At 44.1% G+C, this 245,136-nt stretch overlaps 5 protein-coding genes across 8 annotated transcripts; 1 reads left to right on the forward strand and 4 right to left on the reverse strand.

Annotated features, from left to right (window-relative positions):
- Positions 1 to 8,546: 8,546 nt before the first annotated feature.
- On the reverse strand, positions 8,547 to 40,644 carry zgc:100829 (uncharacterized protein LOC445149 homolog). 3 transcript variants are annotated; one of them, XM_056284617.1, is made up of 8 exons: positions 40,235 to 40,644; positions 38,834 to 39,475; positions 34,013 to 34,160; positions 27,546 to 27,663; positions 26,472 to 26,510; positions 26,325 to 26,366; positions 24,563 to 24,854; positions 8,547 to 9,883 (listed from the first exon to the last, which is right to left on the reverse strand). In XM_056284617.1, exons 2-8 carry the CDS (start codon positions 39,021 to 39,023, stop codon positions 9,660 to 9,662), a joined length of 1,053 nt encoding a protein of 350 aa, XP_056140592.1. In that variant the 5' UTR covers positions 39,024 to 39,475; positions 40,235 to 40,644; the 3' UTR covers positions 8,547 to 9,659. The 3 variants fall into 3 exon arrangements, with proteins under 3 accessions (XP_056140592.1, XP_056140593.1, XP_056140594.1); XM_056284618.1 differs by lacking the exon at positions 40,235 to 40,644 and adding an exon at positions 39,843 to 40,220; XM_056284619.1 differs by lacking the exon at positions 40,235 to 40,644 and adding an exon at positions 39,611 to 39,809.
- Positions 40,645 to 45,424: 4,780 nt separating this feature from the next.
- puraa (purine-rich element binding protein Aa) lies at positions 45,425 to 53,978 on the reverse strand. 2 transcript variants are annotated; one of them, XR_008810599.1, is made up of 3 exons: positions 53,723 to 53,978; positions 46,290 to 49,615; positions 45,425 to 46,012 (listed from the first exon to the last, which is right to left on the reverse strand). XR_008810599.1 is itself a non-coding variant. In XM_056284748.1 (2 exons), exon 2 carries the CDS (start codon positions 49,489 to 49,491, stop codon positions 48,634 to 48,636), a length of 858 nt encoding a protein of 285 aa, XP_056140723.1. In that variant the 5' UTR covers positions 49,492 to 49,615; positions 53,723 to 53,978; the 3' UTR covers positions 45,425 to 48,633. The 2 variants fall into 2 exon arrangements, 1 of the variants encoding a protein (XP_056140723.1); XM_056284748.1 differs by having other exon boundaries at positions 45,425 to 49,615.
- A 2,761-nt stretch (positions 53,979 to 56,739) lies between these two features.
- LOC130116832 (pro-neuregulin-2, membrane-bound isoform-like) lies at positions 56,740 to 152,733 on the forward strand. The gene is made up of 12 exons (XM_056284898.1): positions 56,740 to 57,148; positions 61,142 to 61,144; positions 99,074 to 99,236; positions 99,984 to 100,102; positions 132,340 to 132,460; positions 136,770 to 136,828; positions 142,611 to 142,634; positions 144,735 to 144,837; positions 145,634 to 145,757; positions 146,007 to 146,134; positions 146,480 to 146,701; positions 152,082 to 152,733. The coding sequence occupies exons 1-12, from the start codon at positions 56,740 to 56,742 to the stop codon at positions 152,731 to 152,733; spliced, it is 2,127 nt and encodes a 708-aa protein (XP_056140873.1).
- A 12,556-nt stretch (positions 152,734 to 165,289) lies between these two features.
- Positions 165,290 to 170,656, reverse strand: slc22a6l (solute carrier family 22 member 6, like). Its single transcript, XM_056285207.1, has 10 exons — positions 170,252 to 170,656; positions 169,972 to 170,075; positions 169,512 to 169,666; positions 168,525 to 168,693; positions 168,197 to 168,320; positions 167,959 to 168,074; positions 167,599 to 167,813; positions 167,212 to 167,320; positions 165,639 to 165,842; positions 165,290 to 165,377 (listed from the first exon to the last, which is right to left on the reverse strand). Exons 1-10 carry the CDS (start codon positions 170,654 to 170,656, stop codon positions 165,290 to 165,292), a joined length of 1,689 nt encoding a protein of 562 aa, XP_056141182.1.
- Positions 170,657 to 178,004: 7,348 nt separating this feature from the next.
- pygma (phosphorylase, glycogen, muscle A) lies at positions 178,005 to 194,748 on the reverse strand. The gene is made up of 20 exons (XM_056284185.1): positions 194,396 to 194,748; positions 192,197 to 192,298; positions 191,516 to 191,594; positions 191,271 to 191,374; positions 190,883 to 191,014; positions 190,585 to 190,696; positions 190,407 to 190,489; positions 188,455 to 188,598; positions 188,111 to 188,203; positions 187,696 to 187,842; positions 186,285 to 186,448; positions 185,941 to 186,055; positions 185,198 to 185,299; positions 184,437 to 184,584; positions 184,046 to 184,104; positions 183,300 to 183,441; positions 182,734 to 182,941; positions 179,147 to 179,281; positions 178,759 to 178,825; positions 178,005 to 178,549 (listed from the first exon to the last, which is right to left on the reverse strand). The coding sequence occupies exons 1-20, from the start codon at positions 194,636 to 194,638 to the stop codon at positions 178,400 to 178,402; spliced, it is 2,529 nt and encodes an 842-aa protein (XP_056140160.1). The 5' UTR covers positions 194,639 to 194,748; the 3' UTR covers positions 178,005 to 178,399.
- Positions 194,749 to 245,136: the final 50,388 nt, after the last annotated feature.

The raw sequence follows: 245,136 nt of genomic DNA on the forward strand, positions 1-245,136 counted from the left end.
ATGCTATATTGGATGTCATGCTGGTTCACGTATCTGACACAGACAGAAAGCTGCTCCCGCCCTCAAACATCTTTCATTTCATCTGCCAACACAGCGAAACACTGTGCGGAGTTTACTTTCTGCACCAGTTTGTTTGTTATCACATCTCCAATTATGCTGATTATTTCATTTTGTACATCAGGACTGCAGTAGCTAGCGTTTGCTGCACATTTACTCAAGTGTTGTAACAGTACTGTGTCGCCAGATGTAGCCCTAAACCTGAGTAAAGCCCTGAAATTTCCGTCATTGTGAGTTGGCTCATTCAATGTCACTGGTCCTGAATCAATATCACCTCTCAGGGCGAGTTCTAGGCAACCGCAAAAAATCAACGTTGCAAATGTGGAGTTAGAAAACAACGACACAGGAGACGTGAGTAGACGTAGTCGAGGTAGTTTACTAGCTCCAACTTTGCATGTCATACGTTCGACAACGACACTGAACTGTGTACCGGAAGCGGAAGTGCATTATCTGACCCCTCGCCTCTTCCCTTTAAGGTACACTGTCCTCTTAGGTGAATGTCTCTAGTTATATAGATGTGGGTCACCACACAGGCCCCCCCAGAATTCACCTACACAAAACAATGCAAAACAGCAAAAGCGCAAGTCATGAACATAAAAATAGACTCTACAACAGAACAGTCAATGACATAGTGCAAAGTCACGGGGAAAACAAGTGACGAGTCGGAGGGCGGACCCTGCGGCCATAACGGCTGCGCTTCACAGGAGGGGAAACAGATGGGGCCGAAACCCGGGCCATAGGCGGGGCCGAAGCAGGAACAGAGGCAGGTGCCGGGGCCGACCTAGGAGGGCGTCCCCGCCGCGGGGGTAGGGCCAATTGCATTGGCTCCCCAATGTCCAAGTGAGCGGGCTTGAGACAGTCTATAGCGACCCGCTCCGGCCTGCCCCCCATGTCCACCACAAAGTTCTTATCCCCCGCCTCCAGGACGCGGAAGGGCCCGTCGTATGGGGGCTGCAGCGGGGACCGATGGCTGTCGTGCCTAATGAAGACGTACCTCGCCGATGGCAGATCCTTGGGGACGTAGGACCGGGGGAGGCAGTGTTGAGACATCGGAACGGGAGCGAAGGCACCGGCAGCGCTCCGGGACGCACTGAGGTGAGAGGCGGCCGACCAGGGAGCCGTAGCATCCGGAAGAAACTCCCCCGGAACTCGCAGGGGCTGGCCATACACCAGCTCAGCGGAGGAGGTCTGGAGGTCTTCCTTCGGGGCCGAACGCAGGCCGAGCATGACCCATGGGAGCCGGTCCACCCAGTCGCAGCCAGTGAGGCTTGCCCGCAGAGCGGCTTTCATGTCCCGATGGAACCGCTCACAAAGTCCATTGCTCTGCGGGTTGTACGCCATAGTGCGGTGGATCTTCATCCCCAGGTGCTCAGCGACCGCCGTCCAGAGCTCCGAGGTAAACTGGGAGCCCCGGTCGCTCGTGATGTCACCCGGTGTGCCGAAACGGGCCACCCAGCAGGCGATGAACGCCCGCGCTACCTCTGCTGCCGTCGTGGAGAACAAGGGAATAGCCTCTGGCCACCTGGTGGCCCTGTCCACAATAGTGAGGAGGAACGTATAACCACGGGAGGGGGGCAGGGGACCCACCAGGTCAACATTGACGTGGTCAAACCGCCTCTCTGGAACCACAAACGGCGCCAAAGGGGCCTTGGTATGGCGGTGCACCTTGGCGCGTTGGCACGCCACACACGAGCCGGCCCAGGCTCTAACATCCTTATGGAGCCCAGGCCAAACAAACTTGACGCTCACCAGCTTGGTCGAGGCCTTCACTCCCGGGTGGGAAAGGCCGTGGACGGTGTCGAAAACTCGGCGCCGCCAGGAAGTAGGCACCAGGGGGCGCGGTTGACCGGTGGAGATGTCACAGAGGAGGATGGTGTTGGCAGCGTCGAACGTCACGTCCTCCAGCCGTAGCGCCGTAGGGGTCGACCGGTAGTCTTGAACGGCCGCGTCCTTGGCTTGGTCCGCTGCCATAGCGGCGTAGTCGAGTCCCAAGTGAACGGCGTTAACAACCGCCCGTGAAAGGCAGTCGGCGACGAAGTTATCCTTGACCGACACGTGTTGTATGTCCGTGGTAAACTCGGAAACCGCCGCGAGATGGCGCTGCTGACGCCCAGACCACGGTTCTGAGGTTTTGGCCATACAGAACGTCAGCGGTTTGTGGTCCACGAAAGCGGTGAACTGTCGGCCCTCCAATAGGAACCTAAAGTGTCTGGTTGCGAGGAAGAGACCCAGTAGTTCCCTATCAAAGGTGCTATATTTGCGCTCGCTCTCACGGAGTTGTTTACTGAAGAACGCCAACGGCTGCCAGCCCCCCCCCCCACCCACTGCTCACACACGGCCCCCACGGCGTAGTCGGAGGCATCCGTTGTAAGGGCTATGGGGGCGGCAGGCGACGGGTGAGCTAGCAGCGCAGCGTTGGCCAGCGCGGTATTGGCGGCCACAAAAGCCTCGTCCATCCCCGAAGACCAGTCCAGCTCGTCCTTAGACTTCTTACCCCGCAGGGCCTCATACAGGGGACGCATGATGTGGGCGGCACGGGACAGGAAACGGTTATAAAAGTTCACCATGCCCAGGAATTCCTGCAGCGACTGTACAGTGCGGGGGCGGGGGAACATGGTGACAGCCTCAACCCTGGCAGGGAGGGGAACGGCCCCCTGTGGAGTGATGTGGTGCCCGAGGAAGGTGGACGACTCCCCGAACTGACACTTAGCTGGGTTGATGATGAGGCCGTGTTCGCTGAGCCTGTCAAACAGCTGTCTGAGGTGCGTCATGTGTTCCTCCGCCGACGCGCTGGCCACGAGGATGTCGTCTAAGTACACAAACAAAAATGGCATGTCGCGGAGCACAGAATCCATAAGGCGCTGAAACGTCTGCGCCGCCCCTTTAAGGCCGAAAGGCATACGTAAAAACTCAAAGAGCCCAAAGGGTGTGATGACAGCCGTTTTTGGGACATCCAGTGGGTGGACCGGCACTTGGTGATACCCCCGCACTAAGTCGATTTTGGAATAGATGGCAGCGCCCGCCAGGTGGGTAGAGAAATCTTGTATGTGTGGTATGGGGTACCGGTCGGGGGTCGTGGCATTGTTTAGGCGACGGTAGTCCCCGCACGGGCGCCAACCCCCGTTGGCCCTAGTAACCATGTGAAGAGGGGAAGCCCACGGGCTGTCAGAACGGCGGACAATGCCGAGGCGCTCCATAGTCGAAAACTCCTCCCTGGCTATTGCGAGCTTGGCCGAGTCGAGGCGTCGGGCCCGGGCGTAAACTGGGGGGCCCACTGTGGTGATATGATGTTCCACGCCGTGCTTGGCCACCGCCGAGGAGAAGGTGGGTGTGGTGAGCTCGGGGAAATTGGCGAGCAGGCGTTGGTATGGATCCCCGGTGGAGAGTGTGTTAGCGAGGCACAGCGCTCCAGCCCCCCCAAGCGTGCAGGGGTATGACGCAAAAGAGACGGCATCAATCGCGACAGTTTTTAACATCCACCAGCAGGTTGAAAGCACAGAGGAAATCCGCACCTAGGAGCGGGGTGGATACAGCAGCCATCACAAAGTCCCAGCTGAAACGTCGGCCGCCAAAACACACGTCCACATGTCTGATACCGTACGTCCGAATGGACGTGCCGTTGGCGGCGTCCATCTGGGGGCCGTGACTGTCGGTCATCGTGTCCACAGCTTGTGCTGGTAGTATGCTGCGTTGAGCGCCAGAGTCAACCAGCAGCCGCCGGCCCGACAAGGAGTCTCTGATGAACAACAGCTTGCAGTCACGGCCGGCGCCCATAGCCGTTAACGAGCGCCGGCCTTGGCGTTTCCCTGAACCCGGTAACTGCAGGGTTTGCGACACCGTTTTGCTTTTGCCCCAAACCTGGCATGGTAATAACAGAGCCCGTCGTCAGGTTGGCGGCGGGCTGTCACCGCAGCCGCGGTGTCCATATAGTCGTACACAGGTGGTGGTGGGGCGGTCTGGTGGGGTAGCAGGGCATGCACAAACTGTTGCCGGTTGGCCAGGAAAACCCTGTCTGCTTCAGCAGCCAGAGAACGGTAGTCCTTGGAGGCGGCGAGAGGAGAACTGGCCAGTGCTGTGCGTACAGGTGCGGGGAGCTGCCTCAGAAAAATGTGTGTGAAAAGAAAGGCCGGATCAGCCGATCCCAGCACAGACAGCATTTTTTCCATTAACTCAGACGGTTTGCCGTCGCCGAGGCCATTCGGGGACAGTAAACGGTCTGCCTTCTCCAGCTCCGACAGTTCAAATAGTTTCAGGAGGAATGTCTTTATAGTATCGTACTTGCCAGCAGCTGGCGGAGCTTCCAGCAGTGTCATTGCTCGCGCCGTTGTCGATGCGTCTAACGCCGCCACTACGTGGAAGTACTGCGTTGCATCCTGCGTTATCCCTCTCAGCTGGAACTGGGCTTCCACATGTTGAAACCACGGCCGTGGATTATGCTGCCAAAAGTCGGGTAGCTTCACAGTAGCGGTGTAAATGCTAGCGTTAGCAATAGCCATGTTGTTAGCACCGGCGTCGTCGTTGTCAGACATACTCGTATTAGTAGTTCGATCACGTCGGGGTCACCAGTGTGGAGTTAGAAAACAACGAGACAGGAGACGTGAAAGTAGACGTAGTCGAGGTAGTTTACTAGCTCCAACTTTGCATGTCATACGTTCGACAACGACACTGAACTGTGTACCGGAAGCGGAAGTGCATTATCTGACCCCTCGCCTCTTCCCTTAAAGGTACACTGTCCTCTTAGGTGAATGTCTCTAGTTATATAGACGTGGGTCACCACACAATGATGCTTTTGAGTTTTTCTCTGTTTTCTTGGACTCGCTTTTTTCTCTCAGAATCTAGCCTCAGTGAAATTGCATCCATTTTATTGTTGAGAACCATTTGGAAATTGTCCGCTTTCAAACTTGCATCCTTGTGATATGCCTTTTGTGCATGGTCTTTGAACGTCTCTAAAGCATGTTTCCAGTCTGAGAAGTGGACATTAATTAGCTTGCCAGCTTTTCTGTGCCCTCCCTTGCCCACATGCTCGACTGCAAACGCAACACAGTGCTTACAAAAAAAACCGTCGGACCTTGTGGAGTATACTAGCCAGCTAAACTGGTCAATCCAATGACGTTGGAAAGGTAGTTTACCTCCTAGTTTTGTAGGGAATGTTTGTCCGATATTGGCCGTCCAGTCCAGTGAGTATATTTCTCTTCTCTGTTCGTCTGATATTTTCCCACCAATATAATCCACAAAGTCGTGTGAAAATGTTTCCGAGGTAGAGGACGGCGGGTCTGCTAACTCTGGCTCCGTTTCCGAGGAGGAGGGCAGTGGGTCTGCTAACACTTGCTCTGGAAAGTCGGTAACGTTAGTGACCAGATCATCTGGAATGTTCTTGTTTTTTCTTTTTTGAGTCGGGACACGTTGAGACAAAAAAATCACTGATTTTACGAATATTAACTTTACTGCTCTTGCCTGATTTACAGGTAGCTTTCGGCGGCTCCACTGCTTTTGAAAAGCAAACTATAGATCGACCATTTAGCTAGCATAACCAGAGGCAGGTTGCTTAGCTGACTCGTCAGACCCCTGAGCCAATCAAAAGCCTGTGATTTTATTTGTTTTACGAAACAGACCAATAAGATACATCATGTTTGGAAACAAATTAACTGACAGGTTTAACGCCTGTCAGTCACGATAGATGCAGTGTATGAGTAGGCTAGAGGGGCGGTGACAAATAATCAAAACGATAACTAAATAATTATTGGTGCCATTTCAGCCGGGCCGTGGGGTTTCGGGGGGGGGGGGTCAGACACGAAAACCACCTACCTGGCTACGTGCCTGCCCTGGTTAGGAGGCCATTGCATCCCCCCTCCCACACACACACACACACACACACACACACACACACACACACACACACACACACACACACACACACATTCATACCTAGGGGCCACTTAGCATGGTCAATTTACCTGACTTACATGTCTTTGGACTGTGGGAGGAAACCCACGCAGACACGGGGAGAACATGCAAACTCCACACAGGAAGGACATGGGACGGCCTGGGGTTCGAACCCAGGACTTTCCCGCTGTGAGGCAACAGCGCTAACCACTGCGCCACCGTGCCGCCAGCAGTGTGTTTAGTGAAAGATTCCTAACATGCAGTAAGTTTCCAAACTGGCGGCTTGGTCGCGAGCGTACCAGACAATGTCAGACACCTGGTAATTACGTTAGTGTGAGCAAGGGTTGACATTTGAATTTGAAATTTGTTTCCCCCAACCGGGGTGGATGAAAGACGAGGACAGGACACGCCCCCCCCGTATCAAATACTCTCAAGGCGTTTCAAAGGAAGGTGTGAATCCCCCACAGCTGCCCCAGTGGAGCTGCTCCCTGACCAACTGTCAAAGTGATCTCAGGTCAGTTGTGTAAGTTTTTTTTGGAGTTGTGCTGTTGTATCGCCCCTGTACGGGGACACCCATCTCCCTCTGTCGCCCTGTACGGGGACACCCATCCCCCTCTATCGCCCCGTACGGGGACACCCATCCCCCTCTATCGCCCCGTACGGGGACACCCATCCCCCTCTATCGCCCTGTACGGGGACACCCATCCCCCTCTATCGCCCCGTACGGGGACACCCATCCCCCTCTATCGCCCCGTACGGGGACACCCATCCACCTCGTCCTGTGTGCTGAGCTGCACGAAGGGAAATCCTCGTGCATGTCTTGTCCCATGGTGAATAAAGGTGATACTGACTCGGATCTAGTCCATAACTAAACTAAAACATGCAAAAGGCATAGGTTTAGGAAAACTGTGCAGTCCACAAACATCCACCTTTTTATATTTATTTGAGAAAAAAGTAGAGAAATAGTACCATGAGAGAAAACTCCTGCAGGGGTTGAACGTCAGTTGGGGGCATAAATGTGGTTCTTGCAATGGCAGGCTTAGTATCTACTCAGCTATTCCCGAGCATAGCATAACAATATTTAGCAATACCACCTGGACCATACTGGAAACTACTGGGGTCTCGGTAGTATACCTCAGCATGTGTGCGTATGTGTTTGTTTGTCTTACGGTTGCAGGTGGCAACTGGTACAGTGACTCCTACTTTCAGCGTGATGGTGAAGGGGGGGGGGGGAGATCCCGATGAAACACAGCAGACATACCAGCCTCCTCAGAGATGACTCGCCTGTTGACTGCTGCAACCGTGTCTCAGTAAACGCACACCTACAAACACACACACAGCCCCCTGTAGAAAATAACTGCTGTACTCCACTACACTCTATTGTGTACCACATTTGTAGTGCAGTAAAACAGAACACCCCCCCCCGCTTCTCCTGTACCCTGGTTAAGAGTCCTCTTACCAAATATCCAGCTGTAGAAGTTGTCTCTGAACGACGAATCATCCCAAAAATACTATTTGGTGCTCATGCTTGTGTCTGCTGGGCAGGGTGAAGGAGGAAGTACCATGCTGACGTCATTTATCACCTGAGAATTGTGAAATTCTCGTAAAAGCAACTTGGGTGAATGGTGGAAAACTTCATTTATTTACCTCCGCGTGCTGCCTTTTAGCAACTGTCTCTCTCTCTCTCTTCACAGCTTAGCCGGCTGCCTCGCGCACGCTGCATGCTGTATTAACCATCATATTGTCGACAATGCTAGCAATGCAAAGTTTAAAATGCATTTGCAAGCATGCTGGGTGCTTTCAGTCAAACAAACAAGAGAGATGTCTTAGCATGAAACAGCTAGCTAGTCTCGGTTCTAGCATCATGGCTAAAGGATCGACTATATTCTTGGTAATCAGCATTTCATATCCAGTTGCGGGTGCAGGATTTGGGGGAGTAATAATAGTTGTGCAGTTGTTTAAGGGAGGGTTTGATGTTGTACCACAAGGTCATAGTCTCTTAAAACTTTTTCTATTTTTCTCTTTTTGTTTGTTGAATTTCTCTTCGTTTGTGTTCTTTTAATGTTGCCTGTCGAGTGAAATATTTTGTGACCTTCATGTTTTAAAAGCGGTTGGCACGGTGGCGCAGTGGTTAGCGCGGTCGCCTCACAGCAAGAAGGTCCTGGGTTCGAACCCCGGGGTTGTCCAACCTTAGGGGTCGTCCTCTGTGTGGAGTTTGCATGTTCTCCCCGTGTCTGCGTGGGTTTCCTCCCATAGTCCAAAGACATGTAGGTCAGGTGAATTGGTTGTACTAAATTGTCCCTAGGTGTGAATGTGTCGGCCCTGTGATGGACTGGCGGCCTATCCAGGGTGTCTCCCCGCCTGTTGCCCAATGACTGCTGGGGTAGGCTCCAGCATCCCCGTGACCCCAATTGGGAAAGGCCGCTTGGACAATGGATAGATATTTTAAAAGGGCAACATATAGATGAAGATATACTTAACCCAGTCTTTTTGAGGTGAACAGAGTAGAGAGGCATTCACAAACTCACAAGAAAAAAAATAACACCAAGTGTTAAGCTTTTACAGTCTCCCCTTAGAATAAAGACCGCTACTTGAACGAGAGGGGTTAAATGGTTTTATTTTCTTTGTTTGCACCACACAAGCCGGACATCATAGACAGCACAGACACCTCTCAATATTCACACGTGAGCATCTTAGTAGTGTTGAATATCCCTTTACAAAAACATCATACAAAAAAATAACCAAAAACAAAAAAAACAACCCAAATGCGATCGGCCATATCGGACCGGTACGGTTTTGAGTAGAACTGGAGAACAATAATGAGAGCAACACAGAGCCGAGCGTGGTTATTTTGGCACTAGCTGTCTGACCCGACATGGTTTGATCCACCGGGAGAGACAGATGAGCGGTTTGGCACCGTTGTGGTCCACAACAGGTCGCGCTGAGGCTTTGGCCAGGTGGCAGAGGAAAACATACATTGCGCTGTGACAGGTAAACAAGTGTGCGCTGCAGCGGCACGGTCCCCCCCCCCCGCACTGCTCACTTCCTCCTGTTGTGTCGGTCCAGGCCCATTCGACTGTCCACCATAGAAATGAGTGAGTAGTGTTCGACCCAAGATCCCCCAAAAGAAGTATCGAATCATGCTCGTGTCAGGGAACGCCATAATGCCTCTCGTGAACGATCAGAATAGCAGAACAGGAAGGCAAACGGTTATTAAGTGTAACGGGCTCTGGGAACCGCTTTGCCAGGACTCCGAAAAACATGGCACATTAAAACGGAGCCGTATTCATCCATGTGTTGTGCAAAGCCTGGAAAGCCTCAACAGCAGGGGAGTAAGCAGTATGATAGACACACATTCCCTGGTAAATACACACAAAAAAAGAAAGAAGAAGGGTTATATTAATAGAAAAAGAATCCATTACAACTGCTTGGTTTGGAGTTTCTTCCCACGGAGCGCGTGCAGTCCTGCAAGTGTACAAAGGGAAAAGGAGGAAACCAAAACATTCAAGCACAAAATATATTTTCATTGTTTTTCTTTGGAAATGAAGGTGATGGTCTGCATCATCGACCAAAATTGAGAAATACCCATCCACCCTGTTCACATTGCCAGTCGGCTAAAGCCCCACGCTGTGGGGGGGGGGGTCCTAACGGTGTCCAGTGCAGCTTTTATCAAGGCATGGAGAGTCGGACAGGTGGTTCCGTTTAGTACTGGATCTGGATTACCTAAGCGGGTGTGAGGACACAAGACGCAAGTGGCTAGGTTTGCTGGGAAGAGGAGGCTTGTTGCCACGGGAGGGAGTCTGTGTGGGGGCAGTAGAGCTCTCAACACTGAAGGTTTTCATGAGCTGAGCCACCCGGCCCCGCCCTGCGCACGCCGCCGCGCTCTCCCCGGATCTGGTCTCCTCAGGCGTGGCCCTCTGACAGGCTTCCGCCGCACGGTTATCTGCACAAAGGAAGCGAAGGAGAGGCTGCAGTTGGTGCCAGGTCAAAGAGCTTTACAAGATGACAGTTGCTACAGCAGCAGGCAGGTGACAGACCACATGCCAGAGTGAATCCGGTTCTGATAAATAAACGGCCGCTGTTGCTGTGGAAAAGCGTACTTGGGAGGCCCCAGCCTTCAAATATGTACACTGGGCCGCCTCTTCTCACCAAATTCTGTGCTCGTCCCTTTCTTTTTCACTAATTTTCAACCTAGCCCCCCCCCCACACCCCCACCACACACACCGCTTTCTCCTTCCCTCTTTCCCACTCTGGCTACAGCAGAACAGAGGTCATCCTCGGTGGAAGTGTAGCGGAGACGCAGCTGGGTGCAGTTGGCGTGAGTGTGTGGGTCGGTGTGCATGTGTGTGTGTGTGTTAGTGGGGGGGGGGCTTCGCCCACCGAGGCGCTGTGTTTGGAAGAGGGTGTAATTGAGGGAACAGGAGTAACGGGGGAGGGAGAGAGAGGAGGGGGCAGGGGCGGCGGTGGGGTGGGGGTGGGGGCAGCAGCAGAGGGACAGCAACGGAGAGCAGACAGACGCTGCTCAGACACCAGAAGGCTTGAGGAGCCACATATTTTTAGCGTCATCCCCGGGGGACAGACAGAGATATGTGAGAGCGCTTGTGCATGCACAAATGCGTGCGCACACACACACACACACACACACACACACACACACACACACACACACACACACACACACACACACACACACACTCGCACTGTGGTCCAGCACACCGACTCAGTCACGCATGCAGCCGCCGTCTCTGACTAACACCGTAACACTGTACGCACTCACACGCCGAGGTAGGGTGCAGCCAGAACCACACAGGGCTCTGCCGGGTCCAGGAAACCGTTAGAACCATACAGGGTTCTCCTGGGTCCAGGAAACCGTTAGAACCATACAGGGTTCTCCTGGGTCCAGGAAACCGTTAGAACCATACAGGGTTCTCCTGGGTCCAGGAAACCGTTAGAACCACACAGGGCTCTGCCGGGTCCAGGAAACCGTTAGAACCATACAGGGTTCTCCCGGGTCCAGGAAACCGTTAGAACCATACAGGGTTCTCCCGGGTCCAGGAAACCGTTAGAACCATACAAGGTTCTCCTGGGTCCAGGAAACCGTTAGAACCATACAAGGTTCTCCCGGGTCCAGGAAACCTTCAGAGCTCTCAACGTCCCCAAGGCACAAAAGACGGAGGCCTAAAGCAGCCTTGAAGATTTTCTTATTGTTTATTGTTGTTTATGCGCCTCTTTGTTGTTTTGGGTTTTTTTGCACTGCCTTCGCTCACTTGCCCCTCTCCCCGCGGCTCCCAACACCTCCCTCCGCCTTCCTCTTCATCTTCCCTCTTCCCCTCTCTCGCCCTGCCTTCCTCTGCCCCCTGACCCGCAGTTCCTGTGTTAATGTCCTCTTGCAGCGCTGCGTGGGTTTGCCTCTGATTGTCTCGTTGTGTTGTGCGGTCACCACGGAAACCTTGGATAGGCTCCAGCAATTGAGGCGGACACACATGCAAGCACGCACCGGAGACACACACACACACACACACACACACACACACACACACACACACACACACACAAATGCACACTAACACGGCCTTACAGGCGCGCACACACACACACACGCGCACACACATGGTCGGAGAGTTTTGTGAGCTCAGAGCCTTGGTGCTGGTCTGAGTGGAATGCTTAATACCCAGCTAGAGCCGGAGAAACAGGGAGGGAGGCGAACGGAGGCGAGGACAGAGAAGGGAGCACTGCTTCTAGTGTACAAGAGCGTGACACCATTGCAGAAGGGACTCAGGCTAGGAGACCACAACACCAAAATGATGTTTATTCCAAATTAGAGAGAGAGAGAGAAAAAAAACATTGGCCCAAGTGAAAACTTGCACAGAGTCTCACAGGTGAGCTCCGCGTCGACCCGAGCTGGCGTGGCGGGTCAGGATGTAGTATACCTACAGCATGTAGTATACCTACAACATGTAGTATACCTACAGCATGTAGTATACCTACAGCATGTAGTATACCTACAACATGTAGTATACCTACAGCATGTAGTATACCTACAACATGTTGTATACCTACAACATGTTGTATACCTACAGCATGTAGTATACCTACAACATGTAGTATACCTACAGCATGTAGTATACCTACAACATGTTGTATACCTACAGCATGTAGTATACCTACAGCATGTAGTATACCTACAACATGTAGTATACCTACAACATGTAGTATACCTACAACATGTTGTATACCTACAGCATGTAGTATACCCACGCACCATCCTCCCTGAATAACAACTGGAGGGGTCGGGGGTCGTACTTGCTACTCGGTCGGCACAAACATCTCGGGGGGGGGGCGGGGGAAATGTCGTCGAGAGTTAGACGGGCCTACGCTTATCGAGCTGAACACGTAAATCTGCATTTAAACCACTTGCGGGGAGGGTCTGCGGCCTCACCGGGGGGCTTCAGACATCGCTCCTCTCGCCTCGGCCCCGCTCGTAAATGTACAAGGAGGACAAAGAGATGGAGGCGGGGCATGATGTCACTGACCAGGCTAGTGCTGAAAATTAAATACCAATCTATCTCTTTAAAGACCTCCTCTCTCTTTTTTCCGGCGGGGGGGTAGGGGGAGGAGGTGGTGGGAGGAGGAGGAGGAGGAGGTGTGTGTGTGTGTGTGTGTGTGAGGGGCTTGGGGGGGGGCAGAAGTGGGGCAGAGGGCAGAATTCCGGAGCAGCGTGTCTGCGCGCTGAAGGACAGGGAGGAGGGGAAGGAGAGGATGAGGAGAGGAGGAAAGGTGGCGGCGGTGGGGGTTACGCGGGGGGCTGGGGCCCCTGTCACTTATCAGCTCTGGCCGAGCGTCGCCCAGGGCCAGAGTCGGGAAACGGCGCTGGAATGTGTGTCCTTCCCTCTGAAGGTGAAGGGAGGAAAAGAAAGCCGAGGGAAAGAGACAGTTTTATGCTCACCGACACGCACGCACACCCACACAGACACAGACACACACAGACACACACACACACACACACACAGCCAGCTGGTGGAGACAAATATATTTTCATGGCCACACACACACACACACACACACACACACACACACACACGCACACACTCGGCCCAACCGACTGCCTCCTCCACGCATACACATGCATGCTAACCCTGTGTTGTGTATGTGTTTAACTGTAGCATGCCGTGTTGACGGGTAATGATGTAAAGACACACTAACACATATTTCAGTGTCACCGCGGCCGAGCTGCAGGTCCTCTCACGTGTTCCCTCTCTGCAGCATTCGCAATTATGTCACTCGCTTCTGCCTTTACACCGATACGTCACACAGCGATCAGACCTTGTGACGTCATGCAGCTGAACGAGCCCCAGTGCTGCTTTACAGCCGCTGTTTACACCCGCCACTAACATGTGTCTTGGCTGATCGGACCACAAGTGGACGGCTCTAAGTACAGGTGTGACTGCACCCAATGTGCCCTCAGTGTATCTTGACAGCCCGATCGCTCAGACCGCATTCGGAGGTGGCCTAGGACGCATTTGTCCACATCGCATTTGAAGCGTTAACGCACGTGTGTCCCAGGCTGTATTAATGGACCGCCTAGTCAGCTGACGTCTGCCTACGCAGAGGACGTCAGTTGACTAGATGGTTACCAACCCCTCCTCTGGGTCTAGTTTAGTTTCTTTTTTTGACCCCTGTTTCTCCCCAGTTGTACCCGTCCAATTACCCCACTATTCTAAGCCGTCCCGGTCGCTGCTCCACCCCCTCTGTCGATCCGAGGAAGGATTCAGACTACCACATGCTTCCTCCGATACATGTGGCGTCGCCAGCCGCTTCTTTTCACCTGACAGTGAGGGGTTTCACCAGGGGGACGTCGCGCGTTGGAGGATCACGCTATTCCCCTCAGTTCCCCCTCCCCCCTGAACAGGCACTCCGACCAACCAGAGGAGGCGCTAGTGCAGCGACCAGGACACATATCCACATCCGGCTTCCCACCCGCAGACACGGCCAACTGTGTCTGTAGGGACGCCCGACCAAGCCGGAGGTAACATGGGGATTCGAACTGGCGATCCCCGTGTTGGTAGGCAACGGAATAGACCGCTACGCTACCCGGACGCCCTCCCTAGTTTAATTTTCTTTTAACCTCGTCTGTAATTTCCGACACTCATCGGACCCACAACTGTGGAAGAGCCCCCGCCCGCTTGCACATTCAAGTTCAACTTCAGGTTCAAGTTAATTTATCCACTGCAGCGCAGAGCCCGAACCTCTCAAACCCACTGGAATAGTGATTAAATAATCTGAGCCCGAACCGACGTGATCGGGTCAAGCCTGACAGGTTTCGGGTTGAGAATTACAAAACACTAGTGCTCAGACATTTACATTTTCCCCACATGACGAGTTTGAAGACTGAGTTTCAACTTTTGCTGTTTATTTGGGGCACAAAATGAGCGAAGGCAAACAATCGGAGCCTGACGCTCCTAATTCACGCAGTTAACTTTCCTCAGCAGATTATTCGTCTCTACCTGGCGCGGTGTGCATTTGCTGGGTTTCCATGCCATTGTCATAATGTGAAACTATTTACCCACAATAGACAATAATTTATTAAATGCAATCAGGTCAGGTGTCTGAAGGTTTTCAGACAGATCTACATCATCATCATCATCATCAGGTTTATTTATGGTTTCTTTACACAGCACTCTTTAAAAACCTGTTGTCCTTCACAACAAAGTGGAATGGAAATAAGAGAAGAATAAAAAAAGTTAAATGCCTGTTGCTTCGACTCCCCTCTCCTCACATTTCTCTACTATGTGTTTATTTACTTGTTTATTTAAGCGATTGTGACACATGCCACTGGGAGGGTTCGAGATGAAGGCAGACACAGTTGTAGGCAATTAACACAGGCTTTATTTAATAATGCCTTTCGTTCACTTGCACAGGCCGGCGCACTGCTCTCCTGTGAGCCACGCCCCCCCCCCCCCCCCGGTTGCAGCCGAGGCTAAACCATGCCCCCTACCACAGTGATGTACACGTTTATTTGCACAACGGGTGGGAAAGTGAGATCTGATCACAAGTGGTCACTGGAGATGCATGCTAATGCCGGGTGTGAACTGACATACTTACATCTGTCCACTTGGGATCAGATCATCCAAGACGCATGTTAATGTCAGGTATAAACAGCCTCATGGACGTCCTCACTGTGGATAAGACAACCTTCTCCTCACACAAAACTCGGCTCTCAAGTTATAAAGAGCTCACCTCTTTCTTCATTCACTCAAAGGACATTTGCAGAAACTTTCGTTTCTGAGGACAATAAAAACTACATAAAAATACATGGGAGGTATTGAATGATATTATTAAAAATAAAAAGGGGAAAACTGGATACCCAAATTACTTCCTAATCAAAAATAATAAAACTATCAACTATATGGCCCATATGGCCTAATGAATTCAATGATTCTTTTGTTGGTGTTGGTCCTGGTTTGGCTGGGGATATTGCAAGCACTGGCAGTAGAAATTATGTGGCAAGTAAAGATGTACAAGTATAAGAATCTTTGTTTTTAAAGGGAACAGATGAAAAAGAAATTATTAACATTGTCAAAAGATTTAAGAGTAAGAAATCAACCGACTGCAATGGTATTGAAATGTCGCTAGTTAAAGATATTATTGAGTGTGTGGTGAAACCTCTTACGTATATATACAATCAACCTCTGAAAACTGGTGTTTTTCCATGTAAAATGAAAACGGCTAAAGTCATACCCATGTACAAGGCTGGAGATAGACACGTACTCTCAAATTACAGACCTGTTTCTTTGCTTTCACAATTCTCTAAAATACTGGAAAAAATATTCTATTCAAGGTTGGATGACCATCACAAAATTTACTGTGTGAACAACAATATGGGTTTAATAGGACTACATCGCTTGCACTAATTGATTTTGTGGAAGAGATAATATGCTGTAGGAGTATTCTTAGTTCTAAAAAGAAAAAGCATTTGATACAGTTGACCACAACTTATTATTAATAAAACTACAAAAATATGGAATCAGAGGAGTAGCTCTTTCTTGGCTATCCAGTTACCTAAATAATAGGTACCAATATGTGCAAATTAATAATTTTAAATCACAATTAATGAAGGTTAAGTGTGGGGTTCCTCAAGGTTCAGTATTGGGGCCACTGTTGTTTATTTTGTACATTAATAATATATATGAGGTTTCCAAAATGCTAAAAATAATTTTATTTGCAAATGTAACAAACTTACTTTGCAGTGGGGACAACTTGGAACAACTTTTGGGTACAGTGGGAAATGAATTGAAGAAACTAAAGAGTTGGTTTGATTCAAATAAACTAACACTGAATGTAAGCAAAACAAAATTTCTAATATTTGGGAATCGGTCAACAAACTCAAACAAGAAGCCCATGATAAATGATGTAGAAATCGAAAGTGTTAGAAATCAAATTTCTTGGAGTAATAATAGACAATAAATTATGGTGGACACCACATATAAAGTATATTAAAGCAAAAATATCAAAGTCAATTGCAATATTATATAAAGTCAAAGATCTACATCAACAGCACTATCTATACCCCTTGTACTATTCCTTCCTACTTCCATACAACACATACAAAACAAACACAGATCCAATCTTCATCTTTCAAAAAAGAGCCATGAGAATTGTAAACAAAACCACTTACAGAGCCTACAAACGCACTCTTCATTAAACTGAAAGCACTAAAATTTAAGGATTTGGTTGACTTCAAACTAGTTCAAATCATGTACAGAGTAAAAAAACAGCAGTTACCAAACAGTGTCCAAAAGTTGTTCCAAAGGAGGGAAAGTAAACATCTCAGGAGAATATGTATATTCAAAAAACAATTAGTGAGGACAAATGCAAAACTTCCTTGTGTAACTGTTAAAGGAGTGGATCTATGGAACTGTAGAAAAGAAATGAAGATGTATAAATCATTAAGTACGTTTAAGCAATTCTTTAAAACTAACATACTGAACAGATATAGGATGGCTGAACAAAGAGGTGGAGTTGAATAACATGACATGATACATGATGTGTAAGGTTCCTTGTTTGACTTCTGCTGTTTGTTTATTTTTGATCTCTATGCATTGGTCTTTCTTTTCTTTTTTTCCCACTTTTGTTTTGTTTTGGTTTGATTTGATTGATAATGTATAAAAAAGGGGTAGGACCCGAAAAGTTCTTTACTTCACCCTACGCCCTTTTCGAACACGGACTAGTTGTTACTTGTGTTGTCACAGAGAGTTTGCAAAATATGTTCACTGTTATTTCCATTTGTTTTTATATTCCTGCCTGTACATTTTATTTTGTTATTTTAACAAGTTAGAAATAAAATCAACCAATCAGCAAAACCCTTGATCCAGACTTCTTCCCTGTGCAGTCACACTGAGGCAGCATCCTAACAACACACCGCATACTTATAAGAGACCGATTTCGAGGGAGAGTTGCCATTTCTTTCTTCTGGAACCAACAACTGTAATGCTTTCTAACCCTCTAACTGTCCCAACTTCACACTTAAAGACGTGAATTAAACACATTATCCCAGCTGTTGTCTTTCTTAATGGCTTAGTCGTAAACGTACGGGTTAATCATAAAGCTCCAACTTACAGGGCATTCAGGGGTCCTGCACCTCCATAAATCACCGATTTAGCTTTTAACTACCCACTGTTAGTGGATTCATACTCTTGGTTCACGGAATGCAGGTTTTCTTGTCATTCCCTTGCATTTAAGAGATCTCAGCTAGGGGGGGGGGTCTTCTCCGATCAGGTCGTCTCCTTTTAGAAGAGTACGCAGTCAGACATTGTGATAGATACTCATCATTGATGTCTAGACTAAAAGAAAAAAAAGCCAATTTAATCCAGTACTGTTTACAGTCATTCCTCTCTTTGCATGTTATTTACTGAGTCTCCTGCAGACACCCCTGGCGTTTCCTGGTGATTTTACGTTCAATCAAAAATGTCTACGTGAGTGCACATGGGTCAAACATACATGCACTCTCACACATTTGTTTCTTCAACTATTTTGTGTATATTTCGGTTTTTTGTTTTGTGCAAAGTGCTTGTGCAAAGTGCTTCATTTTTTATATAAAAGCGCTGCACAATACTTTATTCACTTTAACTGACTTGACTGACTAATGGTCCTGCTCATGGAGAGCAAAGTGCACATGTGTCTGCATATTAACATATTATATGCTGGTCAAACAGGTTGAAAGGAGCTACCCTCTAAGATCAAACCAGGAAAAAAAAGAAAGAAAAATAACTCTAAAATACAATGGGTGTGTTACTTTGACTAATAATTAGGCAGTTTATTCAATACCTGTGAACATGTGTGCACAATATGTGTGTCCCAAATCTAACACCAGACAACCAGCACTCTAAATCTGTTATCAAGACACCAAATCTAGCACCGCTTTGCTGAAAATGAATGAATTATAGCATTTCATGTAGTCATAGAATAATTTATCTGATCTGTCACAACAAGTTTCTTTTGCTCACTGCAACTCAGCATCCGTAAAAGGTTGCAGACACCCCTATATGTAGCTTTTAAAGAGGTTTGTCCGTATTCACGTCTACACTGATGTGTCTGAGTCAGCTGTCGCAACAGAAATTCCGTTTTAAATTCGATGTTTCTATTCGATCGTCTTTAACAGGTATCGAAATGTGCAGAACACACTTGCACACACCTTCAGAGCTCTGTCTGGCAGTGTGTGTGTGTCTGTGTGTGTGTCTGTGTGTGTGTGTGTGTGTGTGTGTGATCTCAGCAGGAGCATCCAGCAAGTGCCTCTGCACAGTTGTGCAAAGGAAACAATATTCTCCCACACGGCACGTCAGGTTGGGAACGGGGCTTTTGCATTCGGTCCAGAAATCTCCTCGCATACGAATCTCTCCTCAGGTACCCATGCAGTGGGTTTTAAACTTCTAACTGTGCCCAAGCCACCTTTTCCAAAAAAAAAAAAATCAATGTACTAAGAAAATGAGAGAAAAACTGTACTGTAAAATATAAGATCCCCCCCCCCCCCCCCAGTTTGCTTCCAGTCATCCAAACCCATCTGAATATGGTGAAAGTGAGATGTTGCTATCCTACAACATCTAAATGACTCGGTTAAAAAAAAAAAAGTGTTTTCGGTAGGACCACTTTAAAATAAGACTACCTTTATAAATGGTTTATAATTAGGTTATTATTATTGAGGTAGTTAATACTTTATAAATCGTTAATAAACAATTCTAAACAAGTTATAACAGTTTTCATACGTAATGCAGGCTCACTATTTGGCAAGATCAAGTTAACTGCTGCACTTTTTATCGATTTTATTAAATCTCAGATCATGCTAGGTGCAAGCTAAGTAACCAACGAGAGCTGAGGCTTAACAGTACATATAAATGTGGGCTCACTATTTGGCAAGCAACAGGTCACTGTTGCCCTTTTTATCTAATGTGTTGTAACAGCTTATTAATGATTTATAAATTGTTCACAACCTAATTAATAAGCTAATTACAAACCCTTTATGAGGCTGGTCTTATTGTAAAGATGGACTGTCTTTTCTAAGTGGCTGCTAAATGAGAAAATTTGACTTCAGGCATCATCCGTGCAATATGTGTGCAAGATATCTATTTTTGTTGGGCTTTTAACCGTATCCTCATCAACACAAACATTTTCCACTTCCTTGTAGGGTCAGCATTTTTCCAGCAGAGGGACCTTGTGGGAATGGCTGCTTTTTTTCTGTTTTGTTTTTTCATCTGACAAGGGGGCTTTACTTACACTAGCATTATACTTCCACTGGAGGGTGCTAATTCCCCTTTACAATATCCGTCTTCCTGCATAACTGGGTCAGTGTACAGTATGGAGTCTCTTGCAGCTTATGAAAATGGCCACAGTGCTTATTTCATTCATGGCATCTTGGGAGGCACCGGATCACGGCCGGTTAAAAACAAAGTGGGTTAGTCAGAGTAACATGAGGTCCGGTGACAGCTCTGCTTGTTTCAAGGTCAAGCCTCAAACACCCTGTGAGGAGCCTAAAATGAAATCTGCCATTTCCAAGGCAAATACCTTTATATTAGCCATAATGAGAAAACAAAATGTGGGCAATGAAGGTGCAAAGACAAAAACACACACACATAAAAAAAGAAGAAAAATTGCATGGCTTGGGATCTAAAAGGTTTCGGAAAACCAAGAAAAGAGTGGAAGTAGATAAACATTTGGAATAAATCATATTGTTTGCGTAGATTTTAAAAATGACCTAACGTTTTAAAACATGACATAAATCCTTTCACTGGTGTCAGAAATAAACTAGCTTGTTGCTGCAGAAAAGGGGACACCTCTGCAGCTTTCTTGTGGTCTCTCTATACGATATGACTTGAAACCTCTTGCCTTAACACCATGGTCTCTGAACCACAGACAATTAAACTGTAAAGCCTCTTATTCCTGGTACAATTTACCAGCTTTTGTAGCTACTAGTTTCCCTTTATGCCTATTAACATGACATTATTTTTTCAAAAGCCACAGTAGGTTGTGTTAGAGCCAACACATGCAACAACATCACCCGAGGCCAGTAAATATATATGCAACTGCACGGTTTTAGTTAGGAAAGACTGTGTATTGCCGCTGGTGTGTGGTTTTTTTTTCTTCCACTTAGCCTTGGCCTTCCTCGTGTATCTATGAATATTGCAAATGTTGTATTGAGAACTATATGAACCAGGTGCCTGGTCTTGGGTCTAGGACATGTCTAAACTGAGTATTGGCTTTTTTGTTTAATCTAAATCTGATGATGTCAACACATAGGGTGAATACAGGAAGGTATGGCTTTCCTAGATTTGATGGTTCGAATTAAATCAACAGCATGATAATAATAGTAATAATTAAAAAAAGCCCCGCCTGCTGCCCAATGACTGCTGGGATAGGCTCCAGCATCCTGCGACCCCGGTTGGGATAAGCGGCTTGGATAATGGAAGGATGGATGGATGATAATAAGGTGGGGTCAATTTCAAATGAGACTATTTTCCCCCCTCCCTCATAGTACTAACACACAAAGTATTACCAAACGCTTTTGACTTCCCTCTCTAGATATTCCCGTTGGCATTTACATCAAATCTATGATAAATCTGAAATGTCCCTTCTCAAGGACCGGCGCCTACCACATGTCAAACTCAGTCACTCAGGGTTCGACTTGAGCCGGGTCCCTACGCGGTCTGAATGACGCCATCTGTTTTACAACCGCTGACATTTCCTGCTACAGAGAGCCCGAGTCACCGATTTAAAATGTCTTATAATTTTTGTCACTGCGTTAGCATGTACGAGTGAGTGCGCTAGGGACAACAGAGAGACTCGCAGAGCAGGTGTGTGGCGCCAGCGTGGGACTATGACACCATCCCCATCGCATAGGCTTCTTTTTTTTTTTTCCCCTCCAGGCTGGGCCTCTTTTTAGTTTGCCACTCCATAAAGATTCCAGTAGGCTGAGACACTATTTGGCAAACGCACTAAGCTTGGGGAAAATACGCCCGTCTCTCCCTCGCCACAGCACTGAGAAACCTCCACTGTGAACTTTGTTCACATCGGGTCTGCTTAACTCCTCTCAGCCATTACTGCAGCCCAAGAATGAGCACGACAACAGTGCTGTCCGTTTGGTTCAGGCTGGGGCAGAGGTGGTGATCATTCGGGACACCTGTAATATTGTGGTCGCGAATCCAACTCTTGTTCTCATTGTACGATTAGGAGTAAATGGAAGTCGGTGAAATTGGGCGGTATCACTGGGTCCGGTCTCTCTTTGTTCACTCTGGGAGGATCTAGTCAAAGCAAATACGGGTAAACGGACTGCATTTATACAGCGCTTTTCTAGTCTACTGACGACTCAAAGCACTTTACAATGTATGCCTCACATTCACACACACACACACACACACACACACACGCACACACGCACACACGCACACCCACATTCATACACCGATGGTGGAGGCTGCCATACAAGGCGCAAACCTGCTCATCGGGGGCAGTTAAGGGTTCAGTGTCTTGCTCAAGGACACTTTGACGCGCTCTGTGGAGGAGCCGGGGATCGAACCAGCGACCTTCCGATCACTAGACGACCCGCTCTACCTCCTGAGCCATGCCGCCCTGGATGCGCTTGTCTCTTTCGATTTGCAGGCCACACAAAAAATATATCTGGATTTGAGACATGCTAAGCAGATCTCATGTACCTAAAATACAGGTTTAGGTCACGTTCACATGTAACAGGTTTCAAACAGTCCAGACCAGGGGCACCCCGGTGGCTCACCTGGTACAGCACGTATCACATAAGGCTGAGTCCTTACCGCAGCAGCCGGGGTTCGAATCCAGCTCATGCCCTTTGCTGCATGTCATCCCCTCTCTCTCCCCTGCCCTTCCTGTCTCTCTCAACTATCACTAAACAATAAAGGTGGAAAATGCTAAAAAAAAGTCCGGACCAGAGTTCACTCTGTATTGGTCCGGTTCCTTTCACAATGCCCAGTAATAAGCACGCCTTTTGGTTTGATATTGCAGGTGGGACTCTAGGTGCTAAGCCTTAGCCGAAAAATGTATGTGGGGATTTTTTTTAAAATAACACCGAAGTAATAATTTATTATGTCTTGGTTTTCTTTTTTGAAAAACATAACGGGTAAACTAAACTGGCGTGATTACATTTTTTTAAATTCTTTTTTGGATTCCCCCCCCCCCCTTTTCCACCCCAATTGCACCTGTCCAATTACCCCCATCTTCCAAGCCGTCCCGGTCACTGCTCCACCCCCTCTACCGATCCGGGGGGGGGGGGGGGCTGCAGACTACCACATGCTCCCTCACATACATGTGAAGTCACCAGCTGCTTCTTTTCACCTGACAGTGAGGAGTTTCCCCAGGGGGCTGTAGCGTGTGGGAGGATCACACTATTCCCCCCAGTTCCCCCTCCCCTCTGAACAGGTGCCTGGACTGACCAGAGGAGGCGCTAGTGCAGCGACCAGGATACATACCCACATCCGGCTTCCTACCCGCAGACATGGCCAATTGTGTCTGTAGGGACGCCCGACCAAGCCGGAGGTAACATGGGGATTCGAACCGCCGATCCCCATGTTGGTAGGTAACAGAATAGAATGCTATGCTACTCAGATGTTCCCTGGTGTGATTTGTTAATGTTATCTTACTTTGGTTATTTCATGTGTGTAACGTAAACAAAGTTTATATTATACACAGTCCATGTCCTAACCCTAAAAACTATGATATTCTGCACCCAGTCCGTACACTCCTCCGTACCTCCGTAGCAAGTTTACCGAGCTAAGAATAACTAAAACATCACACCACGCAGCCACAAGACACAGCACATGACATCACTTCCTTTTTTCTTTTTTTTTTTTGATTCAGACTCTGTTGAAATTGCTTTCACACCAGAAATAATTTGCACCTCGGTCCATTTGGAAGTGGACTGAGACATTTTGGAGTCACTTATTATGCACCAGAGTTCATTATGACATGGTCACACCTGTCAAAATGGTCCCAACATAACAAAGTCTGCACCAAATGATGTAGGTGTGAAAGCCTCCTTACTCCATCACCTGCCGAGCACCCTCTATTTTCTGAGAGATAGGAAATACGAGGATGAGGACTTTTAAAATCGAGCTGAAATTAAAATGCCTCTTTAACCCTTTTATATCACAGCCCCAGTCATACTATACACCCATTTAACAATACACGCAAAAAAAATCCAAAAAAAAAATCCATTTCTTTGTATTTTTATAGCAAAATCAAATGATGTTTTCTTCCTGTAAAACAAAATATGACACATGCTTATGTAGGGTTGAACCAACCAACTTCAACCAATAATATCATGACATCCACCCATCAATCAATCTCCAACTTTTAGTGGCACAGAGCTAAGATTCATCAGTTAGCTAGCTAGCAACACCCCCACTTTTCAACATTCAAATCAAATTCCTCCCAACGTCATGCTTGTTTATCCTATTTCACTCAGAAATACGTCATGATACGAAAATCAGATACTCTCGAAATGCTTCCGCTTTATTATTGTTATTATTGTTCATAGCTTAAGACTAACCTCAAAACTATAAAAATGGATTCTGTGAAACTGAGCTGAGCGCAATACCGCAATACTAAGCTGTGATGATTTTAATATCCTTACGTTGCATTTACCTTGAACTGCAACACTGACGCAAAATGAACAGATGCTGTGACAACGTTTGATCAAATGATTTCTACATCTCTGAATGTCTGAATTTGAATTGTTTGAATCTTTATGCAGCGAAGTATGCAGAAGTTTTAAGCTTATGTAACACACGGGGCTTTAAATAGGTGCACTTTTTTGTACCTTTTCTTTGGATTACTGCAGTTTTCACATTTTACTGTAGATAAGAGTGGATGAAGTCTTAAAAAAATCACAACAATGGATTGTAATACATATAATATTGCTATATTTGGAACATCGTAATGTGCATCATATCAAATTGGGAGGTGTCTGCCGATTCCCAGCCCTACAAGGCATTGCAAAATTTATGACGAGGGTTAACACATATTTTCTGTTTTTATTATTATTTTTTTTTGCATTGGCTTTTGAACCAACATTCACCCTAAAACCACTGATACTCTGGTTGCTTACCTTTACCACTGTGTGATTCCTGTGAGAGGGGCCTCTGGGGCTCTTGTTGATGGAAACTGGCTTTGGTGGATGATGTCGGTTCAGGGTCTATTTTGTCAGTGCTGCTGCAAATAGGTATGACAGCGGCCAGCCTCAGATTTGCAGGGCCGGGTCTCGTGTTTGCCGAACCGAGCCCCACATTTGCAGAAGCTGATCTCACGGTGATGGGGCTTGCTCTCGTGTGAGGTCTGTAGCAGATGGAGGGCTGAGCAGCTGAAATGTCCTCAGCAGCACTGCTTGACTTCAACTCTTGCTGCAGAGAGATGCATAACAAAAGCAGACAGAACAAGCCAATTGGTCTCAATAACCAGTTCAGATACAATTGACTCATTGGATTAATGATTTATCACAACATAGTCTCCAAGTGACTCCACTCTGTCGGGATTAAACAAAACGAACTGTGGCTGGTGCTTAAGAGTTTAAGGGTGTCTGGAGGGGTATTTATGAGGGGACGTGAGCATCAATCTGTCTCAGTAATCTTCCTTTCTAATCCTATGCCTTCCTAATCAGTCTTTCCCTCCATTTCACTCTCACTCTGCCTCTCCTCTTTTCCCTCTGCTCCCTTTTCTCAAATCAACTCAAGACACCCTGCAGACTCAGTGGCAACAGATGCAGCCACATCTGCAGCACAGAATCAGACCCTTGCTATTTCAGTAAACAAAGATTTTGTTCTTAGAGACAACACATTCGGCAAAATTATCAGTCTTAGAAAGGGAGGCTTATGTAGGTTGAAATTCACGACTCTCAGACTGGCTAAATGTCATGATGTTTGTTTTCACGTGGGCATGGGTTTGCCAGAGACATGTAGGGGCCTGTGAATGGAAGAGTCTGGCAGAGAAATGAGGAGTGAGAGGCCTGTTTTCCTTCTGAGAGAACAGAGAGCTCACACACCCAAACCTCCGGAGACAATCCCACAATCCCATCCATCTGTGACTGACGCATTCACCATCGCTGGCGTTTGAATTCCCTGATCAAGTTCATCAACCATCTGTTCTTGGGCCGTCCAGAAATCCTGCCTAGCCTCAGTGATTTAGCTGTTTTCACTGTGCATGTCACCTACACACACACACACACGATGGGGGAGGGGGAGAGAGAGCGAGAATATGGGGGAGCTACATTTTTGCACTTGGAAAGCTCAAAAAACTTGCAGTGAGTTGAGCACACAACCCTCCGCTCTATATAAACTAAGACAGGACTGATGTTAGAACCAGTGGGAGGATACTTCAGTTCAGCTGTTCCCTAGAGAGAGCTACGAGGGGTTAGGCAGCCCAGCCGAACAGGAACATTGAGTCAGAATGCTGTGAGAAAGGGGGTCTGGAGAGACGCATGAGAGTGAGGGGACAGCTGGCCAAACCGCAATTTCCTGTCACTGCAATTGGGTGGGGCTACTCTGGAAGATGTACCGAAAGCTGCCTTTTAAAGAGCCGAGGGTGGGTTGGTTTACGAGGGTTTGAAACGCCGCTGGGATATTCAAGGAGGATTTCAGATGTCCTAAACAGATCCAAACAAGACACCGAGTGCTGCCACCCTTTAAGCATCTCAAGACAAATTTTAATATGTCGTTCAGTTTCAAACAACACAAAATATCGAGTCACATCAGATGTCAAAATTTCTGAATGTATGTTGGGAGCAGTAAGTTGTCCACGGAGCATTAATGGTGCATGTAGAAATTAAAAGGAGATATGCACATAAATGGTCTGCAGTGCACTTAGCTAATATATACCTTTTCCACTGCTGGTGGTGATGAGTGCTCACTCACTGACACCTGTGGGTTTAGCAAAGACATTGCAGAAGAATTAGAGAGCAGCGTAACCCAAAGCTGCAGAGCTCACACAACAAATGCAGCAGTTAGTCAGTTACTCAGACTCACCTGTAGAGGGGGTGAAGGACTCACTTCATCCGAGGTTCCCTGTCGGGGGGGGGGGGGGGGGAGACAATGCCATGTTAGATGATTCTTTAGGCTTCCATCAACGACACATCGTCTCATAAGTTTCTAATTGCCAAAATCAGTAATTGCTAAAAAATCTCATGGGTCCATGCCTGGTCTTGATATGTTATTTGAACGTTTGTTAAGTGTTTTATCAAGGGCTGTACCCTATAAATAAACGAAAAATAAAAATAAAAACTGAAATATCATGGTCTCTCTAATTTGTATGATGTTCATATTCACATTTGTAGATACATTTGTGAACAACATACAAATAAGATACAATAAAAAACACACACACATCTATATATATATATATATATATATCTCAACTAAATGAACAGCATAGCATATTGCTTGAAAAAGGAGAGTCCATGTTGTCAGGCCGGATGACGCCGTCCAACCTCGCTCACTTTGGACTCATTCTTAGTGTGTGCAAGGTTACCATGACAACACAGCAACTCTCTTTTAGGTTTCTGTGATAAAGGAGGCATCCTCATGGCCAGTCTCTTACAAACACAAACGCGCACACGCACACACACACACAATAGCACCTATGTGGTGATAATGCACATATTAAATACTTAAAAGACTAAATGAACCCTCAGCCATTTTAGTGAGTTTGCTGACATCTACAGGTTAAAAACCATCTAAAGATTAAAAACATGCCATACTGGACTTAGTAGTCTGTGACGTTAGCATAGCAGTATAAACACAGCGGAAGATAATAACATTTGATCCATTTGACTTAAGTGTACCAGCACACCTATTAGCATTGACAGACAGACAGAGCCAGTACAAAAAATTGTCAATAGTATTGTCAACGCTGGTTCTTTGGCACACCTACAGACCTATTAATATTCTTATTATCTGCAGCTTTGTTTATCCTGATATGCTAACATCACAGAGTGCCAGGACCAGCCTGGCATTTTTTTTAACCTTTAGATGACCTTTATCCTGTAGATACCAGCAAACCCACTGGCCTGCAGTATTTAATACAAAATATATCCCACATACCTTTAAATTAAATGGTTTTCCAGGTTGTGTTTTAGGTGGGAAGTTCTCCCTCCCCGTCCTTGGAGGTTCTGTGGCTGTTTTGTGTACCAAATTGTTCTTTAAGATAGTCTTCTGATGGCTGGAAAACATTACAACTTTATGATTATTCGATCTTAAGACTCTTTCTTTTTTTTTGTTTATTTTGTATGGCACACAATTTCCCTTACATTAACACATACTAGCAAAAAGTAAACCTATTTTTGAACCTATTTTCTTCCATTAATTCATATATGTAACAAAAGACAGTCATAGCTGAGCATGATACACTCACTGGCCACTTTATTAGGTGCACCTTGCTAGTACCGGGTTGGACCCCCTTTTGCCGTCAGAACTGCCTTAATCCTTCGTGGCATAGATTCAACAAGGTACTGGAAACATTCTTCAGAGAGTTTGGTCCATATTGACATGATAGCATCACGCAGTTGCTGCAGATTTGTCGGCTGCACATCCATGATGCGAATCTCCCGGTCCACCACATCCCAAAGGTGCTCTATTGGATTGAGATCTGGTGACTGTGGAGGCCATTTGAGTACAGTGAACTCATTGTCATGTTAAAGAAACCAGTCTGAGAGGATTCGAGCTTTATGACATGGCGCGTTATCCTGCTGGAAGTAGCCATCAGAAGATGGGAACACTGTGGTCATAAAGGGATGGACATGGTCAGCAACAATACTCAGGTAGGCTGTGGCGTTGACACAATGCTCAAGTGGTACTAAGGGGCCCAAAGTGTGCCAAGAAAATATCCCCCACACCATTACACCACCACCAGCAGCCTGAACCGTTGATGCAAGGCAGGATGGATCCATGCTTTCATGTTGTTGACGCCAAATTCTGACCCTACCATCCGAATGTCGCAGCAGAAATCGAGACTCATCAGACCAGGCAACGTTTTTCCAATCTTCTATTGTCCAATTTTGGTGAGCCTGTGCGAATTGTAGCCTCAGTTTCCTGTTCTTAGCTGACAGGAGTGGCACCCGGTGTGGTCTTCTGCTGCTGTAGCCCATCTGCCTCAAGGTTCGACGTGTTGTGCGTTCAGAGATGCTCTTCTGCATACCTCGGTTGTAATGAGTGGTTATTTGAGTTACTGTTGCCTTTCTATCAGCTCGAACCAGTCTGGCCATTCTCCTCTGACCTCTGGCATCAACAAGGCATTTTCGCCCACAGAACTGCCACTCACTGGATATTTTCTCTTTTTCGGACCATTCTCTGTAAACCCTAGAGATGGTTGTGCGTGAAAATCCCAGTAGATCAGCAGTTTCTGAAATACACAGACCAGCCCGTCTGGTACCAACAACCATGCCACGTTCAAAGTCACTTAAATCACCTTTCTTCCCCATTCTGATGCTCGGTTTGAACTTCAGCAGATCGTCTTGACCATGTCTACATGCCTAAATGCATTGAGTTGCTGCCATGTGATTGGCTGATTAGAAATTTGCGTTAACGAGCAGTTGGACAGGTGTGCCTAATAAAGTGGCCGGTGAGTGTGTATCCGGTATATCTAATCATTCTGAACCTGTATTATTTTCTCAACCAAATACCTTAAAAAATATAAACAACTTGGTCATGTATAAAGCTCAAACATTTAGTATGGATTATGCTCTACAAAGTGGCAACAGAAAATACATTTTATGCAATAACAATCAAGGTTAGTATGGAAATGCAATCCCCATTTTCAGTGTGATAACTGTGAACAAAATGTCATTAGGCACCATTAGGAGAGGGCTAAAATTTGTTAATAAGTCTGTAATCACATATTAGCTATTGAATGAATGATAACAATGAAATTTAGGGTGTTTTAGAGGATAACCTCATGATGACTAACAGTGCTATTACTTTCATAGATTTTCTGTTAGTTGTCAGGTAAGGAAATCTGTAGCGACCCTAGATGATTACTGTATAAGGACAAATTGTATGTGTAATCAGGATTCAGAGCCGGGGCCGTCTGGGGCTCAGCTCCACCACATAGCATCTCAAATGTCATCAGGCGGAACTGAGCACCAGAAGAAAAAAAAACAAAAAAAACAAACTTCTTCCATCAACAACTACATTTTCCATACATTTTTTCACCGCCTTTATAAAAGAATATTTAAATTACATATTGGCCATTCAAATAAATAACGATTCATGTTTATCGAGTGGGATAATCACTGACGGCTCTCTGTCACCTGCGTGTGTGTAACACGCGACACCGTGCTGCGTTATTGCACATGCACGTGACACCGAGCTGTCAGACAGTAGTGAGTAGTGAGTAAACCACGCGGTTCCGTCTGATATTCCCACTCAACAATGTCTCCTCTATCAACATTGATTTTTTTTTCGCAAACTGTCGTGAAATTAATTGACTACAACCCCGTGACCATGGTCATTCATTATTATTTCATTTTAAATCAAGGCAAATCATCACATCCTCAGACAGCCAAGTAACTTATTTTAGCTAGCTAGGTATGGCAGTAATCAGTAGCCAGGGCCATTTTGCTAGGCTTAACTTTTTGACTGTAAATTGATATGAACTAGAGCCGGCCCAAGCCAACATGGTGCTCTAGGCAAGATTGTCTGTGGCGCCCCCTTGTGATCAGAAATTCACCACTATTAATTTCCTTTGTCAGAGACTAGAAGAAAAAAAAAGGGAAAAACTTTATTAGTTGTGCTTCTTCCTAATGTCAAAACCATTTTCTTGTTATTCAACCTTTATCCAATCAATAAAACTTAAAATACAAAAATGCAATACAAAAAAGCTATATAAATAACCGCAGAAATATTGTACATCATTTAGAAAAAAAACAAAAAGCTTTAAAAGCACCAATTTTAAATGAACAAGAAATAAGGTTTAAAAACAAAAGAAGCCTTTCAGTATAATCTGTTGTGTGAACAGAATGTGCAATCAGTAAATAAATGACACTCGGAAAAATAAATCTAAAACACAATAACATAAAGGTAAATGAAATAGCTGTGATCAGCCAAAACTTGAAAACCAATGACAGGTAAGTGAATAACATTGATTATCTCATTACAATGGCACCTGTCAAGGGGTGGGATATATTAGGCAGCAAGTGAACAGTCAGTTCTTGAAGTTGATGTGTTGGAAGCAGGAAAAATGGGCAAGCATAAGGATCTGAGCGACTTTGACAAGGGCCACATTGTGATGGCTAGACGACTGGGTCAGATTATCTCCAAAACAGCAGGTCTTGTGGGTTGTTCCTGGTATGCAGTGGTCAGTTCCTACTAAAAGTGGTCCAAGGAAGGACAACTGCTGAACTGGCGACAGGTTCATGAGCGCCCAAGGCTCATTGATGTGCATGGGGAGCGAAGGCTAGCCCGTCTGATCCGATCCCACAGAATAGCTACTGTAGCTCAAATTGTTGAAAAAGGTAATACTGGCTATGATAGACAGGTGTCAGAACACATTGCATTGCAGCTTGCTGTGTATGGGACTGTGTAGTCACAGACCAGTCAGAGTGGCCATGATGACCCCTGTCCACCGCTGAAAGTTCCTACAATGGGCATGTGAGCATCAGGACTGGACCATGGTGCAATGAAAGAAGATGGCCTGGTCTGATAAATCCCATTTTCTTTTACATCATGTGGACAGCAGGGTGTGTGTGCATCATTTACCTGGGGAAGTGATGGCACCAGGATGCACTATTGGAAGAAGACAAGCCGGTGGAGGCAGTGTGATACACTAGACAATGGTCTGCGGGGAAACCTTGGGTCCTGGCATTCATGTGGATGTTACTTTGACACATACCTACCTAAACATTGTTGCAGACCAAGTACAACCCTTCATGGCAACGGCATTCTCTGATGGCAGCGGCCTCAGCAGGATAATGCGCTTTGCAAGGTGATGCCTCCATGGAGCACATCCCACAGATGTTCGATTGGATTGAGATCTGGGAAATTTGGAGGCCAAGGCAACACCTTAAACTTTGTCATGTTCCCCAAACCACTCCTGAAAATGTTTTGCAGTGTGGCTGGGTACATTATTCTGCTGCAAGAGGCCACTGCCATCAGGGAATACCGGTGCCATGAAGGGGTGTACCTGGTCTACAACAATTTTTAGGTAGGTGATAAGTGTCAAAGTAACATCCACATGAATGCCAGGACCCAAGGTTTCCCAGCAGAACATTGCCCAGAACAGTGTTTCCCAACCCAGTCCTCAAGGACCCCCTATCCTGCAGATTTTCATTGTAACCCTGCTTGTACTTACTCAACCTGCTTGTACTTACTCAACCAATCATGTCATTGCACTTAAGTATGCAAGGTGCAAAATCTGACATAATTCATTGCTGATTGGTTGAATAACTACAAACAGGTACCTATTCAGGGTTGCAAAGAAAATCTGCAGGATAGGGGGTCCTTGAGGACTGGGTTGGGGAAACACTGGCCCAGAGCATCACACTCCCTGCACTGGTTTGCCTTCTTCCCATAGTGCATCCTGGTACCATCTCTTCCCCAGGTAAGCGATACACACGCTCCTGGCAGTCCACATGATGTAAAAGAAAAAGTAATTCATCAGACCAGACCACCTTCTTCCATTGCTCCATGGTCCAGTGCTGATGCTCACGTGTCCATTGTAGGTGCTTTCGGTTGTGGGCAGGCGTCCTCATGGGCACTGACCATTTTGCGGCTACGCAGCCCCACACATATCAAGCTGTGATGTACGGTGTGTTCTGACACCTGTCTATCATAGCCAGCATTAACTTTTTGAGCAATTTGAGCTACAGTAGCTCTTCTGTGGGATCGGTCCAGATGGGCGAGACTTTGCTCCCCATGCGCATCAATAAACCTTGGGTGGCTATGACCTGTTGCCAGTTCACTGGTTGTCCTCCCTTGGACCATTTTACCGATATAATCAATGTAATTCACTTACCTGTCAATATATAAATAGGCTATTTTATTGATAAAGCTTTTGAGCTCAGTAATAGCTCATTCACGATGTTTCATGATGAAACAATGACCCACTAATGACGAACTACTCATCTTAATTTCATAAGTCAAAAATGTTATAACAATAACAAAAATGCTCATGATGACAAATAGGCAATTCTTTTATTTTTAGTTTGCTTCTTTTCTTGTTCTTTTCTTTTTCTAAAATGAGCTTTTGATGTGACTACTTCATAACACAATAAATGTTCAGCTGCAATTTGTCCTGTTTTCCTGTGGTCTGTTTTTCAATTACTTGTCATCCCTCACTAAGTTTCACTCAGCAGCTGGCAGGCCCCAAAACTTATTCCCACATAACTTATAATGTCCTACCAATGATGCGTCACACTATCTTTGTACAAATCTAGCAGTTTGCCGCTGGACTGCTCAACTTGGGTACCAATGTGTACACTTGGTTGATTTTGATTGTGTTCAACTGACAAGCACATAAAGCCTCCTTTATGTCCTTTCCCCACCTCCCAATTGAGAAGGTCCTGGGCAAGGACTGTAAGAACAGAGGAGGTTGGAGCAAGCCATAAGCTACTCCTCCAGGTTATGGGATCTTATTAGAAAGAAAGAAAGAAAAGTATTTTACAGCCACCTGTAGCTAGAGGGAGCTCTATCTGTCGGTCTGTCAGACACCATCAACTACCACTGAGTACATGGGTACACAAAACAGACCGGAAATGGGCAACATTGCTGAGGAAAAAAGGCCTATTTAGACACGATGACTCATACTTTCAATCAGTCCACTATATCACTCTCCTATTCATTGTGTCCTGAAGAAACCTCGTACTTGAAACTTGATATTTGCAAGTGTGGGTGAGTTTAAACTTTGCAAATGGGGATGCAAAGACTTTGGGTGAGGGAGTGAATGAGGAAATGGTGTCACTATTATTTATGAAAAAAATAACAAGGTCCCTCAAAAAATGAAATGCATACAAATCAAATGTACCAATAAGAGGTGTCAAGAGTCTCACACAACTGTGCATACCAAATGAGACAAGGTAATAACCAACACAACCAATCACCAGCGCATTCACATAACAATCAATAGCAACTGTTCCTGCAACCTGTTACTTTGCGAGCAACAGCCCCACGTCACACTATAGCACACAAAATGATAGATAGACATCCCCACCACAACTGGCAGTGCACCCTCTTAAAAATCCCCAGCATTTGAGAGCCTAGCTCACTTTAGGTGTCACAACATACTGTAGCAATGTCAAAGCTAAGATAGAATAGCAATCTCCACATCAACTGATGTACATGTAATATCTATATCTGCAGTCTATATCTGTAATCCGTCCTTTATGTCTATAATGAATGTCGATAGTCAGTAGGGCTTACAAACTGATAAATTAGACAGACAGACACAGACAGATGGACTGATAGATGGATTGATCTTAGTTCTTTTGAACTATTATACTTTTTTTGTGTCTCACGTTACATTTTGTTCACAGCCTTTGTAAAGGGTCACCACTGATTAGAGTAAGAAGATGTCATACCATGCACTGTTGTGAAGACTCGGCCCCTTCTTTTCTCCAAACCCCGAGCAGATGATTTTGGAGGTCTTCAGCTCATCCACCTCTCCAATCACAATGACGGCCACATCGCCATCCCGGCCGAGCAGCCAGCTCACCTTCTTGCTGTTGGCTGTAGGGAGCACAGAGACACGGTATATGTTAACGTCGGTATAGTTTTCACTGTCCTAAATCTATAAGTTTTAGAAATGTTTTCTTTTCTTTTTTTTTGGGAATGGTACAAAGGTCATTTAATATAAGCCAACTTGTAACCAATTCAAGGAAAGACAGCGAAACCAAATAAAATTGACTTTTTATAGGGAAGATGTGGGGGGCACCTGGGTAGTGTAGTGGTCTATTCCATTGCCTACAAACACGGGGCTCGCTGGTTCGAATCCCCGTGTTACCTCCGGCTTGGTCGGGCGTCCCTACAGACACAATTGGCCGTGTCTGTGGGTGGGAAGCCGGATGTGGGTATGTGTCCTGGTCGCTGCACTAGCGCCTCCTCTGGTCGGTCGGGGCGCCTGTTCAGGGGGGAGAGGGAACCGGGGGGGAAATAGCGTGATCCTCCCATGCTCTACGTCCCCCTGGTGAAACTCCTCACTGTCAGGTGAAAAGAAGCGGCTGGCGACTCCACATGTATCGGAGGAGGCATGTGGTAGTCTGCAGCTCTCCCCGGATCGGCAGAGGGGTTGGAGCAGCGACCAGGACGGCTCGGATGAGTGGGGGTAATTGGCCAAGTACAATTGGGGAGGAAAAGGGGGGGGGGTTAAAATCCCACAAAAAAAGGGGGGGATGTAAAAAAAAAGCAAAAAAAATTCTCAAGTGTGGTAGAGCAACAACACTATTTCAAAGCCTTAATTTCTGACAGTATAACACCAGTTAACGTGTATTTCATTATCCATTTTCATGCGATACTGTGGGACATTGGAAAGCAAAAGTGTGGGAACAACTGAATGTTTTGCTTTCATTTGTTAGCATTTTAAAGTGGAGTCGTAACATCTGTCTTCAAACTGTAAACTGACTGTTGAAATGCAGTACAACCCTTCCTTCATGTTCAGTCAATTTTATCAGTAGCCAAATGTCTCTCAGCTGTATTCAAATCTTACGCACATTGCTTCCTCTCCATTCATGGATATTTTGAGACCGCATGCTATATAATCTGTGAAACATTACTTAAAGATGTCAGGTGACGAACTGCTTTGTTTTCGACGTTCGAACCCTGACTGACTTCAGTTCTGGCTGCTGTGAATAACGCTGTCAAGTTGTCGACAGACTCTTTGATAAGCTGAAACGGCTGTGCCGGTTTACAGGCAGAGGCAGCAGATGGCGGGGCCCGAGCAACATGTGAGAAACACTGGTGTGAGAGACAGGACCCTTGTACGGATGATAAATCAGCGCTAACAGGTGAAAGAAAACCCTCTCCTTCGACCGCTCCCCGCCCCTCCCGAAACACCCCTCACACAAACACAGTTTCTTGACATTTAAACTGTAGGTGAGAACGTAAACACCGCACTTCATACACATACACATAAACCTGCTAATGCAGGCTGGGAAGATGAGGGCTTGCCAGGGTGCAGACAAGAGGGACATATTGTTATAGTAAACAGGTTTCGCCAGCCTGCCTTGCACAAAGCATTCCAGAGGGGATAGCATGATGACTGCGAGCTCAGACTAGTAAAAACATACTTTGGAAAACAGGCAACCTACGCAAACTGATACCTTCCACCGTGACACCACAGAGGGTGCAGGTGGAAACTAAAAAAACTCAGCAGGGAATTTAACACATTTAAAATAATTTGTAAAAGCTGTCATCAGGGATCACCTTAACTCTTGTGTTTTCTGTTTATTTCCATCATAGAATGAGGAGCGCAGAGCAAACAGCAGTAATGTGGTGTACCATAGTTTACAGTGTAGGGTTAAAACATGTTTTCATAGCCAAAGAGGTTACTCGCCTGTGTCCAAAAAGTATGTCAGAGTTACGTATCCTGATTTGGTCATGGTGTCATGAGACACACCTAGCTTTCCACTGCGTTTTTTAGTGATGCGTTGATCGGCTCAAACTTTTTCGGCCATGCAATTTTACCCGTGGCACACGCAGACGAAAAATATCTTGTTGGTTAAGTTCGAGGAGGCTGCAGAGGCAGGTCAGACACAAAGAAAAACATGTCGTTTTAGACTATCGGTATAAATAAATCTGCACTTAATATCCCTAACCTAAGTTACCTAATTTGTTTTCATTGGGATAATTATCCTTAAGTCTGCCCTAGCAGCCTATGCATGCAATGCATGCCCGCCGAGACAAAAATAAATGAATAGATACATAAATAAATAAATTCAAAGCATTTTAAAAAAAAGCAGGTTTGAAATAGTGGGTTTTGGGTCCAAATGGGCATGTCAGGAACACACACACACACACACACACACACGTAAATACAGTCATTCATCCGTGTGTTGTGGTGGTATACAGCCAACTGAATTCAACTAAAGCACATGAGTTTACCACGAAAAGAGGTCTCATGATCACAAATGGCTTAAGGCTGCAAGTGTCGGACGGAAATCAGAAATCAGATTTAATTTAACTCATGTCCAAACCCTTGAACGCGGCATGACAAAACATTCAGCAGCGGGGTTTTTTTATTTGTAAATGATGAATATTGTTTTTTTTTTATAATACTCTTGTTGTCTCAGGAAGTGTGAGTGGGTGGCCGAGCCCTATTTAAGAATAATCAGTCATGAGCCGTCCTCTGAGTGACATGAACAAACATCGGCTTGCAGGGTTTCGTATTTTGATGATCTGATCTGATTGGCTGTATGTAAATGAGTGCGTCTGACGACATCACGAGAGAAGCTGAACTAGGGAGGAGCTCTAATAAAAAGAGAAAAATGGAAAAAAAATTAGAAAATTAATTCTACCCTCCCCCCAATTGAAAGAGCCAGTATAAAATGTGCAATGATTAAAGTAATAAGCAATGTTAGAAACTGCTGGTTTTTTAATTTCGGTCCAGCTGTTGGTAACAGCAGCGTATAGAAACATAGATGTGTGTCTGCGTAGAAACAGGTTAGACAGAGGGTTCACACACAAGGCACGCAATTCAATCAAACTCTCTTTGTTTCTCGAACACACTACGTATCCTGCATGCTTCCTGTTTTGCACCCAGTTAATTGTTTGAAGGAATGAGGCTAAAGTCACTTCCTATCTAATGCTGAAACACTAGACTTGTAACTATCCACCGTTTCCTCTGCCTCGGGACGGGTGTTGAGAACCGTGGCCATGTGGCCGAGGCCTGCCTTCTCTATCCGACAGTGTGAGTCAGTGTTTCAGGCGACCGATGACTTGTCGAGACAGCTGCTTTGCTTATTAGGAGATAAAGACAGCACTGTTCTCTGGCAAACATGACAGTTAATAGTGCTTTGTTGCTAGTGAAGAAAAGACTTCTACCGGATCGAGTGACTACACCAAGGAGAATTAATGTGCCGACGCCATGTGCTTTTAATCACTTTTATGTTGTTATGAAGGCTGGCTTTCTCCAACCGCAGTGCCCTTCCACACCTCTGGGTGACGCTCTGTAGTTTGCCACATCATCTGAGATTCTTTCTATAGCGAGTAAAACTCAATCCAGTTGTTATCCAAAGTTATTATGTTACAGATTTCTGATCAAGGGACGGGCCCTAACCCTAACCCAGCAAAGAAAGAAATGCAGACAGACGAGACTCTCCAGGACGCGTCAAACCAGTTCCAGGCTGGAGCCATGTTCTGTAATGTCTAGGTATGTTTACTGTTTGACTCAAATATAGATCCCTCAATTCATCCCTGACCCACTTTTGTCCTTGAAACCCACCCCTATTTTCATCTCCTGCAGGATCTGTATTTTACTTTAAACACACATTCCCGGTGTGTTGTTGTACATCTGACCTAGTGTCTCTTTTTCTTTAAGGTTAAAGGTTGTAGTTGTTAGATCACACACTCACACATACCTGAAATTAACTACTGTCAGTGTTGTAAATGAGATGCTGCTGTATAATACATGATGTAGCACCTGTTGTTAAAGCACCTAGAATAATATCGACCAGGTAAATAACATATGCTACCCTCATATCTCGTTGTCCATGCATTTTGAAACGACACCCGTTTCATGTTTTACATGCAGCTTGTTTTCATTTGACATTTGTCTTGACAGTAATGTCAAGAACATTACGATCACCTAGTTAGTTGTGATTAGCTGGAATTTGATAAATGGGGTCAGCTTGTGGTGTTAAGACCTAGCTCGTTTCCACAAACTGGTACCCACATGTACTCCATCATACTGGTGTGTGCTAAAGTCTCCTCTCTAAATTAATGGACACAGTAATCAAACACCACGCTCATGTTTCAGGGAACCCCCGCTGCCGAGTTGATCACATAAAACACCACCACCTAGTTTGCAGACTCTCATTTCAGCGCGGCCATGCCAGGAAACAACTGTTGAGGTGACAGGAAACACAGGCCGCAGCGGCCACAAGATGCTTACCAAGAAAGCATCGCAGCTCGGCTTCCGTCAGTCAGTGTTGTCGCTCTTTTCTTACTATTCCACAACAAATTATGCAAACGTCTTCACAAAATGGACCCAGAACAAATTCCAATCAAGACAGCAGATGGACAACTTGTTTCTGTCCGAGAGATGCTTTAGATCAAACGAATGTTACAGACTTCACAAACTGGGTCGCAGCTTAATTGGCCCACACGCATTAAGGAGAACCGAACCAGTTTTGTGTGTGTGTGGGGGGGGACGTTAGTCCATGTGGTGAACGAGTTGAGATAGTTACCTGTCTTTGGCTTTGTTCTCACGGTGGCCTCCGCACTTCCACCCTCCCTCTCCAATTTCTCCTCCCGCTCTTTCCAACGGCGCACCTGCTCCTGGCGCATTTTCAGGAACAGGGTCTTCTTCTGGTCCTCATTGAGCGCGTTCAGCACATCGGGATCGATGTACATGTCTTTTAGAATCTGCTGCAGCATGTCGGGTGACTGGCCGGTGGGCTAACTAGGAACCAGCTGGCTAAAGCGACGGGGGGGAGGCAGGGCAGTCCTTTAGGCCAACAGCTTCTCGAGGTGGACAGTTGCTTTATCGTTCAACCGTCATCAGAGGAAGACAATCACAGCTTCTCTATCCATAAACCAACCCCAGAAACACATACCTACGCGTTCTTCCTTCTGAACCAAAGCACACATTCCTATTTTGTATACACACACACTCACATACATACATACAACATACAGAATCACACACACTCACACGCAAGCACACACACACGCACACACATGCTTACACACACATACTCACATATACGCACACTCAGACTCACACACACACAGAATCCTGTTTCCTGTATGTGTGTTTTCCCAGCACTCCTTCCTCCCTCCTTAGGACGTCAGTTTCCTTTGAGTTTGGAGGCCATCACCGGAACGATCTACAAAAAAAACAAAAAACCAAAACAAAACGTAAAAACCAAAATTCTGAAGCTGACAGACTCCAAGCATTTCACGTCCCTCTCTCAAAGTTGTATTTTACTCCGTGCTTTTTCCCCGACCCACCATCCCCTTACATGGAGAGACTTCCTTTTCCAGTAATTCCTTAAAAGAACATGCAAGTTATCTCTTTCCTCTCTTCACGAATACGGAAGAGCGTCCAATCCCTCTCTCTAAACTGTCAAGAGACTGTGGCTCGGAATGGGAGGAGATTCCTAAGGAATGGGACTGTTTCTGGGATCAGCGGCCCTCCTCCCTCCCCAGCACACATCCCTCTCCAGCCCCCATTGCTTTTCCCCAAATTCCCACCAGATACAAGCTCCGGCTTGGCGTTGTCATTCGCTGGCTGTAACCAATAAACACAGTCCGGACAGCACGAGACCGTTCGCTCCTCCATCAGGGGTACTTAGATGGACTCCTCCAATCACAGCGGCTAGACTAACAATGGCTACCACGAAAAAAAGAAAGAGAGAGAGAGAAAAAAACAACAACAGCGCTTGGAGGGAAAGCAAGGTTGTCTGGTTCTGCGAGCTATCACACCGGTGGACTACAGACTGGTCTGTTTTGAATGCATTTTAGCGCAACGCTGAAAGAAAAGAAGGAAACGGCACACACGAAAAAAAAGAAGTTAAAGTGCGCGGCACGGAACAAGAGGAACGTGCGAGAGAAGGGTAGAATTGATCAAAGTAGGAAGTACTCACGGGGGGGATGTAGACAGCGGTTCCACGGCGGAGTATGCTAACTAAGCTGGAGCGTGCTGGTGGTTCCTCCTCGTCTTTGTGTGTGTGAGAGTGACTGAGTTGATGACATCACAGCATTCCATAAACTCTCTCTCGCGCTCTCTCTCTCGCTCTCTCTCTCTCTGAATGAAGAACGCGACATTTTAAATTGTTGCAGAGGAAGAGAAGAAGAAAAACCAGGAAACTGAACGCAGGCACGAAGGAAGTTACAGAAGAATATCATGATGGAGAGAGGGAGATGGGGGGGAAAAGAAAGGGAGAGAAAGAAGGGAGAGATTCTCTTGGCTACCGATTGTAAACCTACATCAACCTTCCGTATCGACACTCCCCTTCCGAGTCGAAGTCCAACCCAATCAACGTAAATTTTCCACCATAATTGATAGGCTAATTAGACAAATAAATCAAGCCATCTATGATTCGGTCATTCTAGGGTTGCTTTTTTCTTACCTAAACATGTCCCATTATGCATAATTCAAAATTGGATCCGAATGTAAAGTGGCAATGTGACCATTATGTCTGAAATCTTAGAGATTTGAGTCACTGATTGTTTTGTTGTTGAGTTGTGGATAGGTGCATTGTCTGATAGTGTACATTCAATAATACACTGCATATAGATTGTTTGGGTAACGATTTACATTAGCTACATTACACGACACATCCGTAACACAGCCACAGACTGCAGATTATGTAGATATGCCATAACTGTTCTGGTATGAGTCTTATTAAAGGTTTTATCTATATGTTGTGATTCCACCTCGCAGGCTGATCATTTTTGTGTTAGGCCTACCGACTGATCCCTTGGCCCCCACTGATGTCTTCCGTTGCTGTATGCTGGATGATTATACCATACCACATCTGCAGGGCTGAATACTCGTCAAGATGAGGAGTAGGCCTAGCACAAGAATGATCAGCCTGCGAGGTGGAATCACAACATATGAATAAAACCTCTCGATAATTCTACCACAGTAAAGGCAAAATCACATTTCCACGTGTATGTATAGACTGTAAGGTTTCTGTTGCAAAGTGAGTTTCAATACATAAAAAAGGGTTTATCTTAAATCCCTAAAGTCGCTTTTGAATTGGCCGGTGACATTTGAAAGTCAGTGCTTACATAGCATCTCTGTTGTGTTCATGCTAACTCGTTATGCTGTAAATCAGCTAGCGCCTTGCCTCAAAATTGTTGGTGAACACCACCATCTAGTGGCCAAAATCTCAATTGCCCATTTGTCTGTTCATAATTGCATTGTACCAACTTGGACAACATGTTTTAGGGGAATTTAGTTAAAATACAATAAAGGCAATAGTGCCACCCAGATGTAGATGCCATCTGCACACTCAAAGATATTCATGCACACAAAAAAAACACATATTGACGCCTTCTAACCTCTCACAAGTAAAATGAAGCGTGCGTAGCAACAAAATAATCTTGATTAAAAACTACATTTGAGAAGTCAAGGTGTGATGGGACACAGAAGACGAACCTGTGCAGGCTCTGGACCACATCTTGTCTCTAATCAGAATCGGGTTTTTCATTAGTGATGGTGTGTAATCCTATACTGTTTGTGCTCAAAAGGACAGCCAGGTTGAAACAGCAATTAAACACAAGTCTTTTCCAAAAGAGATCCGAGGAAAACGTTTCAGCCATGAACATGGTAGCTTAAAACGAAAACAAAAACACTACCATAGCTGAAAACGAAACCAGCGAAATACACCTTTACCTTTCCTATTCTCTTGAGCTAATGACTTTAACATAACCTCATCCATCACCTATACCAATTTTATCCAATTCTGGGCTGATGCCTCCTGCTATCCCAGCAGGCATCGGGCGGAAAACAGGGCCCAGTGACACCCCATTCACACCTGTGTGCAATTCAGAGACTCCGATTCACTTAACATGCATGTCTTGCATGTTTTTGGACTGTGGAAGGAAACAGGAGTAGCTGGAGAAACCCTATACAAACACCAGGAGAGCGTCCAAACGCCACACAGATGTGTTGGAATCAAACCACCTTGCTGTGAGGCACCAGCACTACGCCACCATGCTGCACCCTCAGCACAAATCAGATGGTTTGATTATAGAAACAAAACTGTTCCTTTTTATAAAATTGAGTCGTTATTGTCAGTTTTCATCAATAACGTTCCAGCTATTTCGGCTGTTGCAATGATTACAGCTGCCTAGAATGGCAAACCACTTTGATGCAGTTTGCAGTAGGTACAACATCTATTTTTAAGCAGTAAAACATGATGTTGTACCAAGATGGTGCGTTGTCTCGGTGACAGCCTTACTTCCACTCAACTCAAAACGGTGGCAGCAGCAGTGTCAATCTAAAGGTGTTCTTTAAGATTAAGTGCGAGATATCAGCATCTGAGCTGCATCCCATCCCATTTCTTCTTCCCTTTTTTTTACTTTTTTTTTTCTAACAGCGGCCTAGTGGCAGAAAAGGGTTTAAGTCTCGTTTTGGCCAATATCAACTAGATTCAAGTCCTGTGTTGCCAAACATTCACCCTGCTGAAATGTCCGTAAGTCCATGAATCCATGCCAGCTTCAGGGACGCTGTTCTGTGGCTGACCCCACGGCTCTGACCTCCCTTCAGAAAAGCAAGTAAAAAGTGATTCTCTGCAGGGTTCAGTAAAGCATCACTCTAAATGAGATGTTTGTTGACAATTTACTGATATACCTTAGCCCTTAAGAGCTTTCAGGATGGAGGAAGTCTTTAAACCGGTTGAAACAACCTCTCTGCAAATGCACCACACTTTTAGAAGTAGAACCGGTAGGCTGCTGCCTTTGCAGCAAAATATTATTAGGGATTTGAGAAAAACAAATTACATCCTCTTGACAACCGAAACATCTTCTGTGGGTTCACCGCCACCAAATCTTCAGCAGATGTCAAAATAAGGTCACTTGAGTTGCCTAGGTACCCCGATCAGCCAAAACATTAAAACCATTGACAGGTAAGTGAATAACATTGATTATCTTGTTACAGTGGTACCTGTCAAGAGGTGGGATATATCAGTCAGTTCTTGAAGTTGATGTGTTGGAAGCAGGAAAAATGGGCAAGCATAATGATCCGAGTGACTTTGACAAGAGCCACATTGTGATGGCTAGACAACTGGGTCAGAGCATCTCCAAAACAGCAGGTCTTGTGGGGTGTTCCCAGCATGCAGTGGTCAGTACCTACCCAAAGTGGTCCAAGGAAGGACACCCAAGGCTCGCTGATGTGCGTGGGGAGCGAAGGCTAGCCTATCTGGTCCGATCCCACAGAAGAGCTACTGTAGCTCAAACTGCTGAAAAGGTTAATGCTGGCTATGATAGACAGGTGTCAGAACACACAGTGCATCACAGCTTGCTGTGTATGGGGCTGTGTAGCTGCAGACTGGTGAGAGTGTCCATGAGGCCCCCTGTCCACCACCAAAACCACCTACAATGGGCACGTGAGTATCAGCACCGGACCATGGAGCAGTGGAAGAAGGTGACCTGGTCTGATGAATCATTTTTTTTTTGACATGTGGCCCACCAGGTGAGTGTGCATAGTTTACCTGGAGAAGTGATGGCACCATGATGCACTATGGGAAGAGGGCAAGCCGGTGGAGGCAGTGTGATGCTCTGGATGATGCTCTGCTGGGAAACCTTGGGTCCTGGCATTCATGTGGAAGTTACTTTGGCATGTACCCCCTACCTAAACATCATTGCAGACCAGGTGCACCCCTTCATGGCAACAGTATTCCCTGATGGCAGTGGCCTCTTTCAGCAGGATAATGTACCCTGCCACACTGCACACATTGTTCAGGAATGGTTTGAGGAACATGACAAAGAGTTCAAGGTGCTGCATTGGCCTTCAAATTCCCCAGATCTCAATCCGATCAAGCATCTGTAGGATGTGCTGGAAAAACAAGTCAGATCCATGGAGGCCCCACCTCACAACTTACAGGACTTAAAGGATCCGCTGCTAACGTCTTGGTGCCAGATACCAGAGAACACCTTCAGAGGTCTTGTGGAGTCCATGCCTCGATGGGTCAGAGCTGTTTTGGTGGCACGAGGGGGACCTACACAATATTAGGCAGGTGGTTTTAATGTTTTGGCTGATTAGTGTACATGAACTGAGGAAAAAAAAATATTCGGTGACCTACATTCATTTGCATGCCATCTTCTCTGCTGTTAAGAGCAATAGCAGAGACGGTGAATCTACCAGTGGATTCAGGAATTTACTCCATTTTGGACAGCACCCTGCCTGAGGGGGGAAACAATAAGCTGCAACAACTAATTTGTCCCTTAGCATTGCATGTAAGAATACAAACCTCTCTTTTTTGTTTTTGCTTGGCTGGTTATTTTCCTATTCCCCTTCGACTCCGTAGAGTACTCGGGACAAGGCATCGTACGCCTTACGGCAATCCAGGCCTGTTTTTTGATGTTAAGTCTGGATCTGGATGGCCTTAAAGAGTAGAACACACAATGAGCCCTCAGGAAAAATCCATTTGTTTGTGAATACCCCTCTCCTCCTCTTTATCTGAATCTGCAGAAGAGCGTTTCACAGCGAGGCCCTTTCACTTTAGAGGACAATTCACTTACTCACAATGGGTTCATGGACCTAGACGCGTGTGTTGTCGCGTCTTGACGAACAAGCTCCCAAAATCTCAGTTCTGTTCTGTCAAATAACCCAATATTGCAAAACGCCAAAGCACAAAGCTCACACAAGACACACAAATTTCAAATGAATGCGGTTGGATTTGATTTTGAGAAGTCATTGTGAACAGAGGACCAAACAACGCCATGTTTTCACAGCCTGGTTTCACATGTGAGTTTAAATACACATCGTCGCTACATTAAGTAGAAATCTCCACACACACAAAAAAAAAGCGGAGCATCATCAGCTTTGGTCGATGAAGGCCGCATTCGGAAGGCTGTGAAAATTAAGCGTAATCACATGTACGGATTTGGGTCAGAAAGCGTTGTGATATTCTCTCATTCGCTGCAAAACGTTTACCCTCGAAACAAAAAAAATCAAAATGGGCATTGCCGCAAGTTATCACGCAAGAGTCTTCTTCACCTCTAACAAGACTCTTCATCCGGAATTGGCAACAGATTAGAAAGACAACAGCTTGTAAAAGAAGGAGAAAAAAAGAAAGAAAGGAGACCACATGAAAAACACGGTTTAAAGGTCAATTTCTCCCCAGATATGGGTGAATTAAATTTATTTTTAAAAGTTTTAAAATGTACATAAATTATATTTGATGCATCATAACCAAATGAGTAAATCAAATATCCTCTTTTGGAAAAGGAGGCAACATAAGACAGAATAATGACATTCTTTGTTGAGATCATTTGAACAAGTATTGGTCAGGCGTTTCATTAGCCTGGGAAAGCAAAGTGCTACACACAACAACCATTGAAGACAGTTCACCATACACCTTCATGAGCATTGGACCAAAGCACTGTTTCTTAGATTAAAGCAAAAACGGAGATTTCACTGTATGCTTCGGGGAAAACATTTTGTTTTTTTCTCTCTCTCTTCTTTTCACCAAAACGCAAGTACTGGTTCTCAGTCTGCTTTCAAAAAGCCATGAATGGTGTTTCTTCATTTCCTGGAGGCGTAATACTGGCTAGCATCGTGCGACTGCTCGGTTTCAAGTTAGAATACTTAAGTGAACTGCTGTGCCCGTTAGGCTGCCAAAACCTGGGTTTACCTACGCTTCTGTTCCTCCCAGGTGGAGCTTTTGAGTGCAAATGAAGGCATACAACTCCTTAAAAGAGAAATAAACATGGAATTCAGCCACATGCTTTCAAATAATAATCATATATTTAATCGATATACATATACTGCCACCATTGGCACATACGATATTGCACACAGTGATGAAATGTTGCACAGAAAAAAAATAAGATATATTTTTTGTGGGCAAAAACATTCCAAAATTACAAATAATGTGGAATAACGCTGAAAAGGTAAAGGAAAAAAAAAAAAGAAAAAAAAGAAGAGAAAAGACATGCTTGCTACTCCCCATTAATTGAGCGACTTACAAGGTACACGTTACTGCCCAAGCCATAGAACTAGCATTTTGAAGGGGCTCCAACAAGTTTTCCCATCGGTTCAACCCACACCGTTGTTTCCAATCAGCCCCTGTCCTCCTTGCAAATGCACTTGGCTTGTGAAGAGCCGACTCCTCTGCATCATCTTGCATCTAGGTGACCACCCCCTTCCATGTTTACATGTAGGCCGATACCTGGATGGCTTGGGAGATGGGGATGGCAATGAGGTTAAGGAAAGAAGGAAGGTAGCAGAAAAAAAACTAAATATCTGCTCCTATTTTTTCTAGAGTTCATAATGAACCTTTTTAGCACCACGAGTTGTGCGCTAGCACACTAGGGGGCTGAGACAAATGAAAATTTTGTTTTTGTTTTTTTACAAAAGCAATAACAACAAGAACCCAAACTGCGATCCAAAGCACCAGGCCAGCGTGTAAGCATGCGGAGTGTGTAAGGCACCAGGTTGTTTGTATGCTGAAGAGGACGCTCCCAATCAGGTGTCATTTAAACTATACCAGAGGCTCCAAAAATAGGTGGTCAAGGACAGTCTAGTCTGCTGGTTTCCAGTCAATCTAAACATGGGAGCAATCATTTAATTGAATGCTGAGGTAAATCTGACATTATCTGATTGTTGCCAGTTTTTCTCTAGCTAGCTGGCAGAGTTTATAAAACTGCTTTTACACATCTATGAGATGCGACTGAACTGGGTTGGAACCAGTTTTCTTCCATGTAGCAGCCCATATATCGACAATTGGACCAGAAGGGATTCTCATCATCCGAGGCTGACATTTGGACTTACAGGTCTAAGGTAGGGCTACATATTGGGAGAGTATGAGTCCAAAATCACCCCACAAAACCTCACCCCTTCATTACGTTTTCCTCACTGGGATGGCCTCTTTTTTCACTAAACCAGAGTTTTATCAACTAGGGAAGTAAACCCAGGTCTCCTATTGGCAGGCTTTAACCCTGTGTATTGACCAATGCTCTGTGGCCGTCCTCAGCGTGATGGTGATATTATGATTATGGGTCTCAGGCAAGGTCACTATTTGTACAATCATGCTTTCAAACCGCTTCCATCACAGCTACACTATGCCTTCAGATGGAAATCACTAGGTACTCAAAGGTGAGCTCAGTGGAATATAGGCAGATACAAACTGTCATGGAAGGATCCTTGAGCCAATATTTTGGGAGACCAACACCAATCTAGCTTTGTGCAGGTAAACATGCAGCAATAGCACCCATTGGCACCATTTGGACTTTTATAACCTCCACAAAAACGTAAGTTTTCTCTTCCAAAAGTTGTAACCAATAATGCTATGCTTAGTCCTATTGGGATTTTCAGATCAGTACACCAATCAACAAAGGAAATGTTGGATATTCATCTTAAGTGCTCCATGTCACAAATACATATTTTAGGCCATTTGCTACATGTTGCCACTGCACTTCCTCTATTGAATACATGTTAAGTACCTTTAAAACAAACACATTTCATAACAACGAGACACAAGGGTATTCTATAATATATCCACCTGCATGGCAACAATTTCATTTGAAACAAAAGTTACACTATTAATATTTCTTTGAATGCCTCTGGCAAATGTCATCACATCAAGATCCATTGACCAGTTCAATATATTTGATTTTTATGCGATGCATATTGCACGACAGATAGAGCACTTATTTCATTTCATGAAAATGCCTATATGTTCCTTTTTATACTGCATGACATCTAAACCAGTTTCCAAATCAGGCCTAGCCCTCATATGATTTATGTGTAAACACATGTCTACTCACAGGTAAAGGTAAATAGGATGGCAAGTACACTGTGAGAACGTTTTACAAAGTTTTTTTCAATTTTGGTTTAAAAATTAAAATATCTGATTTGTGCTGAAGTCATTAGCTCACATGAAAAGGACTTTTTTTTCTCTCTCTCCTCTCAGAACGCCGCAATAAATCCATTTGAACATTGCAAACACTTTTTTTTTATAATAGCTTTGACTTGTACAAAAGTTCTGTTAATAAGGGAAATAAACACTCAGTTCAATGTCGTTTGTTGTCAAGTAGGAAACAATGTTCAAATATAATGTTATTACTTTGTTTAGCAGCCTGTTACTGTATTAATGGTGGATAAGTGGGGTAACATCCAGCGATGGGTGACAACATGTCAAAACTGTCAAGTTTGTGGAGGTTTCTTTATACTGTGGGTGATGCTCCCTTGGAGTTAAACCATTACAGTTAAATCTTTAATTTTCTTTCTTTCTTTATACAGTAGAGTTTTAATTATATTCTCTTTTGTTATTTTGATTACTTTTGCATGTTTTTTTTTACGCTCAATATATCAATCCTCGTCCCCTTCGTCTGCCTGCATCTCCTCTTGCTGCTGCAGCTCGCATGCTCTCTTCTCTCGCTGTTTCTCCTGGATCTTCTTCATCTCCTCGGCGTATTTACAGAAAGTATTCCCAAATTTGGACCACACTTTGTAGGGCACCGTGATCGAGTTGCGGTACGTCGGCTTCACCTCGCTTACCCTCATGAACACTCCGTACTTATTGGATCCGACGTCGAAGAAAAAGCGCTTGTTGTCTACAGTCAAGGATGAGCCCTCGGGCAACTCCGCAGGTTCGTCCTCTACGCCGTAATCGTCAATAAGTTTGGCCAAAGCGTCGCGAAACTCAATAAGTCCCTGGGCCGGCAAAGCGATCGTCTGGCCTTGTGTGGATCCCAAACCGGGCCCCCGGTTAACGGTCTGTCGGATCCTCAGAAACCGTCCCCTCTGGTTCTCTTTCAGATCCATGTAGTATTTCCGATTTTCCCTGACCAAGAACTCGCTTTTCAGCGCCCGCCGGGGCTCGTCTTGAACCAGGTCGGGGTTGCTCGGCCCTAACTGGGCATAATGTTCGATGAAGTCCCCCAAGTAGTCGCGGAACTCGACCGCCACCGACATGGAGAGAGTGAGGCGGCTCTTGTTTCCCCCGGCCCCGACTTCTGCTATCTTCAAGAAGCGGCCTTTTGCATTTTGCTTAACGTCCAAGTAGAACCGTTTGTTCTGTATGTCAACCCGCTTCGACGCCAGCTCTTGTGTCTCATGCTGGAGCCCGGAAGCCGAGCCCGCCCCTCCTGTCGCTAGGTGCATGGAGCCGATGCCTGGGCCCGTCGCTGCTCCTCCCTGCTCACTACCACTGTCTCTGTCCGCCATGATGCAGCCTGCCTTCTCCCTCCGTCTGCTACTGCTGCAACCCACGCCGCAGATCTCGCGAGATCTGAGTGGATAACGTTGCAGACTCCCTTCTCCGGCGGTGACAAGCAGCCGAGCGACTGGTCTTGGAAAACAGACACGTCGCATTACATTAGTCCTTAATTGCAATTGCCAACACTCATTTTAATTATCAACACGTAGTCTCTGCAGCCACACCAAATGATGCAATCGGTATCTTAATTCAAAACGCACCTTTTAAAAAGGTCTCGGAGCACCGTTGCAGGGCCAAAACTCAACGTGGACGAAACATTTGCAAAAGTGCAAAGACAGACTACCGACTAGGCATATTAGTCCAATGAAATGTTAATTTCACAGTCTTTCCACTGAAAACAACGCCGCATTGTTAAGGTAGACCGGTCCAGCTATGTAAAACTAACCACAGCCTTATGCAGCTCGGAAAACGGAACTTTCACTAAAGGCTTATTGGTCTAATCATTTCATTTAAATAGTAACAATGCTATATGTCACACCTCAGCTAAAATGTCCACTTTTACCTATTTATTTATTTATTTATGTTGCCAGCGAGGCCTCAAGGGCCTGCTATGAAGGAACAGACTATTAGCCAATACTTCTTTAACTGAATGGGTTAATAACCGTGTCCAACTAAGACTTCTCTACCAGCAATAGCCGACGGTAAAACAGTTGGCTCAATGAAGAGTTGGTGTTAGATATAGACCCAGTCGACCACCATACTTCATTTTCCCGCTATGATTCTGCGCGACTCTACAGTGGTTAGACGTTTACTCGGATGTAAGCAAACAACACAACATCGACGTCTTAATGACTGAAATTAAATCGTTGTAGCAGATCATTATAGCAGCAATCGTTCCCAAAAATGAAGAGCCCTATATTACATATGTGCGATATCTATCGACATTAAGCGGCGCATTTCGGTCATACTTTGGCAAATATAATTACTGCCCCCCATTACTTTGCTTGGGTTAGCTTTAAATTGCAGGAAAAATGTTCCTCTTCGTATCCTGTTCTTGTCAACGAGATCCAAATATCCAAAGGAATTGAATCAAGTGCAACTGGACTTGGTTAATATATAACCAAGTCCAGTTGCACTTGATTCAATTCCTTTGGATAACTATGACCTGGATGAATGAGAACATTCACAGACGAGATCCAAATAATTTCGAAATTATTTGGATATTATAATTATTCCCCTTTCTTTCTCGTCGGTAAATGCTATAAGTTATCTGGCTCAAAAAGTTATTAAACTGCAGTATTCCTTGGATTAACACACATTGCCACAAGACAATAACGTGCGCCTCTATAATTTCTATATTCTTTAGTAAATTTGTCTTCAGCTGCCTTACTAAGCAACGGGTGGGCGCAATTAAGTAGCCTGCATGTCCTTCCGACGTGTGAATAAGCCTGTACATATTCTGGGGAGGCTAATTTGTGAACACTTAGAAAAGACAACAAAATCGTGTGTCTGTCTGGCTTACGTTCTTCTCACGTGTGTTAAAATAAGCCCCTGTATTTATTCATACTTTTATTCAACTTAAAAGAAGAAAATAATGCAACCCACTTTCAAATATTGCATTATTTTAAACGTCTTCAGTAGTTTAAATATTGAAAAAAAAACTTTGCATGGGTGAATATATTCAAAATATCTAGACACAGAAATTCATTATCATTTATATATGTAGACAACTTACCACGTTGTTCCAGGATATAGCCTAGTCCCACTGTATGGTACTGTACCATAGTCAAGTCTGTTGTTAGCGGGGATCCGTTCTTCCTGTTTGTTTTTGTTGGGTTTTTTTTTTGTTGGTCTGTTTGTTTGTTTTTTTGGTCGGTTATAGATGATGAATATTTGCTCTTAACCAATAGACCAGCAGTTAGATTTACGTGTCAAGAGGCTAATCTGAAGTATGACCGCAATGTTGACGAAGGCTGGACTCTGAAGAAGAAAAAAATATTAAGAAAAAGAGCTAAGCCTTCTTTAAATTATAAATGCACTCGAATGTGTTGCCTATGAATGTTCGATAAGTAATGGGCCGTCTAATTCATAACAGGAGGCCCGACTTTAAGACCCCTCCCTCGCGCTGTTAAAGGTCAGAGTTTACAGGTCCGTCCTGCGACAAGAGGCTGTCTACAGCAACGCCGGAGAAGAGCTGCAGCGTTGTAGAAACACGTTATTTGTACCGCCTCCGTAGAGCTCTCGGTTGAGCCGTTTCACGACAAACCAAAAAAAGAAACATAAAAAGGGCCTCTGTGGTAACTTAACATGTTTTCGAAGTTGGATCTGATAAGGTTTCTCTCTCGCTCTCTTTCTCCATAAATACTAAACCTAAACCCTTCTGTCGTGCATCGCATAGCCCCGCCTGTACTTAAATTCACTGGCCCAAAAGGAGCAGATATGGCCCCATGTTCACCTTATTGGATACAAAGCATAAAACGTTTAAGTAAAAAAAATGCAATTGAATTATTTATTGCAATCAGATAGCCAAAGACCATGATGACATTGAGTTTTATACGCTTATTATCAATGATAGTGAATATTATCACAGCATTTCCATAACACGTCCACGCTTTATCTGGGCCTACTTGTTATAGGCCAATACGACCAGGGAAAAAAATAAATAAAGAAATAAAATAAAGAAATAATAAAATTCGAATCCGGGCTTTGACGCAAAACAATTTATTGATTTTTTTTATCATTATAAACAATTAGAATGTTCATAATTACCATCATAATATGTTAAACACGCCAGTGAGAGTTTTCGTTGACTGTACTGTGAAATCCAGTGACTTGTCACTGGGCAAAATAACTTTTTGACCTGGAGCACCGTCTTTTATTTGCACAAGTCAAGAAAAATTAGAGATATTCCACTTTTATACCAGGCTGGCGTCCTATACAGCCTCACGTTGTGTGGACAGGCCTATAAGAGATCTACTGGCAGGGGCAGGGGCAGGGGGGGTTAGGGCTACGTCTTTTTACTGGGTCTCTCGCTTCCTCCCGCTCTCTTTCGACACTTGACAAATTGCTTGCAGTTTTTGTTTGTTCTTTTTTTTTGTTTTTAAAAAATCTGAACCAATATATTTGCTATAATCACAATCCAGCCTGTGTCCTGCGTTGATCCGGCCTCCCCGTCATTTAGTCCTACAATAAAGTGGTCCGCCACCGAATGTCATATGAAATCCCCCCATTAAGATGGCTATGTCTGCTACAGACCGTGGGAAAATCGTATTCTATAGTTCACTTACCCACACCGCCAGCTTCCGTTAGCCGGGACGGCACATCGGACTCTTCCTCGACGCCTGGCTGTTGCGCTGTGAGGCTTCCTATTATATTTCCCCCTCATCTGCGTTACCATGTCCACCCTATGTCCATGATACCATATGGGCTATAAGGTTTGTGTGTGTGTGTGTGTGAGTTGTTGTTGTTGGTTTTTATCGTTTTAGGATGCGTTATTGATTCTTGCAGGATGTTCGCGACACGTCTGTCACATGCAATGGGGTTGTTTCAGCAGATTAATGAAGAAAAAAAATCATAGGCGAAGGATGTTTTTCCACAAAGTCTTCTTTGCTCTTGGTTTTCCATTTCCTTCAGCTGCCCTGAGGCTAATTTAGTCTTCTCAGATTTATCCAAATTTCTTGTCGAACATTACGCCCGGATCACTTTAAAAAAAATTTTTTAAACTTAATTCCTGTTGCATATAGATATATATGCTACGTGTATGTGTGGTGTAATTGTTTAAGTATTCTGATTAATCACATATTATGAGTAGGTCTTGTATATATATTTAACAGTCGTCATTATAGGGCTCGTTTCTAAAGCTCGGGTCGGTGGATCAAATCATCCTCGTCCTTGACAGCTCGTGTGAGGGTATAAGTCGCCCACCGTGTCATGGCAAGTTACCGAAGGCTGCGGGGCCTTATCACGAACCGAAGTTTCGCTCCGCATCCCGGTACCGGAATGCTGGGGTATACCTGTCTCCGCGGGGCTCGGTTTCGACTCAAATCGGATGCGTTAATGCGGCTCTGGAAGATGTTTGGGATCAGATCACTCCGATTAATAAGACAAAAAAAACAACAACACGTTCGTCTGCACACTGGAATACTTTGCAAGGCAGTTAAAACGGTAAACTCAAGAAAGACGCGGAAATAAGAAATCGTCGTCCCTTTTTAACGTGAGCAAAAATGAGTAGTGCCTTACCCTGCTTGGTCTGCAGGAAGACCGCCTGTTTTTTTTTCTTTTTAATTTTTTTTTTTTTAGCTTTCGATGTCGCCTCGTAGAAGACAAGACTGCAGAGAAGGCAGCTGCGGATGTGTCTGCGGGCCCGCGGTCAACACCACGCCGTGCTGCTGCTGCTGCTGCTGCTGCCGCTGCTGCTGCCGCCGCCGCCGCCGCCGCCGCTGCTGCTGCCTGCCGCCTGCCGCCTTTCACAAGATGGAACGGAACGGAACAGCTAGTCGTGGCATGGAGACACTCACACGCACAAGTTCAGCGCCGCACGTTTTTACCTCTGATGTCAACACGCACCGCCCGAGTTGCGCGCAAGTGCGCCCCGCACTGTTACTTATTGGGAATTGCAGTTTCACCTACAGGCTTTGTTAGCAAAGGGCAACGTTTTTTTTTGTCAACTCGGATGGGCAGCGGTGACTAAAAGACGTCGTCTCAGGGTTGCTAGGACCAAAACCTGTTTGCCAGGATTTCTGAGCAACACCATGGGGTGTTTACCAACTCTATTGCCCCCCCCCCAAAAACGCCTTAACTTCCTAGAGAGAGAGAGGGGGGGGGGTGTTGCAGTACAATCAAGCTGTAGATGTGTTTACATTCAAACTGGCCAACACGCTGTCTTGATGCATGCCCAATAATCCAGGTAAGAAAATCAAAGAAGATTGAATCAGCTCATCTGGATACAATAGTGAATACTATTGGCCATTGAAACTCTACTTAATGGTCACACCCATATTTGCATATGAGACTGATAGCTGGTTGGGTCGTTGTGCCACTGTATTGTTTATAAGGGTAGAGATAGTACCTGCAGTCAGTTTAGGCTGAAGAGGTCATTTAGATGAGTGATGAAACGTGTCTGTCAATAAACGCTGTACCCAGATGAACTGATTTGACCTTCTCTGATGGCCGACACGTTGATTGTATTTAAACACACGTTGATTGATTTAACTCGAGTAGGCCGGACTTGTTGGCCACTGGGCCGGGCCACATTGTTGTCAGGTTTGTCTGAAGCGAGAGGGCAGGCCTTCTTTTGCTGCCCAGGTTCCCCCGTTCAGTTATCAACGCGTGCCCGCATAGGTCCGATCTGCTTTATTTAACGTGTGCAATTTCAGCACCACGGAGAGCAAAGTGTGAAGCTGATACTTCATGGTTAAAATTGCCGGTTTACTGGCAGCTGACGACACTGCTGGGATGAAAGCATCTTTCATTGCCGCCTTGAAAATGTAAAAAAGAAAAAAAAACAATGACCAGTTTCGTTACCATTAATTCACCATGTAGGTATATTTAGAGCACAATTTGAATCACGAGTGTGAATCAAAAGTCTGATCCAAGACCTGTCGATGTGGTCGGGGACCTGCTTTGCAACAAGATGCCTGCAAAACGCACTTTGGTCAGCAGGTGTCGCCCTTTGCAAATGCTTCCTCAGCCACACCGGCCTGCGTCCGCATTCTATTTTGGCAATTAAGCTGACCAAACCGTTGCCTTTAAAAATCGAAACTTGAAATGTTCAGTCTGCCGGAGACAATTTAAACGTATGATCTTCCTAGACAGTGTCTATAACTTGCAATGGAGGGCTCCAACTGGTGCGGCGACGTTCAGAAGTAAGATGAGCAAAATGCAGAGAAACGCACAGTCAAAAAAGGTTAACAAGCTGACACGATGCTCCCCCCCTCTCTCTCCCTCCCCCCCCTCTCTCTCTATCCCCCTCTCTCTCTCTCGCTCGCCCAAGTGCAGCTGTTGTAGCTGTATGGATTTGATGCGGCGCCTCAACATCAGTTTTTTTTCTCTCCCTCAGGCAAAGCGGTGAGTGTGACCTGAATGCAGGGCATAACTTAACAGAATGAGACGCCAAACTCATCCGGAATAGTCCGCCGAAGAGTCCGGCGCCGCGCGCGAGACGCCTTCGCAGCGTTACCCATCGCAGCCGTATGATTTCCCGCAGGCCTGCTTTTATTTATCTCTCTTATTTTTTGGGGGCTGCCGGAGTGCCTCGGCTTATCATGTGAAATGCGATTTTTGAGGAGGGATTAGTCATGGGCCTCGTCTGTTTCGTTTGGACGTGAGACCCCCGTTGACAGACACCATGGAGTGATGTCCACAGACTGGGTTCGGGTGTAAAAGAAAAAAAGAAAAGGGAGACCGACCGTCGGGTCAGTCGGCGCATCTTGCATCTCGTTGCTCCGGTGCTGCGTTTTATGACGGAGCCCCCCGGCAAACGGCGTATTTTCTCTCCGTCTGTGGCAAGTAGGGGGGTGGTGGTGGTGGTTGGGGGGGGGAGGAGGAGGGAGGAGAGGGGGAGGGGGAGGCGGAGAGAGAGAGAGAGCCGCGGTGGAAGGCGGCGTATTAACGTTACCCGCCGAACAGAACATTTTTTATTATTATTTATTTATTTATTTATTATAATTTTTTTTTTTACATTTTTCGGAATGAAACGTAGCGCGTGTGTTTTGCGACCGGACTACCAAACTTATGGTTCACTGCAGCATTTCGCGTCTGTTCTGTGCTGCGGATGATACGGGGAGAGCATCACTGACGGCTGAGCGGCGCCCAGCCACCACCGCAGTTTCGGGGGCAGAAAATAGAGCGGCGTCGTCTTGCAGTCGGGCTGCTATGGCAGCGTAGGGGCATCTTCTTCTGGACGGAGAGGGGGGGGGGGAGAGAATCCGCGTATTCCTGGCTCGTCTGTGAGATGCCTCGCTGGCAGGACATGCACTGACTGGGTCCGGAGAGCCGGCGTGTAAGCAGGCGCGGCTCCGCGTTGTCGAGCGGCCGTGTTCCAACAATTGCAAAAAAAATCATTCGACCCCCCCAAAAAACAGAAAAAGAGCAGCGGATCCCGATGGCATGGACACTTATGCAAGGTCCGCCGCGCTGCCGTGCCACTGGAGCCTATTTGCCGTTTCTTCCTTCGACCCAGCTCCGTCGCCTTCGCCCCGCAACCGAGAGAGCCCTGCCGCAACGCGACCAGCGACCACCGAGCCAAAGCAGGCGGCATGAGGCTTGATTCAGTGCATTTATCCATGCTGGTCATCGGGGTCTCCTTCGCCTGCTACTCCCCGAGTTTGAATTCCCTGCAGGACCAGGCTCACAAGTCCGCCGTGGTGATCGAGGGCAAGGTGCAGTCTGCGCCTGCGAACGTCTCCGCGGAGCCGTACCGTGTGAATGTCAAAGTGCTGGACGTGTGGCCGCTCAACAGCGGGGGTCTGGAGCGCGAGCAGCTCGTCACCGTGGGAGAGTTCGGATCGGAGGCTCCGTGCACCAAAGTGAAAAAGAACCACAGATACATTTTTTTCATGGACCCGACCGACGAGCCCTTGGTTTTCAAGGCGTCGTTCGCGCCCCTGGATACGAGCGGAAAGACTCTCAAAAAGGATGTTGGGAAGATCTTGTGTGAGGACTGCGGTAAGTTCATTCTTTGTGGATTACCGGTCGAAGTCGAACCCGGAAGAATGAAATGGCCCTACTGTCCGCGGCTCCGGGCTGCGGGCGTCGGGATGTGTGGGGGCACTCTGGGGGATTGTAATTGTAATGGTCTCAGCATGTTTTTGGAGTCGGTAAGGTAGCAGATGGGTGCCTAAGGGGCGTCTATGCAGCAATATTCGACAACTCTCGCAGGCTTCCATTGCCCACAAGATCAATCAAACGCTCTCTCTCTCTCTCTCTCTCTCTCTCTCTCTCTCTCTCTCTCTCTCTCTCTCTCTCTCTCTCTCTCTCTCTCTCTCTCTCTCTCTCTCTCTCTCTCTCTCTCTCTCTCTCTCTCTCTTCTCTCTCTCTCTCTCTCTCTCTCTCTCTCCCTCTCTCTCTCTCTCTCTCTCAGCCACGCACTGGACTGCAACAGACATGCGCCCTGCACTGTTGCTTGTGAGGAATTGCAGTTTGACTGTATCCTGTGGCGAACCATTTGCATGCTCCAGTCTAAACGTCGCATCCAGGCAGGACATTAGCCGTGTGTGAATGTCTTTTAAGTTTCGTACGTAGCTGCTAGGCGTCTGCCCGCTGAACTAGTACCGAGCGCCGCCCGGGATCCATTTCAGCACCAGGGACAGCGGCATGTACCGTGCGAGTCACGTGTCTGGCTACGCTGCTTGACGCAGGCCTATCGGCTGGTTATGCGATGAGGCTCACGCACCGTTTTCATGTTTTCATTTCCTTCGCTCAGGCATAGTCTCTCTCTCTCTCTCTCTCTCTCTCTCTCTCTCTCTCTCTCTCTCTCTCTCTCTCTCTCTCTCTCTCTCTCTCTCTCTCTCTCTCTCTCTCTCTCTCTCTCTCTCTTTTGAAGTCCAGTTCTGTTATGCCCCCGAATGGGCAGGAGGTTGAGAGTCTATGCTGTGGTTTTGATCCGAAAATCGGACTCGTTATGCCTCATGCATAGGTAGGTCGTCGACTTTTGCATCTTTTGCAAAAGTTTTTGAGAAATGGGGGGACGCGTATGGCGTTTGGAGCAATGCTAGCAACTATTTAAAACTTCCACGTCTCCAATAGGAAGAAAAAACCCTGTAGTGCAAAGTGACTATTAATGCACATTGGTCAGCAGATGTCGCCCTTAGGGAGTGTTTCACCATCACAGCCTACACGTTTTAAATGTTTTAACATAATCAGTGCTGTTGGTGATAGTGCTGCATATTATCTGTGTCGTTTCAGTAGCCCATCAAACCCCCCCACCTCCCCAACGCACGCACACACACACACACACACACACACACACACACACACACACACACACACACACACACACACACACACACACACACACATGCACACATGCTCATGCATGCTATTATGTAGTTTTATTTTTCAAAAAGAGATTTCTAATGCATTAGAAAAGGGTCCATTGAACAGCCTTAGATCACGTACTTGTGGAAGTTTTGGCACTGCTGCTAAAGTCTGGGATTTTGTTGGAAGAGGCTGTGGGCCTCTGGTGCATGGATAAATAGAAACACTTGCCTCAAAGTTGTTTATTGGCGGCTTGTGTGTTTGCTCCATTAACTAAAATGTTTGACATGCTTTGCACAGGGCTTGAAATAAGCAGTACATGGTACCACAAAGCTTTCCCAACCTTGCAGTAAAACCCCTGTGTATTTATTAGGCCATTAGTGAGGAGAAACAACTCGTGATCTTTTATGGCCCTTGAAATACTAAATTATAGTTGCACCTTAACACTATGTCTTTTTACCTGCAGTTGAAAACAATGGGAGAAGGGGGATGGGGGGGGCTGCTTGCCTTCTCCTGCTAGTCCTCTCATATGAGAGCACATTTAATTCATAAAAGAAAAGCCATGTCTATATATAGGAACTTCTATAAATACATTCGGCGGAGGAAGTGCTGTGGCCTATAACCCAACGTCTGTGCCCTAAGTGCTGCCTTAAATCCTCTTACCACATCATGTACTTAGAGATGCAAACGTCCCCCTCCCCCTTCTGCACTTGGCCAAGCTCATCTAATGTCCCTATCAACCAAATGGATGAGGGAAGACAGCAGCCCTTCATTTTTTCCGCCAGGATACGCTGAGCTCGTGAATGAGTCTATATAACTGGCCTGGTTGTATCATCAGGCTACCTAAGAAGGAACTGCCACACCCGGCTTTCAGACCTGTGTGGACCACCTTCATTTGGTTCATAGATAGGGACTGTCTGATTGCAGACACTGGGTCGCATGAGTCCCACACATCCTGCATCTTAACCTGGATTTGCACCCCTGTCTTGCAGCGGTAGATAAACTCACCTGGATGCAGCTCATGGATGATGGGGCAGGAACACTATGAAGACCATGCAGCCATTACTCCCAGGTTCCAAGAGTTAACTGAAATACCACCCATAGCCTCAGCAAGTGCCTCATCATCCAGGTTTCTTACTCTACCCCCCCCCCCCGCCCCAGGACCCTGCCCGTTAGCAGCTCTGACACCCTTCCAAAGATAAGAAAGGAAAATAAAAATAATGAGGACGAAAGCAATCATTGAGCCCTTATGATACTGGCATATCAGCCACCATTTATCTCTCTTTCCTACCTGATAGCAGTGTTTAAAGCAGTTCATATCACGTCCCATTTGAACACTTACTGTCCTTTCCCTTTGGTTGATGTGCAGTTGTATAAGCCACATTATTTTGCATAGAGTCTGATCCATTCCTGCATTAGCCTGAACCATTTCAAGCATGACCCGTCCATAAGTGGCATCTGCAGCATGAAGTCCAAGTTTAGCTTCTGCAAGTTCTCCCTGTGATGCTAACATCACTTCCTCAACAGCAAGCAGGAACGTGATGCATAAAGCCATACTCCCATCATACAGTAGCAAGTTGGATCATTCATCTGCTGACCATTTTACATAAAGGAAGTAAACTGTTTTTTTTCTCTCACTATATATATTTTCATTTCATCCAAGGATGCCAAAGCTGTCTCCCTGTACTTGTGTCACGTGACGTTTGACTCATAGTCACCTCTTTTCATTAAGACGGCAGCAACCTGAATGGACATGCAGCAGTTTCATCCCTTGGCTCATCCCGCTGTAAAACGTCCACTTTTTGCACTGTCTGTCCAAGCTTTTGAGCAGATGTCAATGTTTTGAGACCTTACATGGTGGGATGGCTGTGAAAGAGGCTGTGATGTCAAAACAGGAGGCCACCATCTTCACACACCATTTGGTCCAATTGTCACAACAAATATCTCATTAAATGAATCGCCCTCCCTTGAGAAGGAGAACAATTAATACAGAGCTCCAGATTTTGGCCTTCCAGTGCTTTTTCTTTTTTTATTTTAAGACTTTCCAACAATGGGCGCAGCTAGCCTCGATTATTTCGCATCTCTTTCCCCGTCGGCCACTTTTGCTGCATGAAGATCAGACTGACAAATGAGCCGATGTTTCTCACAGGTTTTTTGGACCTCATTTCTACCTTCAGGATAGCTCCGAAACTCATCGATAGCATGCTCTACGTTGTGACTTTATTGTTTTGGTGTGAATTCAGGAGCGAGATGTGAGAAAGGATGCCAGCTGCAGCTACTACCTACATAATAGCTGGCACGCTCTTATTTGAACTGACAGGACGGCCGATGAGAGAACAGCACAGCATTATATATTTTTTTTGATTTTTTTAATTTCAAGTGTGTCACTCCTGCCTTTTAGCTCTTATTATTTGGCACAGGAATAGTGGTTTTGTCCCATATGGCTCAGCCTAGATCAAAAGTCTGAGCAATGAAAGTAATGTGGTGCACCCCCCCCCCCCATTTCCACACACCCCATGGAGGAGACCTAGATATTAGCATTGTGTATCTGCGCAGGTGGGTGGAAGTGTTGCATCTGCAAAGACGGCGACAACCGGTGCAAGGCCAACATGCGGAGGGGTCAGCTGAGCATATCACTACGTAGCATTTCATTTTTCTGTCATCGGGGGGTTCCGCTGAAAGCAGGTCACAGCTGCTGCATTGAGGTGGTAGACAGACAAAAGTTTGCCCAAGGCTATCTGTCAATGAGCAGAATGGGTTCATTGAAACAGCCGTGTAGCACATGAATAACAGCTATTCACCGATGGGAGTGTGTCCATGGGAAATACACATACATCTACACATATAAGCTATCTCCCCAGTAGCACACCTCACGGGCAACCCGCTAACATACAGCATAATGAACCGATATTGGATATTAGCTTTCGCTCATGCCTTCAAATATTGCTCTGCAAAGGGCTGTGCACGAAGGCTGCTGTGCCAATTCTGCTGTGTCACCCGTGGACACATCGTGTGAACCAAGCATACTAGCAGCATGGTATTCCTGAGATTTGAATTGTACGTGAACATTTTTAAAGGGGGTGAAATTAAAAGGGAAGGATTCAGTGTTTTCGTATTCAATAAATGCCCTGCGAATCTTATCAAAATTCAATTAGAGTGATAGGAATGATGGTGAAACAGTTGGTGACGCCAACTTACCAGGAAATGAGCTCCGCAGACAGTAAAGTCACCCTGATGAATCAAAACTGGGGGAGAGTGCACAGCATGAAAAGAATTGTGAATAAATTGAAAACCGGTTTTACATCCTCTCTCCGTCACATCTGGCCTCGGAGATACGTCTAACCCAGATTTTAGATGATAAGCAAAAAAAGCAGATGGTGATATGTCGGTGCCATCGGAGAGACTGGTCATATATTGAGATCAGTTTATGTATCATTGACTTTGCAGTGTCTATTGAAATGTCAAGGCTTTAGTGTCTGGAGTTTCTGATGAAGACTTTTCCAGCAGGAACATGGTGGTTTTGACATTACTGTAGGATTGTCAGATACCTTCACGTGGTTTTATGGTGCCCAGTAGGCTCTGTAATGGACTTGGCCGAAGATGCAGGCTATGCTGCGAAAGCGACGAACTGGGAACATTTCAGGAATGGATTTATATTGATCGAGGTCATATACTTGTGGAGATTGTTTTGCATGTTCTCTGGTAAATTTATGTATACACAGTACCCTATCAAATTACTCTGCTGTCCAGGATCTGACAGGATTGCTTGGTGTACGATGTGAGGCCAAAAGGGTAGGGCCATTTTCCATAATTGCCCCCTCATTTTCCTGTCCAATCATGCACTTTCATACAATCACTCCCCCATTTTCTGAAGACTTGGAATTATAAAGGCTATTATTGTGATAGATGGAGGACAGCATCCTAAGTCTCCACTCCGCCATGTGATAAAAGCCATCTTTAAACAGTCTCAGACCCAATGTTGATATTTGAGGTGATAATTTCAGGTTTTAGTCAGTACCTGTTCAGCATGCATAGCTTTTGCTCAAAATGTATTGCCGTGTATGGTGTGGAAGTTGGCTGTGTGGGCTTGGGCTTCTCCCTTGCAGTCATTACGATATGAGAGCAATTTCGTTTAATTTCAGAAGTTCTTTACGTTCCTCTACTGTAACCCTGTATGTGTAGAAGAAGAAAGATAGCACTTGCAAATGTGCGATATATACGTCTAAGTATTGCAAGAACAAAACAGCTTAACAGGTGCATTTCTCAGAGTGGTTTTGTGCTTGGCATGGCCACGTCTTTGCTTCTTCTGCAGTAATATGTGTTTGCTGAGGTCTCTGAGGACACACTGATTTGAGGGTGATGAATTGAAGTTAAATTTAGGTCCAATCCGCTGTCCACAACTACTGTATGATTGTTCTGTTTTGATATCCAAAATTTTCTGACCTTAAATTTCTGCGCTAAAATGAATAATAACGGTTTAAGTTTGATATGATGTGTGCTGAGAGGTAGGGCAATAGGACCATTGACTAAACTCGCCTATCGCTAATTCTACCCCATTGCAGAGGATTCATAATTTTGGGACTAAACAAAATATGTTTTTGTGCTCTCCCCAGTGATTACGCAATCCCCAAAGCTCCACCGCCAGCCACCATCAGTAACCCACAGCTTTGCATCCTTGTCTCTCCATGCTGGCTCCAGAGTCAAGGCCCTCTCAAGATGTCTCCCCCACTGATAGAAATGTCTTAATAGTTCAACTTTTGCTTTTTGTTGGGTTATAACCAAGTCTGGCTTTGCAGTGGATACAAATAACACTTTTTTTTTACTAGCAAGAAAAATATGGTCAGGCTTCCCTCAATGCAACACACTGGGTTTGCAGAGAGCTGAGGGAAATCATAGTTTAAGCCTTTAATTACAACACTAAAAAGAAGGTTGTACCCGCTTCCGAATATATTTGATCACTGATGACGCAAACAATGTCCCGGAAAGAGGAAAAGAAAAATCAAACCCAAGTTTCATACCGCTGACATACCGCTCTAAGTCTGCTTTAACTTTTAGCTCGGTGAAGCTAAAGTGCAACCACTTCAGCTCTGTGCCAGTGGTTCATCTGCTTCGCTGTGAGCGATGCTTTCAGCAATCTCATTTGTCTGGAAAACACACCCTTTGAGTTCACACACACCAAAGCAATGCTTTTTGTGATTATACATTTTTTTTATTTTGTGCTGTTGTACAGAATTATGTCTTGGCTCATAGAGATTAACAGGGTCACCGAAGGTTAGAATGGATTAAGATTATCTAGAAAAGCCTCTGCAATGCCATGTGATTGAGGGCTTGTAATTTAACTCAAATTATTCCAAAACAGTGCATAACTCTTTGGGTATCTGTTAATAGATAGTTGTTCTGTGAGGTATTTATTTATTTATTTTTTAACAGGAGAAGGAGATTGGGAAAAGGACTTCCTCAAACGAGGCAGCACTACTATGTGGACAACGGGTTATATTCACATTTTAATGAGAGAGTGAACGCCTGTTGAGGAATTGGGGTTGATTGGTCGGGTGGCTGCTATGTGGATTTAGGCCAGACGACACGACCTCAACAGTGAAAATCTTTTTGCCAGAATCATGCCAGCTCTCTCCGGTCTTGGTTGCGATCAGACCTCTCTCTGCATTTACACATTTTTAAATGAGGCTACACCTATTTCCCATGCATCCAACTGTAAGAAACTTGTAAAACAGGTCTCTATTTTCTTTCCATGACTAGAGAAATACAGTGTCAATTACTGCTACCTCTTTTGTCCTTGGCTGTGAAAAATGTAGCTGTAGCAGAAGCTTTGGTCAAAGCCACCAGTCATTAACCAGTCACATAAAGAAAGAAATACACATTATTTGTCATTGTAGGCAAGCATACAATGAAATGTTCCTTATCCGATGAGAGGGTCTAAGGGCTGGATGTTGTGTTGCTGTTAAGCCCACTGAGACAAATTTGTAATTTGTGATATTGGGCTATACAATTAAAATTGAATTGAATTGAAATACATCCTTTGCATTTAACCCATCCTATTGTATAGGAGCAGTTGGCAGCTGCAGCACCCGGGGACCAACACCAGTTCTTCTTTCCGTTGCCTTGCTCAGGGGCACAGACAGGAGTATTAACCCTAACATGCATGTCTTTTTGATGGTGGGAGGAAACCAGAGCACCCAGAGGAAACCTACGCAGACATGGGGAGAACATGCAAACTCCTCACAGAAAGGACCTGGGACGGCCTGGGGTTCGAACCCGGGACCTTCTTGCTCTAGCTCTAGCTTGCTCTAGCTCAGTGCTAACCACTGGGCCACGTGCTAAAACTACCATTGCTCTATGTGCCAGCTATCACTCTTGACCACTGGGCGGCATGGTGGCCCAGTGGTTAGCGCTGTTGCTTCACAGCAAGAAGGTCCTGGGTTCGAACCCTGATGTTGTCCAACCTCGGGGGTCATTCCAGGTCATCGCTGTGTCTGCATGCATTTTCTCTGGGGGCTGCGGTTTCTCCCACTATCAAAAAGACATGCATGTCAGGGCTAATACTCCTGTCTGTGCCCCTGACCAAGGAAACTGGAGTTGGTCCCCGGGTGCTGCACGCCGGCTGCCCGCTGCTCCTCGCCACACAGCTGGGATGGGTTAAATGCAGAGTGTAATTTCCCCACAAGGATGAATAAAGAATATCAAAATCAAAAATGAAAAAAGACTATTGGTGCAACAGATAACAAGAAGCTATCTTAACTCAGCAGTTGGACATTTAGCAATTGAGTTGGTAGCTGTGGAGATGCTGGGTTAGTTCTCCACCCGCCCATCAGTAACATGGAGGTGAGTGTAAACATCAGTGGCGTACATTGCATACTCCTCTGGTTTAAACAGCATTTTCAGCAGTTCAGAAACTACATTGTACTTAGCGTCTAAGGTTAATTGAATGGCTGGACCTTCTGGTTTGACGTTTCTGTTGACTTGTCCAGTAGCATGGAGATTTGCTTTTGAGAGAGCATAGCGATATAGTGGGGAAGGGGGGGGGTGTTATGTTATTTTCAGGTTAAGAACATATGTTCACAATAACAGTTTTATTGATGTGGTGATGGTTTATGCATTGGGATCTATCCGGTTATGTGCTATTTCCTGGGAAACCATGAGCCGTAAATCAGTGGTTTCATTGTTGTCATATTGAGGACACGCACTTGTGTACTGACAGGAAAATTATTTAACTCGAGTCCAAGTCTGGAAAATAGAAGTCATGGCGGAAAAGCCTTACTTCTCAGAACAGCCACTCCCCTCAGGAGCGCGGCCCACCTGTACCTGCGCCTCAGTTGAAATTATGACTCATGACTTTGACTGCGTCTTCCTATCCCACTGAAGAATGTCACCACCACCACAATGAGGCAGTATACGATCAGGATCGGGATGGAGGAGAAACAGCAAGGAGCCGATCGGGATGAGGCCATCTGGAATGTCAGAGCAGTTGTTGTACTCTTTGCCCTGGAGGCGGGAGCTATGTAAATACGCCTCATAGTCACCGCACAGGCCAGGAGATACACACACACACACACACACACACACACACACACACACACACACACACACACACACACACACACACACACACACACACACACACACACCACTGCTCGAGTCCATCTGCTCAAGTCATCACCATTTTGGTGGTGGTTTGTCAGTTCAAACAAGAAAGCCAACTTTTCTTGTGTTTGACGTAAGCTATTTATCAATCATGCCGGTTGGCTGAAAAACATATTTGGGATATTTTGGCTGAATTGACTGCGATGATTTTCCTCTGGGAAAAGTGGGAATCATGTACAGTAGCCTATATCAGGTTAAAAAGATGGCCGGTTTATACATGAGGCTGCTGTGCAGCGTAGACGCAAGACAAATATACATGTCCTGCACGTCTGGACAATCTGAAAACACACCGCGTTAGCAGCTTTACACCTAACAGGCACTGATTAAGATCTATTGTATTGCAAACCTGCAGACATAAATGATCAGTTCTTCTTACTTGGAAACTAGTTCCCAGTAAGGCAAAAAGCCATTGTTATAAACTCACTGGAAAACCAGTAGAAACACAGAACCGGTGCTGAGCTGACCAGTTAGCTAAAACCAAATAAGGCCTTGACGTCATGGTGGGCATTTATTAACAGGGCACAGATGTTTTGTGCAGCTCTTTGGGACTGGTATCCTACATCTGCGGCAAGGCAGGTGAGGTTTACCCGGCCTTTGTTTGTTTTTTGTTTTGTTTTTTTTTGGGAGGGGTGTATTTTTCCCCCCATTTTTTCTCCCCAGTTGCACTTGAACAATTACCCCACTCTTCCGAGACGTCCCGGTTGCTGCTCCACCCCCTCTGCCGATCCGGGGAGGGCTGCACATGTGGAGTCGCCAGCCGCATCTTTTCTCCTGACAGTGAGGAGTTTCACCAGACAGAAGTAGTGTGTGGGAGGATCACGCCATTCCCCCGAGTTCCCCCCCCCGAACCAGAGGAGGCGCTAGTGCAGAGGCCGGGACACATACTGACATGCGGCTTCCCTTCCGCAGACTTGGCCAATTGTGTCAGTAGGGACGCCCGACAGAGCCAGAGGTAACACGGGGATTCGAACCGGCGAGCCCCATGTTGGTAGGCAACGGAATAGACCGCTACTTTACCCGGACGCCCTGCCCGGCCTTTTTAATCATTCACCCATGTATTTCTATCTTAGGCTGCAGTGTCTTCCTTCAAAATCTCCAGTCACTGCGTTATCTAATCAAATATTTAGATATATATATTTCTCAGCACAGCATGAGAGGCCTTGGAGAATATCAATTCTTAAAAGCCACAAATAATGTTAGCTTTGGCGCTAAATTTTCCCCCTATGTGCCCTAAACATGTGCGCACACATCTCCACACTCAAAATATCACAATTTGGAATAAATTCATTCAAATATAAACAGAAAGCAAAAAAAAGAAAGAAAAAAAGAAGAAGGTGTTTTAGTCAGGATGTGTAATATTTCAGTCTTTAACAAGTAGAGATTCTGCACAGTCCTTTGCAAGCTTCTGGCAAAGATATAGTTGTTTCTGAATTTAAAGGGAAGACCATGAGAATAGACTTGAGAGTATTTCTCAGGTTCATAGCTGACGTTCAATTTCTTTTATAGCAGTAGTAATAATTCATACCCAATAAGCAGGAGGAAGGATTGATAGAAAATCATTTACTCGAGTGGTTTATGTGATTTAATAGTGTTTAGGTGAGAGTTTCTCCCCCATCGCTGGCTGACCAGGCTTTCACCTCATGATGGCCTTTACACAATCAACACAATAGTGCAGTATGGGAAGAAAGACTGCTTACATGTTATCATATAAATAGTCAGAGTCAGTGGCCCATCTCATTCCCAACATCATCAGCTAATGAATAAACAAATAGAAATGTACTTGACTTCTGGAATATAATGCCCCCCACCCCAAGTTGTATTTAGCCAATTACCCTATTTTCCGAGCCATCCCGGTTGCTGCTTCACCTCCTCTGCCGATCCGGGGAGGGCTGCAGACGACAACATGCCTCCTCCGATACATGTGGAGTCGCCAGCCACTTCTTTTCACCTGACAGTAAGGAGTTTCACCAGGGGGGCGATCACGCTATTCCCCCTAGTTCCCTTTCCCCCTGAACAGAGGAGGCGCTAGTGCAGCAACCAAGACACATACCCACATCCGGCTTTTTGTGTCTCTAGGGATGCCTGACCAAGCTGGAGGTAACACAGGGATTCGAACCAGCGATCCCCATGTTGGTAGGCAACGGAATAGGCCGCCATACCACCCGGACGCCCTTGGAATATATATTTTTTTAAATTTTGAAATACTGATTAAAGACAACAAACTCACATTTTAATACGCTTGTAATACATTTGCTCTGCACAACTGGCCATCAAGAGTGCAAATCTCGAGGGGAAATTTGGTTTTGGTATTTTGTCCCTGTGGCCGCCACCTTGTTTCAAGAGTTTTCAAGTGGCATCAACATGTGCCATTGTGTATTATTATGTTTTATCTAATCCATGACTGTAGCAGTCTGCTTTGACAGGCTCCAGCTCTCCGTGCCCCTGAATTGGATTAAGCGGGTAAAGATAATGGATGAATGGGTGGATGGATGGATGGATGGATGGTTGGCTGGGTGGATAATTGTAGCATGATGCCTCCTGTTGAAAGATACTTCCCTAGCAAGTAGAACTGGATGGCAAAAAAAAAAACAAAAAAACACGGGAATTGCTCAACAGAGGTTTTACGACATTCCAAAACATGCAGAACAACAAAGCTTTGCAGAAAGCATCGCACATCTAACCATTGAATGAAACGTTCCACCCATCTATCCCAAACGTTGCCTGAGGAACTACTGAATAGAGCCATGATGGGAAATGTTGGCTTAAACTTGACAAAATGTCAGCTTCTTTCTCTCGGATGACGTTATATCATCCAGTGTTGATGGCTGTGCCACTTTTCAAGGGCTTGTTTCTATCTCAACCGATCACGCAACCAGATCATTATTTACAGGGGGGGGGGGTTCCACTTGGTATTGTATACAGTAGACCTACTGACCTTCCCAAACACACACACATTAGAGACATCAATCTCGCTGAAATAAAAGGGTTTCACTAAATACTGTGTAGAAATAGGACGCCACAACATTGTGATTCACGTAAATGTTATTAACCAGTGTGGAATAATAGCAACGTGTTTTAACTAGAAGCTAGCAAGGCAAACACTCACCCGGGTGGTGGGTGTGATTTACGGAGAAAAACGCCGCTGCTGTTTGAACCAACAGTTTAAAGGTCACAAGTAGTGCCGGGCCAGTATTCAGTGGCGCCCCCAGAAATTTTTCATCGGGGTGGCCAAATGGGGCCACTGAAAATCTTGGGGTGGCACACCAAAACCAAAAGCCATGACTGAATTTGGGGAATTCTATGCTGCTGTTGTAGTATACTGTATAGCCTAGTTGAAAACTGTCAATATGAGAGTTAAGAAAAATATACATTATTAATTTAAATGAACAGTACCTAATATAAAATATCAGATAGAAGCATATTATGCATAATCAGAAGCATATTCTGCATATGCGACTCGTGGCTGGGGGGGCCAGCGGGGGGGGGCAGGGATAGTATCAGGGTGGCCGTGGCCACCCCTGGCCACCCCTTGGGGCGCCACTGCCAGTATTGTGTACTCCGTTTTACATGTTATCCAGAATCGCGTGTGCTGGAAAGCGTTCGCATGTTATTGGAGATCGGAACAAATCTGGTGACTTGGAGAAAACAATTTACTCCGTCGTTTCCAGCGCTGAAGGCGTCCATCAACTATTCATCGGTGGCCCGGAGTGCCTCCTCGTTGCAGCGGCGGCGGCCGCCTCACCGAGGTGCCGGGCGGGCGGGTAGACAGGAAGCAGCGCGGTGTTGCCAGACAGTGGGGGGAAATGACCTTTCACTGCAGACTCGTTCCCTCTCATTACATTAACACAGCGTCCCGCGGATTCCTCCGCACCAAGCAACAACCACGTCTTCTCAAGTGGATTTAAGGGCTAGATTTGAGCATATGATATATTAGCGCAACCGTTTCTCGGTATTTCTTAGGTGAAAGCGTGCTGTGTGCAGAGTGACTCTGCTGTGAGCCGGCCAGTGGATAAGCATCGGCTTCTTAAGATTTAATCAAGAATGCAGACGGTTTAAGTGAGTTATCTCCCCGCTCTATGTCCATGCATGGTTGTGCAGGGGTGGGTTTGTGCTTGGGGTAGTTGTATCCTTGCAACGTGTGCTCAGTGGCGCCCCCAGAAATTTTTCATCGGGGTGGCCAAATGGGGCCACTGAAAATCTTGGGGTGGCACCAAAAGCCATGACTGAATTTGGGGAACTCTATGATGCTGTTGTAGTACACTGTATAGCCTAGTGGAAAACTGTCAATATGAGAGTTAAGAAAAATATACATTATTGATTTAAATGAACAGCACCTAATGTAAGATATCAGATAGAAGCATATTATACATATCAGAAGCATATTCTGCATATGCGACTCGTGGCTGGGGGGGGGGCAGCGGGGGGGCAGGGATAGTATCAGGGTGGCCGTGGCCACCCCTTGGGGGCGCCACTGCGTGTGCTCATTATAGCTCCATATGCCGGCAAGCATATCCATGTTTCTGCGCACAAATCGTAGGGCGCCCGGGCTTCAGCAGCTCGTTTTCAGTTGTACAGTAATTCAAGCATGGGTTTCGACCGTGTACGTATGAGGGGAAATCACAGAGAAATGAGTGTTTGGCCCAAGGCGTGTAGCAAAACCGCGAGCAACAGATGTCCAGAGAAAGCAGACAGTGTCCATGACAGGAACTTGACTCAAACAAAACGACGGGGGAACAAAAGGACCATGGGAAGGGCAACTGTGTTTGTGTGCAGCCTGGCGAAGTGTTGAAAAGAGGGGCTGCCGGCACTCCTGCTGGGCGCCTCCCGGTGTGTTTAAGGGACGTGTCCGGCCATGTTCGCCCCACACACACAGTGCATATCCTGAGAGAAGGTTTGTTTCCTCAGGTATGTTGTAGGTGTGGATTGATGTGTGTCTTAACACGAAAAGACTTTAAACAGAATGGAATGACTTGTCAGAGGCTGAGAGTGGACCAATAGCAAGTCGGCGAAGGGGGTCTTATACGCGGAGACAGAAGATTTGTCTCGGTGGAGGCAGAGAAAATATGCATTCATCCACGAGCGAAGCGTTGCTTCGTCCCGGGGTCTATGACGGAGTGCGAGCCATCTTGGCTGCAGCGAGAGAGGAAGTGCCGAGAGAGCGTGGCGTTACTAGCTCGGAAACAAATAACTCACCCACCGACATCCAGTGTGAGCATTTCTAGATGTTCGGATGCTCCTCAGTTCACCATCGCCTTCGAGATAAAGTAACGTCCCTAGACACCCATTACCAAACTGTCTCCCTCTATCTCGCCGTCTCTTTCCTTAACCTGTGATGTCATCAAGTCGCACATTTCCCCAGATACATTCAGCAAGGTGGTGGAAGCGGCTGTGAGGGCACCCGGTGGGGGTTTTCATCCATAGCCAGTCTTACATGTAGTATATGGCGATCTCTTGCCTAGGGAGTACGGCAAACGCACCGCCGGAGGGGTATTCCTTCATTAACCGCACACTTATCTGACCAATAACTGATTCAGCAGTGACGATGAAAGGTAAAAGATGTGTGTGTGTGTGTGTGTGTGTGTGTGTGTGTGTGTGTGTGTGTGTGTGTGTGTGTGTTTTGGAGGTACGCGGTTCGCTCTATCCGTTTTACCCTTGCTTTCTTCTGTCCGTTCCACCCGCGCTCGTGCTTATTATTGTGTTGCTCTAATCTGGAGGGGACAGGACTGGGTGCAGAAGTGTATTTATCTTCCTGCACAAATAGGCCCTCTTTCCGTCTGGTCCCTGCTCGGCTTGTTGTTGAAAGATAGTGAGCAGAGTAGAGCAAGCCACAGTGTGTGTCTTTGTCTCCGTGTGTCTGTCTGTCTGTGTGTGTATGATGTATGTGTAGGCGTGTGTATGTGTGCGTGTGCGCTTGTTCGGCTTACTGAGATGTGTCCCAGCTGGCCCGCAGACCAGCACGCTAGCCATCACCTAGCTATGGCAAATGCAGACAAAAGAGGAATATATCTGCCCTGTGATATCGATACCCCTTAACTCCAGGGGGGGTGTTTCACCCTAAATGAGAGACCAGCATTCCTCACCAAGGTCTGCCGTTCTTGTAAAAAGCCAGTTAGATCAGTGTTACAGAAAGTCCCCATAGCCTGAGCCCTGTAGTCTGGTTTCCGCTTTCTCTTGATTGCATCTGTTGGGATGTGTGCTTTTGTAACTCAGTGTCTAGGCATGTTTCTTTTCATTCCCTTGTTGTCTTCGTGACATTAAGCTAGCAAGCAGGCAGTTATCATACCGCAAATGGCCACGAGCCAGGAAAGCACTGTAAGCAAGCCAGCTCTCCAAAAAGAAGAGAAACTGCACCATAAACAAAAGTACCGAGGATGGCCACCCACTTCTGTTGCCCTTTCCCCAGCGTTGTTAACCCCCTTACCCGCTTTTTGGGGGCAACGTTGTAAAATCAGATATTTTGACCACTAGCTCAACGTATTGATTCTTTATTGTCCCACTTGAGGACATTCGCCGCCACTGCCTGGGCATCGTGTTGTATTGTATATTGTACGTCACATGTCCGCCGTTGTATTGCATGCCGTGTTGTATTTATTGTGTATTCTCTTTATAGTTGTTGTACTGTACTGAGCTGCACGGAGAGCACCGAGTAAGATTCCTGGTGCATGTAATGGACCTCGGTGAATAAAGGTGATTCTGATGCTGAAGCTCACCACATCAGAAAACAGGTTCACCTTCATACATACATACATACACCTTCATACATACATACACACATACATACATACATACACCTTCATACATACATACACACATACACACACACACACATACATACATACATACATGCATACATACAGTTAGACACGGTTACACAGGTGCAAGTACATACTACATATTTTCTGAAATTGAGCCTTAGTGCTGTATTAGTGCAACACAACTTTGGGCAATGACAGCTACTTTCCTCAAACAGTTTGCCTTTAGGATAGAAGGCCTATGGTATAGTTTTTCCATTAATTATAGTTCCTCCAACCGGTGGTGGTGGTGGTGGTGGGGGGGGGGGGTATGGCTGTACAGAGCTATCACATTTAAGTGGCTCTATGTTGCTTCTTAGTAATGGCCTTGTCAGTGTCTGGTTTGCTCGACGGTGGATTTAGCTGTTGTAAGAGAGCTGGGGGAGAGTGTTGTGTGCCTGTGTTTGTCTTCTTGTTGTTGTGAGATGGCCCCAACCACAGTCCTGGCATCCCGTCAGCCTTCTCTGGCCTGCCAAAGCACAATGCAAGCAACAGGAGACTCACACACACGCACACACACTTGCCCACGAATCACGTTTGCTCAATTTGAGAATGCCTCGAGCTGAACCTGTGTGTCGGGAGCACGCTCAAAAACACACACACGCACACGCACATGCGCAGTAAGCTGTTTTCCCTTAAAAAGCTCGGTATTGGATGGAAAACACCAAACCGATAGGCCCGGCCGTTGATAACGCCGAGCTAAACCCTAGAAGGCAAACGCCTAAATGCAAATGATTTGTCCGGGGAAGCTGTGAGAGACTCCTCGCAGCTTCCCCGGTGTGACATGTCTGTGCTGCTCTCAGAGCACATTCTGAAGATAAAGGACAAGCACAGAGCGAGTGAGGAATTTGATTTGATGTCAAGAATGCTAAGCAGAGAGCGGACGTGTGTATGTTTTTGAAGGGGGGGTGGGAGAGTCGGTTGCTGATAAGCGCTAAAGCTTCCCATGTTTCCCCAACTTGGCGCTTCATGTAACATGTGCTTTACTACTGTTGACCGGGGAGAGCCAATATCTGGGGGATTTCAGCATGAAAGCTGGGGTTTCTCTGAGCACCGTACGAACCATTCAGGACCAGGACCAGGATCAGGACCAGGACCAGGACCAGGACCAGGACCAGGACCAGGACCAGGACCAGCCTCGCGCAGGGGCCAAAACCTGGTATCAGCTTTTGAGGAGACAACTACATGACGTTTTCCCAAGCGCAATTCCCGAGGGGGGACACCACAAGTAGTGCTGTAAACCAGGGGCGAATATTGGGGGGGGGTGGACACGACCCCCCCCCCGGAATTTCCGCCTATGGCCTTGTGCACAGCAAGACTCTCAGATCCAGTTCAAAATGCGCATCCACCGCGTTTCGGCGCGTGGCGACGATACAAATGTTAGCAAACTTTTTTTTTAGTTCTCAACGTTTTTATGCCAGCTCTTAAACTCTCATTTTGGCGTCGTTTCCTCAGACGTTGTCCAAAGGAGTTGAATCAACTGCAACTGGACTGAGACGTTGTATTAAAACATCAGCCAGTCAGTTGTAGAATAAATAAAAAAATAAAATAAAATAAAATAAGCTTTGCTGTTGGAATAAAGCACAATGAATCAACTGTCATGCAATGGTGCATGACAGTTTTTTTGGGGGGGATTTCCCCCCCCTTTTCTCCCCAATTGTACTTGGCCAATTACCCCACTCTTCCGAGCCGTCCCGGTCGCTGCTCCACCCCCTCTGCCGATCCGAGGAGGGCTGCAGACTACCACGTGCCTCCTCCGAATCACGTGGAGTCACCAGCCGCTTCTTTTCCCCTGACAGTGAGGAGTTTCACCAGGGGGACATAGCGCGTGGGAGGATCACGCTATCCCCCCCCCCCTCGAACAGGCGCCCCGACCAACCAGAGGAGGCGCTAGTGCAGCGACCAGGACACATACATACGCATACCAATTGTGTCTGTAGGGACGTCCGACCAAGCCGGAGGTAACACGGGGATACGAACCGGCGATCCTCGTGTCGGTAGGCAACAGGAATAGACCAGCACGCCACCCGGATGCCCCCTGTTTCTGTACTCTTATGCATTTTTCAAGCGTTTCGAAGCGATGAGGTGTACTGCTGTATCGGTCCGTAGTGGGTGTCTTCTATTTAGAAAATGGGTCACAGCGGGTATGGCGGTGACCGCGAGTGACGGCTCTGCTCGCACTTACGCACGGACGCACCTGCGTGTTTGCGTGCGTACGTGTATGCGTCTGTCCGTGTGTGTGGGGGTTATGTTTGTGTTTGTGTAAGAGAGTGTATACTTTGTCGGTTGAGGACACTTAGCCTGAGTATGTGTTACCTCATTCTGGTAAGTGCACACATGTGTTTGTGTGAAGACCTGGTTCTCATGTGGGTGTGTGTTTGATAAACTGTGAGAGCACGTGGGAGGGTGTTTGTCTATTCATCTGCGCGAGAGCAGAGGAGAACGAGCCGAGTGTGGAGGTGGGCTCGAGCTCCTTCCAGCCTCTATCTTCAAGTCAATCTGCTCGCGAGTCACACGGCCCTCTTTATCTCGCCCGTGGACGAGAGGGGGAGAGAGAGAGAGAGACAAGCGGAGGGACAGACAGGGAGACAAGGTCTCGCAGAAAAATAAAGACTCCTTTTTTAATAGAAGAAGAGGAGGAGAGATAGAGAGAAAGACCCTATAGAACAGACCGTTTTGCCGGGATGACCAGAGTCAGTCGCCGTGTCCGTACTTCGTCAGAAAGAAGGCTGTCTGTGTTGCGGCAGTGCCACGTTATTGTCAGGATGTGCTGTGTAATACCGCATCCAGGAGTACAGAAACCGACTTGACCGTGTATTTCAATTACCGACGTTATGAATATTATAAAAATTCATGTTCGACACATTCGTTTGTCTAGAAAATGATCTTGACATATGAGTTAAATGTAGTATGACTTAGCACACACGTGCATATATGTGGGAACATAAGTGCTCTCTCTTTTTCTCTCACTCACTCACTCACTCACTCACTCACTCACTCACTCACTCACTCACTCACTCACTCACTCACACGCACGCATGCGAGCGCGCGCACACACACACACACACACACACACACACACACACACACACACACACACACACACACACACACACACACACTATCATCACTGCTGTCACTACCTATATTGGAAGGAACATATTTTCATTCACGAAAGAGAATAGAAAAGACTGTCATAACCAGGCCAAAGGGTGTGTCTTTCTGCAGTGAGCCCCAAAAAAACCCCTCAGACCTAAATTTAACATTTCTTGAGATATGAATGTCTGACTGTCATCCAGAGTGCCATCCTGAAATGGGAATATGTGTGTGTGTGTGTGTGTGTGTGTGTGTGTGTGTGTGTTAGGCTGCTATAGAGGTGGCCTGTTATTGCAGTATCACGCCCCATTGGCTGTTGTGTTGCTAGGCCCATCTCTTGCTCTCTCTCAGCCTCAGTCACTCCCTGTCACAAGATGAGTCAGCATGGCCATAAGCGAGAAAGATGTTGCGACGTCTCAATCCACCATTAGATCAACCAATTAGAAGACAAATCAGTCGGTTTTCCTGTAGTCTGGAGCTGCTTTCAGGACCGCGAGGGGGACCAGCTGTATGGTCGTCTCATATAGGACGGAGAGTGAGAGACGTACTACGTATAGTGGAGCTAGTGAACCGAGCCAGCTGAGGAGCTAAGGAGCTAAAATCTCCTTTTCTCAGCGGCCTTGAGAGCGGAGCATGCTCAGTGCTGCTGTTTGTCGTCTCCCTTTGCTGAGATGCTGCTGCTGCTGCAGTGCTTCCCAGTAGGCTTGGCACAGGCTTACTCATGGACATCTCTCCTACCAAGTGATACAGCGGCCGGACTGCAGCTGCACCACCGATACTCTTCTGTCTTTCTCTTTTTCCTTCTTTCTCCATTTCTCTCTTGTTCCCTCACATACCTCCACGCCGCCGCTTCAGTTTTTTTTTTTTTTAAATTCCTACCCGTCTTCTCTCTCGCAGTTGCTTTCTCCTCCCGGGAGACTTGTTCTCCCCCTGTGTTTCTTACACATTATCTCATACTCCTGCACTTTTCCTTCCTTCATCTTCATCCTCTGTTGTCTCCATCTCACTTTCGCTCATCCTCACTCCGCCCTTTTACATCTCTCTCGCAGACTCACTCTCGTTGCTACCCTTAAGACTGGGGTTTCCATGGTGACAGCGATGTGCTGCGGAAACGTCAAGGAGCTGCATCCACCCAGAATCACTTCCTTGTTAAACACTTAAATTCTCTCCCCTCTTTCTCTCTCTCTCTCTGTGCCTCTCTCTCTTTCTGCCTTTCTCTCTCTTCCCCTCTCTCAGTTTTATTTATTAGTGGCCCCCTCTCAATACTTAATAGCCACGTTTCATTTGAATTCACTCATCCGATTGTCACAGGGCAAATGAGCGGATCAATTTGATTCGCCGTCTCTTCGCGTTACCCTGACCTCAGCTGTTGCTGAGCAGCGTTATTAGGAAACACTTGGATGCGAAATCTCCGTTGACCTTGGCAATGATGACCTTGAAAAAAATAGCCCTCTCCTCGGGCGGCCAGATGTGACTGACAACGATATGTGTTAAGTCTTGCCCTTAGGGGGGCTGTGCCAATCAGCACTCCGACGGGAGTCTTCCATGTCTCATCAGATTCCTCTCACCTCTCCTCTGTCATTCACGCAGACACAGAGACTAGTACAGGCACGCACGCACACACACACACACACACACACACACACACACACACACACACACACACACACACACACACACACACACACACTAGAAAATCGGTCAAAGAGGCATGGACAAAGACTAAGACATTGCCGAATTACAGTCATAATCGCACAGCAATGTGGACATTGTGGTAGCTTGCTGGCCGCGGCCTGAAGCTACCCTTTGTGCTGTTCCATCCAGGCAGCAGCCCACAGTGGCTGGTCAGCCGAGGGAGCAGATGCCTTGCTAAAAGGTGAATACTCAGCAGGTGGGGCTGTTTTCTGTCATCTGATAAAGAGGACATTATTTTCACCTCTAAATCCCTTTTTCACACTTTTCACCCTTCCGTCCTCCCTTTTCCTCCCTTCTGTCTTCTCCTCCGTTTCAGGCCTTCCACCCCCCACCCCCACCCCCCCCGTCTCTCTCGCTCCTGTTTCTCTTTCGGGTTTGTCCCGTCTCTCTTTCTCTCTCTCGTCTCTGTCTTTCTCCACGACCTCTCTTGCTTCACCGCTCAGAGTCAAGACAACAGACATATATTTAAAAGCAGGCACTACCCTCCCCCCACCCCCGCCCCCCACCATCCCCCACCCACATGCACTTTGCTGGCTACAAAAGACAACATATCCAAACAACGCAACCTAATGGCTGTTTAAAGCCATTATGTCGGAAAAGATAAACTCCGGCGCTTGTGAAAGGCTGGTGTAGCTGCCGAGTGGTGTCCGTGTGACGATGTGCAGGTACACGGTTGTGAATATAGGGAGCTGCCCAGCTCCATCATCCAGGAGAGCCATCTGCCCTGGTCTGGGAGCAGCTCTAGCAGGGAATGTGGGATTAGGAGGCAGGCAGAGATGGGGCCTGTGAGGCATTTATGAGCTGAACATACAAAGGAGCCATGTCAGGACTTTTTAAGGGCTGGCCCCATATTTTTTTTTTATATTTATCTTAATGTCATTCTTCTCCTACACTGACCTATCTCAGCCCCCTCCACCGTCCAGGCCCAGATCCGAGGACCGGCCATGGCTGTTGATACACAGCAGATGCCTCCGGGAAAGACCCGAAGAGAAGGATTCCGGCGCACATTACACATGTTTCTATCTCTAGTTCTCTCTCTCTAGTTCTCCCTCTCTAGTTCTCTCTCTCTAGTTCTCTCTCTCTAGTTCTCCCTCTCTAGTTCTCTCTCTCTAGTTCTCTCTCTCTAGTTCTCTCTCTCTAGTTCTCTGTCTCCAGTTCTCTCTCTCTAGTTCTCTATCTCTAGTTCTCTCTCTCTAGTTCTCTATCTCTAGTTCTCTCTCTCTAGTTCTCTGTCTCCAGTTCTCTCTCTCTAGTTCTCTCTCTCTAGTTCTCTCTCTCTCTAGTTCTCTATCTCTAGTTCTCTGTCTCTAGTTCTCTCTCTCTAGTTCTCTTTCTCTAGTTCTCTCTCTCTAGTGCTCTCTCTCTAGTTCTCTATCTCCAGTTCTCTATCTCCAGTTCTCTCTCTCTAGTTCTCTATCTCTAGTTCTCTCTCTCTAGTTCTCTCTCTCTAGTTCTCTCTCTAGTTCTCTTTCTCTCTAGTTCTCTGTCTCCAGTTCTCTCTCTCTAGTTCTCTCTCTCTGGTTCTCTGTCTCCAGTTCTCTCGCTCTAGTTCTCTATCTCTAGTTCTCTCTCTCTAGTTCTGTCTCTAGTTCTCTCTCTCTCTAGTTCTCTTTCTCTAGTTCTCTCTAGTGCTCTATCTCCAGTTCTCTATCTCCAGTTCTCTCTCTCTAGTTCTCTATCTCCAGTTCTCTCTCTCTAGTTCTCTGTCTCTAGTTCTCTGTCTCTAGTTCTCTCTCTCTCTAGTTCTCTCTCTCTAGTTCTCTATCTCTAGTTCTCTCTTTCTAGTTCTCTCTCTCTAGTTCTCTATATCGAGTTCTCTCTCTCTAGTTCTCTCTCTCTAGTTCTCTCTCTCTAGTTCTCTCTCTATAGTTCTCTGTCTTTAGTTTTCCCTCTCTAGTTCTCTGTCTCCGCTATTCCGATGCCCTAACCAAGCAGTGACGGTGGTTAAACCAAGACCCCTGTTGCTGGGACTTTACATGCCATAAAATGACACGGTTTCTCTACTACACGTGCATACATCTTTTAGTAGTCAGCCTTTTTTTTCTTCTGGATTCCCCCTCCCCCCTTTTTTTCTCCTCCCCAATTTTTAGTTGTACCCATCCAATTATCCCACTCTTCCGAGCTGTCCCAGTGGCTGCTCCACCCCCTCTGCCGATCAGGGGAGGGCTGCAGACTACCACATGCCTCCTCCCATACATGTGGAGTCGCCAGCCACTTTTTTTTTCACCTGACAGTGAGGAGTTTCGCCAGGGGGCGTAGCGCGTGGGAGGATCATGCTATTCCCCCCAGCCCCCCCCCCGAACAGGCGCCCCGACAGACTAGAGGAGGCGCTAGCGCAGCGACCAGAATAACATACCCACGCCCGGCTTCCCACCCGCAGACACGGCCAATTGTATCTGCAGGGACGCCCAACCAAGCCGGAGGTAACACGGGGTTTCGAACTGGCGATCCGCGTGTTGGTAGGTAACGGAATAGACCCCTACTAGACTCATAGTCAGTCTCTAAACGCGATTAGATTGGTAGGCGGGGAGCTCCGATTGTCTGGTATCGCGAGACTAGACCGCTACGCTTCCCGGACGCCCCTAGTGGTCAGTCTTATGCTACGTTCAGACCAAAGGCGGCGAGAGTTCGCGCCGCTTTGTTCGCCCGTGTTTGGCCGCCAGGTCCGCCAGGTGTGTTCGAAAAGAACGCGAATTCGCTGTGTTGACGTCACAACAAGCAGTCTAGTTACACCAACGCTGCTAGCAAGTTTGCTAGACCGCACACAACAAATACCACACACGAGCAGTTTGTGTTTCCTTGTGATCATCATGGATGAGCGACAGAGATCAGTTGCGGTGGCTCTGCTTTATATCAACTTGCGCCGCCGAAACCGGCGTCAGCGTTCTGTTTGGGTTCATAGCATAAACCGGAGACGTGCCCAGCTTGGCGAATTTCACCGGCTCGTTCAGGAGTTGCGTTTGGACGGCGTTCGAAAAGAATTCTGGGTAGGGGGCGTGTCTTCTTTCCCAACATGAAGGCGGGTTCTAACCCTACTTGAAGGTGATTGGCTATCGCCTGGCGAAATATTCGCCCGAGTTGGACATTTTTGAACTCCCGCGAAGGCGCGTTCGTCGCTCAATTCGCCCAATTCGCGCCGCCCGTAATTTCGCCGCGAATTATTCCGCCCATTCGCCTCCTCCCATTGACTTTGCATGCATTCGCGCCGCCCAAAAAAATCGCGCCGCCTCTGGTCTGAACGTAGCATTAGGTCTGCGTTTTGAGGTCTTGCACAAACAACATCCGGCATGCCGCGTCGGGTGAGTCAAGAGATTGGAGAGATGGTTACTTGTCACATTACACATACATACAAGTACGTACAGTGAAATGCTATTGCGTCAAACTCTCAGGCAGCGCCCAATGCAAATACAAGAAATTATATTAAAAAAAAGCTAAATTATGCTCATTCACGTGCACGGTTTCAAAAAGCCGAAAGAAACCCCGACCTGAGGCGTTTACATGCACCAGCAAGTTAACAAATTGAATATTTCAGATCTCATTTTGTGAGAACTTAAGGGATAGACAATGTCGACAACAAAATTGCCCATCACGATATGTCAATACGCAAATATCATCTCCATACAACCCCACTGTAGGCAGATAAACGACCCAACCCCCGTCCTCATCTTTTCCCGCCCACTCCGACTCTTTTTAACCTCACCCCGAAAATGAAGCTTAAATAAAGACGTTACAAACATAAATGTTTATGAAGTTGCACTAATGCTTTTTTTTACGATTGTTTTACTAATCCGCATGTAAACAGTCCCAATGACTCCCCATCTTCATGCCCACACCATCCCGAGGCGGATGTGCTCTCATTAACGCCTACACAAACACATGGAAGCGGTACACCCTTATTAGTCATGGTAAGCTGGTCTTACGTTTCACTCCGTCTTCCATCGGTGTGCATGCAGCTGAGCCCAGCAGAGGGATTGGCTGCAGGTTGGGAGTTGCAGGAAGGAAACCCACACACAGCCAGCACAGCCCATCTCTCCTTCTTTTGATTTCTACCATGACCGCTTTCCATGGAACACGGTTTGTCCCCCCCCCCCCCCCCACACACTCATTGTCATGTACTTTTTCAGTCCGGGAATTTTCCACGGCAATCCACTGTAAAATTAGCACCAAAATTTCAAGACCCAACTGTTATGAAGTTGCCGTACGGCGAAAACACTGTACCATCGAATACGGAGAGCTCACAGAGTTTCGGCGGCATCTTCCTGCCTCCCAAAAGTCTCAGTTTGGCCTGACCTCGGAAATACGTAGCTTTTGTGACATGTACGTACAGTGTGCACCCACCCACATGCACACACGCAGGTGCCAGATTGGAGAAGGACAGGCATGGGAGCAGGTCTGGTCTTGTAGAAGAGTCGAGGTGGAAGTGAGCACCGAGGGGGTGGTGGTAGTGGTGGTGGTGGTGGGGGGGCATGGGGAAGAAGGGGGCGTGAAGCTTCCTGACACACCGTGGTCCCTTCACGTCCCCGGCAATCTCCATTGACAGATTAGATCATCACAGCCGATTGCTGGGGAGCGTGAGGAGGAGAGCGAGAGAGGGGATAAGGGAGAAGGAGAAACCAGTGGTAGAAATTGGAGGAGCACCACGGCGGAGCTGATCAGCATTCAGAGCCCCGGCCTCTGTTTGGCCTCTCCAGTTTTCGTGCCTCCAGATGAGGCTTACGCTATTGAGCGGGCTGACCTGTTGAGACATGACCCCTCCGCTGCCCCCACCAATCTTCACTGCTCCCTCCTCCCAAAACAGTGTTGAGAATTCTCTGAGGGCTGGACTGAGAGAAGCCCCGGGGAGGGGGGGGGGGGCTACATATGAGTCATCCATAGGATTTTTTTTTCCAGCCCCCAGTTTCAGTCAGTCACTCAGCTGTTGTTTCTACACATTCTCCTTTGTTGTCATGAGGCAGGACGTTGAGTATCAGTCAGCATGAAATGAGCAAAACCCACTGTGACACAGCTGCCTACAAGACATCGCAACCACCGAGCCGGACTCTGTGTTACGTCAAAGGAGGGTAAACAAATTCAAGTTGTTTCCTTTACTCGGAATGTATGTTTACGTCAAGCACTGATTCACAAAGAGCCGAGGATTTGTTAATTTTGTGATCGTCCACTGTGAGTGCATTGCCACGTGAAGTGGAGTTCATGAGCTAATGTTGTCATGTTTAAAAGTGTAGAAGGCCATTGAAGGGCCCGGTGAGACACACCTGAGACTGGAGACCTGAGAGAGAGAGAGAGAGACACATGTATCTGGACATGTGTGACTCCATACTATTGTCAGAGGTGGCAACAACCAGCCCGCAGGGACCGAGAGAGAGGGAGAGAGAGAGAGACAGACAGACAGACAGACGGATGGACAGACAGGTGGGCAGACAAACAGATGGACCGACAGATAGAGAGAGAGACAGAGACACACAGACAGACGAACAGCTGGACAGACAGAGAGACACAGAGAGAGAGAGATAGACAGAGAGAGAGAGAGACAGCTAGACAGACAGACAGATAGGTGGACAGATGGACAGACAGACAGACAGACAGACAGACAGACAGACAGACAGACAGACAGACGGACAGACATACAGAGACAGACAGACAGACTGAGTGAGGAAGATATAGTAATACAGTGGCAGTAAGAAAGAGTGATGGAATGAAAGTATGAGTGAGAGAGACAGACAGACAGACAGACAGAGAGACAGAGAGATGAGAGAGACAGAGGTAGTGAGAGACAAAAACAGATAGTAACACAAGGAGAGAGCGAGAGAGATAGCGAGCGTGTGAGAGAGATAGTGATAGACAGAGTAAGTGAGATAATGATAGAATGAGAACAAGAGAGAGATAGAGAAAGAAAACTCGACATGTTAGCACTCGCCAGGTGGGGGGAGTAGTGGAGGGAGAGGTAGGAAAGGGGGACCAAGAGAGGAAGAAGTAAAAGGTGATTTTGTGTAATTTTCGAAGGGCCAATCTCTGTCAAGGACTGTGATTTGGCTTTTTTTTTTTGCCTTTTCAAAATAACGCCCTCCCGTGCCTATATTCTCAAACTCAAGCTCAGGCTCAAGCGAAATGTGAACCAGATGTGACGGTGTTTTGGGACTTCGGCGTGTTTCACCGTGGAGGACCCCCCACATCAACCTGGCAAGGGCGAGTCTCCTCATGAATTAGCTGGGTGGGGTCGCAGGAGAGGGACAAGTTAAGTGGTCTCTCTCCACTTTTGCATGGGTCATTTAAAAGGAGAAGATGCTCCAGGGCAGGGGAAACAAGGTTGTCTTCGGGCAGGGCCGGGGAGTCCATGTAGGCCAACTCCAGCTTCTTTCTTTTTCTTTTCTTTTTTTGTTGTTGTGCAGGTTCCCTGAGACATGTCTCTCTCTCTGTCAGTCCTCTACTGCGGCTGCAAGGCCTGGAAGAGCCACCACTTATCTGATAGATCCAGTAAGGGAACAGTTGACTGCCTCAAAGCAATGGGAAATGCCTTCCCCATTCCCTCCCTCCCTCTCTTTTCCCTCCCTCCCTCTTTTTTCTTTTCTCTTCCTCTCTAAGTTTCTTGCTCGGTGTCTCTCTACCTTTCTTCCCCTATTTTTCTCCCTGCCCCCCTCCTTCTCTCTCTCTCTCTCTCTCTCTCTCTCTCTCTCTCTCTCTCTCTCTCTCTCTCTCTCTCTCTCTCTCTCTCTCTCTCTCTCGCTCGCTCTCTCTCTCTCTCTCTCGCTCTCTCTCTCTCACCCTCTCTCTACCCTGCTGTGAGTAGGTGGTTCCTTGCTGTGGTTGATTGGTGTGAGTCTATATAGGAGGACAGACGCTCTAACAGACTGAGAGTCTGGTGCCCGCTTGCCACACGTTCCCAATAGGACTATCTGGGATTCTTTCTTCTCCTTTTTTTTCTCACGTGTCTTTTCTCCAGAGGATTTACACCTTCTGACAGCATGTCTGAGGGCAAGAAGAGGGAAAAGAAAGGGAAAAAGAAGGGAGGTAGAAAAGGACAAAAGGAGAAAGAAGGTGATTCCGCTACAGGTAAAAAAGATAACAAAAAGGTGGTGAAGTTTTTCTGAAGTAAGATTTTTACATGTCTGTGTGATGTGTATGTATGGTTGTGTGTGTGTGTGTGTGTGTGTGTGTGTGTGTGTGAGAGAGAGAGAGAGAGAGAGAGAGAGAGAGAGAGAGAGAGTGAGTGAGTGAGTGAGCAGAGCGGAGAAAGAGCGACTGGCTTACTCTATTGCTGAAGCGAAGTCTCCACTGTATTGCCTTGTCATGTCAAAGCTTGCCGCCAGATTGTCACATGGACATGTCTCCTAATGCAGCCAGCATGTAGCTGCACATCTGGTTTGGACGGCATATTGGAGGTGCACCGGAGTGGAATTACACGGCTTTTGCATACAAATCTAAATTGAAGCGCTGAGAGCAGAGCCCAGAACCCACAGCATCCAAATGCAGTTGTTTAAGCAGCTCTCTGGCTGTAACTTCCATCTAGAAGTTTTTCCGTTTACACTTAACGATAATGTGTTCATAATTGTCACAGCACAGCCTCTCGTGAGAGGTGTTAGAAACGTACCGCGCAATACAACACACCGTTATTAATGAGCTGTATCGAGTCAAAGCTTATGGGTGCCAGGCTGTTCTCTGGTCCCCCCTGTATCTGCTCAGAAATGTTGGGTAGCTGCTCGCCAGAGTGCCGGTGTGTTGTTTTCTTTTCAGCGGGAGCCACTTGGACATTAGTGTAGCAGAGCACTTGCCTTTCTCTCAGAGACACAAACGTAGCAATGTGCTTGCTCACTGGCGGATGCTACAAGCTGAAGCATGCCATTGTAGTTTGACCTCGGGTCATGGGGGAGCCCGATCCCTGCTTCAATGACACCCAAAGGACAAAACCAGCGCTTTCTGGATAGCGTAAATCCACTCCAGATTCAACAGAGGTCATTACGGAAGACTGTTTTGCTACAAACTTCCCCATTAATTATATGTTTGGCAGCCATTTTGTGTTGATTAATCCCTACTTTAGGCTATCATAAAAAAATCACTACATTTCATTAAGATACCAAGTGCAACTGAGCGGACTCGCTTATGTTTTGGTCAAAGGCTACACGGGGGAAATCTTCCAGAGGACAGGTATAAGACTGAGTGGAGGAGGAAAAAAAAATCAAGATTCATTAAACGTGATGGGTTTTGTGGAGCTTTGATGATTTTAAGTTGCGCCAGTTTGCTCTCATCTGGAGTCTGATTGTCAATTTGGGCATCTGTGGTCTTTTTTTCCCTCTGTATCATGGGTAAACGACGGCCTTATCCTTGTTGTAGCTTTAATGCGGTCCGCAAACATGCAAAACAAGCATTAAACACCCAGGATTGAAAAGGAAAAAGCTCCACGTGCGGCGCTGCTCCGCTCGCCACTTTGGTCCACTGCTGGCTCCATAATGGATGTTCTAACCATGTAATTTTCCAAGCGTGACATCAAATCACACTGTCTGGGACGTGGGTAATAAATCAGGCTTGAAAAAGTGATGTTTTGACAATTGCGGAGAGCTGTGACTCTGCAGAGAACAACGGATATACAGACCACACAGGTGCAACACCACTCTCAGTCCATTTGCAAGGTATAATGAAATTCAGTAATGCACAAACAAATACAGCACGGCATTAAAATGCTGACTTCTGTCGCGCTCACGTAGCCATGTGTGCCATTATTGTCGTGTTCGTCCACTCAGTATTATATGTATATATGGCCATAGATTGAGTCGGCTAGCTGTTAGGTAGGGCTCTTCAGTCATTTTGAGCAACATGCCAAACACACCCTTGCAGTTGCATAAAATGTTTTTCTTATTATTTAATCAAGTCAATGATATCCTGGGGCTCCCAGGAAGTCCATCTGAACTGTGGGCCGGGAACAGTTTTTATAGACGAAAGTAAGCCGAATCTTCACTGCTCATTCCTGATCTCGTGGGTCCAGTTGAAACAGGAGTCCTTCATCTTTTTTCCTGCTTTCGCTTGTTGTGTATTCAAGGTTACCTTCGAGGTAGTATTCAACAGTGACACACTCGCTCACGTGTTCGAGGAGCGACGTTTTACAATTCTGCAGCAGCGTTCGGTGATGCAGATCTTTCTTTCGACTCCGGCTTAAGTGTGACCATCTTGACCGTGTACTACAAGATCTGAGCTTGAACAAGCTGCAAAAGTTGCCTTGCATTAACGGCTGGGCATCTGTCCCGCTTTGCACCGATGTAGCGCCTTCTCTCTGTCATTTCATTCATCCCTCTATGACTCCATATGATCTCATTTCTCCGACAGAACATCGCAATCTCCTTTTTTTTGTTATCGCCCCGATCTTCCATGTACCAAGGATGCCCTTGTCATGACGAATACACTGGTGGACTCGAACTGTGTTTTGACATTCTTTGTGTCTTTTTGTGGCAGGGCAGACTTGAGTATGTGTGTGGGAATGCATCGTGTGTGTGTGAGTGAGTGAGTGAGTGAGTGAGTGGGTTTTTGTTGAGGCCTGCCCCGCCAACACAGATGTCACATTATTCAGCGTTTTGTATGACTTGTTATGGTAATATGTACGCATGTGTGACAAGTGAATGAATGTGTGCATATAGACGAGGGGTACATCCATCCATCCCTACACGGGTGTTATAGGGGAATGTCTGAGTTTCAGTGCATGCAAGCTAGCGTTTTTAGCTACAGCATTTTTTTGTTTGGTGATAAGACAGTGCTTGTATGCCCACCAGTGAACCTTTTCTGTGTTTTCAAGCGCCCACATACTCATGCTTTTATTTTTTATTTCCACGTTTAACCAAACCAGCAGCTTTACCCTACAGTAAAACCCTTGCAATGGCGGTGGGGTCCAGTGGATTGAGTCCGAATACTGTTATACTATATGGGCACTGCTATATAGGTATTAAGGGCAAATAGTTTCTGAAAGGTTAATTTTTGACTTTGCCTTCACATACCTTTCTTTTCTTTTTTTTTGTTGCATGATTGTCTTGTGTATTTTCACGTTAAAACTCGACACTCCTGTAAGAGTGCTGCACAACGTACATTAGATTTTTATGACAATAAATAAGCAAAATGACACAGAGAACGAGACAGTCCGTCCGTTATTGATATGATGAAACATGGGACGGTATCTGTTTTTTTTTTTTTTCAAGAAGTAGGCCTATTACATTTTTCTACACAGCTGGCTTGTCACGAGACTCTGGGCTCCCCTAAAAGAGGCTCCTCTTCTATATGACTGGCCTAGCATGAGTATGTGTAAGCCGGCGCTGACATTATCAGCCAGAAATATTTGACCATCCTCATACTGTGTGTTGCATATAATCACAGCACAACTAGTAGCATGAACAGATATTTTTCATGGAGCTCCATATGAAGAATTGACCCATCAAGGGACAGACACACTTGTTTGTGGTTCAAGTACTGCCATTATAGGTGAGCTATTGCAACTTGGCACTGTCAGCATTGACAGGCCTATTTCCCAGTTGGTCTGAATCTCAGGAGGTGACAGTGAAGCCAAAACCTTGCTTCAGCTTCTTATCCAGGTGTGCTTCCGCTCTCGCTTGTATTTTCTATTTGTTTTGGTATTGTAATTGTAATGTATTTTTGCAGAATGTAGCAGATGTTTGCAGAATTGGAGATTTTTGAAGTTCCTCTGTGCCTGTGCATATCGTGAGCACAACAGCTGGAAGTCGCCTAACTTGATGGAGATCAGTAGAATATTCTGCATTTAAAGAAAACACCAAATTGTTTATTTCTTGCCTTAACGTAATAGCCCCCCTACCCTACTCCACCCCACCCCACCCTCCCACTCACCCACCCACACACACACACCCTCCGCGGCTTACATCTGTCTCTTTAGCTTTCTAATGTGGATGTTTGCTGACAACTACAGTTTGATAAGAAAGTAATAATCCCCTTAAGCGTGCTCAGTCAAAATCTCTATCAAAGAGAGCATATACTTTTATAAGTTCAGCCCCTTGCAGCTGGAAGCGACCCATGCTGAGCTCAGGAAAGACTTCCCATGTGCTGCAGAACGTAGTATGTTTCACGTATAGCCTGCAGAACCTGTGAATCGTATCTGAACCCGTGTTGCTGGGAGTGTTTGGTAGCTAGCCGCGCCACTAGGACACACAATTAATTATTTTTGACAGGGACAAGTTGTTTCGCAATGCCACAAAGAAAAAAGAGAGGAAAAATGAAATCATTGCGTTTTCACGTCATCGTGTTTTGTGTTTCCTCCCTTGCTTGTCTTTTAATGCCTTATCTGATGCAGCGTGAGTCACTTCACATGCACGTTTTGGGTCCTCATGAAGTTTTGATCCTCGTCGTTACTTGAATGATGATTCAAGGGATCATGTAGAAACCCAACTTTGAGCTGAACCGAAACCATTCATCAATAAGATTAAAGCTGCGGGGTGACTTTTAGCGGTCTATGGTTGCTTGCCCTGTTTGCACAGAGTACTGCACAGAACCCTTCTTTTTGCAGGCTGTCGGTCCAAATTCAGCCAAGACTACCAATCGAAGACAAGTTGATTTTGCATAATAGTTGGTTGAATCTTTGAGTAATAGTTTTTTTTCACATTAGGTTTATGTGGTGCATGAAACAACATGAAGTTCATGACGCATAAATGGTTCCAGGTCGTCTTTTAAGAGGCTCGGCCCAGGACAAAATCCAGCTGCTCACACGCATTTCTGGCCTCAGATGCACATTTATTCATAAAGTTTCATAACCCTGTAATCGCTCCGGTATCTACACTCTCGCTCGAAGCGGTTTTTGGTGTCGTGAAAAGTTGAATGGACCCGGGCCTTTTTCCTTGTGTATCATCCTAATGGTGGGTGGCCATGGCAGAGAGGTGAACGTCATGGGGATCAGCATTGTTTTGGCTTCTTTTGTGCGAGATGCGTAACGCTCATGCCGTGGTAAACTGTGATTACGATGTTATGTCAACACATTTGTTATGGTTACACATCCACCTTCAAAGTCTCATGGCCCAAATTATCATTCCATAACAACAATATGCAAAACGAAAGAAAAAAAAGAAAAGAAAGGACTTTCACCCTCATCGCCATTTGCCAAATAGTGATCATTCAGTCGGTGATGAGGACGGAGGAGTCGTGGCCTATGCGTCAGCATTGATGTCTCTGATGTGTTGCTTGACACAAAGCAAACAGCCACCAATACTAATGATCCTTATTACTTATATTTAAAACTTACCAACACCTGCCATCTTAATTTCCCAGATTTCCATAAGGGCTCGTATTAAGGGAATAATAAATCCCTCTTGTTATCTTCGGTATCCAAATTATATCCAGTTGCTACTTAATTGACGCGCACAACATTGCATTGTTATTTATATTTAAGTTGCTGAAAACATCTTCGCAAGAAGGCCTGTAGTACCTGCCACAGGGTAGATTAGGTGCTGGAGGTTAGTGTTTCCAGCTGTACAAAAGAATCATTATTCCACCACTTGAAATCAGTGTTTTTATAGTAACTTAACTACTGTGGGCAATTGTGTTAGGGCAGATTCCATGACTAAAATTCTATGACAGCTGGGTACAGAGGGAAAACAAGTCCCTGTACATAGTCCATTATGTAAAGGCTACTAAGATAGACAACTGTTCAACACTTGGCAGCTTGTGAACAGAAAGAAATTTAATAGACAACAACAGTTGTTCAGCAGACAGCGCAGTCGGACTTGTAGGGATGTGCCCTCTCATTTTGTAAATTTGGACCTGTGGTTTTGAGTCACTTCCTGTGTCGGTGGGCTTGGCACCAGAACAATTTTTGGGAGGAAGAACTGGCTGAAGGGAACTGCAGTGAAGATGTTCACGCCTTAAAAGGTACAAATGTGTCCCACGTCGATACAACTGCAAGATTAACACATTTTTGGATGTTGTGCAAGAGTCCCATTGTCTTTCTTTCACTCTTACATTTTCGTACTTTTACCGGCAGTAAACCAGTTGGGAATTCTGGCTGACCCCGTGAGGGCACGATGTAGACGTGCTAGGGTCACAGAGCAACTCATAGATTATGTACGTGGAAGTGTACTGTTTTTCCTTTTGCCACAGTAATTGAAGATTTAGTACGGTGAAGCTGTAGCTCAGAAACCTCTTTGTGTTCATCCTTAAAGACGAGGCAGGGAAGTGACAAGTTTTTCTTAGATAGAAATCTTGCTAATCATGTTTTACTTAGAGTAAGGGAACTTGTAAAAAAAGAAAAAAGAAAAAAAACCTGGTAGAAAAGTTGCTCGCTGTGCAAAAACAGCCAAAAACTGCATGAACTTGGACCGAAAAGACAAAATTATTTAATCGTCCTTTGTTAAATTTCCTGGTTTTGTCGAGAAATAAACTATGGAAAATGTTGAAAGGTAGTCAAGACTGATTTGTCATCAAGTTGCGCCCGAGTGAGCGAGATGCAGATGACACTGGAGCCCTAGCATCTTGCGTGTTGTGTATATTTCTCAAGATGTGCCGAAATACTTTGTGAGAGGAATGCAAAGATCTTTTTAAAAGCCACTTTGGGGTTTTGCGTCAGACGGCTGCTGAAATGATAAGTTTAGAAACAATCCACTTATTGTCGAGCACATTTTGTTTGACGTACAGTGGACCACCATTGATACAGGAATGCGGTAGGCAGATGTCAAAGGCTGATAGCTGGAAGTCCTTCGAGCCCGGCGAAAGAGACGAGGCGCTGCGGTGGTTCCTTGAATTCTTTATCTTTTGCAGCCTACAGGTGCTGCATTACATTACATCGAGGAGGTTGCTGTTCAGGAGGTCCACTCTTGCAGCCAAGGGCCCACGTCTCTGGTTGTCTCACCTCGCGGTGCATCTTTTTAACCATGCTCTCTGATATGGCGTTACATGGATGTCATTTTGAAATGCTTTTGACTGTGCAAGAAAATTGCAAAGGTGCACCTCAAACACTCCTGTTCCAGTCTCTTTGAGCTGAAACAACTGTTTTGTCAACAATGCAAGCGGTGTGATGATAGCGGAACTGCTATCTCGGTTGTCTGGACCGTCTTTTAGGGCTGAATATTCCAACTGTGGTACAAGGCATGGCTTCTTGATATGTAGAAAAGACGTCCATTCTCAGATTTGGATTTTATAGACTGTCTGCAGCTGCCTCCCCATTTCACAAAGAGGGCATCAAGCTGTTCTTAGAGTAAGCTGTTCAAAGGCTTTTGTCTTTGTGACCTCGTACTTTCTCCAGCTGGCTCAGTAGGAACGACACGTCTATCTAAGGATAACTCACACTTTCTTTCAATGTATGACTTAACAGTATTGATATACTGTGTATACTGCGGTGTCCATACTGTGTTGTGGGTGTGTACATGTGCCGCTCTGTCAGACGGGTATTTATCGTGACTATTTGGTGGTCGGATTTGTATTTCTATGTTAATTTTTGAAACATAGAAGTGTCTGAAGGTCTTTTTTTGTTTTGTTTTGTTTTATTTGCTTTTGCACAATAAGATGGCTGCATACTTGAATCATCGGCTTAGTCAGAATACACCCAACCTCCTGGTTAGTATTTTTTTTTCATCTGTAGCGTGCTTAGTTGCACAAAAGCCTTCTTAAATAATAATCAGTTCAGTGTATGAATACATTCAGAAACACCTATTATATCAGTAGTTAAATGTCTTGAGCACAAAAAATTATGATTGAATGCATCAGAGGTAGTTCTGACAAGTCTGGTCCTAGTCTGGCTACCATGCAGGTTGTTATGTTATGTGCCATCAATGTGCTAGCACACTTTAATTGTACAGAAGGGATCTTAGACAGGACGAACCAGTTATTTTATATCACAAATATAATCCTACACCCGAAAAGGTGAGGTTGGTAGTGTGAGTTGCGCTTGCATACTACTGGGATATGCATGTAAACTGCAGTACTCTCAATTTCCCTTTAAAAAGTTAGCAGTGAGCAAGTGGTGGAAGGTCTCTTAACTTTAACAGATGCTTTCTTCAAGTCTTTTTCCATGCTCTCGTCATTTTTTTTTTTTTAATGGTTTGATGTGAGGTTTTTGCATGCCAAAGCCAAGGTGACATCTGTGTGAATGAATATTGTACAGTACGGACGTCCAAGCAGAGCTTAAATAGCAAATCAGTGAAATAAATGTCGATGTAATCACATTTTCTGCTTGTATTCAAGTTTTGTCGGTCTTGTTTCTTCGTCTGATCAGGTCTTTTTCTATGTTAGAGGGACTTCATTCTTTGTTTAACACAGCTGCAGTTAGTTATTTTCTGCTTGCTAATAAGCCAATTTTGGGGTAGTTTTTTTTTTTTGGCTACATATTGAACCCTTCATTTAAATTCATCTTTAGTGCATAAGTGGCCAACATTGATGAAACATACATCTTTTGAAATTCACAAGGGGGGGAAAAATATATTCTCCATTAAAACATATGTGTTTAAGTTAGCAAGAGTTCTTTGGCTTTAAAACCGTGTTGCGCACCTGTTTCAGTGGATCAGGAGTGCAAAGGCGGAGATGGCAAATCCGTGTCCAGAAAGTCTTAACCGTGCATTTGATCCACCCATGCACAAAAGCAGCTGATTTCATGAACTACTTTCCCCTACCTGACTGAAGGGTGGTGTTGACGGGAATCAACTGGTGTAGTACACGGCTGGAGCAAATACACGGTTAGGGTTTTTTTTTACTTTCTGGACATGGATTTGCCACCTCTGGGCAAAGGGAGTGCTTGTTTGAGTCATCTGTCAAAGGAAGACCTGTATCTAGGTGAAGTACTTGTCAGTTTACTTTATGGTCTACCTACAACCCCCCCACCCCCCACCCACCCCATTCGCTTGTGTGTCTGTGGCTTTCCTCGGGCAATGCACGCGTTGCCAGGGTGAACTCAGCACAGATGAGAATATATAGATAAATCATGCACAATAATTCATACCATGTGTTCTTGTTAACACTTCTCTAACATTCTTTGTCTTATAAGATAATCATAATGGCTGAACCGGACCGTTCTCTAACATGGCACGGGAATATCGATTCCTTATGTCGGCTGTCGTTACATGCACATGCGATACCATTTTGATTTGTAAGAAGAAACACGAGAAACAGGATAGAACGGCAGTGTTTGATAAACAGATTGAAGACATGTGTTCGTGGCTTGTGTTTCAGCTGAGAATGGTAACTTACAGGAGGTCTGACATTTGTAATTTTAGCTCGGGATAATGAACCCCCCCCCGCCCGCCCATATAACTATGTCTCAGCTAATTCAGTATTGCTTAAGTACCTGGAAGCTGATAAAATGGTTTGGCAGTATGTATGTGTGTACTAGGCACAGCACTTTAAAAAGGTGATGTGCAATGAATGCTACGTAGAGTACGCATGCACAGAAAAATGTTGTCCAAAATGCACAACATTCATTTTTGTACAGGCGAACGTGGCTCGCAGGTTTTATGCCGTTTTATTAGCTGGTTTACACTAAGCCCTTCATGCTCAGCTGTTTGCCTATACGATGGGAAAATCAGCGGGATGAGTATACATCCTTTCGATATCTAATTTGTCTTTACCATGCATATCTCTTGGCAAAGGTGCAGACTTGAATCATGTGATTTCAGATTTGACAAAACTGATTAAGACTTGCAGCCCAGCTCTGACTTTACAGCACCAACGATTCATGAATTCACTTGGGCTTGAGCCCTCTGACTTGAAAGTGCTCATACCTTCTCCAAGCCCAAAGGTAAAATGCTTTTAGATCTTGTGCAGCCAATCAGCTCTTAATTTCCATAATTAATTATCCACTTTCACTCCGTCCTTAACAAAACAAATTTTTAAAGCATTCGTGATTTGCATAGATTTAGTATATCAACTATTACTCTGTTGTTAAAATGTTAAATTGGCATTAAATTATTTTTTTTTGGAGGGGGGGATTTCCCCCTCCTTTTTCTCCCTAATTGTATCCGGCCAATTACCCTACTCTTCTAAGCTGTCCCAGTTGCTGCTCCACCGCCTCTACTGATCCAGGGAGGGCTGCAGACTACCACATGCCTCCTCCGATACATGTGGAGTCGCCAGCTGCTTCTTTTCACCTGACAGTGAGGAGTTTCACCAGGGGGACGTAGCACATAGGAGGATTACGCTATTCCCCCAGTTCCCTCTCCTCCCTGAACAGGCGTCCCGACCAACCAGAGGAGGCGCTCGTGCAGCGACCAGGACACATACCCACATCCGGCTTCCCACTCGCAGACAGAGCCAAATTGTGTCTGTAGGGACGCCCGACCAAGCCGGAGGTAACATGGGGATTCAAGCCGGCGATCCCTGTGTTGGTAGGCAACGAAATAGACCACTACGCTACCCAGATGCCCAAATTGGCATCAAATTTGATGCAAAGAGCACAATGTCTTGTTAAGAATTTGAAACTCAAAAGTTTAGGACTTTGGACTTGCTTCTTCTGACTTGGGACTTCAGTACCAAGACTTGAGACTTGAGACTTGGAAAACAGTGACTTGGTCCCACCTCTGTCTCTCAGTGTCCATGTTATATTGAATGAGATTAGATTCATCAGTTGCAGCAGGAATAAAAGGTATCACATTTTGAATATTGTCCCCGCTCCTGGCCTCTGATTAGTCTGTGCCACAAATGAGCAGAGTTGGCATTCGTAATTCCTGTAATGTGTGCTCACTCTATATGATGCTATGACTCCCACCAAATCAAAGTTGCTCCTTGTTACAAACCACATTTCCCATGTAGAGCAATAAAATCTCAAAATTTCAATGATTGACTCCAGAGTGACTGTGGCATAAAGGTCCATTCTGAGGATGAGCACATATCTGTAGGGCTCATCTGCCCCCCTCCATTATTTCTATGGCTCTAGCTCACTATCGGAGAAGCATTATGTGTCTAACCAGCTCAGATGTAATTTTATTCGAGGCACAACGGCAGCAAAAGTGCTTTCTGAACTAAAATTAGACGGTCCCCCGTTGATCCATGCTGTATGTGAGCTATTCTGATTTGACGTTCCACTACCTTTGATTTAACAGACATCAGCGTGGCAATACAACGTGTAAGTCAGAAAGACAGTTCAGATCTACCGAGGCCATCAAACATTTTCTTGACATGTTGTTTCCTTGTACAATCACTTCTCCCTCCCGTATTAGCGGTGGGGAACTGTGTCAGCATTTTAAAACTGAACTTCATTGGCACTCCTTGAATCGGGCAAACTCAAGACTACTTGGAATTAAGAAGGAAACTAACAGAGTCGAGCAGCTTGGAAAACAGGACAAAAACTAAATGAGGGCAACCATCACAGTTCACTGCTGTTAGTGATTAGTCTGACATCACTGTACAAACACTGTAAAAATAACACTAAAATCACACACTTGATAACGATGTTAGAGGTTATCTGACAGGCGCCATCCCCCACAGCCAGAGCTATCATGGATTCCACTGTATGAGGCATTTTCGACTTTGGTCCGAGGGCCAAAAGTGCTTCCTAGCGCAGGTGCCATGTAGCGGGGACAAATAGACAGAACGCATGCTAATATGCAAGGTAGCACATCCGGTTTGGTTTGCTGTTCGGCTATTCAAACTGAGACTTGAGTTGTTGAACATCTCCGAGACCTGTTGCTCGAAGTGAGGGATGTGACCTCCAGATCATCTCAGAGGTATCGGTGCCAGATCAGACTGGGGGTGGGGGGGGTGGGGGTTGGCGGAGAGGAGACTCCATGTCAAGGTGGTGAGGAAACACTGTCAAAGGCATGGAGCGGCGCAAGGCCGTGCACTCACGGGGGGTACTTGGCTCCGGGGTAGACCAGGCCATCTGCTTTTTATCCACATTTACCAGGCTTTAACAGCTTAAAAAGACATCTGCTCTCTGTATGTAAATAATTCTGTTAAATGCAGAGCTGAGTTGGAATCAGAGAAATAAAAAAAATAAAAAACAGCACCAGAGATCTCGACAGAATTAACAGGGAATGGCTCTCACATGACATTCGGTTGTATTTCAAACTACCCTAAGTATGATTTCCCCCTTAATCTAGCCTACAATCCTCATATAGACGTGGTGGGTGCATGAAGTTCTCATCCATCCATTTCTCATTAGGTATGTTGCTGTCCCTCGTATTCAGTTTAAAGTACAATATTTATTCTAGATCGTAAAATAGCTTGAGTCCCTTCCACCCCTTATAAACATTCAGGCTCAAACAAACCCCCCTTGAGCGACAGGTGCATATTGCCAAACATGCCTGAGGAGCAGCCCGTCTTAGCATGGATAAGTAGCCCGGCTATGGGGATGGCTGACTAATAGGGTCGCCACAGCATACACAGATGCAAATGGACTGTAGGTAGACAAACACAATGTCGGTGTTTACTCAACTGCAGGTCGTTATGCTCTGTGTATTGCTTATGTCAGTTGTCCACTTTACACATAGAAGCTTGCTGTTTGCTGTGTGTACCTCCGTCAGTTGAAAGAGAGGGAGCGCATTAGTAATTGTATGATGCATGCTGCCGTCTATTAGAGGTTAAAGCACACAACATCTGGTTGCGTAGCTATCGGCGGGGACTAGGAAACATCCTTCAAGCTTGTCATATGTGTATTGACATGCTGCGAGCCAACGAGGTAGCCTCAGCTGCAAACCTCCTCTCTGCTCTGCCCCCCTTTGCTTTCCTTATATTCAGCACAGGTTTCGGGCGTAAGATTGTACTATATGAGCAATGGAAGCGACTGTTATTTACAGCAGCATCGGCTTCTCTTTCAGTGTTCCCACTGTATCATGTCACGTGGAAATAACACAGTTGTCCTCTCGGTGAATGTGTATTCGGTGGCTGGAAGGAGGAGATGGGTGCAGTCCTGGGGGTGATGGGTGGAGATAGGCTCTGTTTGTTGTGATTCAGATTCCTTATTCACCTCCGTGCCTGCAGGGGGACGACAGTCTTACAAAGTGTACTTTTAATCTTCGCATGACGCTAAAACATTTCACAACAGCAGAGTGGGTTGGTTTCTGATGAGAAGTGGTTACTGCCTCCGAAGTTAACTTGGTGCAAGAGACGGAGACAACAGGCATGAAGACACAAGTCACAGCTGTGGGCTTCATTTGAAAGTGCTCCTGATGAAACATGGTCGAGGCAGTGCTCAGCGTTTCTATCGCAGGTCCAAAGACTAACTGTCGCGACTGTCGTTTGCTATTGTTTAGTGCTGTTCTGAAATGAAATACATGCAAATACAAGCATGTTTTTTTTCTCTATACTGCCTCTACCAGGTCAAGGAACTAGGCCAACCTCTCAAAAAGGAGGACAACTTGGGGATAATTTTGGTGCACCTTCATTTCAACGCGTTTAATTGAAGTGGCTACCTGCGTAATCCTCATTTTGCCAGCGGCTAAAATAATGAGCTGGTGTATCTGTAAGGCCATCTAGCCCCCCTCCCCCTTTTTTATTTTTACATGTTTAACACAAAAGACAAGCAATGTCGTTATTGTGAGAGGAGCCTTTGCAGTTTATTTGAAGAAAAATAAAAGTTTATTTGAAAAATGGATGTGTGTGTCAGAGGGAGACGGAGGGGAGAGCGGGGGTGGTTTGGGGGGTCATTTTGGCCTGTCTCTCATTGACCCCTGTTCACCTCTCCTCTCTTGCCCTGCCCCGGAGGAGTCTTCTGCTAAACGTGTGGAACCAGTTTACTTACTCTCAGCCAGCCCGCCAAGGCTCTTTTTTCCCACCCCGCATCCAAAACATAGCACAAACAAATACTTTTTTCTCATTTAAGTGGAGTTTCGAGTCATTTGCGCCAAAGACGCGAGCGAGTTTTTGGAAACGGGTTACTATGGCAGTCATCTCACGAAGCCGTTTTTTTCTTTTTCTTTTGGATATTTATATTGTTTCCCGTCCAATTACCCCACTCTTCCGAGCCAGCGACCAGGACACATACCCACATCAGGCTTCCCACCCACCCGACCAAGCTGGAGGTAACACGGGGATTCGAACCGGCGATCCCTGTGTTGGTAGGCAACGGAATAGACCGCTACACTACCCGGACGCCTTCGAAGCCGTTTTTGAATGTAGATTTGCCTGGTGGATTTTTAGGAATTGCAGCTTTTGTTTTCTAGAGGCAACAACGACACTGTGTGTGTGTGTGTGGGGGGGTGCTGTTTATTAGGCTGAGGTGGAGCTGATCATGCCTCAGGTGACCCCCGTCAGGGCACATGAGAGAGTTGCTAGTTCGGTCCGTAGAGGCGCAGTTTGGCAGTATGGCTCACTGTAGTGTCTGTCGTGTTCAATCTCACTCTGTCTCCCGGTTCCACAAACACATCTACGGTATAGAAATCACAGCAAACAACTTTACACACAATGTCAGTGGTAAATGGTAACATCAATGTTTTCTTCTCTCTCTCTCTCTTTCTAACAGCTGCTCCAAAGCTGAAACCGATGAAGAATCCATTAATGGTGGACGAGGGGAGCAGGCTCACAGTTAAATGTGAGGCCACGGGGAACCCTGTTCCGACCTACAGATGGTTCAAAGATGGCAGCGAGCTCAAGAAAAGCAAAAAGATCAAAATAAAGAGCGGCCAGTGAGTACAAGGCACCTGGAAACACAGCAGACCCATGTCATCCGTGTGACCGCCGGTTATAACAAGTAGCCCTTCATAAGATGGGGGTTTGACCCACGCTAACGTTGTGTCCAGATGAACCGATTCAACTTTCTGTGATTTCCTCACCCGGATCACTGAGCATGCATAAGGACAGGTTGACCCTTGGTTTTAAACATACCAATTTAGAGATTAACTGATCTCTTGGTTTTATGGATGTTTTGCACAGTCTTAAGTCTTACCATTATTTTCACTTGGAGTCAATGTATTTGTTTGTTTATTCACCAGTCAACCAATAAATTTGTTGATAAACGAGTCTAATAGAGGAAAATACTAGACATAGATTTCATGGTAGCCTAAAGGAACCCATAGCCTCTCTGTGCATTTAGTCAACAGTTTAGTGATAAATTCTTCAACTGGTGGCGGTATACTGACAGGAACTATGAAGCTGCAAGGCTTGGTCACACGGTCACATTTTAAGTCATCATTCATCTTCAAAATTGCCACAGAATACCAAACTTTGCATCCCACTTAAAACTGGGGACTGTGACTTGCTGGCGCCTTCTCTGTCCCCATGGTTCCCCTGGTTGTGTTTCCATGCTGTTTCCTCCGTTCCCCGATTCCCCTGACTCAGTTTCGTGTGTGTGTGTGTGTGTGTGTGTGTGTGTGTGTGTGTGTGTGTGTGTGTGTGTGTGCGTGTGCGTGTGTGTGTTGTGTCGTGTTCCACAGGAGAAACTCCAGAGTCCAGATCAGCAGAGCAAAACTGGAGGACTCTGGGAATTACACATGTGTGGTGGAGAACCTGCTGGGGAAGAACAACGCCACTGGCTCTGTTTATGTCCAAAGCAGTGAGTATTGAGTCCAAGTCTAAGTGCCACTATATTTACTGGCATTATTAATGTTTTGGCTGTTCTCCAAAGGAAATACAAAGGAACATTACAAAAAGGCAGGCAACTGTTGCAATATGCTTTAACAGCAGCTGTCCGCATATTTGGGTTTGCTCATTTATCAGTGGAACAGTAGACCGAGGTCTTTCTCACAGTTTGAGCTGAGTTCTGTTTGTTGGCAGAGAGTGAAATCGCACAAAATTAGACATGCACATTCTCATTGACCTGCAAGTGCACACGGTACCAGAAGTAGCATGCAGACTAAGGGCCCTATTTTTGTGAATCAAAGGGCGCAGCTCAAAGAGCAGTCAACTTCATAGTGTGTGCAGTGCACGACAGGGCGCGGTGAGCGCACTGTTATTATTTTTGTGGCGGAAGTGCGCGCCATATCTGCAGCACATTTGGGAATGGGGAGGAATATGCCATCAGTGGGTGTGACAGGGGCTGGTGTGGAATGAACCAGTCAAATATTGTTGTGCAGCACGCATCCCCTTTAAAAGGAATGCGTGCTGCACTAGCGCGATCTGACAGTTTGGTGATGGAAGCAAGAGAGCGCGGTACGAAGCTTTCCACACCCAGAAAAGGTTCCCCCAGAGAGAAAACTGATGGCATTTTGCAAGAAGTGCAGAGTCGCCTGGAAAATCAGAACCAGATTTTATTTAGATAGGTGTGTGTCTTCCTCAAACTCGGGTCCTCTATCAAAGGCCTGGGAGTTTGAGGGTATTGTGCAGTAGCTTAGCTGTTCCTAGGACTGCACTGTTCTGGACAGAGACCTCAGATGTTCTTCCTGGAATCTGATGGAGCCATTCTCCCAGTTTTTTTGTTTTTTTGGGGGGGGGGGTCACAGCCCCTAGTGCTCCTATTACCACTGGGACTACTGTGGATTTAACCTTCTACATGCGATCTAGTTCTTCCCTCAGCCCTTGGTATTTCTCTAGCTTCTCATGCTCTTTCTTCCTGATGTTGTCATCACCCGGGATTGCTACACCAATCACTACTGCTGTCTTCTGTTCCTTGACGACCACCACAATGCCAAGCAGGTGCTGGCTAACCAACCAGACAGTCTAGAACTTGAAGTCCCACAGGATCTCAGCTATGCCATTCTTAACCACCTTTGGCGGTGTCTCAAATTTGGACTTGGGGACCTCCAGTCTGTACTACAGATATTCATGCCTTATAGTGTATCGATATTCATACACTGTTCATTAAGCCTTTCAGGAAGTGGAAACCTATGCCTATATGGAAATACATAGGTATATTTGGGTGCACCTCCATCAACTAAAGTGATGTAAATGGCAGAAAAATCAACTGCGCCTTGCATCATGTGCCAAGCACTGTTGAGGCGGCAGATGGGGTAAATTGTGGTCATTCTTGACATCAGAATTGCCGCAGGATTGACAATAATGCACCTCCTACCGTGCCTCTCCTCCCACTTCAGCGCACAGCAAACTAGCAGGCCAGCGACTAAGCAACGGGCAGAGAGAATGTGTAGAGAGAAAGTGAATGCACCTCAGGAAAAGACCACCTCGTCGGCGTAAATCCACAAAAGCCTGTACAAAAATAGGGCCCTTAAACATATCGCAAAGCAGAGAGAAATTTGTCAAACATGTCTGAATCTGGATAATGTTGTTGAAATTAAACAAAGGGGGGCTGTGTGTGTGTGTGTGTGTGTGTGCGCGCGCGTGCGTGCATGTGCTTTGATGAAAGAGTGTGTTAGATGGAAGAATTTGGATAACAGCTGCTTCTGAGTTTGTGGGGTGGTGAGTCTGTATATTTGCAGCGCGGGTCATGGGTTTGCGAAGGCGCTGGGTAATTTGTTGTCTCAGCGGAGTAAGCCAGCATGAAAACTGGGAGGACCTCAGAGAACAAGTTAAATTCATGCAAATCTGCTCGCACCCCTTCTAAAGGAAGGGCTTGATGGTGGCTGGTGTTAGGCAGTTAAAGAAATACTCAGTGGGTTCTCTTGTGAACACAATCCAGTTGAGTGCACTTGTTGAAAGTGGCCGGTGTACTGTAGATGGCTGGTAGGTATGCCGCTGAGCAGAACCTCTGATGCTGAGGAAGTACAGCTTCCTAATGAAAGCTTCCCCCTTGTTTCCAAGGAGTTTTTCTGGCTGCTTCATTTTCCATGAATGTGAAGAATACAGCCCTTACTTCCTGGTTTATCGCTGCCTTCAGTGGGCTGCATCAAAACAGGCCACATTTCAGACGAAAATGCAAGTAGCGATGCTACATACAGCTGTTGTAGTGAATGCTACCAAACAGCATATAAAGAGAGTGATTCGCAGATTGTGCGCCAGTTACGTAGCTGGTGTGTATTTTTCCACAGCATTTCAGAGATACGCAGAAGACTGCTCTGTATCATGGCTGCTATGCTGCGTTATCACTAGAACGTATCGACATAATGTTGAAAATCATGATTGTTTCCCTATAGGCTTATTGAATTATGTCTCAAGATTGATTTTTCTCAGCAGTTAGAGGAATGAGGTGTCTATAGTTTGGGATGGTGTGTGTTTCTTTTCAATTTTAAAAAAATTTCATAGCCTCCATAATTTTTTTTAACCTAAAGCTATGTGCATGGAATGTAGTCTTTTTTCTAGTGCTGGGTGCTATTTCTTGTCAGATGTGTACTATATCTAGCTGTCTCTGCACTATGGAGAGCTGCTGTCACAGATTTTCATCAGATATAAATCAGCGTCTTCCTGCTGTTTCTTTCTTACATTAATGGAAACCAGAAATAGTATGCAGCCAGTGACAGCTCCTTGTGCCACACCACGCAAGAGTTACTCTTATTCAGACTGCACACCACAGCAGCAAATCTGTTGTTTGTGGTTTCCGATGAAATCACAAATATATAGGAGGGAACAACCCATGCAACACTCCCCCCATACATGATCAAACTTTTAAGGATGCTAGTGTAGCAGTGGGCCCAACCTAGTCAGAAAATTGTCTAAAGTCAGTGGCTACCATTGGGATGATAGAGTTGATGGAGATAAAGTCAACCAAACAGATGTGGGCATATGTGGTAGATCTGCCTGTCAGACTCCCAAGCTGTCTGGGATTAAGTGAGATGTTCTTGTACTCCCACTGGAGGGCAAATCTTTTGGCATTCTTCACAAATGAAGGAAATGATTCTTAACTGGTCTATGTGGGCTTTTTTTTTGTTGGTAGAAGTAGATAATCGCTGCCTCTTTTTATTTCCTCAAAACGTTAAACCTCTTTAAAGGGGAGTTTTAGGACATGGCATGGGGAGCTCTGATCTCGTAAGCATGTTCTCTGAGTATCCTGCAGGAGATTAGGTCTGGGCTGGGTGCCTTGCTGACCTTGACAGCCTCGCAACTTTTGTAGACGTCCCGCTGTAGGACGGAGGGTGGCTGGTGAGCGGAGGATGAAGATTGGAGCTGAGCGGTCAGTCAGCCTTTCCATGTTCACGCTCCACATACACCGATCCCTGCTTCTTTAATCTACAATTTTCATGACCACCTTGTACGCCAGTGTTCCTGTCTGAGATTTCAATTAGGCAGCCATGTTCGAGTGGTGTTCCTTTTTTAGACGAGGCAACATCACATTGTGTTTCAAAACACAAAAGTGTGTCTGTGGTTCGAATCAAGGCTGAAATAATTCCTCGACTCGCTCCAACATCTCAATTAAAAAAGAAAAGAAATCCTAAAGTAGAATTTTCCTCCACTTGTACTCTATAATATGTCTCTTTGGCCGAGCAGGTAGGAAACTTGGAAGACATCCCAGCACCAAATATCAGAAACTCCCTTACGTTTGGGGTTTCCATATAAAGATAAAAGTGAATATACAGTAGCTGTCTGCATGTACAGCAGAAGTGAAATAGTCTTTCATAGCATGCAAAGCTCTCCTTTCAATGTTCCAACACTTGAAATGGAAGCACACAAGACTTACCCAAGATGCACTGGATGCAAAGTAAGCTACATGCACTTAGCTAGCTCGCTGACTATGTAGTAAAACTACTAGAAACCACACACATAGCTGCAGGCTACATGTAGTGCTGGTTGAATATAAAATTATTGTTGCTTACTCTATTTGTTGAGCGAGCTGGCGCAACTGTCTACATGCGTACACATCAGCAGGCTCGGGGCTCAAGGTCTGTTTGCGATGTCGTCTAAAAAGCAGTCTACCCAGCTTCTTTTGACACGTCTGCTCGTTTCTCTCGGAGGATCTAGTAGCTACGTAGTTATATGCTAGTGTGTGTGATGGGTGGAGCGGAAGTGTTTAGTGGGGAAAGAAAAATGTCTGAATCACTCAGTACATCAAATAAAATGCAAATTGTTTGCGGCACGTAGAGGATTGCAATTTTCAAAATGTAATGCGGTCATTCAAAAACGTAGTCTTGGTAACTGAACATAGTGAACGCTATCGTCTTCCTCGTGTGACCTGTCCTCTCTTGCGTGTGCATAGTTTTTCCCCTGGAAGAGACTAGATTCTGTTTCTGTTTTGTCAATCCAATAGTTTATACAAGTCTACGCCTACCTAGCTTTTCTTTACTGATTACTCAATTAATCATCCAACTTATTTGCAGAAAACTTGCTTACCAAAATAATCAATAGTTTGCAGCCCAGGTTTAGATGTGCTTGCTTAATTGCCAACGAACAATGGTGCTGAGAAGATGTCATCGATTGATAAATTCCACATAATTTTGCCTTACCTTTTTATTTCCTGACACCTGGAAAACTTGAATTATATTTCTACTTTCACAATTTTCAATCTGCATGGCTTATGGTTACACTGGCTTGTGTATCCAGTATTTTTATGAAGTTGTTTTTTTAAGTGATTGTGCAATATTTAAAGGCCCAGTTGACATATATGACAGTTATCAGCAAATCACTGAATAAATATAAGCACTGAGAGATTGGCATGTTTAATGACAACTTCAGCATGTGCTTGCATTAAATCACATTTCCCTGAGCTGCTGGAAAAAGACAGGGCAACTCTGTTGGTACCACCTGGTCACTTGAGTGCTGATTGTACACCTACCTATCCATGAAGCCTGTGGACTATGATCAGGATCATACTAACTGCCAAGTACGAGAACATACAAGCAATTTGTCTTGGTATGTTGGTGCAAGAGGGAAAAATTAACAGTAAATGGTAAATATAAAAGTGAGAAAGAATGCCATAAGGTGCAATCAGCACTGAGTTGAACATGAGACTACGTGCCAGCCCCCCATGCTCGGCACTGGGGGGCCGGAGCTGTAGTTGCAAAATTTTCAATGAGAATTTGAAGTTATTTACAACTATAACTAACGTTATAACTAACGTTGCTGCACAATTGTGCCTATTTGTGCACACGTGCCGTGTGTATGTGTGCACGTGTGTATGCATGAAAAGTACTCTTCACAAGTTCCTCAGGATGTGAATGTGTGCCTGTCTGTCAGTGAAGACATTTCCTCAAATTTCTTCCCCTGCTTTCTCAAAACAATGGCATCGCTGTCTTTCCTTTCTTGTTCCCAGATGAGTGATTACTGTACAGAAATGTGTGTGTTTTGTGTGTGTGTGTGTGTGGATATGAGTTTGTTCACTTTTCAAAAGACAAGTCCCATTGTGTTAGTTACAACGACAAGCCTAATTCTGCCATGCTCCAGGGTAGAAGGCAAGACAGGGCGAAACAGGGGTGGTATGTCCATAGGCTGGGGGAGGGGCTCATTCAGACTACATCAGTAAAAAGAAATGGCAGCAAACAGTGCACGGTGTCTCATTTAGAGAACACTGCATGGGTACGGCTCCAACTACCAGATATGGGATGAGAGGTTCTGTTGGTTAATATTTGCTGTATTGTATAAAAGGACTCTCAGTATCGCTCCTTCGATCTCTTCTTGCTTGGCAGGCAGGGGTAGAAATGTTTGCAAAAAAACACAGATGTGTTTCTCCTTGTTTTACCAGAGGACACATGATTAATTTGAGCCAAGAGCTGCTTTTTCATCTTGCAGTCAAAAGAGGACTGGCTATTGTGGTGAAGGTCTGCAATGGAGCACGCTTGCCTGCTGCAGTATGTTGCCGAAGCAGTATGTAGCCGCAGTATTGTCAGAGTATGTGTGTCTTCTGGGGGGGGGGGGGGGGGGGGAGAGCGAGCGAGCGAGAGAGCGAGAGAGAGAGAGAGAGCGAGAGAGAGGGAGAGTGAGAGCGAGGGAAGGGGAGAGGGTGGGTACAAATGTAGATGGACATCAGCGAGAGAGAGAGCGAGAGAGCGAGAGAGCGAGTATGTGTATAGGGGAAAACAGAGAATTAGAGAATGCATGACAGAAAGCATATGGTGACGCAGGGAAAGATGGGGATAGAGACAGATATAGAAAGAGAGAGAGAGAGAGAGAGAGAGCACAAGAGGGAGAGGGGGAGAGGGAGAGAAGTAAGTATAAGGAGAATGGGGGGGGGTCCTACTGGGTTGCAGAGGACACTCTTGCGCTCATTTCAACAAGCAGTTTGGGCTCGCTAGCTTTGTCCACAGCGGCAACGCCGAGGTTTTTTATCATTACTGTCCTCCACGAGCAGTCAGGTGGTGGGACACCCAGTCTTTTTCTGATGGCGTTGTACTGACAGACATGTTTTTTTTTAAGGCACGCTGACATGGAAACACACACACACACACACAGACACACACACACACACACACACACAGAGAAAAGCATAGCTCCTCCGTAATAGGATAATTCTATGCGGTGCGGTCGCAGTCATCAATAATCTTGTCTCTCGTTTTTGACTCGGTGAGAGTGAGACCCGTAAAACCCTTCCCCGCTAGAGTACGGGTCATAAAAACAAATGGTAAGAAAGACAAACAGCTCCCAGGCAATGGAGCATCCCCTCTTCTCCTCGGCAGAGGTGCAGCCCAGCACATGGCTGCCTCTGACCACTGTCTGCTCTGACGAGAGGCAGGCTCTGGGACACCATCACTCAGCCCCACCACATGGCCAACACAGGCCACCACAACCTCGCTCACAGAAGCCTCTTCCTGTGCCAGCCTGTGGCCTCCTACTCTGTGTGTGTGTGTGTGTGTGTGTGTATTGGGGGTTTTAGGGGTCGGGGAGGGGTGTGGGGTGCGTGATGTGTGGGGGGGCAGTATGTGTGTGGGGATCAAAGGGCACACAGTGGGAGTAGCTTCACAACGCCCCCCCCTCGTCTTCTTCTTTTAAGACCAAATAGGCTAAATTGATTTCCCTTTTCACTTGCTTTCACTTGCGGCAGCTTTGTTGTTGTCCCCCCCCCCCCCTAGTTTCGGAACGCTATGAAGCTTACCGTTTAAGAGCCATTACCCTTTGTTCTTCCATGTACTGTCTATGAATCACCGCAGAGCAATTCGGTGAGTTTGAACGTACCCACGTTTGACATGCATTGCAGCAATTAGACAAGGAGTGCCCTTCCAACCTGACGCACAACCCTGGATGCGTGAGGAAATCGGAGTTGACGAATCATTCCTCACACCCGGAGTGCTCCCTCGATCCCGTCCAGATCTGGTCGAGTGGCAGACGGTCTCGAAGGCGAGGACTGCACCGCGAGGAGGCAAAACTCAAGTTCCTTCAGCTGATACTTCAGCGAGTATAGCTGGCCATTATTCAGACCGGCTGCCTCGTATCATAATTAGTGTAGATGGGGAAACACAACAGCCAGTATGAGAAGCACGGTGAGCAAATGCCTTTGTTTGGGAAAAAAAAAAGAAGAAAAAAACCCCAAAATAACAGCAACTGTGTGCCGGGCAAAACTTAGACTCAAAGTGAACTCATGCATTTTTAAACAGGCAGTACAGGGTGGCGCGGTGCCAGCTATGCAGTTTGCCAATAATATTGACTAGTTGGCCGTGTGTGGGGATTATACTCATGTCACTTGGTTTTATCAGTTGAAAAGAAATGCACACTGTCAGCTGATAAAGTGCCAGTTATAATTATTCAGCACAGATGGTCGGATGTTCTGCTGAGTTGAACATTTTTTCCCCCCCCTGCCTTCAGACTACTTACTTAACACTCCTTACTCCCTTCGGAGTATTGGCCCGCATTTGGGCTGTTTTGGAAATTTGGTACATAGATCAAACGGTCCGGTGCTCCAAACTCGACGTTGTAGTTTGGCTCCTGCAGGCTCCTCCTCGCATTTGCAGATCTTCCTCATCGTGTCTTTGTCCGAGAGAGTCGTCGTGCCGGCCTAAGTGCCGGGCCCGTGTGCAGAATGCGATACGCATATGAAAGAGCCTATCACTGTTTGCTGGTCTGGGATATCGTGGTTCTGTAACAAATGCTCCTGTTTCCAGGGTGCTGGTATTAATGTCTTGCCCAACCCCCAACTTTGAGCATAAGCGACCATTTGTTGTGCATTTGGTCTGACCTCCACCCTGTAATCAGTCTGGAATGGTTAGACCTGCTGGCCTTCTGCAGAACAGTGTACTACACTATTTACTATTGTTGTACAGAGGTTTTTTCTTTTTTTTCTTTTTTGAAGCCAAGTTTGATGGAGCAATGCAAGAGAAAGTTTGCTTTGCTCCATGGCTTAAGGGCTCCCATTCTTTTTCTTGCTGCTGTGTTGTGACAAGAGCTTGTGAGGCAGCCATGTGTCCACAGGCTGCAGGTCACATCCTTAGGGGGTGCTGTGCACAGCCCCACAGAGAGAGTGTGTGAGCGTCCAGGAATGTGTTGATGGAAATCACAGCTGAACATATGATTGCTCCAACCACGGCAGTCACGCTGAGGTTCACCAGCAAAATGAACACACACACACATACACACGTGCACATGCACATGCACACACGCACACATGCAAACATGCACAAATCGATGCACACAGAAATGCAGATTTCATTTCATACCAGAGTCCAATTTTCATGCAAAAAAAAAAAATCTTCACATTGTGACTAATTGATGACTCCTTCATCCCTATTTACTGCACAGTTAGACACTTGCACCCCTGTTTGCCCAAAGAGAGGCCATTGACATACTTGGGTCAGTTTATAAGATCACAAAAGTTTTCCGTTGTGCTGTTCGTCCATTTTAACCCCCGTGCCTCCCACTTTGGAGTCTCGGCGGCTGGTAACGGATCTCAAAACAGCTTGCGTCCTCTCATCCCGTAGATGCAAAACAGGGCTCAATCCTGTTGACAGGGCAGCCCGTTGCGAAAAAGCTAAATTTACTCTGATGTCTCCGCAGGCTCAAGTAGGCGATCGTAACCTTGTGACAAGGGGCAATCTCCTGCCATAAAAACCTCTTGATGCTGACCATGAACGCACCGCTGCTGGGAAGGGGTGGACTTGTGATGTTCGGATATTTCGTGACGTTTGGTGTTGCTCGGATATTATCCCGGGTTCCAGTGTGGACCATGGAAATGCTCCCTAAGCCTTTGTAGCCTGCTTAGGTATGCCAGCGTAGCCACGAATAGCCGAAAGCCCTTCCATTATTTCACACCTAAGACGAAGTGAGAAAACAACTGAAAGTTACGTGACGCTGATGTCCAACAAGACACGGTACATTGAATACACACTGATTAAGAGTAAGAGCTGAATATAACGCTTGGATGTCTTGCGTTAACCTTAGTATATAAGCGAGGGATGTACATCTAAGGACAGAGTTGACTGTCAAGATGGGTAAATTGGGAAAACCATAAAGAAACATGAAAAAATGTGTAAAAGTAGTTGAGTCCCTGTGTAAAGTTGTTGCACAGTTCGTAGTGTAACTTAAGATACAAGTGACGTAAATGAAGTTTTAGCTACAATAGGGGACTCTGAAGATGGCGTATTTCAGAGACGCACCATTTAACGTGATGGAAAGCCTACTGCAGTTACGCATTTGCATGTGCGAATCGTTCAACAAACCACCGCAAACATGTATTTGCGTTGCATCACAGCGTCGAGTTCATCCGGGACGCTGTCCAGTTAAAGCTCGTCGTTATGAAGAGGACACATATGCTTGGGTCAGAGACTGTACCGGCCTCCTAAGGAGTTGGATTTTTTTTATTATTATTATTATTGTGGCCCAAGCTAACCCATTTTCCAAGATTAATTTGAATAATGGATCCATCCCATAATTGTTGTTTGTGGTAGTAAGTAGTAGATGCATGAATTAATACTTTCTTTGACAGAAAAAAAACTGTTGGCTGGAGTATAAGAACTGCTATTGCCATGATATAATTAAATTACAACCTTATCTTAGCATTTAGGAGGAAATTAGGATTTTGGGGGGGGGGGTTTCCCCTCTTTAGAATATTTTTTTTGCTAATACAAATGCGAAAATACAAAATGCTAAAAAGCTATAAAGCATTTTTTGTTTCTAAGTTGTATAAAATTGTTGTATTGTTAAACTAGTGCATCACAGCCCTACTTGTGCATGTTTTTATAATAATAACAATAATAATAATAACAATAACAATAAAACTTATATAGTGCTTTTCTAACACTCAAAGTCGCTTTACAATAAATGGGGTGAAAGAAGACAACAGATGAACATAACACAGAAATACAGGGGTTGAGGGGAAGGGGGCGCTACGAGAGGGAGAAGCGGCAGCCACACACGACGCCAGCAGTACTCTCCCACTTAGACACACACACAAGGGCAAGAAAACCAAAACAAAAAAATATATAGACTATATTAGGATCCTTTTAAATCCCACCTTATTTTCCATTTGCAAGTCACTGTGGGTCATCATGTGGTACAGAGTTTTTAGTTGTTGAGAAAAAGGTGAAAAACAAGCTGTTATAAAGTGCCTCGAGTCACACAACATGACACGTTGACCTTTTGACTTTGAAACCATTAACCCGAGATGACTTCCAGAGTGACTTGATTATAAAGTTAAGCATTACAGCGGAGTCAAATACAAATACAGCTGTGCTGCATGAAAATACGCCTTTTCTTTTTTTCTCCTTTTACCCACTTACAGCCCCCTTCTTTTTCCCCCCCTGTTAAGGTCCCAACATGTATTCCTGCGTAAATGAAGCGGTTCTGGTATTAACTAAATAAACATCCTTCCCTCAGCTGCCTCTGTTTTTCCCCTTAACGTGGGTAGTTACAGCAAAACACAACTCATTCCCCCTAACAGAGACAAGATAAACTCCACTCGAGCGATGCCCAGAAGTCATCACAGCTGCTGCAGCTGGATGAACCTAAGGTTACCCGTGAGACCCTCAGTGGCATTGATCAGCGCGGACGAGAAACGGCGCCCGCGTCGGAGCCCAGCACACACTCGCACATGTGTCTCTATATTTATGGTCCGCTACGGCACCGCTTGTCACGGTCCTCGGACCAACCCCGCCGTACCATTAGTCATACACACTTTTTCAAAATTAGGGTCAGTTTTGGAGTCTGGACATGCTTTTACTCCGCGGTGGCTGTCCGCACCAGTCTCAGACTGTGAGTGAATTCTGTCAGCTTTTGGGTTGGGCCATCCATCCATGCATCCATTATCCAAGCCGCTTATTCCAATTGGGGTCGCGAGATGCTGGAGCCTATCCCAGCAGTCATTGGGTGGCAGGTGAGGAGACACCCTGAACAGGTCGCCAGTCCAACACAGGGCCGACACATTCACACCTTGGAACAAATTATAATTATTATTTAGGTTTTTTTTGGGGGGGGGGTTGGTCCATAAAACCTGAATTCCACTCATGGTCTTCCTATACTGGATTTTAAAAAAAATGGTCAGACAAGGCAAGGCAAGTTTATTTGTATAGCACATTTCAACGATGGGGTAAGTATGATATGGGAGATAGTCACATGACAGTGTTTATTCGCAGGCGTGGCATGTGGTTTTAGACTGTTACTGAGTGATTGCTGGATGCATGAATGTTTACCGCCTCAAGTGAACCATGATGGAGGCAATTGCTCCAAGATGCCCTCGGCGTTTTGTGATTTAAAACAGCCTCACATATACCCGTCAAAGCATGTATTAAATCACAACAAGTTGGAGTCACATTGATAAGAACTGTCCAAACTCCCCCGGTTGTGCACATTATTCAAAATGTGTAGCAATGCAAATTTGCAAAATTGTAGGAAAACGTAACAACAGTCAAAAAAAATTTTTTTTTTCCTTTCAGGATTAAAGTGTGGAAAATATGACATTAGCACCGGCTTACATGGGCTTGTGAAATGTAACATAGTTTGTGTGGTAATGATATTGGGCAATGTTTTATGTGAGCTCATAACACCTGAGTAAGTACTCTATAACTGCTCCAAGCAACATTTATGAGCACTGATTGAACTCGTATTTTTCCTTTTTCCATTTGATGTTGATACAGTGTGGTATGTCAGTTGTGACACAACAATGGGACATTGCCGTGTGTATTGAGCAATTCTCTGGCTCTGGTAGTCATACGCGAGCGTAGCAAACTAGTCTCCATAGAAAAAGACTGCTTTTGTTCTTGGTCTATGTCATCCCCTCAGAGGTTCGATTGGTTGGAATAGATAACGCATCCCAGCGCACTGATATTTTAACAACTAATAGTTTATTCGACACAGACCACGCGTATTACGAATGAATGGCCTAGCAATGTTTGAGAAGAGTCAACTGTTGAATCCTTGCCACCTTAATAGACAATATATTCACTAACATTATAGAAGGCAACACAGAGAGCGGGCTTTTGATAAATGACATCAGTGATCATCTATCAGTTTTTACTGCCTATTACTGCCATTTTAATGATGATAATAATAATAATAATACATATTATCTGTGGACGCCTTTCAGAGCACTCAAGGACACCTTACAGAACACAGTAAAAAACAAGCAGCACTGTATCAGACAGCATACGATCAAAACAAAGCGGGGTAGACAATAAAAAGTTAATACAACAGATAAGTATAAAATCATCATCAACGCAAAACTCAGTGAAGCGTGGATCAGGCTGAATATGCCAGTTTGAAAAGGTACGTTTTGAGATGAGATTTGGAGGTTGAAAGAGAGTCCGTGTTGCAAATGTTGTGTGGGAGAGAGCGAAGCATTTTAGGAAGAACAAAGTTCCCAATAACATTAGATATACAAGAGTAAGAACACAGGACTCCATGAATACCTTTAAAGATGAGTTACTAACATATAACTGGAGTATAGTATACAGAGAAAAAGACAATGTTAAAGCTTACGTTTCATTCCTAAGGAGATCATTAGCAAAGGCTGTTGAATATTTCTGGCGGGAGATTTATTGCCAGTTTACAAGTTGTACTAGTTACTTACATTGGTAGCAAATAGCTGGTTATGACCTCCCTCGGTTTGCATCCTTTCCAGTCTTATGTATATAAACAGGGCTTAAGATGATACCTTTTACACTTTCAACAAATAATGTGCATATTTTTTCACTAACACTAAAATGATGTGATGAGTCAGTTAGCTAAAACGCTGGCTCTTTGTACACTGGAAGCCGTGGTGCAAGTTGGTGTATTTGCTGCAGCGCCGCATGTCAAAGCAAGCAGCTGTGAGACTTGAAAAACGAGAGTGAAGCGAGTCGAGGTGGACAAGAGCTACGACGGTGAGCGAGACTGGGTTTTAAATTTCCCCAGTGTTAGAGACAAAACCTAACATTTTGGCACTAAGATTTACGTCGGTAATTGTCCCACCCTTGAAAGTAACATTTCGGCCCCTTCTGAGCCTCCTAAACTCAGGACTAAGGACACCTGCCTCGGTGGTCCTCACCCGGCGGCGGCCTGACCAGTGGGTGACAGTGAAAGGTCATCGGTGAGCGTTAACTCATTAGCTGAGGAGTCCCCTAGCTGCAGACTAATTAGTCAGCACCTTTGTTGAATGACAGAATATTTGAAGAGAACAAGTTATGGCCAGCTTGCGAAGTGGAAAACATGTTCATTGTGCGTCCAGGTGTGCTTGCGCTTGGCAAGTGATTATAAGCACATCCTTGCTGTGCCAACAATTGGGTAGACCCAACAACACAGGATGCAGAGGGTTTGCTTCTGTTCATTTAAACTTGCCCAAATGCCTGCTATTATTTCCCTTTTTTTTTTCCTTTTCTTCAAAATTCAATATGAAGAGATGGAGGACAGCGACCTGGGGCATTATCATGCTTTGGACGTGTCTATGGGTACCATAGGAGCATATACTTACCATTCCATTGCTATAGTACTGTGCTGAGGAGCGCAGTACTATAGTTTGCCTGCCACAGCTGTGTCTCATCCCTAGCCTCCCATTACTCCATCACACCACCTCCTTTTGTTGGTGATTTTGCAACAGTATTCATTACATCATTAAGCCTGTTGGGGTGAGCGGTGATGGTGGTGGGGGGTGGGGGTTCTTTGTTGGGTTTTGTTTCTGTATTTTGAGCAGTGAGAAGGGATTCACCGTCAGGCCTTTGGAGGATAGCAGAAAAATGCCGAATAGGCTGTAAGCTGCAGTGCTGCAGGAATCCACGTCCAATTGTGTGTGTGTGTGTGTGTGTGTGTGTGTGTGTGTGTGTGTGTGTGTGTGTGTGTGTGTGTGTGTGTCTGGGTGGGGAGTGACTGGAGAAGGTCTCACTCTGCTCAGTGATCCCTTTACAGTGAACTGGTCTGGTTGCATCGAGAGACCAGCATCATCTGTCTCACAAATCAGCAGTGCACCAATGTCCATTTTTAGGTGTACAGAGTGAGAATGGTATGTTTGTGCGCTTGCACGTGTGTGTGTGTGTGTGTGTGTGTTTGAAGGATGGAGCGCTGAGCCATTGGATACACACAGCTACAAGTAGGTTGTGTGGCCGGTCTTTCTAGGATCAGGAGAAGGGACACTTTCAAAATTGACCCCTACAGACTGGCTGCTAGGTATGAGCACGACACCCAAATATGGCGGCACAATGTCAGGGAGACCAGGGTTGGTTGGCACACAGCTATTTTCTGGTCCTTTGGCGGTCCCAGAAACAAAAATGTAACATTGAAATATTTGCTTTCTTTACCTACACTCATCTACTATGTTAAAACATCTGAAAGTCACTAACTTCTCTCGTGAGGGAAATATTTCAGTTTTATGGTATCAAAAATGAAAAAAAAAAGGTGGTCTGTGGACTAAGCGTGTTATAAAAATGTGTGATAAAGGGAGATTGGAAAGGATGGGGTGCTAAGCCATGGGATACACACAGATACAAGTAGGTTCTGTGCAGCCGGTCTTTCAAAGAACAGCAGAAACTTGCAAAAACTGACCCGTGCAGGCTGGCTGCTAGGTATGAGCGCGACACCCAAATATGGAGCCGCAATGCACGATGCCTTTTAAATCCGGCACAGGGCTGCAAAGACTGCACCTCTCAGAAATGGGGACCAGCTGTTGCCGATGAAAAAGCAAAGGAGAGATTCACGTCTCAAGAGTTTTCTTTTATACCTTTTTTTTTTCATCCAGGAAAGATTTTGCTGAGCAGCTGAGTGATCTTTAACCAGTGAAATCCCTTTAAAACTTCATGCAGTTATATTTATATCTGTCGGCCTCTTGGGTGCCTCGGTGGGGAAAACGTGCTTCAAAAACCTTGCTCAAGGGCACACAGACGGTAGTTGTTAAGGCTGAAAATTGTTATTCCCCTGTGCCCAGCTAGCTTAGGAAGTCAAACCAGTGAACACCTGAGCACAAGTCCACTTGTGTTGTGCTGTGATTGCCGCTGACTCCTTCAGAGGGGTACCTGTGTGGTTGAGAGTGAGGTCGCCATGCCATCTGAAGCCCGTTTAAAGGAATAGATGCACATTTTCTGAAGTTTTTCTCTATTTTATACTCAGTGTTCATGTAGCACTGTGCATTGCTAAGTTTCACTTTCACACTCCTCAACCCTGTTCTTCCTACTGGACACACAGCTCCAGCTTGCCACCTAGCACATCTCAATGCAATTAACGAGGAACTAATCCAAAATCCTCGTTCAGTACAACAAAAAAAAAATTTAAATAATAAAAAAAAGCACTCCACGGTTCACTCAGCGCTAACATGATGCTGTGGCAGTCCATCATCGCGAATTCAAGTAGTCATTCTGAAAATGTACAGTTGTTTTTATGGTCAGCTAGGGTGGTATCCTACCGCACTACTTCCTGCAACACTGCATGCGAGCAATTGCCTGCAGGAGCCAGTCTGACAGCCAAGCCCAGCACAGCAAAGCAAACACTATGAAGACTTTGGCAGTAATAACAACTGTAAACTTTTTTAGATGATCGTCAGATATGCTTTGATAGACTGCTGTAACATCATGTTAGCTTCGGCTGAACCCTAAAGTGGCTTTTTTTTTCTTGATACTGAATGAGGATTGTGGCTATGTCTACAATTAACTGCATTGCTAGATGGCAAGCTGAAGCTGCGTGTCTGGAGTGAAGAAAATTATGCATGACTGTGTAAATGAAACCTACCTATGTACGACTTGTGTGGTGAGCCTAAATAGGGGCAGACATAAAAAAAAAGAAAAAAGAAAAAAGAAAAACATCCAAACTATTCCTTTACGTGGAGCCCCAGATCGGAGCAGGCTCTGCTTGCTCTTCCCCACCTTTCTGCTGCTCATCCTCGCCTTTTAGTACCTCTTCCTTCATGTCACGTCGGGTCTGAGTCAGGGATGTGGCTAAACCCCAATCTCTTTCTTATATGTGGGAGGAGAAGAAGACGAACAACGGGAACCTTCAGATTCAAACCACACTAAAAAAAAAAAAAGATAGCAGCAGAACACAAAATGAGCCTTGGTAGCCATTTTTAAGTGGGTACTAGCCCTGTGTGGGATTCAGCTCCAGACAACATTATCTCCAGATGACTATATTCACTTTCTCCACCCTCTTGTGAGTGCCAGCAGCCATACCAGCGCCCCGTGCCAGTCCCGGGCGCTTCCTGAATAAGTGCACTATGTTTCTCGACAGGGCGCACGCAGCTGTTGTGCAATCACACACTGGGCTGCTCTTTGATTTCACGTTAATGCTGAGCCGATTGAGGCGGGCAAGACCAGGCATATCAGCTATGTGGTTTGAAAATGGTAACAGGAGACAAGAATATAAAAGAAGACACACTGGTTGTGGTGTTTGTGGTGGTGGTTGAAAATGGGTGGTAGGTTAATGTGCGTGGCAGGCTCCATTTTGTTCATTTCTAAACATTCCAGTTTGAATTGTTCGGCGCCTCGGGGATAATTGAGGATGATTTCAAAACCACAGTAAAAAAAAAAAGATTTTTTTTTTGGATTTTACGAGCATCCTAAATTCATAGGTTATTGTTTATGGGTTTAGGTGAAGATTTAGTTGATGGTTATGATGATGGTTCTTGTCTTGTAAGCAAAGACCAATTTTTTCGCATTTGTATATTTCCCACATTGGAATGTTTACACATTCAATATGCATGACAACATACACACACATTTCCATTGCTTAGATGTGCCTTCATGTATCGAAGGGAGTGTCTACATGTTGTGTATGTGTGTGTGTGTGTGTGTGTGTGTGTGTGTGTGTGTGTGTCGTTGTCTCCATCAACAAACCCTCATGTTTAGGTGTTCCTTCGCCTCATATTGTCCTCCTCTCCCTGCTGTTCTACCCTTTCTTCTGTTTTTGGCTGGCCCTACACATGCAGTTGAGTGGCTGAGTGAGTGATGGAGCTTCACCATTGGTCGGACGGCCGAGTTGGCGTTTCCCCATTGGCCGTCGCTCTTTCAAAATGAATCGGCGCGAAGTTTTCCATTACATCATCAGCTGTTCACAGAACCGATGTCAAAAACAACCTCTTTTTAAACATAGTCACGCAAAAACAGCTGTTTGATAAGTGTAGTCGTGGTCCAGCCATATACTAGGTTTTAACCTAATCTTGTTTTCTCTTGTGCCAGTGGTTCTCTCCCTTTGGCTGTTGATTTTGTTTTCCACTCTTCAATACTTCTCTCAAAAATGCTACAATACTCCTTTACGAAGATCACATTTGGAAAGTAAAATCTGTGTTCTCTGACCATTTTGATATATATATATATATATATATCGTATGTCCATACTTCATCATCCTCATCCTTACTGCCAATTCAGCGTGCTTTATTTACCAAACTCATCAGGCCTATTGGAACTGATGTTATACTGAAACATGAATCATTGGCACACCAGAACCACCACCTCCGATTTGTTCACCCCTCCCCCTTGCGGTGTCAATTTATCTTCCTTCAAATACAACTTGTCTTTGCATACACATGTGTTCTGGCCGACATGTCGAGCCTTACAGAATCCCACAAGGAAAAAGGATGTTACAAGAAACAGAATCCACACAAATGTAGCAAGAATGCATGCAATATATATTGACCCCTAGCAGAGAGATAAAAGATCTCGGTGCTGGCTGTAACAGGAGACATGTCAGAGACTCCTTGCCAAGAGCTGAGGAGTGAAGGGAGGGGATGAGGGGAGGGGGCGGAGGACTTTTCACTCTTGTGCATAAGACTGATTTGTGGACAAGTAAGTCTACATCCTGGAAGAGGGATCTGATGCGCTCTCTGAAGTTCCTATTTTTTTCTGTGATTTTTTTTTTCCATCGGAGTTTTTCCTCATGTGAACTGCGGGGTCTAAAGAGAGAGGGTGCCATCCATTATTTGTTTATTGTATCTACCTGCCTGACCATAAAAACCCTCTAAGACCGCAACTGTGATTTAGGGCTATACGAATAAACTTGACTTGACATTGTTGAGCTTGCACTGATGGGTAGAGGGTTCGTCACTCCCCTGTCAATTTTTTCACCGTCCTGAGGGTTTTATTTGTACTGCCATCCAAGATGTTTGAATGATGATAAATCAGATGATCTTGAGAGTGGCTTAAATGTCACATTCTTTGTTTCATTATTATGGCGCCCCCTGTTGACAAACTGGTGCCACGCTACTGTTTATAGTCACAAAAGTGAGTCGTCGGATTGAAGGCGTTTTACACTGAAAGTTGTTTGACTCATTTTGATATGTCCCGGTATCTGGCAGCCTCATGTTTTAAATATACTATATCACACATTTTGGATTTGTAGTGTTCGTGAATGCAGCCGTACCAGAGACCAGGAAGAGACCCATATTCAGATTAAGATGTAAGAAGTTCGGGGGTTAAGAAGTGAAGGGCTCTTTTCCCATCTACAGTTTAGTTCTTCACCTAAATTTGAGGTGTATTCATGTATGAATGAATACACCTCAAATTTAGATGTCTGGATAAATTCTTGATTGGATGCATGAGCAAGAAAACAGAACTGTGTCATTTTTTCTTTTGCCTTTGATTGTTTCCTGTACCCCTAAATGCAGTACTCCTAAAATTGAAGTTGTCTCACTCAAAGACGTTAACCCGAACAGGCCATACCTTACAATTCATCATTCTGTATACTGCTAACTTGACTTAAAAGTTTGAGACATGTATACATAACAAAGACCATATGGAACCGATATACCTTTTGTTGTTCTGGGTAACTACCTTGGTTTTCAGTGCGCATGATCTGTCATGTATTTGAGATGACTTCCCCTGTGAAATACGGCGTAGAAATGAAAATGATTAACCCAAGCTGTAGTAAATTATGAACATTTGTCATAAATTAGGAGTACATGTGTATAATTCTGCGCCACAGACAGGCCAATTGAAAATTCAGTGTTCGAGGTTGGGTTGTGGGGTGCAGTGCAGGGCTAGAATCCAGCATGTGCACTCTTCTGTTTGCTCCATAGGCACAGAGGTGCCTCAAGAGGAAAAAAACTGTGCAGCAGGGACCTTTCTTTTCATTTTTACGATTTTCCTAGAACCCTTTGGAGAGCGTGGAAAGACAGACATGTTTATGAAGGTTTCCAGATGGCCCCGCTTGCACCCCCAGCCTTTCCTTTCAGTTCTTGGGCCATGAAGGATTAATCAAAGTCCGTGGCAAGGCCTGATGGCTGAACACTGTGGCTCTCACTAACTCGGAGGAAATCTCTCTCTTAAACTTCCCCTCAGAGTCAGTCATGGGCTGCGGGGCTGAAGAAAGTTGAGACCCGGGGTTAAATGACAGAGCAAACTCACCTAAACCTTGCAGCGTTAATGCTGATAAACAAACACCACTTCTAATTCTGTGTGACAGAGGAGTTGATCTCCACCTTGGGTTAAAGGAACTTCACTCCGTCATCTAGCTAGAAACACAGGGGGTAAACTGGGACCAAAGCACCCCGCTCATGGTCCCTGGTGTGAGAGTGGGTGGGGGATTTGCAGCTTGGGTGGGTGTAAGACAGACGTTACCATCTGGCACAGTGCACGAACAATGCACCAGAACGACATGGTGGCAGTTGACTTATCTATACATGTTTGCACAATATCCACTATGTCTAAAGGTTTCAAATGTGGATAGATGCTATTTTGACCATTATCTTAACCATCGCTCTATGGAATATGATTGTCACTTTAATGCAATCAGGGTGGAAAATAACAGTATTTTGACATGTGTACTCTGTGATCAGGCGAAGGTTTCTCTTTTGTCTGTCTCTCCATTACTGTCATGCCTCTTGGGGCCGAATGCAGATAAAAGCATTGTGTCGGGAAGGAGGACAGCAAGCAAGAAATAGGCACAGAGACAAAGCCAAAGTACAACCTTTCAATTAAAATTACACAATATTACAAAACACTTTTTTTTTTGTCCAAATAAAGCCATCCAATGTTTTTCATTCTTCAATTATCACATCAAGTGCCAAATACAGAGTCCCTTGGTTCTCAGCAACTAAGAACTGGAGCTGGCAGCTCCTTCTACTGTTACTAGGATGCAACAATCACACAGCCTTAATAACTATCAAATCACTGGAGATATTATGTTTCATGTTTCTTACTTTTATCAAACTCCATCCCTAGGGTGGAAGGTAAAATTATTTCTAATCTGCCTGTCCCGATCCAAGCTCTGACCAGCATGGCAGAACGTCTGCCAAAATAGGTACCTTTATCGAGTACAAAGATGTGCATTTGCCCCAAATATGTCTAGCGGAGAGCATAATTATTTCTAACTCTGATCAGCCTGCTAGGAAATGTAGCTTAGATACTGTGATTATGACATAAGAGCGAACGCGCGTGAAAAATACGAAAAAAATATTTGCAACAAAATCCTGCCTGGAACACAGCACATTTATTCCCTCAGCAAGGAATGTAGATGAGGTAACCACTGTGTATACTACCGCGTCAACACGAGCATGTGAAGGATATCGAAGTATTCTACTTTCACTTTGCATGCAGTTACATGATGAAACACTCTCATACAATTAGAGATTGGTTAGGAAACCAATATATCTCATGTGCATATCTTGTGCAAGAACACAATAGTGCAAGCACTCCCACTGCCAAGACGAGTATGAGTATGCGTCTTAATTGACCGGTGGTGAAACAGTTGCATTATGTTTGTTTGAGTAGTGCAACGTGACTGTCCTCCTCTAAAGCTATTCTGTGCAGTCTGCATGAAGGTTCACATTCCAGCCAAACCGTAGCCCTGTAAAAGTACAAAAACTACATCAAGAAGAAAACAGATTGTTGATATTTATGCTGGTATGAATGATGGCATTCCTCCTCTAATGATTAACTGCTGTTTCATGTTTTATTTAAAAAAAAAGCCTCCTGAGGTTTAGAAAGTTTTCTGGTGTCATTTGACGGAGTTCTAGTATAGTAGTCCTTCTCTTTTTATGAACAGAAACTTCAAAAAATGGCCAGCCATTGATAGGGCTTAGTACAATAGTATTTTACCCCTGAATATTTTGCCATTGGAGGTATAAAAAGCATATAGTACAGTATATTAAAAAATGTGTAAAAATATGTGACAAATTTTACTTGAGTAATATAGTTCTCAAACATCTATGGTCATGACTTCAGGCCACTACATTCCATGTAAGTCTTAATAGGTTGATATTTAAGAAGTTAACCAAGCCTCATTCTGTGCCATTATCCTTTTCACCCTTCGCCTGAAAGATTGTCACAACAAATTGTATGCCAAGATGTGCCAATTTCAAGTTACCTCTATCATATAAACAACATATTTTATGTAATCAGATATCACAAGTATATCAAAGAGATAGCCACTACCCCCCTAGTATTTCAAGTGGATCATGTTAGATTGATTTAAAACCCAATGCCTTGAATCCTACCTTAAAGCCTCCTGGATACATGATACATCGAACACAGATGTTGCAAGTATAATCCAGTAAATGCTGTGTTTCGACAACAACAGAGCCACAATGGGTAATTTATTAACTATTAGTTGTGCTTGCCTTTCTTGCATAGATCTTTGAACTCAGCGTTCTTTTAAACTTTCAAATCTGCCAAGGTTTAATGCAGCAGTGATGGATCTGGGCCTTCAATACCTTCACAGAAGGCCCTACGAATCCTTAGCTGGAGAAAGAAAACTAGATTCTGTCTGGTCCAATGGTTTGGTTGCCTGTATATTGTTTACAGTTCATGTTACATGTTAGATCATTTTCTATTTCTTCGGAATATGTGTTCAGTTTGCTTTTTAGTGGTAAAGTATGGCAAAGGAAAAATGCAGCTATCAGAATATGTTCTCCACAGTCTCTGGGGAGGATATTTATAGTGGAGCTTTCCTTGTGGGCCTTTGGTGTCTCAGTAGAATACCCTGGCCATAGAACGAAAGAGAGCATAACTTTGGAATGACCATTTTGTCAATCAATCAAACTTTGATTTGCAGTCTGTGCAAGTAATTTTTTTTCCCAGACATTCCCCTGGTCCCAAGGTATTCTAGCAGTGAATGAAGCAAGGGGCAAGTTCTGTGGCCTTTATTGCACAATGCATGTGGCGCTAACTGGATGGTAACAAACAGAGGATAGCTTGATATTTTTTGCGGATTTAGCCTTTTGCAAGATGAATATTTAATGATCAAATGGCCCAACGTCTGATGCTCTACATGTGAACCAGGCCTCTTACCCAGTGTGTCGTCTTTTTTACAGCGTCATCAATGATGCATCCATTGTACTTTCAAGCCAATTTTATTTTTGCCAGAAATATTGTGAGTGGAGCTGAAGAAAGGATTTGTATTATTGTTATTATTATTATGTTTGGTTATGTGTTGTACTATGCATGGGAGGGATGAGTGAGGTGGCAGTATGGTGTTTTGGGACATGCATGGGTGTCTTTATGACTGTGAGGCTAATATTTTGAGCCTTATCATTAGTTGTGATCGCGAGTAAACATGTAGTACAGCCTGCGTAAACATTGTGCTGACTGAACCAGAGGACCTCAGAGAGAATACACAATCCCTGCTGCATAACTGGGACCTGGCCGACAGGCACCTCCCCTCACATGAATTGTGCAATAAGCGCAGATGCTATTATCAGTCAGTGGTGATTTATTTTTCTTTTCTGGAGATTTTCTTTTGCATTTTCCTTCCTTCACAATTCTTTTGCATGTCGTGTTACAGTGTGGTCTGCCTCACATTGATGGGCTCTGAAGGTACAATCTGTATCCTCTGCCCTTCCATGTCATGCTTTTTTTTTTTTACCTGAGATTGCGATACACCTTACTCACCTATTTTCTTTCATCAGGATGTATTTCAGAATGAACGAAGGCTGCTTTCCTGTTACACACCCGTTGATTAAGTCTGCCATAACTCTTCCATCAGCGTCTGAGTGGACTCTGCTTACTTGCGAGAACTATTCATTATAGAGTCAGCGTTGTGCAGCATTGTGCAAGTGTGTGCACATGACGAAGTAAAAGTCGCTCCTCAACACAGTCTTTAAATATATCAAAGCAGCACTAGAGTCTACACTGCATTACATTAACAAGCAAAAAAGAAGAAGAAGCAACTTTTAATCCTGAACCAGAAACGTACTAGAAATTATATAAAATTTTGGATTTTATTATCATGGGAGGAAAAAATTGCCAAACACTTCATAGTATATGCTGCTCAGCCTCCCTTGTCATATTACGTCTAGCCAGCTGCGACAGCATTTTTTCAAAATTATTTTGCATTCATTTTTCAAAATATGCTAGCGTCCCAGTGCTGAGGTTCATGGTTCGAACACTGATGTTGCCTCCAGCTGGTGGGGAGCCATCACAAGTAGTATGTCCTACCATTGAAATTAGTGACTCCTACAGGTGGCGGGGTGTCTCTGCAGCTGCTGGTTAAACTGGTAGAAATATAGCATGCGCCTTATTACAATTCCCCAGAGAAACCTGCAGCTGGCAGGTGAAAAGACGTGGTCAGCTGGCTCTACGTGTATCAGCGGACACGTGAAAGTCTCAACCCATATGGGTTATGCAATGATGGGACCACTGGGGAAACACAGAATTGGACATGCCAAACTGGGATGAAGAGGGAGGAAAATCTAAACAATAAAAACATTTTTCATGCTAAGAAACCCAAGATCTGGTACATTCAATACATCTACATGGAATCTTACCATGTAATTTGTCATGTCATCGGCCCATCTGAGAACCACAGCAGAGAATGTTTTGGATGGCATTCAAGTTTAGCCACTAATGTCTCCTTGTCACGTTGATAAAATATAGTTTATGGTTTCTGTTGGTTTTTGCTGTCTAATTTCCCTCTTGACTTAGGTGATAAATGGGATTGTCTGAGTAACATGTTATGACACGTTAAATTGATCTCTGCTCCTGCAGCAATTCAGTTCAAGTAGCCCAAGGGGAATTGGTACTTTTAAAATATCATTACGATATCAAGTCTCACTGGGCAATCAGATGGATATAAAGTGACACACAGTTAACTAATACAATACAATACTGTTTTCCCAGTACCACCATAATAACATATTGCAAGTATTTAATCACTTGTCACGTGTAATCACTATGTGGCAAGTTTGCTTGTAAAACTTGTCTTGATTCAATAACCTTTTTATTTTATTTTGTTTTGTTACCTAAACAATGGATATCACAAGGTTTTTGAATGTCTGGAATATTTTGCAAGGCAGCTGACTTGAAACCGCTCCATCTGTATGTGCGGCATTTCCTGAATTTTGCTCCACATATTCTATCATTGTAGCAGACATTTTATATTAGAGGACCCTATAAACCAGTCGGTTAATCTCTTTTTAGGAAATCATTACTTCCTCATGCAGACCAATGGGCAAATTTTGGCACGGATGGATAAAAGCCAATGTATTCTAGGGGCGTCCGGGTAGCACAGCGGTCTATTCCGTTGCCTACCAACATTGGGGATCGCCAGTTTGAATCCCCGTGTTACTTCCGGCTTGGTCGGGAGTTCGTCCCTACAGACAAAATTGGCCATGTCTGCGGGTGGGAACCCGGATGGGGGTATGTGTCCTGGTCACTGCAACAGCGCCTTCTCTGATTGGTCGGGGCGCCTGTTCGGGGGGGGGAATAGTGTGATCCTCCCATGTGCTATGTCCCCCTGGTGAAACTCCTCACTGACAGGTGAAAAGAAGCGGCTGGTGACGCCACATGTATTGCAAGAGGCATGTGGTAGTCTGCAGCCCTCCCCGGCTCGGCAGAGGGGGTGGAGAAGCAACCGGGATGGCTCGGAAGAGTGGGGTAATTGGCCGGATACAATTGGGGAGAAAAAGGGGGGAAAATCCAAAAAAAAGCCAATGCATTCTGTCCAAAGGCCTGCATAGGACCTTATTGACAACAAAGCCCTGTATGAGAAGGGAATAATTACAAATACTACATTTCAAAACTGAGCCGCACTAGCATGTGTAGCTTTGGCATGGCCTATTTATATTACAAGCGTTCCTGTTTTCTTGACTGATGTGGTGATAGTGAAAACAAGCAGGAGTTTTATATGAAAGCTCAAGCACCACCACACTCACCCAATTTACTCATATTAAGATGCTGGCTTTGCCAGTGTAAATCAATTTGCACCCATACAATTTTCCATCTCTCACTTATATGAATATCATAATATCCGCATGAAACAACCGAGAGGACTCATCCATGCCACCTTAATTTGCCACTGATCTGGCTTTATATAGCTAATTTGAAAATCTTGCACATTTTCAAATGCGAAACTGAACGCATACAAGTCACTGCATGCCTTTTTTTTGTGTAGTAAGGTGCATGTTGTGATTCATTTGATGATACCTTTGTGCTTTCCAGTAAAGTATAGGTAAGCCAGAGGTAAGGACACAAGACTGAGTTGTACAAAACATGGTGTGCATTTAAAGACATTCATCTCCTGCCCCATATCTAACCAATGACTTAATTAGAGGAGGTGAAAGACGAAACTGGGGGCAGGAGGAAAATAAGGTGGACAGGAGAAGGAAATTGGGTCAGCTCTTGCACCTCAGTGTCAGATGAGATATCAGTTGATGACACAACGCCAATAAATGCCCTACAAAAAAAAGGGTTTGGTCAGTACAAGGATCAAGGTTGAATTTCAAGTAAATTACAGTTTTTAGCTGTTCTTACTTGTGTTAAATATCAGTCAGGAGTTCTGTGTGGTTTTATTTTTAGTATTGATGGCCAATTCATTCACATCTAGGAAGTATACGGCATGATAGCTTAAGTTAGATCTTTAATGGACTTTGAAGAAAATGCCAAAGGTATGAAGTTTTGTTTTGTTTTGATTTTATTTCAATTGAAAGTGTGTGTCTCATCTGCATTTGTCATCAATCAAAATATGAATAACATATTCTTGGCTACAAAAGTAGACAGCATCCTTTGTTAGTCGAGGAAGATGACTTTTGGGTATTTTGCAATGCACGACTCTTACACTAGACTCATCAATGTCAATATGAGACATACTGTAATATAATCAATCATATAACCATCAGCTACACTTATCTATGTATGTGATATATCAATCAATCATTCAATCAATTTTATTTAAAGTGCAGAATCCCCATGCAGCATGGTCCCAATACACTTTAAATGAAAAAGAGTACATAGGGCAAAACATACAGCAAGCAAATAAGATAATGAAAATGAAAATAAGGGCATGCATGCGGGTGGCGTGGCGGTCTATTCCATTGCCTACCAACATGGGGATCTGTGGTTTGAATCCCCGTGTTACCTCTGGCTTGGTCAGGCGTCCCTACAGACAATTGGTCGTGTCTGCAGGTGGGAAGCTGGATGTGGGTATGTGCCCTGGTCGCTACACTAGCGCCTCCTCTGGTCTGGTCAGGGTGCCTGTTCGGGGGGGGGGGGACTGGGGAAATAGCGTGATCCTCACACATGCTATGTCCGCCTGGTGAAACTCCTCACTGTCAGGTGAAAAGAAGTGGCTGGCGACTCCACATGTATCGGAGGAGGCATGTGGTAGTCTACAGCCCTCCCTGGATCGGCAGAGGGGGTGGCACAGCGACCAGGACAGCTCGGAAGAATAGGGTAATTGGCTTGATACAATTGGGGAGAAAAGGGGGAGGGGGGAAGTAACAACATAAAACAACCACATTAAAAACATCAATGTTAAAGGGAGCTAACCAAGTTCTAGGGTAGGCTGTAATGAAGTGAATTAAGGTAGTTTTCTGTCTTGATTAGAAGATTTCAACTGATCGTGCTGCTTTAACATGTAATGGGAAGCCATTCCAGAGATATGGAGCACGGTAGGCAAATACTTGGAAGCCAAGTGATTCTTTTGTTAACTGAATGACCAGCATCGAGACAGCGCAGAGGGCGTGCCAGTGTATATGGTGTAATTAGCTCAGATAGGTAAGGTGGTGCAAGTCCATGCATGGTAGGCTAAATCTAATTATCATTTGTATTTAATTCCCAAAGCGTATTCAAATCCAGCAAAATTCTGGAAGGCAGTAAATTCTCTTAACCATAAGCCATCCTCTTCATTTCCTACTCTCACCACATCTAATGGGTGTTCAATTTCAGACCATAAAGAAATATGTGTAGCTTTTAATAAACATTTTGCATCTCCTGATTAGCCTATTTAATGTTACTTATCCAGGACACCCTCTGTCTTCTATTGATCCTGACACCCAGGTAATGCCAATGCCTCATTTTACAAAGGTGGTGGAACAACTACCTTAACAATTATAGGCCTATCTCTAAAATATCTTGCTAAGCAAAAATACAAGAATCCCTAGTAAATAATCAACTTAAATATTTTCTATCAGCGCACTCTAAGCGTGCACCAACTGGGTTTTAGAGAAAAGTACAGCACTGTTACTGCCGCCACTCTTATTTTAAATGACATTATTTTGGCTTTGGATAGAAAGAAACACCATGCAGCTTTTTATTGATCTTTCGAAGGCATTTGATACAGTTAATTTTGCATTGCTTTTAAAAAGGCTTCATAGTATTGGATATGATGAAATTGTTTATAAATGGTTTCATAATTTCCTTATGGACAGACAACAGTGTGTGGCTATTGGGAATGTTAAATCTGAGTTTGTGCATATTACAAAAGGTGTACCTCAAGGCTCAATCCTGGGACCTGTTCTGTTCACTCTGTATATGGATGATATTGTTTCTTCTGTAACTGGGTGTAATATTCATCTTCATACTGATGATACTATTTTGCACTGCAATGTCAATACTGTACATTCTGCTGTTAAATCCCTTCAGCACTGCTTTACTGATTTACAAGTTGCACCCAATAACCATAAATTAGTTCCTAATGCTGATAAAACTAAATTAATGATTTTCACCAGAGCCAAAAATAATAATTAGGATAATCCCATCAGCTCTACTAAGAATGGTACAAATATCAAAAGAGTCACAGAATACAAGTATCTTGGAATTTGATTGATGAGAAGATAACTTTTAAATATCATGACTAATCTGGTGAATAAATTAGGGAAAAAATAGGTTTATTTTATAGGAATAGAACATGTTTTCCTCTGCATTGTTGAAGGATGCTTATTGAGGCAACTTTTCTATCAGATTAGATTATGATTCTGACCTAAACCTGGACCGTCATTAAGAAAAACACACTGTGATCAAATTTTGGCAGAGTTTTGCAAAATCATCGATGGTTGATTTAGCTGTAGTTTGAAAATAAAAGAAAGCCTTATTATTGTCAATTTAAATCAGTGGTTCCCTCAGGATTTCAGATGGTTTGGCACAAAAATTTTATAAGTGTAACATGTTGCTCTCATTTCTCAGTGTTTTACCTTTGCACTTTCTGAGAACCTGTGCTGAAAAAAAGTGTGGGTGCCCTAGGGCCCTTTTTTTAGATCCACACCTCTCTTTCATTTTCCAGTAAATTATAGAATACTGCATGAATTGCGAAAGAAAAAGAAAAGTGAGAATGTGAAAGGTTGAGAAGAGGCATGTGAGGAGAAGGATACATCATCAATCATTGAACCTTTTCAGATCGAATTGTCACCAGTGGCTGACTTACAAGTTTAAGAGTTTAAGAAGTTTGGACCTGGATCATAAGATGTGTAGATCTGATGTCTTGGAAGGTTCAGAACAGAGAGATTTAATGTCAAATGGTATGAGGGACCTGTCCTTGCATGAACATAGTTAATAGAGTCACTTTCAATGAAGACGTCATCATACATTATTTTGAAATAAGGCACCGGTTTTATCAGTTGGCGATAATGTGTGAGACCATGACGGGTTAGAGATCACATGGTGAAGCTACGATCTGTACCGTCAGGATTAGCAGAGCAGAGATTATAGTGTCTTCGTTATCTTTTTCCTCTTAATTTCCTTGTTTTGGCTTTCTACTATTCATTCAAAATTGACAAAACCATAAGTGGATACACAACTTATGGTTTTGACATCTTCCTCATCTGCAGAGACAGAAGGTTCCCTCAGCCAAACACACCATAGCTTGCTAAAGAAAGCTTAGCACTAGCTATCTGGGTAGTAGGGGTGTGCAGATTTACCGTTATCTGTATCTGTACCTGTATCTGTATTCAAAGTGAAGGCCTAAACTATAAGTGTATTCTGGAAAATAGTTGTTGTCCAAATGCATGCACATATGCAGATAAACGATCAACAAAAAGCTAAAAATTTTTTTTAAAAAAAAAGACAAAAAAATTACAAAGGAAGTAAGTGGATATCCAAATAAGTATATAAATAAAAAATTGTAAAAAAAACAAAAACAAAACCTATTTCTATCAGCCCCATCCCTAAAGGGTCTGTCATCTTCACTCACTCTATTTCTAGCCCGCCCAGGGGTATCTAGATACAAATTTGACAGCTTCGCCAACTTCACTGGATTTACAATGGCTGCTGCTCGACTACATACAAAGTTTTAACTGCCGCAGAAGATGCAAAGACGACTTATAGAAAGGCAGTGAATGTGAGAGGGCTCAGCTGCTGCTGGGCTGTGGCTCTTGCTTAATCTCGGGAAGTGAAACCAAGGGGGGACGTGGGCTGTCTGGCCTTAAATTGCCTTTGATCATTATATATACGGAGAGAGCACATCAAATACAAGTAAGCACTAGCCAAAGTCTGTTGCATGTGACTGTACACTTCTACCGAACAACGTGGAGTATATTGTGTATGGTGTTTATTGTTCTGAACCCACATTTAAGGCAAATCTGAGTATCTGACCAGGGAGTGAGAAAGGTCACCCTTCAATTTGTAACCAATTACAAAGATTTGCTGTTTTGCTCTCTAAAATTTAGAGCAAGTTTCATTCTTATCATGAACGTTTAATTTGTCATCTCTGCAAAGTGTCCTTGGGTGTGAGAATGAGCCTATAAATTCATTATTATTATTATTATTATCATCATTATTATTGTTATTATTATTTGGAACATTGCAGCTTTTTAATTTAGTATCATATTTTCTACTCTTTCTGTTTGTGAAGCAAAGAAAAACATGTTTTGTAGAATCTTAACTTGGTGTTATCAGGTTAATTTGAAAGGTTAGAGAACGTATCTGTATCTTATGTGTCTAATGTAGATGTGGTATTTGCAACAAATAACTCTTGAGTCTCGCTCAGATTGTTTCCACATGCTGGTAAACTGGCACATTAAAAAAGCAAACTCTGAAACCATTATGCTGACAGGGATTGGCTCTATCAGCAACAATGGTATTTTAGGTACAAAAAAAAAAATCAACTGCTGTAACCATTTTTGCTGGATTTGTAAATAACTCTTTTTTTAAAGTTATAACCGGTCGCTATCATGATGATTGGTGTTTTAAACCCAAATATAAAACCTTTTTGGGACCGCGAAGGACAGAGTATGGTCACACAGTAGTTTTTAAAGGCATGTATCATCAGGCAATCCCAGTCTTGCATCCAATGAACCTCCAGTAAACTAGATGTGTAAGTCACTCTATTTTCAGAGATGTTGTATGCTCAGCTCGACATTTCGTGATATTTACTGGAGAAAATAGTGAGATTTGTTGTTTTACCTGCAAAATATTGTGTCTGGGGTGCTCTAAATTAATTTCTAATCCCAGGACTTCACAGACGCAAATTAGCAAGCGATGTAATTTTATGTCGGCTGTTTCTAAACTTTGCTAGGGCTGCAGGGTGCTTTTGCACGGGGTACAGGGTAGTTTTTCTTCCAGTGCGGTGGGTTTAACCGTCTTCTTCTAGTGTGAAATCTTGTCCTCATGATGGCAAAAAGCCCATAATATGTCAGAGACACGGGCACAGCGGAATCCAGTCTTGATGCAATTTCTTTTCGCAACATTTTTGCACGGTATCAATATTTGGATGTCGAACCTGACGTGTTGTAGTTGTAATAGTCTTCTAAAAGAACCACGAACTGGACACTTCTGGATTCCCACCAGCAAGCTGTCACATCCCAGTCAGGTGCTGGTAGGAATCTGAGCGCAGGTACATCATCTACAATCACGTCCCAGTATCTGACATGGGAAGTGTCCACCTCCCCCCTCTTCTCAAGTCCCGATCCTGCCACTGTGCACCTCGCTCAGCGCTCAGCCGGCTTTCCAAGTTCCCTGCTTCCCTCTGATAAGCAGACTTCATCCCGAACATATCTTTTTAGTCGGGGGGGGGGGGGAGATTAAGAGTAGATACATGACATTTTAGGCCATTCCAAGGACCTGAGTCATCGCATAAACAATTCCTACACCGCGTCAGGGAAATATTTATCTTTCCTCATAGAACTTGTTGAGATAGTGTCAACACTGCTGAGAGACACAATTAGATTTGTGGAGGGAAAACCAGGAGTACTCATGAGAATGCAAGTGTATGAAATAAGGAACGCTAAGAATAGTTACGGAGATGTGTGGGACTACCGATACTTGTAGAAAATACGGATGGAAGATGAGCGATTCCATGATGACGTGAGTGGTTATTAAACTTAACTGCTCTTTAAGTGTGCTACTTTATATTATGATGTCTTTACTTGGTCTTTATGACGTGAAGGTGGCTGCCCACAGCAAAGTTTGCAATGCCGTTAAACTGACAGCCTTAACAGTGAAAAATAAAATCTTATCCATGTGTGTGTTAAAAGTTTTTTTTTCTCTCTCTCTCTTTCTTCTATTTTTCCCCCTCAGTAACCACAACACCATCTCCAGGCTCAGGCCACGCCAGAAAATGCAACGACACAGAGAAGACCTACTGTGTGAATGGCGGTGACTGTTACTTCATTCATGGTATAAATCAGTACTCCTGCAAGTGAGTTATCTCTTTTATACTTTAATTTCTTTTTTTTTTGGGGGGGGGGGGACTTTCTGCACAGCATACAGAATATTAATACTGTTGTCTCCAGTTTGTCGTCGGCCTCTCTCACATCACCTTCAGGGATGACTCATACCATGGTGCCGATTCTTTTGAGGGGTTGAAACCGTAACTTCTGATATACCCTGCAATATCCCAATTGTGGTTACATATCCAGCTGTTTATTTTCCTGAAAGCACTGTAACATTTTCTTCTCTCTTACAGCAACAGCAGCACATTACACGAAAATGTTGCCAGCATTTCTAGCTACCCACCTGTTGTACTTGTTTTTTGTGTATTTTAGTGCTGATAATGAGAGGAGATGGTGCCGTGCTCATCCTTTTAAGTCATGTTTAGTGTACAGGAAGGCTGCACATTAAAAGCCTTTTCAAAATGTCATGAGTCACTGGTTTAGTGGAGAGCAAATATTTATGCCTGTTAGGGGCCCCCAATGAGGTAAATAGAGTGACTGCTTACATTTAGCGTCCTTAGAAAAGGAGCTTGGGACTCATATCTCCGGTGTCCTGGAAAAACCTTGCATCATAGCCTAACTAGAACAATCTCTTATTATTTTTGAAATACCTTTTTTTTGTCTTTTTTATGTTTGTTTGGCTTAAACCCAGGAAAGCAAAATATGTTACACACCAGGGAAACTAAGTCAGCGATGAGTTTTAGTTGAAGAAAAGAAATTACTGAGATCTTTGCAAGACACTTTCAACATGAATCAAACTACTAAGTACTAAAATCTAGGATCCCTGGTCAAATCACATGGCTGCATAAAAATGTGAGCTAAACAGCTCCCATATCAGAAAATCTTAATCAAGGATAATCCACGAGCCCCGATTCCAACAAATGCCTTGAATCAGGAATAGAAAGTATATTTTGTTGTAGTGCAGATCATATTTTCTTTGGACCGGACGTTATTAGGGAGTTGATTCATCCGGAGTTCATGTACTTTTCTCATTTATAACATGAGGGGCCACATGTTGGAGAATATGATTATGTGAGAAAAGTGTGTGGCTATGATAATAAGCGTGTTTATGTGAATCCATGTAGCATCATGGAGATACCACAGTGCACCATTAGCCCATAGGCTGGCCACACAGTATATAGAGCAGATGCGCTGGCTAAGCCTTGCCTATTGAAGACAATGATGAGGACATGGCTGCAACAGCCATTCCATAAGCTGTGTACAAATTGGAGGGAGCAATAACTCAATTGCTGCAGCTAATTCACTCATGGCTGGGGCATAGGTCCAGAATAGTTGGATAATGCAGTGAAGGCCTGCAGGGATATGTTGCCCCAAAGCCATTTCATTCAATATAGGCCAGGCTTCAGTGGGTATTACTCACTGGTTGAACAAGTCCTGCAGACAGCTAGCCCTATTTATATGTCCTGCTCTTCTCTCTGAAATATAAAGTTCCTTATGAATAAAGGACAAGTTAGACTACCATGACATGATTGTTGTATATTATCAACCAGTTTGGGGATGAAAAATAACACAGAAATGACTACACAGAGCCAAAGATACCAAAATTGGTAAATGAAAACAGTTTCAGAGTATTCCCCAAGGACAAACTATGTCAGCTGGCCAGGCATAGTCATAATATAGTTGGACAGTTTTTTCCTGATAATTTTTCAAGATAGTTTTTCCGTTAACCATAAAAAATGTAATTTATTGAATCTACATTCCTTTAAATATATATCTTAGAATGCTGTATTTGCTTGTATGTCATTTTAGCTGATCATAATCAGTTAAAATGACATTATTGATTGATCAAAGATTATAGGGAAGGTTTGTTGCAGTACAGATTGGACAAGATTCATCAAGTAAAGCCACCTCTGTTTACCAACGGGGGGATTCAGAACCTTTTTTTTCCTGCACTATTTTTTTCTAAAATGATATATGTTTCAGTAATAAGCATTTAGAACTGGTAAGGGTCAATGCAACAAATTTTGAGAAAATCAGTCAGTGGTCTGACCATCATTGTCACTTTTGATTGACGCATGCATGGACTTGATAAGATTGAAGAAGGTCTTGATCAGTCGTGCGTGGATATTTTTTCTAAACGGATATTTTCCCCTCCGTTTAAAAAAACGCAAAAAATGACTTCGAATGCTCAGACAATCATGCCGGGCCAGTAGGTGGCGATAAAGTCTACATCAACGATACGGGAGTTCATTTTCGCGGGTGTCTCGATGGTTGCTCTAGATTTGCAAAACTCTCGCACACTTGCACACATGCGCACTAGATTCAGCACAAGTTTAGATTTAAAAAAAAAAAAGAATCCCGCGAGAGTGCTCAACACACAAAGCAACAACGGGCACGCGCGAATTGAGGTGTGACGTCATCGTTTCCCAAAGGCTCCGTTTTGCACGTACACATGGATATACGGAAACTGGAGTTTTTAAAAATCGGCACTTTAGAAAGTGTTAAAAAAGTCTCCATTTTAGTGACCTAAAACGGCGTTTGCGTGTGGATGAGAGGCCAAAACGTAGAGGAAAATGTTCGTTTTGCAAAATATCCTTATTAGTGTGGACAAGGCATAAATCAGATCACCATGAAAATTGGGTTTCATGACCAATATTTCAATCAGCCATAACAAAGTGCAGCAGTGCCTCACCAAAAAACTTGCATATCACATAGATTACAATAGGATATCCTTTTTAAGGTTTGCTCAGTTGGCACAATGAACTCATGCACTAACTTCCCAACACCGAAGCACAGAAAGAAGGTTATTGTAAGATTTACAGCAGTTACAGTTTTCAAGGTCATATATCATGTCACCCAAGGCAATGAAATTTTTTATTTTGTTTTTTCTTCTAATATTTGGGGGGGGCGGGTGTTGTATGGAACATTTATTTTGTAATTCCGTGGAGAATTTTAACTCAAAGGTGAAATGGAGAGGCTATTTTTGTCAAAAATTGAAAGACCGATAACTCAATTCATAACAATATCATACCGCATATACCAACACCCATATTTACATTATTTGGTGACAGTATAATATATTTATTTTTCATCTTTCAGCCAGGTTGTCCTTCACCTAGTTGGTGTTATTCCCTGGTTAAACACATCACTCAGTATAAGTAATTTAACAGTAAATATTGTAAAACTCCAGGGAGACGTTGTGTACTTCTCATAAATTACAAGCGCTGACCTTTTCCAGATTGATGGTGCAGCTGTGAGTGAGAAAGGGGAATGTTGGTACCTAGAACAGACCAACCACACATTCAAAAGTGATTGTATAGAGGACAAGGCGTGAGTCGGGTGGAGAGGAGGGGGGCCAGTATTGAGACAGAGTACTAGAAAGCAGGCTTGGAGAGGGGTTGCAGCAATTTCAGTCTTATCGTAGGTGCCACCGTTGAGCAAAGATGGGCCACTCACACCCCCGAGGTGTCAGTATTAATGTATTAATTATATTTGCTTCGATTTATGTCACTGCCAAAGCTGATGATGACCTGTATGTTGCACTAAACTAATGCAATGGTCGCTGCAGTTCTTGGAAATAAACTATGTAGTTGCCTTGGTCATGTTTACCTGTCATCACCTAAACCAAGTGTAATTCCTGTGTCAGCTGTGACTGCCCGGGAATGGGACCTAAATCCAAAATATTAACAATATACATAATTTCCTGTAATTTTTTTTTTCACAACACTCCTCTGCTCCTTCCCAGATGTCCGGGTGGATACTTCGGCCCACGATGTTTACAGACCGAGCCTCTGCGGCTGTACATGCCCAATCCTTACAAAAGTATGTTCACTTGATACCAGCAGCTGAGAACAGAGAAACAGTTGTCACTGGATTACCTCTGTGGACTCCTCTGCTGCACACACCCCCCGCACCCCTCCAGTTCTCTTTCTTCTTCTGATTTTCTTTCTCCTTCTCAGGTCTACGCACGCAAAGAGCTGTACACTCTACATATTGTACACAATGGTGTCATCCATGGGATCACTCTGCTTCATCTGTCTGTAGTTGTACTGTTGTTCTAATTCTGTTTTTTCTGTGCTTCTCTCTCTCTCTCTCTCTCTCTCTCTCTCTCTCTCTCTCTCTCTCTCTCTCTCTCTCTCTCTCTCTCTCTCTCTCTCGCTCTCTCTCTCTCTCTCTCTCTCTCCCTCTCTCTGTCTCTCTCTCTTCACCCTTTTTCTGTGCATATTCTCAACTGTCATTTTCCCTTCACCCTTGCTCTTTCTGTTCTCTCTCTTTCTCACTCATCCACCACCTTCTTCCTCCCTCTCTTTTTGTGGCTTTGTTTCTTCCCATCAGGTGTCCAAATGACTTTACTGGTGATCGCTGTCAAACCTACGTTATGGCCAGTTTCTACCGTATGTCAATTTCCTCTTCTGTCACTGTTTTTAGACTGTCCTTCTGTCATGCATGCTGAATGTGGAGTGAGTACATTGATTATCTTGTTGATCCATGATAGATAACTTGTCCCTCTGTGATGAGTCAGTCACAAGGCAGCATACAACTGTAGTCATTTATACAGTAGCCTATTAACTTGCTTGGGAAGCATGCCATATTGTTTGCTTTTGAGCTCGTAGTTTTTTTGCATGTTGCACTCCTGGAATGACAATTAACTTGCTATCTAACAATGGGGAGCTGAAGTGGTTACTTTATGAAATAAAACATGCATTAGTCGAACTGCATGTAACAACACAGCCCAATCAAGTAATCCTTGTCAATATATTACCTTTTGCTAACACAATAATGATGCTTGTTAATAGTTGCACAAAAACAATCATGCACAGTGCTACAAGTTCCAATCCAAGGATAGGAAGATAAACATAATATGTTAGCCGTAAAAATATTTCACTTATTTTATGGAGCACTCCCTGGACTAATGAAAACTTTTCAGGCCATTTAGAAATGATTTGTAGTGGAATTGTCAGCTGAAACTAAAAAAAAAAGGCTTTATCTATTCATCTATGTTGTTGTCTATTTATTTATTTGTTCATGTATCAACTAGACTGGATTGCCCTACAGTATAATACCCCCGCAAGTGTTCAGTCAAGATATTCTGGTTTATCTAACGCTTGTGTTAAACCCACATAAATATTATCTGATTTGACTTAAATTTTGTAATAATTAGGGACGTTCTAGAGGTCAAGTGCAAAGGCAATTCCCTCCTTTTGCTGTTAGTACTGGTCCTTGGATCGTGAGTAGTTAAACTGAAATACACTAGCAAAATACATGGCATCAATTCATGACGTAAATACCAGCACAGCAAATGTACTGGCTTTTTCCACTGCCCCGGTAGCAGATTAGAAACCCTGCTAGACTTCCAGTAGAGGACAACCAGCCTCTGGCCGCTTGCTTGATCAGCTCATTGTTTAGCGCATACTACAATAATCTACAGATTGTGTTGGAGTTTTTGGTTTTGTTTTTAACACACATAGTAGCTACCATAAGAACCAGCAAACGTTTCCTCACGGTTAGACACTAACTCTTCTAGATGCCCTTCGCATAGTTTGTGCGCTCCACTAAAGTGCATTGTCAAACAGCTTCACTAGCCCGGGGTAAGAGATTTCAACCCCGCACCGCTCCACTTTGGCAACATCAGCACACATGTCCATCACCTGCAGAATTATACCCAGATTAGCGGACAGCTTGTGGAGAACTACGGCATGACAGATTTTGCCTTTAAGCTTTTTACTTTGCTGTACAGTGACACGGCGTGGACTGATGTTTCAGTATCGACTCTGTGTCACCACATTCATCCCCTTAAGCTTCAGAGTCGCTCATTTGCCCTCGGTAGTGATCATCTTTTGCAGTAGAAAAAAGTGGTGAATACGTTTTAACTAACCACAGTTTACACCACTGGAAAAATAAATACGATTACATGTAGCTTGGACTACGTATCATCCGATGGCCTGGGAGTTAACGTCCCCCCACCAGCTGAACCCTCGAGTCCATCCCTCTGTCTCACCCCCCAATTCATGTAGGATACCTTTTACACCATAAACTATAGCATCTGTAACTCTGACATTATTTTTATTTATCGATTTATTGTTTTGGCTTTCTCAATTTTCCATATGACTACCACACAGCTGACTATTGATTTCAGCCCCCTGCGGGGACAGGACAAAGCTCTCTTATTTCTAGGTCGGTCCATTTTCCTGACACTTTTTTTTCTTCTTTTTTTAATATACTCTTACTTATACTGGTTTTCAAATAAATCTCTTGCTTCGGACAAAAGCACGCCATGAATAAGTCGCAGATACATTCCCTGTGATTGATTGTAAACCCGGAGTCAACCTGCGCATCACTAAATCGAGTTAAACAGTATTGAAATACAGCTTTGGACCAATGGGAGCGATCTGGCTGAGAGGCTTCTCAAATTATCTGATCTGGGCTTATCCGAGGTCGGATTGATATGAAAAGATATACGTTTTGTCAGGACTCTCAAAAGCAAACCAAGTTCAATTCCAGCGGGTTCGACTGTATTCTGCCCATTTGTTAGCATCGAGTGTTAGAGAGTCCGTGTAATACATACGAGGGCATGTCTGAAGTGTTAAGTGAAAGTGAAGGTGCCCTTGGACTTGCCTGTTGCTGCCTGCCGAACCTCCCTTGAATAGCCTGCATGTTTGTCATCTGTTGGTGGAGACTACAATGTGAAAAAAAAAACAAAAAAAAAACATCTTAACAAGCAATTTCATCTCACATTAAGTCATAATGTGCTGTGCTGAAATCACTCGTTTTTTTGGCAGGGTAGACAGTTGTGTGTGGGAGCTCTTTCTCTACACCCACGACTTTTTCCAGATTCTGTTTAACCTCGGTGCAGCTGTGCGAATGTATTTCCTTTCAAGAAGACCGTTGATTTCTAGCTCTCCAGCCACATCAGCGCAGATAGGTCTTTTATTGCCCCTGTTATATGTATGGACATTCAAAAGGATCAGCTGATTTTTTTTTTTTTGTAGACCACATAGGATAGAGGAGTTGGACCCTTAAAAATCAGAGAACCATAATCCAATCAGTGATGCTTCCAGCATGGCTTCATATCTCACATACTGCACACTCCAAGAGTGGAAACTTATCTGTCGTTGCATAAAACAATCATCTTCAACCAAGCCTGTATGTGCCTGTAAAAGTTGCCACCCAGCCATTAAAGTGTTGTGGAAACGTTTCGATAAACCCTGTGATTACGTTTTATCGCGGTATAAGAGCCTCGATGTGAAATTGGCTGCAGAGCTATCCTTGAGTCATGTTTTCTTCAAGATGGCCAGTTAGGTCCCTGACAGCTACACCCTCGCTCCCAATAATATAGTGATGCCTGTACCGCGCGCAAAAAAATGAGGCGCTTCATTGTAATGTATAGGTAACTTAGTGACGATCAATTCAGTCGTTTTTATTTGTTGTCACAAACTACGGTGACCGGTACAGGCAGTCAAAAGGCCAAATTAACACAACACAAAATGTTAATTCAAATTATATTGCCAAATCATGGAACAAACGCCGCTGTCCTAACCAACAACAATAGCCGCTCAGGTAGTGCAGACAGCTGACCTTATTTCATCTTCATTTAAAGAGAAATAATGAATTGAATTTTAGTTTCTTTTGTAGATAAGGGGAGAAAGTAAAGCATATTTAAAAAGTGCATAGAACTTCAACAAAAGCAGACACACGCACACACACACACACACACACACACACACACACACACACACACACACACGTGCACGGGCATACATTGACATGCACAGAGAAAAATCTCGTCGATTCTTTTTAAAAAAATGTTTAGTCCCCACCTCCTTGAAGGGTGTCTCCCATCCCCAGGAGATGCCAAAGAGAACAGGATGGCTTTAGCTCATCGGCAATAAGGGCTTGGCTTAACATGAGCATGTTGTCATAACAACAGCTGGGATTTGCTGCAACCCAAGTAAAGCAAATGAGCTGCCAGAGATTTGGACTCAGCTGGTCGTTGCAGCCTCCCTATGGCTTCACTTTCCCATGATCTATAGAACCAAAATCCAAGTCTTCCGGTTGCGATCATGATTCTTCGGATACTGTAGAGACACATACACTATATGGACAAAAGTATTGGGACACCTGGCTATTACACCTACAAGAGCTTTTATGACATCCCATTCTAAATCCATAGGCATTGATATGGAGCTGGTCCCCCCTTTGCAGCTATAACAGCTTCCACTCTTCTGGGAAGAGTTTCCACAAGATTTTGGAGTGTGTCTGTGGGAATTTTTGCCCATTCATCCAGAAGAGCATTTGTGAGGTCAGGCATTGATGTTGGATGAGAAGACCTGGCTCGCAATCTCCGTTCTAGTTCATCCCAAAGGTGTTGGATGGGGTTGAGGTCAGCGCTCTGTGCGGGCCAGTCAAGTTCTTCCACACCAAAGTCACCCAACCATGTCTTAATGGACCTTGCTTTGTGCACTGGAGCACAGTCATGCTGGAACAGAAAAGGGCCCTCCCCAAACTGTTCCCACAAAGTTGGAAGCATAGAATTGTCCAAAATGTCTTGGTATGCTGAAGCATTAAGATTTCCCTTCACTGGAACTAAGGGGCCTAACCCAATCCCTGAAAAACAACCCCATACCATTATCCCTCCTCCACCAAACTTTACAGTTGGCACAATGCAGTCAGGCAGGTAGAGTTCTCCTGGGATCTGCCAAACCCAGACTCATCCATCAGACTGCCAGACAGAGAAGTGTGATTCGCTACTCCACAGAACACGTTTCCACTGCTCCAGAGTGCAGTGGCAGCGTGCTTTACACCACTCCATCCGACACTTGGCATTGTGCTTGGTGATATAAGGCATGCAGCTGCTCGGCCATGGAAACCCATTCCATGAAGCTCCCGGCACACCGTTTTTGTGCTGATGTTAATGCCAGAGGCAGTCTGGAACTCTGCAGTTATTGAGTCAACAGAGCGTTGGCGACTTTTACGCACTATGCGCCTCAGTACTCGTTGACCCTGCTGTGTGACCTTACATGGTCTGCCACTTCATGGCTGAGTTGCTGTTGTTCCTAAACGCTTCTGCTTTTCAATAATACCACTTACAGTTGACCGTGGAATATCTAGCAGGGAAGAAATTTCATGAACGGACTTATTGCAAAGGCGGCATGCTATGACAGTACCACGCTTGAATTCACTGAGCTCTTCAGAACGACCCATTCTTTCACAAATGTTTGTAAATGCAGACTGCATGGCTAGCTGCTTGATTTTATACACCTGTGGCAATGGGTCTGAATGAAACACCTGAATTCAGTGATTAAGAGGTGTGTCCCAATACCTTTGTCCATATAGTATGTGTGTGTGTGTGTGTGTGTGTGTGTATATATATATATATATATATATATATATATATATATATATATATATATATATATATATATATATATATATATATAGATTGATTGGTTGGCGGGGACCAATCATTTAATTTCAATTTCGAAATTGAGTTGAACTGCCTATCAAAGATGCAGAGTAGCAAGTCTCGGCAAATTTTCATCATAGCAATGCTGTGCATTTGCAAATAGCCATGCTTGCTCGGTATTCTACTATTTGGTCCGATATATATTCAAATAGCATGCAGGTACTGTAAGGCTTGTCTACAAAAATGGCAAACTGAATGAATATTATAGCTCAAGAACAGAACTATACCAGCTCTCCAGGCAAAGTGAAAATTGGACTGTGTTGAGACATACAGCAGACAGAAATATGACATGGTAGAAAAAACTATAGATACAGCAGGAGTGGTTTAAGTTTTACTTACACAAACCTATTAACCGAATGATTAATCTAAACTGACATTACATACTCTTACCCTATACTCATAGTCAGAGAAAATCTGTCAATATATGGTTGTTGAAAGTTGTAGTTGTGCATTGAGTTGTTAAATCTGGTGTTGCATGCTGTAACTGTTTTCTGCCTTCTTGTGACTGAGGGGCTTGTTGGACGTCGTCTTACTGATCAGGTCATTCTGACAATTTACTGACCCATCCTTTAAAGTGTTTGTCGTCTCAGGTGCCAAAAAAATGCCTATTTTATTCATGATATGTGTTCGACTGTATGTTGGAAGGTGTCCCTCTCTTAATCTGTTCTTTTGTTTCTCTTTTTCTTCCGACTGTCAACCCTCTGCAATGGCAGAGCATCTTGGGATTGAATTTATGGGTATGGAACAATCCATTTTGATTCTCAGTCTGAACATAGCGACTAAATAGACGGCCTGCATTTTTGACATGCTCCCATCCCCTCTGTGGTGTGGACTGTAAAACCCAACTAGTCCCTCGATTAACCAGTCAATCCATCGGTCAATCATACCGTAACTCATCAGACTGAAAACCCGTCTCAGTGCTGTCGATGTAACTGACCCCCCATTAAATATAATTAACATGGATGCCTTTACCTGCAGCTCTCATACTGCAAAAGCAGAACCATTCTTTGATTTGGTCATTTGGATTGCATTGCAAGACCCTCTCTTTTTCTTAGTAACGGAAATCTGCAATGTTACATACCATTCTCAAATTATACTCACATATTCTAGCCTATTTTTAGGAAAAGTCACACAGACAATGGCTGGATTATTGATGATTCATGAGCTGCAGGATGAGTGCTGCAAACAGGACACCTCTTATTTCTGTCTCACCCACTTCAGTATAGTTTACTTACAGTAGGTTTGATTTTTGTGTTCTTATCCCCACCCTACTTGTACCCTCTGTCAAACACTGTAACTAGCACGCTGACTGTATAACTTGAACTACTCCAGAATTACAGTTACTGAACTCCTTCTCACCCTCTTCAACTCCCAACTCTACTTTTTCTAAACATCATCAGTCCAATCTACTCAATCTTACGCCTTTTAGTGTCTAATGCTCCTTTTTGAAATGTCTGTTTTTGCTCTTTATTTATCTGTGACCTTGCCCCATCCTTCTTGCATCCTTCCATGTCTTTGCTATGGTGAACTGTAGCTTAGAACTGTGTGTGTATAAATAGATCTTTGTGTTCCTGGCTTGATTTATACTTTAAGGAGTGGATGCTGCTGTATGAGCATGCCATGCTATATTTAGAACATACGGTCAAGTTTTCTTCCTCCATTTTCCTCCTCCATTCCTTTGTTTGTCCTTGATTTGTGATACCTTTCCCAGAAAAGTGCTTTTGAATTAGATGCAGTCTCAGTTGATAAGACTGCATATTTGATGGAACCTGTATCTTGTCAAATGGTATGAGCCTATTCATATTCAGAGGAATATTTTTGTACCACAAGGCTCAAATTTACCCTCCTCTTCATCACTAACTAACATCAAATGTTGGTGAATTACTACCCAGTTTGCTGCTATAAATAAACAGGCTGTAGTGATTTATTCATGGTCTCAGGAGTTGACTGACATTGGCATACAGATGCAAGATGGCTGCTGGTAAATGAAGGAGGGAAAGAGTGAAATGCAGCCTCAGATGGTAGGAGATGTAAAAATGCAATTCATTTTTATTACATTATTTATCATGGACCACAGCTACATATTTGCTATGTCATTCTCCTTAAGAATAAAAAAAAAACATCTTCCTCAGTCTCACACAAGCACTTCTCTGGAAAAGGAAAAAAAGGCTTAAAACATCAACCAACATTTCTCCATCATCTCTTTTTTTGTCATGTTATTGTATTATATTAAACGTGTATTGTTACAAGTGTCATATTGAGTGCCCAAATTAGATCCCATAACTGTGGCTCTGGCCACGGGGATGCCAGAATAGATAAAGGCCACTGTACAGTAAATGAACAGAATGAGCCCTCTGATACATTTATAGCAGATACGGATACCAATTGAATTAGAGAATAAGATTCGAGTCAGCATATTTTGACTCTTGGGGAATTTCCATGTTCCCTATCCATGGTAGCTGCATGTATTAGATTTTGCACATATATTTTCTATTCCTGCAAAACTCAACACTTTGACATTGAATTATTCACTAGTTACAGGCTTTGACCATTTAACTACCATCTACAAATTTCACCTTGCAAGATTTATCCTCCCATACATCACCGCAGTATGCGGAGCAGGAACATCTGTTATATTTCCAATTATAAGAGATGTGACTATGACTAGACTTGTCAGGTAGGGAGGATGAAGCTTCACACCGTGGATACAGTAGGAAGAATTGTACATGCATTGTGCAAATGTGACAACTCACACCTTCAAGAGACTGATGTTTGGTTTTTTTTTCCATGTCCCCCCCCCCTTTTATTTCATGTTGGTATGGGTGTGATGTTGACAGAGGCAGAAGAGCTCTACCAGAAAAGAGTCCTGACAATCACGGGTATTTGTGTGGCTCTGTTGGTGGTGGGCATCGTGTGTGTGGTGGCCTACTGTAAAACCAAGTAAGTCATCCTGGGTTTATTTAGCATTTCATTTCAAACTCCAGGTATTAGCCGCATCATGATAATGACAATTTCAGTATTCTAGTTCATCCGATATAGTCCTTTTGTTTGTAATATACACCCCTCTTGGTTTCAAAAATTGTTGTGTCTACAGTTTTAAATCACGGTCTTTTCAAATCATTATTTTGAGGGATGTGTTTAGAGCTTATTGCAAATATTTAATGCCAAATTTCTTTTCCATTATTGTCAGTGTTCATGTACTGTATGTTTAAGTATCTGATAAAAATTGTGTTTGCGATCTATTTCCGTTGCCTACCAACATGGGGATCGCCAGTTTGAATCCCCGTGTTACAGCTGGCTTAGTCAGGCGTCCCTACAGACACCATTGGCCGTGTCTGCGAGTGGGAAGCCAGATGTGGATGTGTCCTGGTCACTGCACTAGCGCCTCCTCTGGTCGGTCGGGGCACCTGTTCGGGGGGAGGGGGAACTGGGGGGAATAGCGGGATCCTCCCACGCGCTACGTCCCCCTGGTGAAACTCTTCACTGTCAGGTCAAAAGAAGCTGCTGGCGACTCCACATGTATCGGAGGAGGCATGTGGTAGTCTGCAGCCCTCCCCGGATCGGCACAGGGGGCAGAGCAGCGACCGAGACGGCTCAGAAGAGCGGGGTAATTGGCCGGAAACAATTGGGGAGAAAAAAAAAGGGGGGGGAAATCGTGTTTGGAGTTATCACAATGGCATCTCGCGATCCTCTTGTCGAAACAAACTGTAGAAGATGACAGAGATTTTGTTTACAGGAAACAAAGAAAGAAGATGCACAATCATCTGAGACAGAACATGTGTCCAGAACATCCCAATCGAAATCTTGCTAATGGACCCAATCACCCCGGACCAGGCCCAGAGGAAATCCCCATGGTAGACGTGAGTTTTGTTGTACATAGGAAACTACATTTTACTTAGTCTTGTATATCACACACACACACACACACACACACACACACACACACACACACACACACACACACACACACACACACACACACACGCACACGCACACACACACACACAGAGCGGGCTCACAGTTAGCGTTTAGTGTATGCAGACAAACCTCCTCTGTGCAGTTCTCTTTGACCTCTTACCATCTGCCAATTCCATTTTTTTCTGTTGCAGTACATATCAAAGAATGTCCCTGCAACTGAACGGGTCATACGGCCCTCGACGGAGGCCTCTTTCCCCGGCAGCCATGCCTCTTCCAGATCTCACAACTCTTCCACACGAGCCCATTCATCAACTCACAGGTAAAACTCAAAGCCTGTATTTCTCTCATCAGACATGCTACTAGGGGACACCGCAGGACTGTTATTGAATACCAGGGCAGAATCTCACTCAACGTGCCCAAAGATGTACCGGTCGCTCTCCTCTTTGAATCTCATGTCTGCCCCCCACTGGCCTGGGATTTTATCCCACCACAGCTTTTTCTTCCATCTCCACATTCCGCTGTACCCCCATCTCCCTCTATTTTGTCTCAGATAAAAAAAAGAGTATTGAAACGTCTAAGGGTGACCCTACTCTGCTTTTTTTCTACTTTTACAGTCACGGAGATGTACTGGGGTCTGTATGTTAACACCTTTTTTATTTGTCAGGCATGAGGAGCGGACATGGAGCCTGGAGCGTTCAGACAGTATCCTCTCCGACTCGCCCGGAATGATGTCATCATCTGTGGGGACCAGTAAATGCAGCAGCCCTGCGTGCATGGAGGCACGGGCCAGGCGTGCAGCACACTGTGGTTTCTCTGACTCCCATCGGCCGGGCCTCCAGTACGGCGACTCCTTTGATTCACTTGGAGACTCCCCACACAGTGACAGGTGGGGATAAGAACAAGACTAATGTGGCATGGGTTTCTATGAAATATTTTGACATGCCTCCTTTTTTTTCTGCCAGTCCTCTGTCAGCCTCAGGGGGCCAGTCAGGGTACTTTGAAGGGCTCATAGGAAAGTGACACAAAGCATGCATGATGATGAAAAACCTAAAGTGTGCAAAAGAATAAGCAATAGTGCTTTTCCCCAATATAATTCTCTTCAGGGATAATTCATCAAGACTGCTGTTGTACTTTTGCACTATACTGCTCCCTGGCTAGTTGTCATTTCTGATGGCAATAGGTTAGCATATTTTTTTTCTTCTTTTCAGCATACAACATAGCATGATACCTCTGATACATATGTTGGATCATTATTTCAAATTCAAACTCTGCCTTGCATTCGATTTTATCAAAACTTAAATCGAATAAATGGGTTTTGAATGGCGCTTAAAAATATGCAGGTTAGTGATCAAGGCTAATCCTATAACTATGGTTATATGACGGAAGGGAAAGACTACAGCATTTGGTGCTCCTACCAGTATTTTAAGTCCCCATATGAAGATACCCTAAAAGAAATCGCACCTAAGTCATACATATTACATGCAGGTGCATGTTTACACTAGTTCAGTTTAGAACTACAACAAGGCTATTCAGGGCTTCACATGGGCCGTCCACCACTGCACTTATGTAAACCGGACTATACTCCAACCATATATGCCGTTTTTAGTAAGGCCTCTTTCTTCAATGTAAGGTATTGGGAAGTACAATACTGAGACTTGTGCCTTGTGAGGAAAAGTGGGTTGTATGGCTGTGAGACAGGGCAACATGTGTCCCGCTTGTTCCTGCCCTGAGAGTAAAAATCTGACAAGCTACTCTTCAGAGCAGACATCTTCTCAACAAGATCCTTGCTCAGTACTCAGAAAGTGGCCATTCCTCGACCCACTGAAGCTGTGGGCTTTTGGTAACCCACTTTGTTTTATAATCTCTGAGCTACAACAACGGGACTGCTTAGAGTACTTTGCCTTCAGCACGGCTGTCAAGGCAAACAAACCAATCAAACACATAACACTTGTGTTCGATTAAATAATTAAATGGTGAAAAACGGCATTATTTATTCATTCAGTATCAGTAATGTCACAGCGCGGCGGGTGATCTTAGGTTGGTGGTCGGTACAGCAGGGTTAAACCGCCTGCGCAGGTTAATCACTTGGACTTTTGGCAGTCTCACAGTACAAAATATTCAGGCCAACTAAATTCCAACATGATGCATTTCAACATCAGTTCCAGTGAGAGAAGGGCAGATTCATGCACGAGCCTTGAATAACGTGCGCCTTTCATAAACTCTGCAACTCGGAGGTCACTCCCCCCCCGTGACTTTCCATCTCCCTAATAGCCCCTCCTGAAGAGGGACGGGGTGTTTATTTGGCTCAATAATAGGAACGGACGCGCCTCCTGTTGATCAGAAAGTTCCTGCATAAAGGTCAGGATATCTGCGCTGGAATTTTTAACTGCCACAATGTTCCCAGCTTCGCACTCATACCAATGTACGCCACTAAAGAAAAGTGCAGGTCTCTCGTGATGGTTAAATTGTTTGAAATAGTGTTCTCAGTAATGAAAACCATTAGTTGACAATGTATTCTGGTTGTAAAGCAACCCCTCGGCTTCGAAAGATTTGGCCATGCAAAAAAAAAAACATAACAAAAAAACAAAATAAAATCACCTTGATTTGAGTAAGGAGAGCTTCCTTCCATCCTGTAAGAGAGGAAGTAGTACCCTGCTCAGCTACAATGAAGCATTGAGAAACTTTACAGTACACAGTAGCACGAGGATTGACATGGTGCAAGATTTGATGTAGCTGCACAAGAACTAAATGGAGTAACACACAGTGGAAATAAAAAGTCTACACACCCCTGTTAAAATGGCAGGTTTCTGTGATGTAAAAAAAATTAAACCAAGACAAATCATGTCAACTTTTTTCACCTTTAATGTGAAATTGCAACCTATAAATAAAATAATTAGAAACACTTTAGGGGAAAAAAGAAAAATACAAAACTTACAATAACCTGGTTGATTAAGTGTGCACACCCTTTCATAATTGGAGATGCGGCTGTGTTCAGAATTAACCAATCACATTCAAACTCATGTTAGATAGTAGTTAGGATACACCTGCCATCAATTATAGTGACTGTGACTGACCCCAAATAAAGTTCAGCTGGTCTTGTGGATTTTCCTGACATCTACTTGGTTGCGTCCAACTGCAAACGCCATGATCTACAAAGAGCTTACAAAGCATGGCCGGGATCTCATTGTTGAAAGGTATCGATCAGGAGAGGGGTACAAGAGAATTTTAAAGGCATTAGATATACCATGCAACACAGTGAAGACAATCATCAACAAGTGGAGAAAATATGGCCCAACAGTGACATTACCAAGAACAGGACATCCCTCCAAAATTGATGAGAAGACGAGGAGAAAACAAGTCAGGGAGGCCACCAAGAGGCTTACAGCAATATTAAAGGAGCTGCAGAAATGTCTGGCAAGTCCTGGTTGCTTCATGTAACAACATTCTCCTCTATTCTTCATACGTCTGGGCTATGGAGTAGGGTGGCAAGATGGAAGCCTTCTCACATAAAAAACCCCCAAAAATCCAAGCCCAGCTAAATTTTGCAAAAAGATATATCCAGTCTCTCAAAACCATGTGGGAAAATGTGTTACGGTCTGATGAGACCAAGGTTGAACTTTTTGGCCATGAGTCATAAGGTATGTTTGGCACAAAAACAACACAGCCCATCACCAAAAAGAACAGCATACCCTGGGTGACGCACACTATGCTACGCACACTACGCTTTGGGACTGCTTTTCTTCAGGCATTAGTCAAGGTGGAGGGAACCATGAATAGCTCCAAATACCAGTTGATTTTTGTGCAAAATCTTCAGATGTCTGCTAGAAAGACGAAAAGAAATTTCCCCTTTCAGCACAACGACGACCCAAAGCATACATCCAAATCAACAAAGGAATGGCTTCACCTGAAGATGAGCATTTCAGAAAGGCCCATCCAGAGCCCAGATCTGAATCCAATTGAAAATTTGTGGGGTGACCGGAAGAGGGCTGTGCACAGGAGATGCCCTCTCAATTTGAAGGATCTAGAACGTTTTTGCAAGTAAGAGTGGGACAATATTGCCAAGTCAAGATGTGCCAAGCTGATAGACCCTTACCCAAAAATACTGAGAGTTATAATAAAATTAAAAGGTTCTTCAACAAAGTATTAGTTTAGGGATGCGCTACCTACGTATACAACCAGCTTATTGTACATCTTTTATTTTCATTTTCCCCCTTGAAAGGTTTCAGTTTATTTTTCACTTAATTTTTTTATAGGTCTCAATTTCACAATAAAGGTGGAAAAAGTTCTGACATGATTCATCTTGGTTTCATTTTTACATCACAACAGCCTGCCATTTTGACACGTGTGTGAACAATTTTTATATCCACTGTACATTTAAATGACCAAGAAAAGGACAGGACTTCCTATGATACAAACACCACCAATATGTCCTTGGCCATAACTGTGAAAATAACTGCAGATCCACAAAGGCACATCTCAAATAACCCAGTGCTGCGTGATGTGTCAATCAAAACCACATATCAACCAAGCCCACTTTAACGACCAAGAAAGCTGCTTTTCCACGGCATTATTTTTCCACAAACTAAATAAAACCAGGTGAAAGGTGTGCCCCACGTCATGTGCGGGTCATTAGAACGAGATAGAGGCAGTAGAGCAGATTTGCAGGCCCAGGTGCAGTTTTTATTTAGGTAAGGAAATGTTCAGCTGTGAAGCAATTTGGCCATCTAACCCAGCTGCCAGGAGCTTAAGGGGAAGGTGTATGCTCGTTGCTATGTAATAAAGATGTTACTAATGGAATGTCTTCAGTGTTGGCTGTAAACAGCATTTCCCTTTTAAAAATGACAGGAGCGAACATGAATAATTGGGATATTATCCAACTTGTCGGATGGCTCTTTGTGCATAATTCTTTACAGCCTCTTTACAATCTTCGCATATCTCTCAGGTCGGATTGAGAAGCTAAAGGTGTAGCAAACGGATCGATAAAGTATAATCCAACTTAAAATCCAGAAAGGAAGTAAACTTATTCGGAAAGACTTGATTAATATGGAAATCGTGTGTACCCAGAGATTGAGGATTGCAGGAAGTACTCTGAGATTTTTGGTTCGTCAGTGGATTTCTGCATCATTCACATAATTTTTCAGATGCTCTTTTCCATTGTACCAAAGTCTGTGTCGTATCAATCTCATCAAGATTTGACAAAAAAGGCAAATATTCTGGGTTCTCACACGTTCTGGAAAACGTGGACATTGATAGATTAGTTTCCCGGTCATAGAAAACACCTGGAATATGATAAGATTGATCAAATGTCCTGGAAATATTGAGATCATGAAAAGTTAGGTTACAAAATTCTATTTTTACCCACTGAAACCGCATATTTTTAGTGTAATTTTTAGCTGAGATTGAAAATCTTTAGCGATATTTTCAGCCACTGAGACTACACATCAGTGCTTGAAGTTCGGGCAGTGTGTTCATTAACCGGTTAAAAGTTACAGAGTCCATTTAGAGACTGTCCAGGCTTCCACTGATAGTTAATATCAAATAATATGACCTTCTGCGGTGGTGTAGTGGTTAGCATGGTCACTTCATGTCCTGGGTTCGAGCCCCAGGGTAGTCCAACCTTGGGGGTCATCCCAGGTCGTCCTCTGTGTGGAGTTTGCATGTTCTCCCCGTGTCTGCGTGGGTTTCCTCCGGGTGCTCCGGTTTCCTCCCACAGTCCAAAGACAAGTAGGTCAGGTGAGTCAGCCATACTAAATTGTCCCTAGGGGTGTGTGTGTCGGCCCTGTGATGGCCTGGCGACCTGTCCAGGGTGTCTTCCTGCCTGCCGCCCTATGACTGCTGGGATAGGCTCCAATATCCCGTGACCCTAAGTTGGATAAGCAGTTTGGATAATGGATGGATGGATGACATTCTGTGAGCAACAGTTGCCATGTATATCCAAGCAGAAACCCTGAGAAATGTCCTTGAAAAGTCCTGGAATATCATTTTTTTGAGAACCGTGAATGTTAGTTTATTAAAAAAAAATTCCTTAGGTATGCAGTCCATATTTTACCTAAAAATTTTATTTCATATTCAGGAAATCTCTCTTGAACCAGACACTGAAGAGTGACAAAAGATCCCAACATAACTCTAACCAAGTCTGCTTGATACTGAACCCTCACGTCTGTGAGATGTGCAACTCAACAGCCTCTACCATGCTCGCCTTTCTCAACTTTGTCTTACCTGTCTTTTTTCTCCTTTGCTATCTCCTCACCTCATCTGCACTGTAGGTATGTGTCAGCCCTGACGACACCAGCCCGCCTCTCGCCAGTGGATTTCCATTACTCACTGCCCCCGCAGGTGCCTACTTTCCAGATCACTTCCCCCAATGCCAGCCATGCCATGTCTCTCCCCCCTGCTGTCCATAATCCCTACCCCCTGGAGGACGACCAGCCCCTGCTGCGCCGCTACCAGGTGCCGCTGCACGACGCCCAGTGCCAGGAGCCCTACCGGCAGCAACGCCGCACCTATCTCAATGAGAGCAGGGGCAGCCTGCCGTCCAGCCCCTACCGGCTGGCTGAGGATGAGGACTATGAGACCACGCAGGAGTATCTCTCCTCTCGGGAACAACCAAAGAGAAGTGGGTCCAGTGGATCTGGGAGCCGGCGCTGGCGGAGATCCAGACTGAATGGCCATGTGGCACCACGTGGATACGAGGCGTCCCGGGACTATGGCTCTCGAAGCTGCCTAACAGATAGCGAGTCAGAGGAAGAGGGCGAGAGCACGCCCTTCCTCAGTATGCAGAACATGAACGCCGAGCCCTCCACCATCTACAGGCCGGCGGACAGTCGGACTTCTCACTCGGGGCGGCACAGCGGGCATGGGGACGTACACACGAGACTTACGCACTCACGCTCCAAACCGGACAGTACACCCCATTAAAGAGAGAAAATGAACCAACGAAAATCAATATACTATAGACCTGCATCTATAAGAAATATTTTTATTTTATATAACTGACAGATATTCTAAACAAATGAAATATTTATTTTCATTTTAGCAAAAGTTGTCTACTAGTTAACAGCAAAGACTTTTTATAGGGAAACTCTATTTATATGTACATTTTGATTTACAGCATAAAAAGATGTGCCAGTTTTTTCACAATGTAAAAAATAGAGTAATATTGTGGTGCCTTTTGCTGTAGGCCGATGCCAGAGGGCCAGTGGAGGTTTTTGTAGCCTTTCTTATATGGACGCCTCATTTTTTATAAACGTTGATTATTTTTTCTCCCCCCCCCCTCTTTTTCTTTCCTTCCAAGTTGTGTTCTTTTAGGATTCTAGCCCCAATGGAACATTAACCCTTCCATATCACGCAATATAAACCACTTCAACATCCGGTGTATGTTTACATTAATATGATTCGCCTGTAGGGTTTATAATTTGGGATCTATCTAATAGGATGCCTGATAAATGCAATGCAGATCCTTGTATTCTTGTCGCCCTCTGTGTACTTTGTGTGTGTGTGTGTGTGTGTGTGTGTGTGTGTGTGTGTGTGTGTGTGTGTGTGTGTGTGTGTGTGTGTGATAGACGAATATCATTGTTTGTTGTGATATATTGTGATAACATCAAATATGTTGGTCTACTGGGAAACCAAAGCAAGGTGTCCCAGTGGAGTTGAGAATAGAGCGTCTCAGTCCAGATCACAGAGCAGTGCTTTACCAAAACAGTGACACCCCAACACCCTCTCCCCCTCCAACACCACCACCACCCCCAGCATAGTTGGATGAGTTGAGCTCCCACAGGGTGTGAAAGTTAAGCAGCTACTTCTCCCGTCCCATGCCTGCCCCAGTGCAGTGCTCGTTTCTAAGCGGAGTGAGGCTTTCGTTTCGGCCGCCTTCAGCTTCTTGGCCCGTCCGTGATTCATACGAGGCCAACAGCCAGTGAATCATACGGTATGGGGCAATCTGTGGCCGTGGCTTGCTGCGAAGAGACAAAACAAAAAAAGGAAAAAGGGTCCACCCGTTTCTCTCAATACCTCCCTCTAACTCCATGCCTCAGCCGCCCCATGTGTCCATTCTGTTTCTGTGGCCAGCGTTAGGGGCCACACAGTGTCTCAGGATTTTCATATGCCCCCTTATACCCCGTTCCTCAAGGTCTACCTAAGACTAAGGTTGTCAGATGTTGAGAATGTAAATGTAAACATCCAGTCTACCGGTTCCCTGAAACACTCCCATCCAGAGAGACGGAGAGCTGAGCAGAAGCAGCTTAGCCAGGAGAGCAGTATGGAAAACGCTAGATAACGTAATAGCTGTGAAAATTTGGAGGATCATACAATGCAAAAATATGCAAACTTTCTATTTTGCTGTTTGATTACATCATTTTCTAAAAGATGAGTGTAGTGTGTTGTGTGGAAAAACTATGTGATGCTCGTAGTGTAGAACATGAAATAACATGATATCAATGCACATTATCATTCTTTTTTCTTTTAATTTCATTTTATTTTTAAGAAGTTACGCAGAGATTGCTCAAATTGTCGGCTTTCCTTGTTCACGTACTCGCATCCATTGAATGACTGTGTCCATGAATTCTTTGGTCACTGGGTTTTGGACCACCCCACTTAACATGCACACTTGCAGTGATGTTGAACAACATGGAACCTGTGGTGTCTCCAACTGTACCATGTTCTGCTTTTGTTTTGTTTACAAATCTAGCCTTTTCAAATCTGGTCAGTCATCGAGTCATGCTGAAAAGTCAAAAAAGTCATTTTAACTCGCTCTCCTCCACTGAAGGAAAAAGTGAACGATCCAAAAGGAAGATTTTTAGAAATGTCAGACCCAACAAAGGAAACATCAACCTGTTTCACATTCAGTGGAGAGGACAGTTGATAATTAAGCTCTGTTGATATGTTTCTACTCTTGGTATATATATATATATATATATATATATATATATATATAAAATCCCAGAATGCTGAATTATTGGACTGAATTATTGGAAAATTTTCTTAAAAAGATTGATCTGCAATCCTAACTGCTATATGGTAAACGCACAGTGGCAATGTTATAAAGAATGGTCTTCGGTCACACCTCACTTACAGATATGCCATTGATTTTCTCACCTCTGGGTCTAATTTTGTATGTCTGAAAAATGCAAATGAAGACAGTGCTCCTCTAGTTAGTTTAAATGTGATATTTCCTTCACTTTGCCACTCTTTTCACCCAATTGAGATGCTACCAGGTATGTCCTGCCAGTCCCCTCTTTTATTTTATACCCTCGACCCCGCCCGACCCCACCCTCGCTTGAAATGTTTGAACACCTCTTCCCCTGCATGTCCTTGTGGTCAAGGTTAGATGGGTGCATGGTTAAAAAAAGAAAAAGAAAAAAAATAACAAAAAAAGCAGCAGACAATTCTTTTCCAGTCAGTGAAAGTGTATTTCATTTAACATTCAGCAATAAAAAAAAGAACCTTCCCCATGTCATTCCTGAAATATGCTAGAAAAAAAAAGAAAAAAATGCGAGATTGTCATAGATTGTAAAATAAAATGAAAAATGAATCCACCTGTTCATATGAGAAAATAAATCTTTATTCATATCATTTTATGATGTAGTCATTTCTATAGCGTGCCTCTTGGTTGTACATTTTTATTCATCTTTTGGGACGACTCCCTTTGGGAAACCTTTACAGTTCAGCCAATCTATCTACAGAGCAAACAAAGGGCAAACAGAGGAAATCTGATCTGTTAATGAGCTATCATAAATTTGTTGACTGAGGGTTTCAAGATACAGATATTATACCTAACATCTAAAGTGGGGTTGTAGAGTCTTCAAATCTCCTCAGTAGTACACTTTTTTTCCCCCATGTGTAGATTCTAGAGAAAAACATCATCTAATATAAAGACAGCTGAGGGCCCCACACACACACACACACACACACACACACACACAGACACACACACACGCATTATCTATAATTACATTATTGTCGTATTCACTAAGCAATAAACTGGTCAGCTGTCAAGATGAACATATCTGTCAACTTATAAATGTATAAATGAAATGTATAATATTCTAATATTTCCTTCATAGCATTAAATCATAATTTACACTACTACTTTTGGTTTTGCCTGAATAGATATTTTCAGCTGCACACCCCTTCAATTAATGTAGAAATTTAGTTACAGATGATGGATTTTCATTCTAAAGTAATTAATTTCTTGGTCTCTTATGATCTATCTGGAAATGAAATGCACTTCCATGGGTGTACCAGTAGATGGTGTGCAGAAAAAGCAAGTGAATTCAACTGTATTTTGAGAACTTCAAAAAAATAGTACTTAAAAAATGAATGTAGAGTATCATGTTATTTGGGTCTAACTAAATGTAGTAGTACTAGTACTAGTAGTGCCAGTAACATATATACACCAGTCAACCAAAACATCAAAACCACTGACAGGTAAGTGAATAACATTGATTATCTCATTACAATGGCACCTGTCAAGGGGTGTGATGTATTAGGCAGCAAGTGAACAGTCAGTTCTTGAAGTTGATGTGTTGGAAACAGGAAAAATGGGCAAGTGTAAGGATCTGAGTGACTTTGACGAGGGCCAAATTGTGATGGCTAGACGACTAGGTCAGAGCATCTCCAAAACAGCAGGTCTTGTGGGGTGTTCCTGGTACGCAGTGGTCAGTGCCTACCAAAACTGGTCCAAGGAAGGACAACTGGTGAATCAGCGACAAGGTCATGGGTGCCCAAGGCTTATTGATGCAGGTGGGGAGCAAAGGCTAGCCCGTCTGATCTGATCCCACGGAAGAGGTACTGTAGTTCAAATTGCTGGAAAAGGAGTACTGGCTATGATAAGACAGGTGTCAGAACACACAGTGCATCACAGCTTGCTCTGTATGGGGCTGCATAGCTGCAGAACGGTCAGAGTGCCCATTATGACCCCTGTCTACCGCCGAAAGCAGCTACAATGAGCACGTGTGTCAGAACTGGACCATGGAGGAATGGAAGAAGGTGGCCTGGTCTGATGTATCACATTTTCTTGTACATCATGTGGAAGGCCAGGTGTGTGTGCGTAGTTTACCTGGGGAAGAGGTGGCCCCATGATGCACTATGGGAAGAAGGCAAGCCAGTGGAGGCAGTGTGATGCTCTGGGCAATGTTCTGCTGGGAAACCTTGGGTCCTGTCATTCATATGGATGCTACTTTGACACCTGCCACCTCCCTAAACATTGTTGCAGACCAGGTACACCCCTTCATGGCAACAGTATTCCCTGATGGCAGTGGCCTCTTTCAGCGGGATAATGCACCCTGCCACACTGCACATATTGTTCAGGAATGGTTTGAGGAACATGACAAAGAGTTCAAGGTGTTTGTCTTGGCCTCCAAATTCTCCAGATCTCAATCTGATCAAGCATTTGTGGGATGTGCTGGAAAAACAAATCTGATCCATGGAGGCCCCACCTCACAATTTACAGGACTTAAAGGATCTGCTGCTAACGTCTTGGGTGCCAGATATCAGAGGACACCTTCAGAGGTCTTGTGGAGTCCATGCCTCGATGGGTCAGAGCTGTTTTGTGTTTTAATGTTTTGGCTGATCGGTTTTCAAAGTACTCAAAGAGTTAAAATAAACATAAAAGCAACAAACCAAAATCATATAACGCACAACATTAATCACACATGAAAAGCAATTCTGAAGATGTGAGTTTTGATTATTGATTTGAAGTTGGACAGATGGGTGCAGTCTCCGATGTGTTTGGGGAGTGGTTTTCAGAGGGAGGAGGCAGCTATGGAGAAGGCTCTGTTCCCCCAGGTCTGGTGCTTAGTCCTGTGTGCGGGAGACATAGGTCTCATCTGTCCATACGACACTGTCACAGAAGGATTTTCGCCTGTCTAGGTGTGTTGTGGCAAACTGCAGTCAGACTATCTCGTGTCTCTTTCAGCACAGCACCCCATCTGGGCCTCTTTCCATATAAGCCTCTTTGGCGACAGATGGTGAGGGTTTAAACCGAAGTACAGTGCCTAAAGGACGGCATACACTTGCTGCAGTTGACCGAGATTTGTTTTCCACCATTCAAGCCATCCTTTGCTACAATCTTTGAAAAGTTTCATGAGCCTTAAACACGATAATAACTGTATAATGGGGGAAAATGAACTGCAAAGTGTCTGAGGATGGAGCCATAGCCTTGAGAACATTCACAGTTGTAGTTGGCTATGATTTTGTGTCTGACCTCAGACAAAGCTGTGGACTTTTATCTTTGTTTCTATTCTCATGTGGAACCGTAATTCAGCACAGGAGAACAGGATCTCTCAGTTCTTATAACTGAATTATAGCATGAGCCTCTCACCACAACTCAGTTTATTTCCACAGTAAAGGAAAAAAAAAACATAACAGTGATTGACTTGAAATAATTTCTAACAATTTATAAAAGCCAGGTCAAATCTGGGTTTCCTATGAGATACATAAGCTGATTTAATCATTTATGTCATTACTGAGACAGGTTCAAGCTCAACAGACAGATGATATCAATAATTTGTCAGCTGAACTCAGACTAAACTAAAACGAGCCACTAAAATATAAAGCTAGTTCTTTCTCAGGGCTTTGTTGCCTCTGTGTCTGGTTGTGTCATCGAAAGAAGTCTGGTTAAACCCTACAGAAAGTTGTATCAGTTCATCTGGACACTATGTCTGTTGAGAGAAATGTTTAATTACTCATCTGAGTGACTTCTTCAGTCTCAACTGACTGCAGGTATCGCCACCCCTATAAACAATACAACAACAACTTAGTTGTGTATAGCGCCTTTCAAGGAACCCACGGATACGTTACAATAGATATGATTAAAAAAAAAAGAAGATTAAATCAAAGCCCAAAAGACTACAGACCATAGGCCTTAGTAAAAAGGTAGGTTTTCAGTAGTCTTTTAAAATTACCCAAAGACAGTGACACAATGACTGAAAACAATGATCAGTTTCATATGCAAATTTTCGTGCCCTTTAATTAGAGTTACAATGGCCATGTGTACTATTCACAGAGGATTGTGGAATGGTTGAAATCACAGCATTGTAAGATGGTGACAGATGTACTCTTAGCCCCCCCCCCCCGGTTCAGGGATGGTCGTTCCCTCTTCACATAGATGGGATCTTTGACTCCCCGTTCAAACCAGCGTTTCTCCCTATCAAGGATGTACACATCCTCATCCTTGAAAGAGTGGCCACTGGCCTGTAGATGGGTGTAGACTGTGGAGTCCTGGCCTGACGTGTTAGCTCTACTATGTTGTGCCATCCTCTTGGCCAGGGTCTGTTTGGTTTCCCCAACATAGAAGTCATGGCAATCCTCCTGGCACTTAACGGCGTACACTATATTGCTCTGTTTGTGCCAGGGAACCTGATCCTTGGGGTGGACCAATTTCTGGTGCAGCGTGTTTTGGGGTTTGAAAGCAACTGAGACGTGGTGTTTGGATGCATCTCAACTGTTCTGACACTCCTTCCAAATACGGAATCATCACTGGTTTACGCTTAGGCAGCTGTTGTCGAGTTGTCGGCCGTTATGCCACTGTATTGTTTATAAGGGTGGGGATATCTGCAATCAGTTGAGACTGAAGAGGTCACTTAGATGAGTGATGAAACGTTTCTCTCTCAATAAACGTTGTATCCAGATGAACTGATTCAACTTTCTGTGATTTTCTTACCTGGATTATTGAGCATGTATAAAGACATCTGGTTAAAAACTGTTTCACTCCAAACAGACGCAGAAAGATTTCATAACCATACCCCACCTCCACAACTATCTATTTATCCATTTCTTTTGTTTTGCTCTAATGCAAATAAATAAATGAGCCAACACATATAAAAATGTTAGTTTCATATACTTTCTACCAGAAAATGGGAGTTATTCTCATAAAATGCAAATGTGCCAACATTGTTGGCCACAACCAGTCCAAGGGATACATATATAGTGTCATAGCTTGCTTGTGATAATGTACAGTAGGAGATATGTGGTGCCCATCTCGATGTTATTTTAGTGACGTTTCTGGGGTTTTCAATCAAATGCCAAAGCATTGGTCTCATGGAGATAAACAGAGCCAGAGTACTTTTCAGTGTTTCATTTTAATATGGAAGGGGGATAATTAGAGAAGTAACGCAGTTAAAGATCAAAGTGTCCCCAAAAATTGCAGCTAAAATAAGTTGGCAGAGTTGTGACATAGAAATGGGGTGAAGATGTTCAAACGAGTCATCCATAACATAGGCTATTATAGACTTGACCCCAGGTTTGGATTTGGAAGCTGCTTGATTATCGTCTATGAGCAAAGTAAGTCAGTAATGCAAATGCATGAAGCATCTTTAATTTCGTTGGTACCCGATTCAGCATGCATTATAAATGTTTTATTCTGATGAAAGAACATAAAACACGTTTTGTATTTTATGCTTCGCACAAGGGTTCATAGTGGAAACAGAGCACCACCAAGGGAGAGAGGTATGAAAATGCCCTCTTTGAGCTGTTGCTGTTAGATTATTGGGATCCATTGGGTGGCACTGTTTAACGCTTGAAACACTGTCTTGATTTGATGCATGGTCAGTAATCCAGGTAAGGAAATCACAGAAAGTTGAATCAATTCATCTGGACACAACGTTTATTTAGAGAAACGTTTCATCACTCATCTCAGTGACTTCCTCAGTCTCAACTGACTGCAGGTATCCCCACCCTTATAAACGATAGTGGCATAACAACCGAAAACAATGATCGGTTTCATATGCAAATTGCCATGACCATTAACTAGTTACAATGGCAATGTGTACTATTCACAGAAAACTAGGGAATAGTTGCAATCATAGCATTGTAAGATGGTGACAGATGTACCCCCCCCCCCCCGGTTCAGGGAGGGTTGTTCCCTCCTCATATTGACAGCCTCTGACTCCCCGTTCAAACCAGCATTCACCACTATCAAGGATGTGCACATCCTCATCCTTGAAAGAGTGGCCATTGGCCTGTAGATGGGTGTAGACTGTGGAGTCCTGGCCTAACGTGTTAGCTCTTCTGTGTTGTGCTATCCTCTTGGCCAGCGTCTGTTTGGTTTACCCAATGTACAATTCACGGCAATCCTCCTGGCACTTAACAGCATACACTATATTGCTCTATTTGTGCCAGGGGACCTGATCCTTGGGGTGGAACAATGTCTGGCGCAGCGTGTTTTGGGGTTCGAAAGCAACTGAAATGCGGTGTTTGGAAAATACGTGTCTCAACTTTTCCGACACTGCCACCACATACAGAATCACCAATGGTTTATGCTTAGACAGCTGTTGTCCTTCTCCTGGCTGGTGCACTGTTTGGACATCTTCCTGGCTTTGACAAGCACCCAATTAGATTAACCACACTTAACCAGGGCCTGTTTAATGTGGGATTTCTCCCCTTCCCCAGCTGCTGTGTTGGTGAGGACGTTGTCAGCTCGGTGGTACAACATCCTGACACAATTTGTGCTCCAGTGGATGATGACAATCAAACCTTAAGTAATGATCAGTATGTGCTGGTTTACGGTAAACAAAGAAGGCTAACCTGTCATTTTTCACATCCTCCCTGGTGAACTTGATGTTCTTTTCCACCAAGTTAACGTGGTCGGTGAAATTTGGCACATCCCGAGATTTAAATTTTAACCCAGGTGTCATCCACAAATCTTAAACAATAGCTAGGTGGTGTCCCTGGATAGGACATCAGAGCCCTCTTTTCCACTTCCGCCATATACAAGTTGGCCACTATAGATTAAACAGGGGAACCCATAGCACACCCATGCTTCTACCTATAGTACTGCCCCCTGTATGTGAAGTACGCGGACTGAAGACTACGCGGACTGAAGACAAAGTTCATACCCTTTGTACGAAGTTTATAAGGGTGGGGATACCTGCAATCACTTGAGACTAAGGAAGTCATTTAGAAGAGTGATGAAACGTTTCTCCCCATAAACATTGTGTCCAGGTGAACTGATTCAACTTTCTGTGATACTGAAACACTGTTTAACTCCATTTGAAACTCTTGAATTCTCGAGTTTTACTTTACTTAAAAAGCATACAAACAATTTAAGAGTTGTTTCAAGTTTCGGTTTGAAAGTTATATGTTCAGGGATCAGGAACATTTATTTGTCATTTTATTTCATGTACTTACGTACATGAAATGAAACGAAATGGAATTTTCCCCAGCCCACAGCAGTGCAAAACAAAGACAAAAACACATATCCAAACTACAAGTCCACATATAGCCAAACTACAAAAAACTACAAAAACTCATATGTCCAACATATCCAAAACAACAAATTCATGGTCCAAGAGAGCAAACACCAGCCAGGATGACTGACTGCGTGACTGCATGGGCGAGCAGTTAGCTTAGCCTGCCCCGCTTCCACGTCCCGTCAGACCGCCCTCGGACGCCGCAGACCATCTCTCCCAGCAAGACACCCTTGACACACCTCCCCGCACTTCACACGAAGACACCAAAAATACAGTCAACACCAGACGGGGCCGCCGCCAGACCGCCCTTGGTGTTATCGGGCGAGCAGTTAGCTTAGCCTGCCCCGCTTTTGCGTCCTGTCAGACCGCCCTCTGTGCTCCCTCTTCGGGCACAGCTCCGCGTAGGGCCGTGGTCCCTGGGTCCACAGGACGCAGCTGACCAAGCTCTCCCAGTAATAAAAGACACTGCATGGGCGGTACTGGGTGAGGCCGCCGCACACGTAAATTCGCGCCGCCATCTTCCCACACCGGAAGCGGAAGCTTCATAGGTCCTCAGTCGACCACTTACAGACGCTCGTCGAAATGCAGCCGTCGAATAAGCGTCTTTGATTTATAGTGGGTTTTAAAAATGGCTCTCCTTTCATGGCTTCTGTCTGCTTCACACACAGTCTACATTTAATATGCAGCGCCACACACAACGCCACCACCCCCTCGCTCCCCGACTTCGAGCTGACTTGCCTCCCGGAGCCACTTTTACGATCGTTAAGATATTGCAGCTAACACGTTATTAAGAGACCAAACAATAAGTGCTGTCGTATAGAATTTGAAAAGAAACGTCAAACTCACCACTGCTCTTTAAATACTGCCGAAGAACTGTCGCCGTCTGTCGTTGTGCCGGATGAAGTCCCTGGCAATCCACGAAACATCCAATGTTGCCACACAAAAAAAATCCCTGTGTGTCGGCGCACTTCAAACTATTTAGTCTCTTTTGTGGGTCATCGTTGACTTTAGATATGTTTTTAAGCGACAGGGGGACGAGAAAAACCTCTCAGCACTGGCAGTTGATGTAGCGTACGACAGCTTCAACAGTACGGTGCACCTCTGGCAATCGAGCTTTTGTCACAGGAAGCTTCCTCAGAGAGCTCATGTTCGGCGGAAGTGACAGCAGCCCCCTTTCGTACTGTCGTTGGCGTTACTCCGGAAAAAAAATCCGTTATTTTTCGGCGTTTCATTATTCAGTAAAAGCTAACTAGACAGATAACCAAAGATAACGTGCCGGTTTAATGCCCGGATCAGACTACACGATATGTTTTGTCTTTCACGATGGAGCCAGGTCAGACTTCAGCTATCCGTGTCCTGTCTTGGCGGCCAGACTGGCCGCACTACAGCGTATGATCCCGACCGATCGTCGTATGCTGCCGTCATCACGCCATCTGATATCGTCACGGCCGTACGCGAGTTCATAGGTCGTCGGGGAGGCGGGTCAATGAGTGTCAATCATGGAAGAAGCGACGTGATGAGGCTAGCGGTCTTGTGCTCGGAAAAGAAAAAGAAAACAAAGAAAACGCGGTTGTGGACCCGTCCCTGGGTGTCACGAAGAGGACAAAATGGGCTGTCTATCCTTCAAAGAGAAGTTGAGGTAACGAATGTGTCGATGTCGAGAAAATTAGCCTAATTCGCCACCTTTGTTCAGCTTTGCGCGCCAGAGAGCATTCTGTTATCCTATTGGTCAGCGTCAGGAACACGTCTTTGAGTGTCGGTCAGGGGTGTCAAACTAGACGGAAAATGCAAAAAATTAAAATTAAAAAATAAATTATACGATCGCCGGGTCGAATCCCTGTGTTACCTCCGGCTTGGTCGGGCGTCCCTTCAATTGGCCGCGTCTGCGGGTGGGAAGTCGGATGTGGGTGTTTGTCCTGGTCGCTGCACTAGCTCCTCCTCTGGTCGGTCGGGGTGCCCCCCGGATCGGCAACAAGGGGGTGGAGCAGCGAATGGGACGGCTCAAGAAGAGCGGGGTCCCGTTATCCAAACCGCTTATCCTGCTCTCAGGGTCGCGGGATGCTGGAGCCTATCCCAGCAGTCACTGGGCGGCAGGCGGGAAGACACCCAGAACAGGCCAACAGTCCATCACAGGGCAAGATACAATTGGGAAGAAAAAAGGTGGGGGGCAAAAAAAGCTTGTCGGGGTCGTGGGGCGCCCGGCGCTGGTCTTGGATTACGTAACACTACAAGAGCATTTGTCGTTCCCGACGTTCATATTCGGGCGCGACACTGAACGACGGTCGGCAGCGACGCAATCGGGTCAAAAATCGGCCCGAATTCGTGTAGTCTGAGCTGGCATAACTTTAACTGTATGAATGGAGCGCCCGCCGTTGGTGTGTGAACGTCACATGACACAATTAGCCAATATTTTTTAGATAACAGAATGTATGCCTTCTGATAGACTGTGTCGGTTCACACAGTGATGCAGTGTATAATATATGTAGCTATCGAAGGGTTCGATTTTTTATTTAAATTTTTTTTACATGTTTGACGTTCAAAAGTAGGTAGGGTCCGGGTCCTACCGGTTCCGTGGTCCATAACTGTGACGACAAAAAAAAACAAACAAAAAAACCCTTCACCCTGTTGAAGGTGTAGATTTTACTCTCACTGTGGCATTTGAAAACACTGATGAAACCCTGTGATGGCCTGGCGGCCTGTCCAGGGTGTCTCCCCGCCTGCCGCCCAACGACTGCTGGGATAGGCTCCAGCATCCTCGCGAAAAGTGAGAGCAGGATAAGCGGTTTGGATAATAGATGGATGGATGTTGCATTCGAAAACGCAGATCAGTCTTGTTTGATTTGTTAATATTGCAAGTTTCCATGAACCAAGTGGATATCCTAACACAGAGAACTGAGATCAGTGCCAGCGCACTGTAAAATCCATTCTAAGGGTTTCACTATTGAGAAAGAGAGAAACAGCAGGTGGCATGAGGGTTACAAGTTGGTTTTAATGATTTTTTTGTTTTTTTTACAGTTGTGGTTAAAGAGCTTAAACATTACATAGAACAGTGCAATCTTAAACCTAGGGCATATAACTACAGCTCTAGTTTCACTGTATTTGACCAAACGATATCACATGAAATGAAATGATATGACATTATGCTATTTCTATGCCAAAAAAACCCCCCAAATAACTCAACAACAAAAAAAAAAACAAAGAAAATACAGCAACAGTCCAGAATTAAGTGCCTGCGGTGCTTGTGACAACAGTACCAACAAAAAGTGTCCAGCTCATGGTCTTTCTCCTCAGGCAGCTTGCTTTATTAAGTTATCGTGGGTGTCCTGCAGGAATACTGCTTCCTTTGGCAAAGTTTTAGAGGTTTTCCCATATCCCCTGTATTCAGAAAAGAATCGGTTATTTCATATACTTCGGTTGTTTTGTTTTGGGTTTTTTTTTTTTTTGTAATCCACTGACCGAAATGATTTGGCCTTTTTTGAAAGGTTGTTTTTGTTACCTCCTGTACATTGTCTACACACAATGGTTTAAATCTATTAATGCAAAATTTAACATTTTGTTTTAGGACCACATTGGGGGGGGGCAATTTTATGAACAGCAGCTTACCCCATCTCTACTTCCTTAGCGACTAGTGTTTACCTTTCCTCCACGTCTTGGATCGTGTCAGGGAGAGCTGCACCAAGTGTCTCAGGTAGAAATACTGCAGCAATCCCACTCAGGATCGGTGTCCCTCCATAGATTAAACCTGGCAGCCATGCTACATAGTCCCCGAGGAGAAGCACCATAGGTGCAACCATGGCCCCTAGGCGTGCCATCATGGACACCCAACCCATGCCGTTCTGTCTGATGAAAGGGGAATGAAATATGCACAACCGTTGAATATCAACACAACCAAACAAAGACCAAATAACATATACATATACACTCACCGGCCACTTTATTAGGCACACCTGTCCAACTGCTCGTTAACGCAAATTTCTAATCAGCCAATCACATGGCAGCAACTCAATGCATTTAGGCATGTAGACATGGTCAAGACGATCTGCTGCAGTTCAAACCAAGCATCAGAATGGGGAAGAAAGGTGATTTAAGTGACTTTGAATGTGGCATGGTTGTTGGTGCCAGACGGGCTGGTCTGAGTATTTCAGAAACTGCTGATCTACTGGGATTTTCACGCACAACCATCTCTAGGGTTTACAGAGAATGGTCCGAAAAAGAGAAAATATCCAGTGAGCGGCAGTTCTGTGGGCGAAAATGCCTTGTTGATGCCAGAGGTCAGAGGAGAATGGCCAGACTGGTTCGAGCTGACAGGAAGGCAACAGTAACTCAAATAACCACTCATTACAACCGAGGTATGCAGAAGAGCATCTCTGAACGCACAACACGTCGAACCTTGAGGCAGATGGGCTACAGCAGCAGAAGACCACACCGGGTGCCACTCCCGTCAGCTAAGAACAGGAAACTGAGGCTACAATTCGCACAGGCTCACCAAAATTGGACAATAGAAGATTGGAAAAACGTTGCCTGGTCTGATGAGTCTTGATTTCTGCTGCGACATTCAGATGGTAGGGTCAGAATTTGGCGTCAACAACATGAAAGCATGGATCCATCCTGCCTTGTATCAACGGTTCAGGCTGGTGGTGGTGGTGTAATGGTGTGGGGGATATTTTCTTGGCACACTTTGGGCCCCTTAGTACCAATTGAGCACCGTGTCAACGCCACAGCCTACCTGAGTATTGTTGCTGACCATGTCCATCCCTTTATGACCACAGTGTTCCCATCTTCTGATGGCTACTTCCAGCAGGATAACGCGCCATGTCATAAAGCTCGAATCATCTCAGACTGGTTTCTTGAACATGACAATGAGTTCACTGTACTCAAATGGCCTCCACAGTCACCAGATCTCAATCGAATAGAGCACCTTTGGGATGTGGTGGACCGGGAGATTCGCATCATGGATGTGCAGCCGACAAATCTGCAGCAACTGCGTGATGCTATCATGTCAATATGGACCAAACTCTCTGAGGAATGTTTCCAGTACCTTGTTGAATCTATGCCACGAAGGATTAAGGCAGTTCTGAAGGCAAAAGGGGGTCCAACCCGGTACTAGCAAGGTGTACCTAATAAAGTGGCCAGTGAGTGTATATTGCATCTCTTGAGCTCTTCATGAGGTCTTGGCCAATAACACTTCAGAAATAAATGAAGTTCTTACCGAATGACAGTGGGATACAGCTCCCCAGAATACAGGTAGCAGCAGTTGAAGGAGGCCGCAAGGCAACCTTTACCCAGCACAGCTAAGCAGGTACGTACAATCTGTTTATCTGCACAGCAGTAAAACCTGTGTTAGGTCACTGCAGTGATGTGTTAGTTCAGTACCACAATACCATGGCTATAACATACAGGTGTGCTGCCTTTAACCTGTACTGGTGCTATGATAACATCATTGTACTGAAGACGCCCCAACGCTGGCCGAAACATTCGCTAATTACACCAAAATAATAGATACAACAAGAAGAATATGATGGTGTGAAGAAGCTTGGTTAATTTGCTGGAGTGCAGGTCTCATGCGTATCTAAGCTTATTGGATATAATGACATACCATAAGGCACTAACAGGTTGATCAAAATGGTGACTCCAGACAGGATGAGTGCACCACATTGTGATGGCCGCCGCCCAGCAAAACTCATAGACACCGTTACGACTACTTTAGCAGGGATGTCAACAGCTCCGAAGATCACTTGAATTAAGTAGATGTTCACTCCAAACTTTTGCAGATCCATAGAAAGGCCGTAATAGGCAAAACTGGTTGAAAACCTGAATCAGACATAAGAAACATTTATAGTGTGTTTTGTAGTGTCGTTGTGATTTGATATGGCGGGGCTAGAGGAGTATCACAGTATCATAAAAAGATACGGCTGTATAGCATCGCTGAAATCGTCCACATGAACAGAGAATTTACCAAACAATACTGAGGCAAGCTGTCATGTTTCTCATAATGGGGGTGCGGAGCAGGTCCAAAGCCGAATAACTGCCCTGTGAACAGGCCACCTCCTTCTTCATTGACTCCTGCAGCATCTAAAAATAAATAAACAAAGACAGGTCATTCATCTGAAAAAATCTAGTTTATTTTAGAAATAACTGTGCATTCATTGAGCTTCTGCAATGACACAAAAACAAAAACAAAAATAGTCCTTTACTTTAATGTCAATTTTGTCTCCCTCTTCATGATGCCTGTTAAAGCGGGCCACAGCTTTAAGATTTTTGACAGCTTGCTCAGACTTTTTATTCAGGACTAACCATCTTGCAGATTCAAGATACCACCTGTACGAGACAAACGTGCTATGTTAACCGACAGGTTTTTTTTTTCATTTCTGCATAATAATTTCTCCAATGCATCAATAGTCAGGTCTCTTACCGAATCTAACAAAGGTCAAAGGTTAAGGTAGGTGTCGGAAAGGGCAAACACATATGTTCACCGTCGCAATGACCAACCATCTGTTTGACATTCAGTGGGTTACATCTCACCATGAGTACAGGAAAGAGACATAGAAAGGCAAGGAGACGGCCAGCGTTAGCCAGCGCCAGTCCCGGATGTAGTAGGCAACCACTGCCAGAATCATCTGCCCCATCGTGTAACAGTACCCCGTGCCTGTGCCCACCACCGTTCGCACATGGGTCGGAATCCACTCCACAACTAGAAACGAGAAAATATTTGAGGATTTGAGAGATATTTCAACTCTTAATGTTGTTATTAAATTAAAGTTTATAATGGTTCTTTCACTCTGCATTACTGCTTTGTGAGGCCTATCATCTGCAGCTAACATCCATCCATCCATTATCCAAGCCACCCGTCCCCATCAGGGTCACGAGATGCTGGAGCCTATCCCAACAGTCATTGGGCAGCAGGCGGGGAGACACCCTGGACAGGCCGCCAGTCCATCACAGAGCCGACACATTCACACCTGGGGACAATTTAGCACAGCTGATTCACCTGACCTACATGTCTTGGGACTGTGGGCGGAAACTGGAGCACCTGGAGGAAACCCACGCAGACACGGGGAGAACATGCAAATTCCATACAGAGGACGATCCGGGATGACCCCCAAGGTTGGACAACCCCGGGGCTCGAACCCAGGACCCTTCCGCTGCCAGGTGACTGCACTAAGCACTGCATATTAGTTGCGATCACACTGGCAACTGACATTGGTGTGATGCACGAAACAAGCTTGTACTGAAATGTATTAAAGGTTTTTTGCTACGTCAATCTTTATATATATATATATATATATATACATACATATATATAGAGAGAGAGAGCGCGAGAGCGAGAGAAACTGGTGCAGCTAACGTTCATTGTTCAAATAACCGCTCAAGTAAAGTAAAGATTCTAAAATAAAGAGCATACTGCTTTCTTAAATCATTGACATGTTATCATCACTCATTTCACAGTTCGCCCTTCCACAGACTGTCACAAGTTAGCATGTGATACTCGGGACGGCCCGACAGACTTACTGAGGGAGAATGTGTTGAGCACGAGGCCGGACAGAGCCAGCCCACAAATGAATCGAAAAAGGCAGAAGAAGGTAAATGAGGTACAGAAGGCAGTGCACGTCCCTCCCACCGCCAACAGCAGGTTAGAGATTATCAGCAGGATACGTCGACCGAACCTGGAAGCATTCACAAAGCATGAGGTCGGAGAGGTCACGGTGAGGATGTCACCAAACCTGCCTCGTTACACTGTCACGTATTTTGTCCACAGGTTTGAACATGAGTAACCTAGAGGAGCATAACTGCATTGACAGAAAGCAACCTATTGTTCTCCTCGATGTTTTTTATTCTCCTAAAATGATGAAGAACCTGGAATTTTGATAGACACAGCGGAAAACACAAAGTGTAATTGTAGCATATAAATGTGCTACCATACAACAATTACAGCGAGCCATAGATAAAAATAGTAATGCACATAGGCTACCTGTCCGACAGACCTCCGAAGACCATGGCTCCCACAAGTACACCTCCCATATATATGGTTTGTCCCATCTGCTTCAAAGAGCGGAGATCACACACCAAATGCCACTGACGAGGAACAAGAAGAAGATAAACTAAGAGAAAATAACGAGACGGATAGATAACAGAGCAAAACATAAAAAAATTTAAAAAATAATCGACAATGCAAAACCTTGGCCCATAAGCTGTTTAAGTAGACCATAAGCTTTTTCTTTTTTTTTTTACTCTCAATAAACCTATCTCACCTCAGATATGATCGTGGAGGACATTTCAGTCATGTTATAAGACCACCCATCTGTGCAGCCCTGCAAGTCGGCCTCAGGGTGCTCCTGGGTGGCTCGCGCCATGTCTGAACTGGAGGACCCATTCTTAACCAGGAGGTGCCACTGTGGTGCCACATAACGCCGGCACCTCTCAGGCTTTCCAGTCCCATCTAACGGTACCGTGACCGTCAGCATTTCCTCTGGGCTCAACGCAGACAGAGACTGGTTTCTGTGGGTGCTGCAGTAGTGAGGGGGCACCGCAGCCACAAAGTTCTGCAGCAGGTTGTGGCTTGCCATCATGAGGATGGGCATGCAGAGGAGGCTAACATGCAGGGCCTGGAAGCGTCCTGTGCCGCCCACCTGCTCAAGGAGGTCGGCGAAAGCCATGACTATGAAACTACCTGGTACTGACACGTGTGAGTTGACAACGGATGGCCCTGCAGTAGCAGTCGAGTCCCCTCTTGCAACGCTTTAGACGTTTGCAAAAGGCACAGACAGTAGATAGAGTATGCTGCTCTAATGATGGTGAATGTCTGATGAATACCTGTAAAAACATTGAAACAAACATGTAAAAAAAATGCAATGTTGCTTGGTGAGGGACTTTTCACCGTGCAATTCTAGTTTGTAATGATTGCTAGATTGGACTTACCTGATGATTACTGAACTCCCATCATGAGAAAAAGTTACAAAATATGATGTGACCGTTTGCTCGCGGAGTGTCACATCGGCATAAAAGTCACTGATATCTCGAAGAAATCAACTCAACCAATGTAATGATTGTAATAAACAAGACGGTGGTAACTGCCAAGTTATGAAAAAGAAAAAAAACTGGTCTTCATGCAGGAGTGTTGCTGGAGTGGAGTAATCAGCTCTGAAATTCCACAAGGCTTTTCTGAACTTTGGATTATTAAGAGTGCAATTACAAGTCTTGAGGTATAAGCAGCTCTTTTTCTTTCTTTTTTTTTTTGGAACAATAAGGCAGAATGCGGGTCCCTGCTGTAAGGCAGCAATGTCCGGTTTAAATCCGTCAGAGCCAGTGAACTCCAGCATCAAGGCTGTGCACAGAGGTATGCACAGCTTTTTTCTCCGTTTGGGTCGAGATACTCCCTTTTTGTCATTGGTTACCTGATGTGAGGGACAGGTTGATACAGTAGCAGTGTGTGAGTGCATGCATGCATGCATGCATGTGTGAGTGCGTGCATGCATGCATGCATGTGTGCGTGCGTGCGTGCATGCATGCATGCATGTGTGCGTGCGTGCATGTGTGTTTGTAGTATGTGCGTGCATGTGTGTAAAACATTTCCAATATTTTTGATCTTAAACGGTAAGCGCTATGCCTTCGGCAGAGGTTCATTGCTAACTAGTCTATGCATTTGTACCGTGATGTGTTTGTTTTAATTTTAAAAATAATGCAGGACATCAGTATTTTTCTGATACTTTATCTGCCAACATGGTTTTGTTTAATCATAGGTAAACAGAGAGAAGAGGGATTCAGCCAATGAGACTAACCAATGAGTTAGCATTTTACACAGACTGTAAAAGATGCTGATCAGTCAACTATTTATGAATGAGATGAACTCAAGTAGGATGCTGCTCACGCTTTCCTGTCACCCCCTTGCCTGATGCGGTAAAGCAGAATTTGCAGTCAATGAATGACTACATAACCTTTGCTCCATATTGGTGATGTGATGTGATTCAGCAAGACTTTTGGGTATTATGAAAGAATCAAACTAATGTTCACATTATATAACAGGAAATTATGATGGGCGAGGGAGCTGTCTGGAGTCTGCAATTAACTCGAGAGTGCAAACTTTGGAGTAAATGTAACGGAGTTATCCATCTTTTTTTGTCTGTCCATCATCGAGTTCTTTGTGGGGGGGGGGGTTAAGCAAAATATTATGAACATACTTCTTGTTTGTGTATGCTGGGGTACAGGTTTCTAAATTTCTGAAGTGGCCGTTGGCTCGGGGGGTCCATTGGTGATTAGTTTTAAGGAATTTGTGCCATTTGCCGTTTGTGTAAGCATCAGCATGAGATGTCAGACTGGATGAACATCCAGCTACAGCTTCCTGCTCCTGCAGGACCAGGAATTAATTGCTCTTAAAATTCTTATTGCTGCAGGTTGCTGCTGAAAACAACAAAGTAAGGGATGGAAACCTCTTGAACAACCGCAACCTCAAATTTAGTTAATTTCTTAACCACATTCAAATCGTAAATTATGAATATAAAATTAGGGTAGAAGTAGAATGTCAACAAAAATAAAGGTAAGTAAATTTAAAGAGACAAAGCTTATTACAGGTGGTTAAGAGGACTTTTCCTTTTATGGTTTATGTCCACTTCTATCTCTGAAAGCAAAACAAGTTAGAGTCACTTTGAATGAGTACTTTAATCCCATAGATTATGAAAAATGTGTTCTAATCTAGCTGCTAATCCATAATTGATCAACTGTCAATCCACAATTCACAGCGGTAATTGAAAACCCACCACTGTGAGCTTACTTAAAGTGAGCATCTGCCAATAATATATGCCTTTATGACTAAATATATGACTAAATGATACATGACTAAGTCTCAGCCATCCACTCATTGAACACAACATACTGAATGGGACGTTGTGGAGTTGTACTTGAGACATTTTTTTTCACCCCCATCAATAACACATAAAATTACAGTCTTGAGAAATATAACATCTTTTGTTACCTGCAACATACATCCAAGAGATTCTCAGGGGCCTGGAGAATCAATGCCATGTTATTATTTTTCTGGTTATTATAACACATCAGACAACTAAAACCCTTTAAAATGATGCTTTCCCTTTTGCAGAAGTTACCAGGATGTAGCTTATGTTTTACTGCACTCTGTAAAACACTAAACTCATTAGACGAGGGCTGACAATGGTGACATATTAGCTAAACTATGTAGAAGACCACAGACATCACTTTGTGCCTTGGAATCTCCATGCTCCTTAACAGCAATGTGACAAGAGCATAAAGTAGAACAAGTGTTAGCTCAATGAACACGCTTTAAGGGGGAATTCACACCTGAGGAGAGGGTTTTAGAAAGTTCACAGTCTCGGCATTGAGTCATGGATATACTTCTTTATGAAAACTGCATTTTCAGTGTTGACTTAGCTCTTTGCATTTTTGATCAACCAAACATGTAAGGCCTATTCTTTTTTTCTTTCTCTTTCTTTTTTGAGAAATATATGTTTATTGGGCTTTTCAGAATTAACACAACAGGTACACTTATAAAGGTCTACACACACACACACACACACACACACACACTGACGAAAGAACAAACAACCCTGTGATTCTTATGTGACTGTTATGCTGAATAATATTACATTATGTTTATACTTTACAACATTCTCATTTTTCAAGTACTCAGCAAACATCTTGATAGGCGACTTTCGAGATATTTAATAAATTGTTCCCATATTTCAGAAAAGTTCTGTATTTTCCCCTTGGTGCCATTAGTCAGTTTTTCCATGGCTAAACAGTTGGAAAGACATTTAAACCAATGTTTAACTGTAGCTGCCTTAGTGCTCCTCCAGGGAGTTGCAATATAATGTTTAGCTTGAAGTGATCATAGACTGACTATCTTTTTATTCGCATCTGACCGTCTTAACTCAGGTGGAAGTAGTGTAAGGATAAATACCCGAGGGTAGACAGGCAACCCAATAGAGATAATACCATATATTGTTTGTATGAACTTTTTTTTAAAAAAAAATTGGGCAGCTCTAAAGGCAGTGGAATGGCGTGCCTTCTTCTAGGCCACATTTAATCTATAAATCAGGATGATTATTATCAAAGCAGTGTAATGGGGAGGGAGTTATAGATGTATGTATGCATGCATGATCCATTAAAATTGTATCAGTTTAAATCTGGTGTTGACAGTCTTGCTTTGTGAGTCTTGGCAAACTGTCTTCCAGTCATCTTCAGAGATTTCTACACCTAAGTTGCTAGACCAAACCAATCTATTGTTGTTCGAGGATCCTTTAAATTTATCTAGCATTATTCTATACAAAAGAGAAACCTGGTCACGACCCTGAAGATAATCTAGTCTGGCCTTTTCAATGCTAGACAGAGTAGGTCTACGAGGGGACTATTTAAGTGTTGTGAAAATGTAACTCCTAATTTGTAGGCATTTGAAGAAGTGTTTTGAAGGAATATTGTAAATACTTTGCAAATCCTCAAAACTATAAAGAAGATCATTGTCATTATACATATCCATAACTTTGCTCTCTACCCATAATCTAAAACCAGGGTCACCTCTCCCTGGAGAGAATCTACAGTATCCCCATATTGCTGTAAAACCTAATATTATCTGACACTGTGTTTAAGTGTGCTTGTATTTTGTTCCAGACTCTGATTGTATTCCTGACAAATGGGTCATGGGTATCTTTTAGCAGGTTTTTCAATGTATCATAATACAGTTAGAGCTTTAGGGGTAATGGAGATGTAGTAGCATTTTCTATTGTGACTAGGGGTATTGTAGGATTGTCTGAAAACCAAATGCATGGCTACTCTAATTTGGGCTGCCCAATAATAACAGAGAAAGTTTGGAACTTGGAGTCCTCCCCTTTCATATGGCAAGTAAAGTATAAGTCTTGGGCATTTATTATTCCAAATGAAGTTAGTTATTATTTCTTTCAATTTACAGAATAGATTAGATGGGGGGTGTAAAAGAATGGCTTGGAATAGATATGCATTTTTTGGTAAGACATTCATCTTAACAGTATTGACACCAATTAAAGAAATGAGAATATCGGACCATCTTTTAAGGGATTCTGATACAGATGTTAAAATTGGATTATAGTTCTCTGGAACCAGGTCATTTATGTCCGGAGTGACTTTTATTCCCAGATAAGTAAAGCCACAAGGTGAATTATGAAATGTATTCCCTACTGGTGGATTGTCTCTTTCAGTCTCTCTAAGGTACAGAAAAATAGACTTCATGTTACTCAACTTGTAACCAGAGATACTACCGAGAGACTCCAATAGTTTTGTAAGTGTTGGTTGGGACTGTGCCAGATGTTTTAAGAAAAGTACAATGGTTTCCGATTATTACTCCTGTACTCCTGTAATCAACGAGTAGGATCTAATTGTCAGTGCTAGCGGTTTGATTGATAGAACAAATGAAAGGGGTGATAGCGGGCACCCCTGGCGTGTTGCCCTGGACAAGCTAAAGGGCTTTTATATAATGTTGTCAGTCAGAACTTCTGAACTTGGGTTGTTGTACAATAGTTTTAGCCATTTAATGGTACTTTCTCCAAGGCCAAATCTGGGCAATACTTCAAATAGATACGGCCATTCCACCCTGTCAAAAGCCTTCTCAGCATCCAGGGATAGAATGGCCATATCTGGACTTAACTCTTCAGTATATGAAACATTGAGCACCCTTCTCAAATTGTGAAATGTCTGCCTGCCTCTGATAATCAATTTTGATCACGTTTACAAGATATGGCAGGCATCTCTCTAACCTCACTGCTATGACTTTGGCGATAACTTAGTGTCTGAGTTTAGAAGTGATATGGGTCGATACGATTCACATTTAGATGGTGGTTTACCAGGCTTCAGGATGTTCGTAATAAGGACTCTGGAAATAGAAGGCGGAAAGGAGTTTGTTTTAAATGCGTCTTCAAGTATGTCTAAAAAACAAGGCAGCAGTTTATCTAGTATAAAGGTCTTGTAGATATCGATAGGAAGTCCATCAGGGTCTGGTGTTTTCCCCCCTTCATACATGCAAGAGCCTCATATAACTCAGAGCTGCATTGACCTGTCCAGAATTTTTTGGTCTTCAGGAGAGAGAGCGTTGAATTTAAGGCTATCGAGAAGACTGTTTTGTATGCTCTTATTCGTGGGCAGATCTGATTTATAAAGTTTTTCATAAAATATTTTAAATGTATAATTTATTTCCTTTAGGTCAGTTATAATGACTCCATTTGAATTTGCTCTCATGAATAATTTTTTCACTCTGTAAAGTTTTAATTTGCCAGGCAGGCAGTTTACCTGCTTTCCCCCCTGGTTGTAGATTGATTGTTTTTGTTTGTTTAAATTAGTTAGGGCGTTGTTTACTGACTGGTCATTATAATGGGCTCTAAATATGGCTAGTTTATGTTCAAGTATTGGAGTGTTATTAATTATGATCTCACTTTCTAATGCTTTAATTTCTTTTTCAATTTCCAACATTTTGTTTTTGAATTGATTAGATTTAAAACTGGTGTACCTAATTATCTGCCCTCTGATATGAGCCTTAAAAGCTTCCCATATAATTAAGGATGAATTTTCAGAAGTATTAAACTAAAAAAAAATTAAATATGTTGGTCAATGAAGCGAATAAACTGTAACCACTTGGTATCAATTCTCCATCTTGGAGGTCCGCTGATTTCTTTGGTGGTACTGTACTCCATAGATACTTAGCATGGTCAGACATTATTATGCTATTATAATAGCATTTCTCAATATTTGATAGTGAAATCCTAGAAATCAGGGAGAAATCTAATCGTAAAAATGTCTTTAAGGCCGGTTTTTACACAAATACCAATATAAAATCATATGGGCATTCTGCACTTTTTAAGTAATTGGTTAAGCCTGAGACTGAAAAGTCTGCCATCTGATTTACATTGAAAAAGATCATTTTATTGAATATGGTCAATTCTAGCAAGATTGAATGTCCTTATTTTAGCAGATATCCAGCAGCTACCTACCAAGTTCGCAAAAGAGGCAATATTTTGGGGGAAAAAAAATTGAGATGAAATTGATGGACAAATTCCTCTGATTGTAAATAATTCTAATAGGTTGTGTCTTACATTGAATGACTAGTTCAAATACTGAGATATTTATAGCTGTTCTGTACCTTTGTTGATATTACAGGGAGATTTTCTATATGAGTAAGATAGCGTAGACTACAGCTTAACTGTTTGTTGCACAAAATCACCTGGTTCATCAGAGGCAAGAGGCTTAACATTACTGCTTGAAAAATGATCACAGAATTTAATAGTAGATATCATTTAGTAAACATATCTATCTCTTTTGTGTATTTTTTTTCAGTTTATTTGCTCAGTAGTTTATTTTAATTTCAGTTTATTTGCTCAGTTGTTTATTTTCAATTTATTTGCTCAGTTGTTTATTTTCATTTCAGTTTATTTGCAGTTGTTTATTTTCATTTCAGTTTATTGGCTCAGTTGTTTATTTTTGTCATTGTGCATGCATGCTTTAAGACATATTTTTACTGTGCCTGCCATCCAAGAAATATTTGATCCTACAGGACCCAAACTAATAGGAATGATAGAAATTTAGCAAGCTTGTAATATTTGGATAGCTGTAGATGTGATGGAATGAAATTGGCAGAAAAATAATTTGTGTGTATTTCAATTTATTGGTTTAGTAAAGTGGGACAGAAGGACACATTTGTGTGTGATATGAAAAGAGTGAGACAAAAGCATGTCTGGGTGATCTGAGGAAATTGAAGAGCTTTAGACAAAAGCATTTCTACAGAGGAAATTGAAGCATTTGCGACAAGAGTATTGGTGTGTGATAGGAAGGGATAGCAAAAACTGCCATAGCGGACTGAGGGAGGATCATTGTTGAGAGGCAGTTTTAAAGTGAGCAATTAAATAATACTGTCAAGGACAAGGGGGTCAGCATGATGGTAAAGACTATCTGATTTTAAGAAGTAGTAGGAGTATCTACATGGGGGAGGGGGAATTTAAGACAAGAAATTATCCAGAGGATGCTGAGTGGAAATAAAATTTTATTTTCTCAGATAAAAAATAAATAACCATTAAATTCACAAAACCCATCCCACAGCTCCTCTATCCACTTCCACAGCAGCAAAATTGGCTTTTATTACCTTTCTGGCACTGGGTAAGAGCAGTCCTATAAAAAACAGTTCTCACTTTAATTTGGCAATTGTTTATGTACTGAGGGATAGTCTGGCCTATCCTAGAGTGAATATGAAAGAATAGTAACAGAGTAGTACAGAATAAAACAACACAAGGACACTAAAGATATTTGAAAGCCTGAGGAAATGTGGGGATTCTTACTATGAGCACATCTATCTACATGTACTATGTTCTCGCTGCATGGGTGTGTGGAGTGAAACTGAGGGACTGTCTTTTGCTCGTCTAGGGCTTCTCGTCTGGGGCAGGGATCTTCTCAAGGCTGGGCTCCACGCCCCAGATTTCACGAGCATATTGGGAAATGGTGCGGTCACTGGAGAACTTGCCACTGCCGGCAATATTGTAAATCACCTTCTTGGTCCATTCTCTGGGGTTCTGATGGGAGATGGGAGAATTATCGATAAAATGAGAGGACAAAAGTATAATATTTCCCATGACTCAGTCCGTATTATAGGCTGAGTGAGATTATCATAAAGCTAGTTCAATTCAGGACAAAGTTGAAGGAATAGTTTTCTTTTTGCACATGGATGAGAATGACCTTTTTATTATATCTCAATCATGCCAAGAAAGCTTGTTAGACCTACCTTGTACAGAGCATTGACTTTCTCCTGGCACTTTATGTAGTCTTCATAGTCAGCAAAAACTTTGAATCTGTACAAAAAATACTGTTGGTAAGATACTGGAAAAGGGTATGTTGGAGATGAAGTAAGACGTTTTCTTTAACATTCTGTGTGCGCGTGTGTGTGTGTGTGGGGGGGGGGTTGGTCTTCATGGAGCATGCTTGTGTGCATGCAAATACGAACTATATTTTCTCTGTTTTTATGGGGATATTTACAGCAGACATATGTTTGTGTGTATGCATGCAACATTGTTTTTATTTGTGTGTGACTGTGTGTGTACACAGGCATATTTGCATGCATTGTGTGTTTATTTTTTCTTGTCTTAGTTTGTTGGTGCTCAGTTTGCCTTTACCTGTCATGGTACATTAGCATGTTCACAATTTCCTTAAACAGATCATGCTGAGTTGGGCTAAAGAACCCTCCGGCAATCTGGTCCATTGCCTGTTTCAGTTCAGGCAGGCGGTTGTAATAGTCGTGAGCATTATATCTAGGCACAAAAAAGAAATAAATGTTTTAATTTTGCACTTTTGATTGAAGTAACATTATTCATTAGGGCAGATTTAAAGCTACAATCAGGATGATTACATCCCAACAAATGTCCTTTTAGAAACTGCACATTATTGGCGTATCTAAACCATGAATTAATTAGTTAAACCATGCATATTCAAATCATGACTACTTTTGTCGTTGATCATTTTATTGGTTACTGTTACTTTGCAGGGAAAAATTAAGTCTTCACCATGGCACCCAAAAGTGGGAGAATAAGGTAGGCAGTGGTTTGACAAAGGAGCAAAGTTGCTGTGGACAACAATCAGACAAACTCTTAGAAGACTTTTATCAACATATATGATAACATCCACAGCTAAAACGCAGGCTGAACTTTTTTTTTTCTTAGCTCTGGGAAAAGTGCCAAACAACACTGACGACTTTATTTCAAATGGCATGCTTTATTTCTCTGAATGTGGAGAGGTTCAGCACCAATAATATTACCAGTATCACCATGGGTGTCGGTAAACTAATCAAAGAATGATTATTTCCAGGATTTCAGTTTTGAAGGTCTTGCCAATTTTATGAGCACTTTACACAATTTTAAACCGGTTCCTCATGGTCACACCAAGCCTCAATCCTCTTACTGAGTATAATGGCCCAGCTCTCTTGACCCCAGTGCCTGAATGACCTTATCAGGTTCAGTCCAATGGAGGTCACTTCTGTTACCTCTTAGCATCCACAGCTCTATACTGTCCTCACTGAATGAATTACTTAGAGATCTTCACTGACCTACCATCTCTGATATTTGATCAGTTAAACCTGATAACATCACATGACCACCTGTCAGCAAGCTAAATACAGCACAATAAACAGACAAGGTTTAACACACCCAATCCCTCTTCATTCTCCGATGTGTACCCTCCTGACTTGAATCAGCAGGTACCTACTGTCACATAAGGCCGCTAACCCAGTGATGGTTTGCATGTATTCAGATCTCCATTCTAAACGCATTCAACTATCGGGTAAATGTAGACTACAACCATGGGTGGTCTCAGAAAGGAAAAAAAAAACAAGTCAAGGAAGACTAGCTATTCACCAAGGGTGCAGCTAATAGGGTACTCTTAAAAACAATGCACAATAAGCAATGGGAGAAATTTGGAAAGCCAGATTCTGTCTGGTTTCATCAAAAGGATATATTGTCACATCCGGGTGGCATAGTGGTCTATTCCCGTTGCCTACCGACACGGGGATCGTCGGTTCGAATCTCCATGTTACCTCCGGCTTGGTCGGGCATCCCTACAGACACAACTGACTGTGTCTGCGGGTGGGAAGCCGGATGTGGGTATGTGTCCTGGTCGCTACACTAGCGCCTCTGGTCAGTCGGGGCACCTGTTCAGGGGGAGGGGGAACTGGGGAAAATAGCGTGATCCTTCCACACGCTACGTTTCCCTGGTGAACTCCTCACTGTCAGGTGAAAAGAAGCGGCTGGCGACTCCACATGTAACTGAGGAGGCATGTGGTAGTCTGCAGCCCTCCCCGGATCGGCAGCGGGGGTGGAGCAGCAACCAGGATGGCTCGGAAGAGTGGGGTAATTGGCCAAGTACAATTGAGGAGAAAAGGGGGGGGTATATACTGTTCTTTGCTTAGGATCAGAGTTGGTATTTTCTCTCTGTAAGACAATGATGTGGAGCTTGGAGACCATGTAGGACGTCTCGTTAATCAGCAGGGTTCTTTACATGGTCATTAACATAGCTTAATCAGCCTGGATAAAGTGTCAGTAGAGATTGATAATGGTCCCGTCAGTTCTGCGCTGGCCCAAATGAGCAATAGTTCCCAAACATTATTGCTGTTCCATAGAGACCCAGGTCATCCTGTTGTATGAAGAACTAATGAGCACGACCCTGAGTAAATCTTAGGTTGAAACTCTGGAATCCTTGGTAACAGAGTGAAACAATCTGATGGCGAAAGGTTTTCTTTCAAATGTCATTAATAGTGTTCAGAGTTCTTGTCTTTTATCCCTGAGATTTGACCAGAGCTATGAGGCCAGGTGAACAGCCTTTCCGTCACACCTTGTAAGACCCTCCAAGGCCAAGTTCTGAGCTCCTCCCTTTATTTTAGATCTATGTGTACTTTTCAGCTGTTGATTGTTCCAGGGTATTCACATGCAGCTGCATACCAGTCAAGACCTGATCCTTAAAAGGACATGGCACTAGTGCTACGAGCATCCAACTCTGATCCACCAGATTCGTCATGATGTCTTACAAGCTGTAGGTGCGGTCTTGTCACCCCACCCATACCAAGATTGCTCCATGTGTCTCTTAGATTTGCTGGCGTATAGACCTAATATTTTTGTCGAACCTGTAAGATCTTGCCCTCTGACTTAGTTGGATTATCTCATCCTTTCATGTCTGTGGAGCAGAGGAGGCTACATGCCTGGTGCCCTGTGTGTGATTTATTCACTTACATGGCATCAACCCAGGATTTCCTTTCAAGTCAGCATTTCACAAACTCAACCAAAGGCAGATGGCTGTCTAAGCAACACCTGTCTCATTGGATTATAGAGGTTATTTTCAAACCCTACAGCATGTTTTGGGCTGTTGGGAAACATACTGCATGTGCCAATTCTTTTAGAAGTATGATTTCATCGTGGCCATTATTTATATTAACGTCTTGTTTTGTTTGTTTCTCCACATAGCCTTCCTCTGATATGTACAATTCTACTCATTAGACCTAACAGCATCCGGTGTGATGGTATCCTGCCTAAAAGGATATATGCTGTGATGTAAGAGCCCGTCTGGCTCCATCTGACAGGAATACGGTGTGATTGTAAACATGATACTTATGTACCAATCATACAGTCTTTGGTTGTAAATCGAAATCACTGTCCCCTGAGGAAGAGAAAGTACAGGAAATGTCACTTGGTCCCTCCCACGTAGTGAAAGGGTTTCTCAGTGAAGTGACTTCTGTAAGAGCAAAAATAACCAATGACTATGTCTCAAGGAGACTTTATCAGCCCTATAGGCATTTTTTTTTTGTCAAAGGCCTAAGCCCGAGGTAGGTCTCACATGAGGTCACTTTCCGACACGTGTTTTGGGCCTACTTTCTCTGATTCAACAGGGCAGCTTGGGGCTATATTAGATATATGTTTTCCTTCAGTCCTACAGCTTTGTAACCACATTATACCCGAATAGCAATGACAAAGTATCAGCTATAAGGATTCAAATGCTATTTATCCAAATTTTGCATGTCTTTGTATGTAATGGACTGCTGCGGTAACTCAGGTCTTGTAAGCCTTCAGTACGGAAATGAACTCCTGTTACAAGAGGGAATATCTATTGTCCCCATCTAGACTGCTACTTGGCTGGGTGGGTGACATTATTATCACACAGAGCAACTGCAAATGTACTACTTCGGCTCCCTTGACTTTATGTGTACGCTTTCGATACTTACCCCCTCCTGTCAAGCTCATCGACATCATCCACCCTCATGCCAAAGATGAAGAAGTTCTCCTCGCCAGCCTCTTCAGCCATTTCAACGTTGGCTCCGTCCATGGTGCCGATGGTTAGGGCCCCGTTCAACATGAACTTCATGTTGCCTGTGCCAGAGGCCTCTGTGCCTGCTGTAGAGATCTGTTCAGACAGGTCAGCTGCCGGGATGGCTGGAAGAGGACCAACAGGGGAGGGTTGCTGAAATGAAGAATTGCTTTCATAACTCTATGTTGTGTGTGTGTGTGTGTGTGTGTGTGTGTGTGTGTGTGTGTGTGTGTGCGTGCGCGTGCGCGCGCGCGTGTGCGCATGTGTGCGTGCGTGTGTGTTTTGTGCCGCACCATAAATTGCCTCATTATAGACATTAGAATTTCCTAAACTTGCATAAGGATAATCTTTGCCATCTGCAGAGGAGGGGATGAGCATGAGAGCAGACAGATAGACAGGGAGAAGGAGGGGACGTGGGAGGGATGAATAAGCACAGGCAGACAGAGAAGGGGATGAGCAGAGAAGATGTGAGAGGTCAATCACCTTTCTCAGCCAGTGTGACTCTGTAGTTCTCCAGGAAGATGACTTTGAGACGGTCCCCAACCACAGGGTCATTGTTGACCACCTCCCCAATAGCTGTGATCAGACGAATGATCATCTTGGCAGTGTGGTAGCCAGGGGCCGCCTGCAAGAGGAAGAAGGCACAAGTTGTAATTGTCTTTTTTGGGGGGGGGGATTTTCCCCTTTCCCCTTTTCCTCCCTAATTGTATCCGGCCAATTACCCCACTCTTCCGAGCTGTCCCGGTCGCTGCTCCACCCCCTCTGCTGATCCGGGGAGGGCTGCAGACTACCACATGCCTCCTTCGATACATGTGGAGTTGCCAGCTGCTTCTTTTCACCTGACAGTGAGGAGTTTCACCAGGGGGACGTAGCGCATGGGAGGGTCACGCTATTCCCTCCAGTTCCCCCTCCCCCTGAATAGGCACCCCGACCGACCAGAGGAGGCGCTAGTGCAGCAACCAGGATACATCCGGCTTCCCACCCGCAGACACGGCCAATTGTGTCTGTAGGGACGCCCGGCCAAGCTGGAGATAACATGGGGATTCGAACCAGAGATCCCCTTGTTGGTAGACAACGGAATAGACCTCTATGCTACCTGGACGTCCCAGAAGGCACAAATTTAACAGGGTTGTGATCTATGAATTTAAGCAGGAAGGAATGTAAGACTGAAAAAAAGAGTATTTTTTATCTATACAACTCAGTTAGATGTAGAGATTAGAACAACAGACCTTTCCTCCGATCATGATAGTCCTTGGAGTCCACTGCTTGTTGGGTTCCTTCTTGATGCCTGGGAAGAGATACCAAAAGACATCACAGGACTAAGTCATGTATAACATGTATGGGGACAGACATGTAAATCTACTGTATAAATGTTTGACAGCCTTGAGGATGTTTAAACGCTTTCTGTTAGTGGTTTAGAAATTGGACACCTTATAGACTTGAAAATTTAGCTTTTCCCATGTGGCGGAAATAACAAAAAAAAAACAAAACAAAACATCAACAACAACACTATTACCACTACTAACAATAATAATGAACCTCTGTAGTTGGTGAAGCTTATGTACATCATAATTCAATGCAGTGTATGAAGCGTTTTAAACTTGTGTGGCTCATACTTACGGTTGTAGTAGGTGATAATGTGCAGACAGTTGAGCAGCTGTCTCTTGTACTCATGGATTCTTTTGACCTGAATGTCAAACATGGAGTTCGGGTTGATCTTCACCTTGTAGTGCTCCTCCAGATGCACGGCAAACTTCAACTTGTTCTCCTATATCGGTAAAAGATAAAGCTTATTAACAGACTGAACACAGCGGATGTGTCAGGCAGAGATTAAAAGTTCAGCGGGCGGGGGGGGCGGGGGGTGCCATGCTACAAGAAACCGACGAGGTTGAAAACAACACGTTCAAATCAGAAACGTGCGCAATGAAACTGTGCCGCCTGGAGAATTGAAATCACCAGGTGCATTGAGATACAAAGCAGTAGGCCGTCAAATAAATTTGCTTAGGGTCACGGACAGCTACAGAGGCGATTAGTGGAGGCTTTGAAAGGCTGGAAGCATCTCCCCGACCACAGCGGAAGAAAAGGGTCAGTCACAGAATGTGGCGGGGGGCCTTAGCATGACAGATCATTCTCTATATCAAAGTCATTGTAAAAGCTATGGTGATACAAGCTATGCTGATACAAGCTATGGTGATACAAGCTATGGTGGTACAAGCTATGGTGATACAAGCTATGATACAAGCTATGCTGATACAAGCTATGGTGGTACAAGCTATGGTGGTACAAGCTATGGTGATACAAGCTATGGTGCATATATGATGCAAAGTACAGCAGCGTCCATTCCGGTGATGCAGGCTTTCTAGTTTAGTTTCTAAGTTTACCTGCTTGACTTTGGCGATGTCACGGATGAAATTCTCGTCGTTGATGTACTTCACCAGACCCTTCAGCTGATCAAGGTCCCGGATGTAGTTCTCTCCAATTCTCTTTTAAGCAAAAAGGGCCAAAGAATGAAATTAACATAGAGTATTTGGTTCCTGGGGATGGCGATGTGTGTTACCATTGACAAAGTTACCATTCTCTAAGGTGAGTAGAGTTTACGTGATTGTTGTTTTTTTTGTTTTGGATTCCCCCCCCCCTTTTTTTTCTCCCCAATTGTATCCAGCTGATTACACCACTCTTCTGAGCCATCCCGATCTCTAATCCACCCCCTCTGCCGATCTGGGGAGGGCTGCAGACTACCATACGCCTCCTCCGATACATATGGAGTCGCCAGCTGCTTCTTTTCACCTGACAGTGAGGAGTTTTGCCAGAGGGATGTAGCACATGGGGGGATCATGCTATTCCCCCCAGTTCCCCCTCCTGAACAGGCGCCTCGACAGACCAGAGGAGGTGCTAGTGCATCAACCAAGACACAAACCCACGTCCGGCTTCCCACCCACAGACACGGCCAATTGTGTCTGTAGGGATGCCAGACCAAACTGGAGGTAACACAGGGATTCGAACCGCTGATCCTCGTGTTGGTAGGTAATGGAATAGACCGTTACGCTACCCGGACACCGTGATTGCTGTTTTGTGTATGTCTGTTTGTGTGTATAGGTGTGTGTATATACACAACCCTGCTCACCTCAGCAAGGACTTCAGCCAGTCCAGGGTTGCACATAACTAGCCAGCGGCGGGGAGTGATGCCATTGGTTTTGTTCTGGAACTTGTGAGGCTCCATTTCATAGAAGTCCTTGAAGCTGCAGTCAGGGTACAGTAACACAGATATCATTAGAAGCAGAAAACAACCAGTCCCTATGAAAATAGAGGGACGGTAGTTGTGAAATAACCAATGGTAACACTAAACTAATGATAAAGAATAACAATATTTAATAACTTATAATTATATATGCATGCATGCATTTGATCAAACTATGATATAGAGATATATAGTGTCAAAGGGAAGTGCGTGTTATTAGAGGGACAAACATTGTCGCTTTGAGGATGTCAGAGTGAATCTGGGCCACGCCATTGACAGCATGGGAGCCCACAATGCACAAATGGGCCATGTTGACCCTCTTCTGTCCACCTTCCTCAATGAGGGACATGCGGCGCATGCGGTCAAAGTCACCAGGATACTTCTTAGAGACAGCCTGGACAATGACAGAGAAGATGAACCAAAAATGAACTCACTGATTATGTTTTGCATATCATCATTCAGTGGGAATTCGTTCAGAATACCCCTTTTGTACTGTATACTGTATAATATAGTATGAGCACCATAGTGTAACATTTATGTAGTTTTACAATTCGTTTTAAAAAAATAAAAAAAAATCTGGCTGTGCCAAAAATATGACATTTGTAACCTTTCACCTTGAATAACTTCCCATGCATCAGTGCGCAACTATTCAACTGGTGTCTCCTCCACAGATAATAGCAAAGAACACACAAATGGAGGAAGAATAAACAGGAATCATAACCCATGAGATGACTTGTGGTTACTGGTGTTTGTCCATAATGTGTAAACTTTTCAAATAAACTCATATTTTTACACACCTGCTGTACACAAATTTCTGATTTTTTGTTAAAATGTAATGTTACGCTATTACAGAGGAGTCAGTCAGAGCCCACCTCAGCCAGTCGGCCCCATCTTGCGAAGTCTAAAACTTCATAATATTGTCAGTAAAGCGAGCAAATTCATTTGAATATTGTGCAGACCTAGCAGACCCGGCAGCCCACATCCACACCCCCGATCAGAAATATTGCTCCTTGCCGGCTTAGATGGTAAACAGGGTGTTAATGGGTATGTTGACTTGTTCTGTTTCACCACTGCACCCTGATGCTGCAGTAAAATGTAAAAAGCCAATTAAAATCCCTTTGTGTACAAAACAAATCGGTGGTATTAAAGTGCCAAACACGGCTTAGGCAGTGGGCTCTGCTCCCAGTGGTGCTCCTTTACATGTTCGCAGACATAAAGGTACAACGATATCAATATTCAAAATCAGGCAAGCCTGGAAAACAATCTTGCAATCTTTTTTTTTTCTTTGATAGACATATTAACTTTGGATGATATTCTTATTTCTAAAATGCTTGCACAACTCTTCTTTTCAGTTTTACCAAAAAATAGAAAAAACACCACCATTCATGTTGTAATCATCTAGACCTGGCATCTGTCAGTTGACCACACCAACATGAAAATTATGCAACTACCTTTCCCCCTGTTAGTTTAAGGCCTGTTTTGGTCCAGCCAGGCACATAGAAGTGCAGGGGACCCCAAGAGGTCCCTCTATAACTCTATTACCTCTATCATAACTCTATTACTAAGTGTTCTGCTGTTACAGCTTGGTGCACACAAAGAGTCCCATGGTTTTCAGAATGCGTTGCAGTGTGCACTACTAACCTCCATGTGACGTCTGTTGATCTCATAGATAATTTCCAGGTGACGGGGCAGCAGATGAGCGAAAAGGTCAATGGGCCAGCGCTCCAGGGCCTCGGGAAGAACTGTGTGGTTGGTGTAAGCACAGGTACGCACACAGATGTCCCAGGCCTGGTCACCAACGCACAAAGGGAAGTAAGTAGGGATTACAAAGACAAATGCAATATCCCTACTAACACCAACAGAAGAAAAGTAGGGAAATGTACTGTGATATGCAACACTCTTTTACTTTGACTCGGTGGTAGATCAACTCGCATGAACAAATTACACTAAGGTGCGGTCTTTAAAACGCCAAAGAATTAACAATATTACAATTGAGGAACAAGTCGAAAAGGGTAAAAAGAAAGACGGTTGTCATATCAGTGTTATTGTTTCTTACGTTTTCCCAGTTAAGTCTCTCCTCATCAACGAGCACCCTCATCAGCTCAGGGATGGCCATGGCAGGGTGAGTGTCATTCAGCTGGATGGCAACCTGCATGTGCGAGAGATTTCCTGGACTGTGAAAATGGCGATTCCAAAATGGCATATGGCTTATAAGACAGTTCTCTGACACATGCATTTCCTACTGATGACAACATACAATCAACATCCGTGCAACTGGCAGGCGCAGGTAAAAAAAATAAACAAGGACACCTCTCTTAACAAACAGTTGAACTGAGAGACAGAAAGAACAATCAGATAATTTATTTATTTATTTATTTTCGCTCTCTGGTTTCTCCTCACCTTGTCAGGCAGTTTGCTGAAGTCTGTGCGAACAACGTCCCTGGAGCCAAACTTGGAGACTTTGAAACGACGGACGATGTCTTGGAGTGTGGCAGACACCACAAAGTACTCCTGCTTCAGACGCAGCTCCTTACCCTCAAAGAACTGGAGATAAAGACAAGCATTTGTCTGTCTGCTCTGCATGCGGCCAAGAATGCGTGTTTGTTTGTTTGTTTTTCTTATTTCTTTGGTCATAGACTTCGATTCCGGTTATGAGCCGAGCTGCGTGTATTTTGTCATGAAATAATGAAATTCTTCAGCTCAGTGAAATAAATACTAACCAAGTGTGTGATAAAAGGTTTTGTTTTTTTTTTTTTTGGTGTGGCTTCCCCTCCCCCACTTTTTCTCCCTAATTGTATCCAGCCATTTACCCCACTCTTCCGAGCCGTCCCGGCCGTTGCTCCACCCCCTCTGCCAATCCGGGGAGGGCTGCAGACTACCACATGCCTCCTCCGATACATGTGGAGTCGCCAGCCGCTTCTTTTCACCTGACGGTGAGGAGTTTCGCCAGGGGGACGTAGCGCGTGGGAGGATCACGCTATTCCCCCCACTTCCCCCCGAACAGACGCCCCGACCGACCGAGCGACCAGAGGAGGCGCTAGTGCAGCGATCAGGACACATACCCACATCCGTCTTCCCACCAAGCAGAAAGTAACGCGGGGATTTGAACCGGTGATCACTGTGTTGGTAGGCAACGGAATAGACCGCTACGCTACCCGGACGCCCTTTGGATTTGCATATTGTGTAAATCTCCACTAACAGGACGTTACTGTAACATGGCAAGGAAGCAGACTTGTAAACCTCTGTCTACTTGCATTCTTAAAAATACCAGAGTTATCAGAATGATCACGGAGCCACTGATGTCAGCAGAAAGCAATGGTTTGTTTACCGACTGAGATTTCCTTGAGTAAATGTAAAGCCTTCCTGATTCCTGATTCCTAAATACGGAACCATAACATGGGTGGTTTTGGGAGAGAGAGCGCTGAGAGAATAACCTCACCAACTGCCATTGTCTGGGTATGACTCGGCATATTGCTTGAAAGGAGCGATATTATGAAAATACTGCATATTTCATATGGCAGAAAAGAACCACAGTTCTTGTTGTGTTTGGATTATTCATGCTTAATGGATTATTGATGATCACTGTTCTAGTCTTACTGTGATATTCCTGTTTTTGATTTTCAAATAAAAGCTGTTGACAAGATTCTGATTGGTTGGCGCTCTGAAGCTTTCACGCGCCGTTCTATCTGGGTCCGTTCTAACCTTGACCTGCAGGTCTTCTCGGGAGTCCGTCGGCGCCCGCTCCCCACTTGCACAGCGGAGGAATGGGACTATTACCATAATTCACTTGTGTTAATTCTCAAATTAGTGGGTCATTTCCTTAATCCCACTCCTCAAAATAGCACCGATCTGAGTCCGGGATTGATGGTCGGGGTTTTTAGCAGATCTAAACGATAGCTCCGGTGTTCGCCGCGGAGCAGGCGGTAGCAGCGCTGGCTATAGAAGGAGAAGGACACCGGCGGCGGCGGCGGTGGCGGCCTGAATTATGGAAATCCCTCTCATGTGGTGGCTAAGATAAGAAAGCTGCCTTGGTATTAATATCATGAGGCTGAATACCTAGGCCATACACCAGCCGTAGCTCATAGTTTGGTTCTTCTTTTTTAGGGTCCACCATTTGACACAGTGCTGTTTCTGAGACGGTGAGCAAGGCTAGATTAAAGCCAAATGGTCGCCACGTTGTAGAGTTGAGGTAACTGTGTGTTTCTGCAATGGCGATTTCACTCCTCGCTGACACATCCACAGTCATTTGTCATGTTCGCGTTCGCCTTCATCTTTTATAAGATATTTGCAGTTACCCTAATTACTAAAGGTGTCTTAGTGAACTAGTGGGCGATGTAGACGTGGCCTCTTACATTGTCGTTGGGATACAGCACACGGGAGATGTTCTCAGCCAAGTTTCTGTCCAACACAGCTTGAATGTAGCCACCGATGTTGACTGTAAGGGGAAATGAAATATACCTCAGCAACGCTATTTCAAGCACCTCGAACGATACGACACGTAAAACGTTTTGTGCTCTGCCAATCACATACAGTCTTTCAGGTTGAAATCGCAGGGGGCCTTGGCGGACCACAGCCTCATGGTGTTGACAACGTTATTTCTGTAGCCAGGGATGGGGGTGTCGTATGGCAGAGCCAACACTACCTGTCAAAAGAACAAGCCGAGAGAACTTATAGCTCTTCAATACTGTGGGGGGGACGGGGGGGACGGGGGACAAACCAAACTATTTCACTTATGCACAACTGAATATACAGAAATATTAAAAGAGAGACGCTTAATCAGTGAATTGTCACTAATTTCAATGCCAATGTATTGAAATTGTATCTTCACCTGAGTGTCAACCCATTTCACACCACCGGGGTGGTGCTCGGTTCTGCCGTAAAAGTGCACTGGACGCATGTACTCGGGGCGGGCTTTCTCCCAGGGGTTGCCATATCGCAGCCAGTCATCGGCCTCTTCAACCTGAATGGCATTGATGCAGCAAAACATCGGCACTGGTTGAGTCATGGATACATAATGATGGGGAATTTTCTTTCTTAAGATCAAGGCAAGTCAAGGTGTTGCCAAAATATTTGGTGCATAACCTAGATACAAGTTGCTGATCATGTTCACTGTGGGGGAAAAACAACAACTATACTTTGTTTTTTTAGGAAATGTAAGAAACATGTTTAAAAAATATGAAGGGAGTATTGAGCCACACAGGTTAAGAATTTCTTACCTGCCAGCCGTTGAGAATCTTTTGGTTGAAGATACCAAACTCATAGCGAATACCATAACCGTAGGCGGCCAGACCCAGTGAAGCCATGGAGTCGAGGAAACAGGCTGAGGAACAGGGAGCGAAAGAGTTGAAAGTAAGACATAAAGACAGACAAGCTCAGCTGCCATCTGAAAAAGCCATTCATTCAAGAGAGATGCAGGAGTCCTTCTGACTCATTGGTTAAAAAAAGAGGGAAAACTGCCTACCAGCAAGACGGCCGAGACCACCATTGCCCAGACCAGCATCTTCCTCAATATCCTCTAGTTCCTCCATATCCAGACCAAGCTGTAACACAACACAACACAGTAGAATATAATGCAACACAATAAAATACAACACAATGCAATGCAATGTAAACAAAACAAATAAAACAAAACAAATAAAGCACAATGCAACGCAACAATGTAATGGAGTACAACACAACAATACAATGAAAAACAACATCACAATATAACGCAACACAATGAAATACAGCACAATTGAATGCAACACATTGAAATATGATGCAACACAACACAACAATACAATGAAGCATGACAACCCAAGGCAACACAATGAAATATAACACTAATGCAAGATAATCCAATCAAATACAGCATGATAAAACACAACACAATATAATACAAAGCAACACAACACAGCATGAAACAGCAGAGCATAACACTAGAATATTAATGAAATTGTTAAAAAAAAGCTGTCCTTTCTGAAAGCCCTACAGTAAATTTTCCTTATCAGTTCACAGTTCAGAGGAATAGAAAGGCACAGCATTGCTGGGGAATGGGCAACCATTTCAGCATCATTGTCCAGAAATAATCAACAGGCCAGATGTCATGGCAATGGTGTTAATTGCGATGGCACCGCAGACAGTGTGTCATTGCCAGCCTGACCTGGTATGTGGCTTCATCACAGGCGTTCTCCAATGCAAGGTTCACCATGGTGTTCTGCAGGGTACGGCCCATGTAGAACTCCAGGGAGATGTAGTACACACGCTACAAAGGGGGGGGGGACACAATGATGAGCATATCAACATAAATCTAATGCCGTTGATAACCTGCAAACTACTGCAAAAAATGGCATTATGAACAATGATGCAAAGGAGATAATTTTGTGTCTTGATGAGAGACAGGGCTGCAAAAGTTTTGACATCCAACTCCTTACATGTCATGACAACTTTAGCTTCAACCTATTGAGAAGATCTTTAGGCTTTAATGGTTTATCTTTAGGTTGGTATTATATAGACATGGGACAGCTGAGTCTGGATTTTGCCTTTGCCATTTAGTTTTTGCTTTTTTTTCTCCCTCCCCCTCCTTTGCCACAGGGGTTGGACACACTTCCAGGAGGCTGAGGAAGGGAGAAGAGAGGAGAGACTGATAGATGGCTAGCTTGGCGTATTACATAACCGCAACATTTTGGCCCGGGCAAAAATAGCTCCTGCAGAGGTCGCTGTAAAGGTCAGCGTGAGCATGATACCCACTAATTGTGGAGTGTAGGTTCGAAAGCAAAGGAGAAAATTGCAAGATTGGGGCCACAAAATATTAATTAAAAATGAACAGAGCCAGAGCGGTGAAAGTGCCGGCTAAAAGCACCTTTTGAGACCAAATGCTATACATGCTAACTTCCACCGCTGTGTGACGGAAACGCAACGCTGCGTAATCATGACACCTTCATGATCTCGATCAATTCCCATCTTTATGGCTGAATAGAAACAATGTGATGAAGTAATTTTTAAAGGGTAAAACACGGTGTTTTGAAATTTATAAGCTGTCCCTTGCTCTCTATGCTCATTCGGGTTTCCGTTTTGACCTTTGAGGGAATTACCTATGACCTTTCAGTCTGGTACACCAATAAAGTGATACAGTTAGAAGGTCAGCTGGTGAGTGACATAGCGGATGAAACTCACCAGCCTTTGGCCATAGACACTCTGAAACTTAACTTAATTAACGTGCAAGGTTAGCGGCTTCCAGATGAGGACATATATGTGTTTTGTGTTTGAGCTGAGCATTATGGAGCTGTGATTCAATTTCTGCGGATTAAACCAACACGTGCATTGACCAAAAGCTGGCAAAACTATCACGTTCAACTTACTACAATAACAGTCCGATTTTTCGCCAAACTAATTAAGATTTGTGCCAGATTTCATTCTGTTAACTGATCCTTTTTTGTGTTTGTGCCATCACACAATTCTTCATGCGACCATTTGAAACATTAATGCGGTTGCAGCTTTCGGCTTCGTTGTGTGCCCGAGTTAGAAGAACACTTCAGCAGAGGTCTGAATGAACTGAATGGCACCTACGCTGGTGGCATTCAGAAGCTGGATTTTCGCAGAGGTTTTTTTGTCTTGTGCGATTCCTCATCTGCTCGCATGACCTAAATAACACGCAATGCACTTGACGTTTAGGGCAGGTTCAGGATAGAAGGTCATAGAGGGGTTTCATGTTTCATTACAATATGTGCACGTCTGCATACCGCTAAAGTCATAGGCAGTTCTTGAAAAGTTTAAATTTCATGACATGACTACAGTTTGAACACTCAACAAAGTTGTCTCGAGGTAGCCAGGGGAAATTCCCCCGAATTGAAACTGAAGGGGACGAATATAAACCCTATTTTTTCACATGAGTATTATTGTGCAGCAAAAATATATCTGTTTAAGTATCGTAAAACTTGCAAAAACCACTGAGTCATTCCATCAAGTCTCGAGTTATTACACAGAACTTGAGAAGGGGGGGCGGGGGGTTATTAAGGCCAGAGGTGCACAATTTGAAGTACTCATTTGCAGTAGTGTTGATTAATGTTCCTATCAGGACCTTTAGCGCCCTGAAAGGGGGAAACTCTTTCTTACATCCAAGATAAATGAATGCTTCCTTCCTGTTATGAAAAAAAGCAACGATAAGCACTTCAATAACCACCATCATAATTCAAATATCAGACAAGATATATAACATATATTACTTCCAAAACCTCTTCACCAGATACGAAAACTGTATATAAAAATCACTCAATCAAATCTCACTTGGTGATAATTTGACTCTTTTATATCTGTGTTTTTATGTGGATATGCAGTTGATGCAGCTTGGACCATAACTTACTTTGGGATCTTTCTCATAGTAGTGCTGCTGGGTTCTGATCCACCTGCCGATCAAATGGTCACGCACGGTGTGGGCGAGAGCAAAGTAGTAATCCCTTTTCGATGCCACATTTCTGTCCTTGACCAGTGTAAAGTGGAGATGCCTGTTGAAATTAACCTTCAAATCGGCAACGTTCTCAACACCGGCAAGGCCTCGCACGGAAATCTGTTTCCTCCTTTCCTGGTCTGACATCGGTTTCGACATGGTGACACTATCTCAGCAGTTCAGGGCTGTGAAACCGGCTACTTAGACAGTAAATAGTGAGACAGCAGGCACTCACACACACTACCCAGTCTGGACACGCGGCAGGAAAGGCACCCACACCACAAGATCAGGTTCACCAATTTAAAGGCCGAGCTATAAATATTGAGTAGAGGGTGGAGCGTACTGTATATATTTGGGTGGCGGGTGGGGCACACGGTGGATTTGGGTTTTATTATTCAGATGTGTGGCACAAGAATAAAACAGACACAGTTGTTGGAGCCATAACATTCGATTCACAGCAAGGGTCATTTCATAGCACCCCGGGAGAGACTAGGGAGCAAACGGTTGTGCTAATTTCACCTCCGTCCATCTGAAACCTAATCAAACAGCGACATATGCTCCCCTTCAGTCTGTTCTCTTACGAGTCACAGCATCAGAAAGTCCTACTGACTGAAGCCTAGGCTGTAGCACAATAGTGACATGAAACAATATTTAAGTACGAGTGCTGCACATGCCCCATAGATGTCGAAAAACAAGTCAGGGCTCAGCCTCGTCCTATCGCCGCATAACGGGATTTTATGGTAATGCAGACACATTATTTATAATTAGGCGCTCGTTAACAGGTTTTAGAACAACACGCTCTCCGCCAACGTATTTGCATTTCCATCTACTCTTCTTTTTACTTAAGTACTCGGTGATCCTTTTTCAATTTCCCATGATTTATGTATTTCATATTTGGTGTCCTACATGCAAAAAGAAAGACAATGCATATTCAGATATGTACCATCTCCCCACATCCTACAGGATTTTGAGGGACGTTAATGTTATTGCATAGTCATCTGCGACTCAAACTGTTTTCAAAAGTCACAACTCTTATCGATATGAGTTATAATTGTGTCTTTTAAATTGCCCCCCCACCCCACCCCATACACACCCACACACACCATGTAGTATATGATAAACTTTGTATAGTGTTAACTCATTGTGGTGGCTTTACACAGCCAGCTAGCTGCCGTCATCCTGGTTTTCTTTTTTTAGTATGGCTGACAGACCTGTCTTGGCCAGCAGGTGGCAATGAGATTTTATATGGAGGAGAGGCATTTGCTGCACCTCAAAACCAAAGTGCAGCAAAGCCATTTAAAAATCATATTTAGAATGATGTTAATGTATAATTTACAGCGTTGCAGGTTAATGACAAAAAATATATTTTGCCACTAATTTTTTTTTCCGTCTGCATTGTTCACTTAGTCCATGGCAATACATTGTTGCTGACTATTGCCCCAAGTCACTTTCTCATCAGCAACCTCTGGATGAGCCCTATTGTAACTAGTGACCTTGGATTGGCCCGAAAACAAACCAGCAACAATACCCTGTGTGACATTTCCATGCAACTGTTTAAACCACAGATTCTTTTTGTAGCCTAGCGCTATATATATATATATATATATATATATATATATATATATATATATATATATATATATATATATATATATATATATATATATATTTCTCGTTCACAGTATGCCAGCCTCTTTCAGGAAACTAGTTTTTTGAACAAATGATTCAAAATCAGATTAGTGACCATATCCCTAGGGATAACAGACTCAAAATCTGCTGCAGCGCCCACCCAAAAACTAACTCCATTTTCAGTTGTCACTCCGACAAGCCGTAATATCATGAAGTCCTGACCTATAAATAGTAACACTGACCCAGTCCCAAAGGCCATGATATTTGAAAGGCATGTCTTGTTAATGTCAGCAAGAGCCGGCAGACAACACTATCTTGCTATTAACCGAGTCGGACCACAGCACGAGGGAGAGAGTTTTGTTTTTGAGTTTTTTCCCCCAACGGGACGCATTATCCCACATTAATCAGTATTTCATGAAATAAGGGGTGCTTCTGAAGTGAAATTAGCTTAAAGCTGATCTAAACTTTTTTTTTCTTCCTTGAACGCCCTTCACTTCTGCACATTTCTGTTCTTTCATGTCAGTATGCATGTTTACTCATTAAATGTTGATGGGGAAAGAGTCGAGAGTAAAAAAAAAAATCCCTCAAAATAGTCTTGCCTGCACTGCGTGATTGCACACTATGAGAGGAGTCAAATAATAGCGCTGCTGTCAAGCACAAAGAGAGGTTTACAAGCAGTAAATAAGAATCAGATCGCTCGAGGTGGTTGAAGATGAAATGCAGTGACAGTCGAGTGGGCCCAGAGTCGTCATGAGAGATGACTTCCTGAACAGAAGAACTGGCAACAGATGACGGAGACTGAAGCTGACAGGCGGCCTTGATTCGTCCATAATAATGAGCAAATTATGTTCATTTAGATGTTGTGTGGCTCAAGCATCAAGTGGCATATCAGAAGAATTCATGAGAACACTCGATGCAGTGCTGGGAACAAAGGGAGAAAAAAACAGAAAAGGAACTTCAAATTTGTGACATGAAGACGATTTCTGAATCACAAATCTCATGTTTGTGCCAATCTTGCATTTAGGCTGGGCACATGTGAAGCCATGATATGCCCAACGACATTTTCATCAAGCCATTATGAAAGCAACTCCAGAGCCTAACAGTTTTGCTGTTCAGGATGTATTGCAAGGGGCACATTTTTTTTTAAATAGAAGTTACCCAGATCCTGTCAACTTGTCCTATATTTTTTTAAGCTGGTTTTTCTATTTGTATAAATTGCATACATTTATAGAGTGATGTCTGCATGATGCATGTTGGGTATAGAAGTATATGAAAGTTTTGAAAATGTTTTCATAACAGTGCAACACTAACAAAACCAGTAAAATGTGGGTGAAAGGTGTTCTCGTTCATTTTAATGTTTTACTCTTTGGGCTGCGAGACACAATTTTTGTATTGCACTTTTCAAGTTGGCCTTGGTGTCTGTTAACAACATTATGTATAACACTCAGACCCACTTAGCTGTAGTGACAGCTTTAACCCAAGGCCTAATAAAAATAATGTATCACATTTGCATAGATTGGGCGTCCGGGTAGCGTAGCGGTCCGTTCCGTTGCCTACCAACATGGGGATCGCCAGCTTGAATCCCCGTGTTACCCCCGGCTTGGTCGGGCGTTCCTACAGACACAACTGGCCATGTCTGCGGGTGGGAAGCCGGATGTGGGCATGTGTCCTGGTCGCTGCACTAGCGCCTCCTCTGGTCGGTCGGGGCGTCTGTTCGGGGGGGGGGGGGATAGCGTGATCCTCCCATGTGCTACACCCCCCTGGTGAAACTCCTCACTGTCAGGTGAAAAGAAGAGGCTGGCGACTCCACATGTATGGGAGGAGGCACGTGGTAGTGTGCAGCCCTCCCCGGATCAGCAGAGGAGGTGGAGCAGCAACCGGGACAGCTTGGAAGAGTGGGGTAATTGGCCAGATGCAATTGGGGAGAAAAGGAGGGGGGGGGGTAAATAAATAAATTAATAAATTGACATGACACATATATTATCTGTCTCACACCTCCATGTAAAAAAACAAAAAACATCTCCTTCTTGCCCTTCATCCCACTCTTTTCCAAGCACTCCTACCCTTAAATGTTTCATTCAGTAAGTGGATTCGGCCAGCTGGTTATCGGGGCTCTTCCCAGATGCAGAAAGTTATGAAATATGTCATTTCCACCATGTCACGGTCGAAAACGCCTTGTGAGAAAGATTAAATATACTGAAGAAGTCAAACGGACAACACCCCGGTGAATCTGATGAAATCAGCCGCCGCTGCACTTGGTTCCTCTTGATGTTTCGTTCTGTCCGGAGCTCGGTAGCAAACTCGGCAATTAGTCACACATGGGCATATTTTGAAGAAATTTCATCACAACACTGAAATGGCAATTTTTGTTTGCGGCATTGCTCGGCGTGCAGGAATTGCACCGAGTACTTACATGCACACCACAAAAGAAAGCAAAACAGGTAGCAAATGCCAGCTCATGTGAGCTCATTTGAATGTTGTTAGAATATCCATATTATATGCAGGCATGTCACATGGACACACACGCATGTGTAAAACTGCAAAAACGTAGCATCAGGCAACCCAAGGATAATAAGTTAATTTATTCTTATTCATTCTCTCCCCTGGTTTACAGATTAACGTGCACTATAGTGCCCCTGACAATGGGTACCTTTCTTTTCCCACAGAGAATATCAGCGTTTCTAGCTACACCTGAGACAACACACCAGCCATCAAGTGATTTCATAATGTTCCTTAGCACACAGTTGCAGCTAGCCCTGGTTGGTATGACAGGGATTTCTTGTCACGCATGTAACTGACTCATGTTTAATGACATTGGTGACAAATAAGCTTCTCTAAACTGTGTGATTGTTATTTTTTTCAAACAACGTACAGAGCATTGTGAATAATTTGCAAACATCAACCATCCCCAGTCATACAAAATGATGTCCTATAATGACAGACAAGATAAACATCAACCTACTACACTTATACAACATATAAGTATGTTGTATAGTTTGGGGTAAGATGGAAAAGAGACTCCAAGATTACATCCATGCTGGAGAGTTCAGTGGGTAGAGCTGATGTGAGCTAATGGTCTGTCACTAAAACCACTAACATGGTTTGTGTCTCGCTGCAAACGAATCATTTGCAGGGGGTGGGGTGGGGGTGGGGGGGCTTCTGTTATTCCAATATTAACCTCATTTCAGATGCTTTATTTACTAGATCCTACACATGAAGCTGTTGGTAGGTTAAGGCCAGCATAGGAGAAACAGTGCTACCTGGTGGTCAGCGTTTTGCAATGTCAAAATAGTCATGTTTAATCAAGGTTTATTGGAGAGGAGCAACTGCAACTCCACTGGGAACTAAGTGATGGATGGTCTGCCTAGTCAGACAGGCTGCCAAGAGTCCAAAGGTTAAAATATGACTTGCACGATTTGGAGTCCCCATATCTCGCTCACAAAGAAACATGGAACGTGGCCAATGAATATTTAATAAAGCTTAAAACCAAACAAGATATTCAGCATTCAAGTTGAACCTTCTACAAAAAAAGAAAAAAGAAATTGCAAAAATGTTTGTCTAAAATGACAATACCGATCCTTGACTGAAAATAATCTCAGAATTATCTTGGATATTGGCTGTCAGAGTCCATTTTCTGGGAGCTAGTCAGTGGAATGCACATGCATTTTATGGACCAACATTTGAATGCAAAATAACTTTGCATACTTTATCCTCCTTGGCATTAATGACATTGTCTTATTACTGCACAAGAGCATTTACCAAAGCGATGGGACTCGCCAGCGGGGATTCTAGTCATCATTAAGGAAGTGACAGTTGTTCAGCACTTTTATGTGCTACAGTAATTTGCATTATGACGCGTTTTTCTAACACAGACAATTTTTCTGGGATTTAATATTTTTGATTACATCAATGATAATTTCATAATATTAGATACTGGCAAAGGATAATATACAATCTCTTTTTCTTTTTTTTCCCCAAAAAGTGAGTGTATTTCAGTTCATTTCTTGTAGGAATCAGCTACAATGCCATATATTATGTTGTGAAAATGAGGGCATTATACTAACTCTAATGTTGATAAAGCTAGCTGGGATTTTGCAAGATAACAATCCTTTTAACAGCAGAAATATTTCATTATTCATAAATAACACTGACTCATACAATAGTGTTAATGCAAAATAAAAACTGCCAAACAGAACATCCATTATCCAAACCGCTTATCCTTACTCAGGGTCGCGGGGATGCTGCAGCCTATCCCAGCAGTCACTGGGCAGCAGGCGGGGAGAAACCCTGGACAGGCCACCAGTCCATCACATGTAAAAGAAAATAGTCAGAGTACCAGTTATTATTATGTATAACCTGACTCCATGGTCCAGACGGATAAAATAACTTATTAAGGGAGAAAACACTTTGAGCAGCAGACAAAATAAGTTGTTGTAAATGTACTATGCTGCCCCCTACACTGGATTCTGTTCAAGGGCCTATTAAATTTGAAACAAGGTTTCTATCAATGTTAAGGAATCAGACACAGCCTCAGTACGTCGGTACAGTCTTTACTCGAGTCTAGTTGGCCTTAACATAGCCCCATCTGGACCCAGCTCAATATATATTTTTTTTTTACACACATGGATAGCTGCTTTACAGAAGCAGTGAACAGCTATACTTTATCACAGAGGGTACGGCACAGACATTACCCCATCAGCCCCAACGGAGGCCCTCTGGGGCAGTTTCCCACGCTTCCTCTGGATCACAGAGGCCGGGTCAAACATGGAGCTCGGGGCCCTAGCATCTCCCTCTCTCCTAGAGGACTGGGATTACTTTCCAACAGTACTTCAGACCACAGTAACCGAGAGAGAGAGAGAGAGAGAGAGAGAGAGAGAGAGAGAGAGAGGAAGGAGAGGAGGGAAAACCCCAAACCACAACTGTTCTAAAAGTTCTTGTATTGGCTGGGGGGGGCATCCATTTGTCTCTCTAGTTAGTCAGATGTCCCCAAAAGCCGTAGGGCATCACCTGGCGGCAAAGAAGGGGCTGCTTTTACTATGCAGTATATATGAATAATAAAATGTTTGAAAAAGAAAAATCTTTTATATTTCTGTGGATTTTTTCCTCTTTTCCTTTATCAGTATCTAAGTGCAGTGTATTAGATTTCTTATATCTTACGTAGCCCTACCTTTTAATCTAGAATGTGCTATGAAAAACAAATATTCAGGGGAAAAAATAAAAGTTATGTGGCACATTATTATAACGCCCATACATTATTTAAAGTCAGTGCAGTGAAAGTCAATAGAGGGTATGGGGTGTTGTACTTGGTCTTACATTAAAGAATGTGTTTCCATAAGGTTTTTTTTTTCCAGTTCTATTCATCCAACACTAGAGTTTGGTAGAGTGTAAAATACATTATGCCTTTAATAAAAACGTTAAACTTATAAAAGACTTTGGTGGGGTGGCTCTTTCCATCACCCGGGGCTTATTGAAGCACTGCCACTATCTAATTTGCGGAGTTTGTAGAATAAGAAAGACGGCGCGTTAACAAGGATGAGCAGCTAATTAGCCACCCAGCCTGTGTGTACCCTGTGTACGGTAAATAACCGTACGGGCAGGATGCACCTTCGGGAGCGCTGGAGGATTTAACACAGCTTGACAGAAGTAGATAAGTCATGAGTCAATAGCAGGGTCGGGACCTGAATGGGCAATCAAATAAGTTATCTATTTATCCAATTAAAAAGAGGCACTTCCTGTCATTAAACTGTGGTTGCAATGACGATTCACTGGCAGTGTTTTCAATGGGGGGGAAAAAGTGTGAAAAGGACAAAAGACCAAGCTTTGTATTTTATAGACTTAAATAAACTCAATCTTTAATCTTTATTGATGATAGTGTGTGTGTGTGTGTGCGTGCGTGCGTGCGTGCGTGTGTGTGTGTGTGTGTGTGTTTGAGGGTGGGAGCTTGTTAAAAGCAAGTGAAAGTATAAAGGATATGATTTATTATACCAGAATCTGAACGTAACGCTGTACCTTACCTACGTCGTTTTGAGTGTAGTAAGCTTTATACCGCTGTGAGCCCAGTGTACATCACACTGTAATCTGATGCCACATAATAAAGCCTGTACATCAGCCATGACAAAGATGGGTGTGATTGTGAAACACAATGTAAAAGTAAAACAGATGCATTTTTTTTAGCTTTCTTGATTGATATTAGGGCGGCACGGTGGCTCAGTGGTTAGTGCGGTCACCTCACAGCAAGAAGGTCCTGGGTTTGAGCCCCGAGGTAGTCCAACCTTGGGGGGTCGTCCCAGGTCGTCCTCTGCGTGGAATTTGCATGTTCGCCCCGTGTCTGTCTGGGTTTCCTCCGGGTGCTCCGGTTTCCTCCCACAGTCCAAAGACATGTTGGTCAGTTGAATCGCCATACTAAATTGTCCCTAGGTGTGAGTGTGAGTGTGTGTGTGTGTGTGTGTGTGTGGGCCTTGTGATGGCCTGGCGGCCTATCCAGGGCGTCTCCCCACCTGCTGCCCAATGACTGCTGGCATAGGCTCCAGCATCCCCTGCGACCCGAGAGCAGGATAAGTAGTTTGGATAATGGATGGATGATTGATATTAACATAATTTGGCATATTTTGTGCCCTACAGATTCATTTTATGCCTTTTATTTTATTCTATTAAATTTTATGTATATTCTAATTTAATACCTTACAAAACAAGGATTTTTTTTAAACTGGTATTAGTGCTACAATTCTAACAAAGTTCTAATCTCTTTTAATGGATATTTAAAAAAAAAACATGAACCTTGTATTCTGTACAATGTACTGTAGGAATGGAGCAGGCATTATGTTCGTTCAACGCTGAATTAACAATTCAGACTTTAGGCTACTTAGCCTATTTTCAGTTACCACAACCATGGAAATCATGCTTAAGAGTAAAATAGAGCCAAGCAAACTCAGAGCTTATCACATACTGTATTGAATTATGTAAGGCTCAAGTCACATGCAATAGCAACTTCAAATTACCACCCTAAAGACTAACATTAGCTATGTGATAAGCACCTACACTTCAATCAGCCTGTGGCCTTTACTCTCTTGGAAAAATATGAACTTGGCTTTGTAGGAGAGAATTTGAAACAATCTTACCTGTGGTGAGCACAAATTACAGTGACTCCCCATGTGTTATGATCAGTACAGGCAGACCCAAACACAGACACAGACAATAGAATTAAGTAATATAAATGGGCCTTATTTCAGGAATAAAAGGGAATGAGGATGGCAGGCAAGGCAGAAAGTAGAGAGGTGATGGCGGATGGCAGAGCTGGACTGAGCTGAATGGCGAATTGTAAAGCTGAGCTGAGCAGGACAGATGGACGAGGGAGTGAGCGGGCTGGCAGAGGATAAGCGAGCAGGTGGGGTAGACAGGCAGGCAGGCAGGGGGGCAATACAGGTAATGCAAACAACACCAGGAATAACTCTGAATATGCAATTGCAGAGCAGCTGAGAGTGAGAGACTACCAGTTTGGTTGAAATAATGATCTGGACAATGATGGATGGAAAACTGGAGTAGATTTACTGTTGAGCTGATGAGTTGACGGAAGGCAGGTGTGCGGAATGGGTGGGTAAGGTGAATGAGCCGCGAATCAGGAGGGAGCCGGAGAGTGCCATGGAAGGAAGCCACGCCCACACCACATACACACACATACAAAGACAAAGAGGAAAACTGCAGACACCAGGGAAAAGGGCGACACATGGAAACACAAGGGAAACAATTGGAGGCATGGCCGGGGCCATGACAGTACCCCCCCCTCCTCAACGAGAGCCTCCAGGTGAACCACAGGGCTTGTCTGGGTGGTCCCTATAGAAGTACCGGATGAAGGAGGGGGTCCAAGATGAGCTGGCAGGGTATCCAGCTGTGTTCCTCTGGGCCGTAACCCTCCCAGTCCACCAGATACTAGTACCCATGGCCTCAGCAGCATACGTCCAACAGCCACCAGACAGTGTAGGTCGGCTAGTCATCGATGATCCGGGTGGGTGGAGGGGGAAAGGTTGGAGGGCACAATGGACTGACAGAAGCTGGTTTCGACTGAGAGACATGGAAGGTGGGAAGACTCTTCATGGGGGGGGGCAACTTTAGTTTAACGGTGGAGGGACTGATGATACAGTCTATTTCATAAGAGCCAATGTAACAGGGTGGTTTCTGGATTCGGTCTGTAATGGGATGTCTTTGGAAGAAAGCCAACATTTCTGACCTGGCTGATAGTTGGGTGCTGGAGTCCAGTGATGGTCTGGAGTCCAGTGATGGTCAGCAATGCTCTGGTTGTGGTAGGCTGAGTGGAGCAGAGTCGAGCGGGAATCCTTCCAAACCTTGCGACAGCGGCAAAAATGGCCCTGGGCTGAGGATACAGCGATTTCATCCTCCTGAGAAGGAAACAGAGGCAGCCTTTCGATGGGTGACATGCCTGTGGCAGCACTGGGCAAGATATTGTGGGCATACTCATTCTAGGGAAGATAATCACTCCAGGAGGAGGGGTTCTGGGCTGTGACACAACGGAGCATAGCTCCCAGGTCCTGGTCGGCCCACACCGTCTGTCCATTCGTCTGAGGATGGTAACGTAATGAGAGACTCACAGATGCTCAGAGAGCCCGACAGAATGCCTTCCATACCTGAGATATGAAATGAGGTTCATGGTCAGAGACGGTGTCAGATGGGATTCCATAGAGTCGGACAACATTGTGGACCAGGAAGTCTACAGTTTCCGAGGCTGTAGCAAGTTTGGGTAGGGGCACAAAATGTACAGCTTTGGAAAATCGGTACACAATGTTGAGTGTAACGATGTCACCTAGAGATGGTGGAAGTCTGGTAACAAAGCCGAGGCCAATGTGGCTCAATGGTTGACTTGGGACTGGAAGGGGACAGAGTAGGCTGGTGGCTGGCTGGTGAGATAACTTACTGCAAGCGCACACAATGCAAGCGAGCATGAAAGCATGGGTGTCAGCGTCCATGGCAAACCACCAGAAATGCTATTTTAGAAGGCATACGGTTTGGCTGATACCAGGATGACAAGTGAACTTGGAGGTGTGAACCCATTGAAGGACCTGTGAGCGGATAGATTCTGGCACAAAATGATAGTTATCAGGGCTATTTCCTGGGTCTGGTTGAGTCTTTTGGGCCTCCTTGATGAAAGATTAAATTTCCCAGGTCACTGCAGCTAACACGCACGACGAGGGAAGTGTGGTATCTGGTTTGGATAGATTGTTGTCATGGATGAGATTATCAGGCTTGAAGTTTCTTTAACCGAGGTTGGTAAGAGAGTGAAATTAAATCATCCGAACAACAGCACGCAACGGACTTGATGGAAATTAAGTTGTTTGGCATTCTGGATATAGGCCAGGTTTTTCTGGTCCGTCCAAATGATGAATTGGTGTTCTGCCCCCTCCAGCCAGTGTCTCCATTTCTCCAAGGTGAGCTGGACTGCTAGCAGTTCCCTGTTCTCAACATCATAGTTCTGCTCAGCATGGGACAATTGGTCAGAGAAGAATGCACAGGGGTGGAGTTTCTGGTCAGAAGCTGAGTGCAGAGAAAGAATAGCTCAAACTCCTGTGTCAGAGGCATCAACCTCCACAATGAGCTGATGTGAGAGGTCTGGTTGGATGAGAACAGGTGCTGAAGAAAAGCATCTCTTTAGCTTGGTGAAGGCAACATCAGCCTCAGGGGTCCAGAAGGTGGTAGCTGAAGAGATGAGTTAGGTAAGAGGTATGGCCCCATGGCTGCAGTCTCTAATGAACCTTCTGTAATAGTTCGCGAAGATCAGAAACTGCTGGAGTTGTTTCAACAATGTGGGTATGGGTCACTCTGCCACTGCCTGAATCTTCCCAGGATCGGCCTTCATGTGCCCACTCTCAGTGATGTACCCTAGAAACCCAACAGAGTTCACATAGAATTCACATTTTTCAGCTTTGACGAACAATTTGTCCCCCAATAGTCTTTGAAGAACTTTCCTCTCATGCTGTATATGTTCCTCAATGTTCTGGGAGAAGATAAGGATATCATCGAGATAAATCAAACTGACCGGCTCAGAAAATCATGAAGGGCGTCATTGACAAGAGCCAGGGACATAGCAGGGGTGATGGTTAATCCGATGCACGTGACTAAATACTCAAAGTGGCCAAAGGGTTATTGAATGCAGTTTTTCATTCATCTCCTTCCTTGATTTGGACCAGGGGGTAGGCATTTCTGATGTTGAGTTTGGAGAAGATGTTGGCTCCTTGGAGTGATTCAAAAGCAGAATTAATCAGAGGATGACAATATTTGTTTTTAACTCTTATGTCATTTAAACCATGGTAGGCAATGCAGGGACAAAATGAACAGTCTTTCTTGGTAACAAAGAAAAAACCTCCACTAGCAGGGGAGGATGATAGCTTAATGATACTACCTGCGGCGAGAGAGTCTTGGATGCAAGTCTCCATGGCCTCTCTCTCAGGACAAGACAGATTGAATAATACATAATTATTATTATTTTATTTATATAGCACTTTTCTAAAACAATTTTACAAAGTGCTTCACAAAAAATAAATAAAACCAGACAAGGCAAAAAATAAGAGTAAGACCAAATAAGTGAGCATAAAAATAAAAACAAATATCAGACACGTGTAAAAGCTTTCATAAAACAAGAAAGTTTTTAAACGAGATTTAAAAGAAGCTAGATACTTGGTTTGTCTTGGTTCAACAGGAAGAGAGTTCCATAGTGTGGGGGCTCAAACAGCAAAAACCTGATCACCCTTTGTAATGACATGGGAATAACTAGCAGGGCTCCATCTGCAGATCTTAATGGTCGAGAGGGCATATACCAAGTCAATAAATCACAAATGTATGAAGGAGTAAGACCATTTAAAGACTTAAAAGTGAGACAATTTTATAATCAATACGAAATATAACAGGTAGCCAGTGTAGGGAGGCAAGCACAGGAGTGATAAGGTCATACCTCCTTGTCCCGGTAATGAGCCGAGCAGCAGCCTTTTGTAACAACTGCAGACGGTGAAGGGAGCCCTTGCTGATACCAGAATAAAGTGTGTTACAATAATCAAGCCAAGAATACATAAAAGCATGCACAACTTTTTGCAAATAGGCAGTTGTCAAAAATGACCTAATTTGGGATATTAGCTTGAGCTGGAAAAAGTATGACTGAACAACATGTTTGATTTGATTATCAAAACTGAGGTTAGCATCGAATATTACCCCAAGATTCCTAGCAGCCTGTTTAAGACTACCTGACAGACCGCCTAGATTAATAAACAAAAGGGCTGATGGAATTTTTGGGACCGAACAGAATGACCTCAGACTTATCATCACTAAATTTGAGAAAATTTTCGGACATCCAGGATTTAATGTCAGAGAGGCAAATTGTGAGATTTGCGAGGGTGCTCGGATCTGTGGGTTTTAGTGGCACGTATAACGGGGTGTTGTCAGCATAAAAATGGTGAGCAAATTGTGATTTTGAATAACCTGGCCAAGGGGCAGCATGTATATAGAAATAGAAGGGGGCCAAGAACTAAGCCTTGAAGGAAACCACAACTCAACTGAGCCATCGAGGATGGAGAATTACCCAGATCAACAGAAAAAGTTCTGTTGGTGAGGTAAGAGTAGAATAAACTAAGAGCTGAGCCCTTGATGCCAACCCAAGCCTCTAAGCCATGTAAGAGGATGCTGTGATCGACTGTGTCAAAGGCAGCACTTAAGTCTAAAATAATTAAAATTGAGCACTCACCGCTGTCTGCAGTCAGCAGTAGGTCATTAGTGACCTTAACTAGAGCTGTCTCGGTACAATGAAGTGCTCTAAAACCAGACTGGAAACTGTTAAAAACACTATTAGTGTTCATAAAAGAAATCAAGTGAGCTGAAATTACTCTCTCCAGAACCTTAGATAAAAAAGACAATTTGGAGATTGGTCTGTGGTTACTTAAGGACAGGGGATCTAAATTGGGTTTCTTCAGCAATGGGTGAACAATGGCATGCTTAAAAGTGTCTGGAAAAGAACCAGTGGCCAGAAAATTATGAACAATTTGCAGAATAACAGGGCTAACAGTTGAAAATGCCTCCTTGAGCAGCTTAGTGGGAATGATGTCTAATATGCAGGAGCAGGAGTTCATATATGCTGTAACGCTGAAATTGTAATTGGTTAGAACTGGGTAAAAGAAGCAAAACTAGCATGGGGTGTAGGAAAGCCCTTGTTAAAAAGAGGAGTTTAGTTTGGCTCCCTCTAGTATTGCTAGTATTGTGCACTCACTTCAGTTTCCTGGTAAGGTTACTGGCCCTTTAAGAAATAAAGAGACTTTCTGATTCTAACCAGCTTGCCTTAGTCCGTCTATCTGCTAAGCGAGGTACAGTTTACCTCTTCCATTTCGAGGAAATTGTGTCAGTGACAGATGTAAGTAGAGTATCTATGTCTTCATTTGTGCCCGTTTCGTTGACTGCAGCTTACTTAGGAAATACGTTTATATAAATCCGTTTTCTGTTGCTGTTGTTTCTCTCTGCTAGTGAGACGCTGGTAGTTATGCCATGCTGGTTAGCTTAGTCGGGCGTTAGCTATGTTCCGTCCGCCGCCGTGCCTTATGCCGACGCATATGTTGTGTTATGTTTATGTGTGCATGTGGATTATGATTGCTCATGTGTTAGTATCGTTTACTAATATAGATTTTGTATTGTATTTCCCGATAGACAACCGCACATTCTTCGAGTAAATATCCTCAAACTGAAGCTCCGCCTCCGTGATTGTCTAACCCGGGGGTCGGCAACCCACGACTCTAGAGCCGCATGCGGCTCTTTGGCGCCGCCCTAGTGGCTCCCTGGAGCTTTTTCAAAAATTATGCAAATGGGGGATGGTGTGAATATATTTTTTGTTTCAGTATAATTTCTGTAGGAGGAACGACATGACAAACATTCTTAAAGTTTTCCAATGCTGTAAAAATTTGCATAATAAATATTTAATTTCAACATTTCTGTTTGCGGCTCTAGACAGATTTGTTTTTTTTTTGTTTTTTTTGGGGTCTAATATGGCTCTTTCGACATTTTGGGTTGCCGACCCCTGGTCTAACCGGAGTCACAGCGTCATAGTGTTCGCCAGGTCTATCCAGCGCATGTGTAGAGGCCCTAGACCTCTGTTGTATGGGGAATGGGATGTATGCAAGGGCCAGGTTGGATTTGGGACATGATATTTGCCACCTTATTTTTAAAAAAAAACAGTGAGAAATTTTTCGGATAACTCCACATCAGGTTCAAAAAAAGAGGTGGAGGGACCATTAGTAACAGAATCAATTACCCCAAAGAGAACTTTAGGATTGTGGTTATTTCTTGATATTCGTTTGGAGAAGTAAGCTGATCTCGCACCCTTAACTGCCTCTAGGTAAATTAACATTTGCTTTTTAAGGATGTTATGTGCTAATTCAGACTTGTTGACCTTCCATTTCAACGGAGTCTTCTAAGGGCACGAGTGTCATCTTTCAGCCAAGGGAGGTTATTTGATTTTTGTTTACTAGTTTTAAACGGTGCAATTTGGTCAAGGATGGATAGGCACTGATCACTGAATGAATTTAACTGCATCTGGATTGAGGGGGGTTATAGAGGGATTAGAGGATGATGAATTAAAAGCTCCACAGAATGTAACTGCAGAGCCAACATTGACAATGCGAGAGTGTGTTTTAGGATAGTGACTAGAAATAGGGAGTTGTAGTGGAACTTTGAAAACAACAGCTTTATGGTCAGGTACAAGCATAGCCACCAGACTAAGACACTCGAGAGGGAAACCAGATGAGAGTACACGATCTAAAATGTGACCTTTGGAATGTGTGACCCCTTTAACAGTTTGGATGTGGTTAAACAATTTTATAAGATCCAAAAATGTGAAGTCAGGGAATAGGAAGGAAAACACACATGAATATTAAAATCACCAAGAATAAGCGCCGTCATATTTTGGCATGACAATAGATAGACGGTCAGAAAACTCAGAAATAAAACTAACTGAATTAGGGGGCCTATAAATTATGATTCAGAGTAAAGGGGGAGGGCCAGTGATTAAAAAACATAAAACCTCAAAGGAGATACATTTTACCAAAAGTAACAGGATGGCACTTAAGACCGAACTTATATATATAAAAAAAAACCCAGCTAGGCCATCTCCTCTTACAGAGAGCCTGGGAATATGAAAATATGCAAAACCAGGGGGCCTAGCCTCATTCAGGGAAACAGTGTCCTCTGGGGACAGCCATGTCTCAGTAATCATAAAAAGTCCAGATTATTAGAAACCATAAAATCATTAATGATAAAGGACTTATTACCAAGAGAGCTCACATTCAATAGGCCAAAATGTTTGGTATGCAGTGCACACAATCATATGAAATAGTGATTTTACGTCCATACTGCCCATCAATTTTAAGTGTTCTGAGTAGCGGTACATAGCCGTCTCCTACAAACTGATATTGTATAATGTCAGAATACACAAACAAGCAATAAAACCCAAAGTTGGGGTCTGCCGGGTGAGGGGCCAATGTTTGGTCTACATTATTCCAATCCCCCGGCCCAAACCTTAACGTGTAAGCCAGAGCTGCTTGAAAATTTATAGAAAACCTTGCTTTCCCCATGAGAACATGATCCTGGTAGTAATATTGTAGGATAAATATATATCCAAATGCTGGTCTTTTAGTGCTGTATATATTTCATTCCAAACCATCACGATACCCGAGTTATATCCGGCTTTGATTTTCAGCATGATATGCATTTCTTTATTATGAGTTTCAACATCATCAGCAACAGACATCAAAATAAATCTGTGTTATCCATGGATCCATCCATAGGTTTACTTGAAGAGTCTAACTTTGGTTGTAAGTGTATATTTAAATCTCCCCAACAAATCGAAAGAACTTTTGTTTACTTTACCATGATATTACTAATTTTCTGGATGAAAGTAATATCACTTCCTGGGGATGAATTTATATTCAAGAGTAACTGAATTCCAATCTATAGGCCCCCTTTCTAAAATAAATCTGCCCTCCTTATCTTCCATTTCAAATACTTGTTCAAAATTCAGCTTGCTTGAGAAAAGAACAGCAACTCCTCTCCTATGTCCTGAAATTTATGAAGAAAAAACAGATTAGTAAAACCATTCTGTTCAGTTTTTCATGCTCGTTATCATTTAAATGAGTTTCCTGTAAATATACTACAGGGGCTTGTTCTGTTTCATTTTGGATAGAACTTTGTGTTTGATTGGATTCAACAGCCCAATGACATTAAAAGAAATTAATTTTACTTTGTCACTAGCCATGTGTATTTAACTGTCAGTCTACTCCCTGAACAATCAAAAACAAAAGAATGCACATGAAAAAATAGGTTAAAAAGTGTGAAGGTGAGGGCGTCCAGGTAGCGTAGCAGTCCATTCTGTTGCCTACCAACATGGGGATCGCCGGTTCAAATCTTCATGTTACCTCTGGCTTGGTTGGACGTCCCTACAGACACAATTGGCCGTGTCTGAGGGCGGGAAGCCGGATGTGGATATGTGTCCTGGTCGCTGCACTAGCGCCTCCTCTGGTCGGTCGGGGTTCCTGTTCGGGGACTGGGGGGAATAGTGGTGAAAAGAAGCGGCTGGTGACTCCACTTGTATCGGAGGAAGCATGTGGTAGTCTGCAGCCCTCTCCGCATCAGCAGAGGGGGTGGCGCAGCGACGGGGACAGCTCGGAAAAGTGAGGTAATTGGCCGGATACAATTGGGGAGAAAAAGGGGGTTAAAAAAAAGTGCGAAGGCTGAGGTCTCTAGTAAATGACCCTAGGCTGAGGTAGAGGAAACATCCAGTTGTGGGGGGGAAGCCTTTCCTACATGTGGGCTGAGGACCACCACTGCTGCACCCAAAATAAAGTAAATAAAAGTGTATTTTCATTACATAGAAAAGACTTTCGTGTGTATTCCTCCCATGTATATATTCTCATTTAGATAGCGGAAAGGGAGTGAATGCAAGAAATAAAATAAAAGCGATAAAATATAAATAAAAACAAAAAATGAAAACAAAATCTGCATTAAAATGGGTCGTTCTTAAGATGAATATAACCTCATCTATTTTAGATTCTGTTTAGCTTATCAACACTTATATTTAGTCAGGAATAATGGCTCTTCTGGAGGGGGTGAAGGCTGTCCTCTGAAAGCTTGCAGACTCTCCCCGACACTCTTCTCTCACTCCTCTCCCGTTCCCTGCTGTCTCGGTCCTCCCACCGTTTCTCAGGCGGAACAGGACAGCTGTTGAACCAGGCTCTCCCTCGATGTGATCACACTGACGGGAAGTCCCCTGTCCTTTATGTCTGTAGTCACCTCCTTCACCGTCTGGTACAGCCGCATTCTGTCCTCATAGAACACTCAGATTAGCAGGGAATGGAGCCTGGAAGCAGATCCTGCTCTGCTTTAACATTCACCTCATTTCAGAATATTCCTTACACTTCTGCGGTGTAGTCTTGATCAAAGTATATTAGTCTCCCAATCAAAAACACCTTCTTTTCCCAAGCCTTGTGCAGAATCTGATTTTGTAGTGGAGGGATCTGATTATTATTGACCGTGGCTTGTCTCCCCTGTCTCTGGAGGGTCTTGGGGCGAACATCCAGTGTCCTGTCATGATGTCGAGCTCCCTAATTGGGGAATGTCCGGTGTGTCCCATAGTAACGTTTCCATAAACTCCACCATAGACGACCCCTCTACTCTTTCGGGAACATTATGTCCTTATACTCTCCCATCAAGATCTCCCTTCTTGGTTGAGTAGTTTATTTTATCACTTTTATCATCATGCTTAGCACCTGTTCCATGTTTTGAACACGATCTTCCATCATTTCAATTCATGTCTCTGCCTCTGCTATTTCTTTAATTAACTTTAATATCATTTAGTTGTTGCTTTGTGTCTTTGCAAAAGTCCCATATCTCCACCAAAACTTTTGTTAAACTTGCAGCATTGTTTGGACGAGGATTAGCTTCACCACCTTGTGCCTGTGTAGGAGAGCTGTTCTGTTTTCTTCATTTATAGTCCATGGGCCAGACGATATTTCGGTACACTCAAGGTGGCAAAACTTACTTATAATTTTTGAAAGGATCCATGTCTGTAGATGATATTTTGGTATGATAACCATTCCTGAGTGGCAGCTGTATCACAGTTATCAGCTCATGAAGTTAACCACCCCCTAAAGTAAATTGCATTTTAGACGCTGGTGCATATCCTGGTTTAGCCTCATGGTCAGGACATTTTTCAATGTTCTATAATATTGTCTTTGGTATCATTTTAAAGGGGACCTTCTTAGCTTTCATTCAAGCCCTGTTGTGGATATTTCTCACAAATATAGAGGTCACTTGAGCTCTTCAACCCGTCAATGACACACATCTTTCTGCAATTTTCGCCTAAACTATATACTTTCTTTTAGCCCTGTGGCATCTAGGAATATCAGGGACACAAAACACAAAAACTGGAATACTCACAGGACTGTAAAGATTCAGGAAATGTATAATATACCCATACTATTTCATTGTGTGAGGTGATTGTGAGCCTTAAATGAGAACTAGACCAAAGCCAGTTAGGTCACAAACTGGTCTCTATACATTTGTTTAAATACACAATCAAAATACATGATAAAAAGGAATACCATAGTGAGGTAATGAACTATTTTAATATTTTAAACAACATTGACAATTACATATACTTAGTCAATGATACATGTAATCCCATATCATTAGTGGGTATATGTAATGGTAATGGGTAGGGTAATGGGTATATGTGAATATGGTTACATTATTGTTATCAAGCTCTGGGTAACCAAGTCCAGAATCAACATCCTGTGCATCAATAGACTACTACCACAGTAATACCATCAGAATCATCACACTGTCATTCATCAAACTGCTCGTTTCTCTCATCATCTGACTCCCCAAGTTCAAAGTCCAGTTCTGGACCATCCTGCTGTTTTTGGTTACTGCAGGTCTGTAACTGCACATGTCTGTGCATGGAAGTCCATTTGACAGGCACATGCAGCTTGGCATTTTGCATGAATGCACACACTTGCATGTTAGCATTTCCAAGACCACATCTGGTGCAGGTGGGGAGCGCATCCAGTAAATGGCCAGCTTGCCTTCATCGTCTGTCCATCCATACTCAGTAGGGCTTGGCACCACAGGGTTAGCCTGCAGACAGCACTTCCATATTGCTGCCTGATAGTTGGCTCGTTGAACATGCATAAAGAGACAGTCTCTACATGGTGGCAGCTGGCTGGACTCAACCTCTCCCCTTTTGGTGCAGAAGAGCTGGTAACGCAGTTTGTTCACCTCAGCAGTGCTGCTATTAGCAACATACATCCGACAGGTGAACTGCTCAATTTTCTGGAACAGCTCATCACTCACATTCCATGTCTGTCCCAGTTGACTAAAAGTCTCTTGGCAGGAAGTGTGCTTTCTCACTATCTTCAGGGCATTCAGCTTCCCTCGACCAGCGAATGCACTGACAGTGTCGCAGCCTGTGAAGGCATGTAAGCCAATTAGGCTGTCACAGATGCTGTCTCCAAGTGAACTTGCCAGTTTGGTGATGTCGACAAACCGTGTGCGGTTCTGAGTCCCACACTTCTGGTAGATGGGACAGGTGATGTCCTTCTGGAAGCCAAGACAAAGCACCATGACATCAGTGTCCTCAGCTGTGATGATAACTGACTTTGAGCCCGCATTTGCTGCATGCAATGCATGCAGGAGCAGACGGGTTTCAGCTTCTTCATGTGTGGAGTGCAGTTCTGCTGCTTCCTCACACCCATCTTCTGTCAACTTGTAGCAGGTTTCCTCACAGGTCATGTACAACACCTTGCCATGCAGCATAGCTCTGTATCGTGGGAGTTTCCACTCTTCCACCAGAAACTTGATGAGACTGGTCTTGTTGGAGGAACTGCACAGAAATTTTCTCCACTGCTGGACGTGGTATCCCCCTGCAAGATTCTTGTACTGGAGAGTGATGTCTCCACCCCGGTTCAGTCGTTCAGCATCTTTGATCGAAGTCTGGTGATAGACATCAAAAACAACATCAATCCTCCCACTCTGTGCTCCCTCATGGAGGACCTGGGTCAAGGCTGACTCTGCCACCTGTGCAAAGGTTTTGTTGTTGCCATTCATTTTTTGGACCAGGCTCATCCCATCAATGATGGAAGTAGATGGGATTGGGATGTCTTCTGCAGGAGATACATTCTTTTCAAGCTCTCTGGCAAGTGCAGCCTTGTTTGTTTTTCATAAGGACCCATCAGCATTTGCCAGTGCCCACGGTAGTGGGCCCAATGGGTAGGCAAGGACATCCTTCAGATTCACCTTCCTGCTTTCAGCCACCAGGATCATGTGACTGAAAAGGTTTCTATCTGCCTTCAGAACCACATCCTGTGCTTTCTTTCCATGAGCTTGTTTTGTGCTGACATTGGAGAATGTTTTCAGACTTTGCTTGGTCATCTTGTCGTGGAATTTCACAGGTGGTGGGTCTGCATCTAACCTTGTTTGCTGGAATGCTTGGTAGGCCTCTTCTCCTTTCTCAAGAGCTCTCAAGAGATCTATGGTCACATCAGGTGGAGCCATGTTGCCAGTGGAGAGGCTAACCAAATCAATCTCATCAGGGGACATAGGATTGAGCCAGTTATTCTCCATAAGGTCCATGAGAGACTGGACATCTGCTTCATCTCTCTTGATCCTTGGACTCTGTAGATCTGGATGAGACCATTTGCACCTGCCTTGACCTGTCAGGTCTCTCAGCTGTCTGAGGTACATGCTTCTATACTCAGCTGTGAGATAATATTTGGTCACAGCTCCTGGCTTCAAGCTGAATCCCTTTGTCCCTCCAGCTGTTTGGGTGTCTTTGTTCACCGTTTCTTCTATAGCTTGGTCAACAGGGATTCGGCCAAAGGGATTGGTGGAGCCCAGTTGGACTGAGAAGCCTCCTTCCATGAATTCTGTGTACACATCTGGGTGTGTGATGGGCAGCTCAGACATCTGGGCGTAGTAGTAGGGGAGGTAGCGTGCATAATTCATCCTGTCATAAGCAAAGCACCATGGGATCATTGCTCGAATGCTAGCCAAGTGTAGCATCCAGTCTCTCTCTCTGGATGCTCGGATGAGCCCCAACAAGATTTCAACCATGTCCAAATAGGACATCCAGAAGTTCGAGAGGCTGCCGTTTCCACCTCTAAGGAACTCACGGTAGACTTCAAATAGATCCATGATGCGTGTACAAGAGCTGTTCTCGAGGACCTCCTTCAAAGCATGTTGTGAGACTTCTTTCCCAAGGCTGTCAGTGGTCTTCAGTGTCTCATTCAGGTGAACCATGTCATTCCTGTGAGTTTCTTCCAACCAGGACAGGAAACCATTCAAGGTCAGTTGCATGAGAGCCTCATACAGGAGCTTGTGTAGTCGCACTGCCCTGTTGTACTCGCGGCCATCCATAACACCAGCAATTGAGCCTTCTGCAATCATGCCAGACTCAATGCAGAGGTCTTTGAGTCCAGCATCTTGGAAACGCTTTCCTATTATTGCCAGCAGTGTGCAGATGGTGTGGAATACCCCAAGCCTAACGATGATATCATGGAACTTGTCATGGTGTTTCCATGTGATCTCGACAGCCTTCGCATACAGGGCTTGGTCAAAGACACAGACAATCTTCCTCAGGCCTAAGCACTGCATGATGCTCAGTGAGTGGTTAAGCACCCCGTTGACAGTAGACATTTGTGTCGCTGGAGCATTGATGGTAGGCAGATAGCCTATATTGTCAGGGATGACCGTCATCTCTCCTCGAGTCAGGATGTTGAAGCCTGTCCAGCTGCTGACTGACTGTTCTTCTTGTTGTGACATGCGTGCTAGGACCCAAAGAAGGTTTTTCTCTCTGGCAAGCTTAGTATTGGCTGCAGTATCGGCATCTGACTTTTTGCTTTGTGGTGGCCCTACCCGTTGTCCAGCATTGTAAGTTGGTAACATTGGTGGGGGTCCATCAATGCTTCTCTTCTTTGTTTTGGGAACAGTGGGCATGGGTTGGACAGGAAGTGGGTTGACTGGCTTTGCTTGCACAGCAATCCCATTGACTCTGTGAGATGTTCCCTCACCACTGACAGTTTCTTCAAGACGGTCGATATTGTCCCAGGCTAAAGTTGTGAATATGCCAGGATGGATGTTAGCTGGAAGGGCAATGCCACTCCCTGATGATGAGAGTTTCTGGAGACACAGGGCAGTGTTGATCTCTTCCATCTGTGAATAGGACACACTGTGACCAAGTCGGTTGAGGATGTTTATCAACTCTACATTTCCTGTCAACGATTTGACACTGAATGGCAGAACAATGTGCTTGGAAGGCTTGGTATTTCCACATGTCACTGCATATACTATGTCATGGCCAAATGACTGCAGAAGGCACTACACTCTCTGGGATGCATGATCAGGATCATTTGAGCCTGTGAGTAGAGAGTACAGGAAGATAATGAGCGACTCTGGAATGGTAGGACATTCTGCTTCTGGTTTGACTTCAGGCGGCCAGGTTTGAGGAACATCTTGACTTTTAATGTCTGCTCTCAATTTGATGGCTGCTTTGGCTATAACATCTTGTGCACTGACACTTTTCAGGGTCTGCAGCTCCCTTTTGAGAGACTGATTTTCTTTGGCAAGTTCCCTCATGGACAAGTTATCGGGATAGAGGAGGAATTTTCCTTTCTCATCAGGGAATATCTGCAAGGCTCCAGCAAACTCACTCTCCAGGTTTCGCCTTATGTGCTTCTTGGTTGATTCCTTGACTTGGGCAATGCCTTGGGAGTTCATTGAAGCTACCAGTCTAGAAGAGAGATCAGTCATTGTCATCACTTGAGGATTGCCAAAAAGCTCCATCCTGATGAAGAGGAACAGCTCATTGTATGCCTTATTCACAGCAGCTTCATACTGGGCTGCAGCATCATCATCTTCATTGCTGGCAACCTCTCCTTTGGAAACCTCTTCTTTGGTGTAAAGTCTATAGCATGACCTGTGGTAGTGCCCTTCAGCTGCTACAAGGTCTCTACTCACAATGGCAAGGATTCTGCTGTCCCTTTTCTTTGTGGCTGCACTCCTGATCTTTGCATCAGCTCGCAGTTCTCGACACTGCACCAGTACTTCTCTCGTATTCTGTCTCTTGGAATATTTGCTGTTTTTCTGACAAAATATGCACTCTGCATCATAAGTCCTAGATGTACTTGGAGCATGTCGAGCTACTCTCTTAGATTGTTTCTCTTCAGCAGAGACACAACTTTTCTTTTCTTTTGCAAGGAGGCCATCAAGAATTTGCTTCATAGTGAAGATACTGCGACACTTTCTGTGGTAGTAGATTGCTGGAATCTGTCCCTCAGGAATGTCTTTTGCCAGTTTCAAAACTGGTGCATGATTTCGTATCTGAGCTGCCCTGAGCAGAGTTCTCCATGAGTCGACACTTTGTAGTGAAACCAGCTTATCTGTATCATCAGAACAGTGGATAATGCACTCCACCCGTGGGCGCTTTGGTATTGGGTAAAAACTTGCTTGTTCACCAGTGGCCATATTCAGTCAGTTTTCACCTGCCACATACAAACAAATACATGTAACTTAGGTGTATGAACACTACTAAAACAAAGTTTACTTTGCTTCACCAGCGTCATATTACCATTATTTATCTTACATAGCCACAAATAGATACATTACCTAGTTGCTATGCAACAGCTGTATTTTGTCCACATGAGGCCGCTAAAATCAACACAAGATGAAAGTTCCTCGTAGCCACTTTAACTAATCATATTAACATATACATTAAAAGAACATGCTAAAATTATGGTAAATTAGCTTACAATCTTCTCCAGAGTGAGACAAGAAGATAGATACCAGTTTCCTCTATATGTGTTTAGTAGAAAGCTATCTGGCTGCATGTTAGCCTAGCTTAGCACAATGAATGGAAGTACACAGTACTGGTTATCCTTGGTTGTTGGCCAACTAAGAACTGTCCCAGAGTTTAAGCTAGGCTAATCAGTACCAGGGGTGTTGAAATGCTATATTTGTAAAAATCTGGGCAAATACACAATCGTGAGAGGCACAGAAACAGGTTTCCTGAAAGAAAAATGAAATAGCTGCTCATTTGGAAAGGTTATCATGTATTATTTTACTTCTGTTAGTGTACCAAATAAAATGGCACCAGTGAAGTTGAGTCACCTTGGGTGATATCGATATCTGGTCTGACCCATGGACTAACTGGCTTTGGTCTAGTTAGTTTCTTAGTAATAATGCCCTTCTAATTTAAGGTTCACAATCACCTCACACAATGAAATAGTATGGGTATATTATACATTTCCTGAATCTTTACAGTCCTGTGAGTATTCCAGTTTTTGTGTTTTGTGTCCCTGATATTCCTAGATGCCACAGGGCTAAAAGAAAGTATATAGTTTAGGCGAACATTGCAGAAAGATGTGTGTCATTGACGGGTTGAAGAGCTCAAGTGACCTCTATATTTGTGAGAAATATCCACAACAGGGCTTGAATGAAAGCTAAGAAGGTCCCCTTTAAAACGATACCAAAGACAATATTATCGAACATTGAAAAATGTCCTGACCATGAGGCTAAACCAGGATATGCACCAGCGTCTAAAATGCAATTTACTTTAGGGGGTGGTTAACTTCATGAGCTGATAACTGTGATACAGCTGCCACTCAGGAATGGTTATCATACCAAAATATCATCTACAGACATGGCTCCTTTCAAAAATTATAAGTAAGTTTTGCCACCTTGAGTGTACCGAAATAGGAAATTTTGGGCTCTGGCCCATGGACTATTACAGGCTCTTCAACGGTGCTTTTTTGTTTCCACCCCCCCCCCCCATTCTTGCCCGACTTGCCAGTTCAAGTATATCGAGAAATGTTATATTTTACAGTTTAACAGGACAAAAAGTATTTTTTCGAACGAGCTGTTATTTTCAGCTGCCATTCCGGGTGATGACATCACCGGAGCCCCAAACCAATTTAATCTTAAACTGAATATAAAATGATAGTGAACCTCACAGACACGATAACATGACATCTTTACCTTAAAAGGCAGACACATCTATCGAGTAAACTATGAAATTACATGAATCAGTAAATAAAATTGAAGACAAGATAGAAGAATAGGCCATTATGTGTTAATGTGGAATGTGCAACCTCCTTCATGAACTATGCAGTACTCTGGTTCCGCAAGGCTCTCTTCTTGCAAGCATTCCCAGTCTTTGTGTTGCCATTGCACAACTGATGGCCCAACAGAGAGTTGTTGCTGGCTCGTGACTGGATAGCACTTCGCGATTCATTCACTTCAGAGGCAACACCCAAATTTCTCATGGGGATTTCGTCAATGATGGCTGACAAGAAGCTGGGCCACCTAATAAGTCTGGGGGTGGATTGATGGGGGGGGGGGTCATTATAGGCATAAACTCTGCCTCCCAGCATGAGGTTGCTGTAGGAGAAAAGTGGTGCCGACAAACAGGGGTCACCAGACATGAAGCCATTTGTATCAAACAGGTCCTCTTTCTCCATGGGGTCACCGGTTTCATCTCTGTGGTGCAGAGGAGGATGGACATGGCACACAATGCGTCTATGGTTCCACAATTCTGCATGTGGGCAGGCTGGCTGGCTTTCCTCCTATCTGAGAGCATGCCCTTAGGAACCGATTCACAAACAAATGACACAGAGAGAGGAAGAAGAGTAGAAAGGTGAAGTCTGTGAGATCTAGTACAGGTTGACCTCAGCCACTGCATTAAGGGGCACAGTGAGCAGCATCCCTGACTCAGGAGAAAACTGGACAGCGCAGGGACATCAGCAGGACTGCACATAGTAGGACATACCCCATATGCACTATACATGTCCTCATGGCAGTTGGGCTCAACCCTGCCTAGCAAAGATAACCCTGGATCATGTTAAGCCTCTCCCCTATATGGTTCTGCATGTTGTCAAGGTAGTGGAACATGAAGCCCAGGGTGCCATTCATTTGCCCCAGTTTGCTTATTGGATCAGTGTAGTACTGTGCCATCTGGTCCTGGTGAAACCCTAACATACAATCATCAATTTTATTGCAGATTTCTTCTGCTTTGTCTCTGACATCCGCCAAGTCTTTCATAACAGCTTTGTGATTGTCCTGCACCTTTGATTCCTGGCCCTTCAACTGCTCACTTACATTCTCCACATCCTGCATTATGTCCCTAATGAGCTGCGCTACCAGCTCTCATCCAGAGGCAATTAGGGCCTTTTCCTGGCCCAGCCGATCCAGGTTACCCCTCAGGGAACCCTCTAGTTCAAGGATGGCTAACCATGTGCCATGGAGAGCCATTTGTATGCAGGTTTTCATTCCAGCCAGACTCCACACCAGGTGATTTCACTGAGTAGCAACCCTTCAACCAAAGAGGAAGAATGTATTAGTAAAATCACCTGGTCTGGAGTCGGGTTGGAATGAAAACCTGCATACACGTGGCTCTCCATGGCACATGGTTAGCCACTGCTGCTCTAATTGTTCCTGACCTTCCCACAGCTCCCCCTCCTGGGCTTGCAAAGCACTGTGGGCCTGCAGAAGCTTTTCCAGGGAGGCTGTAGTCAGCTCCTTCAACTTCAGCTGGCCCTCCTTCAGGTCTAAGATGTCTGAGTAATCCCTAGCTTCTAACTCATCTTTGAATGAATCACATAGCGCTTTGAGAAACACCCCCTGAAGTGAAACATCATTCCAACCCGAATCTGCAGCTATGGTCCTAAACCTAACTGAATATTCAGCTACACTTTGGGAACCCTGATGTAGAAACAGGAAGTGTTTGGTGGCATCCCTACCATTAACAGGGTGGTCAAAAACTTCTCATTTCAGATACAAAGGTAAGGTAAGAGGAGCTAACAGGTGACTGGCTATCCCACACAGTTGATGCCAATGCTAAAGCATCCCGCTTAAGCAACCCCATGATATAAGATAATTTTGCCTCATCGGTTATGTAGGTAGAGGGTTGTTGCTCGAACACTAGGGAGCACTGGATCAGAAAAGACCTGGACATCCCCAAGTCTCCAGCGTAGCACTCTGGTGCTGGGATGTGAGTTTCTCTGGGCTGGAAAGCTAGCTGGAATGAAGGTGGTAGCGGCGGCCAAGCTCATCTGGCATGGGCTAAAAAAAGACATGCGAGACTGGGCTGACACCTGCGTGGTGTGTCAGCGCTCCTGGCACAGTTTCCGGTGCCTGAAAGGAAGTTTGACCATGTAAACATGGACGCTGTGGGCCCCCTGCCCCCCTCCCACGGTTTTACTTACCTCCTCACCATGGTGGACAGGACCACTCGATGGCCAGAAGCCATCCCACTGTCATCGATGACATCCACCAACGTAGCCTGGACATTCATTGGGACCTGGGTCGCCCGGTTCAGCACTCCATCTGACCTCTCCTCGGACCAGGGATCACAGTTTGTATCTGAGCTCTGGAACACAGTTGCAGAGAGCATAGGGGTGAAGCTCCTGTGCACCACCAGCAGGCCAATGGGTTGTGTGAGCGGTTTCATCACTCTATGAAGGCCGCTCTTCGGGCCAGCCTCAAGGATAGCAACTGGGTCGACAGGCTCTTGTGGATTATGCTGGGCCTCAGGACCGCCCCTAAGGAGGACCTCAAATCTTTTCGTAATACACGTGTGAATAAGTTAATTGTTATAAATCACATTTCGGTGGCCATACACATACGAAATAAATAGCGATTGTACAGAAAACGGCTTGTGTTCTGCTGTAACATGTGTCCGAAATTCAGATTTGACCAGAAATGTAAAGCTCTTTGAGTGGCTGTTGCAGCTAGAAAAGCGCTATATAAAATGCAACTTGATTGATTGATTGATTGAGGGACCTCCAGTCCTCGTCCGCTGAACTGGTTTATGGACAGCCACTGCGGGTCCCAGGGGATTTCGTCCCCAGCACCACGGCTCCCTGGTCTGAAGCCCATCAACGGACCACGCTCCTGGATAACGCCAGAGCTTTCGCACCAGTCCCCACTTCGCAACACGGCCCCCCACAGTCTCACATCCCTGCAAGTCTGCAGTCAGTGGAATACGTTTTCATCCGCCATGATGCCCATCATGGACCCCTGCAGCCTTCCAGAGCGCATTTCATTGGATCGCTTAAAACTGGCTCACCTGGACTTGGACCGACCTGTTGGACTTGCCCAGCCCCCACGGCAGGGGGCACCCTCCTATCCTGCCCCCACCCACCAACAAGGCTCCTAAGGTTCCACCCACCCCACTCTACTCCCCATGCCGCCGCAGGGTCTCTAAAGCCCCTCCTGTGGGCACCCCAGCCTCCGCATGCCTGTTGACTTTTTCTATTATGGTGAATTCTGGGGGGGACGTGTAACGGACTCTATGGAAATAGTTAATTATAATCAGTTCTGGTCACTTTAAGAAAGTGTTTCCGGGTTGACAGGGTGAGCTATGACGATGATTAGTATGGGCAGCGCCATGTTGCTCAGTTTGTTGGTTTTGTAGAAGGAGAATAAAAGACATGCGTTTGTGTAGTCAATGAGAGAAATTATCCATCTCTACTTTCCTGCAGTTCCCACATTGTATTAATTCCTTCCATAATTAACCTGCGTCTTGTTTGTAGAGTGTGTGTGTGTGTGTGTGTGTGTGTGTGTGTGTGTGTGTGTGTGTCAGACAAGTCAGGGTTTACCAAAACATGGCATAGAAAAGAAAAAAGGTGGACCTAAGAACATTTTTTGTAGGTTCAAAACGCCACTGCGTAAGTAGGAAGACCTCTGTAGTTGATAAAGTGGGTGGCACAGTGGCGCAGTGGTTAGCACGGTCACCTCACAGCAGGAAGGTCCTGGGTTTGAGCCCCGGGGTAGTCCAACCTTGGGGGTCGTCCCAGGTCGACCCCTTTGCGGAGTTTGCATGTTCTCCCAGTGTCTGCGTGGGTTTCCTCTGGGTGCTCCGGTTTCCCCCACAGTCCGAAGAAATGTAGGTCAGGTGAATCGGCCGTACTAAGTTGTCCCTAGGTGTCAATGTGTGTGTGTGTGTGCGTGCGTGTGTGTGTTCGGGGGGGGGGGTCCTGTGATGGTCTGGTGGCCTGTCCAGGGTGTCTCCCCACCTGCTGCCCAATGACTGCTGGGATAGGCTCCAGCATCTCGCGACCCCGGTTGGGATAAGCGGCCTAGATAATGGATGGATGGATGGTTGATAAAGTCCTCATAGAAAATGAATGAGGGCTTGTACAAATGTTCAGTAATTGTGCCCTAAGCAATAACAGTAAAACAATCTGTGGAAGGCAGCAGCAACACATAGAGGGACAGAGACAGGGAGTCAAGGTAAGGTTTCACAGTTGTAGTCTGGAGAAAATTCCATGTTGGTAAGAATTCCCTGCTTAAAATCAGAGTTTAACTTTTCGTTTGAATAAGTAATTTGAATTTCTTGTTTATTTTTATTAGTCTACACGGAATTTAAAAAAAAGTTTTTATAATGTTTTGTGTCTAGATTGTTTCTTACATGGTTGAAATCAATCAATCAATCAATCAATCAATCAATCAATCAAATCAACGTTAATGTGTTTCGACAAACTGACAAACGTTCCTTGAAAATAGGTAAAGTGTTAAAATATACAAACATGTTTTCTCAACCATGGAAAATTGCATTGGGATAAACTCAATACAGAGCTATGATATAATGCATGTTGGGAAGCTAAAGCATTGCATGGATTTAACACAGGGCTGCCCAACGTGGGATCCGGGGAGCAAATGTTGCCCTCTTCACCCCCCCCCCCCCAGCAGAGCTCCATGGGGTGTTGGATACTCTCTTTTGTCCATTCTGATGCAGTCTAATGACATTTGAGCAATGATTTTGAGAAAGCTTACATATTCCACTCCAAAGCATGTGAATCATCATGATGACATAACAAAGGAGCTAATACCCACCTGCTTCTTTCTTTTAAAAAAAAACAAACAAATAATTTAGTTATCTTTTTGTTTGGCCTCGCATCCTGGCCTGTGGCCCTCCACGCCCCTAATATTGCGTCTCCGAGCAGCAGCTGAGGGCGCTCCCCCTGATTCAAAACAACTCATTGAATGCATTGTTAATTAGGCCTACATGATTTGGGATGTCTTGGCACGGCAGGCGTCCACCCCCCCTCCCCCCTAACAAACTTCTCCGCCCACTTTTTTTTCTCCTTCCTCCATCTTGTCATTTAAAAGTTTCGTCGGCTCTTTAATGGAAAAGCTTCCCTTTTCACAAATAACTATAAAAGTGTGAGAGCACAGATCTCTCCCTCTCTCTCTCCCTATCCCTCTCTACCTCGCCATCCTCCATGGCAACGCTCCTGTTAGCTTGGTCGCGAGGAAGCATGATTGGTCAACAGCTGCTGACCGCGCCCTCAACCCGTAGCGGCTCCCCACCAAACTATTACCGTCAAGTGTCGGGGGAATGACGGCTCTGCTGCCCCCGATGCGGTGGAGGGAAGCATCGCCGTCCCCTGCATGCCCTGCTTCGGGTTTCCTCGTCTTATCGACACGCCACATCGAAAAGACCAGGCTGCCTCTGCGAAGGCGGCCCGGGCTCATCTCCACTCAAGTCAGGATTTCTTTCTTTTTTTCCCTGCCGTCAGCCCTGGATTATTAAAAGCATCGTGTCGGGAACGCCAGATGATGTTCAGGTAAATGGCACCTTAACACCTGCAAGAGAGAGAAAATGACCTCATGCTACGGTACAAAGAACGCGTGAGAGCATCTTTACTACATGGTGTTACGTTAAAAAAAGAAAAAGAAAGAAAAAGAAAAGGGGGGAAAAATTAGCGATAAAACCGAGGTGTTTTTCAATGTCAACGCTCCGGCATTGTTTTGTATCCCAAATCAAATTATCACACTTATTTGGCGGTGCCTGTTTGGAAAAAATGTATATAGCTATATACTATATATGTGTATATATGCATATATATATATATATATATCTATATATAAATGCGTTGTATCAGAAATCAGGAGCTTCTTTGTTAACCGGGCTTCTTTGTTATCCATGTTTACTGTCATTGGAGGTGGGTGAGGGAGAGGAATTGATTCCCGGTCCAACACGGTAGCGGATAAGGTCGCCTAATTGCGTGCCGTAAGACGTGCTCGCGGTTTGGGCTGCAGCTCCTACAGTACGGTGGCTTCCCCTCAGAATAAAGCGTGCATGCAGCCTGCTCCTCTTAACCACCGACGAGCTGGGGGAAAATGGAAATATGCCTCCATAACCTGTACTGCTACCATTGGTCAGATGTTACACGTTGCATCAAGCTCCTGCTGTGTGTAAAAGTGAAGCCCCCTCTCTCTTAGTCTAATGCGACGTCCCGTTTCTCTTAAATGTCATACGTTAATGCGAGGGATTTAATTGTTTTGTTTGTCAAAGAATGGCCGTGTTTTAAGGTGTAAGGATAGACACAATAAACAGATGCAGAAACAAACACATGCACACACACAATCACGCGCACACAGGCACGTGCGCGCGGCGCGCGCACACGCGTTAGCACACAGAGACAGAAGTTGACCTTAAAAGCCAATTGAGTGAAATATTCTCTACCTCATCACCTCCACCATAAAAGCAGGTTCACCGTCAGCCCTTTTTACCATCCTTGAAGTGAGGGGGAAGTAGGGACATGTTAAGAAAAAAGTGTTTTAAAACCAGATATCCTGCATCCACTCCACCAGACAAAGCACTGCCAGGATAGCGGCTATGCTTCTACACGCCTACAGCATGGTGGCAAAGCTGAGGCTGACCACTGAAGTGGCATTCTGACACCAATCGCATAAGGTCTGGTCTACTGAAAGGGATTTTTTTGTTTTTTGCAGTTGCTACTGTTTCATGGCAGTTTGGGGTAAGAATAATAATATAAGAAACATAATACACCGGAGTCATGGATATATCCTAATCAGTATATCCTAATCAAAAACTGGGACTGAAGAGTACTACCTCGGTGACATAAGAAGGTCAGTTGGCTTTCTGTAGGCTGAATGTTTGGATGTAGTTATACCATGGAGGCGAATAGATAGTGACGCTGTAACGTCACTCGCTAGAATCTATCACAGCCCATGACGCCATGCCAAGAAGCGTCGTTTTCTTTTCAATCGCTTTCAGTACTTTTAATTAATCTATTCTAACCAGCTCCGTGCGACAGTGAACAGGGCAAATGGCATTTCACTTGGTTGAGAAATGACTCGCTTTGACTCTATCTGAACTTCGCTCTCTTGTGGAAAAGACAGAGGAAACAAAGCTAATTCCCACTCTGCAAGATGATTGGTTCCTGACACGCCTGACGAGAGAAATCGCCAGACATTCGCTTGCTCGTGTTGTTAGGCGCCGCTGTTAGCTGCAGCAGCTACATACAAACAGCATGTCAAGCTTGTAGCACTAGCCGGTAAGCTAATGCATACATACACTACAACTCTCGTATACCAAATTTCCATTCACTAACATCCTGCAATCATTCAATGAAGACCAATCGACTTTAGGTTCTTATTCTGGCTCATTTAGATAAGTCTGAATAGCTGCCATATTAAAAAACAAAAAACGTTAGCTAACAGATGTTAACGCACCAGGAAGTGAACCCATGCGAATGTGTTCGTTTCGCCTGTCAATCAAACTTTTAATGGGCGGGTCCTATCACTTTGGACACGCCCTGCTCTGGGAATATGAAACCTGTTTATTAAAACAATTCTTACTGAAATTAAGAAAACGTTAAAAAAATTGCCAGTAGAAAACATCATTACATCAGTATTTAGTAGGGTTTTTCATATTCTAATCAGCTAGACCCGATCTTTAATGATTTATTCTTGTAAAAGCAAAATGTTTACAAAGTAAGTATGATGTGATTATACATCTCAGTCGTGTTTTTCCACACTAATGACATACACCAATGAGTTACACCTTTGGATGGATGTTTCTGATTGTTAAAAAAAACACCTAAGACATAAGGAAATTAATATAGAGCCAAAAAGTAATGTAGCCTAAATAAATTACAAGTCATTACATTGCTACAAAGTGATTATATGGTTACATAATGATTATGTTGATTCTTCAGAACTTTCTGAATATAAAAAAGTGATTTATGCCTGTTTATATCATTGAATATGCGGGAGGTTATTTAATAAATGACTGTACATCTGGAGCACATATTCTAACAGTACAATTATTTCCCCAAAACACACCTCACTTGTGAATGGTTGAAAGTATCCAAATTCAATTTAGTCAGTCACAGAATCTGTAAGAAAGCTAATATCTCTGACTCTCTTCAGTAGTGAATAATAGAACCAGGGGACAACAGCTAGCCTGATCGCTACTGTACAATCCTTTTCAGTGCCAACCCGTGGACAAAAAACAGCTAAATATGTCTCAGATTGCACATGCTTCTAATATCACTTGCTGTGCAGGTGCACTCCCAAAGTCCTGCTGAATGAGCTGACCTAGCCCATTCAATGCTACCCTTTTCATAAGTCAACTCCATTCCTGACCAAGCATGTGGGCTACAATTAAGTGTTTGCTTGCAAGACTGGAAAAAAAAACAGTAACAATTTTGAGTATTGCTGAGTGTGCCTTTTTCCCCATGTAGCGATACAATAGGTCTCCCCCCCATGCTTCAAGATAACAGCAGAACATTTTTTGGTCTTTGCATAAACTGCTACTCCAGCTTCTATGTACCCTTGCTCATGCTTGCTTGTTTTATAATTTGACCTGATGCATTTCATTTTTCACTCCATCCATAGTGGCAGTTCTTGGGCCATGTAATGGGCTACTGGCCAGGTTATACTCGGTGAACCCAGGATCTCTGGCCCTCCCCTATGTCTTATCTTTACCAGAGCTGTATTGCTATGCCCCGAGTCATGAGACATCCAGCTTCATTTCTGTTTCCTGTGAGATTCTTAGCTTTGTGTGGAAATAATTTTACAATAATTCAAAAGACCAAGTGTTTTACTGCTACTACTATGCTCTTCATTACTCCTACCACTATTACTATGACAAGTAGTAATAGTAATATATTATTGTCTAATGAAGTTTAGCTGCATGACAGACACATTTTGCTACCTTGCATGGAGCTTAATGTTCAAACTTTTCAGTCATTGCTGTATTCATTCGGAGCAACAATTATCTAATTTTGGAATTAGTATAACAGCTGTTGAGTATGAAAAGAAAATTATCTCTTCTTTCCAATAAGAAAAAGACGTTCACTAAAAGCACCAGCTACCATACAATGAGAGATGAATATAAAGATGACATGAAGGAGGGAAGCGCTTCAAGTAATGACAAGGCAAATTTGAAATGTGCCTATGTGTATATACACGCCTGTGTCACAGCTTGGGCTTGTGTACAGGGGGAGTTGGAAGGTTATAGATATTGTGTGGCATTGTGAATCGTGTCGCTTCCTCTCTATCATGCTTCATCAAGGTCATATCCACAGACTGAAAGTGGTGGCCCTGGCCTTTTCCACTCCTGGCTCTGGCAGAGGAATGGAGCCCGCGGACCACTGCTGCTTCTAATCAGGGCTGACGCATGAGTCAGTTGCATGCCTGCTGCACAGCCAAACAGGAATTATATCCCTGGATGGTGAAGACAAAAAAAAAAGGTCACCGTCGAGATCTTTATTCCTTTACACCTTTTGTGAGCTGTGGTTATTTATTATTTGTACATATGCTCTAATGACCTTTGCATGGTAACTGAAATGACATCTCGAAAGCTTTCCTTCTCCCTAGCACGGCAGCATAGAAGGCATGCAGCCGGGAGAAGCCCGGTGAAGGTTTTGACACCAACCGTGCACTCTTAAGTCAAGTCAACATCAGTCAACATCTGGGTCATTGAGCCAAAAGAAAAAAGAAAAAAAAGAAAAGAAAAAAATGTGTAGCTAAAAGAATGATTTTTACAACTAGCATTATTGCAATAATACAGTCCAGGCAGTGACATTCAAAGCAACTGCAAAAATCAGCATCCATTGTGGAGAATGATTTTGAATCTTTGACTGGTATTTTTGTAGAGTTGCAAAATAATTGCCACTGAAATTGCCAGTCATTTTTTACAACAAGGGGGCACATTATGTGGAATGGAACAAATTGGGCAGCCGTTTTCTGCAACCAAGATACTGCATCAATGTTTTATGGGAGCCTGTGACATGTGAAAACGTACTGATTAATATATCAATAACAATACAAAAGCTGTGCATCATCTAGCCTGTTCTGCAATACTGTCAGACAAACTAATGTACTTTAGAGATTATACTCAGTTTCCTATGTGTTTCTTCTTTTTACTCCGAGTTTGTTTGTCTTAATCATTTTTAATTTGATGTTCTGTGTATGTTCAACCGAGTGCTGAGACGAGATTGGTTTATGCCAATTAGTACATTATAAAAAAATGGAAACATGCATCCCTTTCCAAAGCCGTAGAAATGAAACTCAAACCGGTGATGTCCCCTGGAATAATATCTGGACTTGGTCCATGCGGTGGATGATAAAAAATAGCGCATCTAGTTATTTATTTATTTATTTTGTCTAGGAACAAGGTTACAAGCGGCAACAAGGTTATAATTTCTGTTTCACAACTGTTCATAAAATGAAGCTCAAATGAATATTCCTGTCTTTTTTTTTTTTTTGTAGCGCTGCACTGTCTTAAAGGCAGAATGTGTTCAAAGTTGGACGAGCTTATAAAGTTTAGCTTTTATTTAACTATGGCTCATCTTCTGGAAAACAGGTTAGGCCTTAGAGAGTATAGAAAATGACTCTAATCTTAATATTGAAATAGAAATCTTCATATCCCACAGCTCAACTGCAGTTTGAGGAACAAAGCATATACAGAATGGTGTGTTTTTAAAGTGCAGATAGGAGCCCTTCAAGGCCATGTTCGTTCTAAGTAAATTCAGTATTAAACCCATGATGCATGACCCATCAGTCTAAGAAAGAAATTGTGTCTCATGGGCCAAAACGATTCCATGCAGGTTTCTTCTGCACATTCAGAAGTGTAGCATTACATTGCAGTTGTAAGTGTTTTAGCTCATCCATCGTTGTTAATGTGTGACAGCAGGAGAGAAGGAAGCTGAAACTGCACTGTTAACCAAAACGTGCCGAGGCAGCACAATCAGTGCCCTAAGGGAAGTGAAACACAATATCACCCTGTCAGGATATACATTATGCAGTTACAGTACCTCAGAAGACAGGAATATAATCAGGGTAGCACTGATATTAGCCCACATTTGCCACTGAGCCTTGACACTCAAAATCAAAATGAAGTAACTGCTTTGCTCAACACTTTTTTAAAAGTTTTTAATTTTTAGCACTTGTATCTACTTTTTTGATGCACTGGAGAGAGGAGGAATGAAAGTCAGTAGGAACAAGAACACAGTGGAACACAGTGATCTATGATGGCATCATGGCCTATGGTGGCCCCGTCTCCTCCGGAATGATGGTCTGCATTTACTTCATCATTGTACTCTGTCCTCATCATTGCACATCATTGTTCATTTCTTCTACTGCAATTCTATTATATTTCTTCTATTGCAATGGTGATGTACAGGTTGACGGACGAGATCAGGCAGGAGTCTCCGTGGACTATGATGTTTGCGGATGACGTTGTGATCTGTAGTGAGTAGGGAGCAGGTTGAGGAGTGCCTGGAGAGGTGCAGGTACCGGAGAGAAGAGGAATGAAAGTCAGTAGGAGCAAGACGGAATACATATGCGTGAATGAGAGGGAGGACAGCGGAATGGTGAGGATGCAAGGAGTAGAGGTGATGAAGGCGGATGAGTTTAAATACTTGCGGTCAACTGCACAAAGTAACAGGGAGTGCAGAAAAGAGGTGAAGAAGACATTGCAGGAAGGGTGGAGTGGGTGGAGAACAATGTCAGGAGGGATTTGTGACAGAAGGGTACCAGCAAGAGTTAAAGGGAAGGTTTACAAGACGGTTGTGAGAGCAGCTATGTTATATGGTTTGGAGACAGTGGCACTGACGAAAAGACAGGAGGCGGAGCTGGAGGTGGCAGAGTTAAAGTGCTAAGATTTTCATTGGGAGTGATGAAGAAGGACAGGATTATGAAATAAGTATATTAGAGGGAAAGCTCAGGTTGGACGGTTTGGAGACAAAGCAAGAGAGGCAAGATTGAGATGACTTGGACATGTGTGGAGGAGAGATGCTGGGTATATTGGGAGAAGGATGCTGAACATGGAGCTGCCAGGGAAGAGAAAAAGAAGAAGGCCAAAGAGGAGGTTTATGGATGTGGTGAAAGAGGACATGCAGGTGGCTGGCGTGACAGAGGAAGATGCAGAGGACAGGAAGAGATGGAAACGGATGATCCACTGTGGCGACCCCTAACGGGAGCAACCGAAAATAGTAGAAGTATGTTGATATCGTAATTTTCTCAATCTTCACTTCAATAAGTTGTATCTTTAAAGATTAGGATGTTAGAGAGTTTCCTGGTACAATTCCCCATCAAAATTCCATTTGGGCCATATAGAATTGAAATACTTAGAATAATTGACTGAGTTCGGAGGCATAACCTCAAAATGGAGCTCCTTCGTAAAGTGTTTACAAAGAGTTTATGCGTAACAACATAGCAGTTATCCTGTAGAAATAGAATGAATGACTTTCCATCCACAATGACGGAGAAAACGCTGCAATTATCTTGAATACTATAAAACATTTCAATCGAGCTGCTGCAATATATTGGTTAGAACTGCTGATTTGCCAGGTAACAGAGAGTGATTTGGAAAATGGCTGAGATATTGTACGTATGGCAGAATGTTCAAATTCATTGGAACTGAATCAAAGAAACACTCAACGGTGGGGAAAGTGCTCAACAAATAAGGAGCAAGTAATCCAGTGAGTCAAGTAAATTCTTTGTGAGACAGTACCAGCCTGTTTCATGCCATAAGTAGCATCAGCTGTCAGTAAAGCTACTCAGGAAAGGACATACCATTTACTGCATCATCATGCACATCAAGTGCACAACGTCCAATGGGGAAGGGAGAGGTGCGACAAGTTCAAAAACACGTGATCGCTAACGGCCCAAATGAGGGGTTGGGGGGTGGTATTTGTCTATTGGCATGATTTATTTATAATTGCAAAATAGGTGCTTATATCTATGTCTGCAACTGCTGGCCAGTTCGTTCCTGTTATTCAGTGTGGACATTTCTGGTTTGCAAATGATAAAATATTTTTCAGTTAGACATAGATTGGACATTTTACCGCTGGTTGCCCTGTTCTTTGAGAGGATTTTCCAGGTGGCTGAATTAATGTTTCTGTCCGACAATGACCAAATATAACGGCTTACAGATGTTTCATTTTTTAAATGGTTTTTTCTAAAGTGTGCATTAAACCTCTTTTTGAGTGTTCCCTCTGTTAGACGGACGTATGTCTATTTTGCCGTTGTCATCTCTTGTCACCGTAGCTTGGTAGATAACTCCTTCCGTCTGGGGTTTTCCCTCGGGAGGGCGTGAGTCGTTCACGCGGCAGTTGCATCCGGGGGAGTCCGCTTCTGATGAAGGTGTCATTGATTAGTTGATGATTCTTGTGTTGTGGGACGATATTATTCGTTGAATGTTAGGCATGCAGCTGTAACTAATTTTGATGGTGTTCCTACTGAATCTCTTCCTCAGTTGATGGTCCGGGGTAAAGCACTTATCCAAAAGTTAAAAAAAAGTGCTTACCGATGTTTGTGGCCATGGTATCACTGTAGGGTGGGTTGTACCAGGTGATGTTTCATTTTCTGCTACGTTTGTTGATTTGCTGGCAGCCAGTATTTAATGGTGGGTAGTACTTTAGCTTAAAATTGTAGCCGCTCTTCTGTTTTTGAATTTTTGAATGTCGCGCCCCTCACTTCTCCATTGGACGTTGTGCACGTGATATGCAAAACCATGAAATAAATGGTATTGTAGCGAATTCAGGGGGCAGCTCGGGACGGCGCATCCGGGACGTGAACCCGTGGCTCCCACACCGCAAGCGACAACGTTAACCAGTCGACTAAAGCAGTGGTTCTCAACCTTTTTGGGGTCCTGGACCCCCTGCGTATTTTTGATCTACCCTGAGGACCCCTCCACCTGATCTTGGGGGAGGGGGGTTGCAATTTGATAGAAACAGTAGAAACTGCATTTTAAATTGCATTATAGCATTTATTCACTCTTTGGGGCAAAAATAAGAGCTTTCAGTTGTAACTTAGATATAGTTAACAAAACAGAATTCTTATGCAGTAACTTTCAGATATATGTAACAAAATAGAATATGTATTCAGTAACTTTCAGATGTATGTAACAACAGAATTTTTATGCAGTAACTTTTAACAATGCAAACGGGAGCGAGATCTCTTATTAAAATACAATAAATTACACTTGTGAAACAGATGTAATTAGAGAAAAAAGTCCTGTTACCCTTTATAGTTTAGGTAGATAAAGGTCTCAGTCACATTTGAGTAAAATAATCCTATTTCTATAAATGTCATAGGATCTTTTTTTTAAAGATATTTTATTTTCACGGACCCCTTGCAATTACACCACGGACCACTAGGGGTCCGCGGACCCCCGTTTGAGAAACACTGGACTAAAGGGTCCGACCCGTTAGTCAAGGACCAACGTGTCTACTTATCCATGCACGTTACACTACCCCCCTCCTTCGGGAAGCGCGTCAGTATATCAGCTCCCTTACTTCCGGTGACCTCACGGTCTCACTTCTGACACCGATGTAGCAAATTCAGGGGGCAGCTCGGGATGCCGCATCCGGGACGCGAACCCGTGGCTCCTACACCGCAAGCGACAAAGTTAACCAGTCGACTAAAGGGTCCAACCCGTTAATCAAGGACCTATCCATGCACGTTACAGTATGTTCTTTCCCGCGTAGCTTTATTGACAGCAGAGGATCGCTTATGGCATGAAACAGGCTTGTACTGTCTCCTAAAGAATTTACTTGACTCACTGGATTATATATATATATGCTATTCTAAACAAAAAGCTAGCAGAAATTCACTGAACATTGAATTCTTCTTCAAAAAAAATCACTTTGGGTACAACCAGTTTTTCTCTGGACTGTAGACAAGCGTGTCAGAACTTACAAAAATAACATTTATTAATTTGTTTTTGATGCTGGATTTTATGATAAGGCCAGCCAGGAAAAGGATCAGGTGTTTTATAGCGTACAGGAAGCTTTTACATCATCCATTTAAAGGGGCTGTAACTGTCACCTGGGAGGCTGTGTGAAGATGAGAGAGAGTTTGTAAGTGGTGGTGGGGGGGGGGGGAGCAGAAAAGAAATCCAGTCATTACTATACAAGGTAGAAGAGGTTAAGGTTAAACGAGCGTGGTCGCATACATCTTCCTCACTCCCTTATCGTGTCACAATAAGGCTGGCTGGTGATTTACGTGGAAGCAATTGATCGGTGAGTGACATATCAGGCTGGGTGCAAGTCAAGAGATTTTCAGCAGCTGTCTGACTGTCCATCCATCATGCTGGTCTCTGCTCTGCCTTACCCAGGGCTGTCACACTTAGATAGCTATCTGACTGCTGCATGGAGGATGGCAAGGTAAACACTGGAGCAGTAATTTATTTCAATTCACTCTCTCTGTGTCTGCAGGGTTCTCTCATGGGGAAAACGATTCATGCTAATTTGTTCTAGTATGCATTGGAAAGCTCATCTAATGCTGCATTGCCAAATCAATCAAGTCCCTGCCTGAGGCTGCTTGTCGCATGTGTCTTTCTACCTGTGTTCAGAGGCTTTATGCCATATCGATGTCAGCACTCAGTGGGCCTTAACAAGGCTCCCAGATTCTGGCTAAGACACTGGTGCCCAATGTTCACCCTAGCTATTCTATTCTGCATAGCTGTTAGATTTGGCTGTGTGTGTGTGTGGGTGCATGTGTGCGTGTATGTTAATAGGAAGTATGCTTGCTTCTGCCATCATTTTTTTTTTGTGGTTAGTTCCTCAGGATAAGATATGGCAGCACTGGATGATCTAATCACGAATGTCATAGCATAGCTGCTTATTAGCTGAGATTTCAAGGGCAGACATTCCATCATGAGTAGTGCATATAAGGGAGCTGTATGAGCAAATGCTGCTCATCAATGACTCCTGGGAATGTCAGTGAAGCACAGTAGCATCTTGTTGCCTCATTGAATCTTTTATTTGTAATTTTAAAGTATTCCCTGTATGGTTGTGCTATCTTATGAAATGCTGCTCTTAAATACTTGCGCTCTGTCATGCTTTTAAGAAAATTGGGGTATCAATTTTAATCTTATACAGAACTGAAGGGATACTACCCACTTGAAAATTACTCGTTTCTCAAACTACTTGTTCACATAATTTTTACAATTTGCATATGTTGATTGCTGAAATAGCAGTTTGCAGATGTACAATTTTTGTAAGGTTTCACATTAGGAGAAAGCCTATATTGGACTCTTGATATCTGTAATTGGTGACTCAAGAGTCAGTGTATATTCTCTTCTTTTTATCAATGTGTCGTTTGAGAATTAATATTTAATATCTTACCGTATCTAAAGCACTGCATTTCAAAGCTATAATTTTTGAGTGTCTGCAAATGCATGAAAGCAAAAGGGCGCCTGAGTGCAATTGCTTTAGAGTTCATCCTTCAGAAGCTACAGTGAGCCTTCCACTGGGATGTGATCCCAATTTACCTGCATTTAAGCAACACTGATGCAAGTTGATTAAACACATTTTATGGTATTTATTCTAAAAAAAAAGAAAAGGGAATCCTATTTTAGCAAAGGCATTCCATAGTATTCTGTCCAAAAGATCAGTGTTTTCATTCCGAGGAGCAATTATATTTGCTGTCTAAAAGCTTAAATGTCTATTCCAGATTGTTTTTGCTGATGGAAATGTGAATTTACCATGCTCTATTTTATTTAACTCTATTTAGACTAGAGATAAACTGTATTTCTATAGGGGCAGTCTATATTGAATTGTTGCTCTGAGCCTGGAACTTTAACTGTGGCAAATTCATTATCAAACCTCTGGAGTGTGTGATGGCTACCCTTTTAATTTGTGTTTTAAATCTCTTTTGTCCCATTAGTTTTGTGGAGCCTGGGAAAATGCTGTCTTGAAAAGCATCATTTTAATTGCTTGCTTTCCTGTGGACTTCTGACCCGCATGTTTTATCGAGTTACGGAGACCGTCTCATGAGGCCATGTGGCCAGTTGCACCAGCTGAACTCAAGTTCGTTGTATGTCTGGGTGTAAAGTGCACAATAAACCATATTTGATAGTAGTTGGTTTAAAACAAGGGCAGAGCAGAATTTAGGTTGCACTGCATACACTTTAAGTGCATTGTAACTAGTGGTGCATAAAGTGATGAAATAGCCAAACATTGTTGCACGGTGATGTATTCATAACAGCCAGCCATCACTATCTGAGGAAAGAAGAAACATCATAATAAAGCGTTGCCTTGGCAGAAGCCATGTTTCCATCAAAGCATTTAAGTGCATAATTTATTAAGTACTGCAGTATGCTGATTGACAAGACCATACCGGATCGGTCAAGGCCCACATTAACAACGGCCAGCATTGGTGCTGTGCCCTCACAGGGTCCTGATGTAAACTAAAATCTGCTGTGGCGACCCCCGAAAAACAGGGAAAAAGCTGAAAAATTATGAAGTACTGTATTAGAAAATCTTGATGGAAACTGCAAAATTTGATAAAACTTCAATAGTCACAAATTAGTTTTTACGCTTGCTTGAGGTGGTCTTTGATTTTGTTGATATTGTTTTGTGCTAAATGGGTGATGCAAATGCATTTATCGAATAAAGAATGAAATGCAAACAGAATTTGATCACATGATCAGCTGTTTCTTCATCTGAACTGGCCCACCATTCTTGTGGGTGTTGACGTATCGACGTATGATGTCGGTCATGCAAAACTATGTCGAGGGTTTTGTTCACTTAAACAGATCTGATGGAAATGCAACTAATTCACATTTTATTTTTTGCAACTATAGAAGAGTTTGCTTAAAATTTGCTCGACAACTGAATGGAAACATAACTAGTGTTAGCAGATGAACTGATAGTGGTTCCAGTGCATTGGGTACATTACAACGCGGGACAAATGAACGTTTCCCTGTTTTAATCTGTAGTTAATTCTATAGAATTGTGACTGTAAAATCTTTCTCTTCCTCTTCCTTGTGTATGATGTTGCTTATTGCGGGCATATTTTCTTGTTAGCATAGCAGTCAGACAAACAAAACCGATAATCCTAAAATGGTGTGCTTAAATTTTCATTTCTTGTTCATTTGTATTATCAACTGTTGCAGACAAATTTGTAACGGAGGACGTAAGGCCTCGTTTCTTTCTGTATCATGCTGGAAATCAGTGGCTAAGAGGTCTGTGATTTTCCGTCTTTCAGCACACAGGAAACGGGAGCACGAGTAACTCAAAGCCGTCATCTTGCTCAAAAGGGTGCAGTCCATCACAGTGAATCCATTGCCAATGTAAGCCACAGCGTATTTCATTACTCTCACGTTTTCCCATTGCTTGAACTGAGTAGCCATGCTGAGAGATATTTAATGGTAGACCTTACGCCTACTTAGGGGTAGGTAGGTGTAAGTATTAAGTTACAATTTAAAACCACGTGACACTGCATTTAGAGTGTCGCAGACTTCTGGGGTGTGATGCATTTCAGAAAGAAACAGACCATTGGGTTGAGATTTAATAAAGGGTGGGCGATCGATATGATATTAGTTCTAATGTAATGAACTACAACCATTGTTTTCGATGACACAGAGTTTTGGCAAAAGGAAAGGGTGTATTTAGATGCAAACAGTCAAAGATACAATTGTGTGCGATGATGTTACAAAGTACAGATGTGCACATTTTGATTTTTATAAGATGGAGAAATTCAAATCAAAATACTACCGGCCATTTTTCTTGCCCACATGTGCAAAAAGATGTAATGATGAATTTGACACCTGCACACAAAAAGGGCAATTTTTTTTTCAATGAATTTTTTGACACAATGATAAACAATTGAGAAGCTGGTGCAGATAAATGTGAGAAAATTGAGGTAAAGACATTTTTCATTTCACATGTTCTTGAAGTCTACGGTGAAGCTGTGTCACTTGATGCAACTGGATAACACAGGGACAATTTATGTTCGCAACAGGTTGCATTCACACTTAAGTTCAGCTGATGCAACCGGTGCAGCTCGTCTACACAGCTCCTTTTGCTGTCCCTCCAGATTCCCAAGGCTTCGCTCTCATTGGCTATCTGCAGTGTCAGTGACTATGCATTACTGGAGAACACGGGCATAGGTTTTTAATCAGTCTGCCTGAAAACAAATACTTGCAACAAAACCAGAACAACCTGAATAAAGAACTTCTTGCACCAGTAAGAGCAATAATTGTTTGTAACCAAGAGTTAATTGCTGGGTTTGAGAGAGTTTGTGAAGTTCATGCCATCACCTCACTTTGAGACTGCTGAGCAATTTGTATGTGAACACTGGTTTCATTTGGGTCTGTTTTACTGGTTGCACTGTATCAGAACGGACCGCCCCTAAACATCACATACAATCAACAGTCTGGGGTTTGTAGCCAAAATACCTTTCCCAGTAAAAGTAGGCTTGCTCTCACTCTTAAACAAGCTCAAGAGCAGTGTGGACCAGACTTTACCCTGACACTGCATAAAGCTATTAAATTGTTATGGCTGGGTCACACCAACTGGTGCAGCGCCAAACATGTACTCATTGGAAATAACATAAGATTGAAACGTGATGACAATCCGGCGATGCTTCTGCTGGAAAACAACCATTATTATTTTAGGACTGTGTTGATGATGTTCGTATACATTAGATCAGTGTTTCTCAACCGGGGGTCCGCGGACCCCTAGTGGTCCGTGGTGTAATTGGGACTTTTTTCTCTAATTACATCTGTTTCACAAGTGTAATTTATTGTATTTTAATAAGAGATCTCGCTCCCGTTTGCATTGTTAAAAGTTACTGCATAAAAATTCTGTTGTTACATATATCTGAAAGTTACTGCATAAGAATTCTGTTTTGTTAACTATATCTAAGTTACAACTGAAAGCTCTTATTTTTGCCCCAAATAGTGAATAAATGCTATAATGCAATTTAAAATGCAGTTTCTACTGTTTCTACAAATTGCAACCCCCTCCCCCAAGATCAGGTGGAGGGGTCCTCAGGGTATATCAAAAATACGCAGGGGGTCCAGGACCCCAAAAAGGTTGAGAACCACTGCATTAGAATATACTGTCTGCATTAGCTTTGGTCCATGGATGCCTTTTTTTTTTTTTTACAAGGATGTAGACTATTTACTGGTGAGCTGATGGCACAGGAGCAACAATGGCTGTTACAGTTTGTAGTCCAAGTAAATCAGTTGCAACAGCTCTATTTCTCTCTGCCACCTACATCCACTATAGTGGAACATTGTTCTACTGTAAAATTGGATCTCTGTCCAGCAGAATCACCACATCGGCATCACATTTTAAATGGATTAAAATGGTGAGAAAAGTCACGGATTGCAGCTTTAATGCAACATGTCTTATGGTAGAATCTACAGGTGAAGTAGAAAATCAAAGTCTGTTTTTATTCAGAATTAGACTGGTAATACACCCAGGCAATATGCAATAAAAAATAATCTAAACTAACCAACTGATAGTAACAAACATATGGTTTTACAACACTTACTCCGATGGGCTAAATCTCAGTTTAAACTATAAATCCATGTGTGAAGAGAGAAGCTGCATTGATTTTTACAGGGAAAATCACATTCATAAAGGGGCAATATTCTCTATGTTTAACCACCACAGACGCAGGAGAAGTTATATGCCTCAATGGAGGTGAAATTTATGCAGGATATAAATCATCAGGATAAGAGCTGATGCAGGGATTTGTGTTGTGTTAACGGTCAAGAGGAGGATCAAGTGGATGATGAAGATAAGGATAATAGTGGCTGATATGGCTGACTATATGACTGATGATAGGGGTGATGAGACTGTGGATGCTGATAATGGTGATTGTGGTTCCTTCTATAGAGCAGACAGCTAAAGTTAGAAAGGATTCTGTATACCGTATAGGAAGGCATATGATGATTAAAAACCCACTGAGAAAGTCACAGCGGAGAAACAAAGGCAGATGTCTAAGGAACATCAGAGTATGTAAAGCAGTGGGGAAGAGGATTTCTGTTTCCAAAAACGGCTTTCTAGAGACGGTGCCTCACCACAGGTGGTGGTCCCTTGAGGCACACCTGTTCCACTCGCCACCTTAACAAGGACAATTGTCAATAACAATGTGTGCAAGATGTATGTAGCGCCTCTCTCTTAACGCCTGAGGGTAACATCCAAAAAAATGTCGAGTGTATTAATACAGCGGCACTGTCATTAACAGCTCGATCCTCTCAGTGTCGTTCCCTTTTTAATATAGGCTTCCTGTAGTTGGCAGTAATAAGTGAGTGTGATTTGCAATGTGCTATACAGCTGAAATAATTGTTTATATGGTTTATTCTTCTTCCGATCCCCCCCCTCCAAATTGTACCCATCCAATCACCCCACCCTTTCAAGCCGTCCCGGTCGCTGCTCCACCCTTTCTGCCGATCTGGGGAGGGCTGCAGGCTACCACATGCTTCCTCCGATACATGTGGAGTCGCCAGCCACGTCTTTTCACCTGACAGTGAGGAGTTTCGCCAGGGGGACGTAGCGCGTAGGAGGATCACGCTATTCCTCCCACTTCCCCCTCCCAGCCCAGCCCAGCCCAGCCCAGCCCAGCCCAGAGGAGGTGCTAGTACAGTGACCAGGACACATACCCACATCCGGCTTCTCACCCACAGACACGGCCAACTGTGTCTGTAGAGATGCCCGACCAGGCCGGAGGTTAACACGGGGATTCAAACTAGCGATCCCCGTGTTGGTAGGCAATGGAATAGACCGCCACGCTACCCGGACGCCCATTTATTCTCAAGTGATGATACCAATGACTTAAATATATTTTGAAGATTTGTGTACATGCAAACAAATGTGCTTTTTGAAAAAAATTAATACCTGTGCATCTAAATCAGTGGTGATCCATTGGTATCGAAAATATCAACGCTTTTGCAGTTGGTTATTTTAATGTTTACTCTCAGATAGGACAGCCACTCGAAAATTATGCAACTCATAGTTTTACACAGGGCTCCAGACTAACTTGTGGCACCAGGACAACGGTGCTCCTCACTGAAATGTTAAGGAGCACCGGCTCAAATTCAGTGGCACCACTTGAAACAGCGCATTCATGTTATTTTTTCATATCATTTTTATTAAAGTGTGATCACACTTATGATTTCAACTTGCCTCCACCTCCTGTACAAAATTTTGAAAGATGCTTTGTAGGGTGATGGAGGTGTGTCCATGAGATGGGCAAGCTACATGGCAGTAAAAATATGCTTTTCTGCCTGCCTTCTTTTTTCTGCTGTTTGAACTTGATTTAAAAATGTCGTCATGATGCCACAGATTAATATGTGTCATTATGTGAAAGGCATACAAACACATTAAAAGCTAAAAAAAACATGATGTAGAATAAATTACTGTTTAGTATATGCTGAGAGTGCTCTTCAAATGTAGTCGGCGAAAATTATTTAGAAGTCTCAATGTCATTAGGGTGCCAAATTATTCCATTTTGAATTTTCTCAGTCTGCACTTTCCTGACGGTCCCTTAGCATACAGAAGACCATTTTAGCCCTGTAGCCTTGCAGGAGAAATTAGCCGTTATGTGCTGGCACAGGAAATGAGTTGAGCATCTAAGAATTTGGCACGACTACTCTTGTTGAGGTAACTCACGGACATGCTGTTAAAAGGTTTATATTTTTATTATAGAACCAAGGACTTGTGTAAACCATCGCACTGACCAGTGTGAAGATATTCAGCTCTTACCGAATACTACTACTACTACTACTTTCGGCTGCTCCCGTTAGGGGTCGCCACAGCGGATCATCCGTTTCCATTTCTTCCTGTCTTCTGCGTCTTCCTCTGTCACACCAGCCACCTGCATGTCTTCCCTCACCACATCCATAAACCTCCTCTTTGGCCTTCCTCTTCTCCTCTTCCCTGGCAGCTCCATATTCAGCATCCTTCTCCCAATATACTCAGCATCTCTCCTCCACACATGTCCAAGTCATCTCAATCTTGCCTCTCTTGCTTTGTCTCCAAACCGTCCAACCTGAGCGGTCCCTCTTAATATAATCGTTCCTAATCCTGTCCTTCTTCGTTACTCCCAGTGAAAATCTTAGCATCTTCAACTCTGCCACCTCCAGCTCCTGTCTTTTCGTCAGTGCCACTGTCTCCAAACCATATAACATAGCTGGTCTCACAACCATCTTGTAAACTTTCCCTTTAACTCTTGCTGATACCCTTCTGTCGCAAATCACTCCTGACACACTTCTCCACCCACTCCAACCTGCCTGCACTCTCTTTTTCACCTCTCTACTGCACTCCCCGTTACTTTGGACAGTTGACCCCAAGTATTTAAACTCAAATGCCTTTGTCACCTCCACTCCTTGCATCCTGATCACTCCACTGTCCTCTCTCTCATTCACGCATAGGTATTCCGTCTTGCTCCTACTGACTTTCATTCCTCTTCTCTCCAGTGCATACCTCCACCTCTCCAGGCTCTCCTCAACCTGCACCCTACTCTCGCTACAGATCACAATGTCAGCGGCGAACATCATCGTCCATGGATACTCCTGCCTGATCTTGTCCGTCAACCTGTCCATCACCATTGCAAACAAGAAAGGGCTAAGAGCCGATCCTTGATGTAATCCCACCTCCACCTTGAACCCATCTGTCATTCCAACCGCACACCTCACCATTGTCACACTTCCCTCATACGTATCCTGCACCACTCCTACATACTTCTCTGCAACTCCTGACTTCCTCTTACAATACCACACCTCCTCTCTCGGCACTCTGTCATAAGCTTTCTCTAAATCTACAAAGACACAATGCAACTCTTTCTGGCCTTCTCTATACTTCTCAATCAACATTCTCAAAGCAAACATCGCATCTGTGGGCTCTTTCGTGGCATGAAACCATACTGCTGCTCGCTGATCATCACCTCTCCTCTTAACCTAGCTTCTATTACTCTTTCCCAAATCTTCATGCTGTGGCTGATCAACTTTATACCTCTGTAGTTGTTACAGTTCTGCACATCGCCCATGTTCTTGAAAATCGGTACCAGTATGCTTCTTCTCCACTCCTCAGGCATCCTCTCACTTTCCAGGATTGTGTTAAACAATCTAGTTAAAAACTCCACTGCCATCTATCCTAAACATCTCCATGCCTCCACAGGTATGTCATCAGGACCAACTGCCTTTCCACTCTTCATCCTCTTCATAGCTGCCCTCACTTCCTCCTTGCTAATCCGCTGAACTTCCTGATTCACTATCCCTACATCATCCAACCTTCTCTCTCTCTCATTTTCTTCATTCATCAGCCCCTCAAAGTATTCCTTCCATCTTCTTAGCACACTCTCCTCGCTTGTCAGCACATTTCCATCTCTATCCTTGATCGCCCTAACTTGCTGCACATCCTTTGCAGCTTAGTCCCTCTGTCTAGCCAATCGGTACAAGTCCTTTTCTCCTTCCTTAGTCTCTAATCTGTCATACAACTCACCATACGCCTTTTCCTTTGCCTTTGCCACCTCTCTCTTTGCTTTACGCTGCATCTCCTAGTACTCCTGTCTACTTTCTTCATCTCTCTTACTATCCCACTTCTTCTTTGCCAACCTTTTCCTCTGTATAATTTGCTGTACTTCCTCATTCCACCACCAAGTCTCCTTGTCTTCCTTCCTCTGTCCTGATGACACACCAAGTACCTTCCTAGCTGTCTCCCTCACTATTTCTGCAGTGGTTTTCCAGCCATCTGGCAACTCTTCACTACCACCCAGTGCCTGTCTTAACTCCTGCCTGAACTCCACACAACAGTCTTCCTTCTTCAACTTCCACCATTTGATCTTCGGCTGTGTCTTCACTCGCTTCCTCTTCTTGGTCTCCAAAGTCATCCTACAGACCACCATCCGATGCTGCCTAGCTACGTTCTCCCCTGTCACCACCT

The sequence above is a fragment of the Lampris incognitus genome, chromosome 8 (genome assembly GCF_029633865.1).
Source record: "Lampris incognitus isolate fLamInc1 chromosome 8, fLamInc1.hap2, whole genome shotgun sequence".
NCBI lineage: Eukaryota > Metazoa > Chordata > Actinopteri > Lampriformes > Lampridae > Lampris > Lampris incognitus.

Coding starts and splice junctions, on each gene's coding strand:
- zgc:100829 (XM_056284617.1), bottom strand. CDS start 39,023: ATGCTGCAGCAGATTCTAAAAGACATGTACATCGATCCCGATGTGCTG. Junction 27,664..34,012: donor AGTCTTCACAACAGTGCATG/GTATGACATCTT, acceptor AATGTTTTCCAG/CCATCAGAAGACTATCTTAA. Junction 24,855..26,324: donor CACCACCAGCAGTGGAAAAG/GTATATATTAGC, acceptor ATCTCTCTGCAG/CAAGAGTTGAAGTCAAGCAG.
- puraa (XM_056284748.1), bottom strand. CDS start 49,491: ATGGCGGACAGAGACAGTGGTAGTGAGCAGGGAGGAGCAGCGACGGGC.
- LOC130116832 (XM_056284898.1), top strand. CDS start 56,740: ATGAGGCTTGATTCAGTGCATTTATCCATGCTGGTCATCGGGGTCTCC. Junction 142,635..144,734: donor TCTTGGGATTGAATTTATGG/GTATGGAACAAT, acceptor TGATGTTGACAG/AGGCAGAAGAGCTCTACCAG. Junction 146,702..152,081: donor GACTCCCCACACAGTGACAG/GTGGGGATAAGA, acceptor TCTGCACTGTAG/GTATGTGTCAGCCCTGACGA.
- slc22a6l (XM_056285207.1), bottom strand. CDS start 170,656: ATGGCTTTCGCCGACCTCCTTGAGCAGGTGGGCGGCACAGGACGCTTC. Junction 169,667..169,971: donor TTCGGAGGTCTGTCGGACAG/GTAGCCTATGTG, acceptor GAATGCTTCCAG/GTTCGGTCGACGTATCCTGC. Junction 165,378..165,638: donor ATCCAAGACGTGGAGGAAAG/GTAAACACTAGT, acceptor TTCTGAATACAG/GGGATATGGGAAAACCTCTA.
- pygma (XM_056284185.1), bottom strand. CDS start 194,638: ATGTCGAAACCGATGTCAGACCAGGAAAGGAGGAAACAGATTTCCGTG. Junction 190,697..190,882: donor TGAAATGGGTTGACACTCAG/GTGAAGATACAA, acceptor TTCTTTTGACAG/GTAGTGTTGGCTCTGCCATA. Junction 190,490..190,584: donor CGATTTCAACCTGAAAGACT/GTATGTGATTGG, acceptor TTCCCCTTACAG/TCAACATCGGTGGCTACATT.